The sequence below is a fragment of the Capricornis sumatraensis genome, chromosome 8 (assembly GCF_032405125.1).
Source record: "Capricornis sumatraensis isolate serow.1 chromosome 8, serow.2, whole genome shotgun sequence".
In the NCBI taxonomy this organism is placed as follows: domain Eukaryota; kingdom Metazoa; phylum Chordata; class Mammalia; order Artiodactyla; family Bovidae; genus Capricornis; species Capricornis sumatraensis.
The window spans coordinates 98241604-98500712 of NC_091076.1; the positions used below are offsets into that span (position 1 = coordinate 98241604).

At 47.0% G+C, this 259109-nt stretch overlaps 2 protein-coding genes and 3 non-coding genes across 5 annotated transcripts; 3 read left to right on the top strand and 2 right to left on the bottom strand.

The window, feature by feature from the left end:
- Positions 1-8222: 8222 nt before the first annotated feature.
- Positions 8223-87502, bottom strand: ERN1 (endoplasmic reticulum to nucleus signaling 1). The gene is given in 24 exon segments (XM_068977496.1): positions 8223-8554; positions 9041-9108; positions 9543-9666; positions 11060-11187; positions 12847-12994; positions 16419-16618; positions 16841-16940; positions 17897-18086; positions 18350-18440; positions 19227-19494; positions 21197-21388; positions 24771-24889; positions 27744-27909; positions 29140-29218; positions 30721-30982; positions 32406-32507; positions 34247-34369; positions 36816-36888; positions 38851-38923; positions 40164-40197; positions 57254-57383; positions 57385-57421; positions 61789-61844; positions 87350-87502. Coding segments are annotated over 24 exon segments (3126 nt in total). The 3' UTR covers positions 8223-8344.
- On the top strand, positions 76698-76770 carry TRNAG-UCC (transfer RNA glycine (anticodon UCC)). Its single transcript has one exon. It is a non-coding gene; the product is annotated as a tRNA-Gly (tRNA).
- Positions 87503-103401: 15899 nt separating the features above from the next.
- LOC138084885 (small nucleolar RNA SNORD104) lies at positions 103402-103471 on the top strand. The gene has a single exon (XR_011145288.1). It is a non-coding gene; the product is annotated as a small nucleolar RNA SNORD104 (small nucleolar RNA).
- A 193-nt stretch (positions 103472-103664) lies between these two features.
- On the top strand, positions 103665-103797 carry LOC138084921 (small nucleolar RNA SNORA76). The gene has a single exon (XR_011145319.1). It is a non-coding gene; the product is annotated as a small nucleolar RNA SNORA76 (small nucleolar RNA).
- Positions 103798-105465: 1668 nt separating this feature from the next.
- TEX2 (testis expressed 2) lies at positions 105466-216158 on the bottom strand. Its single transcript, XM_068976833.1, has 12 exons — positions 216053-216158; positions 171969-173625; positions 150775-150975; positions 149348-149687; positions 147854-148101; positions 135842-135988; positions 131151-131250; positions 120713-120845; positions 114878-115003; positions 112494-112703; positions 108728-108848; positions 105466-107082 (listed from the first exon to the last, which is right to left on the bottom strand). The coding sequence occupies exons 2-12, from the start codon at positions 173598-173600 to the stop codon at positions 106960-106962; spliced, it is 3381 nt and encodes a 1126-aa protein (XP_068832934.1). The 5' UTR covers positions 173601-173625; positions 216053-216158; the 3' UTR covers positions 105466-106959.
- Positions 216159-259109: the final 42951 nt, after the last annotated feature.

Sequence of the window (259109 nt, forward strand, 5' to 3'; positions counted from 1 at the left end):
AGCCGGGATCTGCTGTTGGGGACCCTGTGCCCCCGCTTCCAGCTTAGACCCTCGTTCCTCATCACGTGACAGACGTCTGTGCCCCCACCAGCTCCTCCCACGTCTCTCCAGGCCAAACTCCTGTGTATTCAAACATCAGTGAGTTTCCAGCCCCTCACGGTCCTGCCCTCCACCCCTGGCCCTGGCATTAATGTCATCATCTTTGCTGGGCTCAGCTTTCCAGTTTCTGGTAACTTCTGGAATCTTGATTGGGTCAAGAATCATCTTGGTGATTGGTCACTCTTTCCAGCTCTGCAGTGCCTGCAGATAAACATCCCTGGTGGCTCAGATGGTAAAGAATCCTCTTGCAATGTGGGAGACCTGAGTTTGACCCCTGGGTCAGGAAGATCCCCTGGAGAAGGGCATGGCAACCCACTCCAGTATTCTTGTCTGCAGAATCCCATGGACAGAGGAGTCCAGGGGGCTGTAGTCCCTGGGGTCGCAAAGAGTTGGACATGACTGGAGTGACTTAGCACGGCAGAGGCAGACAGACCCATAAGCCTGTATTTCTACAGCTTCATCCAGATCACTGAGCTGGGCTGGGGAGGGGAAGGTGGATTTGGAGGTTCAGGGAGGAGGGGGCGGGAAGGGTACTTACTGGGCTTACCTGCCAACCCGCTCAGGGGCCAAGTTTATATATTCAGTTGCTGTCTTGCCGGCCTTGCCCTTCCCATGTCTGGAAACAGCCCCCAGGAACCCCTGGCGTTTTCCAGTACGGTCTCCCAGGGGCTCTCATGTTCTCGCCAGCCCTGTTCGTCTGCTCATGGTTCACTGGCCCAGACACAGGGTCATGACGTGATTTTCTGCCTTGGCAAAGGGTCTGGTTTGTTTTTCACCAAAGAAAGGATGTTAAGTGTTCTTTCTTTTAATATTTATTTATTTGGCTGCTCCTGGTCTGAGTTGTGGCATACAGTGTCTTTGGGCTTTGTTGCAGCACGTGGGATCTAATTCCCTGACCAGGGATCAAACCTGGGTCCCCTGTGCTGGGAGCATACAGTCTTGTTTGCTGGATCACAAGGCAAATCCTGTTAAGTGCTCTTGATCTTGAGGAGATGCTGGTCTGCAGGGGGAGAGGACTGAGGCCAGCCAGCCACCAGGGCACAGACATCCCAGCTCAGTGCCTGCCTGGCCCCGGGAGACAGACAAACAGGCGGGGTTAACTGTGATTTTTTTTGTTATCATCTCCTGAAGCTATAGAACAGTGACAGACTTTATTTTCTTGGGCTCCAAAATCACTGCAGATGGTGACTGAAGCCATGAAATTAAAAGATGCTTACTCCTATGACCAACCTAGACAGCATATTAAAAAACAGAGACATTACTTTGCCGACAAAGGTCTGCCTAGTCAAAGCTATGGTTTTTCCAGTAGTCATGTATGGATGTGAGAGTTGGACTATAAAGAAAGCTGAGCACTGAAGAACTGATGCATTTGTACTGATGTTGGAGAAGACTCTTGAGAGTCCCTTGGACTGCAAGGAGATCCAACCAGTCCATCCTAAAAGAAATCAGTCCAACATATTCATTGGAAGGGCTGATGCTGAAGCGGAAACTCCAATACTCCAGCTGACTCATTGGAAAAGATCCTGATGCTGGGAAACATTGAGGGCAGGAGGAGAAGGGGATGACCGAGGATGAGATGGTTGGGTGGCATCACCGACTCAATGGACATGAGTTTGAGCAAGCTCTGGGAGTTGATGATGGGCAGGGAAGTCTGGCGTGCTGCAGTCTATGGGGTCACAGAGTCGGACACGACTGAGCGACTGAACCAAACCTGAAGCTAAGGCATGTGTCTAGCACACAGGACAGATCGGCCAAATACAACAAGATGGTGCAGACCAGTGTGTTCACTGATAGAATACAATCGGGTATATCTGCACATACAGCGAATAACTTTTGGGGGGAAAAAGTCCATGGCCCTGGCCTGACCACCTGTTGGCCTCTCCCTGTTCTCAGAGGCGGGTGAGTGTGCTACCAGCCACCTCCCTCCCTGGCCTGGACCAGTCCAAGACATGACCCCAGCCTGGGCTCAATAGCTTCATGGGGAATCTGAGAGCCACATCAAGTGACAGAAGGCAGCAAGCAGGTGCCAAGTGATGCCTTCTAAGCATCTCATCCTCTGTCACCCCCATCCCCTCCTGCCCTGCAGTGCTCCTCCTGCTCCCTTGGACTTGGCTGCATCCAAGGATCCATGCTTCAGAGAGAGGGCGTGTCCATGGCTCTCAGGGATGCCCCCTGTGTCCACTGGGTGGGGTGAGAAGTGGGAAGATGGGATGCTGGTTGGCTGAGTGGAAGGAGCCAGTCTCCAGGCAGAGCCCTTGCTAAGCTGTCCAGGGGCTGGAGGGCCCTTGGGGTCCTCTGGTGAATGACCCCTTCCCGGTGGTGCAAGAGAAAGCAGAGCATCCTCGGATGTCACCAGAGGGGATGCGGCCTGAGGGGTGAAAGCATGTTAGCAGGATCCTAAAATCCAACCAGGCTGGCCACTGAGCTCATGCCTTGGCGTGTGGGCAGACATCTTATGTGCTTCAGACACACGCAGGTCGTGTCTTTCCCACTGCTGTGTTGGCTGAGTTACCTCCCTGGCGTCTCTCCCCTGCGGATTTCCTGGACCAACAACCTGTTTACACCTGCCCCAACCCCTGCCTCACAAGGTGTGTGGGTCCTAACCTGGCCACCTTTCTGGAATTCAGCCTGAGCCAGTACTTTCGGGGAAATTTTCTGCAGTGTTTCAAGGAAGCTCTGCCCACAGAAACTAAGGAGGGGATTTCCCTGGTGGCCCAGTGGTTCAGTTCAGTTCAGTCGCTCAGTCGTGTCCGACTCTTTGTGACCCCACGAATTGCAGCACGCCAGGCCTCCCTGTCCATCACCAATTCCCGGAGTTCACTCAACCTCACGTCCATCGAGTCGGTGATGCCATCCAGCCATCTCATCCTCTGTCGTCCCCTTCTCCTCCTGCCCCCAATCCCTCCCAGCATCAGGGTCTTTTCCAATGAGTCAGCTCTTCACATGAGGTGGCCAAAGTACTGGAATCTCAGCTTTAGCATCGTTCCTTCCAAAGTACACCCAGGACCGATCCCAGTGGTTACGACTTTCCAATGCAGGGGGTGTGGGTTCGATCCCTGGATGGGGAGGTCCTAGGATTCCCACATGCCTTGCAGCCAAAAAACCAAAACATAAAACAGAAGTGATACTGTAGCAAATTCAGTACAAGATTTTCTTTAAAAATGGTCCATATTAAAAAAAAATCTTTAAAAAATATAAAGAAACTAAGGGGGACTCTCCAGCCCTGGGACCCTGCCATGAACACCATCAGGTAAACACCCCTCCTGCCTGTCTTCCCACCCACTGAGCCCACTGCTCCCTCACCATCCAGACAACTACCCAGGAAGACAGCTCAGAACGACCCCCTGGTCTGAGAGCGGTGGTCAAGTCTTGAAGAAAATGGAGCTGACTTCCAAATCTAAAACTGCCTTTATTTGTGGTTGGCTCAGCGTAAGGTGCCATCATTGATCAGCAGAGTTATAAAACTGTACAGGAGGTACAAAAATAGGCTGTTTAACGTAGATAATTACCCTCACATCATCGACCTTTAAAAATACACATAAAAATAGTACAATCTGGCAGTTTATAAAATATAAAGCTAAAAAGAGGATTTTTAGGTTCCACAAAGAGGATTGTATCACACGATTAACACATACCCATGAAACAATTAACCATCCACAGAGAAGACACAATGGCACAGAATTTTTTAAAAAAATCACTTTAAAATGAACATTTTTACCCTGACCAAATTATTCACCCTTTAATGACAAAACTACTGTAAGGCATCCATCCCATGGAAGGATACAGTATAACTTTTCCAGTTTTAAAATGGTCAGGGGTGTTTATCCAAAGCAAATCTGATGTGCTTTAAGCAAGTGCAACTGTCACTGGATACACTTCAGAGTAAAAATTAAATAAATATAAATAGGTTCAATAAATAGGTCGTTGCAAAAAGAATACTACATAAAGTTAGCATCTGAGAATGTGGCAGAATCAACTGGTAATGCTTTCTAGGTCAGTGGGGACGCCCCCGTCACAGCTTCTGGGACACTGAAAAGGAATACTGGACACTCGAGAACAGGGGGTGAGGTGAGCGGGGAGGGGACTTTGGCTGGAAGTGTTGGTTAAGGCTGCTCCAGTGGGGAGGCTCATTTTGGATGCTGTCTTTGTGGTTTTCCAAGAATACAGAGAGGATTTAAGTCCTGATACAAGAATTGGAACCAGTTACTCATGGGAAATCACTGATTCAAAGAGCAAACCAAATATACAAAAAGTAGACTCTTTGGTTTAAAATGTAATGGTCAAAAAAAAAAAAAAAAAGAAAGAAACCCAAAGAATGATGACGGTCCAACCCTGGAAGGTGGAATTCCGGCTCATCTGGACAGGACACCTGGAGACTTACTTCCAGGCAAGCTCGACGTGCACAGCGATACACAAACGAGATCAGTCCCGGGAAGCCCACGCCTGGCCCCGGGCCAACTTCGGAGAAAGAAGCGTCCAAGAGGAGAAAGCCCTGCAACCCAAAGGACCCCCCTCTCATCTTTGACGTCAGACCAGCCATCAGTTCATCTTTTTCACTGCGGTGATAAATGAATGGCATTCACACAGAACCTCACCCAAAGGATCAGTCAACTGAAGAAACTACTCCAGGATGGTGAAGGGGGGGCAAGGAAAAGAAACACTGGGAAATACGAAGAAGAGGGATTTCAGAAGCTGAACGATCGGAGAGAAAGCTCAAGAGAAGAGAGAGAGGCTCCCTCCAGGTGTGCTGTGCTCTGTCCCCCAGCCCTTCCACAGAAGGCTGTGAAAACGGAACCAGCCCACGTCCCGGATGACCTCAAGGCTGAGGATCCGATGAACAGAGATACACAATGAGAACAGTCCCGGGAAAGCCAAGCCTGGCCGTGGTTCAGCTTTGGAGAAGAGAGCGTCCAAGAGGAAAAAACTCTACGACCCAAAGGCCCCCCTCCCATCTTCGATGTCAGACCAGACTCCAGTTCTTCTCTTTCACTGTGGTGATAAATGAATGGCATTCACACAAAACCTCACTCAAAGGATCAGGGTGAGCTCTGATAAGGAACTTTCTTCTCAAGTTGGTAGGAAGGAAGCACTTAACTGGGCCTGCTAACCGCTGGACCTCCCACTGAAAGATGTGTAAGGGGTGGGAATGATGTCTCCCTGGGGAGAGCCGACAAGGACTACTGCACTGAGAAAGGGGGAGATGGGAGAGGAACTTGGTGCCAGGGTGGCATGCATGAGACATCAGGTGCTTTAGTGGCATCACCTAACACCTGTGATTGCAGACGCTCTGGAGCCCGTGACAGGTGGAGCTCTTCAAAAACTGAAGTTAAAAGGACTCAAGAAGCAGCAAGAGAATTCTGGCAGGTGTGCCAAGGACAGATTCAACACAAGGTTCAATACGAGATTTAAAGAGATGATGGTGTCCTTGGGATTCCTAACAGATGTGACTAAATTCTGTCTTAAAGATGAGACAGGACTTCCCTGGTAGTCCAGTGCATAAGAACCTGTCTGCCAATGCAGGGGACACGGGCTCGACTCCTGGTCTGGGGAAGTTTCCATATGCCTCGGGGCAACTAACTGAAGCGCTTACTGAAGCCTGTGCACCCTACAGCCTGTAATCTGCAAGAAAAGCCACCTCGATGAGAAGCTGGTGACCTCAGCGAGAGCAGCCCCTGCTTGCCACAAGTAGAGAAAGCCCGTGTGTGTGCAGCAGCGAAGACTCAGCACAGCCATAAATAAATTAAAAAAAAAAAGAAGATAAAGATGGTGTACTTGTGAAAATTCAGCCTTCCAGGAATCGTACAGAAGATCAGAGCAACGGCTCAGCTGTGACAGGACGTGGCCGACTGCAGAACCCTGCCCAAAACAACAGGAAACCAGAACTCTAGAGACCAGGACAAGATAAGCCAGATGGTGCCCGAGGTGTCATCATGATGGGCACCCACACAAGCCCTCTACAGGCCACTTGGGAAGACTTACGGGTGCCTGGGTTCCCAAGGGTGACGGAGAGAAGATGAACAGAAGGCGATCTGCTGGGTGCCCACCCCAGACGCACGCCCTTCCCCACCTCCGCGGTTTCTTCGCAGTGCTGGTATTTACTCCCTGTCCACTCTCTACCACTGGCTCGTGCGAAAGCCGAGGTTTGGCCTGTTTTGTTCACCTGGGTCTCTGGCACCCAATATCCTGTCCAGCACATATGGAAGTGCTCAAATAAAATACAGTGAATGAGCGGGTTTGAGACAGTTGGAGGGTTAAAAACCAGTACCACAAGCAGAAAAGGCAGTTTAAAAAAAAAGCTGTCCTGGAGGCAAGAGGGGCCAAAACAGAGAGACAGTCCCTTAAATCACTCGTGGTACTTTCTCCTTCTCCACCTCAACCAGTCTCATCATCTGCCCTGGCGGCAAAGCAACCTGCAGAGCCGTACGAGAGCAGCTGGGGAGGGGCTGGCCCGGGAGCATCAGAGCTGGGAGAAGAAAGACGTTGGTCTTCCGTGTTCCTGAAAAACGGACAGCATGGTACGAGGCATGATGCCGGCCGAGGATGCTGGGTTCCCAGGTCTAAGTGAGGCAATGGATGAGGTTTAAAGATGCAGGATAATTTTAAAAGAGAGAGAGAGAAGATGACTTTAGGCAGACGGAAAGGAAGGGAGTTGAATTCACTGAAGGCAGAATGAGTATGTTGGTGACTGGCTCTTGCTCAAATCCACTGCCAGAAAACATCTTGCAAGGAGAAGAAACAGTGATTTCTCTCTGTCAGTTAAAGAGAAAATTGATAGTAACATTCTTTCTCCCAAGCGGAGTCTCTGAGTTCACCAGGACCGAACTGCAGCGATCCGTCCAACTGGCTAGAGAAGGTCCTCAGAAAATGCTTCCTCACCTGTATCCTGACTGTAGTAAACCTCTAAGGGCTTTTGGCAGAGAAAAGACAGAGAAATTTTTGACTAAAACTAACATTAAACATTGTATCAATTTGGGGGGGAAAAACCCCATGGTATTGACATGATTTGGAGAGTGGGATTTTGAGGTTGTGTCACACACATACATAGTATGGCCACGCTGTTTCACTCTTCAGTGTTAGAGAACCAGAGGATGGGGCTTTCCGTGCCCCACAAAATAGAAGATGTATTATTCTGTTTCTTGCATTGCTTCTTCATGAGTAAGCTTCAAGTTCAGTTTAGCTCACACTAACATAGCATTCTACGGTATGATAAAAATAAAAAGTTATTAAAATCTGCCAGGAGAAACATAAAAGCCTGTACAAAGTGTGTGGTGACTCTGGCCTCGGCTCTCAACTCCCTGGCCCGTCCTGCTGGCCCCAGGGACAGAGTGGCCTCACTGCCTGCCCGCTGGCCAGGATGCCCTGGTGGGCCCTGAATGTCCCCTCCGGCCCCTCTGGCCTGTCCCTGCCCGGGTCTGAGCTTCTACCCCTCATGGCCAGGCGACTTGTCCCCTCTTGCCCCCAGATGCTCCTAAATAACCCCAAGTGCCCAAGGCACGGACCCACCAAGGGCCCCCGTTCAGGCCACCAGTGCCCGGGGCCACGGCATCCTCTCAGTGTCTGTGAGACCTGCAGACACAGCCTCGCCTTTCAGAGTGCCGGGCTGGCCTGTCCCCTCACCGCACCCCTATGCTCAAGGTTCTTGCTGCCCCAGAGGAAATGCTGGTCACAGTGACCTGGGAACCTGTGGGTGCACAGTGTCTCTGATCCCCAGGGATGACACCCTCTGAAGGCCCTCCCCCTCCCAGGGACCCTCTCCTCCAGGCCCTGCTCCTAGCAGGGGCCACACTTGGTACAGCTTGGCCTAGCTGGTCCAAGAGAGGGTGCTCCTGGACCCAGCACACAGGCAACACGGAGGGGTCCCTAATCTCTCTTCCTTAAAGGCCTACAGGCCAGCATCAGACAGGGAGTTTTAAAAGAAATGCAAGTCTGAAGCGAGTATATCCAGGAGAAGACGGACGGTGCTCCTCTCTGCCTCTGGGACCGGTCCTCTTTTGCAAACCTCCCCCGATGGTCCAGCTTTCATGACCAGTGTCTTCCCAGCTCCTCCGCAGGTTGGGGGGTGGGGAGGAATCACCTCTCGCCCTGCCTGGGGTTGGCATCTTCCCCTGCTGGCTGCGGAGCGGGCAGCTCAAGGCACTTGGCTTCAGGGCCCGGTCTCCCTGCTCGGCCGGGAGGCACCGGGCTGCAGCTCGTAGAGACCAGGCCCTCAGTCCCAGTGAGGCCACCAGCGTGGAGGCCGCCCGGCTCAAAGGGCGTCTGCAGTCACAGGGGGCTGGGGCTCGGGGGGCTCGTGGTAGTAGGGCTGGAAGGGCCTCTCGTGGCGGCACAGCTCCATGGCGCGGTAGGTGTGCGAGAGCAGGTGGGGGAAGCGGGAGGTGAAGTAGCGCACGAAGTCGTCGGGGAGGGCGCCCAGCGTCTCCTGCACCTCCTCGGGCAGCTCCCGGTAGTGGTGCTTCTGCAGACGGGCGGACAGAGACACATGGTCGGCGGAGAGGAGCCCGTGGGACCCGGGCCAGACCCACTCGAGGAACACAGACTGTGAGGCTGGCTAAACGGACCACCCGTCCACTCCCTGGTCTCTTCCCCTTCTTTGGGGGAGGCCTTTGAGGCTGGTGTGGGGAGAAGAGGGAGGGGCAGTCAGGTGCAGAAAGGGCCCCCATAGAGGGACTTCATCGAGTGCTGTCCAGGCAGGGAGAGGGCACCATGCAAGCATATGGCGACTGAGCCCGCTTCCCAGAGCACAGCTCCCCGCCCCAGCATCCCTGAAGAGAAGGCTCATCCAGGGGAAGGAACAGCCGCTAATGTGTCCAGGGCAGTCACGGCCGCCCAGCCTCTGCGAGCTCCTCACTCCAGGGTGGCCGGAGCACCCATGGGGAAGGGATACGAGGAGGGGGCTGTGCAGCGGCCGTGCCCGGCCCCGCCGTGCGCCCTCGGCCCTCACCTTATTCCTCATGGCTCGGAGGAGATCTCGGACCGAACTGCCTTTATAAGTTCTGAATTTCCGCAGATCTAGGAAAAAAAAAAGAAGGGAGGCAATGTAATAAACCCACTAGATTCCAAAAGAAAACAGTTTCTGGGGCTCCTGGAGATGAAGCAGTCTTAGGACAGAAACAGGACCTAACTCCACCCTCATCGCAGATCCCCCCAATCTGAACCGGTGCAGCGCAGCTGCATGAGCCTGAATCCCGCCTCCCAGTCACGCCCGCGGTCAGAGATGGCCGCTGAGAGCGCCATGCCTGGCACAAGCCTGTCACTCTGAGAGACGAAGGAGGACGCGCCCGAGAGCAGCGGGGTGACTGGCCACCCAGACCCCAGGAAGCCTCGGCCCCAGAAGCGGCATTTGGAGCCCCACGCGGCCTGGAGTTGTCGCTCCCACGCCTGCTTCTCAGAAGCGCTCAGGGGAACCGCTTCCGCCCACAGGCGCCCGGGCGCCTCGCGGTCACCTGTCTGCAGGGGGACGGTGATGTTCTCCCGCCAGTCCATCTTCACCACGGCCCGCCCGCCGCGCTCCAGCTGCTTCACTATCGGGCCGTCCAGGGCCTCCTTCTCTATCCGGTCACTCACGTCCTGGGAGGGAGACAGGGCAACGGGGGACGGTCAGTGTGGAGGCGCCGAGGGCCGAGGACGGCCCGGCCACCCCTGCCTGAGCCGGGCAGCGAGGGTCCTGCCTGCTCCCAGGGAGCGGCCCCGCCTGCCGCTCGCTGAGGAGAGACCTCCCGGCTCCACCAGATGCACACTGTCCACAGGCCTGCAGCACCTCGCCCGCCTGTCACCCACACTACGTGCCACACGGGGCCACGTGTGCAATCTGTATTCACCGATGAACCAAGAAAAAGGTTCACTTGGATTGACACGCTGTGACTTCTGTGTGCCCACACACACAAAGCCATGACTGATGGGGGGAGGTTTATCATTCTTCAACCAAACAATTAGAAAACAACAGGAAGCCAAGACTTCTTTCGGAGGAGGAAAGCCAGTGGCAAGAGTATCGGGTCCAAAGGCCCCAGCTGTGGATCCAAATCTCGCTCTGTGTTTGAGGGGGTGGACCTGACCACGGGCCTCTCGGAGTCCCCATCAGTGAGACAGATCTGCTGAGCAGCTTTGTGGGGAGCACAGCCTTCATCTTTGATGAAGACAAAATCAGACCAGCTGACTGTCTAACTTGCAAAAGGAAAGCCCTGTGGGGAACTGATGGCCGACTTGGGTACAAGGGGGGCTTTCCTGGTGGCTCAATGGAAAATAATCCACTGTAATGCAGGAGACGCAGGAAACAGGGGTTTGATCCCTGGGTTGGGAAGATCCCCTGGAGCGGGGCATGGCAACCCACTCTAGCATTCTTGCATAAAGAATCCCATGGCGAGAGGAGCGTGGTGGGCTACGGTCCATAGGGTCACAAGGAGTCAGACATGACCAAAGCAACTAAGCATGCACTTGGGTACATGGGGGGCACTTGGAGCTGAACCACAGCTTGTGATACGGACGGAAGCCTGTATGTTCACAAGACATGTGACTGGAGACACTAAGAACTTACATCTCAACCCGGGGTGCGGTGAAGTTCCCTTTGCATGAGCTCTATTCCTGCTCTACATCTTATCATCAGCCAATTGACCTGGCTAATCTGGAGGTCCCTTGAAGACGTCTGCCCTCAGACATAACGTTACTGCATTCTTAGACTACGGTGTGACGTAGACATTAACACTTATGTGCACTGGGAAACCAAAAAGTATGTGTGACTCGCTCTACTGCAATATCTGGCTTATCACCAGGGTCTGGAGCCGAGCCTGCAGTATCTCCTAGGTCGGCCTGTATGAAGAAAATACATTGAGATGCCAACTGTGGTTCTCTTTTGGTTGTGGGATTATGGGTCATTTGTTTCATTCTTTGTTCTTTCCTATAGTTTATGGAAAGAAACGGGCAAGGTTAAATGAATATCTTTGATGAAGAAAACAAACATCTCCACCTGGAAGAACTGGAGCTGCTTTTCCAGGCTCCAGAAGAAAGGGTGTTTCAGCACATGCTTCGCTGATGGGCGCTTCTGGGGGTCCATGGCGATCATCTTCTCTATTAACTCCCGGGCAATGACGTCCTCTGCAGAGGAGGAAAACAGACACACAGCTCGTTATGACCAGCCTCAAGCTGCAAGCAAATAAATACCCAAAACCTTAACAGTCTGCATCCCTGCGACTCAAGGTTCTATTGACAAGTGAAAGTCGCTCAGTCGTGTCCAACTCTTTGCAACCCCATGGACTGTACAGTCCGTGGAATTCTCCAGGCCAGAATTCTGGAGTGGGTAGCCTTTCCCTTCTCCAGCGGATCTTCCCAACCCAGGGATCGAACCCAGGTCTCCCACATTGCAGGCAGACTCTTTACAAGCTGAGCCATAAGGGAAGCCCAAGGATGCTGGAGAGGGTAGCCTGTCCCTTCTCCAGCAGATCTCCCCAACCCAGGAATCAAACCGGGGTCTCCTGCATCGCAGGCAGATTCTTTACCAACCGAGCTATCAGGGAAGCATTGATAGCTACTGACAGAAACCCATTCCAGTAACATAAGACTTCGGCTAAGGAGGAGAGACCTCATCACGCAGTTAATGAAAAGGAGTGATCGGAAATACTCGCTATCAGAGTCTTGGGTGACACTGTCCTGCCTCCACACGCTGGACTGTGGGCCACCAGGATGACGTACTGGCTGAATGTGGATGGACATGGATAGAGAATCAAGATGAAGGTTAAAAACGAGCGTGCTATCCCTGGTGGTCCAGTCGTTGAGAATCCGCCTGCCAACGCAGGGGACATGAGTTCGATCCCTGGTTTGGGAACGAAGATTCTACATGCCACAAGGTCACTAAATCTGTGTGTCACTGTGCCCTAGAGACTGTGCTCCACAACGAGAAGCCACTGTGATGAGAAGCCTGTACATCACAACTAGAGAAAGCCCGCGTGCAACAAAGACCACCCAGTGCAGCCAAAAATAAGTCAATAATACGAAAAGAGCATGCTGCAAAATACTATGTACTATTTAACTCCACTTTTTATAAAAATATGAATATGTGTCTAGAGAGATGATCAGAATAATGTGTACAAAGGTACTGACCGCAGTCATTCATCACTGTGTAACGAATCTATGAGCCTTTATGCTAATCTGTTTTGTCTCCAGGGAATAAGGAAAATTAATCCATGAGCAAAATTGTAAGATAGTTTAAATCTTTTTAAAGGGCAGGAGCAGGTGTCACAGGCCGATAACAATGTGGGAAGCCCGTCAGTCAGGCAGAAAGGCTTGTCCTCACGCCTGGAGAGTGAGTACCCAGATCATCTGTCCCTAGACCAGGGTGACCTCCTGACTGCCAGCCAACACACAAGAGCCCAGTTTATGGGGCATGGCCCTTCTGTCTCCCCAAACATTGGGACAGGAAGGTACCGCGAATTGTTTAACCCTCAGGAGTCACAAACTGGAAAACAGAGGTCCCCAAAGGGGCCTTGCCCAGGTCACAAAGGTTGTCATGTGACCTCAGGAACCTAGGAGTTACTTGGCTTCAGGACACCCCACCCAGCCCTCCACCAGCTCTGGATCGAGTCCTTGGTTCACTGAGGCCCACTGGGCGAGCAGCTGGCAGGAAGGCCCTCTGGGGCTCAGAGCCAGCACCACCCCCACCCGCAGGGGCTGCTTCCAAGCCCCCGACTCTGCCACCTACTCACTGCACTTCTTGGGGTACAGGCAGTCGAGCCCTGCCTCCCCCCAGCCCCCACTCACCATGCTTCTCAGGGTGTAGGCAGTCAAGGCTGTAGGCACCCAGGAGGATGTTGGCCTGGCGTTGCAGGGACTTGCCAAAGGGGTGGCTGCCCTCAGATATCACATAGTAGAAGACGCAGCCCGCGGAGAAGATGTCCACCGTGTAGGTCTGAAAAGAAACGAGGGGCGTCAGATGCTCTGGAGGGTGGGGGAGTTCTCATTCTCACCTAGCAGCAGAGTGCAGCTGCTCGGAGCAGAGCTGGGCGTGGAGAACTGGGCTCTGTGGAGCCAAGGTGTGGGACGCTGGCTCCACCACTGGCCCCCGGAAGCCCCCTAGCCACTCAGCACCTCCGCATTTACAACCATGAAGTGAGGATGAGCCCACGGGGCTGCTGTGAAGACTGGCTGCGTCCTCACTGCTGGTCATTCTTTACCCAACCAGCTCGTCACTCCTCGAGGGCCGGGCTGCCTTTGCATCCCCGTGGTACCCCAGGTACACGCATGCAACAGGTCTTAACCTCTGTTAATAAATGAAATACAGCGTTTGGTGGGAATTCCCTGGCAGTCCAGATTAGGACTCTGCATATCACTGCTAAAGGCATGAGTTCGATTCCTGGTCAGGGAACTAAGATCCTGTGCGCTGTGTGGTTAGGCCAAAAAAAAAGGAGTGTTTCATTCAAAAACAGCTCCAGAAAGTGATTATTTGACAAGTTTCCAGTGTGTTCACTTTGATGGTATCTATTAACATGTCTCACTTATCCCATGAAACCATTCCGTGTCTAGAGATGAAACCAGTGTGTGTGACTTCTAGTTTGGTCTACGTGGGGTGTAACGCTGGGGTGCAATCCAAGCACGGCGTGGGTCCCTCATGCCAGGCCCCATCACTTGGATTTTCCACTAGATGACGTGAGGCTCTGGTGAGAGAAAGTCAGGAGCTGGTCACCTGCCTCACCGGAGAAAACACACCCTTCGCAAGAGCCTCGTGAGGTGAGAGGAGCAAACGTCACCATTCCCAGACGAAGACACAGAGCGGTTCGATGATAAGCCCAGGGTCGCTGCTGGGGAGTGACGAGCCAGGGCAAGACGCAGGTCTTATTGCCAAGTCCCATAAATTACTCTGTTGTCAGAGTGTTCCTGAGGTGGCCGACAGATTCAGTACAGGAGGGGCAAGTCCACCAGCGCCGACGTTCCCACCTAACGGCCGCTTCCCGCCCCCACGGGGAACGGCCGACGCTCCCTGTTCTCCACAGCCTGTGATGCTGGTGTCTCCAGCATCCCCTCCCTGATGCCGCCCCACGGGCTCCTGTCCTGCATGCGGGCCCCTCTGCCTCCAAACTCCAGAGCTCACCTCTAGGCTCAGTTATGCTCTTTCCCAAACTCATTTCTGCCTCTGGTCCTTGCAGTTTAAATCCTCCATAAGCTGATAAAACACACATGCTGCCAAGTCTGAGGTAAGTTGAGTCTTTAGTAAGACTTGATATGAGAAAGTTGCTACAAAAATTGCTGTGGGATTAGATGTGGGAGACTCAACTGTGAGCTAGACAGGACATAAATAGCTTGAGGCTAGGATTCCGCTCTCAAATCACTCAGGGGGTGTTTAAAGTGTCTGAGTCTCAGTGCAGAAGTCACCGAAGGCATTGTGAGCATGCTTTATGCAAGAGAGGAAATCAGCAAGTCCACTCAGTTGGACCCAAAGTCAAAAAAACACCTTGTTTTACAGCCAAGATTTCTCTTATTTAGAGAGTGACTTAAATTTAAAATTAAATGTTTACAGTGTGTATTTTCTTATGATTCTCTATCGTAGCTGACTTTTTTGATTAACAGACCAACTGCTGGTCCCCAGTGAATTAGATAAGATGGCTCTGGTGCATCTTATCTATTTTAGGATGGCTGATCCCATCCAAGTTTGCTCAGGAAGTGTCAGATAATCCTCCAGGGTCTTGGTGAGCTAGAAAGCAAGGTGCTCAGACATGACTGGGCTCTTAGCAGAAGAATGAAGAACCCAGCTCAAAGAGGCTCCAGTTGGGCAAATCTGGAACAATTTGAGTATCAAAAGGAATGGGAGCTATTTTCACAGACGTTTAAACATCTGATGAAGCTCAACTTTCAGGAACCAAGGACTGCCAGAAAATATTGGCCTCTACATTAAGCATTTAGATGCTTATCTGAAATCTGCTTTGTATAAAGAAATAGTATGGATAAATTGAACTGCACAAATTTTAAAAACTTGATTGGTATTAAAGCAGAAATTATAAGATTGTAAAAAAAAAAGGGGGGGATAGGAACAAAAACAAATAAGACTACACCGAGTTATATTACTTTTTTTTTTTTTTTAATCCATGAGTCCATAGTGACTTAAAAAAAAAAATAGAAAGGGCATAGAAAAATGTCAGCTAATAAATGTAGAATTTCAACTGAATGGAGTGATTCAGGCAAGGGATGCCAACGAATGCTGAATCATTACCTGAGTGACTGTTGGTATCAGGACACTGACATTCTGCCAGGGTGTTGCCCCACACAGTCCTGGCAAAGCGGATATGCCACTGTTAAACACCTGTGCCAGGTGGGCCAACTCGGCATCACCAGTAGGGGTACAGTAATAGTAATGGTACAACCTGAGTGTGGCTGTTCTTGTCCAAAACACTTAATTTGAATCCAACTGAACCTTTAGACCTACTGCTAGTTCACAAGAAATATAAGGAATAGATGGGCAAATTCAACATCACCAAGAGGAAATGGGTGAGTGAATCCTGAGTGGGGCATTCTACAGAGAAGCATCTGGACTCCTCAGAGAGCCACTGTCATGGGGCAGGAAAGGTGAGAGAACCGTGTTAATTAAAGGAGAGAAAATCAGGGACTTCCCTGGTGGCCCAGTGGTTAAGACTCCACACTCCCAACGCAGGGGGCCTGGGTCTGACCCCTGGTTGAGGAACTGTTCAAATGCCAAGCAACAAACACGTGGTTGGTCCTGGTTGACAAAATCCAGCTCTACAACAGACCTCTGGGGAACAACTAGGGAAACTTGAATATGGATTGAATACTAGGCATCCCGGAAACAGTAGTAATGGTTGAGGTGTAACCATGGTGAAGTGGTTAGGAGGTAGAATGTACTTGTCTTTGGGAGACAAGTGCTAAAGCATTAAAGGGTAAAAGGCTGGGAGGCCTGCCACTTTTGTGCAAGTAGTTTCAGGGACAGAGAGGCAGTGAAAAATACTGACAGAAGCTGAACTGAGGTAGAGGTACAGGGGCACTCACTGCTCTCAACTCTCTGTATTCTCAAAACAGAAAGTTGGAACACCAAAAATTTTAAAAAGAATGAAAATTGGAAGTCCGCTCACCTTATGCTAGCCCTGACTTCCGTTTCCCGAAACAGGGGGAAAGTGACTGGAAGAGTAGGAGGGGAGAAACACAGACCACGGCCCAGGAGGCAATGTCAAAGTGGCAGCACGCGCTGCTGGGAGAGTAGCTCTTTGCTAGAGAAACATCGCTCTCCAGCAGTGAGCGCCGCAGCCCGTCGGCAACTGGAGCTTCTGACTCCCGAAGGTACAAGAGGCTGGCTCCGCACTTTTCACAGAGTCAGGCCCATTACTCACGGGGTTCTCCTTGCAGTCTTCACTCAGCATCTCCGGGGCGATCCAACCTTCGGTGCCTGGCACCCCCGAGCGGCGGCTGAAGCTGTGCCTGCCCACGGCCAGCTTCTTGCAGAGGCCGAAGTCGGAGATCATGGCCTTGATCCTGCCGTGTGCGTTGGGCATGGAGAGGAGGATGTTGTGGGGCTTCAGGTCTCTGTGAACTAACAGAACAGCCCAGGTTAGTCCACTTCTTCCACCACGGGGACGCGCCCTCCTCAGATTCCCGAGAGACCCGCGGCTGCCTCTAAAGCTTCTAGTCTTCAAACGTGAAAGTCCTCGGGTATGTAGACAACTGGGACCCCGGCCATGCAGCAAAGAGCTTCAGCAGAGGCGAGGCTACCTGGGCAAGTCATCTCCCCGCCCGGCAAGGGGGGGCTTCTCACCGATGTTGAGGGAGTGCAGGTGGGCCAGGCCCGAGGTGGTCTGCTGCAACAGAGTGATGGGCTCCAGGCCGAGGTGGGCGAAATCCTTCTGCTCCACGTACTGCAAGAGGTACAAAGGCGGGGTCACCGCACGGGGCCCCCAGGGCTCAGCTCCTCAGCACACTTCTCTCATTCTCTTTTTAAAAGTGATTCAATTTTATTTAGAAACACTCTGCCTGAAGGCTTTTGCTTTAATTAACATCTGGTATTGGGTCAGTTTGTTTACTCTTATCATATTTTAAGAAAGAAATGAGAATTTTTACTGACGTTTTCTACTTCCATCTTTTCCAGCAGACTTTCTCCTGAAGTTATAGGCTAACTTATACAAGCAAACAAGGCTCCAGTTTACTAGTTTATAATGAGATGATGAAAGGGTAAGAAACCCAAGTTCATTGCCTTCTATAGTAAACTCTACGATGAGGCCAAATGATACTCAAACAGTTTTACAGCCTTGAAACTGAGCAAAAGGGATTCGATGGATGATCTTAATGACTCCAGTCATCAACTAGCATCCTCCTAGCTCACACCAGCCCTGACCAGGGACAAGAGGAAGGACTAACCATGTTTCCTGGAAGCCAAGAGGGAGAGAGATGCCACCTGCAACCAAAGACTTTCCCAGGCAGCCGAGGGGACCACACAATTAAAGTTTGGGTGGGGACTTCCCTGGGTGTCCAGTGGCTAAGACTCCAAGCTCCTAGTGCAGGGGGCCCAGGTTGGATCCCTGGTCATGGAACTAGATCCCACATGCTGCAACTAAAGTTTTACGCGTACAGCAACTAAGAACTGGTACAGCCAAGTAACTACACTGAAAAAGCTGGGGAGATGAAAATGCACTATATTCCATTGCTTGTGGCTAAGCGCGTACATACCCTTGTCAACATGCAGCAAACGGTACATTTAAAACTAACATATGTTAATGTAACCTTAATCAAGCTGATAAAAGTAAGTGAACAACAACAAAAAAAGCAGGCAGTCCCTAAGCGCGCCGGCGCTGTGGGGGAGGCACGGGGCGCTCACCTCCTGCAGCGTGGCCGCGCACAGCTCGATGGCGATGTACTGGAACTGCCGGTCCCTCTCGGTGCAGAAGTAGCGGATCACGTTTGGGTGCTCGTCCGACTCTCTCAGCAGCTGGACCTCACGGTCCGCGAAACTGAAGCACTCGGGGAGGATCCTCTTGACGGCCACGTCGCGGTTGTCAAACATGCCCCTGCCAGCCGACGAGGGGAAGGCGGGCTAAGGAAATGCCCGGCGAGCACTGGCCCACGGGGCTCCTTCCACCGACGCAGCAGCTGCCTCTGCAGCCTCGTGGCCCACAGTGTCCCGACAAACCACCCGGAGGCCCCGTGGCCATCACTACCCTCCCGGGGGGAGCTCTTCTGTCTGGTCACCGTGATGACCCCCAGTGCCCCGGGAGCCAACAGGAGCTCCCACATGAGACCATGGGGGTCCGTGGCTCTCCAGGCCACTCACCGGTATACAATCGTGCCCTCAGCTCCGTGGCCCAGGACATCCTTTGGACAGAAGGAGATTTTCCCAACCATCACCATGCTGGTCTCCTCATCTGGGTCAAAACAGGGAAAAGAACAGATGTGACCTAAAGAACCTTGAGGCCAGAGTAGCTGTGAGCTCCCTGAGCTCAGATCGAGGGACGAAAATTTAGAGGGTTTACACCCCTGGGACCCTGGTGAGCAGGAGCCCCTGGGTCCGCTCCCCACGCTTGCCCAGGGCCGCCTCCTCCCTCGGTCTCCACCCTCTGTTCCTGCTTTACATTAATTACTGTGAGGATGGGAGCCTGAAGACAGGGCTTCTTTACAGGTCAGCCTAAAGGTCTGTACCTGAAACACTCAGGTAATGACGGGGGCGGGAGGCATGTGAAGTGGAGAGACCAGTAGCAGAGTCTCCAGCCTGAGACCCAGGACTCTGAGGTCTCCTGCCCTGGTCCTGCGTCCATCCCCCCAGAACATCAGCCCCAACAGCCAGCCTGAGCCCACCTCCCCAAGGGAAGCGGCTCCACAGCTGCACGTGTATGCGTGGTAACTGGCCAGCCTGGGGGATGCTCTCGACCCAGGCACCAGGGTAGCTCGATCAGCAGCGACTCCCAGCCCCAGCAGAGCGAGACAGAGGGAGGGGTGCTACGGTGGCCCCTGGGAAAGAAGCCCTTTGAGGGGGGAGAGGCTGAGCGATGGGGCAGAAGCCCAGCCCCCGAGTCGGGGGATGGTAGGAGGGGGTGAGACCTCAGCAGACCCTTGGGAACATCATAAACCCATGGAGACCCCCAGGAGGCGCGGGGGGCTCTGCGGTCCTCAGGCTGTGTTTCCACGAAAGAGAAGACGGCAGCTCCCTTTACCCTCGTCGTCCTGCTCCGGGAAGGGGCTGGTGACAGCCTTGGAGGTGGAGCCGGTGGAGTGGAGCGAGTGGTTGGAGGCTCGGGGGGACGTGTTGGGGCTGCTGGTGGCCGAGCTCTCCGAGTACTGGCCAGACGAGTCCTGGAGCTCGGCGTCCTGTGCTGCATCCCCGGGCGGGTGGAAGGGCAGCTGCTGCTGCTGCAGGAGCTGGATCTTCTCCAGTTCCTTCTGGAACTGCTGGTGCTGGAGCTGCCGCTGCTGGTGGATGCTCTAGGAAGAGAAGCACATGCCCGGGGCAGTGCAGCCGCTCCCCCGGCGGACTGGCGGGCGTGGGAGGGCAGGCTGCCCATGGCAGAGGGGCGGGCGACACTGGACGTGACCCTGGGGGTGGGACGCGACCGGTAAGAAGGCAGCAGAGGGCAGGATCGGTCAAGGACTGGCTGGAGGTCTTCCTGCCTGTCAGACTTCCTAGGACAGCCCATTCCCCCGACTGGAGGGGCCGGCAGCAGCAGCCGAGGAGGGATTCTGATGTAAGTGGAGGACTCGGCCAGGTGGAGGGGGTTCCGTTCAATTCTACAGTTCTGGGGCTTTTATGAAAGTCTGGGGGAATTCTCTGGCAGTCCAGAGGTTAGGACTCTGAGCTTTCACTGCCGAGGGTGCGGGTTCAATTCCTGGTTAGGGTGCGTGCTAAGTTGCTTCGGTCATGTCGGACTCTGCGACCCCATGGACTGTAGCCCGCTGTCCCTGGGACTCTCTAGGCAAGAATACTGGAGTGGGTTGCTGTGCCCTCCTCCAGGGGATCTTTCCAACCCAGGGATTGAACCTGTGTCTTGTCTCTTATGTCTCCTGCATAAGCAGGTGGGTTTTTGTTTTTTTTTTTACCATTAGTGCCACCTGGGAGTGTAGCCAAAAAAATTAAAATCATGAAAGCCTGAGGATTGTTGCAAGAGTGAAACCAAACAGGAAGAATGGGTACCAGGTGTCTGAGGGCACAGCAGGCACGGAGAAGACCTGGCCGTGCTGTCTACCACGGCCATGCACTTGGTGGAGGTTTGTGCAAAGATCGGCAGCAGTGCAGAGGTGAGGACGCTGGGTCTGAGATGTGGGCAGCCTGGCCGAGGTCGGGCTCCCAGTTCACCCCGCTGCCTTCCCCACACCCACACTCCTCTCATTTAGTCTGAACAAGGCATTCCATCCTAGTTTGAAGTGGCAGCGACTGTGATTATTAATTGTCCCCATGCGTGGGAAGGTGACTGTAAGGATGGGTGTGTAGCCAACACTCTCCTGGGAGTTTTCTGGAGAGCTCGCTCTCTCTTTTTCAACTTGGGTTGCAATTCTGGAAATTCCATCTAGTAGCTGGGTTACCTCGGGAGAGTTACTGAACTTCCCAGAGTATAGTTTCTTTCTTTGTGGTTAGGGGATAAATAGGGTTTCCCTGGTGGTGCTAATGGTAAAGAATCCACCTGCCAACACAGAAGACCGGAGAGACACATGATTGATCCCTGGGGTGGGAAGATCCCCTGGAAAAGGAAATGGCAGCCCACTCCAATATTCTTGTCTGGGAAATCCCATGGACAGACCCTGCCCCTTGGCTTGTGGGATCTTAGCTCCCCGACCAGGGATGGAACCCAGGCTCTGGGCAGTAAGAGAGCAGAGGCTTAACCACTGGACTGTCAGGGAATTCCCATGTGTAGTCTTAAAGAAGAAAACACAGTTAAGTATTTAAAATGATCGGCAAGCAAGGTTTCCAAATCAATTTTTACAGTCAAACTGTAAGTTGTAAGTACAAAACTGTACTTTCCTGAGAAGTGAGCATCTCTTTGATTACAATGTATTTGAAGGTAAGCCAATATTGACTCTTCAGTGGGAAAAGAAGCGTATTTGCTTGTTTGTTGCCTTTGTCTGGACCTCACTGACAGGCAAAGGTTCAGAAACGTGTGGGCGGGGTTGGGGGGAAGGAGCAGAGCCTTACCAGGGGGTAGGTGATGATGAAAGCCACCCAGCCGATGAGCAGGAAGGTGCTCAGGATGATGGTGGCCATGTCCTTGAGCACGGAGTCCACGGGGGCCTCGGGCTTGGCAGGGGCACGATCGAACTTCTCTTCCACGGCCGGAGAAACCGTGGTAGGTGCGTTTTCTGAAGTCTGGTCAACCAGGCCGATGACCTTATGTGGGAGAGAGTGGCGACATCACTGCTCCATTTCCAGCCAGATATAAAAGAGCCGAACAATCAGGAGAAGCCGTGACTCAGCTCAGATGGGAGTGGGGTTTAGGGGAGAATGGATACAGGTATGTGTATGGCTGAGTCCCTTTGCTGTCCACCTGAAACTATCACAACATTGTTAATCACCTATACTCCAATACAAAATAAAAAGTTAAAAAAAAAAAAAGAGAAGCCATGATTACTTATGAGGAATGACTATGCTGTGAAATATGTTGGATTGTTTTCAAGGCCCACCCAAGACCACAAAGCCAGATAACTGTTGCCCTTTTCAAAGCAACTGCCTTGAGAGGCCATGTGCTATTGCAGTGATGGAATCATTACTCAAAAAAACGGTTTTTAGAGAAATACTTTTGAAAGTGCCTTCACATGCAATATTCTTTCGAAAATCCTTATTAAAGGCAAAACCCTCCTTGGATAGTAGATTTGCTGTTTGGGGAAACTGAAATCATCGGTAACAAGTCTGGTAGAAAGCTGGTGGTCCACTTGATAACAGCATTTCACATTAAAAAGGAAAACACACAATCACACAATCTAGGAAGTAATAAAGCAGCTTTCCAACGTTGCTTGTAAACTTTCAGTGCGACTCCAAGCACAAAACCATTTATTCAAACAGTCCACTATATTTCAAAGTTTTTAAAAAGCTTTAGGGTCCTTTGTTAGGCCCCAAATTAACTCAGATAAAGTGGAGTTTTTCTCAAACTCTTCAGAAACTCTAGGACTTCTAGAAAAATGCATTGATTTGTTCTGGGACATCTACTTGTCCAGGCGTGCTTCAATTATTTGCTGGATGAGATGGACACACAGCCTCCTTGGCACCCCCATGCACTCACGCCTCCCTCCGCCTCCTTCGGGCCCACCGCTGCCTGTGGGGGTGTGTGGGTGGCCTGGCTAGTGGCAGCTGAGGAATGTTTGCTGACCATGTGACCAGAGACATACCACTCATTTGGTTATATTTGCTCAAGTGTGTTTGTTTTACAAAGTTACTCTTCAGTTCAGTTCAGTTCAGTCGCTCAGTTGTGTCCGACTCTTTGCAACCCCATGAATCGCAGCACACCAGGCCTCCCTGTCCATCACCAACTCCCAGAGTTCACTCAAACTCACATCCATCGAGTCAGTGATGCCATCCAGCCATCTCATCCTCTGTCGTCCCCTTCTCCTCCTGCCCCCAATCCCTTCCCAGCATCAGGGTCTTTTCCAGTGAGTCAACTCTTTGCATGAGGTGGCCAAAGTACTGGAGTTTCAGCTTTAGCATCATTCCTTCCAAAGAACACCCAGGGCTGATCTCCTTTAGAATGGACTGGTTGGATCTCCTTGCAGTCCAAGAGACTCTCAAGAGTCTTCTCCAACACCACAGTTCAAAAGCATCAATTCTTCGGCGCTCAGCTTTCTCTATAGTCCAACTCTCACATCCATGCATGACCACTGGAAAAACCATAGCCTTGACTAGACGGACCTTAGTCGGCAAAGTAATGTCTCTGCTTTTGAATATGCTATCTAGGTTGGTTATAACTTTTCTTCCAAGGAATAAGCGTCTTTTAATTTCATGGCTGCAGTCACCATCTGCAGTGATTTTGGAGCCCCCCAAAATAAAGTCTGACACTGTTTCCACTGTTTCCCCATCTACTTCCCATGACGTGATGGGACCGGATGCCATGATCTTCATTTTCTGAATGTTGAGCTTTAAGCTAACATTTTCACTCTCCTCTTTCACTTTCATCAAGAGACTTTTTAGTTCCTCTTCACTTTATGCCATAAGGGTGGTGTCATCTGCATATCTGAGGTTATTGATATTTCTCCTGGCAATCTTGATTCCAGCTTGTGTTTCTTCCAGTCCAGCGTTTCTCATGATGTACTCTGCATATAAGTTAAATAAGCAGGGTGACAATATACAGACTTGACATACTCCTTTTCCTATTTGGAACCAGTCTGTTGCTCCATGTCCAGTTCTAACTGTTGCTTCCTGACCTGCATACAGGTTTCTCAAGAGGCAGGTCAGGGGGTCTGGTGTTCCCGCCTCTTTCAGTCTTAATACCAGACAAATGCCCGCCAGAGTATTTTAATGGACTTTCAGAGGACTCTTTGCTCAAGATGGAACGATTGTATAGGAAAATCTCCATGACAGCCATCTCTGAGTGTTAGATTAAGGGTATTGTTTAATTTTCTTTTTAAACTTTTGTTTTCTAGGTGTTTAATAACAAATATGCTAGGCTTTACTCAGATCAAAATCAGATCCAGATTTTAGGGCCCTGATCCCCCTCCAACCTGGCTGCCTCCAGAGACGAGGGACAACTCAGCACGTCCCAGAATCTTAAACGTCCATGTGATTTTCTTTCCGTTTCCCTCTGGATAAAAATCTAAATCTCTAACGTGAATTTGATATGATCACAGCCCTCCCCCCACATCAGCCAGTTACTCCCCTCTTTCTCTGGCCCTGCCCACAGGCCCTTCTCAGTCACAGGACCCCCACCGGCAGGCTGCAGTATCCTCCAAGCCCGAATGGCCTTTGGACCCCGACCCCCAGCTCCCACCCTCCTGCAGCCTCCACACCTGCTCTGTGCCCCAGAGGCTACGCACATGGGCGAGGCGATGGTCTCCCCGCTCCCTGGCTTCCACCAGCAGATGAGACGGGGCTGGAGTTCTGTGGGGCTGCCCAGTGTCTTTGCTGGAGCTCCAGGCTCCACTCCCTCCCCACTGGCTTCAGGCTCAAGTATGCCCTGAGCACCCCAGAACTGCCCATGGAGTGAAGGAAACCCCCCTTGAGTCATCCTAGTTTGGGTGGTCGTCTGCTTCTGGCTGAGACCCTGAGAGCAGGCTTCATTTCCCCGGGCTCAGGAGGGCGACCTGGGCCGAGTCGGGCGGGCTTCCTGAGTGCCCACACCCACTCAGCAGGCGCCCTGGGTACCTGCCAGACCGAGCGGCCAGAGCAGGCCAGGCCTGGCTGGAGAGCACCTCAGCCTCCCACCTGCTCTCTCGGCCAGCTCTCCCCTCACTGCCCGGCCTAGAGCACGGCTCCTGTGCAGTCACCTGACCCTGTCTCCCACGGCTCCCTGCCGGGCATCCTACAATCCCGTCAGGCTGTCTCCTCAGCCCCAGAGACGGACGCACAGGGTTCACCCTGCTCCAGGCCTGCACCTCCACCTGCGTCCCTCCAGCGCGCCCACCGCCTCTCCCACAGGCCCCCTCCCACTGTCGGCCCTCAGCACTTTGCTGTGGATTCTCCTGTACCCCTGCCCCTCCTGAGTGGCCCTAAAGGCAGGACAAATGCCTTATTGCCCAGCCTCTGACTTGGGGCCCGGTGACCAACTGTCCATGTCCCCACTCACCTTCTCAAAGCTCTTCTTCTCCGAGTCGGCAGGAATCACGTTCTCCCGGTGTTTGGGCAGGTTGTTGGGGAAGCGCTCCAGCATTTTGGTGGATGCCGACAGTGGGGTTTCGTGGTGTCCTGCAAGAGGAAGCATGGCCTCTAATGAGAATGGTTTCCTCACGTGGTGGTCACACTTGACGCTCAACTGAGACATCAGTCGTCACCCAGAGAGGGGCCTGCAATGCAAGTGCTCACGTGACATCAGTCACCACCCAGAGAGGGGCCTGCGATGCAAGTGCTCACGTGTGTAAAGGCAGAGAAGGTGAGAGCTAGGGACTGGAGGAACTCCACCAAGACAGAGCTTTTACCTTCGAAGGCCATGAATCCAGTATTCTGAATCTCACAATAAGGAGCAAAGACGTGGCCCTGTCATGAGAAGGACTGCGATGTCCAGGACACACTCAGAGCAAGGCACAAGTGTGCGCACGCGCGCGCGTGTGTGTGCTCAGTCATGTCCAACTCTTTATAATCCCATGGACTACAGCCCGCCAGGTTCCTCTGTCCATGGGATTCTCCAGGAAAGAATACCTGGATTCTTGGATTGCCATTCCCTTCTTCAGGGGATCTTCCTGACCCAAGGATTGAACTCGGGTCTCCTGCATTGCAGGTGGATTCTTTACCGTCTGAGCCCCCAGGGAAACCCCCAAGGACTAGTCTGAGCTATATAAACTTCTCATCTGGAGAAATCCCCTTGAACTCTCCCTCTAGGTCAGTTCTCTATCTACACCGTCAACACTGCTCATTAAGGGAAGCCTAGGTTTGTTTTGAGACATCAAGTTCCCTCATCTTTCAAGGAACACCGAGATGCAGGATTTCCTGAACTGGTTGCCTGCTTCAGACCTCTGACTCACACTTGCCAGTGGGGCCCAGGGATCTGACCCGGGAGTGTCTCCAGGTACCTCTGAGGCTTGGGAACAGGAGACCCTCAAGCTAAAAGGAGTGAGGCTGCCCCTCCACGTGCCACCCTGTGCTGTGGCGCTCTGCCTGCTGCTCTCCTGGTTCTAAGCCCTGCCCCTTGGCCGGGCACCTCCCAACACACTGGTGAGCCCGAATCCCCTCTTCTGCCCACAGGCCTTATAAACAGGCCTTCCCCTAGCGGAGCCTTTAGCAGCATTACGGAGGGCACTCTGAACCCGTTGTGCTACAAACGTGACTGTGAGATCCTGAAACACTTCTGCGCAAACAAGACCTGGTCATCTGTTTTTCCAAAAGAGCCAGGAAGCCTTTTTTTCTGGATCTTTCATGGTCTCACATATGTATTTCCTCAGTTTCCAGTAGCTTTTCTTAATTTCACCTCTGGCTGGGCTGGGTCTTTGCTGCTACACTCGGGCTTTCTCTAGCTGTGGCGCCAGAGGCAGTGCGTGGGCTTTCCCGGGATGGGTTCTCCCGCTGCAGAGTACAGGCCCTAAGCGCAGGGCCCTAGCAGCTGCGGCGCGTGGGTTTAGCGGCCCCAATGTACGTGGGGTCTTTCTGGGGCAGGGGTCGAACCCGCGTCCCCTGCATTAGCAGCTGGATTCTCAACCACCGGACCCACAGGGAAGCCCAGTTTCCAATAATTTTTTCATTCTTAACCACTGGTAGACAGTCAATGCAACCCGTAATTGCTACATAAAACCAAGTGGCCCTGTGATTTTAACGGCCTCTGCCCATTAGTTCTTTTTTTCCTCTGCTTTGGGCCCATTCACAACATGCTTTCCAAACTACATCTGTTCAGAAAAAAGGGTAGAATTATTTTGTTATCTCCTATGCTCATTATTTGGTAAAAATAATAACCAGGAGAAGAATGGAACAAGAAGTCAGGATGAACAAAGAACAGCAAGGCCTGGACGATGACGGCAAAGGGACCCATGGGGGCTCCAGGGCATCTCGCTTCCTCTCTGTGATGCCCAGTTACGGCCCCCTTTGGTGTGTAAAGGGAGAGATGACACCCGAAGGCAGCGAGTGTGACCGAAGAAGGCAGAGGTGACAGGAGCTGCGTCTCTGGTGGGCGTCCCAAGTAACTAGAGTAACCCCCACCCAGATGCCACTGCCTGGCTGCCTCCCGGGTGTGCAGGCTCCTCGGCGGCTCCACCTCCCGTTCCCGGCACCCCAGGCCTGACCTCTCTCTGCTCTGGCCCCAGCCCGCACGAGCGCTGGGGGAGAACAGTGGGGAGAAAGCTCATCAGCCCCTGTACTGCACCCCCTCCGGGGCTTGGAGATGGCAGGATCGGGGAGTAGACGCCACATAGGAAGGGCAAACCCGATTAAGAAAACTCCGTGTTGCTCTAGTTACTTGGGATGCTCGCCAACAGCTCCTGTCACCTCTGCCGTCCTCGGTCACACTGACTCACGGGGGCCTCCAGCCTAGGGGCCAGCAGGGATGGCAGCAGAAATAGAAGAGAAGGGGAAAGGGGCCATCCCACACCCCCGGGACTTCTGCCTGCTGCGGCTCCTGGACCTCAGTCCAGCCTCTGACTCTCTTCCAGCCTCAGTCCCTCCTGGGTCTTCAACTCATTCCTCTCCAACCCCCCCCCCCGCCCCCGCCCCGCTCGCCCACACCAACTCCCAAGTGAATTCTTCCTCAAAGGACGCCTGCTTCCTTGACTCTTAACTGGATATAACAAGGGTGCCGACCTTGCAAAGGGGTCATTTGTGGGAAATAAGGAAATACTCGAAAGTGCCTGGCACAGACATCCAACACACGTCAGATCGCTGCACAGAGCTTGCAATATTTAGTACTGGGATTTTGGAACATTAGTCAAATGATTTCTGAGAACTGACTTGGTAATACAGCTAGCCTGTTTTGTTTTCCTTGAGGTTAAAATAGTCCACGGTCTGAAAAACCAGCGTGGACAGGCTCCGAGCACAGAGCTGAGGGCTGTGACTGGTAATGTTGTCTCTTGGCCACAAGGGGGCAGCAGGTCGTCGCCGGCGCCCCGAGGAGCTGACTTACCAATGAGCAGCCAGTAGTTCCGCAGGTAGTTGAGCTTGCTCTTTCCTTTGAGCCCGGGGTCGAACTTCAGGTCTGTGCTGGGCGTGATCACACACTCCCCTTTGTCCCCAATGGTGACACCGTCGGTCTGGGGGCCTTCCAGCAAAGGAAGGGTGCTGCCCCGGGGCTGTGAAGACAGACCAGAGTGGGGTTAGGGGTAGCCATTAGGACAGCAGTATTCCCGTGCAAGGCTGGTTGGGAAGGCAGTTCAGTTCAGCCGCTCAGTCGTATCCAACTCTTTGTGACCCCATGGACTGCAGCACGCCAGGCTTCCCTGTCCATCACCAACTCTGGGAAGGCAGAGCGGGACTCAAAGGCTCCAAGATGGGGCAGGAGCAGCCCTTCCCCCAGGGTGTGACAACACTGCCCTGATGTCTTTTAAAATTTGGCTGTCTTTCTATTTATTTATTTACTTATTTATGCCACACTGTGCGGCATGTGGGATCTTAGTTCCTGGGCCAGGGATCGAACCTGTTCCCCTGCAGGGGAAGTATGGAGTCGTAACCACTGGGACTCCAGGGAAGTTCCTTGGACGTCTTTTGAAATGTGGACATCTCTCTAAATCTGGGAACAGGGAAACAGGAAGGGTGTGTGTGGAATTCCACGAGGGTACTGTGAGAAGCAGATATAAGTGATGGAATTCACACATGGTACAAGTGACCGGGGTGCGGATGTTCCAGCTGCGAGCCCAGGGCTGGCTCGGGCACCACTGGACCCTGGCAGGCCCTGCCCTGAGCAGCTGACAGACTCACTGGGAAGACAGGAGACACCAACCAAACAGCTCAAACACCGTAAGGACCAAAACAGCAGCCCGGACGGTGATGCCTCAAACTCTCAGAGACAGGGCGCTTGAGGCGATCTGGCAAGGCTGGAGGAGGCTGGACCAGTCACCAAAGGACGCCCAGGATTTGAGGAGGAAAAGGGAAGACAGGAGTACAATCCAAGTGTGAGGCGCAGCCCGAACAAGGGCTGAGAAAGATGGACAGGAAACTCTTAGAATTCAGGGAGGAGAGGGACAGTGCAGCCCCCACCATGATACCAGCTGTGGGGCGGACGGGCACTGCGGGGCGGGCCTGCAGGGGGCCTGAACCCCAGCTGGGGAGTCTAGACTGGAATCCAAAGGCCAAGGGGAGCAACCGGGGCTTCCCAGGCCCAGGCAGCTGCCTCAGTCACAAGACTCTGCTCATGAGGCAGAGCGCGGCACATGCACAAATTATCTCTGAGGATTTAGGATGCGTGTCTTGTGTCCTTAACAGGATGTTGGTGTATCATTCAGCTGTTCTTTGCTGAAATGGAACAGGAGTGCGTTGAGGTTGCCTCCGTGAGCCCCACCCCCCAGCCCCCAGAGTGGACTTACCACAACAGCGACGCCCTCGTGTACCATCGAGGGGGAGGCATAGAGGCTGGTGGAGTATTTCCCCACATACAGGGTGGGCCTAGGAGACAAACAGACATGTGCAGGCCACTGTCATTTAATCTCTGGACCCACCAAAGGGGGCTTTCAGGAGAGAGTCACAGCCCTGACTACCACCCCAAGGAAGAGGCACACGAAGCCCCAAGCTCTGAGCATGAAGAGGGTGGGAGGCAAGGGAACTGCCCTGGGCTCGAGGAGAGCGGGACCACGAGCCCTGATGTCACTGATGCCTTTGCCGGGCCACCTGCCTGCAGCCCGGGTTTCCTCAATTGCAGGTGGCAGGTCTGCACCGGCCCATCCCCGCTTCTGCCCTCAGAAGGGACCCTGAGCAATGATCACCCGGGAGAGACTGAGGCTGGAAGGCATGCAGACACCCCACAGTCTCTAAGTCGGCCCAGCCAGCATACTTTGATGACTGACGGGCCACCAGAATCCCCACCATGATGGCTGTGGACGCCTAAAGATTATAGAGGTTCTACAGAAGCCTGGAGAAAAGTCTTATCTGAATGCTTGAAGCAAAGGGGCTGCACAGGATATTCCAACTGGGTGAGACTTCTGGTGGGTGGTCTGTCCCTGTCGGGGGCACTGAGGAGGCGAGGGGACCTGGCTTTTGTCTGTGGTCGTCATGAGTGTGAAAACACGAGGCTGCACGTCCAGACCCTGCTAACTCGGGTTACTATCAACAGCCAGTCTTGGGGGTGGGTCACCCACTAAATTCTCTAAACCTCTCTCAACAAACATCTTATCTGAACAGTGCTATGAACTCAGAGAACATTTCACGCTCACTTGATCATCTCCACGGCTCAGCAACATGGGAAACGGAGGCTCAGCAAGGCTAAGTGACAGGGTTACAGGCTGTTCACAGGTGGGGGTGGAGAAACAGGCCTGAGTCTTAGACACACACATACCCTAACACTTTTTTTCCTGATTTTTAAAGCAAATACAACTTACAAAAAAATTTTTGGAAAATACAGAAAGCTAAAAACTAAATAGCCTTCCCCGTGTTCCCACCACCAGAGAGAGGTTTGATGGCGCTGCAGCTGCACTGGCAGTCTCTTTGCTGTGTCCTTCCATAATTTTGGCTTCCCCCATGTCTCAGGGGGTAAAGAATCTGCTTGCAGTGCAGGAGATACAGGAGATGTGGGTTAGATCCCTGGGTTGGGAAGACCCCCTGGAGAAGGAAATGGCAACCCACTCCAGTATTCCTGCCCGGGAAATCCCATGGACAGAGGAAGCTGGTGGGCTGCAGGCCATGGGGTCACAAAGAGTTGGATGGGACTGAGTGACTAAGCACCCTAGCACCCATAGTTTCAATTTATTTAATGCTCAGGAATCTGAAGCATCCAGGGGTGCCCACTTCTTCTGAGGTTTCTGAACGAGCTGTTCTCGGCTGTTTATATTTCTCGTGGCTTCAGGGATGTCTGCCCCAAGCCCTGGTGCCCAGTGCCTGGTACAGCACACCGCTGCAGGCCCAGAACGCCGGGGACGCAGCCCCTGCCTTTCCTCCCCGAGTCCTGGACTCACGTCAGCTTGCTCTTGGCCTCTGTCTCCTTGGGGAAGGGGTACTTCCACTTGGTAATGCGCCCCACTTCCCCCGACATGAAGGTCAGGTAGCGCAGGGTCTCCACGGCGACGTTGATGTGCATCACCTTCCGCAGACCCTCGCGCTGCCAGATGTAAAAGGCCACCACGGGGGAAGCGTAGTTTTGGATCCACAGGACGTCCCCAGACTCGCTGTCCACCGTCACCACCAGCCCATCGCCATTGGACACAAAGTGGGACATCTCTGTACGGATCAGATAAACACGGCATGTCAAGTCTCACCTCAGCTTGCAGCCACATCCTCCGTGCTCTTGCCAAGCTGCAGTCACCTGACCAGAGGAAACAGGCCTTCTGGAGTGTTCTCAGAATGCCTCCCAACAACTCTGCTAGCTTTCAGTGAATCTGCTCAGGCTCTACTACAGCAAGAGCTGCCTGGTTTATAAACCGGAGACAGGGTCACCCTCTCACTTGGCGGTGTTCTTTTTTCACTTGGTAATTCAAGTCAATTAGTGGGTTTCGCTGGTGGCTCAGATGGTAAAGAATCTCCTGGGTCGAGAAAATCCCCTAGAGAAGGAAATGGCAACCCACTCCAGTATCCTTGCCTGGAGAATTCCACGGACAGAGGAGCCTGACAGTCCACGGGGTTGCAAGGGTCAGACACGACTGAGTGACTGACACAACACACATAATTAGTGGGAGTAAATAGTGCAGGGAAGGGAACCAGAGGAGAGCCTGTGAACCTGGCGTTTTACAGCCATCCTTTCAAAGCTACCACTCAAGCTGGAGAGTCAGGGCTGACCACTGACACTGCCCGCACGAGGCCCAGAGGACATCTGTCAGCCTTTCAGGTACCAGTGTTAAGATGGCAAAATTGGCTTTTAGTTTTCATTTGAGCTGGGGGGATGTTTTCTAGAGAAATAACTTGGGAATGAGCCACAGTTATGGAGGCAGTTGTTCATATCAAACTGACATTTAATTCTGCTTCCCATGGGCTTGTAGTCAATTCCTGCAACATAGAGGGACTCCAGGAAGTGTGTCCTACCTCCTCTCGGGGTAAACTTACCACTGTTTTACCTGGGTTCCCTCCATACTTCTCGCCCAGGCCCCTGCTTTCAACACTGGCTGTTAAAAAATAGATAAATAAAAGGGAATTCCCTGGCCATCCAGTAGCTAGAATTCCACACTTTCACTGCAGGGGGCCTGGGTTTGATCCTTGGTCAGGGAACTAGGCTGCAGTCCATGGGGTCTCGAAGAGTCTGACACGACTGAGCGACTTCACTTTCCCTTTTCACTTTCATGCATTGGAGAAGGAAATGGCAACCCACTCCAGTGTTCTTGCCTGGAGAATCCCAGGGATGGGGAGCCTGGAGGGCTGCCGTCTATGGGGTCGAATAGAGTCGGACACGACTGAAGCGACTTAGCAGCAGCAGGGAACTAAGATCCTGCAAGCCGCGTGGTACAGCCAAAAAAAAGAAAAAGAAAAAGAAAAACAAACAAAAACCCCATTGACTGTTTAAGTATCTACTACAAGTCCATGGAAAGTCCAAAATCTGGTGACCAAGAAGGTCTTAAAAGGAAATTCGGTTTTCTGGAACCCTCGTTTCCCCACAGGTCCTAAGTACCCGCCTGACCTCTCCATGCCAAGGAGGCGGGGGTGGGCTACTTACTGTAGTCCCCATCGTCCTCAGGCAGCGCAGCCGCGTAGTCGAAGTAGGTGGCGTTCCAGCGCAGCTCGCGGGTCTTGGTGTCATACATGGTAATGGTGTACTCTGAGTGGGGAGCACACAGCAGCCTGTTACCGGAGGGGCCGTCCATGTAGGGAGAGAGAGGCCACGGGGAGGAGGACTGGAGTCCCAAATGCACGAGCGAACCCGGCCCACAGCCTGTGCAGCAGAGACAGGCCGCCTATGCTGTGTCCTTGAACTCAAGGCTCCCGTATCATGAGCAATGTCCTGGTGCTGTTCTAAGCCACTTAAGTTTTTGGGTAGTTTACTATACAGCAATAGAGAACGGACACTAGAAATCGGTACCTAGGTGTGGGATGGTGCCAGAACAGAACCCTAAAATGCGTGGCACTGACTTTGGGACTGGGAGGCAGATGGAAGCTGGAAGAGCAGTAAGGGAACAGCTGACGGAAGCTGAAAACGATGACCCAGGTTAGCTGGTGGTGACATAGTTATTAATTAAGACCACTTCTTGCCATAACTTGAAAATAGAAAGATTTAAGCAAGTAATGAACTTGTGGCTCTGACTAAGGAGATTTCCAGGCAGAATGCAGAACACGCCAAATGGTTTCTCTTAACTGTGCGTGGTAGGACACAAGGCCGATAAGCTAAAGAGGAAACCACTCTGTTTTCAAGTTGAATGCAGAGGAAATATAGAAGGTCCAGGACTGATGCTCCAGCTGGAAAAGACTCTCAACATAAAAAAATGGCCTTGGGGAGGGACTTCACAGGTGGTCCAGTGGTTAAGAATCTGCCTGCTAATGCAGGGGACATGGGTTCGATCCCTGGTCTGGGAACTAATATCACACATGCTGCAGGGCAACTAAGCCTGTGCGCCACAACTACTGAAGCCGATGCACCCTAGAGCCTGTGCTCCACAACAAAAGAAACCAGCACTTCGAGAAGCCCCTCACTGTAATGAAGGGTAGCCCCCATCTGCTGCAACTAGAGAAAGCCCACACACTGCAGCAAAGATCCAGCACAGCCGAAATAAATAAAGTAACTAAAAGAAAAAGGCCTTAGGGTGAAGATCAGGTTCAGGTGCTTCCAGTAAAAAATGGCTTCAGGGTTAAGGTCAGATCAAAGATGAGGCTGTAAGACCCTCCTCTGAGGCCTCAGAAAGATTCAAGGTGATCCTCCATAGACCTGCCTCCCCTTGCCGCTCTATTTGAGCTGCCCGTTATTCTTAGGGAGCAGCGGTGGGGGTCAGGGCTGCACCTGTGACATTTGGAAGGCGGGTCCCTGGAGGAAAGGGCCGCCCGCCCACCCATTCATTCGCTGCAGCCTCTGAGCCCCGGCCACGTGTCAGCCTCACGCCAGGTGTGGAGACTCAGCAGGCAGACAAGACCAAGCCCTGCCCTCAGGAATCCAGAGGTCTAGCTGAGGGGGCAAATACGATTTAGAAACGCTTGGCAACAAGAGCTGAGGAGGAGGAGGAGGCTGAAGAGAGAGGAGGTGGGAGATGGTGTGGTAGGGAGGCTGCTGATGTCTGGAAAGGGCCAGCAATGGGCCGTGTGAACAGCTGGGTGGTGTGAACAGCTGAGGCTGAGAGCAGGCAGCCACAGAGGTGGGGGCTATATCACAGGAGCGTCATAATCCTCGGGCAATGGGGAGCTTCTAGGGGGTATCATAAAGGGGAACAACATGGAAACCTGTGTGTGGACCAGGCCACTCTGGGTGCGTTCTCGAGAATGAAGCCTGGAGGCAGAGACCCCAAGGGAAGGCTATTTCAGGTCATTGTTCGAAATCAGGCAGGCTGTACACGATCAATGGTTCCTTCTTACCTGTTCGCCCCAGATACAGAAGAGAGGTTGATGGGCAGAGGCTGTCTGCAAAGGCTGACGACAGGGTCTGCTGCTTCTCCCCAGTCAGGAGGTCAATAACGTACCAAATGTCTTGCTTTTTACCTGCAAGGTCACAAGGACACGTGGTGGTTAACACTCACCCAACATGGAAAAAAATATCCCCGCCAAACCAGCAGCCCAAGATGCTCTCTGAGCTGAGAAACAGGCCTGAGAGTCTCACAATGTTGAAGACACTTCTATGATGGTCTGTCGGTGACCAGGTTAATGGTAATGTGCAGATCATTAAGCTTCTTGGGCCACTGGGTCCTATAACAACTTAATAACCTAGTCATGGTATAAAAATTTCTCCACACCTAATAACATAACAACTCACAGATTTTATTGCTCTGATGAGTAGCCTTAAATATGAAAAATCTGGCCTGTTAAGACAAACCTTTTCCCATAGACTAGGATCTATATAAATCCAGAAGTGCACCCAGGGGCTCATCTCCCTGGTAACCATCATTCACACATCTCAACATCCCTACTCATGAGCCCTCATGTAAAGAGGACCTACAGACACTGGTTTATAATCTAATTAGTGACTGGGCACTAGAGCTGGTGGCAGCCACGTGCTAATGAGGCCAAAGTGATCTCGGCCTCGACCAGCAAGTGACTCCCCAGCCACACACTACACCCCTCCTCTCGGTCAGCTGATTAAAAGGTGGACAGTGTAGCTAAACAACACAATTAGGAAAACTCAAACCTGTGGTGACACACACCAGGGCATCCTGGTGATGGCAAGTTCCTAAGAAAGCTGTTTTATAAATACTCCGTATTGTTTTAATAATTTTATTATCTGTTTGTTTATTTTTGGTTGTGCGGGGCCTTCATTGCTGCGTGCAGGCTTTCTCTAGTTGCAGCGCACAGGCTTCTCACTGCAGGGGCTTCTCTTGGGGCAGAGCATGGGCTCTGGAGCACACGGGCTTCAGCGGTTGCAGCTCCCGGGCTCTAGAGCACAGGCTCAATAGTTGTGGTGCTCGGGATTAGTGGCTCCGAGGCAGGTGGGATCTTCCGAGATCAGGGAGGGAACCTGTGTCTCCTGCGTTAGCAGGCGGATTCTTTACCACTGAGCCACCAGGAAAGCCCGATACAGGGTATTATTTCCACTATGATTTCAAGATAAACACAGCTCCTGCCTGAAGGTCAACACCTTCACTGTGATGTGCACGCTTCAGTTTTATAAGGTCTGTCTTCCAAAGACAAGCCTTCTCTCTGCTCACTCGTCTCTTCCTGCCTCATCGGCCATGATTCCCATTTCAAGGAACTTTTGGAAGCCAAGTACCGAGATGCCAGCAAGCTCACAGGGCACGTGAAGCTGCTAAAGCTACGCCTAATTCTAACAGAGGGAGCATACGTGCCAATCTGCATGTCGGAAACTCGTCCACGATCCTTCCTGCTCCCAGCGACACATCTTAATATGAAAAAGATCTGAAGATGGAGACAAAACATCACACCCGACAGCTATGGCCAGGATCCCTTTCTGAATGGCCCGGGCGCCCTTCTGGTTACTATAAGGACCGTGACAGTCTGCGTGACCCAGCTACCACTTTAATGGATGGGTCGGGGCAACTGCCACAACTTAGATGCACCCTAAGTGACGAACTGTTGGTCAGAGCTGGAAGATCAGCCAGACAACAGTGACTACAGATGGTGAGAAGATGTTCAGAGGGGCCCGAGCACGGCTCAGAGCACAGAGAAAGCCTGTGTTGATCACTTCCCCTGAATCCCTGGCCAGGGGCTTCCTCATTCTGAAGGTGTGGAAAGAAGAGCCCCAGTTTCCTTAGACAAAGACTTAAAATCCAGCCAGGGCCTGTGCTTGAGACACAGAAACACACATAAAAAGCTCCCAAGGCATCAATAGGCCGTAAGCACTTTCAGTTCCTCAGAAAGAAAGCTTCTTTATAAATACAGGATATTATTACTACTATGCTTTCAAGATAAATACAGCTCTCCTTTGTGTCACAAATGCATTTTTATTGACATTTTGGCAGCAACCTGGTCAAAGAAAAGCAGCTGATCTGATGCTTTGAAAGACGTGACCCCTGTAGGTATGAAGGAGGCTTATCTAAGCAAGCTGTTAAGTGCTGTTTTTATCCAATATTCTGATAGTAGGAAATACTAAGAAAGCCCTATAATTAATAGGCAGAGCCTGGCTTCCCTTTCTTGGCTCAGACTATTGTAATTCACTTTAAATTTCATCCAGTTGCTTCTGGGTATGTTGCAATCTGTAAATCGCAGGGGTAGGTCAACACAGCAGCTAAAAGCTTGTTAAATGAGTAACCATATTAATGGTGTTAGGTCTGCTCCCAAGTGTGGTGGCAGGGGTAACCCTTTCTTAATTGGTCAGCTAATCCTGGCCTGAACCAGCCCAACCGAGGCAAGAAAGGCCTTCCCCAGAAGGGTGGATAGAGGAGTGACTATACACACATCTCCTCTCTCTCAGACCCGCCACCTTCCCAGATTGTGGCATTCGCTTCCAAAAGGGATCAGCAACAGGAACTCTTACCCATGTAGAGAATGCCATCTGAACTTCGGCACGGAGATGCCTGCACCAACTCAGGGATCGTAAAGGGAAGTTTCTTTAAAACAAACCAAAGGAAAAAAAAAAAAAAGGCAAAGCAAAAAAAAAGTTAACAAGGTCTTGTGCAATGATTACAATTTCACTGCAGTCTGTTTCTGTTACCCAATTCTGCTAAAAAGAGGTGGTACGTGGGGGTTTTCCTAACTGGAAACCAAGGAGAAGGAGGCACCCTAGGCTTCCTGCACACTGTGGGCAGGTGTGCAGGGAGCCCAGGCTTCCAGGTCCTCGGTGCCGGACACACTGGTTCTTTTACGTGACGTGCCCCCTGCAAGTCTCTAGTCCAGAGCCCTTCTGGGGCTCTTTGACCTTTTCTGAAAAGACACACAAATAAGGACAGAACGACACAATCTTTGAAATCCTAAGGGTTGGGGGGTGGGGGAGAGGAGGGAGAGTTGCCCTGTCTTGGAAAATTATCCCAGAGCTGCTTAGACGGGAGCAGAAAACACTCCTCAGAGTGGGAGTCAACCAGGAGACTACCCTGAAGGGCGGCCTCGAGGGAGAGGAGCAGCCGTCGCTCTGCGGGCAACACAGGAGAGTTTGGGGAAGGAAGAGAAGTTTTGGTGTTTTCTCTAGCAACGAATTCTCCTACTGAAAAAGAGAAGAAGACTGGGCTTTTTGGTGTTAAAAGGAAGTTATGGTAGGTGCTAGGAAAAGAAACTCAGAGCAGTCCGCATGTTTCAACTGCATTTCATCATAAAAACCGATCCTTCAGAGTTGACGGCTGACATCTGACAAGCTCTTTGGGTTCAAGTTTGTTTCAGAACACTTTATTTTTGGAACATTCTGTGTTCTTGAAACCATCCCGTGGATACCTGCCTCATGACAACTGTCACCTTTCTTGCCAAGAAAGCAAAATCAACAAAATTTTCAGGAACCAATAATGCAGATTTTCCTGTCATCCCAGTGTTTAACCTAAGCGTTAGCAGAAAAAACACGCCCTGGAGAGGCTGTCCTAACCGGGCTTCTTCCAGATGTTTCTCAGTATTAGGATGTTGTTGCAAGGTTTTCAGTCTGGACTGTTTGGCAGTCTGCAGGGTCAGGCTGAGTGCGGCCACCTCGGCCTTCCGATTCGAGGCCCAGGCTGGAAACCATGTTCTTGGAGCTGCTAAACCATACCAAGCGGTTTGCGGGTGGTGGCAAGAGCAGCCTCTGGAAGGTGGGGGTTCATGGAGCACCCCCTCCACCTGGTGCTTTGGCCTTGGGCACATTCTTTCACCTCTCTGGGCAGAGTTTCCACACCTCTACTGTGGAGATGACCATATGCATGGGCCCATTCCCTTTCTCGGGAGCTTTTTAAAAAAGTCCTGATGACCTAGGTCAATCAAATGGGGACTTTGGGATTGGGACCTAGACAGTATTTTTTCGAGATCACCAGGTTATTACAATGTGCAGCTAAGGTTGTGAACCTTAAGGTCTGTTCTCAAATGGAGGTAGCAATGGAATATAACCCCCCACCCCCACCAAGGGGATGTCTACTGAGGGAGTGCACAGTGTTGCAAACTACACTCCTCCCCTCAGTTAAGAATCACTCAAGTTAGGGACTTCCCTGGTGGCCCAGAGGTTGAGACTGCGCTTCCACTGCAGCGGGCATGGGTTCAGTCCCTGGTCGGAGAACTAAGATCTTGCATGCCAGGTGGCCAAAAAAAATTTTTTTAATGATAATAATAATAATCACTAGATAAAGTGAGTCCTGTTCCTGAAGGAATTTCACATCCTTCCAGTGTGCTGGCTGAGCCCTGAGAAACTGCTAGGATAGATCAGTGTTTTTGAACTCTGGGCTATACATTTAAAAGCTCATCGAGGGAGCTGTGAAAAGACACTTTTGCCCAGGCCCCAGTCTGGACCCCCTGATTCAGTATCCCAGAATCTTTTGTAAGTTCTCAGATGATCCTGATGTACAGCTGCGGTTGAAAACAGAGGTCTAGAACCTCCGGAGCACCAAGAAACTAAATACACTCACCGTCAGGCCTTCATTGTTCTTGCCCCCAAGCGTGTACAGGCTGCCGTCATTGGGATCTGGGAGGAAGGCAGGCCTGCAGATCAAGCAGTGAGTATTAGTGACAGATTACAGCCCAGGGCACAGAATAAAATACCAAAGCCAGGCAAAACCACGATTGGTAGCAAGGGGGGTGTGTGTGTGTGTATGTATAAAACAATTCCATCCACTTCTTTTTCATCTTAGCCACAGATAATAAAATATCCTTCTGGTAATCTCCAATGGTCCCCAACTTTTTTTGGTACCAGGGACCAGTTCTGCAGGTGACAATTTTTCCATGGATGGTGGGGTGGTGGGGAGGGGGGAGGGTGTGGTTCAGGATGATTCAAGTGTATTCCATTTATCGTGCACTTTATTTCTATTATTATTACATCAGCTCCACCTCAGATCATCAGGCATTAGATCTCAGAGGCTGGGGACCCCTGGTCTATACTATACTTGGCGTGGGAAAAAAAAAAAAAACCAACCTGCAGTGGAAAACTAGTCCAAAACCACAGAGGAGTAAATCATCATTTGGTCAAAGCACGCTGGCTAAAGGTACAATAGGGGAAAAGGACCCAGCAAGCCTGCTTTTCAGTTTCCAAGCCAGCTGCATACAGGACCGCAACAGTTAATGTTTAATAGCATGGCATGGCACCTAAACAGGCAGAACAAGTGTGTCTTTGGTGCTCCACAAACATTTATTTTTAGGAAGCAAGGAAAGCTTGACATGAGAAAGAAGCTGCCAAGGGGATGGGTTAGGTTCTCATCAGCTGCTTCTCAGGAAGCAGGTTCACGGTGCTCTTCTGTGACCCTAACCTGCTAACCACTGAATGATGACTAGTCACGCAGAAACCCCTGGCTGAATCTTTTCTCTCCCCAGTTTAGAGCATCATTTGAGGCTCTTAGAGATGCCATCCGAACTTTTACTCCAACACACACACTCTAATAACAAGTCATTTTCTTGTTTCCTCTGCACAGTTTTGCACAGAGAATGGGGCAGAGATCCAAAGACGCCTGGGCCCTTTTGAGAACTCTGGAAGCTTAAGCTCAAAACTCACCTTAAATTACATCTCAAAGAAGCCTTTTTAACACCCTTGCCTCTCCACCTCACCCATCAAGGAACTGACCACCCTTTTCCCAACACAGGCTTCTTTCAAAGTACCCATGAGTCATTTGTTCTCATTCTACTTAAAATTAATATCGATGTATACATGTGCTCCCAGCAACTAGCTTCATAAACAGAGTAAAACAGAAAATGAATCAAAGGGAAGTGTGCAGCAAATCAGAACACTTACTCCTCCACGTGTGTTGGAACCTGCAGGACTGGATCTGTGCAAAAGAACAACAAAGCCATTGTCAGACAGACTGTAAAATGTCAAGATTTCTAGAGTTCCTAGGACCAGCTCACAAGATGGACCAATAAATTTATCTACACGAGAAAACGTAGGTGAAGGCACTTTAGAAAACTCACACAAAAACACTAATGTAGGCTCTTGGGAGCGGGGCTGGTGGGGGCGGGGGGGGGGGGGGCTTCCCTGGTGGCTCAGCGGTAAAGAATCCACCTGCAATTCAGGAGATGCAGGCTCAACTCCTGGGTCGGGAAGACTCCCTGGAGGAGATCCCACTTGAGTATTATTGCTGGGATAATCCCATGGACAGAGGAGCCTGGTGAGCTACAGTCCTTGGGGTTACACAAGAGTTGGACACGACTTAATGACTAAGTACACACGCACGCACGCACACATGCATCACTCATGCACGCTCTTAGGTCCGTTGCTGAGATTGGAGAGGGGGCTGAGGGCAGGATGGAACTGCTCTCAGGAAACATGCCTGTGACTTGGAGGCTGGACATATAAGGAAGCACAGTGACAACCCACAGTGGACAAGGGGTCACAGTGTCACTATCTGACACATTAAAGACTTCTAAACCCAAACCATCTCTGAGTCAGATACCTGGCGTGGTGCTAGATATTTCCATTGGGAAAGCAAAACTGTGGCTTAAGAAGCAGTTTTGCTGTTGATGAGAATTTGACTGGATGGTAAATGAATACATCCCTTTGGGGCAGCAATATGATGACTTTAGAGCCTTTGAATGTTCATTCTTCTTGATCCCCTTTGATTCATTAATTCCATGTCTATAAAGTCTGGTTTAAAAACAACACAAAGTATATAAAATGCTTTCTGTACAAAGATCTTCACAGTAGCATCACAGATGACCTAACTGTTCAGGGATGTGGTCAAATTATGGAATGTCCACTTGGCAGAAAATTAAGACTTCTAAAGTCACTCAGTCAGGTCCACCTCCTTGCAATCCCATGGACTGTAGCCCGCCAGGCTCCCCTGTCCATAGAATTCTCGACAAGAACACTGGAGAGGGTAGTCATTCCCTTCTCCAGGGGATCTTCCCAATACAGCAACTGAACCCAGGTCTCCTGAATTGCAGGGAGATTCTTAAAGCTTCTAAAAGGGCTTATAAAGTTTTATAACTATATATGTTCAGGAGAAAAAAATAACATTGTACCTAGAATATTAATGCAGCTGAGAAGAAAAAAAAAAAAACACCTATGTGTGTTAAAAAAAAAAAAGACGGAAAGGTCAAAAAAAGTGCTAAATTGTAAGTTACCTTTGTTGAAAATATAAATGACTTCCCCACCTTTTCCACATTTCCCCAAATTTCTACAAAAGTAGGCATTACCTTTGAAATACGAAACAGTTTTTCCTTCAAGTCGTTTTAATATTGGGTTGGCTGAAAAGATTGTTCAGATTTGTCCACTTGATGGTTCAGAAAAACCCAAACAAACTGTCTGGCCAAGCCAATAGTTGCTGTCATCTGAGTGACAGAATTTCTCCTGGGCACAGATCACAAGGACAATCCAGAGTCCACGGGGTGGCTGGAGGCCACTGACCCAGCAGTACTGTAACAGAGCTGAAATCCCAGGCATGAGACTACACAGCAATGAGGTGTTTCCAGCCATTGGGACCCCACAGGCTATCAGCCATGCTGCCCACAAAACTTCAAAGCTAGGGTAGAGGACGGCAAATGCTGTGATGTGACTCTGGATACAGGCCCTGCTTATGGTGGCAGACAGCTGCCTAATTCCCCAGGTCAGCTGGGTTTCTCAGATGAAGGAAACCCTTTCAAGCCTTATCGTGTGTTGACTTTGCTTTGCAGGCCCAGCTCCCACATGAAGGCGGACCGGTGTTCACAACAACAGAGGCGTACACACCACATGTGGTCTGTGGGCAGCAAACAAACAATTCATTAAAACCAAGAGCATTTCAGGAAACAGGAGGAACTTTCGGTTGGTAAGCACATGGTGATCGTCCCCATTAATCACCTCTCGGTACACTCTCACAAACAGACTGATGCAAGAGACAGGAAATGAGGGTGCCTAGCCCTCACCCTCCTGAAACAGACCAGCAGCAATTATAACCCAGCGCCTCCAATGCAGCCCAGAAGCTGAGTGCGCCAGGGAGAGCGAGAAGGCACGTTTCCAAGAAAACACAGCAGGAGGAAGGCGTCCTTTCGATTCGCTCCGGCCACTTAAAGGTGCCGCAGATCAACAGAGATGAAGAGGATGCTACCAAATCCTAGCTGTTCACCAAAAACAAGACGTGGACACTGAGGGGGTTTCGATGCCTGTTCCTGAGCTGATCTTTGTTGGTCAGTGTTTGCTCACTCTCGGGGTCTCCTCTTTCACTGTGGGTTTTCCTGGTTCTCTAGAGCTTATTCAGCTGATCTGACACGGAGGCCTCAGGTCCCAAAGTGTGTCCCGCACCAGAGAGGTTCCAGTTAAGACACAGGCTGCTGGCAGGAGCCAGGGAAGGGCGGGTGGACACCTACAGCAGGGTTGAGGAGCCACGCTTTCTCCTAGGCTTAAGGGGACATGACCTCCAAGAGGGGCGCCTCCTCATTCACTCGTAGAATAGGGCCCCTGGAATACACACCTGCAGAGCTGCATGCATGTCACAGCAAGCAGATGTGGAACAATGACCCGTTCTGCGTATTTTTCTTCTTAAAGAATCATTTGAATCTAGGGTTTCCTTTCAAATACTACAGGAAACTGGAGGATAATTCCAATATTGTGGTTTTTGCCATACATCAACATGAATCAGCCATAGGTATACATGTGTCCCCTCCATCCTGAACCACTTCCCTGGTGGTCCAGTGGTTAAGACTCTGCATTCCCAATGCCAGGGGGCATGGGTTCGATCCCTGGTCAGGGAACTAAGATCACACAAGCCATGTGACGTGGCCAAAATAAATAAATTAATAATAATATAAAAACAACACAAGGGAAGGAAACATAAGACAAAAAAAATGGCAGCCTGTTGATAAATGTTTAAAGATAGAATTGATAACACTGGCCTGTCATTTACTGTTCTCTCTACCTCTGCTTGAAATTTTCCATATTAGAAAAGGTTAAAGGATAAAAATATTTGAAAAGCCAGCAAAATAAAAGGAAAAAGCATCAGCTGAAAATGTGCCATGGAAGCGCAACATGAAAAGGAATTGTTTTGGATTTAATCATGAGAACTGGACTTAGGCAAGATTCTTGCTCTCAAAAAAAAACAAAAAACAAAAAACAAAGTCACCTTCATGTGAAAGGAAACAGTGGCCTAACCCTAAGGCTATAAACAAATGCTGCTACAAAATAAGCCTCTCTATCTATATGGAAACCGATAAGGACGAAAGCCATCTCACCAAGCTGTTTTACTTTCAGAAAGGGCAGGAAAAAAAAAGTTACTTTACTAGTATAAAAATGGGTGTTATTCAACGGAAAGGTAAAGATATCAGAAGCGGCGGTGGCCGGGGGTGGGGGTGCGGAGCTGAAATCAGTGTTTGGTCTCCAAGATCAAGACAGAAACAGATCTGCCCACCTCCCCTCTGGGAGCGGCCACTGAACTCGGCTCCCCTGGCGGGTCCATTTCAGGCCTGATTTACTCCGGGAGATGTGTGGCTCCTGTTCTGTGCTGGTGGAATCCTCCTTTTCAACCCGAGGCAGAAATGACCCAAGACAGACGTAAACATGTTTATTTCCAAACGAAGTGAGTTTTCATCTTTCCAAGAATACCTTTTCACCATCCTCTCTGGAACCTCCTAACTTCTCCTCTGCACCGGGCCCTGACTGCACACTGGACTCTGCTCCCTTCTTGAGCCCCGGGCCTCGAGGTCTCTGTCCATCAGCACCCACAGCTCTACTCTTGCAGCTGCTTCACCACCCTGCGGGTGATCCCACGTGCCTGCTGCTGCCCCCGCCTCAGGTTCCACCCTCCCCTCCCCCAGCCTTTCCACTTCCTGGTCTCTGTGGCCCTGCAATACTGCCAGATTTTCACTCATCTCTCTCTCCCTCTCTCTTCCGCCTACTCCTCTCCCCTCTCCCTCCCTCTTCTTACTCCAACAGGGAAGAACTTTTCCTGGCCCTCCTCTCAGTTCTCTCTGAGAGCACATCGATCTCTGTAGCTTCAACCATAATCACAATGGGGAAATTCTAGGTCCCCATCTCTCAAACTCTTCTTTCTAGACCCACTGAACCTTTCCATCATCTCCTGCCAGCACCTCAACCACCACTTGCCCAAATCACACCCTCCATCATTCTCTCCAGACTGGCTTGGCTACCCTGTTCTCCTAGGAGATAGGGAGTCCTCAGACCACACTGCTAAGTCACTTCAGTCATGTCCGACTCTGTGCGACCCCATAGACAGCAGCCCGTCAGGCTCCCCCGTCCCTGGGATTCTCCAGGAAAGAACTCTGGAGTGGGTTGCCATTTCCTTCTCCAATGCATGAAAGTGAAAAGTGAAAGTGAAGTCACTCAGTCGTGTCCAACTCTTAGCGACCCCATGGACTGCAGCCTACCAGGCTCCTCCGTCCATGGGATTTTCCAGGCAAGAGTACTGGAGTGGGGTGCCATTGCCTTCTCCCTCAGACCACACTGCTGACGCTCATTTCCCCTGCAGAACCTGCCATCGGATGTCAGACTCTCTGGTCTATTTCATCACTCTTTTTCCTACTTTCAGCAACTTTTCAGCATCACTGGAACTTGTCTTTCAAGAGTTCCCTTTTCTCCTAGTTGTGTGCCCTTTGGGATCAGAAAAACCTAGGATTAAATCCTAGCTCTGCCACTCACCAGCTGAGTGACCTCGGCAAAGTTACTTAACCTCTCTGAGCCTCAGTTTCCTTGTCAGTAAAGACAAAAATAAAGAGATAGAGATAATAACACCAAACTCGAGGGGCAACTTTATGTTGATTAAATAAGGTTAAATATATCTTAAGATTGTAAGTCAGTGCCTTGACATAGAAGAGTGATGCTTCGAAGACATAAATCAGATAATGCCTCTCTGCCACTCACAATCCACTGACGGGTATTCTGTTGCCCCGTAGAGGCCAATGTTCACCCAGTGAACATCTGTGAATCCACGCAACCCCACACCCACGCTGGCAGTCTGCCATGATTTCTTCCTTATTCTGTTCCAGCCATGCTGGAATACAGGCTACTCCTGGACTACTGCCAAGTCTAAACCTGCCCTGGGGCCTTTGCGTATGCTGTCCCCTGTGCCAAGGTCTTTGATCAAACATCACCATCTCAGAGAGGCCTTCCATGACCACTTCCTAGCCCCGCCCCCAGGATCCCCTACTCTCTTCCCTGCTTGATTTTTCTTCATGACACTGACCGCCTCTGAAGTGCTACATATTTTACTTTTTAAATGTCTGACTCTGGTCACTATAAGATCCGTGGGGGCTGGGATTTATCTCGTGCAGTTTGCCAACAAAGGTCCATATAGTCAAAGCTATGGTTTTTCCAGTAGTCATGTACAGATGTGAGAGTCGGACCATAAGGAAGGTTGAGCACTGAAGAATTGATGCTTTCAAACTGGTGCTGGAGAGGACTCTCAAGAGCCCCTTGGACAGCAAGGAGATCTGACCAGTCAATCCTAAAGGAAATCATCCCTGAATATTCACTGGAAGGACTGATGCTGAAGCTCCAATACTTTGGCCACCTGATGCAAAGAGCCGACTCACTGGAAAAGACTCTGATGCTCGGAAAGGTTGGGGGCAAGAGGAGAAGGGGATGACAGAGGATGAGATGGTTGGATGGCATCACTGACTCAATGGACATGAGTTTGAGCAAACCCCAGGAGATGGTGAAGGACAGGGAAGCCTGGCGTACTGCAGTCCATGTGGCCGCAAAGAGTGGGACACGACTACACAACAACATACCCCCGACGTCCTGGGTACTTTCCAAGTACTTCCCTGGGTACTTCTTAACCACTGGTACAGTGGTTCGATCTTAACCACTGGTACACAGGCTTGATCCCTGCACTGGGGAACTAAGATCCCATATGCCATGGAGCAGCTAAGCCCAAGAGCCACAGTGAAGAGCCCATGAGCCGCAACAAACACCCAGCACCCAGCCACCCCCCCCCCCAAAAAAATAGTGCCTGGCACATGAGAGGTGTTCAATATATTTACGGACTGAAACAACCAACAAATACTAGTTTCCTTCCTACTTGTACTCTTGCCCTGCCTGGATATCCATCGCTAACCATTCTATAATCCAGCAGCTACGCTCCATCAACCCTCCACCCAGAATCCACTGGGCAATCCCCTCTCCTCCTCAGTCCTCTGAGCACTGCTGAAGAGAATACCATAATCACTTGTGGAGATCGCAGAATGTAACCATGGCCAGCTGGGCCCCGAGTCACCGGAGATATGTTTATCTACTTCCTGTTCTGTTCCTCACAGCTGGTGTTTCAGACTTCCACGCCTTGTCTCTAGGCCCCTTCCTCCCCGCACAGGACTCCCCTCTGTGGCACGGGGGAACTCAGAGACTTCCTACCCCTAGTCCTCCAGGTTTGCCAACCCCACGCCACCCTGCATGTTTCTATAAAAGGACACGCTTTCATCTTCACATTCACAGATACTTCACACTCACACATCTAGAACCCCCAGTATTCTGTCTCCCAGGGGTCTTCAAGTCCTTCTGGATAACTCCTTCCTCAGCCTGTAAGCATGCCAAAATCTTCTTTGCACCTTTCCTAAATGCGTCCATTTGAGTCTTTTTGGTTGTGTTATTTGGCTATACCACACAGCTTGTGGGATTTAGTTCCCAGATAGGGATTGAACCCATGCCCTTGGCAGTGAGATCTCAGAGCCCTAACATTGGACTGCCAGGGAATTCCCTCAAGTGGCAATTGAAATGCATCACAGCAAAGGCCCCCAACTCAGCTGGGCAAAGGAAAGCAGTACAGTCTAACGCTGAAGCTACTAGGGCTCAACACTTGTGGAGGGCTGCTGTGTTTCTCTTAAAAGTCTAAAACTTTAGCTACCATGCCCTGAGAGCTGACTGTGTGCCCAGGGCCCCTCAGCACATGAGGGAACCACAGGCCTTAAGCATTCAAGGCTCTGCAAAACCTGGGCCTAATTCTTCTCCATCGCAACTCTTTCCAGAACTCAGCCCTTGCTTTCCTGTCTGTCTCTGAGGTCACCATCACTTGCCCCAACTCTGTCTACCTCTGCCCGGCCTTCAAATGCCCCTTTCTCCAGGAAATCAGAAACGGAGCGCCCACTGCACTTGGCCCTTAGCACATTTCTCAGGCAACAGGTTCTTAATTGCATGTGGCCTCTCTGGTTCTCAAAGATCTAGGGGCTGGATTGAATTTTAAGCACTTTGTAGGGCAGGGACCATCTATTTTGTTTCTTGAGAAATACACATGGGAAAGTGCCTGGGGCTTATGACAGTTCAAGGAATAATCACAACGTACACTCCAGTGTAATTGCTGCCAGAGTCTTTGCTCGCCTCCTACTCAGCAGGTAAAGCTGTCTGTAGAATGTAAGGAAAAGTCGATAATTTAAGATATCCAACATTGCACATGGAATGCAGTCACTCAGATAAGTTTATCTTAATGAGAAGGGCTTTTCCACACACAAACCTATTTGATAAAAGCAAAAAAGAGCTGCCCAGGTGTAGCTGTGTTTGTTCACTCACACTTAAAAATTATTAAAATTTACGGGAAAAAAATGATATGGTGTTTGCTTCCCAATGATGGAGATGGGGAAGAAGACTGTCGTGTGTGAGTCGTCACTGAAGCTGGATATCTGAGGCTTTCATACTATTCTCTTTACTTTTGCATATGTTGAAGTTTCTCTAAAATGAAAAAAAAAAATTTAAGAAGAGAAGCTAAAAAAAGAAAAAAGAGCTATTTAAGGAATACCTTTCTGGGGGCAGGGTGGAAGGGTGAAGGGGGTGAGGTAGGATGTGGCGGGGAGGGTCTGCAAAGAAACACCTGTTCTTCCTGCCCACCCTCAGCTGTAGCGTGAATCTTGACAGCCTGATCCTATAATGTCCCAGGGCTGGAGGAGAGAAGAGAAGCCCAGGGGAGGCGCATGAAGGACCCTGTCAGCACCATTTCAGGCTTCCCTCAACACAGAAAAATCTCTCCGATGAAGCCGGTCACCATTTGAGTTAATTGCTTCAGACCAGAGTGTGGGGCAGATGGCCTCTCTCTGCAGGTGACTCTGGGCCGACTCACTCTCACGTGGGAAGAAATCAGATCGCTTTGATTACAGAGGCTGCAAGAACAGGCTGCCCATCTGACTGGAGCTCGAGGAGCCCTGTGGGATCCTTCCCCGTCCCTAGATGAGCGCCGATATTTCTGGAACACATTGCTTCTCCGGTGGAATGTAGGTGGGTGCAGGGTTTACTGCCCTGCTCCTCCTCACCTGTCTTTCCAAAGCACCACCTCCCCACTGCCCCTGACACAGCCCGCATTTAAAACCAGCCCCAGGGCTTCCCCAGTGGTCCAGTGGTTAAGAATCTGCCTTGCAATGCAGGGGACTTGGGTTTGATTCCAGGTTGGGACTAAGGTTCCCGCACACCTCAGAGCAACTACGAGCCCACACGCTCTGGAGCCCGAGAGTCACAGCTAGAGAGTCCAGGCGCCGAAAGGAAGGATCCTATGTGACCCAACTGAGATCCCGCGTGCAGCAACTAAGACCAGATGCAGCCGAATAAATACCAGAGACGAAAAACAGCCTCAGGACCTCCCTGGTGGTCCATTGGTTAAGAGTCCGCCTTGCAATGCCACGGATGTGGGCTCGATCCCTGGTCAAGGAACTAAGATCCCACATGCTGCAAGGCAACTAAGCCCTCGAGCCACAACTAGAGGGCCTGCATGCTGCAACTAGAGTCCGTGTACTACAGCAGCAGCAGCAGGTATCCCACATCTGATGCAAGAGAGATCCCCCATGCTGCAACTAAGGCCTGATGCAGCCAAATAAATAAGTGAATATTAAAAGACACAAACCAGCCTCCTCTCTGACTGGAAGACCTCTCCAGGTGCAAGTAAGACGTCTTGTTGGCTAGAAACTCTGCAAACCAGACCCTTCTCAGTACACCTCTAGCAGTGACCAGAAATGTCCTGGGTTGGCCCTCTTGAAAGGGATTTAAGGACTGAAAGACCACAGGTGAAGTCCCAGCTGCTCTATGCTCCCTGTAAGCCTCCCCGTATACCCAGTCTTTGAGAGCCTCCTTCCTTCTGGGAGCCAAACGAGAAAGGGTGGACGGTAGGTGGAGAGACTGTGGAGAAGACAGGGGTGAAAACCTTGGGATGTGGTGCGGTGGGCACCAAGGAGGAAGCAGCCGGAGGCTTTTGGGAAGAGAAACGTGGTACAAGACTCTGAAGGCAGGTGAAGACAGGCAGGCACCAGGGGACAAAAGGGGATGTGAGAGAGAACGAGGAAGCACAAAGGGAGGGTACCGAGGGGGATGTCCCTGGTGGTCCAGTAGTTAGGGCTCTGCATTTCCAGTGCAGAGGTGAGAGGCTTCGATCCCTGGTTGGGGAACTAAGGTTTCATATGTCACGTGGTGCAACAGCAAGAAGAAAACAAAGAAAAAACCAACAGGCAGTGAGGAAGGCAATGCCATAACCCCAGTAAGACAGTCTGAGACAGTTTGGGGGTGGGGTGGGGAAAGAGAGGGGTGGTCAGAACCGAACAGGACAGAAAAGAAACATCAACAGGACTTAGTCCCAATCAGAAAAATGAAGTGAAGAAATGGAATGAGTTTAAGAGGACATGGAGATTTTAATCCCAACTGACAGTGAAGCTAGCTTGGTTAGTCTGCATGCAAAAAGCTGCCATTTCCTCAAGAAAATGCTTAAGGGTCTAATACCCTTTTTTTTTGTTTAATAAAAATTATTGGTAGAAACAAGGTCATTCCCCACTCCCCCACCTTAACTCAAAACTTAAGTCTCCTCAATATGGTCCATGCACTCAAGTGAACCAATTAGGGACTCCTTCTCCCCAACGGCGGCTCATTTCCTTCCTCCAGAGGGAAGGAACTTGGGTAATCTGTGCCCTAAACTCCCATGAAAGTTGTCAGGTCCAAGTTGTAGGGCAGCAAGTCTCAAACTTTCCTCAAAGCTCAGCTTTCATGACAAGAGCGTTTTAAAATAGATCTCTGCTCAGAAACTCTTAAAATCCACAGTGAAATTCCAAATTTTATCAGAGCTAGGGGGAGGATGCCATAAGCTTTCTTCCAGGGTAATCTCTACAAGGGGCTCCCCTGGTAGTTCAGCAGTAAAGAACCCACCTGCCAGAGCAGGTTTGAACCCTGGGTCAGGAAGATCCCCTGGAGAAGGGAATGGCAGCCCTCCCCCATATTCTTGTCTGCAGAATCCCATGGACAGAGGAGCCTGGCGGGCTACAGTCCACAGGGTCACAAAAGCGTCAGATATGACTTAGCAACCAAACAACAACAATCTCTGCAAGTCACCAAATGTCAAGTTTGATGAAGAGAATCCTGTAGAAATACCAATATAATCTGAAAAACCAGCCATGGTACCAAAGGCTGTCGAATGCTAAGGTCTCACTCATCCGATTGCCTTGGCACAAGTAACTCAGGCCGAAAAACACACCCTGCATGCTACAACCAACCATGAAGGAATTCAAGCTATAATCAATTGTGAAGGAGGACAAGACAATTTAATGCTTGGGACTCTGCCCTAGTGCCTCTCAGGATGTCATTAACTTCACAGAGTTCAATTCTGGAGCAATCAGAGTGTTCACCCAAAGGTAAGTAAGAGGATGGTAACTAAGTCACAGCCAAAACTGGCCTTTTATCCTGAGCTTCAATATTCACAACTGCATTCTGAAACACACCAAGCAACGCTGCAGAGAATGCCTGCTGGAGCTGAAATCTATGCTACTGTGTGTGATGATCGCTTTTTTTTTTGGGCTATGCTGCATAGCATGTGGGATCTTAGTTTCTCAACCAAGGATTGAATCTGAGTCCCCTGCAATGGAAACACTGAGTCTTAACCACTGGACCACCAGGGACATCCCATGACCACTATTTCCAAGAGCCCTTCCATGACATGAGACATATTGCTCTGAGGCAAACCCGAGGCATGTGGGAGGGACGTGAATGCAGGCACAGATACACGAGGCTGTGTACCAGCTGGTGCTCACTGAAGCTGAGTGATGGGTACAAGAGTGTTCATTAGATCATCATCTCTTTGTCTGTGTATGTTTAGACTCTCTTGATAAAAAGCAAAACACTCAAAAAAAGAAAATACTTTTTCAAGAGACTCAAAAGCAGAAACTCAAATGCAGAAAGGCCTCTCTCACAGCCCCTCTCAGAAACTTAGTTTTTAGTCCTCCAAAACAATGGAGAACAAATAAACACTTTTCTGTGCTTCGGCAATTAGGGAAAGACAGTGATGGCGTATCTTAAGCCTAGAAAATTCCTTAAGAGAAAATAGATTAGAACTACTAACGAAACGTCGCCCCCTTTCCCGACCTCCCTTCTCTTGAGTGTCACACAGAGTTTTCTCTCAAGCCTCTGAGGGTGGCTCGCTGACACTCCAGGGGAACACGAACCCTGTCTGAAGAACAGGAGAGAAAACCAACTGCAGAAAGTCATGAAAAGCCACGTGCAGCTCAAGATCAGAAACTGGAACTGGAAACTTCCATGATGACGGATCCTGGGGAGGCAAAGCCCGCCTCGCCCGCTTCTCCCTGGGGCTCGAGCTGGCACTGGGTGTCTTAGAAGTTTACTGAGACCCCTTCTTTCAAGGAGTTAGAAATTCATTAGAAGGACAAACATAGCCAAAAGTCCCCAGGAAGCAGGAGGTGCCAGTACAGAGGCTCCAGCGAGCTGCCTCTGGAGCCTGATGAGGGAGGGGCTCACCCTGCAGCAGAAGCCCAGGAGGTGAGCTCTGAAGGGGTCTTAATGGATGGAAGGGGGCTTGGGCAACACTGCAGGCTACTGGTGGGGAGAGGCCGTAAGCAAAGGCCCCGTGTCTCCGAGAGCTGACGGCAACGAGAAGCTGAGGCTGGAGAGGTGGGTGACAGGTGTGATCAGGGGCTAGACCTCACCCTGGGGCCCAGTGCTTCTCCAGCTGACTGTGGGGAAGGGCCAACTGTTGCAAAGTCCAACCCCCCAGGAATGAGGCTTCCGCTCCCTTTTGTACTTCTCTCCTCATGGGCGAGGAACATGGGTGGGCAGACCACGCTCGAGTAGCACCGTGATGGAGAACGCCTCTCAGTAGGGGTGCAATGTGGTCTGTGCAGTCGTTTCAGAGGCCGGCCGTGTGCTGGGTGATGGGGAGGGTGAGGCGAGCAGCGGGGATGGTGGTCAGCAAGCTGCTGCATGGATCCAGGAAGTGCATGTTGAGAGCTGGGCTAAGACACTGGCAAGGGAGACCAGGAGGAGGGCTCAGGTTTGGGAGACCCTCCGTGAGTCCACGTGGCGGGACTGGGTGACCAAGAGGCAGAGCACCGCTCTTTTCTAGCCTGGGTGGCCCATAACTGTCAGCACTGGTAGGAACTATGAACAGAGGCACAGGGCTGGAAATTCACAGGAGATGTTCTTCAGGCCTCAAATAACTAATTTTGTTTTTAATCCTTCCCTCATAAGAAATCTCCAATATTAACCATTTAGGGAGCATCTCAGGAGTTTGGACCTCTCTGGCTACAAGGGTAGCATATTTCTATAGTTAGTAAAGAATTGTTCTAAGGACTTCCCTGGTGGTCCCGTGGCTAAGACTCCACACTCCCAGTGTAGGGGGCCTGGGTTCGATCCCTGGTCAGGGGACCAGATCCCACACGCCGGAACTAAGAGTTCTAATGCTGAAACTAAAAGATGCTGTGTGCCACAACTAAGACCCTGAGCAGCCAAATAAATAATTTTTTTTTTAAGAGATGGTTCTAAATTAGACCTGGTCCTCTGGACCTATTATTACAGGAAAGGAGATGGAAGGGAATGGGAGTGGGGGTTGCTACAGAACCTTCTGCAGTTTGATGAAGATCTGAGTATCAGACTCACCAGTCATGGCGATAACAAAGAGAGTCTTTTAATCCCACCAGGCCAAGGCAAGCTTTGTGAAACAAATCTAACCCAGAACATGACAGCGACGTTCTCAGTTTATGTCTGGGATGGGAGCACAGAAATGAAACACACTCAGTCATGATCAGCGGTGAAATTTCAGAGACAGACAGCAGTGCTGCTGCAGTTACAAAATCACAGCTTACTGGGATCACACCTATGGGAAAACGCCAGGATTCAAGTCTGTTTCCGAAAACAAACAGAACTTGTTTTCTGTACTAAGTGGAGTTTGCTGCTGTGATGTGAGAAATCTCCATTTCTGGGAACAGCAACACATGTTTGGTTGAAGAACAAAAGCACCTGCCAAAACCATTCTGTGGATAGAAATTAAAAAAAAAAAAACCACTCCCAGTTTCTCAGTCCCTGAAAAAAGTAAACAGTTAGGAAACCACAAAATGGAATCATAGGTCAGTGCTCTGCAGAACCCCAGCTTGATGACTTGGAGGTGTCTGTCTGCATCAGCAAGTTTTTCCATTTCAATCTGACTCGCCACGGCCACTCAGGCCCACGCCCGCACCCTCCCCTGCCTGGACTGGTGCAGTAGCCTGCACAGCGCTTATCGCCACTATGTACCTTATCTCCTTATCTGATTGCCCCACAGAATGAAACCTCCATGCAGGCAAGGATTCTGCTGTATTTTCAGGGTCTAGAAGAGCAGCTGGATACATTTATACATCTACTTATGTATCGTTGCTGTTGTTTTCCACTGTCTCCCAGAGCTTGCTCAAGGTCACATCCATTGAGTCAGTAAAGCTATCTAACCATCTCATCCTCTGCTGCTCCCTTCTCCTTTTGCCTTCCATCTTTCGCAGCATCAGGGTTGGAAAACCAAAGCGTTGGCTCTTAGCATCAGGTGGCCAATGTATTGGAGCTTCAGCTTCAGTCCTTTCAATGAATATTTAGGGCTGATTTCCTTTAGAAGTGACTGGCTTGATCTCCTTGCCGTCCAAGGGACTCTCAAGCGTCTTCTCCAACACCACAATTCGAAAGCATCAATTCTTCGGTGCTCAGCCTTCTTTATGGTCCACCTCTCACATCCATACATGACTACTGGAAAAACCATAGCTTTGACCACATGGAATTTTGTCAGCAAAGTGATGTCACTTGCTTTTTAATACTCTGTCTAGGTTTGTCATAGCTTTCCTTCCAAGGAGCAAGCACCTTTTAATTTCATGGCTGCAGTCACCATCCGCAGTGATTTTAGAGCCCAAGAAAAGAAAATCTGTCAGCTTCCATGTTTTCCCCTTCTATTTGCCATGAAGAGGTGGGACCAGATGTCATGATCTTAAGGTTTCTTTTTAATTTTTCCATTCTCCTTTCACTTACATATTACTGGTTTTGAAATCTTTAGTTATAATTGCAAGATTAAAATTAAATTAAAAGTTCAGGGTCTCTATATGTTACCATCTTTAATCTTTGTATAAAAATATACAGAGAGAGAAGGAATTCCCTGGTGGTCCAGTGGTTAAGACTCCATGCTTCCTCTGCAGAGGGAATGGGTTCACTCCTTGATTGGGGACCTAAGACCCCACAAGCTATACAGCCAAAAACAAGGCGGCGGAGGTGGGGGGAGGAGGCTACCAATACTAGCCAGGGTTGAATTTAGCTAAAATGAGCCAATTTATTCTCAGAAAAACGATGAGACTTAGAACATACTGAAATTTCACTGAATTAAATTGAACCAAATTTCATTACTTGAAATTCCTAAGTCTTAATCAACTTTCTCTAATTCTGCCCACAAGTGTCTTTTAACTCTGCCTGCTCTGCCTACCTAACCAGTTGCTGGGCTCTCTCATCCTTCCCACCTCTTCCCTTTTCCCTGCCCCCCTTCCTCAGGTCAGCCTCCCGTCTCTAGTCGCACACACTGCTGCTGGATTAATTTGGAAGCAGTAGCACCTGTTGAGTCACTCACCTGCTCAGGCGTGTGAATGGCTCCCAACTTCCTGTTCCCTCAAGTACAAATGCCTCAGAGCTGCCACAGGCCTCAACATCCCCTCTGTCTGCCTCCCTCCACCTCCATCGCTAAGCCCCTCCCAAACCAGACCTGTCCCCACACCCCAGACTGATGCCTTTGTTCCCCGCCAGGCTTCCACCCGACTGCAGCACAGCGCGATGCATCCACCAAGTCTCAGCTCCGCACACGGAGCCTTTCCTGGCCCAGCTGGAACAGTTTCCTAGCACCTCTCTGCAGTGGTTACAAGGCTGCTTCCCTGTTGAACTTCTGTGTGCTTGTCATGTCTCCCTCCCGACTGTGGGCTCCTTGAGGGTAGGGGCTGTCTTTTTCCTCTTTGTGCCCCATACAGTATCATTCACAGATAGAGTTTAGAGTTCTCTAAACTTGAGTTAAACTTAAAAGGAGACAAGGGACTTCCCTGGTGGTCCAGTGGTTGAGAATCCGCCTGCCAACGCAGGGGACACAGGTTCCATCCCTGGAAACCTAGCTCGCACGTGCCACGGGGCAACTAAGCCCGTGCACCATCGTAAAAGATCCCACGGGCCACAGCTAAGAGCCGATGCAGCTAAACAATTATTTTTAAAGTATCTTTAAAAAATAAACAAACAAATAAAAGGAGGCAGTTTCTTTCAGCTCTAAATTACAGGAGAGAACAGATTGTTTCTTATGTTTGGCTAAGTAACAAACAAAGCAGGACACAGTTTTGCTGGCTATAGGCAAGGTTACTTGCAGAAATTAAGACTTGGAGATTGTTCTAAAACAATACACGCAGGGGAAAAGCAAAGCAGAAAAATGAAGTGGCTTGGGGGCAAAAATGTTGTGCCTGGGAATACTGGAACTGAGGAAACAGCCCTCATATTTAAAGCAAAAATGTTTATCTCAATCCTTTTGTGACTTGTTGATTTTCATCTCTGGACAAAGTCAGACATTCTGAAATATAAAGAACTCTGCTTACACATGAGAGCACAGATAATATTCGGAGAGCCTGTAAGGTACTGCCAAAACTGGGCTCTCCCATCTTGCTGTGGGCTCTCGCTCCTGAGGGACCTGGTCCTTTCCATCACTTAAAGTCCTTGCTGATCCAAGCTGGCCCGGACAGGTGAGGCAGGGCAGTCTGTGGTTACCTAGCTGCCAGCATCTGTGGATGGCAACCAGGTTTGCTGCTGAATGGACCAGATGATGTATGACCTTCTGATATATGCTAATATTTTTCCAACTAAAAACACTGTTTTGGAACATTTTATTAATGAAGGGAAAACATTTGCTGTGTTCAAGAGAATAATGAGTCATGGATTAGGGATGAAAGAGAACATACCAGCCAGACCTGAATCTACGGCCAAAGGAGAATTACGATAGGATGGAATAAAAGATGACTCTGAAAGCCCCCAATCCTGGGATTTGCCTGGCTTTTATCCAGGAAGATTACTTTGGGAACTGAATACAATTTCCCAGCTGTAGGGAGTCCATGCTGCCCACCATCACCAGGAACACAAGATCGTAAAATGGAAGCTTGGTAGAGAAAATGAGAAACAGCCTCTGCCTTCCACGTCCCTCAATGTACAGAGCTAATAAAGTGACTGACTTGGATGAATGTCGAATCTTACAGCCCTCAGTTATTCCAGCCTCTATAAAAACAAAATGAGTAATTTGAGGTTAGAGAAGATAGCTTCTTGTAATTATGATTACAAGATTCTAATCATTAGAACTTAAAAAAAAAATTTATGTAGCATGACTTCGTAAAGACCAACCAGCCAGAACTATTCATAGAAAAGCCTAGAGCCATTTATACATGAAATCTAGATAACTGTAAAAAAATAATAATAATAAAAAAGATAAAGCATGTCTCAACTGATGCCCTGAGTGGATAATCACAATTTGAGTTGTAAACATACCCTTTGTGTACACTTCATCTCTTCTCTTTGACTGTGTTAGCTTTTTTTAGTTTATTAAAATCATGTATAACTGTTTCTCTCTTTTTCTGGAATGTTTCCTCAGAAGCAGATGAACAAACGTCCATGTCACCCCAGGACCAAATCCCAATTACCTTCTTTTAAAGTCCATTTGATGGAGCCTGTCCTCTTGCTGACGGCATGCAGACTTCCATCCAATGTTGACACAAACAGCAAGGTTTCAGGAAGTGTCACAGTGCTGGGACTCCCAAAAACCTGCAGTGAGAGGTAGAAGAATCGATGTGGTCAATATGATTCTTCTTCTTGGGTGTGCACAACCACAGACCAGCTCCTCCCTTACCTGAAAAGTTATCCTTCTAAGATCCACCACGTCACAGATAAAGAAACCGAGGTTGACGAGATGAAGTTCCCATCAAGGGCATGTGTCTGGACAGCAGCTGGTTTAGGACTAGAACCAGATTGCCTTGTTCCATCTGAGTAACAGTGCTTCCCACACAAGGGCTGATGACCTAACATGTCAGGGACGGGGGACTCTGAATAGTCCAAGGCCAGCCTCCACTGAAACAGACGGGGAGAGTATGTATGCTCAGCTTTGAGTTCCTTCTCTTGGTTATATTTTGCCTTCTGAAACCTGGTTATCTTGCAAGACTCCATGCTAAAGTAGAATGCCAACACACCGACACGCACTTACGAAACTTTAAAAGGCAAGCAATCTGGCTCAGTGGTAAAGAATCCGCCTACAACACGGGAGACTTGGGTTCGATCCCTGGGTCGGGAAGATCCCCTGGAGAAGGGAATGGCAACCTACTCCAGTATTCTTGCCTGGGAAATCCCATGGACAGAGAAGCCTGGTGGGCTACCGTTCATGGGGTTGCAAAAGAGTCAGACATAACTTAGCGACTCAACAACAAACAATAACAAGGAATTTGGGGGAAATATTTAAAGCAAAATAGGAAAAACAGCTCTCATTATAGAAAGAGTTTATATAAGAGTAAACACCAAGATTTTGAGAGAGACATATCATAAAAGAAAATGTATGACTCAGGGAGTTCAACTTGGTGCTCTGTGACAACCTAGAGGAATGAGGTGGGGTGGGAGGTGGGAGGGAGGTTCAAGAGGGAGGGGACGCATGTATACTTATGATTGACTCATGCTGATGTATGGCAAAAAGCAACACAATATTGTAAAGCAATTATCCTCCAATTAAAAATAAAGTCTTAAAAAATTCGCCATCATAACCCAAATTATTCTTCACATAATAAAATACAATTTAAATTAAAACGTGCCTTTTATCTTTAATGAATTTTTAAAAGATTCTACAGAAAATAACCAAAGGTAGTGAAATTCACTTTCTCATCCACTACTGATTGGCAATGAAAGTTATGTTAGTGCAGTCTTTCTGGCAAGCATAAAAGTATTCATGCTTTTGAGTCTATCCTAAAGAAGTTAAGTCCAGCTATGGGAAAAGCTCGTTGCACAATGATACTCATCAAAACCCATTTATAAAAAAAACAGGAAAGACCTGAACACTTCTACATGGCTGAAACAAATTAGGACACAAACAAGTCAATGGAATATCATGTAATCATTAAAATGGCCCTTGGAAGAATCTACAATATAGAGAAAAACTTGTATGTGTTGTCACATGAAAACTATAGAATCCAAAATTTAATGTACGCTGTGGTTATAATTAGCTGACAGGTTTTTTTTGCTTGCCTGTCCTCTGGGTTTGCTAGGAACTGTACATTCATCCACATGGTTTCCATGGGAGCGAATGTGTGCGTGTGTGTGTGTGCGCGCACGCAGGCACATGCGCAAGCAGGCAATAGCTGGTACGGTTTCCTAGGATAACTCCCTAGGAAGTCTGGGTCCACTCAGCAATGCCACCTGTAATGAGATTTTCTCTTCTTTGTCACCGTACTGTCACACCAATCAGCTGGTTCCTGCAAGTCTTGAATTAAAAACAGGCCAATGCAACTTGCTTACACTGCGACAGTTTAAGTTTTGGCACAAATGCTTTTTTTAAAATACAGCAGTATGGCTGGCTTTTAGCATGAAACATAAAGACTGCATGGGAGCCTGACCCCCAAAATACCTGGTCACTCTTGGTAAAAGCCAGGATGACACTAATTAATCTCCTAAAACAGATGGGTCTCTCCAGGGCAGCCTGAGCTGGTGGGATAAACACTCCAGTGCCTGCATGCCTTTTCCAGTGTGAAGACCCCCAGGCAAAGGGGCCAAGCAGCTGCCAGAACCTCCTCTACCTCTTGCCTGTGTGTGGCCTGCAGGGGAGAAGCCCTGCCCTCCACTTTGCCCAGGGTGAGGGCCCCTTACCTGGGATGAGTGAAATAACTGCAAGCCTTACAGTTCCTGCTGAATCTACTCTCCAGGTTAAGCCTTAAGGCTGAGAAGAAGAACCTGTTTTTAACTTCACTTCTGCAAGTAGGAGATCCGTCTCAGTACAACCTGGCTAGGAAAACAGAAGCCCCAACGTGGTGGCTGCCCTGGGCGGAATCCAAAGTCTTGTACACCAATTGTCTAAAATTATTTTGGACCATGGGGTATGGATGGTGACTAGCCTCTTCTAGACCTGCTCACACCTGAACACATATCACCTGGAGCACCTGGCCTGGAGAACAGAGCCCTGTGGTGACCACTGAGGCTGGAGCTACTCGGGACCCTGGGGGAGGGGCTACCTCCATTAACAAAGGGGAATGAATGGGTCCTCGACTGGATGTGGGGTGGTGGGATTAAGTTAGGTGAGGGTAGTGTGAAGGTCGACCAAATGAAATGGGAACATGTATGCATATCTGTGGGCCAACAGGTGGAAACCCCCTCCCTCTGTCACACAGTTACCCTGGGAATAACCATTCTTAGGTCTTGGGAATCACGTCAGAAGCAGGTTGAACAATCTGGGTGGCTGAAGTACTAAGAAATTAAACTCAGAAAAAATAAAAGGGAATTAAACTTGGGACGTTTCCGTGGATATGTTTTTCTCCATGTGGAAAAAGCTGGATGAGAGCGAGAAAGATAAAGACAGAAAGAAGGTTGAGAAGAAACAGGGCAGGAAAGCTAGGAGAAAGACCCTGGCCTCCAACACTTCTCAGGCCTGGCCAAGCCCTGTCCTTGGGCCCAGGGACACCCAGCCCGTGCAATCAACTCCCCTGTTTGCTTAAGCTTGTTAGAGCTAAGTTTCTGTCCCTCGAAACTGAAACAGTCCTAAATACACACACACACACACACACACACACACACACACACACACACAAGTATTTTCCATATATCTATAGGAAAAAAAATGTAAAATTATAGCCCTAGTTTTTTCTCCTTTATTTTCTATATTTTCTACGATATGACCATAAAAAAAGAGATGGATAAGTTAGCAGGTAGAAGAGAAGCTGGGATTTAAAGGACCTTCAGCAAGCCCCTAAATTCCAGAAGCCCTTTCCACCTCAGGGTTATTAGGTAACCCAATCACCTTTGATCATTGAAATCCACCAAATAAGGGACAGAAGTTTAGAAACACAAAGGTCTCCCGGTCAGAGAGTGTACATCCAGAGAACAGAAGAGTTTCACTGTAATTAAAGCCTACAGTACAACTATAATTAACTAAATGCCCCCAAATACATCTCATCACAGTCTTAATACTTAGAGGGGCCAATATTTACTAAAACATATCAGTGCTGCTCCACTATTGGCATGGAAACGAAAATTAGCTGCTTTGCCTGAGCATCTTGGAAACCACAGGAAGAGCAATTGTCCATGGTTGGTTGGTGTCTCGAAATAAAACACTCATCACATAACTAACATGGTTTTCTAAAAAATCTCAGAAAGACCAGGTTTGGCCGGAAGTCGAATTTAGCAACTGAGAATACTGAATTAATCACAATGTCCACAGTGATGTCACAAACCCCATCTCACCAGACAGATTTTTCTCTTCTCTGAAGCTCTTGACAGTCTCAAATTAGAGAGAGACACTCTGAGCAGCATTAGTCTCTCATGAGGCAACTTAATATCACAAAATCTCTGCCTTTTTCTTCCGGCATTTTTTAAAGCATTAAAATGCTTGCCCTCAGCTACAGCTGCTATTTGTTGTTGCTGTAGTTCAGTCACTAAGTCGTGTCGACTCTGCGACCCCATGGACTGCGACACACCAGGCACCTCTGCCCTTCACTATCTCTCAGAGTTTCTGCAAATTCGTGTCCATTGAGTCAGTGATGCCATCCAACCATCTCCTCTTCTGTCCCTACCTTCTCTTCCTGCCCTCAATCTTTCCCAGCATCCAGGTCTTTTCCAGTGAGTCGGCTCTTCGCATTGGGTGGCCAAAGTACTGGAGCTTCAACTTCAGCATCAGTCCTTCCAATGAATATTCAGGGTTGATTTTCTTTAGGATTGACTGGTTTGATTTCCTCGCTGTCCAAGGGGCTCTCAAGAGTCTTCTCCAGCACCACAGTTCGAATGCATCAATTCTTCGGTGCTCAGCTTTCTTTATGGTCCAACTCTCACATCCATACATGCCTACTGGAAAAACTATAGCTTTGACCACATGGACTTTTGTTGGCAAAGTGATAAGTTGCTATAACTCACGTGAATGCCATAAGCAACTAAATTCTGTGTGCGATACTGAGCACAGCTCAGAATGATGTGTATGTGAAACATTTAAAAACACGGCTTCATGATGACGATCTTGCACATCACCTTCACCCTGTTGGTGTTCCATTTTCCCTGCAATGGATAAAAGGGCTTCAGGCCCCAAAGCTGCACACACTAGTTTCCAGATAGCCTAAGAGCAGAAAGAAAAGGTCTGATCCTGCCAATCAGCCTGGAATCTGCCTTGTTTTTCAAACTAGTGGGTTATATACTCCTGGCTTCATTGGTGACTTCTAAAAAAGTAATTGCAGTGACATGGCAGAGGCCGTGGCGGGTAATCTAGTCTAGTCTAAAATGAGACATCCATTAGCTAATTGGTCCTCCTGGAAGTCTGGCCCTCACACATGAGGTGACCCTGACATAGCAACTCGGGAAATGCCCCATCTGAGGACCGGAGAGCTGGGCAATTTGGGCCAGATGATGCTGGGGAAACGTGTGCCTGTAAAAACAGCTTATTTCACTCAGGTTGATTCCGTCGTTAAAAGCCAGCCCTCACTGCTGCTCGGCTCAGCCAGGGCTGCCTCCTGTGAAAACATAATTCCCGGGCTGGATCCTCATGTTCAATTTTCTTATTATAAAGCAAGATTAAAATGCACCACTTGCTTTGCATTTCCCACAAAAGACATGAACGCAGCTACCAACTGCTCATACAGAGATGATTAAAAGGTAGTTAAGTCTCCAACAATCTCATTTTCTAATATTCTAAACTCAGCTAATTGTCAGTTGCTCCTGCATTAATGAACTCAAATGATTATATTTCAGGCAAGAAAAAAAAGTCTTTCCTAAAACAAGCTCTGGAATAACTTTGTTTAGTACAGACAAAAGGGACTGTCTGTACAAACACTCACAAATCAAGTGTTTAGGTAGCACAAAAACAAATGAAACGGCCTCTAACACATCTTTTTTTTTAAGATTAAAAAAATAGGTATATATATTTATTTATTTGGCTGCATCGGGTCTGGTTGCAGTCGAGACATGTGGGATCTAGCTGAGGAGGGTTCGAACCATGGCCTCCTGCATTGGATATGTGGATTCTTAGCCACTGGACCACCAGGCAAGTCCCTTTAAGATTTTTTTGATGCGCACCATTTCTAACTTCTTTACTGAACTTGTTACAATATTGCTTCTGTTTCATGTTTTGGTTTTTTGATCACTAGGCTTGTGGGGGGGTCTTAGCTTCCCAAACAAGGATCATACCCTCATCCCCCAGCACTGGCAGGCAAAGTGTGGAACACCAGGGAAGTCCCAAACCTACCAGTTTCTAAACTAGAACTTGGGACGGGTCAGGCCAGAGGCAGCTCCCCGGTGGCTGGAGAGGAGCCCACAAAGCTGGGGTCTGGTTGCAGTTGCTCGGCTACCACTGACAAGGCTGCTCCCCTGCACCCACCCTCTGGCCCCTGAGGATGAAGCAGGAAGCACACCGCATGCTGCTCTAAGATTCAGAACAGAGGGCAGCCCCATGCTTCCCCATTAGGGATTTCCAAGAGGCTGCATTTTCCAAAGAAACACAATTCTTAAATTTTAGACACATATTTCAAGCACCAGCTCACGGTTTAACAGACTACCTAATAACAATGGTCAGAAACAAGATCAATGAAGTTGGCACAGACCTTTCATCTCGAAGTCAGAGGGAAGAAGTGGGGCCATGCACACACGTGTCTGACACCCGATTTCCAAAGTGATCTACACATGATACTGTAGTATTGGTCCTTTCCCCAAACTAGTGTGTCCTTGTTGTTTAGTTGTTAAGTCGTGTCAGACTCCTTTCTGAACCCATGGGTTGTCCATGGGATTTTCCAGGCAAGAATACTCGAATGGGTTGCCATTTCCTTCTCCAAGGGATTCTCAGGAACCCAGGAATCAAGCCCACGGCTCCTGCTGTGTCTCCTGTAATGCAGGCAGGTTCTCTACAGTTGAGCCACCAGGGGAGACCACAAAAAAAAAAAAAAAAAAAAAAGAGGATGCACACACTGTGAACAAGAGAGCCACACACTTCTCAGGTGGTGTGCAAACTGATCAGGTCCAACCCAAACGCCCATCTCCAAAAGCTCAATTTACAGGCCCTTTCCTGTGAAACTTTCCCCATTCTTACCTCCACCCCAGCGGACCAAACCATTTATAATAATTAGAATACAATAATCTAGCTAATTACAAAATGGTATTATTTTTCTTTCAGGAGTAGCACATTGATTTCCAGGATTTGCTGAGAGGTGGGGTTTTGTGCTTGTTGGTGTTTTTTGTTTTAACTAATTTTTTCCTGCATGGTTATTGGATTACTGTTACATTACATAATCCTCACTTTTAGTTTTACTTACTTAATTTCTATCTGAAAGACACAAAGGCCAAGTCCATAAAAAGCAGAATTTTAATTTGGAAAATAGTTTAAAATGTGACAGTTCACTACCTTGGTAGTGTATATTTTAAGGCACAATAAATCCATAAAACTTTTAAATAAAGACATGGAAATATCGCTCAAGTATGCTTGAAGTATAAGCAGAGGTTAAAGGGTGATTCCAAACGTTCTAAGTTATTCTTACGGAATAATTTTACTAGTTTTCAAGCCCAAGCCCGATATAGAAAGAGTCTAATGATTGTGTCTTTAAACATACATACTCTCCCTGGCATAAAGAATCTGCCTGCAATGCACTAGACACAGGTTTGATCCCTGCTTGGGGAAGATTCTCCTGGAGAAGGAAATGGCTACCCACTCCAGTGTTCTTGCCTGGGAAACCCCCTGGACAAAGGAGCCTGGTGGGCTCTAGTACATAGGATCGCAGAGTTGAACACAACTGAGTGACTAAACCACCACCACCAAGGTTAAAACCCTTCCACCAAACTGAAAATACAACACTTGTATTAGTCTAGCAAAGATATTGGCATGTGTCCAACAGAAAATCCTTATACAACATCAGTTCAGTTCAGTCGCTCAGTCGTGTCTGACTCTTTGTGACCCCATGAATCGCAGCACGCCAGGCCTCCCTGTCCATCACCAACTCCCGGAGTTTACTCAAACTCATGTCCATCGAGTCGGTGATGCCATCCAGCCATCTCATCCTCTGTCGTCCCATTCTCCTCCTGCCCTCAATCCCTCCCAGCATCAGAGTCTTTTCCAAAGAGTCAGCTCTTCGCATGAGGTGGCCAAAGTATTAGAGTTTCAGCTTTAGCATCAGTCCTTCCAATGAGCACCCAGGACTGATCTCCTTTAGGATGGACTGGTTGGATCTCCTTGCAGTCCAAGGGACTCTCAAGAGTCTTCTCCAACACCACAGTTCAAAAGCGTCAATTCTTCGGTGCTCAGCTTTCTCTATAGCCCAACTCTCACATCCATACTTGACCACTGGAAAAACCATAGCCTTGACTAGACGAACATTTGTTGGCAAAGTAATGTCTCTGCTTTTGAATATGCTATCTAGGTTGGTCATAACTTTCCTTCCAAGAAATAAGCATCTCTTAATTTCATGGCTGCAATCACCATCTGCAGTGATTCTGGAGCCCCCAAAAATAAAGTCTGACATTGCTTCCACTGTTTCCCCATCTACTTTCCATGAAGTGATGGGACCAGATGCCATGATCTTAGTTTTCTGAATGTTGAGCTTTAAGCCAACCTTTTCACTCTCCTCTTTCACTTTCATCAAGAGGCTCTTTAGCTCCTCTTCACTTTCTGCCATAGGGTGGTGTCATCTGCATATCTGAGGTTATTGACATTTCTCCCGGCAATCCTGATTCCAGCTTGTGCTTTTGCACCTACAACCTGCCACCTGGAACCTATAACTGGCCACCAACAACCGTTCTGCCTTGTGCAGTGCAAGGCTCCCTGCCTGGGCTCCAACCCACTGCACAGCAGGCCATAACGGTAAAAGGAAGGTAAAGTGACTTTTGGTTGGTTGATGAAGATCCATTACAGTATTATTAAGACTTAAGACAGGCATGCAAGTGAAGGAAGGATTCCACAGGAAAGATTTCCAAGCTATTTTGCTTTTACTACTTAGGACGGGGGAATCTTGAGAACAATTAAGATTGCATGTCACCAAATGTAGAATAATAAATTGCAAATGGACTTAGAATGTGCTAGGGAATCAGAGCTTCTAATTATTAACCTTAGCAATAATGCTTGGAGGTGAGAAGGGCCTTGGGTGCTGGGGGAAGTGCCAGTGCCAAGGCACCATAAAGAGGAGAGAAAATAAGACTTGCACATCTGCGTGTGTGGGTGTGATGGGGGAGATGGTTCCTATGGATAAGAAAGCAGAGGCATGGAAAAATCACAAGTAGACTGTATCCTCCTGTGGGCTATACCCAGCTGAAAGCCACAGGATGGGTGAGCTTATTTTGAGAGCTATGGGTAAGACATTTTCTGGCTCGTCATACCAGATCCCAGTCCTATAGGGCTTCCCACAAAGGGGAAACCTGTGCAATTAAGCAGGAAGTTCCTCAAAACAGTATTATGTAACATAGTCCCTTGGCAGGCCCTAAACGATTGAAAACAAAACAAAAAAAGACATCTTTGTCTACAATTCTATTTGCAGCCATATTATATACTTCTGGCTACAGACTCCAGCAGAGTCTGGCTCTTTGCAATTCTGGTGGCTTCACAAAACTACTAAGTGGGGTACTGTCATATTTGGCCACATGGTAGAAGACTGTGCCCAGAGATGGCCAAAAAACCACCAAGAATTCTCCAAAGCAGCATGCAACTGAAATCAGTGCCCAGTAAATGCCGGCACACACCCATTACGTAACAGTCTCCTGTTGAAAAATGAAGCCCCCATCATGATCAGTGGAGCAGGGAACAGCAGCTCACAAAGCCCTTCCTTTGAGGGTATCTTAGGTAAAGGTCTGATGAGACAGATCCAACAAAGTGTAACAGAGTCTGGCATCTTCTGTTATCCTCTGCTTTCTTATCCATAGGAACCATTTCCACCATCACACCCACACACGCACACATGCAAGTCTTATTTTCTCTCCTCTTTACGGCGCCTTGGCACATCCCCTGGCACCCAATGCCCTTCTCAACTCCAAACGTTATTGCTAAGGTTAACAATTAGAAGCTCTGATTCCCTATTCTAATCAAACTCTGCTCCCCATCCCCTGTCTCACTGACATACCTGAATTAAGAGTCAAGTACTCAGTATGGGTTTCCCTTGCAGCTCAGCTGGTAAAGAATCTGCCCATAATGCGGGAGACCTGGGTTTGATCCCTGGGTTTGGAAGATCTGCTGGAGAAGGGAAAGGCTACCCACTCCAGTATTCTGGCCTGGAGAATCCCATGGACTGTATAGTCCGTGGGGTCGCAAAGAGTCGGACACATCTGGGCGACTTTCACTCACTCAGCTCAAATGTGGAGACTTTTATACAGTCATCTGTACACAGTGACACAGAAACCTCATTGGGTTTATCCCAATCCAGTAGACTAAGGATGAAGAACGGAATTAAAACACTGGTGATATTAAAGAGACTTTTAATTGTGTCTACGTTTTAATGGTTTCAGTCTAGGATAAAAACCATGCCAAACTCTGACACATTTTGTTTACCCGTGCTTAGATCAGCACTAATCCGTCAACTGTATATATTTCCTGCTAATCAGCCCATCGGCTGCTGTTTCTTGACATCGGGTCAATAAAGGTAACCGTGACATTTGCTTTGGATGGGAGTCAGGTGTCTAACTGGGATGCAGAAAAAGGGCAAGGTTTAGCTGAGCAGTGCTGTGAAGTTTCCAAACTCAGCCACTGAGACAGTTAAACTAGCATTTGCAGCAATTCTTGCATGTGGTGTAATTAACCACCACCCAATTCTTTGGTGGTCTAAGCTGCTCCCTTAATGGATCTGATAAAAGGTTCCTTGTAAGGCCACATGATTTCTGACAGTAAAGGTGTGCTCATTTCACAACAGGTGAAGACACTTTCCCCAACTGGTTCTGGGGCCCCAGGCTAAGTGTCTAAGTTCAAGCAGCTGGCCGTTCCATTTGTCTTCACGGTCCCTCTGTCATCAACTTATATTGACCCCAGGGGAGGAGCAAATATCTTTGGGCGTGAAAGGTGCTACAGGAAACCCTTTACCATACTGTGGTCAAGGTACCAAGCCCTGTTCTTAGGGTGATATCGAATCTCTAAAGTTGTTAAGCGTTTTATTAATATTAAAACTAAAACCCAAGGTTTCACCATCATTTAGTGGTTGAGATTTAGAATGCACGTATCACCACCATTATTATTCAGTCTTCTTCACTGAAGGGAAACAGCAGCAATGCAGGCCTTGTAAAAAACTAAGAATCCTATTAGGCTCACTTACCTTCATGAAGCAGCATCGTAAACAAACAAAACCAATAAAAGTCTGGTTAGACCATAAATTCATAAGGGGACTACCAGCTTTACAAAAAAACCAGATTTTATCTATCTGAGTAGCACGTTCATCTGCAGTTAAACCTATTATTAGGAAGCCTTCCTATGAAAACCCCAAGGGGAAAAAACTCAATTAGATACCAAATTTTTCAGTCTTAATAACAGCAGTTAATCTGAAACTGTCAATTTTGCTCTTTAAACTTGGTAAGAGATTCCTTTCTGCCAGAGACGGACGGAAGGGGTCGAGTAGAAACTGGATAAATGCTCTAGTTGAATAAACATCCATAAACAACTGTATTTATGTATTTATGACATAATTGCCACCTAGGCCTGCCAGATGTTGCCAAGCTTTATAATGGAAGTCAAACACTATGAAATCTGCCTGAAGTTGAGCTCCTTGGCCAGATCGACTTTCCCCTAGACAAGAGTCCCCATTGTCTGAAGTACGTCTGAGGATTACCCACTGCCTGGCTGGCCCCATCCACCATGCCACCTTCCCCTCTCCAGTTAGCTGATGGTCCCGGAAATCCACATGGTTCCAGACAATACAGATCAAACAAGCAGGGGCTGTTTACGGCTTCTGGGATATGTAACTCCAGCAACGAAAAGAACTGGAGAAGGTCACCTTATCGCAGCCTCTCAGTTCACAGGAGAGGAGTCAAGGCTCAGAGGGTGAAGTGACTAGCTCAAGGCACCACAGACTGCTAACCGGACTGGAACCAACGTCTCTCTGCCTCGCCTCCCGGTCCTCTGCACACTGTACACACACTATAATTTCCCTGCTTTAAATCACGGTTTTCTGAGAAACACAGGCTTTAATTACTTGAGGCCCGGAGTCCTTTGAGTCTTGCTGGAGATCAACACTGTTCTGATGGGGAAGGGGTTGGGACCTTTCGGATGAGACACCAAATTTGTAATACATAGGTACATAGCCACCCAATAGACCAAAAGGCACTGAAAATTATACAGGGTGGGGCGTTAAAAATAAATGTTCTGGATAAAAATTCCTGAGATCCCACTGTAGAGCTAAGTGGGCGCGGACAACATCACAGGAAGTCAGAGATCATGGCCTTAGCCACTATAAAAAATATTCCTGGAATCCATCTATCCAGCCCTGTTCTGATGGGTCTTTAAACAAGTGCTCTTTGATGATGGTGGTGATGATACAGGGGCCACTGCCCTTTCCTTTGATGAAGTGAGTCATTCTTTTAATGCCAGCGCCAAGGAAACGCACATTACTGATTAGCACTGGACGACTCCTTTTGCACATGGAGGACCACTTTAATAACATACGTACACCCATGAGCCTCACGTAGCAAGCCGTGACAGCTTCACTTTGCAGGAATAAGATGCGTCCAAAAATATTGACTTTTTCACAGCAAAGAAAATCGTATAAACAATAAGATCCTACTGCATAGCACAGGGAACTATATTCAATATCCTGTGATAAACCATATTGGAAAAGAGTATGACAAAGAATGTGTGTGTATGTATGAATATATGTATAACCAAATCACTCTGCTGGCTTGATTAGAAACTAACACAACACTGTAAATCAACTATCCTTCAACAAAAAAAAATTTTTAATAAAAAATAAAATCGTATGTCACAGGATTTCCATACTCTCAGCATAGGTTTCTATTTTCTAGGCTCTTCTGAGAGGCAAATATAAACATCCCAGTGCAATTCCCACACATTTGGAAAGAGATAGGAAAGTGAAGAAACCGCTTGGAAGACTGTTGCCACAGGCAGACCTACGGAGTCGTGGTGTGAAAACTGCAGCCCGAGAAACTGGCCGAGATGGAAGGACCGCTGCCTCCCCCGGCGTATCTAGGGTGGGCAGGAAACGGGAGCAGGAAAGAATCACCCCAAGAGGACACCACGCCTTCGGGTTCGAGGAAGAAGCCCTTCCACACACAAAGGAGGACTGAACGCCCTCCGGAGAAAGGAAAAATGCCGTCCAGGGCCGGGAGGGGAGAGGGCACAGGTTTCTAATAGGACATGCTCTGCCGCCAACAGGCTGCATCCCAGTCAGCCTTCTGCTTTCTCTGGAGGTCATCCAACCTCACTGCCAACTTCTCGGGGCCAGAAGAAAGGCTTCCATGGGCAAGTGACCTGTGGGGCAAGGTGGCTAAGCTTCCTACTCTGTTTTTCCTTTTGAAAACTGAGCAATAGCAGTATCCCATTGAATGCTCAGCAAAATAAATATGAAGGATGTCAAAGACAAGAGCTGTGTAAATATTAGGGAAGACCATCTTATTAAAGAAAACTGGTGCTGGCCAAAGATACCGACAGAGAGTAAACAAAACTCAAAACCTGATTATCCACTCTGTCCCAAACCTCAGGTGCTCCCCACCTTTTGCTCTTGTGGGCAGACAATACAGTGTAAGAGCTGGTGGTGACAAGGCAGCAATAATGTAAGAGCTGGTACTGACAATCTAGAATAATCAAGAAACGCTTGAAATGCTTGGTTTGTGGTGTTTAAGAGGGAAGAATAATATAACTGCTGAAAAGGTGTCCACCCCACAGTTCTAGGGCTGTATTTGGATTACCTGGAAACTCATTTATGCAATAACCCCCATTTTCTGACGACGCTGAACAGTTCAGCGTATGTTTGCTATGTTTCATGTTTTGTGCCCGAACAGTATAATGTGTCTGCAAGAAGAGCAGTCACTGACTTATCTGTGCCTTGGTTTTCTCACCTGCAAAATAGGGCACAACAATAACGCTGATTTCAAAGCATTGGTGAGTTAATATATAATGGGTTAAAATATGTAAAACTCTTAGTGTACAGTCAGCATCACCTAAGTGTCAGCTCTTATGACGATGATTAATTCAGGCTGTGTAAGACGCAAGGAATTTTTTGGGATGACAGAGGATGAGATGGCTGGATGGCATCACCGACTTGATGGACATGAGTTTGAGCACGCTCTGGGAATTGGTGATAGACAAGGAAGCCTGGCGTGCTGCAGTCCATGGGGTTGACTGAGCGACTGAACTGAACTGAAGACCCTAGGATCTAATCACAACAATGATCTGATCCCTGCCCTCGTGGAGCTTACAGTCTAATAAGGGACCACAGGAGTAAAAAAAAGATACTGCACAAACAGAATGGCAAATTGCAGTGAGTGCTATAAAAGGGGCATCCCAGGAGCCACGAGAGTGTATCAGAAGCCAATCTGGTCTGGTGTTGCAAGGGGCATGGATCACAGTGTCAAATGTTTTTCACAAGGCCTAACAACGGAATGAAGATCTGCAGGAACTGGGAGGTGGGAGGAAAGAAGAGAAAAATCTCCTGGGCAGAGGAAACAGCCTGTGCAAAGGCCTGGAGACTAAAAATAATTTGCTGGATTTGAGGACCTATCAGGCAAGTGCTGCTGGAGAGAGAAAGCAGAGGGGTTTCTGGGACAAGGAGGGGCTGGGGAAGCAGACAGAAGGCCAAGGGTGTGGGGACTTCCCTGGCAGTCCAGTGGTTAGGACTCCAAGCTTCCACTGCAGGGAACATGGGTTTGATCCCTGGGCAGGGAATTAAGAACCCACAGGCCTCACGATGTGGAAAAAAAAAAACACAAAACAGGCTGAGTGTGGAGTGGGTCACAAAATCCACGTTTTCTTGGTTTCCTGCGTAGCTCACAGAATAAGCAGGAGGGCATGCTGTTCCTACGGATGCAAAGCAGACCTGCGGGAGAAAAACACTCCTCAAAGGGGAAGCGTTAGATACGCCTAACAGTCTGTTCACAGCCCAGGTGAGGCTTCCTGGTGTTGTCATTTAGACTAACGTCGGACTGGTGTTGCTTAGTTGGTTTACAGCTGAATAGGAGCGTCACACACCAAAACCTCACGGGAGAGTTTCATAAATGAGGCAGTTTTTGTGGTGAAATATGGCCCACAGAGCAACCTCACGGCAAGTTCTCCTGCTTTTGAGACCCGTCATCTGAGGCACTTCTCCAGCCAGACCCCAGGCACTGGATCACAAGGCTCCCCTCAGGAGGCCAAGGAGTGACAGGCACCCTCTCCGGTGGGGGGGGTGGGGAGCGGCTCCCTCTGCAATAACTGCAGTCACTTCCAGGGCTATTTTCTCTGCAAGAGGCAGAAATCCAGGGCAGGGAGGTGGGGGAGGTGGCGGCACTAACCTTCCAGGTCGTGGCTGAGTCCTGGATCACAGGCTCACGTTACTCAGGAGGGTTGGCAAGGACAGGCAGTATTTATCAATCTCTTCCAGGCACTCCCTGGTTTACGCTTCTTCCTGTTGGCTGACTCCTCTATGTCCAACTTACTTACTGGTTCGCTTATTTCAACCCCCACCCCCACGCTGGACTCCTCTCTTCTACAGGTAACACAGAAAGAAGGGTCCTGTTTTCCATGAGGCGCTGGAGCCTCGAGGTCTGTAGGACTCCTGCCTTCAAGGGTTTTACCATCTTGCAGAGAAACAGTGCCGTACAGGGGAAAAGGCAGGTCCCACGACTGTGTCCCCTGGAAGCTGAGCTGGCAGCATGCCCAGGCCCTGCCCAGGGCAGCTCCCTAAGATTCTGAGCCCACATGTCCCTGCTCAGGCCTGCTGCTCACTCTTTGGCCCATCCTGGGTTCGTGCAACTCCAAAGCCAGTTAATCCTTAAAACTCCAAGTGAAGGGACTTCCCTGGAGGTCTGGTGGTTAGGACTCTGTGCTTACACTGCAGGGGGAATGGGTTTGATTCCTGGTTAGGGAACTAAGATCCCACATGTCGTGCAGTGCAGTCAAAAATAAAAAATACATGGAACTCTAAGTTAAAAACCCCCAAGGTGTCTCCATGAGCCTGTCACACGCTCAACAGATGTTATTTGGAGAAAGGAAGCTGAAAGATGAGCCGGGGCACAGGGATGTATGTTCTGGTTCGTGCTCTGAACAAATCATTCAGTTTCTCTGTGCGTCAGCTTCCGATTCTCTAAAGAAGACTGGGTTGGGTGTGCCCTTCAGCTCAGAAGTAGGACAATCCAGGGTTTAGCAGGCTCTCGCCTCTCCTCATGGTTTACTGGGGATCCTTTCAGTCCCCAGTCAATCAAAACATGACCCAAACCCAAGTAAGAATGAGAGTGTTCAGAAGTCTTGATACCTTTGAACACAGTGCTGGTCTTTCAACACCCCAGTCTCTCCACTTATCTTGAACTATTGCAACATTGAAAATTATAATAGTAATAATCTGATTCACTTTAAGCTTCAGGGTGGGGAAAAGAAACACCACATAAATGGACTCATATTATGTGGGAGGAGATAGGTGACTCTCAAGTACACGTCCTTGCCATAGACTCTTGAACCAACCATCTCCTAATCTGAAAGGGAGATCTCTGTTCTTCTCCAAACCACAAATCCGATAAGTGACTGAACTTCACCCCAGTGCCAAAAGCCCCAGAGACTTCCAAGTACTGAACCGTCAGATAAAGATGATGCAGGATTGGTGTCAGAAGCAACTGTGGTTTGGTTTCCCAGTTCCAGTACCCAAACTACAGATAAGCATGTTCTTAATCTCTCTGTGTAAAGAAAACCATTTTCTTCTTTGCAAAACCAGACCCTGGCAAGTGGAAAATGAACCCGAACAGAAGAACTGGGTGAGGTCACTGGATTGTTTAGAGGAGGTGGTGACTTTGACATCAGATTCCCTAAACTTGGCTTTATACTGTTCTTGTGGTATTTGAGTTTATCTGGAGATTTTATAAATACACACTCACACATATATATATTCACACCACATGTGTATTTGAGAACAGAAACATCACAAAAATCAAAGAACCACTGCCTCTGTCCCCTGAGTCACAGAGGCGTCTGAGGTTTCCTTGACAGATTTTTAAACCTCTTATGTTACTGTTAAAAATTGACAACAGTTATACTCAATACCTCATTTTTTCTCAGGATTTGCAAACATACGTGAGTGGTCAATACCAGTCCTCCTGGGGACTTCCCTGGTGGTCAAGCGGTTAAGAATCCGTGCTGCCAAAGGAGGCCATATGCCAAGGGGCATGGCCAAAAGCTACACGAAACAAAACAAGACAATGGGAAACACACCAGCACTCCTGAAGATGAGACGAGAAATCAACTGGAAGATGACCTGGCATAGGGACTCCAACCCTAAGAGATGTGATGCTACTTAGAGTGCGGGGAGGGCACAGTGGTCAGGAAGGCGCCAGGCTTCCGCGGGACCCTACAGGACCGCCGAGCCATGGCTGGCGAAAGCACAGCCCCGTGGCGACTCCAGGCCCCCGTCTCCCTTGCTCTGCTCTTTCTTTCCTTCCTTTCCACAGGAGTCCATCACCTCCGCGCAGCCTGTGTATCCTGTATTGATCGTCACAGGATCCCATCACCTCCGCGCAGCCTGTGTACTCTGTACTGATCGTCACAGGAGTCCATCACCTCCGCGCAGCCTGTGTATCCTGTATTGACCGTCACAGGATTCCATCACCTCCGCGCAGCCTGTGTACTCTGTATTGACTATCACAGGATTCCATCACCTGCGCACAGCCTGTGTACTCTGTACTGATCGTCACAGGAGTCCATCACCTCCGCGCAGCCTGTGTACTCTGTATTGATCGTCACAGGATTCCATCACCTTCGCACAGCCTGTGTATCCTGTATTGGTCGTCACAGGAGTCCATCACCTCCGCGCAGCCTGTGTACTCTATTGATCGTCAAAGGATTCCATCACCTCCGCGCAGCCTGTGTACTCTGTATTGACCGTCACAGGATTCCATCACCTCCGCGCAGCCTGTGTACTCTGTATTGACCGTCACAGGATTCCATCACCTCCGCGCAGCCTGTGTACTCTGTATTGACCGTCACAGGATTCCATCACCTCCGCGCAGCCTGTGTACTCTGTATTGACCGTCACAGGATTCCATCACCTCCGCGCAGCCTGTGTACTCTGTATTGATCGTCACAGGATTCCATCACCTCCACGGCAGCCTGTGTATCCTGTATTGACCGTCACAGGATTCCATCACCTCCGCGGCAGCCTGTGTACTCTGTACTGATCGTCACAGGAGTCCATCACCTCCACGCAGCCTGTGTACTCTGTACTGATCGTCAAAGGATTCCATCACCTCCGCGCAGCCTGTGTACTCTGTATTGATCGTCACAGGATTCCATCACCTCCGTGCAGCCTGTGTACTCTGTATTGACCGTCACAGGATTCCATCACCTCCGCGCAGCCTGTGTATCCTGTATTGACCGTCACAGGATTCCATCACCTCCGCGCAGCCTGTGTACTCTGTATTGACCGTCACAGGATTCCATCACCTCCGCGCAGCCTGTGTACTCTGTATTGATCGTCACAGGATTCCATCACCTCCACACAGCCTGTGTTTCCTGTATTGACCGTCACAGGATTCCATCACCTCCGCGCAGCCTGTGTACTCTGTATTGATCGTCACAGGAGTCCATCACCTCCGCGCAGCCTGTGTATCCTGTATTGATCGTCACAGGAGTCCATCACCTCAGCACAGCCTGTGTATCCTGTATTGATCGTCACAGGATTCCCTCACCTCTGTGAAGCCTGTGTACTCTGTATTGACCGTCACAGGAGTCTATCATCTCCGCACAGCCTGTGTACTCTGTATTGACCGTCACAGGAGTCCATCACCTTCGCACAGCCTGTGTACTCTGTATTGACCGTCACAGGATTCCATCACCTTCGCACAGCCTGTGTATCCTGTATTGATCGTCACAGGAGTCCATCACCTCCGCGCAGCCAGTGTACTCTATATTGACCATCACAGGATTCCATCACCTCCGTGCAGCCTGTGTACTCTGTATTGACCATCACAGGATTCCATCACCTCCGCACAGCCTGTGTATCCTGTATTGACCGTGCTGCTTGCTGTGTCTTGTCTGTCTTCACCAAGTAGGTGGAAGCTTCTCGAGGGCAGGAGACTTTGGATTGTTCATTAACGTGTCCCAAGCCCCTCAGACAGCACTGGCATATACAATAAAGCTGGCAGATGAACCGGTGGGATCCACTACGTTCAGGAGCTGGAGGGCTTGGAGGCTCGAGGCAGAGGAGCCCCCACCCTCCCCCAGCCAGCTAAGAGCGGAGGTGAAACAGTGGAGCTGGGGGACTCGTCCCTTTAACCTAAACGGTGCCTAATCGGAAGACGTTTAGAAAGAGGCCCACGAAGACGTTTCTAGTTCCATGGCCCTGTTTTACAGATAAGGAAATACAGGGGAAGTGACTCATTTGCTGGAGTCTCCCAGCACCAGCCCCTCATCTCCCAAGTCCCTCTCACAGAAAGAAGCCATTTTTATCACGTAGGTCAAAGGTGTGTACGAAGGAATTTCCCTGGCGGCTCCAGTTGAGTTAGGACTCTGCACTTCCACTACAGGAACTAGGATCCCAAGGCCAAAAACAAACCAAAAACACCTGATGCATGAAAACAGAAGACTGTGCCTATAAACGACATGTCAAAACAGCTAAAACGACCAACTACACTAGTCTACCTGCTTAATGAACACAGACTCACTTGGGACTTCCCTAGGATTAAGTTCGGTCGGGAAACCCAGCTCTCAGCCTGGAGCTCACCCAAGCGCTAGGTTAGATGCCGAGCCCCATTCAGAGGCTGTCTTCAGGGACTTCCCTGGTAGTCCAGTGGTTAGGACTCTGTGCTTCCACTGAAGGGGACCCAGGTTCAAACCCTGGTCAGGGAACTAAGATCCCTCAAGCCACACAGGGCAGCCAAAAATAAGAGGCCAACTTTACAGAGTAACCTCCCACTTCTACTGACTTCTGTCAGCATGACTCCGGCAGAGTTTAGATGTGGTCTGGACCAGTCCATGTGAGTTTCAGAAGTCAGTTTCCTCTTGTTTCTAAATCAGCTCTTAGGATTCTCTGGGTAACAACTGAGGGGCAGTGGCTAAGACAGGGACTGGCCATCTCCTGCGGGGCCTTCTGCGGTGTGGCCTTTCAAAGGTGCACCTGCTGCAGAAAAAAACCTTCAGGCTATGATAATCACCCAGATGCTCACAACACTCCAGATCACAGAAAGGGGAAGGAGAACATCACAAACTGGGTCCTCTGGCAACTCATTTCCAACGTGCACATTCTCACCCTGCTAAGAAAGTCCCTTTTGGCTTTGTATGCTTCATTCTTATACTTTAACAGTTCAACTCACTCCTTCCACAAATTTCTCCCATACCCACTTGCCTTGGCTACTTCACTCTGGCTACAAACTTGAAGAAAGATTTTATTACCCACCAGGGGATGTGAAGGAACCTGGAAAACGGTGTTGTTTGGATTCCTTCAGGCCTCTTAATGTATGAAGAAGGCAAAAATAATACATCAGCTTAAGTGGAACTGCAATTCTAAACATCTTATAATTCAATAATGAGATGTATTTGAATGTAAGGCCAGTTATCGGTTAAAGCTGATTTTTTAAAAAGCAAATTCAGTAGTTAGTATTCAAATAACAACAACAACAAATATCCATCTGTCTGGAATTACTTGTGCTTTAAAAGGTGGATAGTTTCACTTTCATGCATTGGAGAAGGAAATGGCAACCCACTCCAGTATTCTTGCCTGGAGAATCCCAGGGACGGGGGAGCCTGGTAGGCTGCCATCTATGGGGTCGCACAGAGTTGGACATGACTGAAGCGACTTAGCAGCAGCAAAAGGTGGATATAGTGTACTAGAAAACCCATAATATGTTTCCCAGGTGGCTTAGTGGTAAAGAATTCGCCTGCCAGTGCAGGAGACAAGGGTTCAATCCCTGGTTCAGGAAGATTCCACATGTCAAGGAGCAACTAAACCTGTGTGTCACAGCTACTGAGCCTGTGCCCTAGAGCCTGCACTCTGCAACAAGAGAAAGCATCACAGTGAAAAGCCCACGCACCACGACAAGAGAGCAGCCCCACCAGCCACGAGCAGAGAAACGCCTGCACAGCAACAGGAGCCAGCCTGGCCAAAAACAAATAAGTACATAGATTTTATTTATATATATATAAAGAAAACAGATAATGCTAGGTTCTGTATTTCTACCTTTTTTTTTTTTTTTGGCTGCACTGCATGTGGGATCTTAAGTCACGAAACCAGGGGTCGAACCCGCATTCCCTGAATTGGAAGTGCAGAGTCTTAACCACTGGATGGCCAGGTAAGTCCATCTATTTCTAGTTCTGCCACTAACTAGCAGGATGTATCAATCCTAACTTCCATATAACACACGCTGAAAGCCAGTGGCTCTGGCCTGGTCCAGGGTTCTGTGACATCACAGGGCACAGATGGATACTCTGGCTGAGTCCAGGATTAAGGAGCAGGGCTTCCCTGATGGCCTCAACCTGGCTGCACATTACAGTCACCTGGAGTTTATTTTTTAAAAAAAAAATTTTTTTTTAAAGAAAGCATGCCAACCTCCTCTCTTAGAAATTCCGATTTCATTCATCTTAAGTGGGGCCTTGGCATAAGGTTATTTTAAAAGGTCCCAGGTGACTCAGTCAGCAGGGAGGGGAAGCACTGACTCAAGTTAACACCTTCCCATTGCAGCTGAAACAGGTGTTTCTCTCACTCCTAGAGGCTCCTCAGGAATCACGGGTCATTTGCTTCAAGAGGAGGGAGATCCGAGTTAGTTTTGGTCAACAAACTCCCCTGACCCAACTGGAGATCGATGACAATGTCAGGGTCTAGGTTTCTGATGGCACTGTTTGTTCAGAAAATGTATGAAAAAAGAAAAAAAATCCGGTTTCCATGACAAACTCTCCTGTAGCCAGGACAATGATTCCCCCCACTCTGAAATACAGAGGGGAAGATAATCTCTTCAAGGAAGGGGTGGTTTTGAATTATAATTATAAATTAGTCTATTAACTAGGGAAATCATGTTTCATACATAAGAGGACTACTCTGGATCAAGGTTCATTTTTTTAATAGTGAAACATCATGCTGAGTGAAAAATGAAACTGACTTGGAATAATCACAAGCCATTTATCTCCTGGGGTTTGGCAGTGGGAAAATTAATCTCATGACTGATATGAGGGGCCGATCAAGAGAGCACCACACACTGGGGGTCATGTCCACCCAAGCAAGTATCTTGGAACCCCTCTCATTGTGTGGAAGGAAACACAGTTGATAAGATCCCATTAAAGAATGCAAATTACAGCTAGAGCAACATTTTCCTTATTCCCTGCCCCAAATCCATAGCCCATTTACCCAATGATAAAAGAGCTCCTTGTCTTATTGGTCTTCAAGAGCCTCCAAGAAAAATCTAATCAATATTCGCTGAGTGCCTGCTACAGAGGGTATGGCTGACTCACCATGCTAAACACCATAGAGGGTGCAAAGATGGGCAAGACAGTTCCTGGCCTCAAGGATAAACCAGCAGGAGAAGTGGGCCACCCCACGCAGAGGGACCTTCCTGCCCCCTCCTCTCTCTGTCACCACCCTCTCCTGAGACCCATCCTCCACGGTGGCCCAAGGGCCAAGCCTACTCCCTCTCATGTCATCAAACACCCACATCCTGGTGCCAGAACCTGGTGGGAGGTGGGGCCCTCTGCAAAGTCAACCTGCACCCCAGACCCAGCCTGACCATTAGAGAGTTCTGTCTTTTCGGGACCCCTTGCCCAAAGCTCTGACTACAGTAGGGAGGAGCAACTCTGGTTAAAGGCTTCTAAGACGTGAACTTTCGGTTTTGCTATTTCAGAAACATTTTGGGGCAAGACCTTAGAGAAAAACATGCACCTGCTTGGATATTATTAGACCTCAAGCAAAGAATCGAGCTTGAATGGCAGGTTTGGCATAAGAGCCTCTTCACCTGCACTGTCCCCATGAGCGATGGATGCAGTCAACGTTCCTGATGGAGATGCTTAGAAGGCAGCGTTTCCACCCCAAAGCTGCATCTTTCCCAGGTTGAAACGAAGGGTGAGAGGCTGCGACTGTCCTGGGAGGATGGAGACCATTGGAGCATCTCCCCAAGCCTACAGCAAAGCCTCTTTCCGCTCCTTCTCTGGATCCCATCTCTCACTGCAACACGGCTTGGTCGGTCCTCAGGTTTGTTCTAACAAACGTACCACAACGTAAGCACTGCAGGGGCTGCTCTTCAAAGGGAAGCAGGAGGATCAGATTCAAGGTTCGGTTCCCTCCCTGGCCCATGACCACAGACAGGTCACCGGCTCTGTCTGGCCTCAGCTTCCTCGTCTATCTGCCATGGGAACACAGCAAAGCAGTGACTGTTCACCTTGGGAGGGCAGTGGTGATGCCTGGGTGAGGGTAGTACCTGTCCCAAAATACCACCCTCGAAGGTTCTAACCTGCTCCCACCACTGTCACTGATGGCCATGCATCCCATTCCTCAGGTGGGGGCAGGGTGGGGAAACTATTAAGACTTGGTGGGACTTCCCTGGTGGTCCACACTCCCAGTGTAGGGTGCACAGGTTCAATCCCTGGTCAGGAAACTAGATCCTACATGCTACAACTAAGACATGGCATAGCCAAATAACTAACTAAATAAACAAATATTTTTTAAAAAGATTTATTGGTCTAAACCAGCAAGATCTTTTCTAGGAGTCTCACATACTCTTTTTGTTGTTGCTGTTTAGTGACTAAGTGGTGTCTAACTTTTTGGGAACCCATGGACTGTAGCCCACCAGGTTCCTCTGTCCATAGGATTCTCCAGGCAAGAATACTGGAGCGGCTTGCCAGTTCCTTCTCCAGGAATCTTCCCAACCCAGGGATCGAACCCACGTCTTCTGCATTGCAGGTGGATTATTTCACCACTGAGCCACTTGGGAAGCCAAACATACTCTGATGGGAAGTTATGCATTTATCCATACATGCTCTCACTGCTCACAATACATCTGGAACTTTTTGGAAATTTTCTTCAAAGAATATACTTTTGAATCCTCTAAGAGGTAGAAAGTCTCTCATTAGTTTTTAGAAACAACCAAAAATCCAAGTGCCCTTTATAAATCATGCAATCAAGCTAAGTAATAACAGTTTTGATCAAAACCTCAGCGTGGGCCATGTCAAAGCTATATTCAAGCAGAGACTGGAAAAAATTGGGAAATGTTTTAAGTTGTGTAAGGATAAACAGCTTAAGAATTAAAAAAATAAATACTTGCTTTTTCAGGGCTCCTTTTTTCATTTTAAAGTTGAATTATTAAATGACACTAAAAAAAAAAAGTTTAAAAAAAGACTGATTTGACACGAACATTGACCCTGAAGGGGTGATGATTTTGAAAGACACGACATTCTCTTGGATGAAAAAGTTCAGGTACGTTTGTGGAAAAAACAAAACAAATATTTCACTCTATTGTCAAGCGGTACATTAATTTTCCTAGGAAAAACAGCTGTATGGACAAGCTAATGTTTTAAGAACTGTGACCTCCAAAAGAGACAAACAATGCATCAATTTTTGATTTATAAACCGTTTTGAGTCGAAATTTTAAATGGCCTCATAATCAACTATCAAAAGAATAGTGGGAATTCCCTGGCAGTCTAGTGAAGGACTCCGTGCCTCCACTGCCGTGGCCAGGGTTTAATCCCTGGTCAGGGAACTAAGATCCTCAAGCCTGTGGCACAGCCAAGGAAAAAACAAACAAACAAACAATCTTTTCTCTAGAGAGTGGGCTACCCATAAAATCAAACTCAAAGAATAATGCCGAGGTATTTCTGAAGCCACATCTGCTAGAAAGCTGATCTGAAACCACGGCAGACCAAAGGACCTATATTAATTAACATTTTTCGATAGGTTTGTAGGTACACAGGGCATCATGAAGGAACTGCTGTGATTATTCAGGTCTTCGAAATATAAGCAAAATAAAACCTACACATTCCATTTTCAGACTTTAAATCCACCCTGCTAAAAGGAAACACTTTAAAGCTTATTCTAAAATGGCTATCATGAAACCAATTTAAGGTTGGTTTGTGCTTTTTAAAACATCTACTATTGCTTGAGGGCTGGAGGAGGGAGCTCTTAAAGAATACATATGACCAGCAAATTCCAGCCCTAGGAATTTATCCCAAGGTAATAATTAAGCAGTTAAGATGGGCTCTGGCGTTTAGCAGTAAGGTTCGTCACAACTGTTCATAGTAATGAAAATTAAAAGCAGTCTGAATATCTAAATGGTTGAGTGGTCAAATTACGGTATACCCATTCAGAGAAGTATTACAGTGAGCTGTATACAGGGAAGCAGCCAGTGAGAATAATGTTGTAGAATTAAATTTACTGACCCAGTAAGATCTATGATATATTTCAGTTTGGGGAAAAAAAGCATAACTTATGCAAAGTGAGCACATAAAAATGTCCAGAAGGACATATATCAAGATATTAATAGACTAGTCATCAGAGAAATGCAAACCAAAACCATACGGAGTTATGACTTCACACCCACTAGAACAACTATAATTAAAAAAAAAAAAGACAGATATTAAGCGTTGGTGAGAAACTGAAGCCCTCCTAAACTGCAGGTGGGAATGTAAAATAGTGCAGTTGCTTTGGCAAATGGTTTGCCAGTTCCTCAAAAGGTTAGACAGAAAGTTACAACATGACCTAGAAATCCCACTCTTTAGTATATACCCAAGAAAAATAAAAAATACACGGCCATTCAAAAATTTGTACCTAAACATTCACAGCAGCATTATTCATAATAGCCAAAAAGGGGAAACAACCCGTGTCCATCAAATGAAGAATGGATGTACAAAATGGGGGATATCCACATAATGAAATATTGTTGTTTAGTCACCAAGTCCTGTCTGACTCTTTTCTACCCCGTGGACTGTAGCCCGGCTGGAGTGAGCTGCCATTTCCTTCTCCAGGGGATCTTCCCCACCAAGGGATCAAACACATCTGGGCATTGCAGGTGGATTCCTTACCACTGAGCCACTAGGCAAGTCCTCACGGAATATCATTCATCAATAAAATGGGGAAAAACACTGATACAGGCCAGAAGATGGATGAACCCTGAAAATGTTACGCAAAGTGAAAGAAGCCAGACGTGAAAGACCACATGTGGAATGATTCTATTAATATGGAATGTCCAGAATAGGCAAATCTATAGAGACAAATGGAGATCAGTGGTTACTGGGGGCTGGGAGGTTTGGGGGATATGGGGTTAACAGGTATGGAGTTTCTTTCGGGAATGACGAAAATAACATAAAACTGGGGTGATGGCTGCACATTTCTGTGAATACACTAAAAATCTGAACTGTATATTTTAAACGAGTGAATTTTGTGACATGTGAATTACAGCTCAAAGGAATGACAGAGGTGGCTGGATGGCATCACTGACTCGATGGACCTGAGTTTGAGCAAGCTCCAGGAGTTGGTGATGGATAGGGAAGCCTGGAGTGCTGCAGTCCATGGGGTCACAAAGAGTCAGACACTGCTGAGCTGAACTGAAAGCTGTTAAAATGTTAACAGAAATAATGTTTGCATAATATAATTACAGGTTTATTGTGTTTATTTTTTAAATTTAGACTATCTATATTTCTAACTCTTCTTTTTACCATAAATATGATTACTTGAGAGGTTTTCCCAAATCTTCCCATGTTATTATACAGAAAGCACCAAACACAAAAGATTTGAAGAAAAGGAAATATACCTTTCTTACAATAGTGGAATAACTGGAAAACAACCCATATGACCCTAGTAGGGTGATCACTAAGCAAAGCATGGCTTGTTACCACATTAGCCCTGGTCAGTTTTGACCCCCGTCCCTATCCTGAGGCTGACACAAAAGGCTCAAATGCTTTTTGCGTGGATGATAGTTTACTAAGGTGCTACTGAAAGTCACAGACACAGTAGTGCACTCAGCATACTTCCTAACAGGTCACAGGAGACGTCTGGTGGGAAAAAAAATACTGAACAAAAATACCGAACCCTCTTATACTGTTCGATTTGCTGTGTGTTTGTACGTGAACAGAGATCATAAGATAATCAGAAGTGATGCAGAGCCTGTGTAAAAGTGAAAAATTGTTAAAGTCATGTATGCAAGGACCTTGGGACTTTGGTGTTTGAGGGGAGGGTGGGTCTCAAGCTCTACTTTTCCCAGTCCACGTGTGTTCTGGTGCACTCACTCATTTAAATATCTCTAAGCACTTGTTGCTCTGGGGCAGCAAACTCTGAAACCAAACATGGAATATAGGTAAAGATAAAATAAGGGGGGGGAAAAAATCCCCAGCCCCTGAGAAATACAGCCAACCAGCATGTTTATTATTCACAGACTATGATTCACTGTCCCTGTTTTTTAAGCCAGCATCACATTCTAATCATATTGCTAGGTTACGGGCCCTGAGTTATGCGTGCATAATAAAAACGGAATCCATCAAAATGATACATTAGGCTTTTCTCCCCATATCATCTCTTTAGGGAAAACATTTGATCATGATAAAACACATACAGTATTAAACCTAAATATTACTGTGGATTCCCCAAAACCAAGAGGTTTCCAATGCAAATGAAATAGTTATCCTATGAGTATTCAACCTGGAAAACAGAGTTGCCATCAAAGGTAGGCAAAAAACTATATTCCCAAGAGGCCCATGCAGGTGCTACTATTCGGCTCAGACAGGAGGAAACCTTTATGTGGCTCACTGGCTTTTATATTCAGGAATATGGTTTACCATCAAACTTTCTCAAGGATCACTCTCATACACATTTTCTCCTGTGATTTTAGAAGTTGTATCGCTGTGGAGAGCCACGTGGGCATGCAAGTTACAGAAACAAAACAGACAAATGCGCATTACAGTCTAATTTCACGATCAGCAGTCTTGAACGTGAGCTTCAGGAAACACTCTCCTCCACTGTATAAATACTTGAGACCTCCTATGAGGATAATTCATGCAGGTAATAAGTATCAGAATAATTAAGAAGCAAGGCCATTTCTAGTAAGACTTAATGTCTCAGTGTGTTTTTGTGGACACTTCTCTGGGACCTTGTTTAGTCCCCTCTAAAACCCAAACATCAGCTCAATAAAAGAGATCGCATATCCTAAAGTACCCTGAAGAAGGTGCCCTGCCTTGCATTCCACAGATCTCTTTGGTACTTGAGAGAAGTGACACCCAGACGTGGCACAATGAGGACCACAGGGCAGCAGTGATGTGATAGCAACGATGCACCACAAACCAACATTAGGCACAAGATCCAGGTCCAGGAAGGAGGAGGAAACTCACTGAATAAAGCACCTTCTGGATTAACAAGACAGGCTCGGGTGCTTAGAAACACCGATGTAGCTGCATTTTAGGTCCAATAGCCTAGAGTCTCGGCTTGTGGACGTCTGGCTAAGACACACAGTGAAGGGGAACCACAATATTGCCTCCACTGCACTAGTTACTTCATCAGTCAAAAAGAAACAGCATCAAAAAAATATCCCCTGCCCAGGCACTGTATAATATTTAGAAATGATGACTTACGAGTGAAAAACACCTTCTGGGGGATGGGATGGCAAGGAGAATTTACATTATTATCTAATGTGATCTGCCAGGTCTCGTCACACATGTGAGTGTGTCAGCTGTCCCCATTTCACAGATCAGGAAACGGAGTCTCAAAGACTCTGAGGACACAGCTACCAAGGGACCGGAAAGCACTCAGGTTTGTCTGATTTTACAGCTCTACATTCTGCACGGAACATCACTGCAGCCTAGTTTAACTGTAAACTCTGCGTTTAGAACTTCAAAATAATAATTCCTGGATTCTCTGCTGGTGCAGTGGATAAGAGTCCACCTGCCGATGCAGGGAACACGGGTTCGATCCTGGTCTGAGAAGATCCCACGTGCCACAGAGCAGCTAAGCCCGTGTACCACCACTACTGAGCCAGTGCTCCGCAACAAGAGAAGCCACTGCAACGAGACGCTCGAGCACAGCAACGAAGACCGAGCACAGCCAAAAGTTAACTAAAGGAAAAAAAAGATTAAAAAAAAATAACAATTCCCACTATGTTTGGGGATCGAAATTTTTATGGGTAGGCGGTGATTCTGGGCGTGAAATTCTGACCTTTTCTCTAAAGAGCTGTTACACTCTAGCATAACCTTTTGATAAAGGGTCTGAACTCTTTTACCAAGAACTCTGGGAATTTTGGATTCTCAATACAAGTTGGAAATATTTACATGAACTGAAACTATAGTCCCAGTTAAAGGCTACAGTTATTTTTGGTTCTTTAGCCAAAGTTTTTCAATAACTGAAACACTAGAATCCAGTGACAGAACAGTAAACGAAAAGAGGTGGCAAAGAAAACCAGATACACAGTGATGATATGGAATGATTGGTTTCCATGTCATACACTTTGGTCATTCTCTTCACACTCTTTTTTGTGAACGGATGCCAGGCACCAATTAACCAATCCAAGATGAAATGTTCAAGTTCAAAACCTGACTCCTGTTGAGAAAGTGGATTTTTTTCCTCAACCAGAAGGAAAACTTAACTTCCATGACTTTTGTGGAGTGTGTACAAAAAAAAAAAAAAGAACTTGAATTTGAAAACAAATGGCCTCCTACTTCTTCAGCTATTTCCAAATTCTTGTTACTTACCCCAAGAGCACAGACTAGTATTTACCTAAAATGCATAACCTCCAAAGAGTTCACGCTATGGCACTCAGGGACACACACGTCCATTCTTCACCTGAACACCTAGTACCTGATACACCATATTAAAGAGTACAAAGTGGAGGTCATTAAATAGAACCTGCTCCAGTGTGCCATGCCCACATCCTGAACAATACATTAAAAAAAAAAAAAAAAAAAAAACACCTAAATTAGGTTCTTCCAACCAGAAGGGGGAAAAAAAAAAAAGCCGAGTTTGTCCACAAAATGTCCTCCCAGCCAAGGTGTCCGAGTCCACAGCCTGAGAGAAGGCCTGAAATCGTTAAATAAATGTAAACCAGGCTCTTCTCTACAGAGAAAAAAGAAAAAAAAAAAAAAAAGATGGAAAGACGTTTCAGACAGCCCCGCGGTGTTCTCCCACGAGGAGACAGTCTGTCGTTTAAAGTTTAGGAGCAGCCTCACCGCTGTCCCATATGGGGTTTTTAAAAACGAGTCCCATTCCCACCGCTTAACCTGCTTTAAGGAAGTCTTGCTGCCCCCAAAGGAAGCCCGCTGCCTCCAATATCAAGAAACCTGCAAGGCAGGTAAGCAGAATCAAACTCTTGGGGAAAGAATGCTTAGCCACTTTCAGTGGCATTTGTTTTCCAAAGTTTTCGCATTTTGGAAAGTTCAAGCGAGGATTATAAACGCAAGACATTCCCTTCCCCTCGGCCACAGGGCCCTTCCTGCCCTCCCTCCGCGGCCACCGCCAGGCCAAGCCGGCTCCCACCTGTGGAAAGGGTCCGACAGGTGGGACGGCCTCCCAAGGGCCCCGGGCCTTCTGGACACCCTGAGGTGCTGCCAGGGCGACACAAAGTTGCGGCGGAGAGCACGCGGCCCGGGAGGCGCTGCTCGTGACAGCGCGCCGGCCAGCGAGGCCCATGGGTGGCGGACGCCTTGGCGGGGCCGGCCGTGGCCGCCACTCGGGCCGGTCAGGAGGCCGCCTCTCCACGCCCAGCGTCGCCTCCGCCCCGGCGGGCGCACGGAGCCTGGGGCCGCCGCCGCCGCAAGCCGCCGCGTTCCCGGCTCGGACCCCAGCCCGTGCCGCGCTGTCCCCCACCCCAAGCTTCCCGGTCACTCACCCCGGGGCCGGGTAACAGCAATGCCAGCAGCAGCAATCGAACAAGCATGGCGAGGACTCGGCCTGGCTCCTGGCCGGCCGGCCGGCTCCAGGGGGGCGGTGCGGGCAGGCGGGCAGAGGACGGGGCGGGGGGGTCGCGACGACAGAGAGGCGGCGGCCGGGACTCAGGGGACGCAGCGCTGACTAGGCGGTGGCGGCACCCCCATTCCCGGCCCTATAAGTGCCGGGCGCCGGCGCTTCTTCCGGTCGGGGCGGGGCCGGAGGCGGGGCCTACCTAGAGGCGGGCCTGGGATTGGGCGGGGCCCTGGTTCGGGGCGGGGATCGGGCTGGTCTGGGCGGGGTTGTCGCGGGGGGCGGGGTTATAGGCGGTGCCAAAGGCCTCCAGCTGGCCTTGGGTCCCTTGGCCGCGGCGGCGGGAGAAGAGGACCAGGCCTCTGTGTTGGGCATCTAGGGGAGCTGAGTGAACGAGGCAAAGAACTTGTCTGAGGCAAGTGGAGGCCGGTAACCCGGCCAAGTGGGGGCATTCCCTGCCCCAGGCGGTCCCACTGACCTCCGTCTAGGGACCCTCTGCGTCAGGCTGGATCAGGAAAGGCCAGGAGACAGGCGGTGCCTTGAGTCTAGAGCCCCGCCGTAGTGGGATCGTCGGTGGTCTCCTGAGCGAAGGCAGGCAGCTGGCAGGGGATTCCTGCAAACCCGGCGTTTCTGCTCTGCGCGTGGCTATCGCTGAGTTCGCATCCCTGGTTCGCATCGCCCTCCAGTTGCGCCTCAGTTAACCCAGAGGTCCTTTTCTTCCTTTTCTTTGCCCTCAGGAATTCCCCTTCAAATCATATCCAACAGCCACCAATTCCCTTTGGTATAACCATGGCCAAGTCATTGGCCAAAAATTACAAACAAAGAAACCATTTCTGGCTGCTGGTGTCATGTGTGTTTATGTGGCATTTGTAGATGTGACCTTGTGAAGCTTGACATGTGTCAAGCTTGGAGAAAGTGGGTTTGTTGAGGACTAGTACAAGGTCCATTTGAAGGCTATGGGCTCTTAGCCTCATTTAAAGAGCCTGGAAGCTGTTTGGTCACTGGGTCCCATGCTGCCCTCCACTTATATAGGTGAAAACTGGGAGAGAGGACATTGTAACAAGAGAGAAGTTGGAAGCACATTTCTATATTCTAGGAGAAGAAGAAAACAAGGATAGTGACTTCTCTAATTTTTCTTGACTTGTTCATATGACAGTCCAAGATTTTTCAGGGTTTAGGGGAAACAAGTAAGCAATGCTAGGGAAAATAAAGTAGTTGGGATTGTGTTCAATATCTTGTAATAACTTATAATGGAAAAGAATCTGAAGTACACACGTACACACATATGAATCACTTTGCTGTATACCTAAAACTAACACAACACTGTAAATCAACTGTACTTAAATTATTGTTGTTTAGTCACCCAGTCATGTCCAGCTCTTTGTGACCCATGGACTGCAGCACACCAGGCTTCCCTGTCCTTCACTATCTCCCAGAGTGTACTTCAGTTTTAAAAAAAAAGTAGTGGAGGACTGACCAGATGTCTGGTCTGGATATATGTGAGCCAATCTTATCTCATTTCAGCAGACAGAAATGCTCATAGTGGGACTTCCTTGGTGGTCCAGTGCAGGGGCTTGGGTTCGATCCTTGGTCAGGGAACCAGATCCCACGTTCTGCAACTAAGAATTTGCATGTAGCAACTAAAGATACCGCATGCTACAACAAAGATCGAAGATCAAAGATCTGCAACCAAGACCTGGCGCAGCCAAATAAATAAATATTGGGGGAAAAAAAAAAAAGGAAATGCTCTCAGTAAACTAAAATCCCATCAACAAAATTCCCCAACAGTATTCCCCATTCCTCTTCACTTTCTGCCATAAGGGCGTGCTGTGATTCATGGGGTCACAAAGAATCAGAAACAACTGAGCTGCTGAACTGAACTGATTCCCCATCCCCAACCTGATATGCCTGTCACAGTCGAGGGACTAAACTCTACTCATGCTGGAGAATCCAACACATCAGTTTAAGGGGAGGACCAATCTTGGTAACTAGACACATTTTAGTGTGTCTGTTACTAGACACACTAGAACACAGAGTAGACACATTTTTGAAAAGTGTTATCTGCATGTCAAAATGCAGATGAGGAGGTTTGGGATTGGGAAGAGATGTGCAGTAACAGAAGCTCCATCATTCCTGGAGCCAGGGTGTCCAAGTGGCCAGGGAGGAGCCCACAGGAAGTGGGAGGAGCCCATGGAAAGTGGGAGGAGCTCTAATGATTATCTGTCCAGCTTGCAAGAGGACCACAGGATGTGTAAGACCACACCTGGCTTCCCACCCTGGGCTTCCCGATGTAAGACCACAGGGTTGAGTTAAAAGAGAAGCTTGACTGGATAATGCTGCTTTCACATCCCTTCTCTGGTGCTTTTTTCCTCTAATAGAGTAAATCCAGGAGGGGAACTTTCTGTGCTGGAACTCTGGAAGCCCTTTGACAATTGAAAATGTCACTGTGACCCTGTAAGCACAGCAGATAAAACACAAAGGGGAATGCTTACCTCAATCTGACTCATAAATCAATTTTAAAGATTTAATAAAGAAAAAAATCCATTCCAAGGAGACGGGTCCAGGTAGGTATATTTATCTTGTACTTGTGTGAACCAAATCTCCAGGCCATAATTGCAGTTTTAGCTAATCCGAATTTCTTATGCACCAGTTTGATTTTTCTTATGCTTAATCAGTCCATCTGTCTAGTGCATGTCTCCACTTGATTGGCAACTCATACTGATAAGTTCTGGTTTTATTTATGGCAGCATTGCCCACAGTCTTGTTCAACAGTCAAGTATTGTTTCAGAGAGTTTTTTGCTTGTGATAAAGCAAAAGCTGGCATCGCTGATAAATAGACAGAAATGGAAATACTTCTATAGGGTGCCTTTGAAGTGGACCTGACCATAGAAAAGACCAGAAAATGGTCAGTAAATGACCTTTCTGGAAGTTGTATTAAATAGCATCCTCTACCCAAAGCAAAGGTCATGTTTTTAGGGTAAAGATAAGCCCTCTTTTTCCACCAAGGTTAAAATGTATGTTCAACATGTGACTTCCCTGGTGGTCCAGTGGTTAAAGAAGCTGCCTTACAGTACAGGGAACATGGGTTCAATCCCTGATCTGGGAACTAAGATCCCACATGTTGCAGAGCAACTAAGCCGGTGTGCCACAACTAGTCAGTCCACATGCCACAAGGCTCATGATGCACTGAAGATCCTACATGCCACAGTGAAGGCCTTTTTCATTCAAATAAATTAATAAATATATTTTCAACAAAAATTGGAGCAAGCAGGACCTGAATTTATCAGCAGGGGAGAGCTAGTGGTGGGAGAAACTGAGTTGAAATCTTCACTTCTCTCTAAATCAGTGGTTCCCAAACTTGGCGAGGTTTTCAAAAATAGATTTCCAACACCTTTTTATGCCTTCTTCCCCCCACTGATTCAGAATCTTCTGGGGTGGAGCCCTGTGGGGTGGAGAGTGTGTGTTTTCCAGTTTCTGCAGTTGAGAAGGGCAGCCAAGATCCTGGAATCCAGCTCACTCCTAATGTCCGGTGTTAATCCCTCCGGCCAGTAATTCCTTTTATTTATTTTAGCAAATTTCGCCCTCTAGTGGAAGAAATTACGACCCAGCCTGTAAAAGTTTGTGCTGAAACAAAGTTTCGATTCTATTTGAAACCCTCCAAAATTTCATTTAAACATGATTGTGAGGTTAATTTGCAGACAGCTGTTTAGTGAGAGATTAGTTCCTTTTGAAGAAGACTTGAAAGGAAAATCTGGTAAAACCAGAAATGGAGGTCATGGTTGAAAGCTCCAGTTCCATATCAAAGGAACAATGTCTTTATCAGAATAAACCCACTTTTTTTAAAAAATGATTTTCATGCATGCTGCTACTGCTCCCAAACATACTTGCACTTAGAGCAGATGTTGGTAGGGGGGTAGTTAAGAGATAAATAAAATGATGAAGCAAGACTCTCTGGTAGCAAGCTAAATGGGAAATTTTTTCAAAGCTGCTGTCACTGAGCAGTTTGGTAGTAAGGTAAATAGAAGTTTGGTTCTTCCTGTTCTGGGATTTGAAATGACTGTGACGCTCACTCTAAAAGAACCTCTTTTTACCACAGAGTCCAATCTACCATGCACTTTTCTTGTACCACAAAAATAATTCTTTCTTATTCACAGTCATTATTTGTTGGCTATTGGCTATTATTTTAAAATGTGCAAAAAACGCATGCATTATAGGACCAGCTCATGTTATCGGCAGTTCTACGAGGTAGTGTTTTTGGCCCCATTTTACAGATGATGCATTGGAATTTTAAAAGATTAACAGCCAGGTGGGTAACACACAGCTAGTAAGAGGCACAACTCAGATTTTTTTTTTTTTCTTGGCTGCACTGTAAAGTATGTGAGATCTTAGTTTCAAACCAAGGATCAATCCCAAGTTTCCTATATTGGAAGACAGATTCTTAGCCACTGGACCCCCAGGTAAGTCCCAGCACAACAACAACAAAAAAGAATATTTTTTAAAAAGGAAGAAAGAAAAGAACTCAGCTATCAACATAACTTCGAAGAAGCCATAGCTGCTGCAGTGTTCCCCCTTCACCGGAGTTATTCTTGCCCGTCCCCCAGTGTTGTGACAAAGTCCCCATTGTGTGGCCCGTAAAGGTGGTTAAGCAGCAGCCCAAGCTGCTGGAATACTATTAACAACCAGAAGTTTGTACAAATATGGGATGATAAAGGGCATTGCCTCCAATAACATGTGAGTCTCTCAACTGGGGGTTGGTTGTGCAAAAAGCACGACCCACAAAAGTCACCGAGCAGCCACGTGGGAGAGAAGAGTGGACTTTCCCATGGGGTTTCTGCCCCAGGAGGGAGCTCAGCCCAGTCCTGTCTGATTATTTGTTCACTTGCCTCTGAGAGGTTGCATTATATGAACCACCCATTTGTGCTGAGTCTATATGCCACGATGGTGAAGCATCCATAGCGGTACCAGTGTGGGAGTTCAGTCACTCAGCCGTCTCCAACTCTTTGAGAGCACACTGGCTGCAGCAAGCCAGGCCTCCCTGTCCTTCACCATCTCCTGGAGCTTGCACAAACTCATGTCCACTGAGTCGGGGATGCCGTCCAACCGTCTCACCCTCTGTCATCCCCTTCTCCTTCTGCCTTTAATCTTTCCCAGCATCAGGGTCTTTCCCAATGAGTTGGCTCTTCGCATCAGATGGTCAAAGAGTATATTAATATTCTCAAAGGGCTGCTTCAGTGCCAACGTGGAAACGGCCATCCTCTCATAGTGCCTCCAATACTTCCTAATCCCCTGGAGTCTGGCTGATTTTCACAGAACTCTCTGGAAAGTACTCTCAAGCAGCTCATAAACATTCTTCCTCCGGTATAATCCTAGCAGGCTTGCTTCATCTTTTTCACTCTGGCCCTCTCTTGTTTTTTGTTTGTTTTTGGCCGGGCCATGAGGCTTGTAGAATCTTAGTTCCCCCACCAGGGATTGAACCAGGGGCCCTCAGCAGTAAGACTAACCACTAGGCCGCTACGGAATTCGCCCAGGTATGTTAACAGTCCTTTTTTCTTAGGCTTTTCCTCCTTGGAGAGTACTATTTTCTAGTTTTCCTGTTGTCTATCTACTCTTTTTCCTCCTTCCAGACTGTTTCTTAAGGCTCAAGATATAAACCTTACCTATTCTCTCTCTCTCTCCTTTCTTTGTAAGAGAGCTCATTCATAGATAGAACCAAATTTTAGAGCAGAAAAACTTCAGCTATAATTTCATCCTCTTCATTTTGCAGGTGACGTCATCTTTGACCTTGCATGGTTACCACTCATTAGTCATGCATTCTTTTAACACATATCATCGAGGGCATCCCCTGGTGGCTCAGATAGTAAAGAATCTGCCTGCTATGCAGGAGACCACGGTTCAGTTTCTGGATTGGAAAGATCCCCTGGGGAGGGAAATGGCAACTCACTCCAGTATTTGCCTGGGAAATTCCATGGACAGAGGAGCTTGGTGGGCTACAGTCCATGGTGTCGCAAAAGAGTCGGGCACAACTTACTGACTATACAACACCAAAGGTGATAGGATGTGCACAGAGAGCATCAAAGTATAAGGCCAACTGTGAAAACCGCAAGAAGGCAGGAATAAACTTTCAAAGAGAACTATGGTACTCATGGGAAATAGATGGGGAAACAGTGGAAACAGTGTCAGACTATTTTGGGGGGGCTCCAAAATCACTGCAGATGGTGATTGCAGCCATGAAATTAAAAGACGCTTACTCCTTAGAAGGAAAGTTATGACCAACCTAGATAGCATATTGAAAAGCAGAGATGTTACTTTGCCAACAAATGTCCGTCTAGTCAAGGCTATGGTTTTTCCAGTGGTCATGTATGAATGTGAGAGCTGGACTGTGAAGAAAGCTGAGCGTCAAAGAATTGATGCTTTTGAACTGCGGTGTTAGAGAAGACTCTTGGGAGTCCCTTGGACAGCAAGGAGATCCAACCAGTCCATTCTAAAGGAGATCAGTCCTGGGTGTTTTTTGGAAGGAGTGATGCTAAAGCTAAAAGTCCAGTACTTTGGCCACCTCATACGGTTGACTCATTGGAAAAGACTCTGATGCTGGGAGGGATTGGGGGCAGGAGGAGAAGGGGACGACAGAGGATGAGATGGCTGGATGGCATCACCGACTCGATGGACGTGAGTCTGAGTGAACTCTGGGAGTTGGTGATGGACAGGGAGGCCTGACATGCTGCAATTCATGGGGTCACAAAGAGTCGGACACGACTGAGTGACTGAACTGAACTGAACTGATGGTGTTCATGAGAAAGATGGGTCTGGTGGAAGGAAAGGAATGGGATAGATAGAACAAAGAGGGTTTCATGGAAGAAGGGGTATCTGGGCTGGACCATTTGTCAAATTTGACAAGGGGAAGGATAGTCTGGGGGTAAAGAAGGATCTGAACAAAAGCCTGGAGAAAGAAAAAGCATGTGTGGCTTCCCGGAAGCCCTAGCTGACTTATCAGTGAGCTCGTGCTGACTTCTACCTGGAGGAACTGGGGGAGGTAAGCAGGGCAGGCAGGATGGGCATTAGAGTCAGGCTGGGTTTTCTTACCAGGCAGCAGAGTGAGATGCTTCAGGAAGAGAGTTAAAGCAAAAGACAGGCATTTGAGAGACATTAGAAGACAGTGAACAAGGGTTGTGTGTGTGTGTGTGTGTGTGAGTGTGTTAATCGCTCAGTTGTGTCCGACTCTGCAACCCCATGGACTATAGCCCACCAGGCTTCTCTGTCCCTGGAATTCTCCAGGCAAGAAAACTGGAGCGGGTTGCTATTCCCTTCTCCCGGGGATCCTCCCAAATCAGGGATCGAACCCGAGTCTCCTGCATTGCAGGCAGATTCTTTACCATCTGACCCATCAAGTCCATAGCAAGGGTTATTTAGGTCTTTACTAGAACAAGAAAAGGGGAGACCAGGGCTCACACAAGAGACCTCGCCAAAGCAGGATGGAAAGTGTCTTACTGATGCAGTTACACAAACAAGAAGATTCAGAACAAGGAATTCAATAGCAATTATCAAACGTTTACCACGTTCAAGGGACTGTATTATCGAACTGAACTCAGGTCCGCTCGCCCACCTCGAAGCAGAGCCAATTTACTGACACTAGGTTGTGAGGCAGGCAAAGTACAACACTTATTTACAGCATGTCAAATAAGGCACTTCCCTGGTGACTCAGATGGTAAAGCATCTGCCTGCACTGCAAGAGGCCTGGGTTCGATCCTTGGGTTGGAAAGATCCCCTGGAGGAGGAAATGGCAACTCACTCCAGTATTCTTGCCTGGGGAATCCCATGGACCCTGGTGGGCTACAGTCCACAGGGTTGTGAAGACTTGGACACGACTGAGCATCTAAGCACACACACAAGGAAAGTGAGGGAACGCAGGAACAAAGGACAACATCAAGAAAAAACAGTTCAGTGAGTAAAAACCTAAAATGGAAAATAATTTCAAAAATAATATATGTGTGTTTGTACAACTGAATCATCTTGCTCTGCACCTGAAACATTGTAAGTTAACTATACTTATATATATATCCGGGAGCCAGCACGGGATATATATATATATATTTAATAGTTCAGCAGTAAAAGAGTCCAAGTTCCTCCTTAAGGGATATACATAATAAACTGGTATGGTCTTGGATTTGTTCTACAGGAACTAAGCCCCCTCCTAGGTGGAGGATGGCGAAGACCCCAGACTTGTCTGAACCTAAAGAATGATGTTGATATTTTTCTGACCTCTGTGACTTCAAGCAACTGAAGTTTGGACCCTGTCAAACACTGCCCCAATTCTGTGCTGAATTCTCCTTTACTCAGATCCCTTCATGAATACACACAGCCCCAGCCCATTCGTGAATATGAATATTCCTTTAGCTTAAAACTTCCCTAATTTTGCTGTTTGGGGAGACACTGCTTTGTGAAATATCCCTGGCATTCTCCTTCAGTTCAGATCAGTTCAGTTGCTCACTTGTGTCCGACTCTTTGAGACCCCATGGACTGCAGCATGCCAGGTTTTCCCGTCCATCACCAATTCCCAGAGCTTGCTCAAACTCATGTCCATCAGAGTCGGTGATGTCATACAACCATCTCATCCTCTGTCATCCCCTTCTCCTGCCTTCAATCTTTCCCAGCATGAGGGTCTTTTCCAATGAGTCAGTTCTTCGAATCAGGTGGCCAAAGTATCGGAATCTCAGCTTCAGCATCAGTCCTTCCAATGAATATTCTGGACTGATTTCCTTTAGGATTGACTGCTTTGATCTCCTTGCAGTCCAAGGGACTCTCAAGAGTCTTCTCCAACACCACAGTTCAAAAGCATCAATTCTTCGGTGCTCAGCTTTCTTTATAGTCCAACTCTCACATCTCACTGGAGAAGGGAATGGCAAACCACTTCAGTATTCTTGCCTTGAGAACCCCATGAACAGTATGAAAAGGCATTCTTCTTACTTCCTGCAAGTAATAAATCCTTCCTTCTCCCAATCTTTAGCTTGGCTATGTCTTTGGGCTTGAGGCAAAAGATAAAAGAGGCAAACTGTTTTCAGTTAACAAGGCTAGTTAACCCACAGAATTGCGAGAGATAATAAAAGGACTGTTGTGTAATACCACTAAATTTTGGAGTTATTTGTAATGCAGTAATAGTTGACCAAAATAGCTACCCATCTGACACCTTTATTTGACCCATGGGTATGCTTGTATCCGATCTGTCCCCAACTAGAGCCACAAAAAGGACTCATTTCCTTTCTACTGGCAAAGCCAGGAGTGTGAGGCCCAGGAGCTGCCTCCCTCTGTAATGAAAGCCATTTCAAAAGAAAAAAAAAAAACCTGACAAAGAGAAGCACAGATGTGGTAAAGGAGTCCTGGACAAACTTAAGTTCTGCCTCTAGTTGCCTTGAGATCAGCCTGCACAGCTTGTCTTCCCCTGTTTAACTAAACTTTCCCCTATTTATGGGCTTTCCCAGGTGGCACCAGTGGTAAAGAATCCATCTGCCAATGCAGGAGATGTGAGATGCAGTTTCAATCCCTCGGCTGGGAAGATCCCTCGGAGTAGGAAATGGCAACCCACTCGAGTATTCTTGCCTGGGAAGCCTCATGGATACAGGAGCCTGGTAGGCTACAGTCCATGGGGTTACAAAGAGTCAGACATGCTAGCCTATTTAGACCAGCTAGTTTGAGTTGGGTTGCCATCACTTACAACCACTAAACCCTGATTAAAATGCAAGCTCAGCATTTCTAAGAGGACTAAATCAACAATATACATGACACCATACCTGGCCCATCAGTTCAGTTCAGTCACTCAGTCGTGGTCAACCCTTTGTGACCCCATGGAAAGCAGCATGCCAGGCTTCCCTGTCCATCACCAATTCCCAGAGCTTACTCAAGCTCAATTCCATCGAGTTGGTGATGCCATCCAACCATCTCATCTTCTGTCATCCCTTTCTCCTTCCGTCTTCAATCTTTCCCAGCATCTGGGCCTTTTCAAATGAGTCAGTTCTTTGCATCAGGTGGCCAAAGGATTGGAGTTTCAGCTTCATCAGTCCTTCCAATGAATATTCAGGACTGATTTCCTTTAGGGTGGCCTGGTTGGATCTCCTTGCAGTCCAAGGGACTCTCAAGAGTCTTCTCCAACATCACACTTCAAAAGCATCAATTCTTTGGTGCTCAGCTTTCTTTATAGTTTAACTCTCACATCCATACATGACTACTGGAAAAACCATAGCTTTGACTAGACAGACCTTTGTTGGCAAAGTAACGTCTCTGCTTTTTAAATGCTGTCTAGGTTGGTCATAGCTTTTCTTCCAAGAAGTAAGCATCTTTTAATTTCATGGCTGCAGTCACTATGTGCAGTGATTTTGGAGCCCCAAAATATAAAGTCTGACACTGTTTCCACTCTTTCTCCATCTATTTGCCATGAAGTGATGGGACTGGATCTTAGTTTTCTGCATGTTGAGTTGTAAGCCAACTTTTTCACTCTGTTCTTTCACTTTCATCAAGAAGCTCTTTAGTTCTTTGCTTTCTGCCATAAGGGTGGTGTCATCTGCATATCTGAGGTTATTGATATTTCTCTCAGCAATCTTGATTCCAGTTTGTGCTTAATCCAGCCCAGCATTTCTCATGATGTACACTGCATATAAGTTAAATAAGCAGGGTGACAATATACAGCCTTGATGTACTCCTTTTCCGATTTGGAACCAGTCTGTTGTTCCATGTCCAGTTCTAACTGTTGCTTCTTGACCTGCATACAGATTTCTCAGGAGGCAGGTCAGGTGGTCTGGTATTCCCATCTCTTGAAAAATTTTCCTGAGTTTATTGTGATCCACATGGTCAAAGGCTTTAGCATAGTCAATAAAGCAGATGTTTTTCTGGAACTCTCTTGCTTTTTTGATGATCCAGCAAATGTTGGCAATTTGATCTCTGATTCCTCTGCCTTTTCTAAATCCAGCTTGAACATCTGGATGTTCACTGTTAACTTACTGTTGAAGCCTGACTTGGAGAATTTTGAGCATTACTTTGCTAGCGTGTGAGATAAGTGCAATTGTGCAGTAGTTTGAACATTCTTTGGCATTGCCTTTCTTTGGGATTGGAATGAAAACTGCCCTTTTCCAGTCCTGTGGCCACTGCTGAGTTTTCCAAATTTGCTGGCATATTGAGTGTAGCACTTTAAAGCATCATCTCTTAGGATTTGAAACAGCTCAGCTGGAATTCCATCACCTCTACTAGCTTTGTTTGTAGTGATGCTTCCTAAGGCCCACTTGACTTCGCATTCCAGGATGTCTGGCTCTAGGTGAGTGGTCACACCATCGTAGTTATCTGGGTCATGAAGATCTTTTCTGTATAGTTCTTCTGTGTATTCTTGCCACCTCTTCTTAATATCTTCTGCTTCTGTTAGGTCCATACCATCTCTGTCCTTTATTGAGCCCATCTTTGCATGATATGTTTCCTTGTTGAGATCTGTAGATTGTATTGTTTTCCTCTATTTCTTTGCCTGATCACTGAGGAAGGCTATCTTATCTCTCCTTGCTGCTCTTTGGAAATCTGCATTCAAATGGGTATATCTTTCCTTTTCTTCTCTGCCTTTAGCTTCTCTTCTTTTTTCAGCTATTTGCAAGGCCTCCTCAGACAACCATTTTGCCTTTTTACATTTCTCTTTCTTGTGGATGATGGTCTTGATCCCTGCCTCCTGCACAATGTCATGAACCTCCGTCCATAGTTCTTCAGGCACTCTGTCTATCAGATCTAATCCCTTGAATCTATTTGTCAGTTTCACTGTGTAATCATAAGGGATTTGATTTAGGTCATATCTGCATGGTCTAGAAACACCTATTTCTGCTTTATTGACTATGCCAAAGCCTTTGACTGTGTAGATCACAATAAACTGTGGAAAATTCTGAAAGAGATGGGAATACCAGACCACCCGACCTGCCTCTTGAGAAATCTGTATGCAGGTCAGGAAGCAACAGTTAGAACTGGAAATGGAACAACAGACTGGTTCCAAATAGGAAAAGGAGTATGTCAAGGCTGTATATTGTCATCCTGCTTATTTAACTTATATGCAGAGTACATCATGAGAAATGCTGGGCTGGATGAAGCACAAACTGGAATCAAGACTGCTGAGAGAAATATCAATAACCTCAGATATGCAGATGACACCACCCTTATGGCAGAAAGTGAAGAAGAACTAAAGAGCTTCTTGATGAAAGTGAAAGAGGAGAGTGAAAAAATTGGCTTAAAGCTCAACATTCAGAAAACAAAGATCATGGCATCCAGTCCCATCACTTCATGGCAAATAGATGGAGAAAGAGTGGAAACAGTGTCAGACTTTATATTTTGGGGCTCCAAAATCACTGCACATAGTGACTGCAGCCATGAAATTAAAAGACGCTTACTCCTTGGAAGAAAAGTTATGACCAACCTAGATAGCATACTAAAAAGCAGAGACATTACTTTGCCAACAAGTCTATCTAGTTAAGACTATGGTTTTTCCAGTAGTCATGTATGGATGAAGAATTGGACTATAAAGAAAGCTGATGCTTTTGAACTGTGGTGTTGGAGAAGACTCTTGAGAGCCCCTTGGACTGCAAGGAGATCCAACCAGTCCATTCTAAAGGAAATAAGTCCTGAATATTCATTGGAAGGACTGATGTTGAAGTTGAAACTCCAATCCTTTGGCCACCTGATGCAAAGAACTGACTCATTTGAAAAGACTCTGATGCTGCAAAAGATTGAAGGCCTGAGGAGAAGGGGACGACAGAGGATAAGATAGTTGAATGGCATCACTGACTCAATGGACATGAGTTTGAGTAAATTCCGAGAGTTGGTGATGGACAGGGAGGCCTGGCATGCTGCAGTCCATGGGGTTGCAAAGAGTTGGAGATGACTGAGCAATTGAACTGAACTGAACTGTATGGTATAGTGATTTTCGCTACTTTCTTCAACTTAAGTCTGAATTTGGCAGTAAGGAGTTTATGATCTGAGCCACAGTCAGCTCCCAGTCTTGTTTTCTCTGACTCTATAGAGCTTCTCCATCTTTTGCTGCAAAGAATATAATCAATCTGATTTCAGTATTGACCATCTGGTGATGTCCATGTGTAGAGTCTTCTCTTGTGTTGTTGGAAGAGGGTGTTTGCTATGACCAGTGTGTTCTCTTGGCAAAACTCTGTTAGCCTTTGCCCTGCTTCATTCTGTACTCCAAGGCCAAATTTGCCTGTTACTCCAGGTATCTCTTGACTTCCTACTTTTGCATTCCAGTTCCCTATAACGAAAAGGACCTCGTTTTCGGGTATTAGTTCTAGCAGGTCTTACAGGTCTTCATAGAACCATTTAACTTCATGGGCCTTTATCTGGCCCATGACTGACATTAAAGATATCATTTTTACATTTACCATATTGGAAAACATATTAGAGCTTCCCTGGTGACTCAAACGGTAAAAAATTTGCCTGTAATGCAGGAGACCCAGGTTCTATCCCTAGGTCAGGAAGATCCCCTGGAGAAGAGAATGGCAATCCAGTCCAGTATTCTTGCCTGGGAAATCCCATGGTCAGAGGAGCCTGGCAGGCTGCATGTCAGTATCCATACATGATAGTGAAAATATCTCCATTTCAAGAATCCGTGGAATATTTATAAAAATAGATCATGTTTTAGGTCACAAAGAAAACTAATTTCCCAACGTAGAAACTGTACTACAGAGTAATAAATGTTGAAATTAAAAACAAAAGTTTATTAAACAGCAATGAAAATAATCATTGTAAAGAAAAAAAATGTTGCCTGCCATTCCAGTTCTACAAGGATCAAGCCATTAGCTGCTGCAGTTGCCCACCACTGACAGGGGACCTGAGGGGAATCAGGAGTGAGAAAAACAGGAAGCATTCTTAGCTTTGGATACTGGCCCCTAGATAGTTGAGATACACATCTAAGGAAAAATGTCTACAGCCCCCAGATTCTTTCCTTTTCCCATATATAGAAAAGCAGTAAAATCATTAACTTGAGATGGCTGTTCTTTGTGAAAGGCAGTAATCTTTGATGTTCAACTATATTTGTTTTCTTTCTTTTTTTTTTTTTTTCAGCAAAAAATTCATGTATTTCTTGGCTCCTCCCTTGTTTCTTGGGAACAGTTTCTCATAGCTCTCTGTCTCCTGGCCTAAAATCCCCAGTAAGACACTGAATAAACTCAGCTCACACGTCTTACACTGTGGGTTTTTCTTAAAGCCCACATCATCAAAGGTTACAATACACTTGCCAAAACAATGATTGTTTTGGACCAAAGAAGAATTTAGAAATTTAACTAAAGAGTATGTAGAAAATAAGGAAAGTAAGAGTCCTATTAAACTACAAACACAGGCTGAAATGCTTTCATTATTACAGAAAACAATAAACTTTCCTTATTAAGTTGGGAGAAAAAAGGAAATTAATTCCCAAGGAAAACATATAAAGGAAGCAGTGATAAACAGATTATTGTGCCTGTGTGTTTTCTGTTCCCTTCCCGGTATATCAAACCCAGAGTGTGTGAGTGCTCTGTGTGTCCAACTCTTTGTAACCCCATGGACTGTAGCCTGCCAGGCTCCTGTCCATTGAATTCTCCAGGCAGGAATATTGGAGTGGGTTGCTATTTCCTCCTCCAGGGCATCTTCCCCATCCAGAGATCTAACCAGCATTCTTATTCTTTACCTGGTGAGCTACCTTGGAAGCCCAAATCAAACCCAGATAGCAAGGACATATTCTTATTGTCCACTTGTGAATAATGTGCCTGCCTCACAGTTTGATCTCGGTACTTAGAAGTACTTTCAGCTTTCCCAAAGTTAGACCGTCTCTCCTTTCGGCCTCCGAAGTAAGCTACTTCTATTTTACCATTTATTAAAGTAATATAATCACATAAGCCTTCCGCATCACACCAGTGCTTCAAACACACGTATTTGTTTACCACTTAGAATGTGTCAGTTGATTGACCTTAATGTAATCCTTGTACACCACTGTTCTTTTGGATTTCTCTGTTTTTCAGAAATCGAGGTTCAGAAAGGCTGAGTGATCAAGGTCAAGAAGCGAATTCATCACAAAGTCAGGATTTGGTAGCACATCGACCTGCTTTCAAATGCAAGCTTTTTCTGCCAGAACAGGTTACTTTAAATTCAGGGGCAAGACTATTGTCACCTCAGCTCCTAGCTTAGCTCGTGGAACTGAATACCTAACAGGTTAGGCATTTCTTGCGCCCTACTGTCTGTTCGGTTCCGTTTTGTGTACTATAGAGAGATACATCACTCACAAGCCGGTGACCTAGGTGAGAAAGAAATCAGAACTTAGGACACTGCATGACATAGCCTTTGCTTAACACCCATCTCTATGGTTGGCATGTAACCACTCTATGCTCTGGAGGATTCAGCGAGTCCAGCCAATCAGTGAGTTACTTTAAGGTCACGTGCAGGAAGTTTTAACTTGCAATTGGTCAATGGCGGTAAGGCCCGCCCAACTACATCCGATCTGCTTCTTTAAGTAGAAACCAGGCCAGTTTTCTTTCCTTTCAGCAGCTGAGGAGCTGGGCAGGTGAGGTGGTGTTTGCTTTGTCCCGGGGCAGGTCTGTGCCAGGTCTCGAGGGCCTGGGAGTCGGGCGGAGGGCGGGCGGCCTGCGGTGATGACATCCCAAATAAAGCACGTGTTAGACTGCTGACGCGGGTGATGCGAACTGGAGTCTGAGTCGGGCTGCCTCGGCGGCTGGGAAGAGACGGGCTTGCGGGCACATCGCACTCCTCACCCATAGCTCTTGTTCTTGCAGATGGCTCGAGAAGGACGTCGGATGTCATTGTCCTCCCAGCTTTAAGATCTTCCCCCGAAGCCCCTCAATAAAATGGTTTGATCCCAGTGGTGGTGTCCGATGTTGTTTGTCGGGACGCGCTGCCTTTGAGCCCCCGCCGCGCCTGCGCGTGGCGCCGGGGGTCAGGCTGCAGCGCCAGAGCACATGCTCGCGCATAACTGGGGTCGTCTGCCTCCGCGGCTGCGGCCCTTTTAACCGCGAGCGACACGGTCGCCCTGGGCTGCCCGGGCGGGGTATGCAGGGGTCTGGGGAAGACGTCGGGGGTCCTGTAGTCTATTTATTTCTTGTGACTTCACTGAGTCCGAGTGTCACTTTCATGGGGACCTGTGAGATGCGCAGCTTCATTTAACCGCCGTGTGGATGGCCATCTGCAGGGAGAGGAGATATTAACAGTTCAAGGGCCGTGGTGTACTCCACTGGAATTGCCTCCAGGTCTTGGGCTTCATGAGCTTATTAACTTTATAAGGGGTATTCGCGTACTACTTCAAAATAGGCTTCCCTGGTGGCTCAGACGGTAAAGCGTCTGTCTGCAATACAGGGAATCCAGGTTTGATCCCTGGGTTGGGAAGATTCCCCTGGAGAAGGAAATGGCAGCCTACTCCAGTACTCTTGCCTGGAAAATCCCATAGAGGAAGGAGCCTGGTAGCTACGGTTCATGGGGTTGCAGAGTTGAACTCGTCTGAGCGACTTCACTTTCTTTGACTTATAGGGTATGCCCCAGACGGTGTGAACAGCTCACAGTGCCAAGGTATTTTGCCACAGGGTACAACATAGGCCCCTACTTGCGGGTGTAATCCACATTCTGGGTGTTTTAAAAACGTGCACAAAGGGAGAGTTGAGTTTTATCATCCACTGGATGGACATGAGTTTGAGCAAGCTTGGAGTTGGTGATGGACAGGAAAGCCTGGCGTGCTGCAGTCCACGGGTGGCAAAGAGACGACTGAGCGACTGAAGTTGTATTAGAGGCAAAATGAGGGGCAGCCCAGGAAACAGCTCTGAGCACTGCTCCAAAGAAGCAAGTCAGTACAAAAGAGATTTTGGTGAGGGAATGCGTGCAATTGAGCACTAGTTTCTCTAGTTTTCTGCTTTTGCTAGTCACAGGGGCAGCTGTCAGGAGTTTTTCAGTGTTTTTGTAGATAACGAAGGGAGAAAGTTGAACTCAGCTCCTGAAAATGTATCTGAAAATCTCTGCCAGTCCCTGCCTGGAGCACAGAGTGCTTTATTACTGCTCTCCACTTGTAGGGGGTGGGTGTTGTAGGTCACCAGCTGCAGCAACACAGGATTTAATCCTTGGAGGGGTACATGGCAAGTGCCAATTTGTAGTTAAAACATGACAACAGGCTCTGAAGCTTAGCTGAAATGTGCATCAGTTCCGAGGATAAGGCGGCAGGTGTTGAAAGGCGAGAACGCATAAGTGCCATATCAACGGCTTTGTTGCTTAATAATGGAGGTGGCTCCAAGTTAGCAGGCAGTTGGTGAGAACTCAGTCTAGGAGGGCTTTGCAGGTAGTGCTAGTGAAGAGTCCACCTGGCACTGAAGGAGATCTCAGATGCAGGTTCAATCCCTGCATCAGCAAGATCCCCTGGAGGAAGGCATGGCAACCCACTCCAGTATTCTACCCTGGAGAATTACATGGACAGAGGAGCCTGGCAGGCTGCAGTCCATAGGGTTGCAGAGTTGGACACGACCGAAGGACATAGCCCATACATACCAAGGTGTGGTCTATGTTGGATCCTCAACAGAATAAGTCCAGTGATCACTCAAGAAACAAGCTGCCATTGGCAGCTGACTGCTCAGATTCTGTGCCACAGTTTATTCTAAACAGGATTAAGTAGAAATAACTTGGATGCTTATCTAGTATTTGACATGAGATATTTATTTGTGAAACAATGCAAGCGATTGTAAATCCCCCACATACTATTTGATTAAGTGCAATAAGGTACAGTCATGTGTAATCTCTTTACACAATAGTGCATCTAGTCCTTTGCCTTAAATTATTGCACAAAAATTATAAGACCAGTGAAGAAGACATGCGGACTGACAGGCAAATTGGCCTACACAATGAGAACAGTACACCAACTGGAATGGTCCAATAATTTAAGTCAAATGTTTTAATGGTGCAGTTAAAGTAATCAAATAAGGGTTCAAATATATTTTTTCAATATATTAATTTCTTTAAAGTCATGTTCAGGCAAGGTGCTGCTGCTGTTTAAAAAAACACTATTAGCTTTGTCCACAGATGTAGTTGTCAAAAGTCACCCAAGGTAAGTCTGATGTTGAATGCAGCTTTAAACCATTAAAAATTTGTATTTTGAGTGTACTTCTCAAAGCAAATTATACAGTTGAGAGCCCTGAAACTTGTAAACTAAACATTCTGACGCAAGTGCACAAAATAAAATTGGCAATGTTAAATGTCACGTTAGTTTTGAGATCTGTAGTGTGTGATGTTGAGCGAACTTTTGGTCTTGACTCAAGATGATAAGAGAGCAGTCCTGTTTTGGCCATCAGAAAAGGAAACTGCCCACAAAACATTCCTAGCCAATTAGGTTAACAAGGCATTTAAGACGCCTATTTAAAGCTTCCCAGAGCACAAAGGAAGTGCCAGGTGGCTGGACGGTGGCTGGGCTTCCAGGCCGCACTCCAGTCCAGTCTTGTGCAGTGTTTGACATTTTCACATATGCTCAGGTCTTAGGAAAATGGGATCAGTTAGAAACCAGGTGATTGTACCTTGTTGGTAGAAGGCATGGGATGGTTTGATCTCATGGCTTTGCCTAAAGTACACATAAATCCCACCATTCTCGCCCCAGCTGGTAGTGTGTTAAGAGTTGTATGTTCTATGGCTAGTTGCTTCCAAAACACAATAAGAGTAAGTTGCTATGCATATCTCTTTATCACCAAAGACACAGTTCACAAAATTCCACTCCCCACCCTCCACACATGGAACTACACTGATGTTCTCTGGGGCTGCCTCACAAACTGGAGAAGAGAGAAAATGTTCCGCTGCGCTGGCTGACTGAGCAAAAACCTTGGAGGCATCGAGGAGGCAAAGGGAAGCCTTCCAGCTGTGCAGCTTTGCTCTTAATGTGCTCTTTTGCGACAACAAAACCTGGTAGACTTAGAAAAGCCAGGGTGGGAGTCACCAGTAATCTCTGGACCCACCAGGATGATCCTTTCAGTTTTCCTTTGCTGAGGCAAAGCTTTGCAGCAGGCAATCTGGACCCCAGTCTCGGGACACCTCAGGGTGGGACCGGCACCGGCAGGCAGAGGGCAGAGCGGTGGCACAAGGAAAGGCCAGCGCTGCAGCCCAGATGGCAGCCGAGAACCCCACACTGAGCTTATCTCCTACTACTGGGAACACCAGGACTGCACCCATCACAGCTGATCAGCAGCCTCCACAGGTGGGTCTTTCAGGAGGCTGGAAGTGGAGCGAGGATCCATGGCCGAGTGCATGATGGGGATATAAACATCATCCATGTTTGGCATGACAAAAACTTTCTGCAGAAAGAAGAAACAGACATGGAACAAGGCTCTGTTCTCTGGGAGTTGCCCTATTGTGTTCTGATAAGAATTTTAGGCTTTAGACAAGTATTTAAAATACATATGAAACAACTTTTCTTACACATTCCAAACTAACTCCTCTATAATATTCAGAAGGCCTTGAGGGATCAACACCAGTGCGTGAACATGAGAACCCAATAGGCTGTGAGGCAGAAGCAGCCTTTGAGTTCACTTACATATAATAAAATTACTCATGAGCTGATAAATAACATTAAGAGAATGGGCATAAGCTGCTCACAGGATTCCAAATTACTATATCCAGAACACATGTTCTAAGTAAATTTTATCCTAGCACTTAAAATCCTAGCAACAAAAAAGTAAGCTATTTTTTTCCCCCAAACCAGAACCAGTTAAAGCTGCATAGAAAAGAAATCCTACTATCATGAACACCCAAAGGATAATCAGTGATTGACAGTAATGGTGCTTTGCCTATTTATAAACTAATTTTATGTAAGTGAATTCTGGCAATGTATTCAACTTCAGCAATGCTTCCAAAAGCAAAAACAAAAACATGTGGCCTTGGGAGAATGCAAACAGTTACCCTTTGACTTTCCAACTTGCCTCGAGAATACCATGCACCAAAGTCTGCCCCCTAGAAGGGGTGACCATTCTACCCCAACACTCTTAAAAGAGATGACCCACCCAAATTCCTCATGTAGGAAAGAGGAAAAGAACTAAAGGCATGAGGTTGTTTTTCCCCTAACTAGGTTCAAAGTGCTTTTTCTTTTGGAGATAAAATAAAGCTTTCCATAAATTGGTTGTTATATTTACAGCTACAGCTTTTAAATAATATAGCTTTTAGATAATAAAAAGTATAATTTTAAAGGCAATGACTCAGAAGGTACTACTGCAAACATAATATGGGTCTTCTTCAGAAAGTGAAATTCATTATAAAATAGTCTGTTAATCCATAAAACCTTAAAAGTCAACTATGCCTCAAAAACCTGATAAAAATTTAATAGAAATAGCTCATTGCAAGGCCTTGGCTACACTGCTATTTCCTGTGGTGGAAGAATGCAGAGACAGGCTTGGAGAATGAGCTCTGGTTGAGTCAACTCCAGGACTACCCTCGAAGGTTCACAGGGCAGGGACAGGCCTGATTCATCTTTCAACTCCCAAGGCAGGTGGAAACTGCACATAGAATGTTTGCAGAAACACACAAACTGAGCGAGGTGGGCACCGTCCAAGGGCAGGAATGACTTCCCTGACCACGGCCCAGGTGCTACTCACTGGCCAATTCCAGGCCCCACCTAGAGAAAAAGTCCAAAGATGGTCACAGCAGATGGACAACTTGACCCTCGCCAGGCCTACTGGGACATGACAGTCATTTTGCTCTTTGACCCCCACATTTTGAGTTTCCTCTGAAGACTATGTAACAGGGTGTGGATGAGTTTCAGGGTTTCCAAAACTAAACCTGAAATTTTATGCCTCTTTGATCATATGTGTACTTTCCCCAGATGAGGGTCCATAGCTTTCATCAGATTTTCCAAGGAGGATCCTGAACCCCGTCCAGTTCAGAACCTCTGTTCTGCCCGGAGCTTTCAGACGCAGCGTGAAATGCTAGAAGACACAGCAGGTGTACCTGAAACTCTTGTTCCAGTTTCTTCTCTATCCAGTCTGTCACGTGAACTAAAGTCACTTCTCTCTCTCCAAGTTTTGGCCGAGCTTTCAGCTCAATATATGGTGGCTTCCGGAAACCATACCTTTTAAAAGAAGACAAATAACCACATTTAGAAGCAAAGAAAAGAAGCGGATGGTACCCAGAGTAAACATTCCTCCTTTACACAAGGCTTTATCAGTACTTGAAAATGTTTTCTTCTTCTGAAAATTCCTTCTAAAAAAAAAATACTTCACTGCAGCAGGTATGAATTGTGAATTCCCTGTGTCCCGGGACCCAGGGCTGTGATGACTGGGGAACCGTTCTGACAAACCAAGACAGCCAGGAAACACCACTGGAGAAGTCCATGACCTGGGCATTGCTTCTCCTAAAATGGCGAGGATATTTTTTGTTTCTATTTTTATGAGAGTACGATATGTCTGTTACAAAACCCCAAATATAAATGTGTATAAAGCAGGAAACGACACTGTCTCTCTCTGGATCTCATAACCAAGATAGGGCCACTCAGAGAAACAGGGTCAACTTCCCCCACACCCCTAACATGCATACGGAAACAGAGAACCTTCTGTAACCTGCCTTTTCACTCCGTACTCCACACTATGATTATTACAGCTTCTCAGAGGAGCCAACTGGCACTCAGGACTGTTGGTAAGGTATCCAGTCAAGAGACTGTGTACTCTCAAACTGAAAACTTTGATCCATTATAGACCAACGTTTTAAAACATCCAGGTACACCTCGGAGATATGTGGGCTCAGTTCCAGATTGCCGCACCAAAGCTAACATTGCAATAGAGAGTCATGTGAATTTTTGGTTTCCCAGTGCACATAAACATTATATTTACATTATGTTGTAGTCTAGGTGTAGACTAGGTGTGCAAAACAAGGTATATACCTCAATCAAAAAATACTTCATGGCTTAAAAAAAATGATAACTATCATCTGACAACACGGGGTTGCCACCAACTTTTATAAAAAGTGCAGTATGGGCAAGTACAAGAAAGCAAAGCATAGTTAGACAAGGTCTGCCCATACGATAAGAACGGCAAGTTGCTATAAACTAAACACTCTGAATACATATAGTTATCTTTGTGGATTAGTAACAAATAGTCCGGCACTCACGCATGCACTGAGTAGCACTAGGCTGTGTGTGCTAAGCCGCTTCGGTCATGTCCAGGTCTTTGTGACCCCATGGACTATCGCCCGCCAGGCTCCTGTGTCCATGGGATTTTCCAGGCAAGAATACTGGGGTGGGTTGCCATTTCCTCCTCCAGGGAATCTTCATGACCCAGGGCTCGAACTGGCATCTTGTACATCTCCTGCACTACAGGCAGATTCTTTACCGCTGAGTTACTAGGCTGCTGCTGCTAAGTCGCTTCAGTCGTGTCCAACTCTGTGCGACCCCACAGATGGCAGCCCACCAGGCTCCCCTGTCCCTGGGATTCTCCAGGCAAGAATACTGGAGTGGGTTGCCATTTCCTTCTCCAATGCATGAAAGTGAAAAGTGAAAGTGAAGTCGCTCAGTCGTGTCCGACCCTCAGCGACCCCATGGACTGCAGCCCATCAGGCTCCTCTGTCCATGGGATTTTCCAGGCAAGAGTACTGGAGTAGGGTGCCATTGCCGTCTCCGGAGTTACTAGGCTAGAGGCTTCTAATTTTAATTACCATTGAGCAGTGGTGTTTGTAGCTCCTAAGTCAACTCTGACTTAAAAAAATTTTTTTTCAATTAAGCTGCACAGTAAAGTATAATCTGGTTATTTTTGGATGATAAAGTTATAGGTTCTTAGTTTTTGTTGTTGTTTTCATGTTCTTCCAGCGAAAATGCTACTTTTTAAAAATAAAATCCTAAATAGTATTTTAAAGTTTTTAATAGGAAAACACCAATATCATCATTAGATGATCAGCCAATTAAACAACCCTTTTGTAATCATTTTTATGAGTCCTTCTGAACACCGAGGATGTGCAGCAGCATTCTGGTTTCATGTGATGAGAGAACAGATGTGTCTTTTTCATAGGGGCTGCCCTGGTAGCTCAGTGTTAAACAATCTGCCTGCCAATGCAGGAGACTCAGGTTCAGTCCCTGGGCTGGGAAGATGCCCTGGAGAAGGAAACGGCAATCCACTCCAGTACTTTTGTCTGGGAAATCCCATGGACAGAGGAGCCTGGTGGGCTCAAAAGAGTCAGACATGACTTAACAACTAAACAACAACAACAAGCTTTTTCATAGGAGTGCAGCTTATGGTACAATGCGGTCTTTTATGTAATCACGATATACCCTTATGCACATTTATAGGTCTTACTTGCCAACTTAAAATTGAGATTTAGAAATAGTGATTTTCTTTTGCTGGGATCATGAATAATTTTTTTTCAGTGATACTCAGTCCTACCTTAGTCTCCCAACCCCAGAATCATGGGGGCTGGGCTCGGCACAGCTTTAACAAGTCCCCAGGTGACTGCAGCATGCAGGCAGGGTTAAAACCCACTGGTTCATTCAAATGACAACTCTTTGGGTCACCCTTCTCAGTAGCTCAGCTGGCAGAGAATCTACCTACAATGCAGGAGACCATGGTTCGATTTCTGGGTCTGGAAGATCTGCTGGAGAAGGGATGGGCTACCCACTCCAGTATTCTTGGGCTTCCCTGGTGGCTCAGCTGGTAAAGAATCCACCCGCAACGCAGGAGACCTGGGTTTGATCCCTGGGTTGGGAAGATCCCCAGGAGAAAGGAAAGGCCACCCACTCCACTATTCTGGCCTGGAGAATTCCAGGGTCGCAAAGAGTCAGACACGACTGAGGGACTTTCACACTCTACCAGAGTTACCAAGCACACATCCTGCCTCCTCAATGTGCAGGTCTGACCAGGGGAAGTCTTCCCTCACTGCCAAGGACTCTGCTGGCTGTGTGATCCCCATCTGCAAAGTGGGGCATAATGGTAGCCCTGTCTCCACAGGACGCTGGGAGGACTGGCCCGGCAGAGAATAAGGGTTCTACAAATCGCAGCTCTTCTTCCTGGTGGAAACGGTTGACTTGAGAGAGGAGAAAGACCTAGAAACAGCTCATCCCACAAACTTCACCGGTTGACGTTAACTTTTCCTAAGTGTGAAGATGAGTATTTTTTTGTTTAATTTTTGGTTGCAACTCACAGCCTATGGGATCTCAGTTCTCTAACCAGGGACTGAATCCATGCCCCCAGTAGTGGGAGCCCCGAGTCTTACCTACTGGACCACAAGGGACATTTCAAAGATGAGTATTTCTCACCATTTAAAAAACATCTGAATTATCATTTCATGGCATAATACCACACGCGCGTGCTTCAGTTGCTCAGTCGTGTCTGACTCTTTGTGACTCCATGGGTGTAGCCCTCCAGGCTCCTCTGTCCATGGAATTCTCCAGGCAAGAATACTGGAGTGGGTTGCCTTTCCTCCTCCAGGGGACGTTCCCGACCCAGGGACGGAACACCCGTCTCCTGTGTCTCCTACAGTGGCAGGCAGATCCTTTACACTGTACCCTCTGTGAAGCCCTGAGGTGTATCTTTATATCTGAATTAACCACTCACAGAAGAAAAGTGGAATCAGATTTACAACTAACTTTAAGGTCCCAAGAAAAACATTTGAAAGTACTTCTTCCCAGGAAGAAGGTACTTTCCATAATGTCAAGGGTCAGCAGACTATGACTATTATGATCATGCTCAAAGGGAATGACTGGCTGACCCCGAGGGGCCTTCTACATACGCACCATATTCGATCAGTCGCAGGAGGTGGAATGTTGACTGCCAAGGTTCCTCTACATTCTTGTACTTCTACAGTTAGCAGTAGGGGTGTATTGGAGACTTCTTCAATCTTCTTTTTAATGAATTCTGTCTCTGTTGCTTTTTGGAAATATTTTGACTTGGTAATTTTATCAACAAACCTCATGATCTTGCTTGTTCGATGACCTCCAACATACCTTTAAATGAGAGAGACAGGCAAGTGTTAGTGTCGACTTTGTTCCTTCATAAACAGAAACTTGGCTCTCTGTTCACCTGATTTTAGACCAGAGTTTCTCAACAGCAGAACCACTGACACTGTGGACTGGGCAATTCTTTGCTGTGGACGCGCCTCTGGACGAAATGTTTAGCGGCATCCTTGACCTTGGCCGCCTTGATGTCAACAGCACATCATCTCCCAGCAGTTAAGACAATAAAGTGTCTCTGGATATTGATAAATGTCCCCTCAGTTCTCAGTCACTCAGTCATGTCCAACTCTTTGTGACCCCATGAATTGCAGCATGCCAGGCCTCCCTGTCCATCACCAACTCCCGGAGTTCACTCCGATTCATGTTCATCAAGTTGGTGATGCCATCCAGCCATCTCATCCTCTGTCGTCCCCTTCTCCTCCTGCCCCCAATCCCTCCCAGCATCACGGTCTTTTCCAATGAGTCAACTCTTCGCATGAGGTGGCCAAAGTACTGGACTTTCAGCTTCAGCATCAGTCCTTCCAAAGAACACCCAGGACTGATCTCCTTTAGAATGGACTGGTTGGATCTCCTTGCTGTCCAAGGGACTCTCAAGAGTCTTCTCCAACACCACAGTTCAAAAGCATCAATTCTTTGGCGCTCAGCTTTATTCACAGTCCAACTCTCACATCCATACATGACCACTGGAAAACCATAGCCTTGACTAGACGGACCTTTGTTAGCAAACTAATGTCTCTGCTTTTCAATATGCTATCTAGGTTGGTCATAATTTTTCTTCCAAGGAGTAAGTGTCTTTTAATTTCATGGCTGCAATCACCATCTGCAGTGATTTTGGAGCCCCTCAAAATAAAGTCTGACACTGTTTCCACTGTTTCCCCATCTACGTCCCATGAAGTGATGGGACCAGATGCCATGATCTTCGTTTTCTGAATGTTCCCTAGAGGGAACAAAATAACCCCTAGGTGAGAACTACTAGTTCAGATAAGGTGTAGACATCAGATGGAGCCTAGTCTTGATGGTGGAGAGTCAGGCCAAGCTCCCACAGTGCAGGCAGGGAATGCATCTCACCTGCTCTCCTTAATAACCTTCAAATACTGAATACAAATCTCGTGCCCTCTTAGAAAAAAATCTCATCGTCTCTATACAGCAAGTAAGACATCAGGCTGAATTAACAGGGCAGTAGAACACAGTAGAACATCTGCCTTTCAAGACAGTGTCACACTGACTCTGAGCAGCAATTACTTGTCAGAGAGTTTTAGGAGCATCTAAAGAGAATAGCTACATCAAGATGATGGGCTGGCTGGCCAGGAAAGTAAGCTCCTCTATCAGGCCACATGGACCTACGACTGCCCTAAGAAGAGAGGATATTTGTTTCTTAAAATCCTCCGCAGATCTGGAGTTCAGCAGTAGTATATGTACGTGTGTAGGAAAAAGCCATCACTCTGAAGAAGGTCAGGTGGGGAGTTCAATAGTGCACACAAACTCTACTGCCAACTCCTCAGACATCTAGATTCTTTTTATCTTCTGTAGAATTTCAAAAGTGAACAGGTTGATGTTTTTTTAAAAAGGCTTCTGAATCCCTTGGTTTCTTTGTCATTTCAGTTTCTTTGCTCACTGTAAATAATTAAAAGATCCTTACAGAGAGGCAGCCTAAGCACTTGGATCATTCCACAGTCCAAGTAACAGGCAAAAGGAACCCTCCAAACGAAGTTCATGATCCAAAAGGTCATCTAAGTGATCCACGTTTCCAAAATTCACCAAGGAAATCATTAAAATGTCTCAACTTTACAGGAACTATTAACAGATCACTGGAGGCACGTGACCCATAAGAAGGGACGTAATGCTCCCCACCGACACCAGGGGGAGGTGCTGCGCAATTTATGGTCCTTGTGTTAAACATCCATTCTGGTAGTCTTTACTCCAATGGCCTGAGAAAACCATTTTGGTCTGGACTCTTAAAAAGGGGAAACTATTTGGGTGTTTTTGACTTGGGGTCTCGAATTTTAAGCCACTGGCTTTGAATTATTAATGCAAAACCCATTCACTCAAAGTAAAGGAGGAAGGAAGATTAGAGAAGGAAAAGGCGATGCAAAGCTCACGCCCAACTTGCGGCCCTGACCACCGCCCCCCCACCCCGGGAGACCCCGGAAGCTGGGTCCACTCACCCCTCAGCCCCTGGCAGGAGCGGTTTGTCTCCGGCGCTGGGCTCTGGTGCATCGTCTTCGTCGGAGGAGCCAGCACTGGAGGACTCCTCGTCGCTGTCGGCCAGACAGAAGGCCCTGGGCCTGCAACTGATCAGGGCAGAGTCACCAGGCTGCCCGCCCAGCGCAGGCTCTGCTTAGGAAGAGCACGCGCTCCACCGCCACCATGGTGGCAACACTCCCCGCTCCCCCTCACCCAGACAGAGGAGGCCTAAACCCGGAATCCTCGGGTGGGCCTGGTCCCCTGGGAGACCCTTCAGCGCCCAGTCCCGGGCAAAGCCGCCGAGGACTTGCGCCGGGAGGGTTGGATTCTGCGCATGCGTCAGAGAGACAGGCGGTCAGAGTGTGACGCGGTCCACACAAAATGCAGTGATCTCATCCACACAAAATGCAGTGATCTTGTCAACAGTGCAGAGCAGCCAGTGGGAGGTGAGTGGAACGAATGAAGATTGCATGGGTGACGGGACAGCTCATGTTAGTGACATGACCACCTCATGGATGACGGGGATGTTTAGGCAAGTCCTCTGACACTGGCTGAGTTCAAAAGAATTGTGCTTTCTGGCTTAGTCATCTCCAAGTGAGTTTTGGCTGGAGACTGCTTCCTTGTGAAATTACATACCCCCTCTCCTGCCCCAGCTCCTGAAGGTCACAGAAAAGCCAACAACCAGAGGTACAAATCTCAAGGGATTCCAGGAGGCAACTGACATGGGAAGCCAGGAACCTTTCAGGAAAAGTACTAGTTTAAAACTTTTTAAAAATAAAGTAATAAAAAGCTTCACCAGAGAGCAATGTTCCTCATGAATCTTTCCAGGGTAGGTTCTCAGTTTTCAGAGGCCTGGAGGGTCTGGATCACCAGAGTGGCAAGTGATCAAGGCTCCCCACTGAGGGCACTGGAGGGCTCCCAGCTGAGCTCTGACCCTACAAAAGGCAGCTTCCTCCCTGAAGGGAGGCTTTACTTCCGAGAGGCAGAGAGACAGAAGGCAGGGCCCATCTCAGGATCAGAGACTTGATGGGGACAAAATGAACAAGGGACAGAACTATCTCTGAACACTGTTACGCTATCAAAGGTCACTAACCAGAGGGTCGGTCTTGTGATTTTGAGGACAAAATCACCAGGACAGGGGAAGGTATCCCAGCTTAGGTCCCATCGCCTGCATTCGAAACCCTCTGGGGTTTTCCTCAGATGCTGTCCTTGGCCACCAGAAGCCCATACGGGTGCTCATCTTTTGGCCAACAAGGGCCAAGGACACCCAAGGGCAGAGCACACCTGCCAGTGTGGCCTTGAAGGCCCAGCTGAGGTCCCAGCATGGGGGAGGAGGGCTCTGAAATCTCCGCCCTGAAACAGGAGCCTGGCTGTAAGAGGACCTCCCTGGCAGGACACCCGGATCCTCCTCAACCCTGTTCTGAAACATTAGAGCCCGCGCTCTAGCCAACAGGCTTGAGTGTGGCGTTGAGAAGAAACTCCCTCTGCAGACACAAAGGCCTCTTGTCCCCAGCCTTGGGGACAGCACCTGACTCTTCCTCCTTCCATCAGAGGCCTGGCCAGTCCAGGAAATGTCCCTGCTGGTCACAAAACCATCTCAGCCCTTTCAAGGGTTGGGCGGCCCTCACAGAGCTCTTCTTTTATATAAAAGGCAATGTAGGATTCCTAAGAAAGCTTACACGGGGACTTGGGATGAAGAAAGTCAGGGAAGTAAATCCCCAAAGATAATATGACCTTTCTCAGAAACCTAGTTTACTTCTTAGGAACATGATGGTGCCCCCCTGGTTCAGACCGCATGCTGCCAGGTAAGGAATCTACACAGCACCAAAGGCTGCCTCGGTATCTTGAAACGCAGTGAAACCTGCAAGGCCACTGGCCCCTCCTGTCCCCACTGGTATTTGTCATCTGGCAGCCTCCTGACCTGAGGCAGAAGATGCCAAAGGCTGAGCACTGCAGTGAGCTCTCGGGTTCCTAAATTAACCCTCCGCAGGACAGAGAACAGGACAAATTTTGTGGCTTGAACTTAATAATTTAGACAATGCCTTATCAGTTAAAATAGATCAGATGACATGAAATTCTGATTGTGGCTACATGGTACCTCTCCTCTCTGCCCGGGGAGCTGTATTATGCAGCACCAACACTAATTAAAAGTGGGGCTAAATGTCTGGCTGATTCAAGTTTATAACTGAATATGCATTTTGTGATCTCAGACTTATGAGGAATTTAAGAGAAAGACACCCTGCACATTCTTATATATAAGGTGTGCTAGTACATGATAAGCCTATTTTTTAAAACACACCTTGGGATTCCAGAGGAGAGTCATATCCTTTCTAAGAGTCACCTTAAAGGGCTGATTCCAGTTTCACTGCCTCTGCTAAAAATCTTTTTGGAAATGTGCTTGAAGTCGGACACATAGCAAAAGCGAATTATTTTATCACTGATAGTCTGTCTTGAGCCAAACATTTCTTAGCCCCATAATCACTGGCACCTCTGAGTGATGCCTGGCAATTACTCAAATATCTGATTCATCTAGAAAAAGTAGGATGATTTGCTGTCAGAGTACTTAAAAGAAGGTCACAGACGCTAGAGGCAGCTCTACAAAGGAGCTCCAAAGAATGCTTCAAGTGAAGGGTGCACAATTAAACAGCCCAGTGAGGTGACTGCTTGGAGGGAACCACACTCTTGAGAGTGTTCGTTTTCTTTAACAGAAATCAGGCCCATACTGCTACAGATACACGTGCATGTACACCCACAGTTAGACTGAGTCACAGCGTGGATGACAAGGACACGGTTCCCAGGACATCAGGGCCTCGGGGCAGGGCAGTGGACTCAGGTATACTGAGCAGCCTAATATGGAGGTCGGGGGGCCCCCCTATGGGACTCGCACACCAGCCCAGGCTGCCGTGGTAGAGCAGGGACAGGCCCTGTGCCTTACAGGAAACGCCGGCCCCGATGTGCATTTAAAGAACAGCCAGCGTACAGAACATTCCCCCTTCCTGACTCACTTAGGTACCCTTCAGGCAATTCCTAAAGTTCCAACCGCCCAGCTCACCACCTGAATTCCATTTTGAGCGTCTTACGGCCCAAAGTTACCATAACTACCGTACACAGCCAGAAGACTATTGGGGAAATGAAAAGACTAAAGGAAAAAGTCTGCAAGTACAAAGTGAACCCACATTTCAAAGGGACAGGCCTTCACTAGAGTGAAGAAACACAGACTTCTCACCACCAGCCTTGGGGTGATGACGTGAGGATGGAAACAGACTTTGTACGATAAGTAGGACTTCCAGAGGGCCGAGCAGCATCTCCTTGCGGACTTCCCAGGGCACAGTCATTTGCGTGCTTCAAGGGGGTCCGACAAGAGCAGTGAGACCAAGCAGAGGCCCTGCCAGAGCAGGACGACAGGGGACAAGCCCCCAGCCGGAAGTGAGCCTTGGACTGGCGGCCACGAGATAAAGGGCGGAGAGGGCTGCTGCTGGCCCCACTCTTCACACTCGTGGCTCTAGGAGGGGCTTCCTGAAGGAAACCAAGGATCATGTGCCAGCCACAGGTGCAGGGACTCCGCCTCTCCTCTGGTACTCAGCCTCAGATTCCTCAGCTCATGTGACTGAGGAGAAGTGACGGGAGAATCACTTCTGGGATTAGGCTCTTAGGTACGGGTGAGCTTTCCAGAGGCTCTCGAAGCTCCCAGATATTGTGAGCCAAGTGGTGTGTGTGTAGGCATCTTTCTGGGGCAAGGATCCAGAACTCTCAGATTCCCAATTGGGTCCTTTTTGCCAAAAAAAAAAAAAAAAGCAAAACAGAAGGGTTAAGGGTTCATTTTTCCAGGCCTTTTTCTCCCAAGATCAAGTGCTTTGGAATTATATTTGTCTTTGCTTTTAAAATTAAATGTCAGCCAATTACACATCAATATAAAAGTTAATACCCTCACAGGAAGGCAAAACATACCAGACTCTACTGGGAAAAAAAATGGTACTTTAGATATATATTAAACATTAAATATAATATCATTATATTCTTAAAGCAGAGCATATTTTTCATGCAGTCTAGAGAAGCACTGCTTGCTCAGAAACATGTCCATCCTCTGATCAGCTGAGTTTTATGAACTTGAAATTGCTCCAGGAGAGCTGCATGAATAACAGTGAATGTGGGACGCCTCACGGCAGGGATCTCAGGGACCCGGCCATGATGGGACCGCACCTGCCCACAAGACCCCCTTCCTTCTAGTGGAGCCCCAGCAGCTTTGGGCAGCACGGGGCTGTTTCCCAAAAGGGCTCCCTGCACAAATGCTCCTGACTTGTCTGCTCTGTCTTGCCCCTGGTTAGTTAGAGCTCACTTTCAAGACCGCTTCTGCCTGTGGTGCTTGGTTTTATTGCCAGCTGTCTTTGCAGTTCCGCTATGCTGAGGCTGGCCTGATGGCGCTCAGCGGGGCATGGCGCTGGGGAGGGGTAGCCAGGGACAGAAGCTGGGTTTGACTCGAGGGCTGGATCAGAACCCCGGCGATCCCAATCAAGGAAAGCCTCTTAAGTGCTCCTGATCTCAATCCTCTCAGGTCTACAAACGGGGCCTTTATGTCAGGGGACGTGATGAAAGGACAAGCTTCCTTGTGGTGTCACATGGGTCCACACGAGACTCAGCACTGATGGAGGGATGAAATGCTACACGGAGGGCCGATCAATAGCACTCACCGGAAAACACAATCCACAGATTGCCGAATCCAAACACATTTTAACAAACAGTAGAAAGGTGAAAGGAAAACAGCACAGATACAGGTTAGATTGCATACAGCAGGTGAGATTCTCCAGTAATTAAAATATAAACATTTTCATTAAATCTCTTGGACACATCAGAATCATCTCAGTGAAAGAATGTTCTGCAATGTGTGATCCAACTCCCCCCATCTATTGTGTGTCTACCACAAGTGTGAATTACAAGCATTAGGGCAGCATCATAACAAAGCAAACACCTGAGAGGAGCCTGTGTCTTATGTCTATATTGAGGTGCTGGGAGGGTGGCTCCTGGTGGCATTTCTTATCATTTTACTACTCATTCCATGCAAACAGGTTAAAGACGTGAGATGCAGACTCTAATCAGCAATTTTCAGTCTGATAACAATAATATAATTTAAATTTGTCATCTGAAGCAGTCATTTTTAAGGTGTGTGGGAATGTAAAAGGTCCCAACTTATTAAGTCTAGGCATCTAAGGGAAAAAAAAATCAACTTCATCAATTGGCTCAAAAATTAGGAATATTTACAAAATCAGACAACCCCGCGGCAGATGCAGTATCTTCTACAAAGAGAGGCATTTACTAAGAAAATCAATGGTGTATTATTTAGGGAAAATACATTTCAAAACACTTTAGAAGCACCCTCTTGGCTGCAAAATCAATCATCTAATTATAAATAATTCTGACACTGTGCTTAAAGCAGACAGACCCCCGAAGGACCTCAGCCTGGCCCATATATTGCTATTTGTGGCTGTAAGTTGGAGAAAGATCTTTCTGGATGGTGATTCTTATCACAGAGCATTTTATTGTGCAGCCTGCCCTGCTGATCCGAATCAGGGATGCTTCCTGGGTAATCAATACTGTGCAGCCCCGAGGCTGGTGGCCAACGGCACTGAGCAGAAGTGGAGATTTATGGTCTGCAGGGGATGAAACCAGGAAACATTCCCTGAAATCCTCTGTGGCCAGGAAACTCGTTCATGGACACTCACTCAACCTTGGGTCTACTACACAACAAAGGTGCTTCTCAAGGGCTGGAGGGAGAAGGAGGTTCCCCGGGGTTGGGTTAGTAAATTCATATAGCCCCTTACCCTTCTTTGCCAATTTCTCCAACCTTCAGGGCTTCAACAAGAGGCTCTTTACCTAGTTTGGTCAAATTCATTTTGGTCTCAAGAGTCATCAGAAAGGACCCATTGTAGGACATTTCCAAATCGATCCAGAGTCCTGGAGAAAGGGTTTAAAAAAAAAAAAAAAAGGTTTCTTTCCCCTAGAAAAACATAACTATGAATACAGTATTAAAAGCTATATTTTAAAGTATCTCAGTAGGTATCATACTGGAAGCCTATATATACTGCCTGTACTACCAAGGCATGTGAGAGGAGACTGTGAAATGAGAAGCTTCTAGAAATAGTTCAAGCATCTGGAAAATTGCCGGCATTTCAACACCCATTACAATGATCACAGTGACCTCAGCACACATTGTTAGAGATGGAAGAGTCCAGTCCTCTGAGTTCTTCTTACACTTAGTAAGAAACACAACCCCCAGGAGGAGACGGCTTGTCTCAGGACAAAGGCGGATTCTCAGTGGGTTAGAGGCAGAGGAGAGGTGCAGAGACTTCACAGCAGGTTGTGCTCTTTAAAGACACAAGTGAGAACCACTGTCTTTCTTAAAATTCTCCCCTCTTGGGGAGTGGGGGTGGGGAGGGGCACAGAAAATGGTTCAGGTTTAGGTTGGTATGATAAGGATGATGACAAGACCTTTTACAGCCCTTTTTTTTCTGGAAATTGTGTAGTAATGGGAGCAAAAGTATTTATGTTCCAGCCCCAGGATTATCCAGATAAAGCTGGGTAACCACTTTGTACACCTTTGCTTTAAAACCTGTTCCTTAGAAATCACTCATGTTGATGACAACATATCTTAGAGGCTTTTGGCTTTGTGGAATTTCACTGGGAAGGCCCATCAGAAGTGGCCACTGACCAGATGTCTAAAATGCAAACAGAGGTCATCTCATGACCTTCTACCCAAGGTCCTAGAATTCAGCAGGCAGGATAGACCACACTGTGATTTTGACACTCCAAGCGCCACAGCACCTCATGGACTTCCCATCAAAATGTGGTCCTTCAAGTGGGTGTTTAGATGTTAATAAACTTATTAAGATAAATATCTGAAAGGAAGCAGGAAATTAATTGAAAATCATGTTCACACACAGCTGCATTTTCAAGTAATTACAGTAAATAACCTATTCCCTGTTTGGCCACCAAGCATTAATGGTACAACTCCTCACTAAAGGCAGAATAATTTCCATTTTGCTTTCACCAAACTCCTTTTTATCATAATTGAAGGTAATTATTTTCCATGAATGACCTGGTCTAATTGATATGCAGATCAGCTGTGAATGTCTTTGCAGCAACTCACAAAACTGCTCTATTTCTTGCTTATGTTAAACACTTAAAAATCATTAATTAGCTTGGTTTCCAAAGGCACTATTACTGGAAATAAGGGCACATCTGCTCTAATAAAGATATTTAGTCATTAAATCACTTCCAAAAGAAAAGGGATTAGGGTAAAAGGCTTGATATTAATAGATTTTTAAGCTCAATATAAACAGAAAATCAATAAAGAAGATATTTCTTTAAAAAAAAAAAGTTATTTGTTTTTGTGTATCTCCAGCTTTATTTAACTTGAGAATCAATAGACTCAAACTACCTGCTTGCTGTCTGTATTCATATACGATCATGTCCTTTGAAAACCCTACTCAGGTTTCCAATAAATATTACTAGTTCAGATTCCTTTTGAAGGTTGTCATATTTATATACATATACACACACACACACATTCTTTTTTTTAGTGCTAACAAGTTTTAAAATTCCAGAGTCATACATAACTTTCCATTTGTACTTATCCCTAGCTTCCCTCTTTATTTTTTAAAATCAATTTATTTAACTGGAATACAATTGCTTAACAATGGTGTGTTAGTTTCTGCTGTACAACATGAGTCAGCTAAGGCTTCATATTAAAAAGAACCAGAATTTTATTTGTTATAAAGTGGAAGCGTTCGTCTGTTTTTCAAATAAGGGGATATGGATAAAGGTTTGGTAAACAGCTGGTGCACACCCCAGTCTCCAGTCACCTGTGATCTGGCCCCTCTGAGCTGAGGCTGGAAAGAAGAATACGTGGAGCCCAGTCACATGGACCAGGGCTTGGGTTCCCCTGGAAACTTCTCGACCTCTGGGCACCAGCCTCCTCCTCTGTACCAGGGAGATGATGCTGCTTACACAGCCAGCGCCTGGTGCATCCTGGCAGGGCTCTTCCCTTTCTGTGCCACCGCCAGCCCACTTCCTTCCACAGCTCTGGGCTGCAGCCTAGCTTGCTGTTGTTGCCGTGGCTCTTGGGAACCAGACCAGAGGAGGCCAAGGGGCCAGAGGGAAGAGGCTATACCGGGCAGCCAGACAGCCCTGTCTGGCTGGGAAGTGGAGGGTGGTACATGGACATCTGACCAAGCTTCTGCATAGGTGATAGAGCCTGTTTTTGTATCACTATATATGTCCCATGATGGTTGGATGGCATCACCAATTCAACAATGGACACGAACTTGGGCAAACTCTGGGAAACAGTGAGGGATAGGGAGGCGTGGTGTGCTGTAGTCCACGGCTCAAAAGAGCTGGACATGACTGAGTGACTGAACAAAGTATGTCCCATGAGACCCACCCATGGGGCCCTGCTCAGTCCTCGTTCTCAGTGAAGATGTAGAGTCAAGAATGGTTTGAGAATCTTTAAACACAGATATAAAGTACACACACTCAAAGTTATCCTAATATGGCGTGCTTGCATTCAGATGAGGATGAGATGACTATCTGAACATTAGATGCAAAGAAAAAACATGTTTCTGTGACAATCATTCAGCAGCAAAAATCGCCCTGAAAACCTTGGAGCACACACACCTGGAGCCAAGACCACCTGGTTACATAAAGAGTGAGTCGGGAGCTCCCACCCTGCAGAACTGATGAAATCGACAGTTACCAGAAAGGGACAAATGTAGCAACACTGTGAAGTGGGGACACACGCTGTCCTGAGTGGCACCCTGACCCTAACGGGCTGCACACTCCTCACCTGGGTGAGCGCGGGAAAGGTTTCTTCTGGGCTCTTGACAAAGATTAAGACTTCCTTGTGAGGCATTTTGTTTAAAATGTGGCTTCCAGACTCCCTTGGTGGATCTGTGGATAAGAATCCCTCTGCCAATGCAGGGGACACAGGTTTGATCCCTGATCTGGGAGATTACCATATGCCGCAGAGCAATCAGCCTGTGCCTCAGAGCCGGGGAACTGCAAGTACTGAGCCCACACTCCCCAGAGCCTGTGCTCCCCAACAAGAGAAGCCTGCACACCGAGACTCGAGTAGCTCCCGTTTGCCACAACTAGAGAGAAAACCCATGTGCAGCAATGAAGACCCAGCGCAGCCAAAAAAAGCAAATAAAATAACAACAATAAATAAATAATTTTTAAAATTCTGCTTCCTATAACCACCTGGTCTTGGTAGCACTCAAGGACAAAAACCAGAAGTTAAGGAGCAGGACCATTTTTTAAGTCTTTAAACAGGAGTAAGGTGGGCTTCCCCTTGGCTCAGCAGTAAAGAATCTGCTGCAGTGCAGGAGACACAGGAGAGGTGGGTTCGATCCCTGGGTGGGGAAGATCCCCTGGAGGAGGGGCATGGCAACCAACTCCAGTATTCTTGCCTGGAGAATCCCATGGACAGAGGAGCCTGGCGGGCTGCAGTCTGTGAGGTGGCACAGGACCAGACACGACTGAGCACAGCACAGGACAGTCACCCCGAGAGGCTCCCTGGAAAGGGCTCGAATGCAAAGGGTCTTGTCTTAGTCTCTCAGGCTGTGCAAAAAAATACCACAAACAGCGTGGCTGAAAAAACGGATACTTATTTGGCACCATTTTGGAGGCTGGAAGACCAAGATCAAGGTGCCGGCCGATCCAGTCCTCATGAGGGCTCTCTTCCTGGCTTGCAGACAGCCACCTTCACCCGTGTCCTCCTGTGGCCGACAGCGAGTTAGCTCTCTGGTCTCTTCTCAGGGGGGCACTAATCCCACCATGATGTCGTCTAAGCCCAATCTCCCCAAAGGCCCTGTCTCTACCATCTCATTGCAGGCAGGGCCTCGACAGCTGGATCTGGGAGGGACCCAAACACTCAGTCCATGAGGTCTCCACCACATGAGGGGTCTTCATGCTGCGAGGCTGTCCCGTGGTGAAGGGGGGCACCTGGTTGCCAACAAGTCCCTATCGGCCTTTCACTGGCAACAGGGGAAACACAAATGACAATGAACGTGACAAGCTTCAGTCAGGCTTCACACAAGGGCCTGAGGAGCTCAGAAGGCTGTTTTTCTGTTTCTCTTCAACTTCGTAAGGAAGGATCAGCTTCCACCACCACTGCTATCCAGAGGGAGACTGCGGCAAAAGCAACTCCTCACTTTTACTGCGGCAAAAGTGAGCAGTAGTGTAACTTCACCCCAAAATGTCTGTTGAGTTCTGTTTTTTCTTTTAACATAGCTTCTGTCTTTTTTTTCCCTCCTAGCCGCACTGGGTCTTAGCTGCGGCACTTGGGATCTTTATCACGTCAGGCGGGATCTTTCTTGTTGCGGTGCATGGGCTCTCTAGTTGTGACCCTAGGGCTCAGCAGTTGCGGGGCGCAGGCTTAGCTGTTCCATAGCATGTAGGATCTTAGTTCCCCGATCAGGGATCAAACCCACGTCCCCTGCACTGCAAGGTGGATTCTTAATCACTGGACCACCAGGAAAGTCCTGTTTATTGAGTTCTTGACACAAGCTATCAGACCTTAAGACTTTGAGCTAAACCTTTATCCTCAGGAAGTTGATGCCTGAAGAATAACAACACCCTGGGCCGTGGGTAGCAGAGCAGACTGAGATGCCACCACAGGTAAAACATGTACCCTGGTGCATGTCACCCGAGACAAGTAGAACAGAGCTTCTTCCGCCTTCTCCCTGGTAGTTGATTTAATGGGGTCGCAAAGAGTCGGACACGACTGAGCGACTGAACTGAACTGAACTGAACTAAGGCTTCCCTGGTGGCTCAGTGGTAAACAATCTGTCTGTTAGGCAGGAGATAGGCCCAATCCCTGGGTCAGAAGATCCCCTGGAGGACCGCATGACAACCCACTGCAATATTCTTGCCTGGAGAATCCCATGGACAGAGGAACCTGGCAGGCTACAGTCCACGGAGTTGCAAACAGTGGGACACACTAAAGTGACTGAGCACAAAAGCATTAGGACTAAGAAGCAGTCTTACCATGCTGGTAAAGATCTAGTACTTTCACTCAGCAATTCACTGCTGTGTTTACTATTAAAATAACTAAGTGGCCTCAGTCTCACTGGAACAGGTTAAGGGGCAGGGGCCGCTCAGGAGGTAAGAGGTTCTACAAGCCTTGCTCACTGAGCCCAGCTCGTGTTACCTGCTCCCCCATTTCCCTCTACCTGCAACTGATGGCTGATTTTCTCTCTGAAAGCCAACACCTGGCATCCGAAGAACAAAAGCTCTCAAAATGGAAGATGTAGTCATTTGTTATCAAGAACGGATGTTTGAGTTATTCAGCTCTTAGACAAGCACAACGGTGACTGTTCTGTTCCTGGCAAACAGACCGGTGCCATGTTGCTCCCTGGGATACCGCAGGAAACTAGTATTATTCATCGTACTTGGGTGTGTCCTTTAGGACAGATGTCATCTTTGGTTCTTTCGACCTGTAACTGTTCTCAGAATGGCTCCACCTTTCAAGGTCGACACAGTCCCAAATCAGAGTCTCTCCTCCCCATCTCACCCAAGACCTGCAAATGGGTACATTTTTCTCCTTTCCACAGAAAGTATGTTTTTTCTTTCTGCAACACCAGCTGGCCAGACAGTGTGTGTGCCATTCTTGTACTGAGCCCCACAGTCTGGCCTCGTCACTGTGGTCAGCCCTGGGCAGCTGCTCTCTTGATGAGGGTGTAGCCGACGGAACGGGAAGCTCACAGACTGACTGTGGTTGCACTCAGCTCACAGCACTGAATAAAGGCACCAGGCACCATAAATCAAGGTCAAGAAGACAGTGTAGATGGTGGACCTGCCAGTCACGACTATGGGCATCTCTGGAGACAGACCAGCTTCCCATTCCTGTGGGACACAGTCATCTTTCCAGAGAATCCGAGCTCTTTAGTGGAAACCTGGGTTGCTGGTTGGGTTATCTTGAAATAGGGAAAACCGGTATCCCACGGCTCTTTTTATCCACTCAGTGACCATCTGCCGACTTAACTCCACGTCGCAAACATCCTGAAGACTAAATGAATTAATCTGAACCTGAGGGGGTCATGGTCCACGTCCCTGGTTCATCCTGACACTGCTGATGCCCCCACAGGCACTGCTCTGAGACCTCTGGTTCCAGGTGTGGAAGATAAAAGCCTGGCCGACAGCCGAGGGTCCCCACTGCACCCCTTCGGGAAGATGTTACTGATCAGGCTTTGCAGCAGCAAACACCAGCAGCTTCCTGTGTGTTACCTGTGCTCTCTGAGGGTAACGCAAAGCGCTTCAGCTCCACCATGACCAACAAAGGAGACGCTCCTGCCCTCAGCACTCTGTGGATGGGGAAACCGAGGTGCTGGGTGCTCAGTAACCTCCTGAGGCCCCGCTGTGGGATCACAAAGGAGCAGGGCCTGAAGGCAGGTGGCCTGGCCCAGAGATGGCGCGCACACGAACCTCTGGCCTGGAAGCTGTGGAGCAGGATGAAGGCGAGGCTGCTGAGTGGCCTCTGGCATGTCACCCCCTCTCTGCGCTTTGGCTTGTTCATCTAAACAGCGCAGGGTCCTGCTAGGGAACCTCCGATTGCATTCTCAAGTCTGAACAGTCAATCTAACCAATTCTTTAAGGGTTGGAAAAAGGAGCTATACCTTTTCTACAAATTTTTTTAAACTTTTTACTTTCTTTCGGGGTACAGCCAATTAACAATGTTGTGATAGTTTCAGGTGAACAGCTGCAAACGGACTCAGTCATACATAAACAGGTACCCATTCTGCTCCAAACGCCCCTCCCAACCAGGCTGCCACATAACATCGAGCAAAGTTCCCTGTGCTATACAGTAGGTCCTTGTTGGTTATCCATCATTTTAAATTAATTTTTATCCATAAGAAAAAAAGCTCAGGAGAGAATGGACCGAGAACGTACCAAATGTAGCAGAAACAGTCACCCAGTTATCTCTGAGTGGTGGGATAAAGGGTTATATTTTCCTTTTTACTTTTCTAAATATTCAAGCTTTCCCCATTTTGGGTATTCGTTGGATGAATGAAGGTGTAAACATTACCCTAACAGAGTTAATAAAACAACCAGAAAGAGCTTGGCCTGGTGGCCCTCCAAGGTCAGGCCCAGGGGAGAGCAGCCGGTGGGGACGAGGGGTGGGAGGAGGAGGCTGTGTGGCCTGCGGGGAAGGAAGGAGACCAGTCCCTGTCCCATACGAGGTGTGTGGGGGGCAGGCAGGGATCAGAGAAAGGCCCACAGCCAATTTCTAAGGGATGGCCTCTCTCCACCTTCTGGCCACCCGCTACTGGTGGGAAGTGAAAGTGCCCCAGGAAGTAAGGGTCCTTTTCTCTTATTTGCTGCACGAGAACCCGGCTGTGTGTTCTGGAGCCAGGATAGGTCAGTGGTGGCAGATGACTCTAGGGAAGTCCCTAGAGACAGTTTTAACAAGTCACTCCTGATTTTAATTTCCCCCAAAGCAAAGGTTTCTCTTAGAGCAATGGAACCCAAGCCACACCGTCCCTTCATGTTCATTTCTGTTTTACCATCACATGCATCCTTTGCAGAATTAGAAAAACCTAATTTGATCAAACTTTTAAAACCTACAGGCTTTATGTCTTTATCATTCCTTTCTTTAGTAACATTTCCTCCCTTGTTATGTAAGCAGGGAGATCTCTACAATTTGCCCCGAAAGGAGTTAAGTAAGCCTCAGATGGATTAAAAACTGGCAAAGCTTTGATCTGTATAATAAAATGTCTGGCTGCAGCTCTGGCTCCGGAGGAACAGGAAAGAGACTTTAGTGTATTTCACTCAAAGCCTTACAAAGCTGCCCTGAGAGGCTGCAGAGTTCACAGCCACCAGGACGCTTCTTAAATGCTTCAAAGCCTCGCTCTGGCCCTGCCCCCCCCCTTTGGAAATTTCTACTAATTCAACAAAGGACAGTCCTGAGATAAGAGACTGCAAATGCATTAGAAAACAGAGCATGCACACGTATTATTATATTTACTTTCTTTAAGCCCAACTCTCAGGAGGTTTATGTTAGCTGATCATTTACCAGCTCGTTACCAGCCAATTCCTAATGAGGCAAAGGGCAACCCAGAGCCTGCTAGAGCCAGAGGAAGGCAGGCCGCCCTGGAATGCCGACGGGGCCGAGATCCGGGCTCCGCACCTGACATGTAGATAATGCAGCTTTTAAAACTTCACTTGCGGTCGACAGAACTCCAGTAAGGCCATTTGTAAAGAAACAATCCTTTCTAGCTTTACTCTTGGTGAACCAGAAATTAACGAAACCTGGGAAAAGTCAGTACTCTTGCCTGGAAAATCCCATGGATGGAGGAGCTTGGTGGGCTGCAGTCCATGGGGTCGCTGAGAGTCGGACAGGACTCAGTGACTTCACCTTCACTTTTCACTTTCATGCATTAGAGAAGGAAATGGCAACCCACTCCACTGTTCTTGCCTGGAGAATCCCAGGGACGGGGGAGCCTGGTGGGCTGCCATCTATGGGGTCACACAGAGTCAGACACGACTAAAGCGACTTAGCAGCAGCAGCAGCAGCAGCAGGAACACTCAGCTTCATCAAAGTGTAGACATGATTAAATGGTCACAGGTGATCTCAACATGCTATTATATGGACCTCTGGATTTGCAAATATTACTCTGCTCTTTCTCTGAAATCGATGAGATGCTGCTGCTGCTGCTGCTGCTAAGTCACTTCAGTTGTGTCTGACTCTGTGTGACCCCATAGACTGCAGCCCACCAGGCTCCCCCGTCCCTGGGATTCTCCAGGCAAGAACACTGGAGTGGGTTGCCATTTTTTTCTCCAATGCATGAAAGTGAAAAGTGAAAGTGAAGTCACTCAGTCGTGTCTGACCCTTAGCGACCCCATGGACAGCAGCCTACCAGGCTCCTCTGTCCATGGGATTTTCCAGGCAAGAGTATTGGAGTGGGGTGCCATTGTCTTCTCCAGATGAGATGCCAAGAACTGGAAAATCCCATGGACGGAGGAGCCTGGTAGGCTGCAGTCCATGGGATCGCTAAGAGTTGGACACGACTGAGCGACTTAACTTTCACTTTTCACTTTCATGCATTGGAGAAGAAAATGGCAACCCACTCCAGTGTTCTTGCCTGGAGAATCCCAGGGACAGGGGAGCCTGGTGGGCTGCCGTCTGTGGGGTTGCACAGAGTCGGACATGACTGAAGCGACTTAGCAGGAGCAGGAAATATTAGCTTCACTGTCAGATGAAATATTTGTTAGAGCTGCTAAGTGTAGAGCTGGAAAAAAAAAAAACAACTCTTTGTATTTACATCAAATGTATACAACACAGAACTTGATTTCACTAAATATGTTCAGGAGCCATCTGATGGAGCCTTACAGAGATAAAAGTAGATGCTAGAGTTTATAAATTTTACAAAACATTTACTTCAAAACAAACATTCTCCTGAGAAGTTGTAGTTATTTCCTCTCTTACTTTGTTCCCGAGCGTTTTGAGGAGCACTGTAAATCTAGTTTAAGTGCAAAGAGGCTCTGGGTTCCCTGGTGGTCTAGTGGTTAAGAGGCCACCTGCCAATACAGGGGACACAGGTTCCGCCCCTGGTCCAGGAAGATCCCATGTGCTTCGGGGCAACTCAGCTGGCGTGCCACAACTACTGAGGCCTGCGCGCCTTAGGGCCTGCACTCCGCAATAAGAGACGCCACAACAGTGTGCGAGAGGAGCGGGCCTGAAGCGCAGCCAGCGCCTCGCACCCTGCCAAGGGCAATGGCCATGCAGAGCCTGTCCACACGAAAGCTCAGCTCCCAGGAACTGGCACGTGGGCATCTCTGGGCTGGAGGAGGATCTTTGAGGAGGGGAAGTCCAGATATACTCCCCATCATTTTAAGGCTGTGACCATTAAGAACAGAAGACACACAGCATGAAATACGGTTAAAAACGCCTCCGCTAAAGTGAAAGTTGCTCAGTTGTGTCTGACTCTTTGAGACTCCACGGACTATACCCACCAGGTTCCTCTGTCCATGGAACTCTCCAGACAAGAATACTGGAGTTGGCTGCCATTTCCTTCAAGGGATCTTCTTGACCCAGGGATCAAACCCATTGCAGGCAGATTCTGCACCAGGGAAGTCCAAACACAAAAACAGGGAAGCCTCCAACTCTCACCAAACACAAAGCCTTGGTTTTCAATCTGCAGTGGTGGCTGTATTTTAACATTCATATAATCGCTCGGTTCCTCTCTAGAGCCAGTTAAGAGTTACCTTGGTGGTCAACGTAAGGCTTGAAGGCCTGAAGGATTTTTGGCACAGCTACCCCCATGTCAAGTTCCGTCAGAGTTAGCTCATTCATGAAGTACGGGAGCTGGAGGAGAGAAGGGAAGACGAAGGAGACACGTCAGTAGCCTGTTTAATGTTAGAAATCAACAGTCTCTCAGAGGGAATGATGGGGTGGGGAGAACACATTTATTTAGCCAAAATTTATTAAGCACACACCACATACGAGGCATCCTGTTACAGACAGAGCCGTGGACGAGTCAGGCAAGGTCCTTGCTCTCATGGGGTTTAGGCTGAAGGGGGAGAGACAGAAAAGTATCCAGCCTGACTCAGAGGCTGACTGGGCTACAGAGAAAGCAAGGTGGGAGATGGGGAGAAGGGAGGCGCGGAGTTCTGGATACGGTCAGCGAAGGCTTCTCTGAGGGTGCTGAGTGGCGAGAGGCCAGACTGTGGAGAAGGAATCAGTCTTGCTGGTCAGGTTAATAATGTCCAGCATTGGCTGAAGGCTGGGAAAATGGACCTCTGAGAGGACTAGCGGGGAAGACAGCAAGTCACTAGAACATTTCCTGTAGGCCAATTCACAACATATATTAAAATCCTTCAAAAAAAAAAAAATCACATCCTTTGACCCCTGTGCTAGACCTTTTCCCTTTGCCCCCAGGGATCTGAGTTCCTCTCTACAGCCCAGGAGGCTGGTCTGCAGGAACCGCACAGGTGACCTCTCTTGCCCTCTGACTTCTGGTTGAGCTTGGCCAGTGGGACACAGAGTGGGCAGGGGGCTGGGAGGTACCAGGAGAGAAGTCCTGTTGGGCACTTGTCCCCTCCCTTTGCTCGAGGCCACAGCTCCTGCCAGACAGGCAGCACCTTCGCACAGCCACCCTGCCTGAGTCTGGGTAACCGCTCCCTGCCAGCTCTGGAGTACGCACTAGGACTTTTGGTTTCTCTGCATCAGTCTACACCTTCCTAAATCCTCCCTTTATTAAACTCTCCCCCGCGGCTTGTTCCATCTGAAGGTGTCATGTGTTTCCCAGTGGGACCCTGACTGACACAGCTGTCATTAAGAATTTACTCTAAATGAACTAACATAAGGGTGCTGGTATCATGCTTAGAAATTCCTACTTCACCTCAGGAGCACAAAATTTAATTCTATGCTTCCTCCACCTGGATTTATATATGTGTATGTATATTTTAAACAATAGAGTTTAGGTAGTCCATTCCTAATTTTAGTGTAAGACATAAATTAGGAATCTACCTTAATTTTTTTCCCCAATGGCTACTCAGGCGTCTTAACCTACTTCTAAATCTTTCCCTACTGACCTGCAAAGCCACCTTTCAATATGAGATTCCCACCTCACTGGAGTCTGTACTGAGCAGTTTCCTACCAGTACCAAAGTGCTTTTATTACTGTAGCTTTAAAATACATATTTAAATCTGGCAAGTCCCTTTCTTTTCTTTTCCCCAGAATTTTCTTAGTCTTATAAGTACTGCTCCAGTTAAACATTAGAATAATTTTGTAAAATTTAGAATATAATTAAGAGTTAAAAAAAATATTGAACATATGCTGAACATTTCCCATAAAATGAGAAGCACTGAGCCAAGCATGAATTTCGTGCCTATTTGGGCTGGACCTCTTTAGCTGTCTCTCTGCAGAGAAACTCAAGACATTTTCAGGATTCGCCAGTCAGAGAATGTCATCTCTGATTTTTTGTGGGGATGGAGGTGTTAAATAGGTTATGATGTCTGAGATGGACAAAACGTGACTAGAGACAGTATTCAAATGTGTGTTCTGATTTGGTGGTTGCTTTATTTGGAAAACCCTTTTTCCAAAGCATCAATGTTATATGGTTCTTGGCCTCCCAATCAGCCTACAGAAATGCTACTTAGCCAAGAATGTAGCCAAAATCTGGCACCCCTGCCCCAGTCCTTTGTGTCTATTATTGTCATCCTCACACCCAGTGTTTCTGGAGCAGGTCAGGTTTCTATGGGAACAGGAGTCGACACTGAGACAGGGAGTGAATTGCAGATAGAGAACACGGTGTCCCTCCCTGTGCCCCGTCCAGCCTCCCACCCACCCCCATCCTGGTTCCCTGGAGTCCCCAGAGGGCAGAGGAAGGGCCTGAGATGAAAGCGGGAACTGAAGGAGACTGAGGAAGGCTTGGTGCGGTGGTGGGTGCCAATTACCAGTAAGCAGGAGGAGGGTGGAGATCAGCCGGGCGTCTCTCCTACCTACTCACCTGAGTGCCCAACTCCAAGATTCTACAACATTTCTAACCAACGCCCCACCCCTGCCTTGCTCAGATCTATGCTCCGAATCCAAACTCTCAGGACCAGGCCCAAGAGCAGCTTCCTTCCTGTGTTGCAGGGGGGTTGGGGGCAAGGAAAGGTCACTCCCCCAACAGAGACTCTCCTCTTCCCACCCAAGGGAACCCACTGTGTGCTCTCTGCGTAAACCCAGCTGGGGACTGGGCACTCTCCAGGTTTCTGGGGGGCGAGCCGGAAACCACTGCAATATCTGAGCAGCATCTGCGGACCTGGGCACAGAGGCCACTACTACCGAGGGCTCGAAGGTGGTGCCGGAGCAGCTGGCCAAGCCCAGGGTGTACCTGCTGTCGGGACAGAAACTCAGCTTGTTTTAAATCCATCAATGGGCACCGGCTACACACACGGGCTGCTCTTTCATGACGTGAGTCATAATCACGGGTAAAGGTGACAAGCTGAGACGGCAGCCAGCCAAGCGCTGTCCATGTGTCAGGCCCTCAAGGAGACCAGGAGACAGGGGAGATCTCTGTCCCAGGGGCAGCTGAGGACCCTCCAGCCATTCTGGCTCCTGACTGGTCATTCACCAACACTCACCACTGGATTTACGGAACTGCCCTGCCTAGGGAGGCTTGGCTATTTGCTGATAGTAGGAGTTCTCTTGGCAGGGGTGGTGGCAGGTTCAGAAGTGGGGTGACACCCTGCTGCCTTCAGGTGGGGGTGGAGGGGGGGAGGAGCTGCTGAGGCTGGCAGTATGGGGAGGACAGCCCCTGCCTCTGAACTTCTGGCGCTGCTGGACTGGGGCCACTTTCTCCTCCCTAACCCCCCAGCACTCTGGCCTCAAAAAACAGGAGGAGGTTTAAGTTCGTGTCCTGCAAAATAGGCCACATGGCCAGCCAGCAAAGGGGGAAGATGAAAATGAGAGACTTCTCTCAACCTCTTCTGGGTTAGGGGACCCCACAGTTCTCTACTGTGGATTTCTAGCACACAGCGCTCTGATACCCTGCGCCAGTCTGTTCTGGAACGTCTGTAAGGGGAGGGCGGTGTCCCTCATCAACATGACCTGTGGCCCTCCTGCTCAGGGAAGCACCCACGACAGTCTCTGGGAGAAGAGAGGTACCAGCCCCATCCTGCACCTCCACCCAGAACTCAGGCCCTCCATGGTTTCCCAGAAAGTGGAGGAGGCTGAGTGAGCTCCAGGGTGGCTGGTGGCCTGTCCACTCCAAACTGCTTCCCCGGGGACCTGGCCAGCGGAGCAGGCAACCCTCAACTCGCCCGGAGAACACAAACAGGCTGACCTTGTCCACAGGGCCCTCCCACACCCCTGCCCTGAGCCCTGCCTCGAGACCCACTCCTCGGGCTGAGGTGGCGCCTCTTCCTTCTCCTCAGGGCCTGGGGAAGGGACGACAGTGGCCAGCGTGGCAGGGAGAGCCTGCCTGGGTCAGGAAGGGCTCTGTTCATGATCTAAAGGAACCAAACCGAAGCTCCTCCAAGCCCACAGTTTCTTCTAATGCCATCTTACCTTCACTCACTGTCTCCTAACATGGAGTCCCTGAACTCTCTGAGATCATGGGCAGGATTCTGTCACGGTGCATTTTTCTAGGGAAAAGATCCATATGTTTCTGCTTCTCCAAGGTGGCTATGACCCAAAAGACCCACTGACCTCAGCTCCTGACTGGGCAAGCTCTCTGTGAGGATCTGGTGACCTAAGCAACTCTTCCTTGCGGGGTGGTCACTGGATCAAAACTTTAAGTCTCGGTCACCTAACTCAGGTCTCTTGGTCGGCAATGGTGGTACTGAATGAGTCACTAAGTGGCAACCATGAGGATCACTTATGCAAGTTTAGACTCACTTCCAAGCGGGCCTACACCAGCAGCAGGGCTGTTTCTTCAGCAGAGAGCCCAAAATAAAAACACCATCTGGCCAGAAGTAAAGGTCAAATGCAGACACACTGAGAGTGCAACGGAGGCTTTCCCAGCTTTGAGAGGAGCTGGGAAAGAGGCCTTATGTAGTCTGGCATTTTCCTCATAGCACTTGCTGTGTGGCCAAGACTGTGTGACTGGGTGAGCTCTCCCGCCATACAATTCAAGTTCATTACTAACTTAAAGATAACAGAATTCTACACAGAGAAACAGCTACAAAAGCTCACGTGGTCCCAAATCGAATCCTGGATGTGATAGTCCTAACATGGATAACAATGAGGGCCATGGAAGGAAAAAAGTAAACAGGAACAGTCGGTAAATCCCCAATGCAGTTAGTCAGATGTCAAGGTCACAGCCCAGATGTGTTATTTGGTAAGAACTCACTGCTGTCCATTTGTTCTGTGTTTTCAACTCCATTATTTTTCACTTAGGACGTAACGTATACAATTTCCAGAAATTAAGATGTGATGAACTGGAAGGTTCTTGTGTGGAAAACCATACCTTTATTTTGCTGAGTTTCATTTGGATTTTCTTAGACACCAGATCAGACCAGTACTTCTCTCCTAAGAAGTCCCAAAACATTCTTCCAAGCAAGGCATTCACCCAGGCTTCCCGTTCCTCCTCCTCGGAGGGTGGCACCTCTGGCAACTGGCAAAAGGAAAGGGTCCCAAATTAGCTAGAAAGCAACTGGAGAACAAGACAGGTGCTTATTTCTATAGTCACTGAAAGTTCCTCCCTCTTGAAATGGGGGAACCACATGAGTCGTATTTCTTCCCGATAAATTACAAGTCCCACATTATGTCAGTGAACAAGAAAAAGAGAAACGAAAGCCACCATCACCGATGAAAACTCCTCTTTGTCTATTTTCTTTGGCTACCAGTCTTCCTGTGAACCAGCTAGTATTTCATACAATTAGCTCAGCCATATTACCCTACTGCACTCCCCTCTCCTGCCCCCAAATCAGCTCGGTACCAACGTTCTGACTCAGTGATACATCTGATCAAACGCTGGCCTATCCTTCTTCCAGTTAAGATTCCCAGGACGTCTAATTGTCAAGCTGGTCTCCCCAGGCAGCCGCAGGACTCTCACATTTAGCCTGACTCCTGTGAGGTCACGATTCTCTTGGGTGAAGGGCAAGGGTTGCTTAGAAATACTGGTGTCTCGGTGCTATATCTGGAGATGCTAATGTAAGTGGGTAAGAGGATTTTCTAGAAGCTCTCTCATGGATGCAATGAGCAGGTGAGGTTGAGACCCACAGCACTGGATTAGAGAGAGGAATTCTGTGAAACTCCTACAGCTGTCCTCTTCCATCTCAGCCCAGGCCTAGCCTCTACTGGATACAATCCATCCGAAACGCCTGTCAGGCCAACGTGCGAGGTGGTGGTGGTGGTTTAGTTGCTAAGTTGTGTCCGACTCTTGCGGCCCCATGGGCTGTAACCCTCCAGGCTCCTCTGTCCATGGAATTTTTCAGGTAAGAATAACTGGAGTGCGTTGCCATTCCCTTCTCCAGGCATCTTCCCAACCCAGGGATTGAACCCAGGTCTCCTGCATTGCAGGTGGATTCTTTACTGATTGAACCACCAGGGAAGCCCAATGTGGGAGGTGGGAAAAGAGCAAACCCTGTCAGCCTCTAATTTCCAAGGCAGAGTATTGAGCTCTAGACTCTTGGTGGGAGAGGGCCAGGGTGGGGGACCAGAGGAGGGAGAAGTGGCCAGGACACCCACGGCCCCTGTCATGGTGCAAGTGACGCTTGGGGGCATCCACTGACCCTGCACCCGGCCCTGGGGTAAGACTCCTTCTCAGGCTCCCTCACTGGCATCTCACAATACCCCAGAAAGACAGAACTGTCACTTCTATTTTAGGAGGAAAAAACAGACTCAGCACCGATCAGTGCCCTGCCTGAGGCCCCTAATTCATCAGCGCAGCCTGACTCACAGCCCCACCCAGCCATCCTCCAGTGCTCTATCCTGTGGGAGTCAGAGGGACTGACTGGCCCCTCGTGTGACAGTTGTGTCCTGTGCCGAGGGCTCTAATGAGATGACAGCTTCACAGAATCAATTAGCCTTGGAAAGCAAAGGCCAAAAGGACTAGAAATGCAGCATCTGCGGGCTGTTCACCCTTCCTCTTTCCTCTACGGCTGATACAAATGCATTTGGATTCCTCACGGCTGCCTGCAGCCATTACACACAGAGACGCCTCTGTGCGCCACGCGTGCTGGCTCACGCCAGTCACGTCTGTCCTGGGCAGCCCCACACAGCTGTGTCCTAGGCTGGTGGCAGAGTACACGCGTGCGTGGCCTGGTGCTCATGGATTTGACACTTCAGAGATCTGGAGACGTGCGAGTGTCCTAAAGGTCTATGGCAGGTATCTATGTGTGACTCTTTTGAAGTCCAGAGCCCTTAAGAGTCTGGCCCAGTAGAACTGGCCACTGAGCGTGTGTGGAGCTTGGCAGACCGCCCAGCGCCTACCTCTCCTCCCATCAGAGCGTGTGCCGTCTCTCGCTTTGGGGACTTGGTGTTCACTTGCATTTCCCAATGTAATCGCTCAGTCGTGTCCGACTCTTTGCGACCCCATAGACTGTAGCCTACCAGGCTCCTCTGTCCATGGGATTTTCCAGGCAATAGAACTGGGGTGGATTGCCATTTCCTTCTCCAGCGGATCTTCCCGACCCAGGGATCGAACCTGGGTCTCCCACATTGTAGACAGACGCTTTTACCGTCTGAGCCACCAGGGAAGTCCCGTTACTGCATATAAGCAGGGATATTCTATGTTCGAGGAGTCCTTCAAATTGGGATGTTTTCAAAGTTCTCCCTTATGAATGTTGGTGAGTTTCATGAAAAAAAAAATTAAACTCTGGTTTAAAAAATAAACCCATGTTGGTCCCTGCATTTCAGAAGACACAGCTCCAGCTGCCTCGTGTGAGCAGCTGTGGGGCACCCTCTCTGTGCCCTTCTCGTGCTGCACAGGCTTCCGAGAGCAACCAGGGCACCTCGGCCACCAGGTCCTGGATGGATGAGCAGGAGTCTGTGCCCAGCAAGCACTGTCATGCCTCAAGTTGTATGTGGGTTTTGGAATCGCTTTTTTTCTCTGCCCGAACGTCTGCACCCCACCCGAGAGGGATCCGGTCTAGCTTTTCCGAGGTTACTCACTGTCTCTGAGTCACATTAGATTATCCACGCAGACTTCTGAGTGAGCGCTCACCCAAGGACAATGCCCTCCTCCCCCCGGGGAGCCAGGTAGAGCCAAGATGCTGCCCACGCAGGACAGCACATGTCACGCTCAGATCTGTAGGCTGTACAGAGAAGAGGTCACTCTTTCTCCTCTCCTGTGGGAGGGCTGGCCCTTTACTAACCTCTCCTTACACCCGAGTTATTCACAGGAAACGGGGTTTAACACAAAATAGCAAGAAACAAAGCCTATTTCACAACTTTTGTCCAAGCCAAAGGCATATGATGTGGAAACAAATTTCCGAAATTACTGACAAGCAGGCTGTGTTTTTCTTTTCAACTGTTCCTTTTTCTAATGCAGGGTTTCGCCTCAGACTTGAGAGGAACAAAGAAAAATCCAGGAGCAGCAGAATACTGACAATGCATCAGAGCAGCTTTATGAACAAAATCTGGGTTCAACAGGCTGCTAGAAAGAATGCATTTTCAATGGAAGTCATAAACATGTAACACCGTAAACAATAAATGTACTTATACTTCCTCAGGCTGCTATTTGGCTGCAGAGAGGAATGTGAGAAGTATATTCATGCCACCATTTCAACTAAAGATGTATATTTAGAAAGGGTACATTTCTAAACATGGCTCCCAAAATAAAGTTTGGAGAGCTCAATGGCCGGGAGCTGAAGCAAGGCCTTTGGAACGGTCTGATTAGCTCTCGGGAGGTATTTTATTAAAAACTAACCCACAGAAAGAAAACAGTACAGATTTACTTTGTGTGGTTTACTTGTCTCCTATTATAAATAGTCAGATGAGCCCAGCTTTTTATTTTTATTTATTTATTTATTTTTTATTTTTACTTTATTTTACTTTACAATACTGTATTGGTTTTGCCATACATTGACATGAATCCACCACGGGTGTATACAAGCTCCCAATCCTGAATCCCCCTCCCACCTCCCACCCCATATCATCTCTCTGGATCATCCCTATGCACCAGCCCCAAGCATCCTGTATCCTGTATCGAACATAGACTGGCACTTCATTTCTTACATGATAGTATACATGTTTCAATGCCATTCTCCCAAATTATCCCACCCTCTCCCTCTCCCTCAGAGTCCAAAAGTCCGTTCTATACATCTGTGTCTCTTTCTCTGTCTCGCATACAGGGTCATCATTACCATCTTTCTAAATTCCGTATATATGTGTCAGTATACTGTATTGGTGTTTTTCTTTCTGGCTTACTTCACTCTGTATAATCGGCTCGAGTTTCATCCATCTCATTAGAACTGATTCAAATGTATTCTTTTTAATGTGAGCCCAGCTTTTTAGGGACAAAAAGAGCTTAGTGGCTTTGCTGCTAAGGTTTGGTCACACACAATCTGGTGTCATGAGGGTTTCACAAAGGGCTGCATGGTCCAGGAGAAGGAACAGTGGAAGACCCTCCCACAGGGGCTGTTTCCCCAATTACAAAACCAAACGTAAGTACCATAGAAAACACCCATAATCCCACTATCCAGATTTAATTATTTAAAACATTTCAATTATATCTTCTTTTGGTCTGTTTTCAATGTACATATACTTTTAAGAATACGTTGCTTAAAACAAAAACAGATGTAACTAACGTGGTTTTGTATCCTTTTATAAAAACAGATATATGGAGATATAATCCAGGAGGCACTACTGGTAAAGAACTCACCTGCCAATGCAGGAGACTCAAGAGACTCAGGTTCAGTCCCTGGGTTGGGAAGATCCCATGGAGAAGGGTATGACAACCCCCTCCAGTATTTTTGCCTGGAGAATCCCATGGACAGAGGAGCCTGGCAGGCTACAGTCCATGGGACTGCAAAGAGTCAGAAACAACTGAATTGACTAAGGACACAGCACAATCCACATACCATACAGTTCACCCATTTAAAGAACATAATCAGCAGTATTTGATATAGTCAAGGTCGTGAAGCCATGAGCACAGTCAATTTTAGGATATCTTCATTACCTCCAAAGAAACCCTATATCCACTAGCAGTCACTCCCCATTCCCCCCAACTCCATCCCCACCAGCCTGGGGCAACCAATCACTCATCCATGGCAGTGAATTTGCCTATTCTGGACATTTCATAAAAATGGAATCATACAATGTGTGTTCTTTTGTGACTACTTCTTGCACTAAGCATAATGTTTTCAAGATCATCCATGATGTAGCACGTATCAGTACATCCATCATTTCTTCATATTGTGGAATAATATTCTATTATGTGCATACATCACACTCATTCATTCTTCAATTGATAGCTACTTCAGTTGTGTTCCACTTCTTGCTACTGTGAAAAACACTGCTGTGAACAGTTGTTCACAAGTTTTTGTGTGGACACAGTTTCATTTCTCTTAGATATATACACAGGAGTGGAACTGGACCCCGTAACTTTTAAGTTTATTTAACATTCTGTTGTTGTTCAGTTGCTCTGTCTTTGCAACCCCGGGGACTGTGGCATGTCAGACTTCCCTGTCCTTCAACCATCTCCCAGAGCTTGCTCAAACTCATATCCATTGAGTTGGTGATGTCATCCAACCATCTCGTCCTCTGTTGTCCCTTCTCTTGCCTTCAGCCTTGCCCAGTATCAGGGTCCCTTCGAATGAGTCAGCTCTTCGCATCAGGTGGCCGAAGTGTTGGAGCTTCAGCTTCAGCATCAGTCCTTCCAATGAATAGTCAAGACTGATTTCCTTTAGGATTGACTGGTTTGATCTCCTTGCAGTCCAAGGGACTCTCAGGAGTCTTCTCTAACACCATAGTTCAAAAGCATCAATTCTTTGCCACTCAGCCTTCTTTACAGTCAAACTCTCACATACATACATGACTACTGGAAAAATCATAGCTTTGACTATACGGACCTTTATGTAATGTCAGCAATGTAATGTCTCTGCTTTTAAAAATGCTGTCTAGGTTTGTCATCGCTTTTCTTCCAAGGAGCAAGTGTCTTAATTCTGTGGCTGCAGTCACCATCTGCAGTGATTTTGGAGCCCAAGAAAATAAAGTCTGTCACTGTTTCCATTGTTTCTCCATCTATTTGCCATGAAATGATGGGACCATATGCCATGATCTTCGTTTTTTGAATGTTGAATTTTACGCCAACTTTTTCACTCTCCTCTTTCACCTTCATCAAGAGGCTCTTTAACCTCCTCTTCGCTTTCTGCCATAAGGGTGGTGTCATCTGCATATCTGAGGTTATGGATATTTCTGCCGGCAGTCTTGATTCCAGCTTGTGCTTCATCCAACCCGGCATGTCACATGATGTACTCTCTACAGGAGACATTCTGAGGAACCATTAGTCTGCTTTCTGCAGCAGCTGTGTCACTGCACGTTCCCACCGTACAAGGGTTCCCGTTTCTCCACATCCTCACTAACTGCGACTGTCTTTTTCATTCTAGTGGTTGAGAAGTAGCACTGCATTAGGTTTCGATTGGCATTTCTCTGATGACTAATGACTTTGAATATCTTTTGTATGCTTACTGGTCATTTGCATATCTTCTTTGGAGAAATATCTGTCCAGATCCTCTGCCGATTTCTTAATTAGGTTTTTGTTATTGAGTTGTAAGAGTCCTTTGTACCAGTGATCCCCAATCTTTTTGGCACCAGGGACTGGTTTCATAGAAGACAATTTTTCCACGGACCAGGTTCGTGGCGGGGGATGGTTTCAGAATGGTTCAAGCGCTACTGCCCACTGTATTTCTATTATTATTACATCAACTCCACCTCGGATCATCAGGCATTAGATCCTGGAGGCTGCAGACCCCTGCGTTATATATTCTAGGTACAAGGCTCTTAGACATATGATTTGCAAACTCTGGGTTGTTTTTTCCCTTGCTTGATGGTATGTTTGCAGCATAAATGTTTTAATGTTGATGAAGTCCAATGTATCTTTTTTTTCCTCTTGTTGTGCATACTTTTGGTATCTTATCTAAGAAGTTTTTAATCTACCTCCAAATCACAGAGATTTATTCCTATATTTTCTTCTAAGAGTTTCATAGTTTCTGTTCTTCTAGGATCCATTCTGAGTTAACCTTTGTATACAGTGTGAGGGAGGAGTCTGACCTCATTCTTTGGCATGTGGATGTCCAGTTGCTGTAGCACTATTTGCTGAAAAAACTATACTTTCCCCCACTGAGTTGTCATGACACTCTTATCTGGAGGCTTTCTAAAATTTATTTTTAAATTGGATATATGGCTTTATATTTTTTACTTACTGTATGATAAGCACTTCACAATTCCACTTTTAAAAATTTAAAAAGCAGACTCTGAGGAGGCAAAGAGGAAGCCTTGGGAAGCCACTCTGCTTGTTAAGACTTCCTGGTTTCTGTTTGATTCCTGTTTGCTCTGTAGAGTTCTTATCTCCTGATAACACCAAACAGGAGGTAGTCCGTTAGGATCCAGTTTTTAGGTAACAAGATAGTGGAACCAGTAATAATGAAGACAGGACTCTCCAGACCTGGGGCAGACTTTAACACCTTCCAGCAAAAAGCAGTGTGGCAGTGCGTGATGCGATCTGAACACCAGAGCCACATGCTTGGAGGACTCACAGAGCATGGCCTCACCGATGTCCCCCCTCCCCAGGCAGGCTGCTCTGGGGCCCACAGAACTAGCGGCCTCCCTGGCCTTGCACCCCTCAGCAAATCCACAGGCTGCCAGTGGGTCTCCCCTCCTGAGGTCCCCACTCCAGGTAATACTATCGCACCTTTAGACATTTCTTAAGAGCTTCCTCATTTTCTTAATTTAGATCTCCTCAAACCAAGGAGACCACCTCAACAAGATGGTCAAGCTCTGGGTCTCCTCAGCCAGCCTCGTGGTCTCACTGTTCTAGAGGGTAAGCTGCCTGAGAAAAGAGAAAAGCACCAAGATCACAGGGCTTTGGAGACTTCAGAGGCTGGCACAGCCTGTGCTTGTGAGATAACACAGAATCACGAGGGCAAGTCAGGGTTCAGCAACTGACAGCTAACTGCTAACCATGTGGAGAACCAGGCCCTTCCTCCAAAAACAGTGGTATTTTATAATTCAGGTTTTGAGCTCCAAAGTGCCTTCAGAAACCCCCAAAGTTGCTTTTAATTATTGAGTGAGAATAACGAACAAAAGTGCTTAGTACTGTTTAATCCAAGTCTACGGGGAGCCTGGTGGGCTGCCATCTATGGGGTCGCACAGAGTCGGACACAACTGAAGCGACTTAGCAGCAGCAGTCTATATTTACTAATTATCACTGGCTGTTGTTAACATGGGTTTGGCTCCTGAGCACCTGCGGCCTCACTCACCTCCTGACCCAGCTCAGCACTGGGCAACATGTGAAAAAGGAGGCCAAGTGTGTGGACATTGCCATTAGACCTGGAGCCCTCTGGGTGAGGAAGTCTTTGAACATGGCCTGTCAGAGGAAGCGGCAGAGTGGGGCACAGGTTGGAGCATTGTCCCAAGCTCCCTGAACAGAAGGGGAAGGACATGTGACCTGAGGCAAGCATGCAGATGGTGGCCCACACTGACAGAGGGACAGTGTGACCTGAAGAGATGTCCAAGGTCCCCTTGAGTCTCAGAGGCCCTTCAATCCCTCCTGGACTCGACAGCAGAGGCAACATGAACCAAAGAAATACCCTGGCCATCTCGGGCAGGAAGGATGTGCACAAATGACCACATCCGAAAGGTCCACACTTGATGAAACTGTGAGGAAACAGGCATTCTTGTGGCCAGTGGGAATGAACATTGGTGCAACCCTTATGGGGGAGAATTTGGCAATATGTAACAAAACCACATGTGAGTTTACATTTTGACATTCTGCTACGATTTTACCATGAAGCTATATCCCCAATAAGACAAAAATACACATCCACAAGGTTGTTCACTGAAGTGTTATTTGTAACTGCAAAATATCATAAACCATCTACATGCCTATAAGAGACTGAATATACTATAGAACATTAACACAATGAAGTCAGTCTTCACGGCTGTGTTAAGGAAAAAACAAGAGGAAGGGAAGATACCTAAGAACTGACGTGGAGTGATTTCCAGAGTGTACCGGTAAGTGAAAAGAGCATGCGGGAGAGTGTCCTTAGCATGGATACCCTCTGAGTAAGAAAGGAGGGGAAATGAACCCAGAGAGGATGAGCCAGAGACTAAGGACACTGGTTCACTACTGGGGTGAGGGTGGGGGTGGGGAGGATGGCATGGATGCATAGGGTTGGGGAGACGGCACTTTTCTGAGTATGGGATTCTACAGCTTTGGTTTGGGGAACCATGTTAATGCCTCAAAGGCAAAGAATAGAAAGGAAAATCAAAGACGGGGTTGGGTCCTCATTTGCTCAAACGGCAAAATTAAAGAGAAATAAAACTAGTAAAGAACTATCTCCACTGAACAGAAAAGCCTGAAAAGTAACGAAAGGTGGACAGGAATAAATACTGTAGCAGATCTTATGTCCCCAGAATGGTGCAACGCTCTTCTAAGAATTTGCTGCTCCCTCAGCAAAAGGTAGCATCTATGCCCCTCTGGCCTCTTTGACCACTTTGACTAATAGCGCAGGAAGGATGTGAGATTATTTTACTTCCGAGATGAGCCATACTTTTACTGTCATAACAGGCAGTACAGCGTCTACCTGTCTTTTTCTCTAGGGACGCTTGTGCTTAGAACCCAGCCACCACAATGAAGGAAGCCCAGGCCACAAGGAGAAGAACCAAGGCCCTCAGCCTGAACTCCCAGCCAGCACTCAGTGTCTACACGCAAGCCGTGTGAGCACCATCTTGGAAGCAGGTCCTCCAGCCCTGGGTCCAGCCTCCCCATCTGACACTATGTGGAGCAGGAAGAAAGCTTTACTGCTAGGCCTGGTGAAATTATAAATTTGTGAGCAAAATAAATCATTGCTATTGTTTTAAGCTACCCCATTTGGGGCTGTTTGTTACATGGCAATAGATAACCAACACACACGCCTATACCTTATTCACAACCATCTCTACTCCCAGACCACCCGAGAGCCAGGATATAGCCAACATGTGCTTCAGGCCGGCCAAGCAGATGTGGAAACCCAGCACCAATGCTCCTGCACTTTCTTCAAAAGCCCCTCTTCCAAAGACAGCTGTCTGTTCACACAGTTCTGGTTCTCTGTGGTTTCCTAGCTTGGGCAGATTAGAATCAGTAAATTAAGGAGAAGGGTGGGAGATGAGGATAAGCACTCAAGGAAGGGCAATTAGAAGGACACACAGCAACACCAGCCAACGGACAACTGACAGAAAATGCTGCAGAGTCTGTGGTCTGGGATGGCTCAGACCGGATGAAAGGCCCGAACTCGGTGGCCTCGCCAGACCACAGGCCTGAATTTCCATGTGTTGTACTGAGTCTCTAATTCAGTAAGGCAAGATGAAATCATCCCTGCCTGCTCTGCCTAAGGGGGCCAGGAAGTGCCATGTGGTTTTTAGAGATTTTTATCAGGCGCAGAAGATGAAAAGAGATTCTGGTGCCTAAAGGGGTAGCGCTAAAGTGCCTGGAAGAAAGGTCGGCGACAGCAGCGCTAGGCCGGGGGCTGGGCCGCGTGCCAGCAGGGCCTCCCACAAACCCGAGACGAGGCGAGACACGCACATGTAGACACATACGGAGGGAACGATGCTGCAAAGCTGTTAATTTTCAGAACTCTTTTTTAAAAAGCAAGCATTTACTCAGATCATTTTCTCACATCACACAGTTCTCCTCCAGATCCTCCTGAGTCTGATGAGGGTCAAGACAGCTGACTGCCCAGGGAGAAAGGGAACCGGGGTGGGGGAGTGGGAGTCAGTGGTAAACAGGACATTTCTAGAACAGTTGTGTATGATCCCACCCTAGCTTAGCAGGAAGCCTACTTCCCACTCTAGCTGGTAAATTAAGTCAGAGGTCCAGGCAGTGGGTCAGAGGCCAGCAAAGGCATATGGTCTTTTTTGGCCCTGACAGAGTAGGCTGGGGGTAGGTTCTGGGGCCTCTTCCATAGTGAAATAAAGGCTGAGGGCACAAAGAGGAAGGCCCCAGGTGCTTCCGGTCAACAGAAACACGGTCATCTGGTCAGGTGTCAAACACTTTAGCAACTGAACATGGCTTCGTCCTACTCCACGGGCGGATGCTGGGCTTCAGAACCTGAGTGGCTGGAGGCCTGCGGTAAAGCACAGTCTGAGAGGACCCACCAAGATGGCAGTCCTGGCAGCCAAAGGACCCTGGAATCTCAGATCAGGTTTTGAGTGCTCCATCACTTAGCAACTGTAAAATTAACCTAATTAACTTCTGTGAGGTTGGGTCTCTCCACCTACAAAATGGAGACAGTACTAGCTGGTTTGCAACACTGTTCAAGGGATCAGAGTAATTCTATTAAAGGATCTAGCAGAATCTGGCAGATGGCAGCTTATATTAATCACAAATGCTCTCAAGTCAATGTCCAGCTTGTTATACTAATACTGTGCAAATAATGCTGATGGTAAACCTTCAAAAGCCCTGGACACAGCTGAGGAGTCTCAGAAGTTGAGAATACAATGGTTATTGAAGAATTAGACTTCTGTTGCTAATGATTTTGTGAATTTCCCTACTGGTCACCCAGCTGCTCAGATCAAATGCTAGGGGTAACCTCTGACTGCTCTGGTTCTCGCCATCATGCGTGGAATTCACCCGCAAACCCAGCCAGCTCCCTCCAAGAGTCTCCCAAAGGCAGCTGCGTCTCAGCCCCACTCTCGGCTGCCACCATCACCTCCCATCCACCCTCCTCCTCCTCCACCTCTTCTCCATGAGAGTCACGTATCTTTTTCAAACTCAAATCAGATCAACATTTTGTCCTGCTCAAAACCCTCCCAGGGCCTCGATCTGACTGACAAGGAGCTGACCTGAGGGGGCCGTGCCTCTGTCCCTCGCTCACTGTCACCCACGCCAACCTCATGGTGGTTCCCTGAACACTGCAGCCACATCCCTGCTTTGGGGCCTCTGAACCTTCTGGTTCCCACACCTGGAAGCTCCCCCGACACAGACCACAGGGCTCGCTTCCTCACTCTGGCCAAGGCTCTGCCCAAGTGTCACATCCTCAAAGAGGCCCTCCCCTTGAGAGCACTGAGACGATCAATCTAAAGCAGCCATTCTGGCTACTTTCCATTCTCCCTTGTTTGGCTTTATTGTAATCCTTATCAGCACCTGATGTTCATTGCTCACTGTCTCCCAGACTAGAGTTCAAGTTCCCTAAGAGCATGGCCCTCATCTGTCTGGTTCACCACTGTGTCCCCAGTGCCTGGAACAGGGCCTGGTACAGAAGAGCTGCTCGGAGGGCTGAAGCACGAAGACCTGAGTTTACACGTAGATCAGCCAGGCCAGGGCAGCCAGCTTTACCTTTTTCCCCGCGGTGGGGCTGCTCTCCGCGCTCTGCACAGGGCTCCTCTGGGGGCTCCGGTTTTCCTGGGGGACACACCTAGCCATGTACACACTGTAGTCCAGAAGCATCTTTTGCCGCACGCCGCCCACCAGCTCCTTCTGCTTCGGCTGGGCCACGAGCTCGTCCACGCTGCCTTTGCTGCTGCTGCGGCTGTGGGTCAGGTGCCCCGAGGGGCTGCTGTGTCTGCTATGTGAGGGCAAAACCCCTGGGACAAAGAAGAGATGGCTGTTAACACAGACGAAGAGCGTAACAGCAAGGGAAACGGAACACAAAGCGTACTGCACTGGGTTCAATTGAAAAGTGGCTAAAATGCTATCAATCACTGTTCAAAAAACATAAGACTATTTCCCACCCTGAAAGACACCTTCCACTGTAATGATAGATCACTTTTTTAGAAGAGTTTTCATTTTTCTTCAAGATGATTCAGAGTAATGGGAGCCATGATACATATCTGGTAGGTACCTTTCTTTCTTCCTGGTAACCTCTTAGGGTCAAATGCAGGACTGATATACCTCCCAGGGGCACATGGAAAGGGGGCAGAAAGCTAACTGGAACTGCCTTAAGCCTGTGGATGGACAAATACACCATCTTTCATTCATTCATTCAACACATTTTTTAAATCAAGCACTTTCTCTGGGCCAGTTTCACATTAAGAAAAAGACTAAGACATACACAATAACTGCCCTTTCACTCAGGCACCCAGGCAAATAAACCACAGTTTTCTGTAATAAGCACTGTGACTGAAGCACGACTGGGAAGCAGAGGGAGAGTGCCTCTGCCCGAGAGAGCTGAGAGGCGCTTCCTGCAGCACTGACCTCCACAGGCAGTGACCTCTGGACTGCCCCTTGAAGAAACAGTAGGCAATTTTCCTGGCCCAGGTGGGGAAGAGCATGCCAGGTAGAGGGAACTGCATATGCAGAAAGCAAAGACAGTGTCCTCCAGGCCCTGTCTGGAGGACAGGGAGAGTCAGTGATGTTCCAAGCAAAGTACATGGGACAGAGGGACAGGAAATGAGCACAGGGGCCTGATGCAAACGCAGCGAGTCAGGAGCCCAAGGATTCTGGCACTTGGATGGTGGTCTTGGGCATGGAGGCCATGCTGAAGGCCGGGAGCTTGGGAGCATGAGCCACCTTCTCATCAGCCTTCTTATTATAACTAGGGTTCTCCTGCTGCTGCTGCTCTCAGAGGAGCCTCAATACGTAAAAATAAATATAGTCCTTAAGGAACCAGCAAAGAGAATAAAAAACAAAACTATGAATGTTTCCATCACTGGTTAAATGATTCAGTTCAGAGTACTGCAGTGAGCAGCCTAGAAGGGAAAGGACCCCTGAACACACCTTCGGTGGCACAGTCACCAGTTCAGGGTGGGCTTCCTTCCTACCTGGGACTCTCTCTCAGTCTGCTCACAGGCCCTTTAAAAATACATAAGCACTCAGCACACATGTCATTACCTGCTCTACTTCCAGAGACACCAGGTGGCTTCTTGGTTTCTGACTTCAGCTTAGATGCCAGAATAAATCTCCTAAACCACTCCTCTTTTTCTCGGCCAGTTCTCCCAAAGAGATAGAGTATCTGATCTCGATGGCCAGATCGCGTTCCCTCCTGAGGGTGGGGTGGCTTCTTAGGGTCCTCGCCTCCCAGCTCCCGCTCAGCTGGTGGCTTCTCTTCACAAGTTTCTTTGTCAGTCTGGGCCTTAGACATAAAGTCATCTTGTTGACCAAGCTCAATACAAATGGGGTACTTTTTATTCCAGATTCTTTTTCGAGCCAGACTTTTAGGCACAAGATAAACCTACAGAGAAAGGGAAATGATTTACATGCTAAATTAAGAATTGGCTATGATGAACACTACTACTGTGCAGGGCACAGATGCAGACGTCACCGTCACTTTTGACTGCAATGATGAACGTAAAAGAGCTACCATCTGTCCATAACACGACTAGAGAAACTATAACTTTTCAGAATATTTATTTATTATTTATTTGACTGCCAGGTCTTAGTTACAGCACACGGGATCTTTAGTTGTAGCATGTGAACCTTTGAAACTAGAATTTATAGAAATGACTTTTTCTTCAAAATAAGTCCAGAAAGGAGATGTTCAAGAATGTTTGCCAGTTACAAATATCTATGATTTCCAGGTAACAGTAGCACAATAACTATTTAGAGGATTATCATCAATTAAGTCTGGATATGAACTGAATTTAATGACCCTAGGCCAAACTTAAGCTGAGGAGGGGATAAAAAAGAATTTATCAAACTAGATCTCGACAAGAAGCTCAAGTTAATCAACCTCAAGTTAAGAATGAATTTATAAACAAAAAAAATTTTTTTAACTTGTGCAATTTTGGGGAAACTCAAAGATCATGCACGAGAGTTTTAAGAACAGAGAACCTACAGCTTTTTGGAATAACAAATAATTTACATTTCTCAAGAACAGAAGTATGTGATACTTTTAACAAAATGTGGCTATTTTGCATATATATCCATAATTTCCAATTTATAGGGCCTCCATTAGTTATTAGCCAGCACTGTAATGTGTGACTTTTTGTTTGACCAAAAAAATTAACTCTCGAAGTCAGAAGGGTGTATGATGCCTTTGCTTCTCAAACTGTGGTCCATGGACTAGCAGCATAGATATGACCTGGGAGTCACAAAAATGCAGACTCTCAGGGCCCCCTCATAATTGCTGAATTGGATTCTGCAATTTAAAAGACACTCGGGTAATTTATATGCATATTAACGTCTGACAGGTACTGCTCTAAATTAGACTAATCCTTTAAAAACACACACAACCTTTTTAAGGGAGAAAAATACAGTACAGCATCCAAGATTCCAAATGCTTTTCATTCATCTAAGCTTCCAAAATTAGACAGGCTCACCTTGCTGTCTGAGAGGTCGTAGATTTTCTGGCTGATGTAGGTGACCTCTGGTTTTGTTTCATTGTAGCTTGCCCTTCTGGATATATTTTTATTGGGCTTTGAAAGTCTCAAGGTCCCACCCTCAAGTCGAACAAAGACTGAATGTGTCAAAGTCGCATGGTAAGTTTCTGGATCATAGTTGTAAATCTCATTCATCCATCCCTGATGGAGAAAATTTTCCATTAATAAAATGAGAATAAACAGACATCTGACTCAGTATGAAAACGATGGCCACTTTGGTATTCAGGACACTGAAGCCAAGCTTGACAATGATGCAAGTACTAACTTATTTAACAAGAGACTGTTGAGACAAGTTGCTTAGCTTGAAGGATGATCAGTGCTGAGGAGTAATTTGATATGTTTTTGATAACTAAAAACCTGGATTCAGGCGGGGAGAAGATAATGTCCATTTTCCTAAATTAAAGGTTTCTTTCTTTTTTTGAAGCTGATAAGCAAATCAGGAAACTTAAAAGTTGTTTTGATGTAAATATAACTGTCTCACCCTGACCTCCTCTGGGGACCAGTGATCCCACACAATCTGTTCTTCTTAATTAACCCAACACATCCATTTCTCAGCCCGCCTGAAAACAATCTTTGAGATTTCACAGACCATATTAACTCATGTTACAGTACCATTCTCCATTTATATCTCAGTGAAATCACATAGTAAAGCAGATGATCAAGAGTTAGGTATTAAATAGAACTTTCCTGGTGGCGCAGTGGATAAGAATCTGCCTGCCAAGGTAGGGGACGCAGGTTCGATTCCTGGTCTGGGAAGATACCACATGCCTAGCAGAACTAAGCCTGTGCACCACAACGACTGAAGCTCTCACTCTAGAGCCTGTGCTCCGCAACAAGAGATGCCCCTACTCGCCCCAGTCAGAGAAAGCCCGCATGCAGCAACGAAGACACGGCGCAACCAAAAACAAATAGACAGAGTGTACAAATAAATAAACTGCACTTATACATATGCTATTTCAAAAAAAGAGGCATTAAATAAATCACAGATACGATCAACAATACACCAAAATTTAAAGATATATAATAACTTTTAAAGTTGTGTTCCAGGTTCCCCTACCCATTAATATAAGTTTAAAAATCCACATATGAATACAAACAGCAAACATATGTATACACACGTGTGTGTGTGTGTGTGTGTGTGTGTACAGGCTGTGCTGGGTCTTCACGGTGGTGGTTGGGCTTCTCGTGTTGCGCAGCATATATGTGTGTGTGTGTGTGTGTGTGTGTAGGCTGTGTTGGGTCTTTACGGTGTTGCTTGGGCTTCTTGTGTTGCTCAGCGTGTGTGTGTGTGTGTGTGTGTGTGTGTGTGTGTGTAGGCTGTGCTGGGTCTTCACGGTGGTGCTTGGGCTTCTTGTGTTGCGCAGTGTGTGTGTGTGTGTGCATGTGTAGGCTGTGCTGGGTCTTCACTGTGGTGCTTGGGTTTCTCGTGTTGCGCAGCATGTGTGTGTGTGCGTGTGTGTGTGTGGCTTCTCGTGTTGCGCAGCATGGGCTCTAGAGTAAGGGCTCAGTAGTTGCAGTGCAAGGGTTTAGCTGCCCCAGGGCAGGTGGGATCTTAGTTCCCTGACCAGGGATCAAACCCACATCCCCTGCAATGGAGGGCAGATTCTTAACCACTGGACGACCAAAGGAGCAAACATATTGAACAGTACAGGCAATACACAACACCGTTACACCGTTATAAAATTCTGCTAAAGCTGGTTTTAGCTGTAGTCAGTATTCATCACTTAACACTGCCAGACCCACAGTACTTTTTCAGATGATATGGGTGCCCCAGATCTCTTTAAATGAAGTTCTTAAGGGAATTTTAATTACTATGTTCCCACTCTCATTTCATAAATGTCTTTGAAATAAACAGAAAAATGCTGAAGATCACTATACTGGAGTTGGGGTTGTCATTCAAGAAATAGCCATTTCCATGGTGAATATTTGAGTCTCACACTAAAATCTTGAATTGAGATCCTTGGCAAGTGAGGGATTCTCAAAATTCTGTTTCATTCTTTCATCCATTCATCAAAATATTCACTGAATCTACATGCCAAGTAGTGTGTCAGGAGTTGATACACAGATTTTTAAAAGAACAAGATTCTTGACACAAAGGTACTCCCAAAACAGGAGAGAACAATCAGTCATTTCACCATTCCACGACCCCACTAGAGTAACCATTTAAAAAAGTCCTCACAAAGAGTATCCTGAGCACATGATTGGAAATAAAAACAGACAGATATACTTCTTTGTCATTGGGTGTGTGTGTATGAAATTTAAGAGCCAATTATATAGATTTATACACTTCAGATCTTTTGCATGAGCTAGGAGTATTTCTCCATCCTCCCAATGAGTCATTGCATCTATTTAAAAAATGCTGGATGAGCAAGCAAGCAGTGGCCATGGGAAGAGGGTATAATCTAGGTGTTTGAAAAGAAAGGGCAATGATCCAAGCAATGATGCAAAAATAAAGGGGACAGGCGAAACAGCAGCACTGGAAGGTCTGAAGTGCAGTGGACTCTCAGAGCATCAGCTTGGGTGGGCTTATTTCGCTTAGGACAGAACTTAATGCAATTTTTGGTTCACAGTTTGTCTTTTTCTTCAGTCTATTATTATGGTGAAGTCCATTCACTGATTTTTGAATGTTGAACAGCTTGCATTCTTGGGAAAATTATGTATGGATCATGATGTGCTTTAGTTGGATTATACCAGCTCACGAGAGCTGATTCCACACATCTTTTCCCAACTCCACGTTCAGGGACCTTATGCTGGTAACTTGCCAATTGGTCATGGTGGGAGATTTACACCATGGAAATCCATACAAAGAGGGTTTCCCCCACCAACTGGGGAGCCAGTTTACCAGCACAACACAACTCCTATGCTATTTAAACATTGTTGAATTCGGTTTGCTGGTCCATTTGTCCCAGTGCATGAGGGAAGGGTTTTTTTTTGTCCATTTGTCCCAGTGCATGAGGGAAGGGTTTTTTTTTGCAATATCTTTTGGTGTTATCTAGCAATGGCACCCCACTCCAGTACTCTTGCCTGGAAAACCCTATGGACGGAGGAGCCTGGTGGGCTGCAGTCCATGGGGTCGCTAAGAGTCGGACACGACTGAGCGACTTCACTTTCACTTTTCACTTTCATGCATTGGAGGAGGAAATGGTAACCCACTCCAGTGTCCTTGCCTGGAGAATCCCGGGGATGGGGGAGCCTGGTGGGCTGCCGTCTATGGGGTCGCACAGAGTTGGGCACGACTGAAGCGACTTAGCAACAGCAGCAGCAGCCTCATAAAATGAGTTGAGAAGTGTTCCTTCTATTTTCTGGAAGAGTTTGTATAGAAATAACATTTCTTCCTTAAAGGTTTGGTAAACTTGCTATGGAAGCCATGTAGGTCTCGTTTTCTTTATAGAAAGGTTTTAAATATGAATTCAATTTCTTTAGTTACTATTGGACTATGCAGGTTATCTATTTCTTCTTGAGTGAGCTTTGATACTTTATAAGGAAATTTGTCTATTTCATTAAGTTATCCAGCTTCTGGGCATAACGTTATTTGTAGTATTTCTCTGTTATTCTTTTAATTACTATAGAGTCTGAAGTGATGCTCTCTCCTTCAGTCCTGATACAGATAATTCCTTTCTAATATAATCATTTAATACTATTAATTTCTCTCTAAGCACTGTCAGCTCTAATTCTGGATTTGCTATATTTTCAATTTCATTCAATTAAAAATATTTTCTACTTTCCCTTGTGACTATCTTTGGACACATGGCTAATCAGAAGTATGTTGTTAATTTCCAAATATCTGGGAATTTCTCAGAAATTTTTCTATTATTGATTTCTAGTTTTTTTCCATTAGAATCAGAGAATGTGCTTTGTGTAATTTCAGTTCTTTTAAACTTGTTAAGGTTTGTTTTATGATAGAATATTTTCTATCTGGGGACTGGTTCATGGACACTATAAAAAATATGCTTTCTGCTATTGTTGGGTAGAGTTTTCTATAAGTGTATTGATTTGTCTTTTCAAACACAAACCTTCTTCACTAAAGATATCTTAACATATGATCCATACTTTTCTTTTTTATCCAATTTGGTTGCAGAAAATACTTTCTTACACATAAGAAATACTTTCTTACATATAATACTTTCTTACGCTTAAATTCCTAAAGGCAACTAGATTAATAGAAAAGTTGAAGCAGATCTGATTTTTCTGGGCTGCTTCAGAGCCATGCTCAAGGCCAGGTTATGTTTATTTGTTATGTTACTAAAACCAAGAAGAATCCACGGGAGGAGGGAAGGATGGGCTGGTGCTTAAGGTCTAATGGTCAAGGAAGGACTAGGAAACTAAAATGGCGACTTGCTATCAGTGTCATTTATGAGCCGTTTGGCCACATGGTCCTCACCTGGGATTGCTTTTTCTTAAGTACTGAATTCATTACAATATTGCTTCTGTTTTAAGTTTTGGTTTTTTTGGCCATGAGGCATGAGGAACTAAGCTCCCGGACCAGGGATCAAGCCCGCACCCCCCTGCACTAGAAGGCGAGTCTTAAGCACTGGACTGCCAGGGAAGTCCCTGATCATCGTAATTTGATATACAAACATTTTTGCAATAATATCTCCATATAAACAGAGAAGGAAAAGGCAACCCACCCCAGTATTCTTGCCTTGAGAATCCTATGGACAGAACAGTCCATAGGGTCACAGAGACTCAGACACAACTGAGTGACTAACACACCTATCTCCATATAAAAGACTTTTTATTAGTTTCTGGTTATGTAAGATTATACTAGACATATAAAAGGCCAACAGCATGAACATGGTTCTGAAATTTTTAATAAAAGCCCCAGCCTTATAGTTACCATCCAGTTAGTTACCAGACCAAAAGTATGAAAGGAAAAAAGACAAGCATTATACTGTGAAGTTATCTCAAATATAGGACAGTCTCTGAGAAAGAGTGTAAAGAATTTTCCCTTTTTGAAACTCCTAAGTCTAAACAGGCTATTTATGAATAAGAGAAATTTAAGAATAAAAGATTTGATTGTTTTTCTCCAATTGGGCTTACCTGGTGGCTCAGCTGATAAAGAATCTGCCTGCAATGCAAGAGACCTGGGTTCGACCCCTGGGTTGGGAAGATCCCCTAGAGAAGGGAAAGGCTACCCATTCCAGTATTCTGGCCTGGAGAATTTCATGGACTATATAGTCCATGGTGTTGTAAAGGGTCAGACACAACTGAGCGACTTTCACTTTCTCTCCAATTGCTTTCATTTCTTCTTTCCTAAGTCAGAAAATTATCCAGGGAAGCACTCACTATCTAATGGAAATACAACGTGAGCCATAAACGCGCATCATGGAAACATGTAATTTTAAACTGGCTAGTAGGCACACCAAAAGAGAAAAAAGCAGGCGAAATTAATTTTAACAATCTATTTTACTAACCCAACATAACCAATTATCATTTCTTTTTAAAATATTTATTTATTTGGTCTCAGTTTCGTCACATGGTATCTTCCTTGCATCACGTGAGATCCGTGATCAGGGATTGAACTGGGGCTCCTAGCATTGGGAGTGTGGAGTCTTAGCCACTGGACCATCAGGGAAGCCCCCAAATGATCATTTCAACATGTAATAAATATTAAAAATTATTTTAAAAGGCTTTTGTTTGTACTAAGAGAACTCTAGTAAATACTGTACTAAACATTCTTTGTTTTGTATTAAGTCTTCAAAATCCAGTGTGTATTTTACACTTCGAGAACATCTCAGTTCAGAATAGCTACAGTTCAGTGCTCAGTGGCCACACATGGCGGGTGGCTACTCTATTAGACAGCCCAGGCCCAGTTCTGGGGTTCCAGCTTTTTAAACCTAGGCGCTGGGCTCAACCAGAATGGTCAAAACCCTCCTCTTTCCGCTTACGGATACTTCCATACATGCAGGTTTATGCTGTATGTTAGTAGGTGCTTTACATTATTAAATGAGAAGATACTCTTAAGTCATCTCCAGATGAACCATGCTATTTTAGAAATTCAAAACCCCTTTAAAAAGCTAACATCAAATACTAAAAACTCAGGAATAAAAACAAAAGTAATCTAGCTAACAGGCTAAAGTGTTTAAAAGCTCATGAAGTTCTATAAGACCATTAAAAGATACTCAACTTGTGAACAAACTTACGTAACATTTTTAACTTATTCCTTTGACTTTTAGTAGGAAAGATAAGACACAGGCATGCTCACAGGCTTGCTCAGGCGAAGAGCCACCACTCTGCACTACCCTAACAAACAGCTGCTCAGTCTCTGCTCCTTCTTCTTCTATTTGGTTAATGAGAGCAACCGTGTTTCCAGGTGCTTCGGGGACTGGTTTTGGCCACAAAGCCAGGCTTCTGATGCAGCCGCTTGAGCCTCCACTTGAGGCTCTACAGAGTTCCCCTGGGCCACGGCCTGTGTCGCCCATGTGGCCACAGCTCTCAGGGGAGACGTGGTTGTCCTTCGCTGATGGCTCTGACAGGGACAGACCACCCTCCGCCACCCGCCAAGCTGCAGGAACACTGGAACAGCCTGATTCTGAGGAATGTGGGGCAGTTTCAAGTCCCCAAAGCCACAGGACTCTGTCCACCCCACTAGAAGGGATGTCAGGGAGAGGCAGGGGGAGGCCCAGGGAGAGAGTCCAGGAGACGCTTACCCAAAGCGGAGGGGCTGCCAACTCCCTCTTCCAGTTAGGACTGGGGCGGGCCTGACCCTCCTTCTCCCAACCCCCATCCTTTCACAATCACCCGAGGCTGTGCTCCAAGTACAAAGGCACCTGTGGTTTCTCCTTCTCTTTTATCTTCATATTTCCTCCTTCCGGCACTACCATTCTCTTCGTGTTAAAAATATATCGGAGGTTAAGGTCCACAGCTGCCAAAACCGAATAAATACAACCCACAAATCAGGATTTGAACTGCATGTCTGCTGTGAATGATCGTTTGTTAGCTTCAGTGAGTCTGGGTCCTTGATTTTACTTGATGTTATGAAAGCTGCTGGTCCAAACACAGGCATGGAAACCAACTCACATCCATCAGCAGAACCACTAAGTGTGACACAGTTAGGTTCTGATCCTGGATTGATCACTGACTGCCTGGCTAGAGGATGCTTAGCCTCAGACCCTCAGCTTCTCACCTGTAAAAGGGTCTGGCATATCTTCCTGGCTTCATGCCTCCCTTGTCCCCACCTCCCACTAGGCTCATGCCAGAATGACTTTCTCCACACTAACAGTACTTAATTTTTTAAAAAATATATATTCAAAAATATATATATATATATATATATTCATTTTTAAAATATTTATTTATTTAGCTGTGCCAGGTCTTAGTCGTGGCATTTGAGATCTACAGCTGGGGCATGTGGGATCTAGTTCCCCGACCAGGAATTGAACTCAGGCCCCCTGCACTAGGAGCTTGGAGTCTGAGCCAATGGATCACCAGCCAAGTCCCAACAGTACTTTACTGAGGTACAGTCCGCATGTAGAAAAGGAACAAATCATACACATATGATGTTTAAAAGGCTAATATTAGTATTCATTATAAAAGCTGGCATTTCAGTTCACATTATGATCCTGGCCTTCCCATGAATTATCTCCTTCTGCCAATTCCCTAAGAATTTGCAGGTAAGGAAAGGGTGAGGCAGGTTAAGTGAGTTGCTTAGACAGTGGGTTTTTCTTTTTTTTAAAGCGGTCTGTGGAGTGGCAAATCTGGGACTTAAACCAAGTCTGTCTGCCTTTGAGGTCTGGGCTCCTAACCCATCTCCACGGCACAACCCCACCTTCAGCCTGGCTAACATCTGCCCGACCCCTGGATCATGGAAAAAATATCACTTTTCCCAGAGAGCTTCCCAGATTCCCTAAACTCTGTTCTTTGTTACCTTTATCCTTCATTCACTACTGCCTGGTTTACTTAACTAAAGTCTCCACAAGACAATCACAGTTAACAAACGTTTGTCGACTGACTGCATAAATGCAGCCTAATTCAGAGGGTGGCTATGAGCACTGAATAAAATCTGTAAAGCACAAGTAAGCAGGACAGGTTGGTGTGCCCGTCATAGCCTGTAGGCACAGTTGTGGCTGCTCAGGTGGAGAGAAGCAAAGGAATGAGCTGAGATCCTACTAAGCGCAGGGGCTGCAGGGTCTACTTTGAAGTAGAAGACTTGGTCACTGTTAGCCACTTCCCTGGTGGCTCAGATGGTAAAGATTCTGCCTGCAACGCAGGAGACCCGGGTTTGATCCCTGGGTCAGGAAGATCCCCTGGAGAAGGGAATGGCAACCCACTGCAGTATTCTTGTGTGGAGAATTCCACAGACAGAGGAGCCTGGAGGGCTACAGTCCATGGGGTTGCGAAGAGTCGGACACGACTGAGCACCTAACACTTTCTAATACTTATTAGAGAAAGCAGTGCTGTGACTGGAGCCCAGATGTCCCCACTCCCATGGAGGGCTCTCTGGAACACCACAAGCTTTGATAGGAAACCCCAAGAGAATCACATGAGCTGCTACTTGATCCACACTGTCAGGCATCCAGGATGCAGACTGGCCGTTGGGAGGCCCGGGTCAACAGGTGGCCGGGCACTATCACTCTCCTCTTCCCTGTTCTGCCCCTGAACGCACTCCTACTAACCTGAATCCAGGCTGCCCATGCAGAAAGCAGTTACCCAGTACAAACTCCGACTGCTGCTTTCGTGTGTGTGGCATATAGGATCTTAGTTCCCTGACCAGGGATTAAACCTACACCCACTTATAGTGGAAGCTCAGAGTCTTAACCATTGGACCACCAGAAAAGTCCCAAAATATGATATTTTTTTCTTTTTTTAATTTTTACTTTTTTTGGCCTCACCGTGTGGCATGTGGGATCTTAGTTCCCTGACCAAAGATTGAAACTGCATCCCCTGTAATGGACATATGGAGTCTTAACCACTGCACCACCAGAAGTCCCAAGACTGCCTTCTGATACCAGCAATCAGCTAACTTTTTCCTGGGGCCTGACCTACTCCCTGGATGAAGCTATATACATAGACTTTCCAGACCAAAGCTGCCAAATATCCAATCTCATGAGCAGCACAGCAATTCCAGGGCCTTCATCATGTTCCCCATATAGTGACCAACTGTCTGCTGCTCAGCTCTTCTAAAGTTCTGAACCCTGAACTGCTTACCAAGTAAGATCTTTCTCCAACTTTGTTTTGTTATGGGACACGGGGGTGGGAATAAAGGGAAACAGATACAGTTAGTAACTCATTCCATTTCAACAGCTCAACTAAAGAACTTCTCAGTGGAGAAGGAAATGGCAACCCACTCCAGTATGCTTGCCTAGAGAATCCTGTGGACAGCGGAGCCTGCTGGGCTGCTGTCTGTGGGGCCACAAGGAGTCGGACATGACTGAAGCGACTTACCATGCATGCATGCAAAGAACTCAGAGACACTCCCAACCCACACTAGAGAGTCTTAGACAAGCCTTGTTTTTTTCTGACGCTGGCAGTGTCAGCATGGAGACACAGGGCTGGCCGCTGGGGGGGACAATGACTACAGTCAGCTGGTCTGCAGCTGTATGGCCCACAGACTAGTCCTGTGATCCCAGTTGTAAAAGGTCAGGGGTTTCTCTTCAACTCTCTGCTGGATTCATAAGCTGTGACTGGCTGCAAGTACAAACCACAATCTATAAAGGGGCTCATTTAATACTTGAGAAGATTAAAAGCTACAATTAACCTTTTGCAAAATAATAAACTCTGGAAGAACTACTACTGTGCTCACTTTCAGTTACAGCGCCAATCAGGAGGTCAAGGCCAGTGCTCTCTTCGTCAGCTTGATGTTGAGCTGACCAGAGAAATGCACCAGAGCTTTGGCCTGAAGAAGCAATGGGGATTTCTGTCTTCAGTGTGTGGAGTGCCTGGGCCAACATCCCGCTGTCACACAGCTGTGCTGGCCGCAAGGCTGCCTGCCCCTGAGTCATTCCTTCATCTTGCCTTTCAGAGAAGGAGCAAACCCTAAACATAAGAACAGAGCCAGGACCGGAGGTCCCTGCCGCTGAAATCATCTCTGAAGCACACAAAAATGTGGCTATTTTTCTTTAGTCCCCCAGACTAAAACATAAGCAGGATTTTCACTTTGCCAGGCTCCAACCCTTTTCGATGTATTAATGGTTTACAACCAGAGTCATCAGTTAAAACGGAATATCATAGATCATGGACTTAGAGAATATGGCAGGAACAGTCTGCTAAACTTTAGATGCTAATCTGATTTTACCCACAAAAGACGGATAGACCTACTATGGACACAGAACTCACACTATGAATGACAGGCTCAAGCAAAAAAACATTCAAAATAAATGCTGCTTGAAGACACTAACTTAAAAAAAATTAAAAGTCCATTAAGGGAGGAAAGCACCAGCATCAATACTGTCCGCATCCTCTGATTGCTGGCTTCAAGGTCACTTTCAAGGCAGTGTCACCAGACGCACTGGAGTCAGGGTTAAAGCCACAGTCTCAGCCTGGGAGAATGGCTGTCACCCTAGTTTTTCCTATCTTTTGGGGCAGCTTGCAAATTCAGGTATCTGCACTGGCAGACAGGGCTACAGGTAGGAGATAACAACCATGTACATTAGAAAAATAACACTGAATATCAGATGAACCAATGAAATAATCAAGGTCTGATTTATGTCAATACACAATAAACATTAAGTCATATTAACAAGTGTTGAAATTATAAAACAGATTAGCAAGCAAATAAATTAGTAAATCAGCTTTAGCTCACACATCCTATCAGTTAAATTTTTTTGAGAATACTCACAGTATATACATTTACTTGTAAACTATCAATACATACATGTTCTAATACAACTTTTATAAAATACAGCTTTTATAAAAATTAAAATCAGCAATAAAGAGCAAAAAATGAAATATTTAATAATTAGCCTTTTTACTAACTTAGTTATTGCTTTCTAACAGCTTTGTACTATCTTCAGGTGACACATCAAGGCTCAATATATACACTTTAGGGTGAGGCTCACTGTTAATGATAATGGATGTAAATCCATATTTCAAACAGTCTTCTTGGTAATTTCCAAGGATATTGACCAAAGGTCAACAAGTGGCCATTTGCACGTTAAATATTAGGAAAGCTTATTTACTTTATTACAGATAAAGAATAAAAATACATATGCAAATAGAAACTGTAATATTTTCTTCTTGGACTGTGTCTTCAGCAACATATTTTGGAGAATACTGAATGCAGAGACAGAATGAAACAGAGTTCACAGGGGCCACTGGGGCACCAAGAGGCCAGCATGCTCATATGCTGGGGCTAGCCTGCCTATAATCTCTTGCTTTTGGGGGGAATGGCAAAAAGCTAGCTCTTAAAGGCTAATTATTGCACAGTAAGAGCAATCTTCGATGGGTTTTGTATCTTCCTTTACGTGACACATAAAATTTGGACAGGAAAATATGTCTAGCATTGATATTTTTTCATGGTTAACATCTTTGCTGTTGCTAAGTTGCGTCAGTCACCTCTTAGCGACCCCATGGACTGTAGCCCACCAGGCTCCTCCGTCCCTGGGATTCTCCAGGCAAGAACACTGGAGTGGGGTGCCATTTCCTTCTCCAATGCATGAAAGTGAAAAGTGAGAGTGAAGTCGCTCAGTCGCGTCCGACTCTCAGCGACCCCATGGACTGTAGCCCACCAGGCTCCTCCATCCGTGGGATTCTCCAGGCAAGAGTACTGGAGTGGGGTACCATTGCAACCTTACTCTTCTAAAAAATAAAAAAAGGCATGATTTGAGAAACCTCAGACTCATAATGCCCATGCCTCTCTGCTCATTCCTAGATGACACCTGGAACAAAACCATAAAGGATGGTCCGCCAGTACCGAGCAGGAATTCAGGATGCATTTTCCCAAGTAAGTAATGCTACAAACTGTAGTTACATGTAGGTGGACCAGAATTATGGTTTAGCCATGCCATAAGTTAATAGGTGAAAAGGAAAACTGGCAGAATGTTGATAATTATTGACGCTGAGTGTTGGATTCAGGGGGATCCATTATACTTTTCCCTCTACTTTTGAGTATACTTGAAATTTCCTACAATAAGACATTAAGAAGATGAAAAAAAAATCATTCCAGGGTAGCCTGACATCCTTGCCACTGTTCCTATGCAATCAAGAGGCATTTTCCACACAGCTTCTCCAACCAACTCAAAACACGGGGTAAGTGAGACAGTCTGCACTGAGACACCTCACCTGACCAACTCTCCTAGCAACAAGGGCACTGGGAAATAGCCGTGATTATAAAAGCCAGACAGAAAAATGTAAGTGACATATTTCAGGGGCAGGGTATTTTCAGTTAGGTACAATGTGGAAAAAATAATTTTTTTTTTTTAATTTCTTGTACTCATTGTACTGAGAATTCCAAGAGACCAACCAAGAGCAACCTTTTCTGGCTGTATGCAACGAGTGAGTCTCTTTCGGCTGAATGTAATGACGTTGTTTTTGCCGTAAGGTTTGCTCACTCTAATTTCTTAAAAGAAAGAATTGCATGAAATTGAGATTAAAGTTACAAGTTAGAATTTCTTCCCAAAATTGATAATGTTCTCCCTACAAAAGTATTCTTTTTTATGTCAAAATCACAGCCTGTATTTAGGGAACACAATTATAAAAACCTATCCCTCTTAATAGAATTGATGCTTTTGAACTCTGGTATTGGAGAAGACTGCAGAGTCCCCTGGACTGCAAGGAGATCAAACCAGTCAATCCTAAAAGAAATCAATCCTAAATATTCACTGGAAGGACTGATGCTGAAGCTCCAACACTTCGGCCACCTGATGAGAAGCAGCAGCTCATTGGAAAAGACCCTGATGCTGGGAAAGATCGAAGGCAAAAGGAGAAGGGGACAACAGAGGATGAGATGGTTGGATGGCATCACTGACTCAACGGACATGTGTTTGAGCAGACTCTGGGAGACAGTGAAAGACAGGGATGCCTGGTGTGTGCAATCCATAGAGTTGCAAAGAGTCAGACACAACTTAGCGACTGAACAGCAACATACCTCTTATTAAATATCTAAATGTGACAATATCTAAATGTGACATGACCCAAGGAAAAAAGGTTCTCCAAAATTAATGTGTGAATTTGGCAATGGTGTAAATGTAGTATTAGTCAACCTATAGGCCATATCTTTCTAAAACAGGTCATCACTATGGAAACCAACACCCTACTGCTGGGTTCTGCAGGTGGTTTATAAGTCTGAGGTAAAGACTTTACTCATGAATATAATTTACAATTACATGAGTCATACACTCAGACATAAACCCAGAGCCTTTCAAAATCTTTAGGAAGCATCTCATCGTGGACATGTGGAAACTCTGTGTGCAAGAATGTCACTGAATATAATCGTGCCTAAGCAACCGAGGGTTCTAAGACCCCCGCAGACAACAAAATCCATAGATGCTCAAGTCCCCTGATATAAATGGTGTGGTATTTGCATGTAACCTATGCACATCCTCCTCAGAAACTTTTTAAAAACTTAATCAATTAATTGAGCTGAACTGGGTCTTAGTTGCAGCATGCAGGATTTTTTTTTTTTAGTTGCAGTATGTGGGCTTTAGATCCCTGATCGGGGATCAAACCCAGGCCCCCTGCCTTGGCAGCATGGAGTCTTAGCCACTGGATCATCTTACCTAAAATAGTGCTAACGATACGTCAATAGTTGGAAATACAATGTAAATAGTTGCTGGCATGTGGGTTGCCCGCATGCAGCAAATTCAAGCTTTGCTTTTTGAAACTTTCTGGAATTGTATTCAGATAGTTTTGATCCACAGTTGGTAGAGTATGCAGGTGGGGAACCTGAGGCTATGGAGTCTGACTCTACACTCTTGGTCATGAGACAAATACAATCTTGGAGAAGAAAGAGCATCCAACGTGCTTAAGAACACTCAGCGAGGCAAACATCCCAAGTGCGAATATGAGATGCCTCATTCTCTCGTTCTTTCCCAGGGCCCCTGGTTCAGGGTATCTAGCTAGTCACACAAAGTAAAACTCCTGGAGGGTTACTGCCTAGGGGTGTCGCCCACAATGATGCCCTTGGACTCAGTGGCACGCACAAGGCCCCACCTGGAGCTAACTTACCCAGCCCTCCATGCTTGTAAGTCCCATTAGCTTCTCCTAACATTTGGGTCTTCCTCGGCTTTCATGTGCTCACATGTCACTTTGTTTTATTTTATTCGGCTGTGCTGGCTCTTAGCTGCAGGTGGCATCTTTAGCTGCGGCATGCAAGATCTTTTAGCTGCAGCATGCGAACTCTTAGTTGCGGTATGTGGGACCTAGTTACCTGACCAGGAATCGAACCCAAGCCCCCTGCATTGGGAGCGTGGACTCCTAGCCACTGGACCAACAGGGAGGTCCCCCACATGTCACTTTATTATGAATGCAGGTAGCAACTTTTTCCTCCTATTCTCTGCTCCATATCAGCTGTGAATTCCCATCATTAAGAACAAGCAGGCCTTGGAGAAGGTTCTGAGAATTATCCTGTGTACATTGTGACAGTTCTGTCGCCACTGCTTCTGGTCTAGACAGCAAAGCTGCTGACTGGCGGGGCTTGGGGTGGGTGGTGGCAGAGTATCATGAGGTCTAACCCCACAACAGTCTCTGAGAACAGCTACAGCTTGGTTGTAAAGTAGTCTTTTTGGCTCGCCATCCCACATACTCATCACTGCTGCAGTGTCGTTTTTAAATACAAATGCCTGCAGTGTGGCTGGAATAATAAAACCACCTGGATAAAGTACAGAAAAGCTTTACTTTTCTCCTCCCTTTCCTTGTCATGTGATGGCACATCAAAGAAAAACTGCAGTGTTCCTTGAATTGTTTATGAAGCCAATAAAGAAACCAGGCTCTCAGTCCAGGCTGCAAGGACTTCCTGGGCCCATCGATGAGAACTTCTGTGGGTCAGAGGTTTAAAACCACACTGGCTCCTCAAACAGTCCCGAGCACCAAGCTTCCTGCCTGACGGGTTTGGGGGCTTCCAGATGAAGAGCAGGCAGTCTGCAGATCAAGGGGCTGGGCCTCTGTACTAGCACATTGTATCACAGAATGATGTTTTATAGTCTCCTGTCTTACCGAATGCTTAAAAAATGTTCCATACCTGCCCTCAAGAACTGCATCATGTCCTTTATAAAAACTAACTAAATAGCATCAGATGCACAGGAAACAAACCCGCTGATGAATCCCCTACACAAGCCATTTTTCAAAAAGTGACTCTTTCAACTCCCACTAGAAACAGGTTCACAGAACTGCTTTATAAAGAAACCAAGGCCCGTCTTCTGCACCACTTTAAAAGCCACACATCTGGAGGCGGAGTGGAAACCGAGAGCACGCCACCATCCCCATCTCCCCAACGCTCGACTTGGCATGCATTCCTCATTCCTTACTCCCCTTGCACTCGCCGTATGAGCACTGGTAAGAGGAGAGCAGGCTTGCCGCCAGGCGATTTCTAAGCAGCAAACACCAAGTTTCAAGCCCTGTCAAAGATGGACCATCCTGGCTTTTCCAACGCTGAGGAAAAAGAAAAAAACTCTCTGTAAGCTGTACTTTTTATTGTAATTATTTTTTATCTTCTTGAAAGATCACTCTTATCAAATCTCTTTTAAAAAATACGTATTTGGCTGTGCCAGGTCTTAGTTGCCACATGTGGGAATGTAGGATCTAGCTCCCTGACCAGGGATCAAACCTGGGTCCCCTGCACTGGAAGCATGGAGTCTTAGCCACTGGACCATCAGGTAAGTCCCTCAAATCTTTTAAATTTATTTTTAATTGGAGGATAATTGCTTTACAATATTGTGCTGGTTTCTGCCATATATCAACATGAATCAGCCCCCGCAAAGCTTGACTAAACATTTTTCCCAAAAAATGCAAGTGTCAGGGATTTTTTAAAAAAGCAACTTCCTAGGGAGATGACAGGGTCAATATTAACTTACTGCCCACATTTTCAGATTAAAACCTCATTCATTCATCCATGCATCCTTCCATCCATCCATCCACCCAACAATTACTTAACATGTGTCTAGTACATGTCAGGGGCTGAGGACACAGTGATGAACAAGATGGCCACGGCCTGTGCGTTCATGAAGATTATGGTGTCCTGGGGAAGACAGACAGTAAACAGACAACTATAGCTCTGGTAAGTTCTATGAAAGTGAGGTAGAGAAGGCTAGCTGTGACTTCAAAATTTAGGTATCTCTTTCCATAGTGGGAAGGGGCTTCCCTGGTGGCTCAGAATGTAAAGAATCTGTACTACAAGAGACCCAGGTTCCATTTCTGGGTTGAGAAGATCCCCTGAAGAAAGAAATGGCAACCAACTCCAGTATTCTTGCCTGGAGAATTCCATGAACAGAGAAGCCTGGTGCGCTACAGTCCATATAGTCCACAGGGTCACAATGAGCTGGACACGACTCAGCGACTAACACTTTCACCCTTTCCGTAGAACCACTGCAGAGAAGAAGCTGCCCCATGGAGTCCTAGATTTCCCAGGGCCTCTGGCATTGTGGAGGGCCTGTGGGACTAGCTCACCCCAGTGGAACTAGCTCACCCCAGCGGAACGTGAATGGAAGTGATGTGTGTCGCGTCTGGGTCCAGGCATTTAAGGAGGTATACCTTCTCTTTGCTTTCTCTTTCCCCTTCTGCCAGCTGGATGCAAGGAACTCTAATAACTTAGGGCGGGGGTCAGCAACCTGGGCCCAAGGCCTGTTTCTAAGAAGTTTTCTTGGAACACAGCCACACTCATTCATTTACATATGGCCTACAGCTCCTTTTCTGCTACAATGAGGAGCTAAGTGGGTTGCAACAGGAACAGAGCCAAAAGTCTAAAATATTTACTCTGTGTGTGTGTGTGCTCAGGCATGTCCAACTCTTTGCAACCCCATGGACTGTGGCCTCCCAGGCTCCTCTGTCAGTGGGATTTTCCAGGCAAGAATACTGGAGTGGGTTGCCATTTCCTCCTCCGGGGGATCTTCCCAACCCAAGGATCTCTTACGTCTACTTGATTGGCAGGTGGATTCTTAACCACTGCGCCACCTGGCGTTGGGGTAAATATCTACTATTTAGCTCTTTAAGAAGTTTGCCGAGCCACAGGATGGAAGGAACTTGGGCTCCTAACCAACATGGGCCCCCATCCACCGCCAGGAACACCCACACTGGACTGTTAAGAAGGCAAGGAGCAGACTTCTAATTTGTTACAACAGCAAATGTTATCCTACCTCATTCAGAAAGCACAATGTCCAATGAGAAAATGGAACAGAGGATAGATGCTCAAAGTTAGGCTCTATTATACTATCCTTTTCTTATCACGACATTGTGCCCTAAATTTAATGTCAACACGGCTGAATGTTTTAAAGTGTCTCTTTTGTTCCTATTTGGCTGCGTCAGGTCTTAGTTGTGACACACAGGAAATTCCTTCCTGCAGGATCTTTCATTATGGCATGCAGGTTTAGTTCCTCCTTGGCATGTGGGACCTTAGTTCTCAGACCAGGGATTGAACCCTTGTCCTCTGCCTTGCAAGGTGGATTCTTAACCACTGGACCACCAGGGATGTCCCTAAAGCGTCATCTTTTTAAAATGCTTCCCCAGATTGTGATTTCCTACTCAGTAAAACTAATCAAGCCCAAAGCGCAGTTGCATTTGAAATCTTCCAACTTGCAACACACATCCTACCCTTCCAATTCTTGGTAGCGGCCCCTTTAAAAATAGAGAACGTATTTAGCCAGATGTCTAAAAACAGCCCTGTGCACCAAACAAAAGACCTCAAGCTACAACGTACAATTTTCTTGAATTACAGGTGTCAATCCATGATAGCACTGAAGTATTTGTTCTCTGCAAGGAAAATCCAAATATATTTATCACAGGGACCAAGGGTAAAACACCTTCCTTAAAAAAAAAAAAAAATTCAGTCCTGCCTGGGCCCCCTGTGTGACTTTGGTGAGTAACTTACCCTCTCTGTGCATCCACATCCTCATGAGCACGTTACCTAACTGAAGAGGGCTGTGGTGAGGATTAAATGAGATGCTATACCCAACATTCAGCCAGGCCCCCTGTCGGTGCTCAGCTTCATAGTGCTGCCTTCACTGTTCCATTATCAGATCAAAGCAACCACACTGTGCCATAACTTTGGCATTTTCTGTGTAGTTAGTAAAGTCTTGACTAATTAGTAGAAAACTTAGTAAATTGCAGCCTCAGCACTAAAGATCGACGGATTAAAATTAAAATCTTCCCAAGACAATTAAGAGCTCAAATCAGTTTAAACGGAATACTGCAGTCGGTCATTAGGCACTGGAAGCAACGTAAGCAGCATTTTTCTTTGCTAAAGTTAGCACTAACTTACTTACAGGGCATGTAATTCAGGTAGACGCGGCACCACCCTTATGGAAAAAGCTTAGCCACCAAGCATAATGATCACTTTTGCTCCACTTCTTACATGAATGCTACACTTCAGTGTGTCACAGCCTCAAGACTGAGCACCAGCTTCTCTTAAAAAAGAAACACTCTCATAACATATTGCCATGTGAAAGGGGGAAAAAAAAGGTTGAACTGCAGAACACAGGCATACCTCATTTTACCGTGCTTTGCTTTAACTGAGCTTCACGGATGTTGTGTGTTTTACAAACTGATGGTTTGTGGCAGCCATGCGCTGTCAGCTGATGGCTGACATTTTTTCAGTAATAACTTTTTAAAAAATATATATTTTATGGAAGTACAGTAGGTTTACAAAGGTGGGGAGCAATGAAGTATTTTTATTTATTTGGCTGCGCAGGGTCTTAGTCACATGGGATCTTCAATCTTTGTGGCACCATGCGGCATCTTTAGTTCCGGCACTGCATATCTTTTTTGTTGTTGTGCCAACTCTTAGTTGCAGCATGAAGGATCTAGTTCCCTGACCAGGGATCAAACCTGGGCCTCCTGCTCTGGGAACATGGGAGTCTTTGCCACTGGACCACCAGGGAAGCCTCCTGAAGTATTTTTAAATTAAGGTGCATACACTGTTTCTTTAGACAGAATGCTATTGCACACTTTACAGACGACAGTATAGTGTAAATGGAACTTTTACATGCACTGGGAAACTGAAAATTCATCTGACTCCTTTATTGCAATATTTTGTTTTATTGTGGTGGCCTAGAACTGAACCCATAATATCTATGAGATGTCTGTATATGACCCCATTGAAACAAAAGAGTTCGTGTGTGATATATGTACTCATATTTGCAGAAATGTAGGAAAAAACAAGGATATATACCAAATATATATATATGTATATATTATATATTGTATTAACTATAATTCCCTCCCACTACTGTGATAAAGAATAATTTTTTCCTTAGGGTTTTCTTTGTATCTTTAAACATTGATCATGCATTTTTTTAAATAAGGGGAAAAGGTTATTAAATTAAAAAATAAAGCAGAACAAACAGTATTTTGCGCTCTGAGAGTTCTTCCCCTTGTTTTGCGGGGTTTTTGTTTTGCAGTAAATAGAGACCATGGTGCTCTTTTTTGGTGCACCCATTTAAACAGAGAGAAGGAAAAACCTGTTAAGAAAGAAACCAAACAAGTTTTGAATCATCAAAAAATCAGAAAATAACAAGTGTCAGCAAGGATGTGGAAAAACTGGAACCCTTGTGCACTACTGGTGAGAATGTAAAATGGTACAGCCACTGTAGAAAATAGTACGGCAGTTCCTCAAAAGATTAAAACTAGAATTACCATACAATCCAGCGATTTCACTTTTGGGTACATAAACCAAGGAATCAAAAGTAGGGTCTCAAACATCTCTTTGTACACCTACGATCATAGCAGCATTGCTCACAAGAGCAAAAATGTAGAAACAACCCAAGTGTCCATCAACAGATGAAGAAATAAGCAAAATGTGGTTAGCATATACATACAATAGCAGCCTTAAAAAAGAATAAAATTTTTCAATATGCTACAACATGGAAGAACCTTGTGGACGTTATTCTAAGTGAAACAAGCCAGTCGCAAAAAGACAAATACTGTGTGATTCCACTAATATGACATATTTAGAATATTAAAAAAAACAACCACCACCAAGGAAGTAGAATGGTGGTTACCAGGAGCTAGGCAATAGCCAGGAAAATAGGAGGTTACTGTTTAATGGGTTTAGAGTTTCCGTTTTAAAAGGTGAAAAGGATATGGAGGTACATGGTGATGATGGCTGTACACAATGTGAATGAATATTAAACATAATACTGCTGACCTGTACACTTAGAAATGGTTAAGATGGTAGATTTTGTTAGGTGTATTTTACTGAAATTAAAAAATATATATACAAAAAAAATGTATATGTGCTTAACTTATGACCTATATAAGCTACAGCTATGGTTTCAGTTGTGTATATTATGAAACATATAGAAGCACCAGAAACTTTTAAAATACGTGGAAATAAATACAAATGGAAGTTCTAATATTTTCTTTCCAACGAATTGCCTCAGGCACCCCTCGGGAGGTCCAAATCCTAAAATCCGACAGGCACAGAAAGGTAATGCCTCCTTCTCAAGCCCAGGCCCCACTGTGCACAGAGCAGCGTGCCGCAGCCCAATCCTGACATTAAAATCTGTCTTCTCTTCCTCCTTCCCTTCTCTTGCATTTCAGGAGTCTTTAACCCTGCTCCAGGTTCTCAAAAAATTTTTTTAATTATTTATTTATTTATCTGGCTGTGCCAAGTCTTCACTGTAATATACAGGATGTAATTCCCCAACCAGGAATCGAACCCAAGCACCCTGCATTGGGAGCACAGTCTTAACCGCTGGACCACCAGGGAAGCGCTACCCTCAAGAATATTTAATCCTAACAGACTCAGCTACCATGAATCCTCAGTAGGCAGCAAATGCCTGGCAAATTCAGAGAGAGATCGAAATGGAAACGAATGGAAATGCTACTGGAAAAGCTCCAGAGCCATGGAGATCCTTGAGAAGCTACCTGGTGAACTGGCAAAGCGGGAGCTAGAATGAGGTTTACCAAACAAGTCTTTTGGGTGCCTGGAGATTCCAAAGTTTTAGAAACACTGCTTGAGCAAACACTTGTGGAGACAGTGAACTGAAAGGATACAGTCAGATCTACAATGAGGCTGGCTGCCAGCCAGCAGCTGCAGAGAGGCTTACCTTCAGGATCTCAGGTTCTTTGATATCCAGAGACCTTGGGTTCCAGTGTTGTAGATGTTTATGTAATCTGTGATGTTTATGAGCACTTGGTGGTGTAAAAAACCAAATCAGGCAGACTGCAGTCATGAATCCAAGGCCAATGCCCAGAAAGAGTCCGCTCACGTAATGCGGGAGAGGGAGGATGAGGTACGCATAGACGCACAGGACAAAGCAGCCCAGCGTCTTGACGGGTAATTCCAGCTGCTGCGCGGCCGAGTCCACTTCGTGGTCACTCTCCAGAGCTGGGCCATTGTCTGCCAGCCCCTCTGGCTTGAGAGGACCTTCTGGGAGCTTCTCAGCTTTACTCTCCCCCTCCGGTTCCAGGTCAAAATCCTCAGTGTACAGTTCGCAAAACTCTTCGTCTTCTTTGCTCGCTAAGGCAGACAGAGAGCATTTCTCAAGAACCAGGGAGCCGGTCTTCGGGCCTCCCTCCTTCAGCCCGCTCCCCTGGGAGCTCCTCTGTTCCGCCTCTCTGGCAGGCTCCTCGGAGGACTGTGGGTGGTCGCTGCTGGGGACGCCGGGGTCGCTCCCCACGCCCTCCCCCTCGGAGTCACACTCCTCCTCTTTGATGCTGTAGTTGTTATTACTTTCCAAGTGACCGTTCAGGCTGGACAGATTGGAGAGCTCGGAAGCACTTGAAGATAAGGCTTTGGGCCTGTGGCTGCCACTTTCTTCCCCTATAATTTTACTGAAAAGCTGAAAAGGGTCATAGATGACTTCCGAGAGGCGTCGCTTAGTGTCTTCGATCTTGGCCTCCATTTCGGGCACTTTAAAAAAGGAGCGCGTGTCGGAAGGCGACGTCAGAGGGGAAGAGGGTGCAGTTTTGGAATCCCCACCTGTGTTCCGCGGCTGCGTGAACTGCTTGAACAGGTGTAAATTCAGCTTGGAGTCGGGGGGCCTGTAGGACACGGCGTCGGACTCCTGCCGGGACGTGTCGGTGGACAGAGACTTGACTAACGTCTTCATCAAGTGCCTGTGCCGGGGCGGGTGGGGGGACTCTTTTGGCTCCACCTCGGTCGACAGGGACTTCACGAGGCTCAGGAAGGGTTTGGCGCTGGAAAGCGTGGAGGACGAGGCGCTGGATGAGAGGATGGGCGACCGGGAAGGCGAGGACAGCGGGGAGGAAGAACTGGTTTTCTGCTCAGACAGGGAGGACACGCTGGGAGAGCTAGCTAAGGGCCCCGACGAGGACGAGCCCGGGGACAGAGCCGGTGGCACTGTACCGAATACTTGTGCGGCCGGAGCAGGGGGCTCCAGCAGCTTTACGGTGTTCTCGGAGACGGGCACCACGGCGGGGGACACGGACAGGCCATCCGCCAGGATGAGCTGGGCGCCGGCGGGGTCATGGCCACCCTCGGGTTCCAGGTAGAGGTCCTCCTTGGCTTCGAGCCCCGTTACAACGCTCTGGTCGTCCAGCCCCTCCTCCAGGAGCTCCCGGAACTCCTCCTCCTCTTCCTCCTCCTCCTCCCCAGACACCGAGAAGTGGATGGCGATAGTGTCTCGGGACACGGACCTCTGCACGTGCACTCTGGGGGCTGATGGTTTTGGCATCTCAAGGGTTTTCTCGGCATGGCGACCATTCAGACTTGTCATTGCCGGCTTCACAAGGGCTCAGGCTCTGTGAAAACAGCGAGAAAAACCAGAAGTCAGAAAGTGTTTTCTCCACGGGAGACGCTGTCCTGTGTGGACCAGAGTGCAGCTACGGCTCACTTCTAAATGGTGATTATGCTTTTACCTGGCAGATGGCCACCCTTTCTCACTTGAGCAGGTTTAATGGTTTAATTTTCATCAGATAAATTCCAGCGAGGCATTCTCTTTTATAAGCAAACTACCCACCCGTGTTATAAATGCCATACAACCTGTCTTCCTTCACAACATCTAAGTAATTGTTTCCTCCCTGTTAACTGGCCCATTTCTATCAGTAATTCTATACTGCAAGGCTTGAAACACCTGCACGACAGTTGTTACCAGCATTAGTTCAGAACTCCCACAGGATAAAATGCAGCATCCTGGCGATTTTGAGGATCTCGGAACAAAAACTTCACCAGTGGCTTTCCGGCTATAAAAAGCGAATCCTGGAGGGTTATGGCTTTCACTGCAATTTTCACAGCAATCCTAACAATTATTTGGCTTGCGTCTCCCACCAATGCTCATATAGCCTGCCACTGCAAATAAGTAGCAGAGTAACCAAGGGTGGCAAGGGACATCTGAAAACTCACTGCTGGGACCGGCTGGCTTATTTCCCAAGTGGTAGGTATCCTAAGGCCAGAGTATTTAGGCAGCCATGAAGACATGGCCATTTCTAAGACTTCAAGATAAAGCAAAGTTATATTTTCAGCTGAATCCAAGGGCAGGAAAATGAAGTCTCAATGCTGAAACCTACCACCAACTGAGAACTCTGCTAAGAGCTGGGGTGAGAGACACAGAGGCGACGTTGCTTAGTCGCTGTAGAGATAAGAGACACCCAAAAAGCTGGGCAGCAAAGCAAAAGAAGCCAAGCCTACCTGTGACACCCAGTGCATGGCACCGCCCCCCACTCCCCATTCACTTGAGGCCCACTTATAGAAAACCAGGCATCAAGACAGGTCCTACCAGAAGGAAATGAACGCCACCATCTGGAAAGCATGACTATCAGAGTAGCTGCGATGCACTTGAGGAGTGACCTCAGGCCTTCTGAGGAGGGTGAGCAGCATGGGAGGCAGGACACCTGCCTGCTCCTTTAAACTGGCGGCAGGCCATGGCAGGACAGGCCTGATTAGAAAGAAGGGACGAAGGCATGAAGATGAGCGTGGGCATGGTGTGTCCTCACACAGGGGTCTATTCTCCACGTCCAGGGCGGAGGGTGGGTGTTGGGGGTGAGGGCCGGCATGAGCGTGGCATCACGGAAGAGAGGAAAGGGCAGCCTTGGGGCCAGGAAACAAGGCTTCTGACACTTGATCCTTCTCCAGCTGACTTGGTGGGACCTTGAACGAGCCAGGACCTCTCTGGGTCTCAGAATCTTCATCTGTCAAATGAGGGACCAATGACTTTGAGACTTTCCAAATCTCAAACTCTTATGTTTATGTTTACAGGTGATTGTACACAACCCAATCTGATACTTACCCTGATATTCTGCCAGAGAGTCAACATTATGCTGCCTGCTCCTTTAATTTGAAGCACTCCTATATTTAAGTCTTCTACCAAACTTTCAGGTTCAAAATGCTAGTAGCTAAGACTATAAAACAAGAGAAAAAGTAAACCTGTGTTTGTTTGGAGGTGATGAGGGAGAAAAATCAGGCTGGGGAGGAAAGGGAGGGCAGGAAAAACTATTTCCTAGAAACAGGAAATAATCCAGTGATGGCAAGAACTACAGTTCAAGAGCCCGGTCACAACAAAGATACATGTCAAACTACCGATTGAGAAATTACTTTCATAAAACCTTTTTCAACAGAGTTTTGTCCAAGCTCCTTCATGATCCTCAGGCTCTCCTGTCTCCATTGGAGCCAAGAGAAAAGAATGATTTCTATTGATCAGACAAAACAGTCAAATCCAGGAGCTGGCAGTAAGCTAGAAAGACACAGCCGCGGGTCCAGGACAATCCTTCCCTGTTACCTTCCCTTAGGAAGAAGAAAAATACCAAGTACAAAACACATTTTTCATTTTAACGGTCACCTACTTTTATAGGGGCTTCCCTGATAGCTCAGTTGGTAAAGAATCCGCCAGCAGTGCAGGAGACCTCAGTCTGATTCCTAGGTTGGGAAGATCCGCTGGAGAAGGGATAGGCTACCCACTCCAGTATCCTTGGGCTTCCTTTGTGGCTCAGCTGGTAAAGAATCCGCCCACAATGCGGGAGACCTGGGTTTGACCCCTGGGTTGGGAAGATCCCCTGGAGAAGGGAAAGGCTACCCACTCCAGTATTCTGGCCTGGAGAACTCCATGGACTTGCAGTCCATGGGGTGGCAAAGACATGACTGAGCCACTTTCACTTTTACAAGGGTAATTTTAAAATAAGATTATAGAGGTAACTTAAAAAGAAAGTTTGGTTTTTGATAATTCTCAGTAGGCTGAAAAATAAGCTATTTCAATAGCTTTAATAACATAAAGAATGATCTGAAAGGCTCTGCTACTCTAAGGCTGAAGTGAAAGTGACAGTGGGCACAGGTGCAAATACAGAGAGCATGACCAGGGGCTGAACAGGGTAAGGGACTCATCTGGGGAGCAAGAGTGGAGAGGCTCTTCTGGAGCTGAGGTAGGATGGTTTGGGCCACCCTACAGGCCCAGTGAGGCCCAGTCCAGAAGGGCCAACAATAGTGCTTCCAGAAGCTTGTAGTCTCAGCAACCAGACAGGGCCATTAGGGGCCCATCTGCCCAACCCTCCAACACACAGTCGGGCCTCCTGACTTGACAGGAACCTCAGCTGATCTCTGACTAGACTGTCTTAAAAACTTGTTGGGCTGCACCCTGCAGGCCTACAATGCTGTACTCGCTCAGCTTCAAGACCGAAGAAGAAACAGCCCAGACTCAGTGACGGAGACATCAATGGTTTACTGGATGGGGGAGTTTACATGTCTGAAGCAAGGTTCTGGAGCAATATCCACCATGTGCAGTGTGGTGAGCAAGACATGGCAGCAGTCTTTGCTGCCAAAGGGAAGGGGAGATTGCTAGTTATAGGCGGAAGTGACATCAGGTTTGCTCATTGGTAACCAGGGGATCTAGCAGCGGGGCATGCCCCTTACGGCCCATTTTGATAAGAACAGTCACTAGCTGGGGCCTGGGGCAAATATGCAGGTGGGTCAGTCCTGAGAGTAGGTGTATGTGAAGCAGGCACTGGTAGAGCAGGGGATGTACAGAGAGCAAGAGAACAGCCATCTTGAGTGGCCTGTGTCAGCCAAATGGGCCTGAGCACCCCCTCAAGAGCTAGGTGCTAGTGTGGCTCACCACTGCTAACGTCTTTCTCTAAGGCTCAAGCAGTGGCTTCAGAGGGTTGGAATAAACTCTCCCAAATTAGGTTTTACTAAAGCAAGCCACATGAGGCTAAAGCAGCACTACAACTTTTTAAAAATAAGAAAATCTTACAGCCCTTTTTGCTCATCTGCAAATGAGGGGGCTAGGTCAGATAAACAAAGATTGCTTCAAGGACCCAAACTGCTGGATAACTCTGTGTCCTGGAACCAGAGGCCCTGGATTGGGTTCTAGACAAACCTGATCACCACGTGGCTGCTCCCTCTTCCTCCTAGGGAGTCCTCCAAGCCCCGCCCCCACCCCCTCCATCCTTCATCAGTGGGCAGCTGGAACCAGTAAAACTGACCTTCCTACAGCCAAGGTCAAGGGGAAAACCACCTGACTGCTGTCCGGAACTTGACGTGACTGCGCCAAGGACACAGCACTGAACGAGGAGTGGGTGGGGAGCCGGTCAGACTTGGGCTTTTGACATTCATGTCCTGATTCGCCACCATAGCGATCTGCCTCCTCAAGCATGTCATGCACGCTTGTTATTCCTGCTTGTCCTGGCCTTGGTATGGCCCTCCATGCACCAGCATGAACTGCTCTCTCAGGAGCTGAGAGCATGGTTCTCAACAGCTAGCATGTGACCAGCAGGATTGGGAAATAAGAATTCGTTATCCATCTGATAATCTAGCATCGTAAAAAAGTAGCCTCCTGCCCTCTACTATCTCAACTCAATTATAACCGGACTCAAAATAAATAAACGAGGACAACCTTTTCTCAAGCTCTCAGGAACTGAAATGTCAATAAAGGTCATTTCTCTCTCACCAGGTCTCCTTTTTCCAAAGCCACCAGCACAAGACCTTGGGTTTTAACACTGATTTTGAGTCTTGTGAGGGGAGGGCCTAAAGCTTCCACTGTCAGTTAGGATGATTTCTTGCCAGAGGTATGTTTAAACAAAAGTCTGATCTGGTCATGAGCAAAGTATGCTAAATATGAACCCCATCCAGCCCCAGAATGGATGGGGGTGCAAGAGCGAGGCGATGTTGATCAACACCAGAGGCCAGAGGTCTGGTGTCTGGGAAAACAGGTTCTATTTTTCAGGTCCACCATTCTGCTGAAAACAACTAACAGTGAAATCAATATATTTTTTTAAAAAACTGAAAAGCACTGAAGCTTCAACAACTGAGTAGAGGAATCACAAGGCCAGAAGGAAGAAAGAACCTCAGAGAGATGAGCCCTACAGAAGCTGCTCTTGCCCTCAAAACAATGGATGATTCTGCCAAATTGGAACCTTCATTTTATTCATCTTCTGAGCAGAAATCGTAGTTCGGGGCTAGCTGAGGTGGAGCCCTAACTGGAGAGCGTTCCCCAATGAGCTGGGATGTCAAAGGGCTACATCTCCCTGGGAGTAGGTGAACCAGAGGCAAATGGCCCTCACCTAGATCTGAAAGCTCCGAGGCCATTAAGCTAAGTGAAGGAAACCAATCACAGAAAGATGAATACTGTGTGATTCCATTTTGTGAGCTATCTAAAGTACTCAAATTCAAATAAACAGAAAGTAGGATGGCAGTTACCCGGGGTGGGGGAGCAGGAAGCAGGGAGTTGTTTTGTAATGGATATAGAGCTTTGTATGATGAAAGAAGTCTATAGATCGGCTGCATAACAATGTGAATGTACTTTCCCTACTGAGTTGGGAAAAGAGGATGGTAAATTTTAAGTTATTCCTATTTTACCGTAAGACTCTTGAGTTCCTCGGACTACAAGGAGATCAAACCAGTCAATCCTAAAGGAAATCAACCCTGAATATTTGTTGGAAGGACTGACGCTCAAGTTGAAGCTCCAATATTTTGGCCACCTAATGCAAAGAGCTGACTAATCAGAAAAGACCCTGATGCTGGGAAAGGTTGAAGGCAGGAAGAGAAGGGGACGACAGAGGATGAGATGGTTGGATGGCATCACTGACTCAATGGACATGAGTTTGAGCCAGCTCCAGGAGATGGTGAAGAACAGGGAAGCCTGGCATGCTGCAGTCCATGGGGTCACAGAGTCAGACTCGACTGAGCAACTGAACAACAATAATTTAAAAATAACTTTAATTTCACCAGTCGTAACTTTAGAGTGAAATAATATAATACTCTGAACCACTTATGCTGGCTAAAAAAATTCAAAAAGCTCACATTGTTCTATAGTGTTTATACCGCCATGTGGTTATCTTCTAAGATAATAAATGCAGACGCATTCATTTACACTCTCATACTTTCAGCGGGTAGGGAAGTTATTTAGAGCCAAACGCTCTCTGAACCTTAGTCAGGCCTGTTTCAAGGAAGCAGAGTATCTTGAACCATTCTGGGGATGGGTCTTGATTAAAGTCTTCACTGTAAGTCTCCAGTAAAGTTATTACGCCTTGTAAAGATGTTCATAGCTCTAAGACTGAGAAAGCCTCTAATGAGGGTTTCTCGCCCCAGCACTGATGCAGGATCATAGTGTATTCAGTCTAAAAATAAGGAACAAATCAGTGGCTCCCATCTAACCTGAATTCCGAAAAAACAAAGGCCTCTACAAGCTGGTAGCCAACTGCCCTCCAAACATGCCCTCCCATGGATTTCACGAGCTCCATGATATCAACCTCAGTGAAGTCAGTTAGAATAGCAAACATCCATGAAATTTGTATTATTTCTAGTCACTCAAAAAGTTTATCATCATTAATTAGTCCACGAAAAGCCAATCAACAATAAATCAGATTGTACAATGAAAAATGAAGAACTCTTTCAAGGCTCACTGTTGGCATTTATTAACTTGGATATAACAACCTCTCTGAATCTGATAGGTTTGTTTTCTGTGAGTTTTCTGGACTAGTTTGCTATTAATAACTGCCCTTCCTGCCTCTAGCTGTATTTGAAACAATTCAATCTCAGGATCTTACAGAGCCATGAAAAGAGAAGAGTTCCTTCCAGGCCACCCACTCATCAGCAACTCATCTCCTCGGTCCTCTCACATTATAACAGCCAAACAGTAATGTAGCCATTATTATTATCCACATCATTATTATTAATTTCTCAGTCATATGCTAGGTTAGAGGAAGTGCTGGAGGAAGGAAAAGGAGGAGGGAAATGAGCAACTGTGACTGAAAATTAAACGTGTCTCCAGATGTCGAGAGCACAGTTACACAGCATCTTGAGAGGCAAGCCTGGTTTGGCACATGCCTCGTTTCTCAGGAGCATCCCTAATCCTTCAAGATCATTGTGAAAATTTTGTAAAATTTGGCCCATTAAGACATTTGCTGTCTCTGGACGAGCTTGCACTTGGACATATGATGTATGGGCACCATCTGCTAGCATGGGTTGTGTCAGTCCACAGTCTTAATTCCAAAGCATCTCTTGGCAGAGGAAGAGAGTCAAGCTGCATTGTACTGCAGAGGCTGTCGTAACATCTCTTATCTGTGCAAGCTTTTAATAGGATTTGGTTTTATGAAAAGTAGAGAAGGGCCTCTGGACTCATTTTTTCCCACCTTGATGCTGCAGAGGAAGTGGTGAATCTGGTCAAGAACAACAAGTATAGGCAGGTCTGATTTAGCCTAAAAATCTCAAGTACATCTTAACAGTCATCCCTTGATTCATTTAAATTCAATGAAGCAGCTGAGAACTGCCAGCAGCCAGCAGATTCTAATCTGTTAATACTCCACCTTACAAACAAAAATCAATATTGACATTGTAGATAATGAACTAGTGCTAGCCTCAGCTTCATTTAAAGAGAGAGAAGAAAGAGAAAAGATGGTACTCTACTACCAGCACAGGCATTCTCACAAGGCACTTAGACCTTGACTGTGAGAAACCTAGAACTCCTATGCCATCAGTTATTAAGGTTCCCAGACTGACTCAAAGTCTCTTCCAACCTAGTAGAACAAGACAACCCAAAGGTTGATACGATTAACACAGGACAGCTTCACCCTCTGCACCCACTGCACAGACTTTTACACCTACTATGAGGAAGGCCCACCTGGGAAGAGGGCCACATCCCTGAAGGAAAAAGGGGTTCAGAAGCATCAATGTGATGAGAATTTTGCTTTATAGATTGCTGGATGGTTCTGGTAATGAAATCCAAATGCAGCAACTCTTTCAAAACCAGGTCACACCTTTGGCACAACTACATGAGGCCTACGGAGGTTTATAAAAGATAATCCCGATGCCATCCATGGGGGGGCGGGGGTGGGGAGATCTCAAGGAGACAAGAGATGTCACATGATGACATCTATATGAAAGTTCAAAACAAAACCACCCTGAAGTAATGAAAACTCAGGATAGATATGCCCAGATCAGATGGTGTTAAATAGAATAAAGAAGGAATTTTTTTTTCAGCAGAAAAACCATGTTATGTGACTTAGGAGGAAGTGATGTGAACAAAATAATCTGCCAGATGTGGAACAGCAGCATACGGAAAGGCACTGGGATGAAAACAAGTCAATCAAGATAGAACGAGACAGTTGCTAAACGACTGGGTCGGCTGCAGCTGAAGGGCTGTTCTAGAGGCACGGCAGGAAGATTAATATTTGATTTCAGAGGCAGGGAATCAATTGCTCAACGCCTCTGAAGCCTAAGTGCTTGGATTTATATTTAAATCTTAGGAAACAGAACCACTGTAGGTTCTTGGGAAGTCTGCAACCTGGATGTAAAATAGTTTTGTTCAGGTGAGTGCCTGGAACCTGGAAGACTGTGGTGCTGAAAATCCAGGAGGATGAACAGAGGGTAGTGACTGTGGTCACAAAAGAGCACATTTTTCAAGGGGTCATCAGGTCAAAGGTTATTAAGGGGGTGAATCTGACAAAGAGTAAATGGAGTTCCTTATTCTGTTTTCATCTGTGCAACCAGGAGATCCAACCAGTCCATCCTAAAGGAGATCAGTCCCGGGTGTTCACTGGAAGGACTGACGTTGAAGCTGAAATTCCAATACTTTTGCCACCTGATGCGAAGAGCTAACTGATCTGAAAAGACCCTGATGCTGGGAGGGATTGGGGGCAGGAGGAGAAGGGGACGACAGAGGATGAGATGGCTGGATGGCATCACCGACTCAATGGACATGGGTTTGGGTGGACTCCGGGAGTTGGTGATGGACAGGGAGGCCTGGCGTGCTGTGATTCATGGGGTTGCAAAGAGTCGGACACGACTGAGCGACTGAACTGAACTGAACTGATTTATTTATGGCCACACTGTATGGCTTGTGGGATCTTAGTTCCCTGACCAGGGACTGAACTCAGGCCCTCGGCAGTGAAAGTTCAAGAGTTCTAACCCCTGGACTGCCAGGGAACTCTCACAACCATTTAAAGTCTGAGATTATTTCCAAATGAAAAACAACAACAAAAGCAGTTTCCTAACTAATGTTTGGCTTTCGGTCTGTTGTCATATATTGCTCCTTCCCTCTGTCCATGGGCCCTTCCTATAAGAGTTATCAAGCTCAGTTACAGGAGGGAGCCCAAGTTTTAATACTCTTTGAATTTTTAAAACTTTATTTTGAAATAATTATAGACTCTCAGGAAGTTGCATAAGAGAAGTCCTGTATACATTTCACCAATCATTCCTTATATTTTAAAATCAAACTTTTTTTTAAGTGATTTTTTTATCATGCCGTGAGGCATGCAGGATCTTGGGTTCCTCACTAGGGACCAAACCTCCACCCCCTGCAGTGGAAGCACAGAGTCTTAACCACTGGACCACCAGGTCAAACCTTAAAGGCAATTTCAAATGGTCAGGAAGTCAAGTTTTAACCACAGACCACGAGTTCATCCCTGTAAGAAAAACGTACTCCAATGGGCAGAGTGAAACTTCTGCTTTTAAGGACTTTCAAATAGTCTTGCTTAAGGTCTTCAATGGTCAACTTTAGGAAGACATCATCAGTAGATACTTCCCAAGTACAGGAACAGCCAATTCACCCGAAAGTTCAAAAGGCCAACAAAGAATCAAGAAACAAATCAATGAAACAATTTTGGTCACAAATTTCATCATTAAAATATAACATGGGATGATGTCAAGGGTATGTTGAGACAAACCCTCTATTATATTGGCACATAATCAGCAAAAAGTTCTCTGAAACCAATTCTGCAGTAACTATTAAGTACCTCAATAATGTTCACACCTACACACACCAGGCAAAAAAAGGACTGGAGGGGGATTAATGCTAGTTTTCTCCATGTAACAGGCTTACCAGTAATTTTTATTTTCTACTTTTTAGGTATTTCCAAATCCTATTAATTAGGTAATTCCAAATACTTTCATCATCTCGGGGTGGGGGGGATTACATGTATTAAGTGTATGTAAATTTTTATAATAAAACATTAATTTCAGAATATCTAATTGTATTAATATTAGCCACTCATGCCCTACACCTTACCCATGAGAAAACTAAGACACAGAAAGATTCATTTTTATAAAATGAGTCACATCGTACGTATGTATGTAATCTGTTTTTATACTTAAGAAGTAACCTAGCATCTGGAAAGTAATCTAGAATCTAGGAATCTGCAAGACCTTTGTGTTCAGTTCTACTAACTTGGTAGGAATCTGACCCTCAAGCAAATTTATTTACTCTAACCAAGCCTCCATTTCTCCATTTGCAAAATGGGAATGACAAAAGACAATTCAGAAGATTAAACAGAACAAGTTATAAAAAGTACTGAACATGGTTCCTGGTACAGAGCAAGCATTTCTAAAAAATGTTAACTGTTTGTATGTAAGTATTTCCTCAAGGCAACAGATTCTTTCACACACGACTGAAGTTTTATGAAATGAATATAACGGAACCATTTCAACACGGGCTACAATTTTTTTTGCTGTTACACACATGCTGTAATACATTATGATGCTATCCTTACCTCTGACAGCTTCTCCAATTATTTCCTTGTGCGTGTGTTTGCTCAGACATGCCCAACTCTTTGTTACACTATGGACTGTAGCCTGCCAGGCTTCTCTGCTCATGGAATTTTCCAGGCAAAAATACTGCAGCAGGTTGCCATTTCCTTCTCCAGGGGATCTTCCTTACCCAGGGATCAAACCTTCATCTCCTGTGTTGGCAGATGGGTTCTTTACCTGGGGAATCCCAGGGACGGGGGAGCCTGGTAGGCTGCCGTCTATGGGGTCACACAGAATCGTACACGACTGAAGCAACTTAGCAGCAGCCCTGTGATACAAGCCGGCCCTGAAGTCCACCCTGCAGTGTGAGATTTTGACAACTGCTCAGTTGGTAGTGGAATCAGTCACTGAAAACGCAGACCAAGGGAAGCCATGAGGCAGCAAGGCTAGGAGCCCTGAGGAGGACCAAAACCTTCAAATGACAGTGACGGGGCTCACGCCCTTCACCTCCTAGGACCTTGGGTTCTTTCACTGTGAACCAGGGGCAAGGGGAGAGAGTGTCTTCCATTGTGTTTAGGGAATTTTCCAGAAAGCTCTAAATTTTATCAGTCTATGAGTCTATAATTCAATTTCCATGGAAAAGAACCTCCTTAGAGTCCTACTTTTTCATTTTGCACCAGAGAAATTCTTGGCCAGTGCTCAAGCTAAGTACACTTGGACTAATGTGCCTAAGGCAATTAAGTCCAAATACTTTTCTAATAATATTGCCACAGTTCATCTCACATTAACAAACACTTCTAGACCTTCCGGACTTGTCTTGCTTAGCGCAGCTGTAGAAACATCCCTTATCTCTGGTTACAGGTGGAGAGCGGGCTGAGTCCGCTAAGAACGTGATGCAGATTAGCAGCACCTGGGTGTGCTGTGGCAACAGAGGCCATGTGTCAGCCTGGCTTCCTCAGGCATCCCTTATCCGTCCCGCCCTCCACCCCCGCATCCCCAATGCCACACTGCACAAAAGGGCTGCCTCTGCGCCAGCTGTGCTAAGGACAACTCCCGTCAGGCTCTCTACCCCACCACTTCCTGTTCTTACTTGGCACAGACGTCCCTTCCAGCGCAACCTCTTGGCTCCTCCCTCCTGTGGATTCATCCCACACCAGCTCCACGTTCCCACTGTCCTCACTTCTACAGTGCCCTGCAGAGACCCCCAGGGACACAACTCCCTGCCTCTCTCACAAAACACCATCCGCCTTCTATTCTGCCTGGCTTTTTTCCTCAATGAAGAGGAGACCAAAGTAAGAGAAGGGCTGGCCTCGTTTTCAAGGCCAAACTACCATCTGTACTTTCAGAACAAACCACCATCTGCACCACCCTCTTTAAATCATCAGCACTGCTCTCTCTGCCTGTGAGACATCCACACCAGGGCCAGAGGTGCTCCTGCTGCCAGGGATCTCGACCCCAGCCAGGGAGGGTATGGAGCTGGGAGGGTTGGGGGCAGTGCAGACATGGCTGCTGCAGACCCCAGCCAGGAGGCGGCTGTGGCATGCAGACCTGCCCTATGTCCTTGCTGTTTCCAGGAAATTCCTGAATGAGCGCACTGGTTTCCTAGTCAGAGCCCCCCCACTGCTGTGGTTCCAGGCCTTGTCTCCCATCCAGCCCTCCAATTTTGTCTCCCTCCTTTCTCTGTCTGGGCACATGGCCTTGCCCACAACTCACCAGGAAGGCAGTATGAGTTGCTATCTTGTCTCCCATATCCATCTATCCACACCAATCACTATTCCCATTCCCTGGAGAGAGATTCTTCTTCTACCCATTCTTATCTCTTCTCCACCCACACAGAGACTCTATCTGGGACCAAAGAAGTCTAATTCTAAACCCAAGGGACCCATCTCATTCCTGCCTACCCCACCCTCGCCCACTAAGTCCCTCCCATCCATCAAGGAACCACTGCTCTTCCAACCGAGGCCCCAGTCAAGAGTCTTCTCTTCTTTACCCTCCAAATCTCTTCTCTTCAGTTCTCCAAGTCCTGAAGAGTCCCACCTCACACCTCAGCATTTCTTTCTGACTTCACCCCCTGCCCCAGTCTCCAGCCTACATGGCATTCAGCTACCAGACTAGTCTTCTTTAAAATACCTCTCTCATCATGTCACCATTTTGCTCAAAATCCTATCACATTTCTGTGTCTCATCTAATCTCCTTGGCCTTCAGGACCCAATATGCCCCAGCCCCTCTGTCTGCTGCTGCTACTGCTGCTAAGTCACTTCAGTTGTGTCCGACTCTGTGTGACCCCATAGACGGCAGCCTACCAGGCTCCACCGTCCCTGGGATTCTCCAGGCAAGAACACTGGAGTGGGTTGCCATTTCCTTCTCCAGTGCATGAAAGTGAAAAGTGAAAGTGAAGTCGCTCAGTTGTGTCCGACCCTCAGTGACCCCATGGACTGCAGCCTACCAGGCTTCTCCATCCATGGGATTTTCCAGGCAGTACTGGAGTGGGGTGCCATTGCCTTCTCCACCCCTCTGTCTACTCAACCTTATTTCCAGTTACTATAAAGTGTTCCCAGTACTCTGGTTGGGTGTAGGAGGCACTGGCTCACATGCAAACCATCCTCCTTCCACCTCCACTTCTGAAGCACCTCTTACTGGACACGCCTTCCCCTCTCTCCTCTGACTTGTCAAATCCTAGCATAGTCCATGAAAGCAGTGACGCCCGAAATGAACCCCTACTTCCTTCTGGACAGCTCTAGTCCCTCAGGTGACCTCCTACAACATTTACACCACCAAAATAACCAAAGAAAGTGAATCCTCAACCAAAAGGAAACCGAGTTCCAAAAGTTCATCAGTAAATCAAATGTCTAAAGTTCCAAATCCACTTATCCTGAAGGAAAAAAAATGGGAAATAGGTTCATAGGCCCACAAAACTTACGCAGTCCACAATATAACCTCTATGGTACAAGTTTTCCAAACTGTGCAGAACCACTATTTATAATTCACTCAAAAGACTGAAGGCAAAAGGAGAAGGGGAGTGGCAGAGAATGAGATGTTAGATAGCATCACCGACTCAATGGACATGAGTTTGAGCAAACTCTGGGAGGTGGTGGAGGACAGAGGAGCCTGGCGTGCTGCAGTTCACGAGGTCACCAAGAGTCAGATATGACTTAGCAACTGAACAAAAGAAAAACACATTCTGAGCTCAGATAATGTCAGGACCCTAGAATGAGGGCCACGCTCCAGAAAAAGGCAATTTTAGAGACTAGGAAGCCAAAGGCCCAGGGGGTAAATCCAGACACTTTTCACCCCTCTGCCCCAAGAAGTCTTCTAGAGTCTGAACTCCAGTTTCCAATCCCGCCCAAGGACATGAGTGCTTTAATTCATGTGTGAAGTTTTCTCATTCAACAGAAGCAAGCTCCTGGGAAAGTACAGAGGAACTGGGTCTGCGGGCCCCAGACACACAGGAGTCCAGGTGACAGAGGAACGCCTCCTCCCGGGACCGCTGCGGGCAGGAGGGACCGCTGCAAGGACTCCCAAGCACTGCCACAGGAAACGGCAGCAGGGAGAAGGTGGGAAACTTGTTATCGTGTCTACAGACTGGAGCAGGGCACACAGATAATGTCTAATTTTAGCATGTGTAGGAATCTGGTGGCCGCTCTCTGGGGGACTAGGTTTTAAGGTCAGGGGGAAAAAAGCTATTTATAGCCAAAATCACCCCAAAAGCAAATGCCTAACATGGATGGGAGCATCTCCGGGGCTCCTGCTTGCCGGCAGCATTCACTTCGTATTGTTTTAATATTAAGCCTCTGTGACTCGAGTACACATTAACAGAAGTATTTGTTGTGAGGATTAAGGTGGAAGGTGGTTAGTTTGCTGAAGTGAGCTGAGAACTGAATGAGCCCCGTGGAGCACAGAAAAACCTGGTAGAGAGCTCTGGCACTGAAGAGACCCAGCTTCGGATCTCTGGCCCACTGCTTCCTGCCGGCATGTGACTGCGGACAAGTCACTGCAAAAAGCCTCTTTTTTCTCATATGTAAATAAAATGGTGATAATAGTGCCTGCCTCACAGGAGCTGCTGGGAAAATTAAGAAATAACATTCAAGGGACTTCCCTGGTGATTCAGTGGTTAGGACTCTGTGCTTCCAATGCACAGAGTAGGTTCGATTTCAGGTCAGGGAACTAAGATCCCTTATGAGGTGCCACTAAAAAATTAAAAAAACAAACATACACAAAAAGAAAAGAACATTCAGCATATGTAAGTTATTATCCTCAGCATCCCAGCAAGCATGAGCACATCTTTTTCACCCACACAGACTTGGGCAGAGTTGACCCCACCAGCCATGGTACCAAAGATCAAACAGACAGACTTCTCAATCACTTGAGCTAGACTGTCTGGTCTGACCTCAGGTTTATTTCAGGCAGCTGTGACCATTAAGAATGACAAACACAGGAGCAAAGCAGAAAACTGGGAAGGTCTATACATCATAATACAAAGTGAAAAAGCAGAATTTGGTATGATGTGTATACATCAAACATATCTACGCAAAAAGTACATACAACCAACAGGATCCCAGGAGGCTATGGAGACTAAGTATTAATAGTCAGTGCTTCACTGTAAATTATCTTCGCTTTTAGTGCAAAGCTGGTTAAAAGGATCATTTTTAAAATGAGGGCACTAAATGAGAAACTGCTGTTTTACTAACCTTTTTTTCTGTCTCTTCCCCAGGCTGGCCACAAGATTCTAACAGATGATGTTTAACAGTAATTGATCGATTCCATGTACTATTGTTCCATTTCAACACGGATCCAAATTTTACCCAACAATCCACATTTACAAAGGGTTCATAATAATATTATGAAATCAAATCATTGCTACAGGTGAGATAATGATAAGCACAGCTAAGTAAACAAGAAACAATCAGTTGCTTAATTTAGATAGTAAGGGCACTCGTATTCAAGGTCAATCTCATTCTAAAGGTATTGAGCATGTTCAGTTTGGGGAATGATGTCTGATGCCAGCTCTAGTAACAATGTCTAAAGTCAGACCAATCCTGTCTCAGAAATTCCTATTATGTCATTCATAGCCAATGAGAACTTGGCACTGGCATGAAACCATACAGACTTGCAATTCCCAACAAAAGCAAGGAAACTTGATGTTCTGGGTAGTTTGTGTGCCCTTTTCCTGGGTAAAGGTGTAGATTCTGTGAAGCCTTTTGAAATGCTGAACATGGTGCCCTGGCTCCTGGGGTTCCTTTGCAGATCCAGGTTGGAATCATCAGCCTCAGTCAGTCCAGCTCCGAGCAGCAGCCTGTGGTGGGACAACCGACCAGCCAGCCCTAAGCACCTTCTTAATCCCAGCTCTCAAAGGGCAGATGCACCTTGGGGTGGGGCAGAGGGGAGCTGTGCCAGAGAATCCTAGGCAACATGAGCACGCAGATGACTCAGCCATTCCTCCCCATCTTGGGGTCTAGCGCAATGGAGGAGGGAATGGAAGACATTTAATTTGAAAAAATCCCCCTAAGTATGCATGTGCCCCCGCCCCAACCCCAGTGTCTACCATGGAATTGAGACTCACTGGTCTAAATCAACTCAGAATATCAGGAATGCATTACATATACTTAAATACACACACACGTACATACATTCACCAGAAACTGAGTTGGAGAGAGACACAGTATCAGCTATTCCTGGGCACCAGGAACTTGTTAACCCAGTCTACACAGAACGCGTCACCCTAGGGGCAGGTTGCTTTGTAAGAGATTACTGCTGTGTATCAACATGAAAGAAAAAAAAGGCCAAGCTCCACCAAGATTACTTCAGATATTTTCAATGAGGACTCACAGGTGGGCCCACTGCTTCCGCAGGCACGGGACACGATCAGACTGAGTTCTGCTCCTGATCTTTAACTCACCTGCCTTCACTGCTTGCCCCGTGAGTTGTGGCCACATCTCCTGGGGCCGGTCCCACCCTCCCCAACCCCCATCCCCACCCCTACCCCGGACCCCACAGTCGGGGCCTCCAGAGCTGCGCATCCCTGAATATCTGTTTCGTTGCTGTCTAAAGGCCTGAAACAGGACAGAAAACAAAAGACAACCAGGATGAAAAAGAAACTTGGATGCATCAAGTAACAGCAGAAACAAGGCTGTTTCTCAGCCAATCAAGGAAAATAAGCGCAAGAAGCATTTCATAACCAGAAACATGAGTACACACCATGGAATCACAGTCTAATCTAATTCTGGAGCACTTTAAACCTGACGGCCGTCCTGGGGCTCCATCTGACGTTTCAAAGAACTGAACGCTGTGAAGTTGTGATCTTGATATTTTCCTCTTCACAGGTCCAATAACTGCCTAACAGCAGTGTCCAGCCCTTTCCCAGATGATGAGTGCCGAGTTCGTTGTTGGGTTTTTCCTTCTAGCTTATGTGGGTCCTCAGATAGTCCTCTCGGCCAAAGCGAAATGCCATCCTCGAGCGACTAGGATCCCATCAAATCCCACTCAGATAACCCAACACCTAAAAGTGCGCTGCCTGGGCCAGCTGAGGCTCCCTGGAAAGACCCCTCCACTCAGGAGAAGCCTCACTGGGTCGGGGTTTTCTGATCCATTAAATGAGGGTCATGATGGAGAAACCCTCCCCCTCAGATTGTTGGGAGAAAGAATAAATAGGCTAGCCCTTCATAAACTGCAAACTTTGGGCACATTAATTAATTAACCACACTGCACTCTCCCCCTGGATACAACCAAGGTAATATCACCACTTGTTCTCAAAATAAGCTGTTTGGCTGATATTCTACTTAAAGATGTATCATGGTTATTCTTCTCTCGAGAAAATTCAGGGTTTTTTCCCCTCCAAAAGCTTTGTGACAGTCATTTACATTTCCATAATGAAGAGCATCATTTATGCATAGAACAGTATTTGCCCCAGGCATCTAAAAAGCAGGAGAGTTATTTCTGGGAGGAAAGGAGGGCCATGAGCTACAGAGATCCAAGAGAGACACGAACCTGAGTCAATACCAACAGCTCCCTTTAACATGGCTCTAAATACCATACCAACAATACCTCATTTACGTCTGATGACCCACTGAGGTAGGTACTGATACTATTTCCACGATTTACAGGTGAAGGAAAAGACCAGAAGTGGTTTCCAAGATAACAAAGCTACTTATTAGCAGAGCTAGGACTCCAAGGCCATGTTCTTCACCACTGTACCATACTGCCTCCCTCAGCTTTTTGCAGAGACCGGTTGATCCCGGGTCAACAGCAGCTTTCCACAGGTGCTCCGAGCTTCAAGAAAGAGTTCCATCTGGTCCATGTTCACTGAGCGCTGGCTCTAGACCAAGCTCAAGAGCGTCACCCTATCTGCCCAGGGAGTATCCACCCCAGGCTGTGTCTAAAGACAACTCAGGAAAGCGCTGAAAAGTGCTTAAAAACAAAACACTGCAATAATGCACAGAATGGGCTATAAAATATTCTACTGTTCTAGGTTCCGCAAAGCCTGTCTGGGATGACAATTAACTCATTAAGGACATATGCTCCAGGGTGGACAGATTTTCCTATGGCATAACAAACCTCTTTATAGCAGAAAACCACCAAGCAGGCCACAAGAGCTTATCGCACATGGGCAACCAAGGATTCTATGCGTGCTAACAGGAACACAGTCCTTACAAATGGCAAGCATGTAAGGACTACAGAGAAATGCGGCGATATGCAAATAGAATCCTGATAAATGAGGGGGACGATGCAAACTAGTAATGACACTGCGTGTGTGTCAGTCGCCTCAGTCATGTCTGACTCTTTGTAACCCCAGGGACTGTAGCCTGCCAGCCTCCTCTGTCCATGGGGTTTCTCAGGCAAGAATACTGGAGTGGGTTGCCATTCCCTTCTCCAAGGGATCTTCCCTACCCAGGGATCAAACTCAGATCTCCTGCATTGTAGGCAGACTCTTTACTGCTGGAGCCACTAGGGAAGCCCCACACTGAAAAAGCAATGCTTAAAAAATGTATATTTGAAATGCTAGAGTGATAGAGTTTAACTCTCTTCTATGGAGATAAAATACAGATACACACACACACACATATACATATACACACACATTACATATGTACATAGATGTGGGTGTGTAACTGTGTGTTTAAAGTTTGTCACAAATATTTTAAAGTCTATTAACCCTCCAGGTACCTGAAACAGCAGTTCTTCTCAATGCGGCACTCCCGAGCCAGCTCACAACACCCAGCCCAGCATAGACTCAGCTGGGCCACTGGCTCAGATGCTGGGCAAAGTGACGGAGGCGATACTGAAGAAGAGGACGGCGGTGCGGAGTTACAAAGGGAAGAAGGGAGCAAGGGGCAGGTGGCCTCTGGCAGGGGAGGCAGGCACCGGGTAGGGTGGGAAGAACCTGAGTTTCCAATTCAGACTGTGTGCAAACCCTAGCTCGGCCCCTCACCAGCTACATGACCTCAGCCAGGTTACACGATCGTTCTGAGCTTCAGTTTTTCATCTATGAAGTGGGAAAAATAAAGTCGACCTCAGAGCATCTGTGTGGGGAAGAAAAGCGTTCTACACTAGCTCCTGTACAGGCTTCTCTTCACATGGCCAGACCCCTTCCTTCCCGACCAAAGTCAGTTTCCTTGTCTGCCAAGGGACGACAGAAACAACAGGATGTCTCAGGACTAGTGGAAAGCTTTTGGCAACAGATCTGTCCATGGTGGCCCTAAACAAACACTGGTTGTCAGTGTACCCTGGGCATGTGGGGTAACAGGAACAACTGCGGGCTTCATTAACCTGTCACATAAGACAAAATGTATCAAATGGTGGCAGCATCACTGGGGGGGCTTCCCAGATGGTGCTAGTGGTAAAGAACCCCCCTGTCAATACCGGAGACAGGGGAATTCCCTGGTGGTCCAGTGGCTAAGACTCTGAGCTCCCAGTGCAGGGGGCCCAGGTTCGATCCCTGGTCAGGGAGCTAGATCCCACATGCTACAACTAAGACCCAGAGCAGCCAAAAAAAAAAATACCGGAGACATAAGAGACACAGGTTCAATCTCTGGGTCGGGAAGGTCCCCTGGAGTAGGAAATGGCAACCCTCTCCACTATTCTTCCCTGGAAAACCTCACAGACAGATGATCCTGGCGGGCTACAGTCCATGCAGTCACAAAGAGTCGGAAACTGACGCATCTTAGCACAGCATCACTGGCAGAAGCGTTGTTGCTGTTTACCTGCTAAGTCACGATCGACTCTTTCTCGACCCCATGGACTGTATGTAGCCTGCCAGGCTCCTCTGTCCACGGGATTTTCCAGGCAAGAACACTGGAGGGGGTTGTCATTTCCTCCTCCAGGTGATCCTCCCGACCCAGGGACTGAACCCATGTCTCTTGCATTGGCAGGCAGATTCTTTTCCACTGGGCCACCTGGGAAGCCCTGGTGGAAGTATCAGTTCAGTTGCTCAGTCGTGTCCGACTCCGTGCAACTCCATGAATCACAGCATGCCAGGCCTCCCTGTCCATCACCAACTCCCAGAGTTCACTCAAACTCATGTCCATCAAGTCAGTGATGCCATCCAGCCATCTCATCCTCTGTCGTCCCCTTCTCCTCCTGCCCCCAATTCCTCCCAAAGTCTTTTCCAATGAGTCAACTCTTCGCATGAGGTGGCCAAAGTATTAGTTTCAGCTTTAGCGTCATTCCTTCCAAAGAAATCCCAGGACTGATCTCCTTCAGAATGGACTGGTTGGATCTCCTTGCAGTCCAAGGGACTCTCAAGAGTCTTCTCCAACACCACAGTTCAAAAGCATCAATTCTTCGGCGCTCAGCTTGCTTCACAGTCCAACTCTCACATCCATACATGACCACTGGAAAAACCATAGCCTTGACTAGACGGATCTTTGTTGGCAAAGTAATATCTGTTTTTAACTATGCTATCTAGGTGGGTCATAACTTTCCTTCCAAGGAGTAAGCGTCTTTTAATTTCATGGTTGCAATCACCATGTGCAGTGATTTTGGAGCCCCAAAAAATTCAGTCTGACACTGTTTCCACTATTTCTGCATCTATTTCCCGTGGAGTGATGGGACCGGATGCCATGATCTTCATTTTCTGAATGTTGAGCTTTAAGCCAACTTTTTCACTCTCCTCTTTCACTTTCATCAAGAGGCTTTTTAGTTCCTCTTCACTTTCTGCCATCAGGGTGGTGTTATCTGCATATCTGAGGTTATTGATATTTCTCCCAGCGATCTTAATTCCAGCTTGTGCTTCTTCCAGCCCAGCGTTTCTCATGATGTACTCTGCATAGAAGTTAAATAAGCAGGGTGGCAATATACAGCCTTGACGTACTCCTTTTCCGATTTGGAACCAGTCTGTTGTTCCGTGTCCAGTTCTACCTGTTGCTTCCTGACCTGCATATAGGTTTCTCAAGAGGCAGGTCAGGTGGTCTGGTATTCCCATCTCTCTCAGAATTTTCCACAGTTTTTTGTGATCCACACAGTCAAAGGCTTTGGCATAGTCAATAAAGCAGAAATAGATGTTTTTCTGGAACTCTCTTGCTTTTTCCATGATCCAGCGGATGTTGGCAATTTGATCTCTGGTTCCTCTGCCTTTTCTAAAACCAGCTTGAACATCTGGAAGTTCATGGTTCACGTATTGCTAAAGCCTGGCTTGGAGAATTTTGAGCATTACTTTACTAGCGCGTGAGATGAGTGCAATTACGCGGTAGTTTGAGCATTCTTTGGCATTGCCTTTCTTTGGGATTGGAATGAAAACTGCCATTTCCCAGTCCTGTGGCCACTGCTGAGTTTTCCAAATTTGCTGGCATATTGAGTGCAGCACTTTAATAGCATCATCTTTCAGGATTTGAAATAGCTCAACTGGAATTCCATCACCTCCACTAGCTTTGTTTGTAGTGATGCTTTCTAAGGCCCACTTGACTTCACATTCCAGGATGTCTGGCTCTAGGTGAGTGATTACACCATTGTGATTATCTTGGTCATGAAGATCTTTTTTTGTACAGTTCTTCTGTGTATTCTTGCCACCTCTTCTTAATATCTTCTGCTTCTGTTAGGTTCATACCATTTCTCTCCTTTATCGAGCCCATCTTTGCGTGAAATATTCCCTTGGTAGCTCTAATTTTCTTGAAGAGATCTCTAGTCTTTCCTATTCTGTTGTTTTCCTCTATTTCTTTGCATTGATTGCTGAGGAAGGCTTTCTTATCTCTTCTTGCTATTCTTTGGAACTCTGCATTCAGATGCTTATATCTTTCCTTTTCTCCTTTGCTTTTCACTTCTCTTCTTTTCCCAGCTATTTGTAAGGCCTTCCCAGACAGCCATTTTGCTTTTTTGCATTTCTTTTCCATGGGGATGGTCTTGATCCCTGTCTCCTGTACAATGTCATGAACCTCCGTCCATAGTTCACTGCTTCCTAAAAAATTGTTTCATAATTTTGTGATTCAATGCTTAAAAATGATACCACGAAAAAACAGCCTTAGGCCAACAGCTGCCATATTTCACCCTATAACCAGGCCCCCTGTGTCTGGGACTAAGGGCCAGCTCAGGTCATATGGTGTGGTGAACATCCTAAAGAAAGCAATCAGGTGGTTAGACCTCCTGAAGTGACAGGTGAAGAAGTCAGTTCATACATTTTATTTTTACTTTTTATTTATTTTTAAAATTTCCTAATTTTTCTTTTTTTTAGTATAGTTGACACAATACTATGTTAGTTTCAGGTATATGGCAATGATTAGACATTTAAGCACTTTATGAGATGACAGCCATGATAAGTCTAGTAACCTTTTATCACCATAAGAAATAATTACGATATTATTGACTATATTCCTTATGTTGTGTATTACATCCCCATGACTTAATTTATTTTTTAACTGAAAGTCTGTACCACTTAATCCTTGTCTCCTGTTTTGCCCATCACATACTCCTTTCTCCTCTGGGAACCACCAGTTAGTTTATTCTCTGTATCTGTTTCTGTTTTGTTTTGTTTGACTTCTTAGATTCCACGTAAAGGTGAGATCATATGGTATTCGTCTTTCTCTGACTCATCTCACTCAGCATAGAACACTCTAGATCCATTTATGCTGTTGCAAATGTCAAGGTTTCACTCTTTTTTATGGTTGAGTAGTATTCCTGTGTGTGTGTGTGTGTATCGATTACAAATATGTCCTCCCATTCAGTAGGCTGCCTTTTCATTTTGTTGATGGCTTCCTTTACTGTGCAAAATCTGTAGATTTCATGCAATCCCTATCAAAATACCAATGACATTTTTTCACAGAACTAGAACAAATAATCCTAAAATTCATATGGAAACACAAAAGATCCCAAATACCCGAAGCAATCTTGAGAAAGCAGAACAAAGCTGGATGTGCGGCATCCCCTGATTTCAAACTGTGCTACAAAACTGTGACAGTCAAAATGGTAGGGCACCGACACAAACACACACACACGAATCAACGGAACCGAACAAAGAGCTCAGCAAGAAACTAACACTTATATGGTCAATTAATGAACAACAAAGGAGGCAAGAATATACAATGGGGAAAACAGACAGCCTCTTCAACAAATGATGTTAGGAAATCTGGCCAGCTACATGCAGAAGAATGAAACTGGACCATTTTCTTATACCAAATATAAAAATAAGCTTCAAATGGATTAAAGACTAATGTAAGACCTAAAATCATAAAACTTCTAGAAGAAAAAAAGGCAACACACTCTTTGATATTATTCTTTTAGATACATCTCCTTAGACAAAAGGCAACAAAAGCAAAAATTAACAAACGGGTTCACACATTTTAAAGACTGCTGGGCACAGATAACATCAGAAAGCCAGGTACAGGGGCAGAGCTCCAAGCCAACTGGACAGCAAGCAGGGAGACGCTCAGTCTGCTTTGAACCTCGGCCAAGACGTCAGCAGCAACTTCATCTCTCCTGTTCCTGCCGCAAGAAAACTGACAGTAAGGAAAAGAGGGCACCAAACCAGATAAGCCAGATCACTCCCTCAAAAGGCCACTGACGCCAAAGTCCCGACTCTTCAAAAGGTCCTTCAAAGTAATCACAGTCTCTACAGAAAAGCCTCAGTGAATTCCACGGCCTCAAAGACAACTGTTACTCCCCCAAATTCGTGGCAGTAAAAATAATGGCAGGACTCATCTCAAATGCTTCCTCCTCAGAAAGACCTTCTTGACTACCCTCTCCAAGAACGTCTCCCCATCCCTTTATCCTCTTTATTTTTCAGAGCACTATGCTATGTGGCTACTTACTTCTTCCCCTCACAGAATACGTCTCTATGTAGGCAGAAACGTAGTTTGTTTGCTGCTGTGACCCCAGTTTTGTACAGAGCAGACACTTAAAATATTTACTGGTTGAATGAACGCATGAACACTATATATAATACCTAAGTAACTTGTTTCTGTCCTTTTCAGAAAATTCCATACCATAGAGAAGATAAACCTGTCATTTACAGTTGAGTATATTTTTAGAAACTGGGCATCAGGTTTTAGCTCCTGAATATAACATAACTGTTGTTATGAACAAGTGAGATCTAATTTAAAACCCAGATCCTCTTTACTCAGTAATACCCTTCCCAGGAACACAAGCCTTCCTGACTAAGGACTGGGGGCATGGTCCCTCTCACAGGACCACTCTGCACATTGTTTCTGCTCAGAAAATGCATTTCTTTTAGGAAACCTGGTTGTTGTTCAGCCACTAAGTTGGATCCAACTCTTTACGACCCCATGAACTGCAGCACGCCAAGCTCCTCTGTCCCTCTCTACCTCTTGGAGTTTGCTCAAATTCATGTCCATTGAGTTGATGATACTATCTAACCACCTCATCCTCTGCTGCCCCCTTCTCCTTGCCCTCAGTCTTTCCCAGTGTCAGGGTCTTTTCCAATGACTCAGCTCTTCGCATTAGGTAGCCAAAGTATTGGAGCTTCAGCATCAGTCCTTCCAATGTATATTCAAGGCTGATTTCCTTTGGGATTGACTGATTTGATCTCCTTGCCATCCAAGGGACTCTCAAGAGTCTTCTCTAGCACCACAGTTTGAAAGCATCAATTCTTTGGCACTCAGCCTTCTTTGTGATCCAACTCTCACATCTGTACATAACTACTGGAAAAACCATACTGTTGACTATACAGGCCTGGATGCTGTGTCAAAGTTGAGGATCCTTCAGGACAAGGGGGAATATTCTTGAGTGGTGCTGAGTTCTTAGACCTCAATGGCATAAATAAAGGCTCCTCTGCAAGTCACCATCCACTGAGGTGGCAGGAAGGGTCAGAAGTGGAAATTAAAGAAGTACTGCTAACAACAGGACTCCAGACCTGAGGCTCCAGGGTCTGCCCTTGGGTCAGAAGCACCTGACCCCCAGCTTGCCTCATACAGGAAGGCTGGTGGAATGCGCAACAGATGATCTAAAGCCAGGACACAAATGCAACAAATGCAGTTTTCTCAAGGCACTTTCTTAAACACATATATTCTCAAATGGGAGAACTCTGAAGTCATGTTGTGCCATAATAAAACAGGCAATGCCTCCTTTAAAACTAATATAACAAGCGATTTACCTAGCAAATTAAAAACCCACTGGGTCAAAGGCTGTATCTGTCTTTCCACTCTAAGGGAAAACACACATAGATAACTAGGGAAATAAATGCAGAGTCGGTACTGCTTTTCTACATAATTTGCCCTTAGACAAAAAGAACCTTCTCCCCAAAGTCCCTAATGGGGAACTGGGCCCAGCTCTGCAGGGGAGGGGAGCTGCACTTTCCAGAAGCACTACTCTTGGGTCACATGGCTTTCTCAGAATGAGGCCTGGCTGCAGCTTCCAGCCCTGCTCAAACGTACTGTCCAACAACCCACAAGGTACATTTTCAAGCCACAGCCTGAACTCTCCAATGAAAAACGGTGTAACAGCAGCAAACTCCCTTCTAAAATTCTCTCCAAAAACTTGCCTCTTGTTGTAAATCAAGGGTTTTTTTTGTCTACTTGCAAAATTGATCTGTGTGTACATGTGTGGTTTTCTAGAGAGATCTCATGGGGTTCAGAGACTCAAAAGTGCATGGCCTAAAAACAGTTAAAGTACCACTTAAAGGGCAGCAGAACTTTTTCCTTTGGGTTACTTTGGGAAACGAGTTTTCCTGATGGCTCAGCTGTATAGAATCTACCTGCAGTGCAGGAGACTCAAGAGATGTAGGTTCAATCCCTGGGTTGGGAAGATCCCCTGGAGAAGGAAATGGCAACCCACTCCAGTATTCTTGCCTGGGAAATCCCATGGACAGAGGAGCCTGTTGGGTTACAGTCCATGAGGTTGCAAGGAGTCAGACACAATTAAGTAAGCATGCAAAGCTTCTCAGAGCCGCTGCCGGTTTCTAACAAGTTAGGACCTGCCTGGAGTCAAACACTTTTTCCCAGGAAGTATACTAGGAATGGCAGTACTAGCTACCATACTTTTGTGGTGCAGATTCCCCCACATTCCTGGGGATCCCAATGACAGGGTGCTGGACCTCACAGCTATGACAGCCCCTGAAATCAAGATGGTGAGTCAGTGAGGTCTGCACTTAGGATGCTGATTCCTGAGTTTGCTTTAGACTCCTCGATGTTGACATTTTCCATTGCAAGCTGGTAACACGTCATAATAACTTACTGGGGTTTCTTTTTTTCTTTTTTTTTTTTTTAACTCAGAAACACATTATTTTATCCACCTTCCTAAGCAATATCAAAATTAATGTTGAGTCTTCAATGCTTCAGTACATCACTCAAGATACAGGACACATCTCCATAGAAACTTTCCTCCCAGGCAAGTTTTATCTTCGACTGAGCATTTCTACATCAAAATGTAACCCTAAAGTCATCGTTTCCACTGGTCTCTGACCCTCTCAACATACTGTGTCCTAGATATTAAAGAATTTTCAACATTCTGTAAGAATTAAGAATTAATACTTGTACATTTGCCCTCCCATTAAAAAAAAATTTTTTTTTAATTTTTGTTTTAATAAACTTGCTCTCTCTGAGGTTTTTCTAACATGGAAATTTAAATACACTACAGATTACATAAACTCTCCACTTCCGTCAATCCCAGATGCTGGACCTGCTGATCACACACCCTTTGTTTCTACAAGCCATGGAACAAAGTGACTTTGTTACTCTAAAATCTCATCGTAATTTCACGTGTACCCAGTTACCAATGTTCTTTCACACAAATGGCAATTTTTGGTCTTTATTCCAAAAAATGTGACCAAAGGTACAATGAAAGGCTGAAAATTACTGTTTTCTGCTTGTTCTCCTGGACTACCATCTCCCTCTAGCATTTCTTCTAAACCAAAAGGTACCACTGTATTTGGAAAATAATCAAGTTTTTAGAAAAAGGTACCTTTATGCTATTATTTCCAGAATGACTTAGATACACCAAAGGGGAAATTACAATCTGCTGAGAAAATTGTAAAATAATTTCTAATTCTATTTGCTATAATTTGACAATTCTATCTTAAATAGTCTAGAAAATGTACCATTGTGAGATGTCTCAAAGCCATTATCCTAACTGAAATCTATTTAAATGGACTAGTCAGTTTCTTTTCAAGTCACATAGACCAGAGATCCTGCCTATTAAATCAAGGGGGGGGGGGGTGGTATGCCTGTAAAGTACATGTTGCCAAAGGAGTAGAGATTTTAACCTCAAAATGCCTCAGCCATCTATCATGGCATATGTAAGTGGCAGTCTAGAGAGCTTCACATGCTGACATACACACAAAATGAAGTATTGAACAATCCTCCTTTTTAAAAAATCGAAGTCAGGAAAAGCAGCCACGTTCTGTTCATCAGGCTGGTTTTCGCTCCCAAGTTTTTGTTTCCCACGTGTTTGACTGTTTTCTTTAAACAGTAAACAGACTTTTCACTTCTCTGCATTCATAGAAAGGTGGAATGGAGAATCCCAAACAGCTGACTTGGGAATGCACTCCATTTTCTGGATAGCTTTCCATTAAAATGGGGCAGAGGCGGAGGGAGGTAAACTGACCCGGGTCCCAGGTGCAATGGGGAGAAGGAAAACTTAGGGGCTGGCGAGCAATAATTCACCTTCGAGAAACAGAGCCAGGGCCATAACTTCCTCTGTATTTACAATCCACAGTGCTGACTCTTCGTTAATTTTAGATGAGTTTCACGGTAGGTTTTTTGTAATTACCAACAGCTTGCATTACTAGCACAGGAGCTGGCTCTATCAATTAAGAGATCCGGTTTCCCAAGCAGAGCCTCCTGGATCACATGCCCACCTTCACACGAAGGTGTGTACTGCCGGGGAGCTACCGAATCCTCAGAAGTAGCAAGAGAAGAAGACCTTCCTCCAAGACCCCTTTCAGCGCCAGATCCCTGACCCCGCAGAACTCTGGGAGAGAAATTCAGAGAGGGAAAGAAACTCAGACTACCAGAGGTAGCTGACGATCACCTTTGACTGTGAATGTAACAGGGTTCTGCTATAACAACGCTCATGTCACCAGTGCTGTCATCTACTGGTCCGCCCCTGCAAGAACGGTCTTTTTTTTTTTTTTAATTTTTTGGCTGCACTGCATGACATGGGGGAAATCTTAGTTCCCCAACCAGGATCGAACACAAGCCAAACCCCTGGCAGTGGAAGCACAGAGTCTCAACTGCTAGACCACCAAGCAAGTCCCAAGAACGGTCCTTCTGAGAGCAACTTCTTCTGTCTTTTCTGCCTCTAGCAAAACTAGAATAAGGAATATAAAACAGAATCATACTTTCATAAGCAGAGCTCACATCCTAGGACACACATGAGGTCTACAAGGAAAGAAGGGAGCCGGTGACAGGGAGGGCAGGTGGGGGTTCCTGACCAGTTAGAGGCTGCAAGAGGAGATTGCTGGACTTCAGGCTAGGAATGGTAAGCTGAGACCCAAGGGGCAGGGTCAAACAAAGATGCAAGGCTCAGAGTCTCAGTTCTCTTTCTACTTCAGGGCCCCCTTTCTGGCTGCAGACCAAGAATCACCAGACCCAACAGAAAACCCCGTGAGAGGGAAAAGATTAACTTAGAAGGCATTAGGATAAAAACAGAAGGAAGAAAAGGTGGTATAAAAGAGGTGAACCCAAGAAAAGAGAAGCCCCGTGAGAATTTAGGGGGTTGAGGGGAGAGACTGGGGCACTGATTAAAAGACACTGACTAAGGAAAACCAAGGAGAAGATATCTTGGTATAAGACACCTGGTTCAGAGAACAAATTTATCCAGTGCTCTCCCACAAAGGACATCTTAAGGATTTGAGGAGGGCAAAGAGGCCAGCAGTAAGGAAAGAGAATCTCAGGGGTCCAGGCTAGCCTGGCATGACTGGTGAGAAGAAGCCAGCAGGCTTGCACGCACAGACTCCCACCCGCTGGGACCCTGGAGCCTTTGTTCCAGGTTCTCCCTCTACTCTGAATTGGTCCCTCCTTTCTAAAAACCTGGCTTCAGAGCTTTTTAGACAAAACATAAAGAAACTTTAGAGCTGGAGTTCTTCCTTAACCTGCTAAACAACAACACCCAGGCCTACCACCACCATCACTGCCACTGCAGCCAAACGCACAGGCACAAATGCCCACAAGATTTCACATTCAACTTTTGAGAAGACAAAGACTTCTCCCTTCCCCAGCCCAAAGTTAAAAACCCTGGCTGAAAGAACTCAGTGCACTGTTTTTAGTGGGGGGTGGTAGTGTCTTGATCCACACCCCTCTGGTTGGTGGGTGCATGCTCTGTAGGCCGTCCGAGAAGGCTGAGGTTCTGCTCTAGGAAGACAACACTGGTCTAGCACCTCCCAAAGCGTCACCAGGACTTTTTACTCCTGGAACCAAGACCTTACTGGGAAAACAGCTGGTTACTTTCTAGACACTCCACAAATAGGCCCAAATAGAAAAACAAATGAAAATTCCAAAACATACTTTAGTTAAAAAAGAAAAATAGAAAAACTGGCACGTTGGCTTATAAACTACTAACCTGGGAAAAAAGAATGTAACTAACCAGTGGCTCAGCTGGTAAAGAATCCACCTGCAATGCGGGAGACCTGGGTTCAATCCCTGGGTTGGGAGGATCCTCTGGAGAATGGAAAGGCTATCCACTCCAGTATTCTGGCCTGGAGAATTCCATGGACTGTATAGTCCATGGGGTCACAAAGAGTCAGGCAGGACTGAGTGACTGTCACTTTCAACCACTTTATAATTAAGAATTTATCAGGTTTAATTGCTATTCAAATACCGGCTTTAAGAGTTTTGAAATGCCATCTTTAAACAAAGAATGGCAAAGTGGGTAAGGACTTCCTTTAGGAGATACACAGCAGACTGACACTCACTGAGAGAGTCCAGGCCTCCCAGTGACAGTCCCCAAGCACAGCCTCTGTCTTCTGAGCGGCGTCATCTGCTGAATGCTCAAGGGATCCTTGGAGTTAGCCCACACTAACTCAATATGGGGATAACCTATTTGACAAGCCCTTTCTCAAGCCTCAGAGAATCTGGCCTGAAATTATCACGGTGATTGGAGGGGTTCTAAAGCCAGTCTCCAGGCTTCCCACTTGTCTGGCCGGCCCACTCCCTTAGCAACAGCATCACACCACTGAGAGACCCTGATGTGACGCCCACAACCACAGGCAGGAAGAGGGGCCGGCAGGGCTGAACCACATACCTGCCCCTGTCGCACTATTATCAAAACAAGAAACCAAAAACCTCTCATTCATGCCTGAAGTACCAATTTGCTCACCTGTAGAAAAGAACTCCTAAAACAGAAAAATGTGGCCAAAAAAAATACTCCTTTCTTCCTGAGCCTGAGCACCCCTCTCACTCAACACTAACCAATTACCAGAGCTCACCTGCTCTGTGCTCACTCAGCGCAGCGGTGAGGGAGAGGCCAGGAGACCCCACTGCAACACTTGGGAGGAGCCCAGGGGAGGCAGGACAGCGTTTTTGGGAAGGGAAACTGAAGATAACAGGTCAACAACTCTGACAGATAACACAGAAAGATTAAAATTCTCATCAAGCCCCAGTAGAGGGAGGTTTCAGAAAACAGTTAAGTTGGCAGTTTCTGGAAGATTTCTTCTTAGCTGTGGGTCAAAAATGTATATACTTTAAACATGTCTTACATTTTAATCTGTGAGATTAACACTCTGGCATCATAAATTTACATAGTTGGAAGAACCTCTTGACCATCTGCCTCAGAAAACCCTGGGCCCTGTACTTGTTCCCTGTGCTGCCAAAAGTGACTCTTCTCACCTAATTCAGAAACTCAAATTGTGCTTCTTTCCTTCTATGAGATTTTCGTACCACAAATCAGACCTCATGAAACAAAATTTCACTGCAGGCTATTAAGCCTCTGCCAACACCCCTCTCGATCACAGTCAAGCCTGAAGACAAAAGCTCAAATGACCAAATGAGTTTGGTTTCAGGCTCAGAGCATGATCAATAGTCATTTCTGTTGGGAGTTTTAGCCTTAAAAAAAAAAAAAAAATTAATGTCCCTGCTTTACTATAACCTACCCCATCAGGATCGAATAGCACTCATCACCTCCCCACAGACATTAGCCTACCCTGGGAAATTAAAACAAAAGCAACTCCTCTCCCCCGGGCTTTCCACTACTCTTGACTTATTTTCCACTTCGGTCTTGCCTGTGAACTTAGCCAAAGCCCGCAGCTCCACCTTCCCTGAGGACGGCTCCCTTCAGACTTCCTAGCACAGGTACTAGGAGACCCCACTATTTCTGTCCTGAACCTGGGTGCGGGAACGGGAAACCGACCAGAGGCCACACAGACTAGTCACTGCCCTGGGCTAACGTTCCAGAGGTCACTTCTAACGGACATCTGGACGCTGAGGACACACGGATGGCCTCCCTTCCAGCTCAGGTGAGGAGCAGGTCCCTCAATTTGACCAAAGGAAGCAACAAAATGAGGTAGGAGATGCTCAGCCCAGTGACTGCAGGGTGGAGGGCAGGCGCCGTGGAGCCGGCCTCCCCTACCCCGAGCTCTCTGCCTACTGCCGGCCGCAGCCACAGGCCCCCTTGCTGTCTGCAGGCTTCCCCCTGTCCTCGCTGTCAACCGGCTTTTCCGCATTTGTCACCGTTAGGCCCCAGCAGGACTACACACACCCACACACACACACACTTCCCTTTACCTGCTCTCAGAGGTAAAATGATCAGCAAGGTAGGGTTAGAATCTACCACACGGCCCACTCTGAACGGAATTCACCTTATACAAACATCTGCTTGGTCCACTACACCTGCCAGGAGGCATGTTTTAAAATCTGTCTATGAAAAAAAAAAAAAAAAAATCATTGCCTCCTCAGTCTGGCAGGCAGAGTCCCACAGTGACATAACCTGGCCTCTGCTCTATCATCATTCAAACGCTCCCCGCCAGCCTTCCATGATCAGGGCACACAGTGAAGCTCGCAGAGGGTTTCCTTTCAGAGCCAGGTGTACCCACACTACCTGGCTCTATTCTAATCCTCCCTCCCACCAGATCATAGTTACCCAGCTGAGCTATTCAGGCTTCCAGGGCATGGAGGTATCACCTGTTCACCCTCCACCAGTGGCGTTCTCAACCAGCTGATGCCAGTTCCCACTTGGGAGTTCCTGGGCACCACTTCTGGACCCACACTGCTACCCAGTCACACAGGTCTCTATAGTCTCTGGTTCTGCCATTTTCCTGGACACTTTTCTGTCCCCTTAATATTCAGCTTAAAGCCTTCTTAACCAGACTTGCAAGACTCCCGGACGACATATCACTCTGGTCTTCATGAAATACCTCCTCTCTGGTTATTGGAGGCTCTGGTTCAGGGAACCAGTCCCTTCCTTCCAAAAATAAAAACAAAAACACACATTACCTAGGAAACCAGCTAGTGACATCCCATCAAACTGAGAAAACATCCCAGTTCTCTTTCACAAAAGTCATAGAAGAAATATAACCACCATCTCTGCCAAGTCCTTCCATTTCCCAGCTAGAAATTCATAGTTTCTGGTGAAGATCCAGGTTTCCCCTATGAGTCTCTCCCACACGACAAGAGCGTCTGATGAGCACCCGCAGGCTCCTCCCCTCAGCTAGAAGTGGCCCAGGAAGGGGGAGTCTCCTCACCGGCAGGGGCAGGACTGAACGCAGCTGCCTCTGTTCTTCCCAGCGGCTGCGAGTCTTCCGGACCAGGCACAACTAGAATCCCCTCCCACTCCTGCTGAGAGTGCTTCCCAGGTGGCTCAGCGATAAAGAATCTGTCTGCCAATGCAGGAGACGAGGGTTCGATCCCCAGGTCGGGAAGACCCCCTGGAAGAGGAAATGGCAACCCATCCAACCGACTCCAGTATCCTTGCCTGGGAAATCTCACAGAGGAGCCCGGCGGGCTACATACAGTCCATGGGGTCGCAGAGTCAGAGGTGACTGAGGACCACACTGCCAAGAACTCTTTTTAGGACCCACCTGGCATGACTTTGGAGTAGCACCACCACCTGTGGGGCACAGCCCAGGGGTGCCGATGGGAGTAAGAGCCATGGTGGAAAGCGAGGAAAGAGAGACAAACATAACAGGGCAGAATCCCGACTCTAAAAGACAGGGGGATTACCACATCCCCGTCTGTGGGTTGTGTACGGAAGACTCCAACCAGTTCTTAAATCGGAGCCCAGTGCAACTAAGCATATACTCAGTGAGAGTGATGCCTCCCGAGGGCAGGGATAGGAAGTCAGACAGGGGGGCCACCCCTAACTTGGCAGGCAAATGCTTTTCAAGTACGGGTCAAGACATGTTTCTCCTGTAAGGCAACGCTAAACCCACCAGACAGCTCCAACCACAGATTCCCATGGACTATCCCTCCAACCTCAGCCCCCAGCCTGGCCATTTCCCTTCTCAGGTTATCCTGCTCTAAAAACTATTCAATCCTTCCAATAAATCCAAGTGTTAGAGAGCGTTCTCGCATGTTCCTAATGTGCTTACATTCATTCACTCATTCATTCACTCACCCAGCAAACATTTAAGAAGCTCATGCAGTGGGTCAAATGCTGAGTGAGGCACTGGTATATAATCGCGAGCACGATGGATGAGGTCCCCGCCCTCCCAGAAGAAGTGGGAAAGCAGATGTCTCCTAAAGAATACGTCACAACAACAGCGAGAAGTGGTGTAAAGAACAAGAGAGAAAAAGGGACCGAGGTGAGGAGGCGGAGCTGCTTCCTGAAGAGGCAGATGCCCGGTGGTTCAGTTCCTGAAAGGCTGAGCTCCCTTCCAGCTGGGAACAGAAGCGTCACGGACTGTAATTAACTGAGACGGGAGGCCTGGCCCCAGCAGAGGCGGGCAGGGGGCGCTGAATCACACAGGACTTTCAGACCAGGTTCAGAATGTGGCTCTTATCCTGGGAGCAACAAGAAGCCTTCCTAGGATTGAGAACGAGGATGTGGTGTGATCACATTAGGAATTTTTAAGAGAAAGAGACCACTCCGGCTGCCAAGGGGTGAAGAGATCAGAGCGGAGGGAAAGTGGCTGTGGGAAGAACAGGGGGATGGCCGCTGCCGCCTTCAAAACCAAGAGAGTTGCTTGGACTAGAGTGGTGGCAGTGAAGCTGAAGAGAGATATCTAAGAGATGAAAATAACAGCACCTGGTAACGGACGAGATAAGAGCCAGCTTGCATTTGCAGTGAAGAGAAATGTCAATTACCTCCGGCAGCAAATATTGGCTGTATACACTCTGCAGCTCACTGGTATTACACTTACTTCCTTTGGCACCTAGTTTTCAGAATTTCTAGACAAATTTAAAGCTCTTCTCCTTACTTGCTCTTAAATCCATTCTTAAAAGCTGTCATCCGTTTTTGAAACATATTTATTGAGCATGTACTATGTGCTGGGGAGGAAAAAGGTGACTAAGAGAGCCCAGGCCCTTGGCATGTCTCCTCTGAACCTCTAAACCCCCCTGCAGTGAATGCAGCTACCAAGAGTTAGGTCACTCGACCACCTGAAACCTTCACATGAGCTACTCAACAGATTCCCGTCTACCTCTTAGAAAGCTTCTGTGATGTAAGAGCAGCACAAGCGCTTTGCACTGGAGGGAGTCACTCCTTCTTCCCTAAGATCTGAGCCCTGGAAGACATCCCGCATCAAATCTAACCTCTCAGGTTACTGAGCTGCCAAAACCGTGCTCTCAGAGGAAGACCATGAACCCCAAGAGGCAATTCTTCCTTCTACGTAATCAAACTCCTTTTCTCTAAAATATACTGAGTTCGGGACCTACACAAGTATTGTGCTCTCTCATTTGTTGTCCAAATTAGTTTCTGCAGGATTTTTCCTATCGCACAGATTGAACAGTGTAGCTCCAGGGTTTCCGACACCATCAATGTGGCCACATGGAGCTATTTAACTGAAAATTAAGATTAAAACATCGGTTTCTCAGTTGCACTAGCGACCTTACAAGTGTTTGATAATCAAGGCAGCTAGAGGCCACCATATCAGATGGAGCACATTCTCAACACTGCAGAAGGGTCTGTCGGAAAGAGTTCCACAGAGGTGCTGCTACGAGGTTCTCTGCAGGCTTGAACTCTCCTTAAAACATACACAAAAGTTTAATGGACAGAGACTTTCAATATATAGCTGTGTCCTCCTTGATTTTATAAGTGAATGCCACAATCTGGAGAAGGCGATGGCACCCCACTCCAGTACTCTTGCCTGGAAAATCCCATGGATGGAGCAGCCTGGTAGGCTGCAGTCCACGGGGTCACTAAGAGTCGGACACAACTGAGTGACTTCACTTTCACTTTTCACTTTCATGCATTGGAGAAGGAAATGGCAATCCACTCCAGTGTTCTTGCCTGCAGAATGCCAGGGACGGGGGAGCCTGGTGGGCTGCTGTCTATGGGGTCGCACAGAGTCGGACACGACTGAATCAACTTAGCACCAGCAGCTATAATCTGGACTTAATATACACCAAAAAATAGTGCTTTTTAGTTAGTCTCATAGTTTGGGGTTGGTGTATATTTTATTTGCCAGGGATGTTGAAAATAACCATGTGATTCCTTGTGAGGAAGAAAGGGACCAAGATTTCACAAGCCACTGTGAAGACTGTCTTATTCTTTCCATGTGTGCATGTGTGTATGTGACTGTGTGTGTATGTGTGTGTGCACGTGTGCGCACGCTCAGTTGTGTCCAACTCTTTGTTACCCCCGTGGGCTGTAACCTGCCCAGGCTCCTTTGTCCATGGAATTTTCCAGACAAGAATACTGGAATGGGTTGCCAATTCCTTCTTCAGGGGATCTTCCTGACCCAGGGATTGAACCCGTGTCTCTTGTGTCTCCTGCACTGGCAGGCAGATTCTTTACCACTGCACCACCTGGGAAGCTTCTTTCATATATATCTTATATATTGCTCAATGCAGTTGATATTCTCAGTAAATCCACAGATTCTTTGGCCATCTAATTTTGTGCCTACTTTTCATAAGCAAGTCTATAAGGGGCTTGCAAGAAATGTTCCCGGCCCCTCCTCACTGCAGCCACACCGGCCACAAGCCACTCCCTCCCTTGAGGCGCCTTCCTAACACTGGCTCCCTCCCTTTATTCTTTCTCAGGGCCTGTTTTTTTCCCCCCTCAGAGGAAGGAGACTTCCAGCTTCTCACAATTTAATGTATATGACACACACGTCAGTTGACTTGTTTACTGTCTAGACTACATAATGTGCTGTGTGCCAGCAGGGAACACATCTGTTTCGCTCCCCGTTGGATTTCTTTCCAATGCTAAGCACAATGCTTGGCTCCAGCAGACACTCAGAGAGATACTTGTTTAATGAATGATGATCGCTGTTCAGTCAGTCCTTTCAGTGGTAAGATTTTTTAATTTTGTATTTCCAGCCCCAAATGATACATACATCTTGAGGAACACTGCTTAAAAGACAACCTTAAGTGTAAGAAAGGACTTAAAACTGAGAAAGAGAACAGCCGGGCTTATGTCAGCTTTAAGTAACAAACGTGAAATGAAACTTATGAAATGCATATTGGGATTCTCAAAGGTTATTTGCAGGAATAATCCTGCAAGGACTGGGGTGGGGGTGGGGGGGTTTAAATCTCAAAACCTAAACAAGTTGAAGAGGGCTCCTCTTGCCCTGTCCTGGTCTCAACTGTTAGGATAAGCCCGGGAGAGGCTCAGTGTGTCCAATCATCTCTTTAGGGGAAGCCGTTAGAACCAATCTTCTGGGCAAACCCAACAAAGGTCCCTAGGTTGTTTCAAAGCCCACCCGTCAGCCACTCCAGCAGCTTCTTCACAGAAAGGCCAGATTCTTCTCTCAACAGTCCTATCTATGCTCACAGGGCCTGGCCTGTGGCTTTTGTTTACCAAAGAAAAACCAAAGAGGACTTAAGTCTTCTGCAGCTCCCATAGGGTTCGTCTTCAAATTTAACAAAGTTCTCCCAACACACAGCAGATGTTCTAAAGGAGAACTCAGAATTTAAACTGGGGTCAGTACATAGTAAGAGGCTGGGAATGTATGACCCCAAAGCAAATGGAAATCTCACTTTTTGAACTGAGAAAACTTCCAGGGCACGTGGCTTAGAAGATTTCAAAATGAGGCAGGGTCCACCCGATACAACCACAGAACTCACGATGGGGAGCAACATAAGCCTGAGTTCTAGTCCCAGCCATAAGCCCTTGTCCTCGCTGCATGATCTTGAACACGCTACTTAACTCTGAACTTCAGCTTTCTCATCTTAGAAAGAGATTGATACTAGGGTCTACTATTCGTAAGGGCCTCCCAGATGGCGCAGGGGTAAAGAATCTGCCTGCCAGTGGAGACGAATGAGACTGGGGTTTGATCCCTGGGTCAGGAAGACCCCCTGGAGTAGGGAAATGGCAACTCATTCCAGTATTCTTGCCTAGGAAATTCCATGGACAGAGAAGCCTGGGGGGCCACAGTCCATAGGGTCACAAAGAGTCGGTCACAAAGAGTCAGACACGACTGTGCATAAGCATTCACAGGGTGATGTGAGGCTGAGGAGTGGGGACTGTGCCTGGCACACAGCAGGTCTCCATGAATGACAGTTACTCTTACTGTTTCATCACCTGCCTGTGTTTCTCATTACAAAAGCACTAGCACAAACAGCCACCTGAGACTTCAGGCGTCCTTTCCCTTCAAACAAATCCTGAAATTCATAAACTCACATAATCGATGACACTGTATTGGAGGGAGCGGGAGGAGGAGACTAAGAAATCAAGTCCTCACTTTGAAGAGAACTTCAAGGTCCAGAGTAGGGGAATGAAGTGCCCAAGACACACATAATAGCTGGAGAACCCCCAGGACGGCCAGCGGGCCTCTTAATACCAACTGCAGTGCTCTATGCACCTCACTCAGAAATTCAGGGTTTCCGTACTTGCCTCCGAGCACCCCTCTGATGAATGGGGCTGCACAGACACGTCACACGATGCAATTAAGCATCACAAGGAGCCTGGCCAGAGGCAACATGGAATCTTGCACAAAACCCTGAGGTGCTTTCAAATTCACACATAAGAGTATTCACATCAGCCCAGGTTTCCAAACTTCTCATAAGGCTAGTTATTTTTAACTTGGGATTTGAAGTTGACAAAGAACTTAATGAATAGGCAGGGAGCTGTCTGTCCATGGCTGGTTAGCTCCTGAAGTGAATGCTTCTCACGGGGACAAGAGTCAGCCAAAGGACAGAGCTCCACACACACTGGAAAATGTTCCTGCAGCCCACAGATTGTGAATTACTGCCTGGGCTCTGAGTGGCAAATCTTACAAGACGCTCCCTAGCTTTCCTCCAGAGCCACCTACCAGTTAACCTTACGTTCTGTCATTCGACAGCATCACGTGTACATGTTCCTGGCTCACGTTGTAATCCTCACAACTACCGACAGAGAATGTACTAGCGTGGTTCATCTGGCCTAGGACCCCACTAGGACACCGTTATTTTATGTACGAAAAAAGGAAGTCCTGCCAACTGCAACTGTCACACCTCATAGATTTAAAAGATACTTTGGCTTCCCTGGTGACTCAGACTGTGAAAGCATCTGCCTACAATGCAGGAGACCCAGGTTCGATCCCTGGGTCGGGAAGATCCCCTGGAGAAAGAAATAGCACCCCACTCCAGTACTCTTGCCTGGAAAATCCCATGGACGGAGGAGCCTGGTAGGCTACAGTCCATGGGGTCACAAAGAGTCAGACACAACTGAGCAACTTCACTTTCACTCTCTTTTCTTTTCAGAAATGTTAAGATGAGACAAAGTGTATTGTCTTACGTTTGTGGAAATGTAAATACTGTTCCATTTTACAGATAAAGAAACTGAGGTATACAGAGAAAACAGTTTGCCCAAGGTCACAGAGCTAGTAAATAGAAGTACTGGGATATGGACCTGGTAAGTCTGGTCACCTTTTCATGGCAGTAAACTCAAATTTCCCAAGAGTCATGTGAATCACCCAAAAACATACCTGACAAAGAGGCAGGGCACAGGGCTCTCAGACCTGCCCCGCCATGAGCACATCAACTGTGGCAATTCTCTGAACCTGACCTTTCACGTCCAAGAAGGCACTGTGCTAGACTAGGATAACCTGCCTGTCTTCTTCTGCGAAAGCAACTGGTATACTACGGAAAACATCCATCTGGAATCACAAAGTCCTAGACTGAAGTTCTTGTTTCAGGGAATTCCCTGGTAGCCCAGTGGTTAGGACTCTGCTTTCACTGCCGAGGGCCTAGGTTCAATCCTTGGTCAGAGAACTAAGATCTTGTTCCACCAACTAAGCAGCTTATGCCCTGGGCAAGCTACTGAACTGCTCTCACTTTCCTCTCCTGTAAATTGAGACTCTGTGTGTGTGTGTGCCTGCACACGCCTGCCCACTCAGTCACTCAGTCGTATCTCTTTGCGACCCCATGTACTGTCCTGCCACGCTCCTCTGTCCATGGAATTTTCTAGGTAATACCAGAGCAGGTTACCATGTTCTACTTCAGGGGATCTTCCCAACTCAGGGGTCAAACCTGCATCTCTCATCTCTCTGGCATTGGCAGGTGGATTCTTTACCACTGCACCACCTGGGAAGTCCAACATTGAGGCTACCAGCATCTGTCTCCCTTAGAGGGCTGCTCAAGGACAAAAGACGATATATTGGGTTGGCCAAAACGTGCGTTCAAGTTTTTCGGGTTTATGGGAAAACTCGAATGAACTTTATGGCCAACCCAATATACACAGAGAAAGCAGCAATGGCAGAGCTGGAATTCAGCAAATGTTCTTTCTATACCAACCAGCTTTCGCTTTGGGACAGAATTAAAGAACAAACAATTTCTGGTGACCTCAGCAATTCCCCAGGGGGACACTCTGGTGAGAATCAGGATCAGATAGAAGAAAGCTGACCCTGAGGGCCACTCAGGCAAAGAAAATGAACTGGAAGCACCTGGAGGGCAGGGACAGCTGCCTGACTTCCAAACTTCTGAGTAAACTCACTGACAGAGGGAAAGGTTAAAAAGAACTTAACACCATCAAACAGAGAAGGCAATGGCAACCCACTCCAGTACTCTTGCCTGGAAAATCCCATGGACGGAGAAGCCTGGTAGGCTGCAGTCCATGGGGTCACTAAGGGTCAGACACGACTGAGCAACTTCACTTTCACTTTTCACTTTCATGCATTGGAGAAGGAAATGGCAACCCACTCCAGTGTTCTTGCCTGGAGATTGCCAGGGACGGGGGAGCCTGGTGGGCTACCGTCTGTGGGGTCGCACAGAGTCGGACACGACTGAATCAACTTAGCAGCAGCAGCAGCAACACCATCAAAAGACACTGATCAACAGATATGAGGATGAAGAGATACCAAATCTGACACAGAAAAGCAGTCTTGGAAGATCCAGTTTGATACCAAAAGTGACCTACAGGAGGATTTCCCCACTGTCCTGACTCATTCTTACGATAAGTAATATTCTGTGCATTTCACCTCTTTCTTTCTTCATGAGCTTCAGAAAATCCTCATAAGTTATGAGCTTTGGGAGGGAAGGTGAGTCATATGGATGCAGAAACAAACTCCTGACCCGCCTTTTTTCTCCATCGTACCCAGAATGCCTCAAAGTTTCTGGCACATGGCCAAATCTCAACAAGAATTAGTTGAGTGAATATTTTTTGACTACATGTCATTTCACTGGGACCAGAACTCCCAAACATCCTATACATTTATCTGACCTAAAAGACTAACAAGTCTTTCCCGCTTCTTTTCCAGACTCATCCCCAAACCATAATCTCTCATATGCAAACGATACACTCGGCAATGCTGTTTCTCCAATCCTCTCACGTGATGACTTTCTACTTGCTCTTCAAACCTCCAACAAGGCCTGGTCCCCTTAGTCCCACCAAAACCCCTGCACTCTCTCTTCCCCTTCCTCCGTCCAGCCCTTGGGCCACTAGGCAGTTGCCTCAATTACCACCATTATCTGAATCGGTTTGTTAATCTCCTTCCTCTCAGGCATAGCACCTTTCCTGGGGATAAAAGCAGGCAAGTCTAGTTCACCCACAGCTCTCCACCACCCGCAACCCTGAGGCCCATGTGAAAAAAAGAAACCATATGGCAAAAATCCCACTCTACCCTCATCATCTCAGGAGGCTGTTTGTTTTACATAAAGTTTAGCTCAATCACCAACTTTTAGAAGAATCTGAAAGAATGCTGTGATGATTTAAGGGTTGGGTAAGAGCTAATAGGGCTTTCCTAGGGGCTCAATGGTAAAGCATCTGCCTGCCAATTCAGGAGACTCAGGCAGTTTGATCCCTGAGTCAGGAAGATCACCTGGAGAAGGAAATAGCAACCCACCCCAGTATTCTTGCCTGGGAAACCCCATGGACAGAGAAGCCTGGCAGGCTACAGTCCACGGGGCCGCAAAGAGTAGAACCCGACTTAGTGACTAAACAACAACCAGAGCTGACAAAAATGGCACTTTTGCTCTTTCAATACCTCCCTGGAGACCAGCTGCACTGTGTCACCCAGCTCTAAATCCACAAACCCAGACTTTCAGGAATTCCCTTGCAGTCCAGTGGTAAAGACTTTGTGTGCTCACTGCCTAGGGCCCTGGTTTGATCCCTGGTCCCAGAACTAAGATCTCATTAGCTGGGTGGTCAAAAAAAAAAAAAATCTAAACTCTGCAAACACTCCCCATTCCAGAGCTCAAGGACCATTTGGGTCTCCGTTTTTCCTTATTGGCTTCCATATAAAAGTTACTCATTGTTTTTCTCCCAGCTTACATCAGGCTCCTGAAAGGACTCCTTTAAAGCCTTTGATGAAAACCATCAAAATGCGAAAGGCTGGTTCTTTTCAACGTCTGCGCAGAGCAGTCGAGGTGTCACAACCTAGAACTTCAAACATGAATATGGCAGCACTCTTGCCTTCATGGAGCTCACGCTTTTCCTCCAAATAAAAAAGGATTCCCTCCATGGGCAGCGTCTCTTAAAGACGGTAGTGACAAAGTACTTCACGGCTTTGGAGGAAGAGCGAGGGTGGAGACAGGCTTTGCCCTTACATTAGATGCCCTGCAACCATAACAACCGATGGTTTCAGTAACCATCAACCCACCGAGGGGCTAAGTTTTCCAAAAGGCATTTTCAAGAGGGCAAAACTCCCCTGCACCGACTCCCGCGTCAGCCGAGCGTTCTGGGGAGCTGTTCAGCCCATCTCTGATCCCACCGATTCGTTCCTGCGCTCACCAGCAGCACAGCCTCCGCCGTCACACCCCGCGCTCCGGGCAGGGCACCTGGCGTTAGGCCTCAGCCCAATGTCACTTGTTAACCTTCCAAAACCCCCGGCGTTCGGAACGCCGTCGTCTCAAGTCTAAGGCACGCGAACCACCCACTGCCACCCGCGATTTCCAAGAGCTGGCGAAAAACAACCCGAGGAGCTGAGAGCCTCTGAAAGATCCGCTTAAAAGTAACTGCGGTTCTCGACTTCCAGGCGTTTCGCGACGTGTGCGCCGGGGGAGACCAGAACCCGGGGCCCCATTCATAAAATCACAAGCTGTTTTCCCTTAGTTTGAGTGTGGACGGTGCTCCCCAACCGGGGCCGAGCCCGGAGACCGTGGACGGCAGGCTGGGGGGCTGGCCGGCGGGCACCTCTGGCGGGGTCAAGCCCAGACCGCCCCACACCGCCCCCAGAGGAAAGAAGGGTGCGCCCGGGGGCCTCGCTGGTAGGCGTCCATGTCAACTTAACCGGGAGCGTGACAGCGGGGCGGGGCCCTGGGGGACCGGACCCCCGCGCCCAGCCGCGCCAACGGCCGCCGGCCCCCGGACCCTGAGGAGCCGGAGCAGCCCCCAGCCCCGGCCTTCTCGGTGGGCGCTCCCTCCACCGCTCCGCCCGGCCCCGGGAGCGCTCACCCCGGATCCACTGGCTGCCTCATTGTACTGCGCCGGCGCCCGTGCTTCACGGCCGCCGCAGACCCCGCTCCGTTTCGGGCTCGGGCCGCCGTCCTGCCGCCCGCCCGCCCCCGGGGCACCGGCCACCCCGCCCCGCCGGCGGACCCGCCCCGCGCCCGCGGCCGCCGCCGCCAACCAGAGGGCGGCGGGGGCGGAGCCGGCCTCGCGCCAGGCCCGGCCAATCCAGCCCCTACCAGCGCGCCGAGAGCGGCCGCGGAAATGGGTGTGCGATTGGTCGGGTCTGTTAAAGAAGCCGCCGCCCACGGGGCTGGGGAGAGGGGCGGCAGCCGGGTTACCTAGGAGAGCCTGGGTTGGAAGGGATGAGACCTTCTGTTCTCTCCCTAGTCCGGCAGCTTCGCTCTTCCCAGCACTTTGCATTTGTTAATTTCCGCTTCCTGAAGTCTAGCAACAAGTGGGGGACAAAACCTGCCTCTGTCAGAAAGAGAAACTGAGGTCCCGAGGGTCGCCTCGCTTGGCACAATGACTGGAATTTGAGTTTCATAGGGCCGTCCGACACAAGTGTTCCCGTCCAGTCCCAGAAATTGGCGTAAAAATTATCCAGCTTCACCCTGGAGAATTTTGTAAAACATTTAACACATTCCGTGTGTCTGAAATGCGACTGGGGAAAATATGTATTTTTCAGCGCCCGTCCCCCGAGGTGATTCTGATGTGGGTAGTGTTGGTACAAGAGCCACATACAGGCAGTCACGTATTATTTCAAGTCCCTCGTGGCAATGAAGTTCAAGTGCAACTGCCATAAATAAAGATAAGCTATTCTTTATCCCCAAAAACAGTAATATGGTTGGGAGATTTGCTAGTTTGGGTGGAGGTCGCCTACTGAGAAACTCAGGACAGTTCCCTGAGTGGGTCATGCCAAGAACTGAGTCTGAAGGGCACCAGGCTGGGCTGAAGCAACAAGGCAGTCTTGTTCTCTAACTCTCTAGACAATGCTTAAATACTTAAATGGCAAAACACACCCTTCCTTGTTGCCATTACCAGGCCCAGTCATAACCCCAGGAAGGTGCCTGGGTTCCAACGCAATCCAGCCCTGCCCATTCTCCGAAACACATGCCTCTCCTCCTCCCGGGGTCCCGGACATCCATCTGACCCAGAAGCCCCTGCCTGAAAGTGAGCCTCTTCTGCCTAGACCCCTTCTAAGAGAAGCAAACTGCCTCCAAAGAACAATCGTATAGTTGGTGGTGGTGGTCATGGTGTTTTGGCTAGTTGTTTGTTTTGGTTTTTGCTGTGATTTCTGTGGGTGTTGTGTTTGCCAGGAACAGCTCGACACACACATTCATCAGCATCATCGAGATTAAGTCTCTGGGTTGCAGACATCACTGCCTGGGAACACTGTTTGCTTCCCTTGGCCCTTGCAAAGGAAAAGGAATTCTTGTTTTAAATACAGAGGGTTCCAGCCTTGGGTATCTGGAAATGTGCAACAAAGGCAGTTAGCACTAGAGAAACAGCCCAAAGTTCACCTTGGCCACACCTTAAGACCTCCACCATTTGGTGAGGGTGGAGTGGGCAGTGAAGGTGAGGGGGCCTGGAGCTGTACCACTGCAAGGGTCCTGGGGAAGCTGGCATGGTGTATCTCAGAGTGCCTGCCTCCACCTTCCTTGCCCAGGCAAAACCCTACATAAATATTAGGTTAATTTATATAGTGTCAACCTGACCTCAAGCTGGAGGCCCATAAGATCCAGCATGAACACTAAGAAGGAGCCCTTCCTTTTAAAAAGTGAGGAATTCGGATGCTTTGAAAAATAAACAAATGTATAATAATGTAATAATATTAACACTTTCTCCTACCTTTAAAAGATTACTCTGGGCCAACACTATGTCAAGATCTTTGTACCCATTAATTCATTTGAAACCTTATAAGAACCCTGTGTGGTAGGTGTGGTTGTTATTTTCTCCATTTTACAGATGCAGAAACAGAAGCTCACAGAAGATTGGGATTGTGTCCAAGGTCACAAGACTAGCTTAAGAAAGAGCCAGCCTTCATGGCCTCCTAACTGCCTGCTCCAGTGCCTGCCAAAGTGCCCTTCCTTCTTGCCAGAAACAGGACAGCTAACTTCAAAAGGCAAAAGAAGCAAACATCACTGCACTTCTCCAAAAGACAGTGTATTGAATATAGCAGCACTGCCTTGGAGTTTCAGTTCCATTGCTCTAATGTACCATCTGTTTGACCTTGAACAAGACATACCATTAAATCCCTGTGAGCCTCTGACTGCTCGTCTATAAAAGGGGATGATGATAACACATTCTGCCTGCTTGGACTGGCAAGAAAACCAAATCAGTAAATAATATATATGAATATACTTGTATTTGAGCTTACAAATGAAAAGAGTGATGTTAGACCTTGGTATCTGTGACTCAGTAAAGTGACCAATGACAAAGGCCAGGGATTGTGATGCTAAATTCAAATATCAAACAAGATTCCTTACTTTGTCCCCCAAGTATCTATAGGAACAGTTTACTACAAAGTGAACTAAATTTTTTCTACCTACAGAAGAGATAGAAGTCACAGAAATTCAAATCTAAGTTATCCCTCTGGCATCTGGCTCCCTTCACCCCTGCCCCCAACCATCACCCAAGTCTTTCTTACAACCCAGGCTTCAGTTTAAGCCTACAGATTCCAGTATACTTGAATCATTCCCAATTGTGACATTTCAAGACAATCCTGATTTTCTTATGAAACTTAAAAAAAAATGCTCTAAGATTTTTGCTGCAATTTTTTGACAGTGCACTTCTGTCTTGGCAGGAGAAACGGTTATGAAGTACACAAAAACAAAAAAGTTGATACACTTATACATGGAAAAAAATGGTTAGGGACCCATTGTGCCACAAGCTGCACCATTAATGAACAATTACTGAGAGCTCCGTAAGTACCAACTGGTGTGCTCAGCACTGCGGATGAAGACAGTACTTTTTGTTTTAAGTGCAAAAATGGTGGGCTTTTGGCACTAGCTCTAGCGGAGAAAGACTGATATATTGATAGACCATTACTGGCCTCCACAGAGTTAAGCCCAAGAGCTATGGGAGGGACATTTATAACCCCTGGGGAACCCCAATAATGTTTCATTTTTTTAAAAAAACTCTTATTGTTGCTAGCTTATATATTTATTTTTGTGGCCATGCTGCAGGACACGTGGAATCTGTTTCCCGACCAGATATTGAACCGGCACCCTCTTCATTCAGAGTGCGGAGTCTTGACCAGTGGACCACCAGGGAAGTCCTTGATAATGTTTTAAGTTTGACCAGATGAAGGCTATTGAGAAACCAGAAAGGTAATGAAAACCTAAGGAAGAGTGTTGTCTGCAGGGGTCAAGTGGGGAGAGATCTGAACGTATACCTTGGGATCTGGAAATTAGAAGGTTACTGACCGTGCTCAGATGCTCAGTCACATCTGTTTGTGACCCCATGGACTGTAACCCTCCAGGCTCCTCTGTCCATGGGATTCTCCAGGCAAGAATACTGGAGTGGGTTCCCATTTCCTCCTCTAGGGGATCTTCCCGACCCAGGGATCGAAACTGCTTCTCCTGCATTGGCAGGTGGGTTCTTTACCACAAGTGCCACCATCCCAAGCCCAGGAACTACGGCTTCAGAAGGTTACTGAGGCCACTGACAAAAGCCGTGTGGGTGGGGCTAGAGATGCAGACTCTCGCTAGAGCTAGACTGAGAAGAAGAGCCAAGAAGAGAGAATGAAGAGGCCAGGCAGGACAGGACCGATGGGACAGGGTCCCAGGAAGCCCACAGGGACAGAGAAGAAGCCCTTGGGGAGGAAGAGGGTCTGTTCTTCCACTTAAGCTGGATGTAGATAAGAATGGGTGTGGGTGCAGATTCATTCATAGATGGAGGGCAGGAAGTTGAGGAAATTCCTGCCTGCTGGTTTCTATTATTTTCACTCTAAAGTGAGAAACGAAGTCTTCTCTTGAGCGTGGGTGGGAGGTGGTAACCGGGCCTTGAGGAAAACAGTGAAAAACTGGAAAAGCCACCGAGAGGAATGAAAGAGGGAGCTGCCAGATTGAGAGGGGAAATTCCTGACAGCCCAGGGCCCATGCATGTGAGGCATTCCCCTTGTGGCTCAGCGGGTAAAGAATCCGCCTGCAATGCGGGAGACTTAGGTTGGATCCCTGGGTTGGGAAGATCCCCTGCAGAAGGGAAAGGCTACCCACTCCAGTGTTCTGGCCTGGAGAATTCCATGGACTGTAGAGTTCATGGGGTCGCAAAAAGTCAGACACAACTGAGTGACTTTCACCATGACAGGGGTTAGATGTCAGGGATGGTTACGTGGGGCTCGGCAGCTGGGTCCCGTGTGGAGAATCCAGAGTGAAGAATTTACAGGGTCAGGAGCAGGAGAAACTCCAAACAGTGCAAGGTATAGACAACAGATGGTCACAGTGATGGATCGTGGGTTCTAAGTTGGATGGAGATAGAAGGAAATCTGTGGCGGTGGAAGTAGGGGGGCTGCTGCTGGACTGGAAGAAACACGTGGGGCGAGAGAGATGGGAAGAACCAGACATGGTGTCAGTTTGGAGTGGGATGGATTAGGTGAGATGTTCAGAGAAGAGCAATTCTGAGTGATGACAAGGTCAGGTCTGGCCACGGAGTTGGAGTTTCTAAACACACTCGACTCCTGGATTGTCCCTGGTTCCTTTTAGAGAATGATCTGTGGCTGTGTGGCCTCCAGTGCTTTCTGTTCACTCTGCACCACTCTCTGAGATGATGGAGGTGGGAGAGCATCCTTCTCTCTCATCTGGTTTTCCTTCTAAAATAAAAACCTGTTAATGAACAGAAGGACTCCCACCATCGTCATGGAGACAAGAGCATTTGCAGGAAGGGATGCCGGTGGGAAGTCTTCCGGGGCTTTAGAGGTGCCTCACCTGGTGGGTTGATGTACTTGTGAATAATTCCCAGTCATCAGGGAGTGGCAAACAGCCAGCTGATGTCGATTATATATTTGCTAATTAGCATGTGAGACACGAGGTTATTAAATATAAATGTCTCAAAGCTCTGTCATTCTAAGAGGAGGACCAGTAGGGGAAGGGTGGCTTCTAATTGCTGTGGAACGGAGCTAGAGTGGACTTCTGGGGAGAAATCCTGACCCCTCCCTCCATTTCCCTGCTGACTCTCTGCCCACCCTCTGCTCCACGCAGAGAACAAATCCATCACACAGCATTTACTCCCTCCCTTTCCCTCTAACCCGCCATCCTCGAAGACTTCCAACGACTGGATCTTCTGCTCCCCTCCAGCACAGGAAATTCAATCTCTAGCTTGCACAGAAGTGCCCTGGTGCACAGTTTTAACTCCCAGAACGAAGGGTCAGCCCTGCAGCCAACAGGTGCTGGCCTCCACTTCTGTATCTCTTTTCCCCTTAAGTAGCAGAAGTGGGAGGACTCAGCTGGCTTTTGTGGGGTGGGGGATGCTCAGCTTGTAGTTTGTGGGATCTCGGTTCCCTGACCCAGGCCATGGCAGTGAAAGCCAAGAATCCAACCACTAGACCCCCAGTGAACTTCCCCGGCTGGCCTTTTAACGACACATGTGCGTGTGTGTTAAGTCGCTTCCGTCGTGTCCAACTCTTTGCGACCCTGTGGACTGTGGCCCACCAGGCTCCTCTATCCAGATTCTCCAGGCAAGAATACTGGAGTGGGTTGCCATGCCCTCCTCCAGGGGACTTTCCCGATGCAGGGATCGAACTGGTGTCTCTTATGTTTCCTGCATGGAAGGTGGGTTCCTCCCCTAGCGCCCCCTGGGAACCCCTTAATGACGTACACATCCACCCACACATAGGGGAAGGTTGTTTTCATTTTGAAAACGTGATTTACATACCCTGATATAGAGTAGCTAGAAGTCAGTCAGAAATATCCACTCCCAATCAGGTTAAACAAAATGAGAAGCGGTAGAACTGCTAGCCTCTGCCATGTCCATGTGGCTGCTCTGCTCAGCATCTGTGTGATTCAGAAGACAAGAATGGTCTATATTTGGGTAAGAGCTTAGGCAAAGAAAGTGTTTCAGTCTGTTTTGGACAAGGTTCCCCTAAAAGCAGAACTTGAGACAAAGCTCACATTGCTCAGGAGCACGAACCCAGGGAAGATACCCAGGCCTCAGGAACCAAAGAAAGGATGGGGGCAGAGGCATTTGATCATGCATTACTGGGGTGGCCACTGTCTGGGCTGCTTGATTAGGATATACTAAGAAGCCCTGAGAGAAACATGTTAGGATGCACCTTCTAGGATAGGGGAGACGGGGGAGGCATTTATCCAGTGGTTTCTGTCCCCATTGGCAAAGACCTATGCACAGGGATCTGAGCCCTGCTTCCAGGGAGTGCTGGCCTGGCATCGAGTGGGTGGGCATCAACAGAGATGCTCTGGGTGTGATCCAGAGACAAAACACTTTCAGATTGTACCTGCTGGAATCTGGTAGGAGAAGACACAGAACTGGCCACTAGAGTGGTGGCAGAAGATCTCCAGTGGTACATAAGAGGTTTCCAATCCAAAGCCCAGTTTTTAAACAAGGTTTCCCTTGTGGCTCAGTGATAAAGAATCCACTTTCCAGTGGAGGAAACACAGGTTCCATTCCTGGTCCAGGAAGATCCCAGATGCCATGGGACAAGTGTTGCCCCTGTGTGATCTAGAGTCTGCAACCAGACAAACTGCCTCAGTGAGAAGCCTGCATACTGAAGCTAGAGAGTAGCCCCTGAGCGCCAAAACTAGAGAAAAAAGCCTGCATAGCCGTGAAGACCCAGCACAGCCAAAACCAATTTTTTTTTTTAAAAAAGAGAAGAACATCCCACTGTTCCAAAAAAACTTGTCATCTGAAGTTAGGCTGGAGGGACACAAGATTTCAAATGTCTTTTAATGTCATGATAATGTTCTCTTTAGGGAAGCAGCGTTAGGCTGGTGGCTTTGGGGTCATTTGGACTGGTTTCAGGGTTTGCATCTGTCATTTCTGAGCCATGTGACTTTGGAAAAGATATTGAACTTCCTTGAACTTCCTTGAATTGTTTCCTCATATATAAGTTGGAGATATCCATACCATATGTTGTTTTAAAGATTAAGAGTATGCATAAATCCTTAGTGTAGCATCTTTTCATAATAAGTGCCCCATTAATGGAAGCTGTTGCTTTTTACTCTAGGGCAAATTCCCAGCCATGGAATTTATCATGTACAGGAAAACAATGGGATGATATGCCTAAGCCTCAAAAATAGAAGTGAAAGAAGATATCACATGGTTGCAGGCAATGAAAAAACATCTAATACTATGAAATAACCAAACAGCTTTTATCTACAGTGGCTAAATATCTTGGAGCTTCCAAGAAAGCTCAATTTCAAATGTTCTCTTGTGTTGATGTTCAGTTGTGTCCAACTCTGTGCGACCCCATGGACTGCAACATGCCCGGTTTCCCTGTCCTTCACCATCTCCCGGAGTTTGGGCAAACTCATGTCTGTTGAATTGGTGATGCTATCCAACCATGCTATCTCTCCTCCTGCCCTCAATCTTTCCCAGCATCAGGGTCTTTTCCAATAAGTCAGCTCTTCACATCAGATAGCCAAAGTATTGGAGCTTCAGCATCAGTCCTTCCAGTGAATATTCCGGGTTGATTTCCTTTAGGACTGATTGGTTTGATCTCCTTGCTGTCCAAGGGATTCTCAAGTCTTCTCCAACACCACAGTTTGAAAGCATCAATTATTCTCTTGTGTTGCCCCAGTACAAAAACACCTGTTTGAGGGGCGGTCACCTTGACCTTGGATCAGAAAATAGCATTATGTGTACATCCCACTAGGAAGGGGATCATCAGTCCTCCAGTTTCTTTTGCTCTACCAATCATTTATCTATTTCTTTGGGGGATCTGCTCATATCAGGGATTGAACCCATTCTCTTGCATTGGCAGGTGAATTCTTTACCACTGAGCCACCTGAGTTTCCCTGGTGGCTCAGACGGTAAAGAATCTGCCTGCAATTTGGGACACCTGGGCTCAATCCCTAGGTTGGGAAGATCCCCTGGAGGAGGGCATGTCAACCCCCTCCAGTATTCTTGCCTGGAGAATCCGCAAGGACAGAGAAGCCTGGAGGGCTACAGTCCATGGGGTCGCAAAGAGTTGGACACAACTGAACAACTAAGCACAGCACAGAGCCGCCTGGAAGCCCTCCCTTTACTCCTGTAGGAAGACTCCAGTGTCCTCAGTCTCTCTTTCGCTCATCACACCAGCTCCTTCTTCTTTCTGTGGTGCACACACACGCCCCAGGCCCTTACGATGCTCTCCTGGTGATCTCAGTCATGAGGATGTGTAAGCTGCCAAGAAGAGATTAGCGAAGGCCCTTCACCCTTACAGAGTGCCTGCTCAGTTTAGCCAGAGGAAACTGGAAACACTCTCATCAGGTCCCTGGGGCGCACAGGAAAGAACGGAGCAAATGCAGACAGAACTGCCTACCCACTCATCCTCAAAGCCAAGTCCTAGCGTTATCTTTGGGCTAGAAAATGATTGGCCTCTTTCACAGTATCCAGGGCCCCGCTAAGTCTCCTGGAGAGGACACCAAGTCTCTGCTTCTGAGAACTAGTGCTCAACTTCTGGTTTACTAGGTGCCTTTGATAGCCATCAGTTCAGTTCAGTTCAGTCACTCAGTCGTGTCTCTTTGCGACCCCATGAATCGCAGCACGCCAGGCCTCCCTGTCCATCACCAACTCCCGCAGTTCACTCAGATGTCCATCGAGTCAGTGATGCCATCCAGCCATCTCATCCTCGGTCATCCCCTTCTCCTCCTGCCCCCAATCCCTTCCCAGCATCAGAGTCTTTTCCAATGAATCAACTCTTCGCATGAGGTGGCCAAAGTACTGGAGTTTCAGCCTTAGCATCATTCCTTCCAAAGAAATCCCAGGGCTGATCTCCTTCAGAATGGACTGGTTGGATCTCCTTGCAGTCCAAGGGACTCTCAAGAGTCTTCTCCAACACCACAGTTCGAAAGCATCAATTCTTCAGCGCTCAGCTTTCTTCACAGTCAAACTCTCACATCCATACATGACCACAGGAAAAACCATAGCCTTGACTAGATGGACATTTGTTGGCAAAGTAATGTCTCTGCTTTTCAATATGCTATCTAGGTTGGCCATAACTTTTCTTCCAAGGAGTAAGCATCTTTTAATTTCATGGCTGCAATCACCATGTGCAGTGATTTTGGAGCCCCAAAAAATAAAGTCTGACACTGTTTCCACTGTTTCCCCATCTATGTCCCATGAAATGCTGGGATCAGATGCCATGATCTTCGTTTTCTGAATGTTGAGCTTGAAGCCAACTTTTTCACTCTCCACTTTCACTTTCATCAAGAGGCTTTTCAGTTCCTCTTCACTTTCTGCCATAAGGGTGTTGTCATCTGCATACCTGAGGTTATTGATATTTCTCCCGGCAATCTTGATTCCAGCTTGTGTTTCTTCCAGTCCAGCGTTTCTCATGATGTACTCTGCATAGAAGTTAAATAAGCAGGGTGACAATATACAGCCTTGATGTACTCCTTTTCCGATTATAGAACCAGTCTGTTGTTCCATGTCCAGTTCTAACTGTTGCTTCCTGACCTGCATACAGATTTCTCAAGAGGCAAGTCAGGTGGTCTGGTATTCCCATCTCTCTCAGAATTTTCCACAGTTTCTTGTGATTCACACAGTCAAAGGCTTTGGCATAGTCAATAAAGCAGAAATAGATGTTTTTCTGGAACTCTCTTGCTTTTTCTAGACGCTCTATAATTTTATTAGTGGTGCGTACAACCATTTGGGGTGATAGATCTGTATCACAGCCATAAAAAACCCAAAGACAAATTAAAAGGAAGGAAAAATCGAGTAGTTAGCCTGAGGCTCAAAGCAAACCCCGCTTACTGGTGGAATCGGAATTGGCTCCCTGCCATTTCCCCATCAGGCTTCCCAGGTGGCGCAGTGGTAAAGAACCTGCCTGCCAACGCAAGAGACGCAGGAAATGCAGATTCGAATCCTGGCTCAGGAAGATCCTCTGGGAGGAGGAAATGGCAACCCACCCCAGTACTCTTGCCTGGAAAATTCCGTGGACAAATGAGCCTGGCAGGCTACAGTCCAAAGGGTCACAAAGAGTCAGACACGACTGAGCAACTGAGGACACATGCATGGGTTTGCTAATCACCCTTCCTACCCGCCTACACCTACCTTGGTCTCTCGTGGCCCTCTGAGCAATCACGGTGTGACCCACTTAAATGATCATTCAGAAGAGCAATTGGTCTCTCCTGGCTATAAGTCATCCCCTAGTCATCGTCATCATTGTTATAATTAGTAAGACATCTCTCATTAAGTTGTGAAGGCGTCTGTCCCAAGCCTTAGAAGGTCACCCAGTTTCCAGAGGCTGGGAGAAACCATGATGCTATTCATCCATCCCAGGCCCAGCTCATGCTATAGTTTTCATGCTTTTCAGAGCAGAGGAGAAAACACTCTCTATGCTGCATCCTTACCTCACTGCCTGCTAGGTCACTCCTGGATGTCTGATAATCATCTCATGTTAAAAGTCCTCAAAAGGAATCCTTGGTCCCTGCCCACCCGCATCGTAGTCAATAGCGCCACTGCCCACCCACTAACTTGCTGGAGTCAAGAACATCAAGAATAGTGAGTTGGCAGAGGGGAGGGATAAACTGGGAGATTGGGATTGACATCTACACACTGCTATACGTGATAGTACTGTTTATGGTTCAGGGAACTCGACTCAATACTCTGTCCTGACCTATAGGGGAAAGGAATCTAAAAAAGAGTGGATGTATATAGCTGATTCACTTTGCTGCACGGCCGATGCTAATCGGTTAGCATCTGTTAATCAGCGATGTTGTTTGCTAAGCCATGCCGGACTCTTTTGCGACCCCATGGACTGTAGTCTGCTAGCCTCCTCTGTCCATGGGATTTCCCAGGCCAGAATACTGGAGTGGGTTGCCATTTTCCTCTCCAGGGGATCTTCCCGACTCCGGGATCAAACCCAAGTCTCTTGCATTGGCACGCAGATTCTTTACCACCAAGCTACCAGGGAAGCCTGCTTTGAAAAAAAAAAAAAAAACAACAAACAATGAGTTATCTGAGATTCCATCCTTTTCTGCTCACATCCAATCCATCAATATACAAACTTGCTCTAGCATCTCTCTTCTGAAAAATCTCCTTTTTGTCCAGGACTCCCTCCTGCTGTCCTTTATAGCACAAGTTCTCAAAAGAATTCCCCTCTTCCTCTCCCATCATCCTCTTTAAGCTGCTCCTCCAGCGGCTTCCATCTCCGCTGCTCCCCAGAAACTGTTCTTGTCACATCATTGATGCCCTGCACTCTGCCAAGCCAGGAGTCACTCCTCTGACCCATCTGACCCTTAATCCTTTCACAGCATCTACTGGCCACCTCCCTACGCATCCAGTCCTCATTCCCTTAGTCCATCTCTCATACTCCCTGCATGCCATTTCCAGGGGCCTGTTGCTGGTCCAACAGATCAGACTTCAGGCAGGACCTCAAACGGTCCCTGGGGGCCAGGCTGGTCAGGGCAGGCCCTGGGATGTCCTCAAACAACATCCCCCACGAGCCTGTTCTCTTTGTCTCTTACACAGAGCTGGAAATGGAAAACTTAACATGTTGGCAGAGGAAAGTGACAGCCTTGCTGTGTGTTTTTTTTCCGCTATCTCACTTTCCATTACTGCTGTTACAATGGTGTTTGCGCAATAGAGGAAAGTTGGGTGCCCAAAAATAAAAAGCCTGATAAGAAGATTTGGCTCTCATACGTGGATGGAGTTCTGGGGGGAGGTGCCAACGGTGGGCAGCAATCCATGTAGTGACAGCCGGGGGTCTGGCTGGCACTGCTCAAACCTCCCTTTGCAGCTGTGATGGTATCTCAGTGACCTTTCAAGAGCTTGGCTGCAGCCTTCATAGGTCTGCTGTAATTCTGGTTCATGTTCATGCTGACAGAGCACCCAGGGAACAACCTGGAAAATTCCTTGCCTTTTTTTCCCTTCCTGGAGATTAATCCATATCAAATTGCAACTTTTTTCATCAACATTACTACCTTCTTTTCAAACCTCTTCAATCAGACTCTTGCTTTTCTTTTTCTTTCTTTGTTTTTTTTTTGACCACACTGCCCAGCTTGCAGGATCTTAGTTCCCTGACCAGGGATTAACCAGCGTCCTTGACAGTGAAAGCGTGGAACCCTAACCACTGGACTGCCAGGGAATTCCTCAGACTCTTCCTTCTCTAACGATTAAATTGGGCCGTGTCACCCTGGCAACCCATTTCCTTTGGCCTTGGGTTGTAAATCGGCTTGGCCTAGATCTTTCTAGTCCTGACTGTTTCCTTTGTGACATTTATCCAAAGAGTGATTCAAGAATTATTAGCATCTTTGCCCCTGGATGGTGAGTTCCAGGAGGGCTGGGATGAGATCTGTCTCTCCCTCCTTCTGCAAGACCAGGCCCATCACAGGCCCTCAGTAACACTCGTTGCTGAAGGAGTGATGTTCAGTAAGAGCCAGTGAAGGGCCCTCCCTGGGCTGGGGAAGCACGTCTCAGCTCTCCTCTCCACTTGGCTCTTACAGACAAACGCTTCCAGCTAGAGTTCGGACAGATCTCAACTGCCTCCAGCCTGGTCTGCCAGAAGGGAAGAAGAAAGAAAATTCCTGCCTTGGGATAGTTTTATTTTTTTTAATACTTTATTTATTTGGTGTGCTGGGTCTCAGTTGTGGCATACAAGTTCAATCCCCGGTCTGGGAACGTGACCCTGAATGTCATAATTAACAGCCCACGTGCCACAACTATACCTGGCGCAGCCAAATAAATTTTAAAACGGGGGTGGGGAGAGAGCAGGGACTTCCTGGTGGTCCAGCGGTTAAGACTCTGTGCTTCCATTGCAGGGAGTGCAGATTCAATTCTTGGTTGGGGAACTAAGATCCCCTCGCCAGTAGTAAAAAAAAAAAGAGAGAGAGAGAGAGAGTTAGAGGAGAAGAAGAAGAAATAATAGCACAGCACCAGGATTAAAAAGAGAGAGTTAGAAACCCTCTAAGTCTGATCCTTAGGATGGAGTTTCCAAAGCCTGGGGGAAAGTACAAAAATCCTTCCTATACATGGTGGGGCAGGGTGGTGGCTCCAATGCCTACATCTAACATCCACTGAACTTAATAAAACTCTGCAGTTGTGGTATTTAAGGGAGTGGACTCTCTCTGCCTTAAAATACTTTATTTCCTAAATCACATGCAATATATAAGAATAGCTAGAAATTCCCATTTCTATGGTTAAGTTGGAGGGACAGAGCAGGAAAGGGCATGCTAAATGTTGCTAAGTTGCTTTTTCTTAAAGGCTTAAAGAAAGAATATCCAGGGTTTATAATAAAATTTACATTTCTAATTACTCCTATATTAAAAGCTGAAGACACCTGAAATTTACTAAGCACCTATTTCATTCTTTGTTGCCTAATTTAAAGTTGAGATATAATTAACATATAGCATGATATTAGTTTTAGGTATACAACATAATGATTCTATAGTCTATATTTCTGTTTTGCATATATTGCAAAATAGTCCCACAAGTCTAGTTAACATCCATCACCACACATCACTACAAAATTTTTTCTTCTTGTGATGAGAACTTTTAAGATCCATTCTCTTAGTAACTTTCAAATGTACGTTACAGGATTATGAACTCCAGCACAGTATAGTACCATAATGCTGTACATTATATCCTAAGGACTTATGTATTTTATAACTGAACGTTTGTACCTTTTGACCCCTTTCACCCACCCTCAATTTTGCCTTTGGCAACCACCAGTCTGTTCAAACTGTGGTGCTGGAGAAGTCTCTTGAGAGTCCCTTGGACTGCCAGGAGCTCAAACCAGTCAATCCTAAAGAAAATCGACTCTGAATATTCATTGGAAGGACAGATGCCGAAGCTGAATACTTTGGCCACCTGATGCAAAGAGCTAATTCATTGGAAAAGACCCTGATGCTGGGAAAGATTGAAGACAGAAGCAGAAGAGGGCGGCAGGGGATGAGACGGTTAGATAGCATCACCAACACAATGGACATGAATTTGAGCAAACTCAGGGAGATAGTGGAAAACAGAGGAGCCTGGTGTGCTACATGGGGTCGCAAAGAGTCGGAGATGACTTAACAACAAATGTGTTCTCTGTATCTCTTATTTATTTTGCCTGTGCTGAGTCTTCACTGAGACACATATGAAGATGTGTTTTCACACACACATGGGCTTAGTTGCCTCTCTGCATGTGGGATCTTAGTTCTCCAACCAGGGATTGAACCCATGTCCCCAGCATTGGAAGGTGGATTCTTAGCCACTAGACCACCAGGGAAGTCCCCAGTTTCTCTGTATCCTCTTGAGTTTGTTTTTTGTTTGTTTGTTTTTGATTCCATATATTAAGGACTCTTGAAGACTGAAAAAAAAACAAGACCTCTGGTCTTGACACCATGCTGTTCCCAGGCTTTCATCAACATCCTCTTCCGAGTTTACCTCCCTGGGAACCAGCTGCCCAGAGTAAGTGCTGTGTTGACAAGCCCAGACCTGACTGCTGGCAGAATTGTCTGGGTGAGGCCTGTGTGTCTTGTGGAAAGAACACAGGAGGGTGGATAGAAGGTGCCAACCTACAGGAGGAAGAGCAGGGAGGATGGAAGGGTGGAGGGGATTTGCATAAAACCACAGTGGGGTGTGAATGCCAAGTGCCAAGCAGTATAACTGTTTCCTTTTGATGCCATGAACTCCCCCAGAAAACAGTCTCCAAACACACCTGTGTCCATAAAACAAAACATACGGCATTTTAGACTTAAAATGATGGGTGAGGGACTTCCCTGGTGGTCCACTGGTTAAGACTCTGTACTTCCACTGCAGGGGGGCATAGGTTCTACCCATGATTGGGGAACTGAGATCCGTCATGCCACACAGTGTGGCCAAAAATAATAAAATAATGAGTGAATTTCCCCCCATGAAAGGGAATGTTGGCCAATTCCAGAAACTTAACAAAGGCTGCACCAAATGATGGCTAAGAAGTGTGTGCGTGAAATTGTCATAAGAGGATTGATTATAATTCAGAAGACGATTCTCAGAAGTTTAAAAAAAAAATGAAGCCCAGATCTCTAAGACTCTTTCCAGCTCTATAATCCTGTTAAAAATAAACTCTTAGCAAAACAAAATCAGTTGATATGTTTTGGTTTTAGGGAGAACTTAACTTCTGTTTGATGGAGAGAGGGATATGAGCAAAATTGTTCTGTTGGTAGAAAGCCACTTTTTTCTGCCTTTCTCACTAATTGGGTACAACAGGAGATAAAAGGCTGTCTTCTCTTGTCGATTCCAAGATATTTTTACTGCTATGTTTTAAACTCTTTGTCATAGGAATTTTCAAACACATACAAAGTAGAGAGAAGAGCATCATTGACACCTGCGTACTTATAACCCAGCTTTATCAACCATCAACACACACCTCATCTTTTTTTTTAATCAATCCCCACTCCTCCCTTACTTATTTTAAACTACATTCTATACAATATTGTTTCATTTGTAAATGCTTTACTGCGTATCACCAGGAAAGGCTCTTTAAAAGTACATAACCACAGTACCATCAGCACATCTAGAAATAGCAACAACAGTTCCTTAGTGCCATGAAATATCCAGCCAGCAGCCTACTGGGGAGGGGAGTTTGGGAGAGGATGAATACATGCGGATACACAGCTAAGCCCCTTTGCTGGCCACCTGAAACTGTTACATCGGTAACCGGCTACAGGCCAATATAAAATTTAAAGTTAAAAAAATAAAACATCTGGTCAGAGCTCAAGTTTCCCTGAAATTAAAAAATTTATATCTGGGGCCTTCCTCATGGTCCAGTGGTTAAGGATCTGCCTTGTAATGCAGGGGGCATGGGTTTGACCCCTAATCTGGGAGGACCCCTCATGCCTTGGGGCAGCTGAGCTCGTGCACCACAGCTACTGAAGCCAGGGCTCAGGGGCCCACAGGCCGCAACTACTGAGCCCACGCACCGCAAGGACTGAAGCCCGAGTGCTCTCGGACCCGTGCTCTGCAGCGAGAAGCCACTGCGATGAGAAGCCCTCACTCCACGACTAGAGAAAACCCACGTGTGGCAACGAAGACCAGCACAGCCAAAAAGAAACAAACGAAATTTAAAAACAAACACAAAAATATTTGGTGCCGTGTATTTGTCAAGAGCCTTAAAATGTTTAGACTTGGCACCTTCACTTCTAGAAAATTTCCTAAATCCAGAAAAAGCTTTATACATAAAAGATGTTTTCTGCAGCTTTATTTATAATAATGAAAGTTGGAATAAGTGAAATGGACACCCTAGGTGAATGATTAAGTGAGTGTGTGGGTAATACCCAATGAACAAGCATTGTGATTAGAGAAAGACAGTGATGTTAGACATAATACATTTCACACCACCATTTATTATCAAGTTTTCTTAAAGCATCCTCTTTGCTCAAAGATAAAATATGGGTAATAACAGTATCTACCTCATGGAATGAGGACTAAGTAAAAATACACATAAAACACTCAGTAAAGTGTTTTCCTGGTACCAAGTGAGCCCTCAATACATGATCACTGTATAATATGCAGCAGTAAACGTGTTTTTGAAGAACTTGTAGTAACAGAAAATTATTACAGTATCAAATTTAAAAGCCGGTAAGCAATTTTCCCACCATATAACCACAACCATGTTAAGGAAGTATATGAAGGTAGTAACCAAAATAACAAGTTTATCAGAGTGGTGATTCTCATCTCCCATCATTCTTATTTTGTAGAGGCAAAGTAAGTTCATTGCAGAAAAATTGTTAAGTGCAGAATAGAAAAAAAATTTAAGTTTTGATGGATTAAGGAGGGAGCAATCTTGAGATTTCCTTTTTAAAGCCCTCAATGTTTTCCACGCCGCAACCCGTGGCCGCCAAGGCCATTAGCACCCCCTTGTGGTCAAACAAAGCAACTACTCTTAGACAAAAATCCGATGAAGCATTAAATAGATGATTGTATCGCCCCACAGCGAGCGGAAATGTCACGCTGGGTCCTGTGCCATGGGACTTCCAACCCAAGCTCTATCTGAATCATGGGGCCAGGGGCAGCTTGGGGACATCGTGTGATTGTCCTCAGGTGAGAAACCTGGCTCAAGGATTTCATATGACTCACAAACTCATCATACTCGCCCCGTGAATCTAGCTCACCCATCTCAGAACTATTGTATGAGCCATCCTGAAAACTCGTCTCCACTGTGTCCAGCCTTCAGAGAGGAGACCCCCTGCCCTAGGGCTTCCTGCCTGTGCAGAAGAAACCTAGCCAGCATCTGCCCACCAGAAGATCAGCAGAGAGAGAGAACCCAAGAGCCGCACCTGAGTTTGTTATAGCTCCACCCACTTCAGATCCTCCCTGGGTCAACCCTGTTTTGTAAGGGGCGAAACCAGCTGCAGGACCTCGTTAAAGTCACCCAGCTCCACCAAACCCGTTTCCCTTCCTGTAAAGTGGGAGGAGCAGACCCGAGCTTCTGGGTTCCCGGCACCTGGATCAACAGCATCAGAACCACTTCGGGGGGAGGTGTTGACTAAATGAATTTTCATGCTTCCACCCAGAAATTCTGATGCAGGCAGTCTGTGGGGGATGAAGGGCTGGGAATCTGTAACTGACGAAAGCTCAGCAGGTGTGGGGACCTGGGACTCTTCAGATGCTCTTCCTTTCGGAATTGCCGGTCTCTGTCTTCTTCCTGAGGAGTCTGGAAAACTTCCTCCTGACTGTGGCATTGCTTCAAGAACATCCAAAAGGGACACATATGTCCTCATGGATAAGAGCAGGACTCTGGAGGTGGACTTCCTCCTGCATCTGCCCTTTCACCTTGCTAAGCTTCAGTTTCTTCCCCTGTGAGATGAAGATAATGTTAGTATGTACTTTACAGGATTGTTGTACAGGGAAGATTAAATCATTTATTACAATGATTTAATTATATTTCCCTTTCATTATAATTATTTTAGCTACCAGTAAGCGGCTTAGATGGTAAAGAATCTGCCCACAGTGTGGGAAACCTGGGTTCATTTCCTCGGTTAGGAAGATCCCCTGGAGAAGGGAATGGCTACACATTCCAGTATTCTTGCCTGGAGAATTCCATGGACCAGAGGAGCCTGACGGGCTACAGTCCGTCCTGAGTAACCAGTACACATACACACACATAATTATTTTATATATGCAAAGCCCAAAGCTCTTAAAACAGTGTGTAACACACAAAGGCTATTATTAGCTGTGATTATTTTAACTATTATTATTGTTACTGTTCCATACAGATGAGTACCTTTTTTTCAGAATTTTTAAAGTTTGTACTCCATTAATAGTTATTGTAAAGTATTGGCTGTATTCCCTGTGTTGTACGATATATCTTTGTGGTTTATTTTACACCTGCTAGTTTATATGTCTTAGTCCCCTATTCTATCTTGCCCTTGCTTCTTCCCTCCCCTCACTGATAATCACTACTTCATCCTCTGTGTCTGTGAGCCTGTTTCTTTTGTTGTTGTTGTTGCAGATGGGCATCTTTAAATAATAATACTTTTTAAAAGGTACAACCCCGGGGGGAGTATGGGATGAATTGGGAGACTGGGATTGATGTATATACATTGTTGAGACTATGTAGAAAATAGACTGGAGAAGGCAATGGCACCCCACTCCAGTACTCTTGCCTGGAGAATCCCATGGACAGAGGAGCCTAGTAGGCTGCAGTCCATGGGGTCGCTACGAGTTGGACACGGCTGAGCGACTTCACTTTCACTTTTCACTTTCATGCATTGGAGAAGGAAATGGCAACCCACTCCAGTATTCTTGCCTGGAGAATCCCAGGGACAGGGGAGCCTGGTGGGCTGCCATCTATGGGGTCGCACAGAGTCAGACACGACTGAAGCGACTTAGCAGCAGCAGCAGCAGAAAATAGATAAGTAATGAGAACTTACTGTATAGCTCAGGGATCTCTACTCAGTGCTCTGTGGTAACCTAAATGGGAAGGAAATCCAAAAAAGAGGGGGCACATGTATGTGCGTGTGTGTTAGGCAGTCGTGTCCGACCGACTCTTTGCAACCCCATGGACAATGGCTGCCAGGCTCCTCTGTACATGGAACTCTCCAGGCAAGAATACTGGAGCACGTTGTCATGCCCTTCTTCAGATATATGTATATGTATAGCTGGTTCTGGAGAAGGCAATGGCACCCCACTCCAGTACTCTTGCCTGGGAAAATCCCATGGACGGGGGAGCCTGGTGGGCTGCAGTCCATGGGGTCGCTAAGAGTCGGACACGACTGAGCAACTTCACTTTCACTTTTTCACTTTCATGCATTGGAGAAGGAAATGGCAACCCACTCCAGTGCTCTTGCCTGGAGAATCCCAGGGACGGGGGAGCCTGGTGGGCTGCCGTCTATGGGGTCGCACAGAGTCGGACCCGACTGAAGAGTCGGACATGACTTAGCAGCAATAGCAGCTGGTTCACTTTTTTGAAGCAACTCTTCTCCAATAAAAATTAATTTAAAATATAAAAGATACAACCCTTAAACTGTGGAAAAGAACATATGAGGTGTAGTTAAAACTCTGGGTTCAAACCAGTCCTCTATCCCCTCCCAGAGTGAATGCAGGTGAACACCCAGGACAAAGATAAGCTGCACCATCTACAAAAGTGATGCTCCCTGAAAAAGATGTACAGAGGGGGTTGAGGGGTTTTAGGAAAAGGCCAAGCCAATTGTGGTGACAGGGGTCATGTCTTAAAGACTGTGGCCAGTATGTGATGATACAGAATAGGGTTTCCAAAGTGGGCCCCGCTACAGATACTCAAGAAGTTTCCAGTGGTCCAGGGACCTAAATTGGTCATTAAGATCCATGGACCACACCATTATTTTGACTCTATCCATGATGGGTCAGCTGACATGGGTGCTCAATGCTTTGCTGACCCCTCCCCAAGGGCATCCAGTGAGTGTCCTGACTGCTCATTCGTCACCCCTAAAACTCAGAGGGGCTGCCTGAGCCTACTCAAGACCTCAACCCCATCCTCCTCTTTCTTCACCTTTTTCTTTCTCTGCCAGGACACTCCCCTCACAACTCTCAGTCCCCAGATCTTTGGAGGATAGTTAACAGATACATGAATTTATTCAGCCACTGGGGTATGCTCAGAAATGATGCCCCAGAATACATACACATTTGAATCCCTGGACCTGTGGATGCTCCTTCTATGCAAAAAAATATCCTTGCAGATGTGAAGAAGTTAAGGTTCTTGAGATGGAGAGGCTATCCTCATTTATCTGAGTGGACTCTCAATGTGTCAAAAGTGTCTTTACATGATAGAAGCAGAGGGGGATTTGACCTGCAGAGAAGAAGGTGTCAGGAAGACAGAATAGAGAGAGACTTGAAGACACCATCCCTGGAGTGAATGCTCTACAAGTGAGGGAGGGCTTGGGAGTCAGGAGATCCGAGTTCGAGTCTCACTCTCCTTACTGGGGGATTCAAGGCAATCCTAATCTTTCGTTCCTTTGCCTGTAAAACTCCAGCAGTGACACAGAAGAGAAAGGTTCCCTCCTGCTGCAAATGCTATTAGGTTTAAGGGAAATGCTGGTGAGAACACCGTGTATAAACACATGCTACTGTTACCTCTGGGGCTGCGGGCGGGGTGGCCTCACGGTAGCCCTCAGATTCGGCCACCAGTAGCCACCCTGCTTTGAATTTTAGGAATAACAATTATAATAGGAGCATCTTGACTGCATGCCTACTATGTGTCAGGTGCTGTGCCAAGCATCTTATTTGCATCCTCCAGAGACACGTAGAAATGGGATAGTGGAGTTTGCACTGCGGTGTTTTTATTATTATTGTTTTTGCACTTTGGAAGCAGAAAGACCTAAACTGAAATCTCAGCTGTGCCCTATTTAGTTATGTGACCTCAGGCAGGCAACTGCACCTCCTAAGCCTCAGTATCCTCACAGACAAATAGTGCTTGCTTTTTTTTTTTTTTTTTAAATAATTTGACCATGCCTTATGGCATGTGGGATCTTAGTTCCCTGACCAGGGGTTGAACCCGTGCCCCCTCCATGGGAAGCGCAGCGTCTTAACCGCTGGACCACCAGGGAAGTTCTCAAAATGGTGGTGTTTTGACCTGTCTTCCTGGGAGGTCACAAGGATCAGCTCTACCCTAAGCAAACTGTCTGGCGTGGTCCTCTTATTACCATTTGTCCCCTATAATCAGTGGCAGCTTCGTGGTGAGCACACAGGTTCATAGGGGGTACACTGCTGTCTCCCAGTGTGGAAACGTCTGTGTGCCACTGGCATCCATTCAAAAGGCAGCATTTCCACTCCCGCCCCACGCCTGTGGAACCACAGAATCTTTCTCCCATGACAGCACCTAGACACACTCATACGTGGTAATTTTCAGGCCAGAGCTGAGCAACTAATTTTCCCACCTAAAATTCATTCTTTCTTCTTTTGTTATTACAGGCTGGGGAAAAGACATAATAAAAACCCTCTGAGTCTGGCAAAGAAAAACAACGGTGAAATGCAATTTGAAACCAGGAGTAATCATTGTGTCTACAATTCTAAAAAATAAATAAATCAAGGAGTAGCTTTTAGAGACAGTTTTAAATCATGCAGAAGAGTCAGAGTTAGAAAAAAAATTCATTATTTTCCTCTCTAAAATGCTGCTCCTCCTGGACTTTCCATCCCCGCTCAAAGCCCCACGAACCCTCAGACCCACTGTTCCCAAACCCCAGGATGCTGTCAATATTCCCCTTTTAACTCCATCTAGCCACCCAGTCCCTTGATTTTCTGCCTCTTGCAGCCACAGGGCATTTTCATTAGTCCCCTGCCTTTAGGCTTGAACTTGGCTGGCAACCCTCCAAGCCAGCCGCCAAGGGATCTTCCTGAACACAGATGAGAAGATTATCAGGATGACTGTCAATTACTGAGAACATATGCGGCATCTACCACGTAGCTGGTATTCTTTCACTAACCTCCCAAAGCCTCTCTTTCTCTCTCTTTAGTCGCTAAGTCGTGTCTGACTCTTTCAGCCTCATGGGCTGTAGCCTGTCAGGCTCCTCTGTCTGTGGAATTCTCCAGGCTAGCACACTGGAGTGGTTTGCCATTTCCTACTCCAGGGGATCTTCCTGACCCAGGGATCGAACCTGGGTCACCTGCACTGCAGGCAGATTCTTTACCGACTGAGCTATGAGGGGAGCCTCATTATTAGTCCTATTTCACTAATGAAGCAGTTTGCTTCTGTAACTTGCCCAAGATCACTGACCTGGTAAACAGTAAAACTGGGACTTGAGCCCAGGTCTGGTGACTCCTGAGTCTGTCACTGAGCTCTTCCCATGTCACTGCTTTCTCTCCTGGGCTTCCTACTGACCGCAGCCAAGTTTCCCAAACCACGCCCTGGGGACATCACTGTATAAGATAGAATAAATTTTCTTTAAAGCAACAATACCAGTAAAATGTACGTGGAGGGGAGAAGTGACCAGTCTGCCTTAAATAAACTTAAGGCACGCTCCCTAGGCTGCCCAGTCTCAGAGAATCCCTGGCATATATTAAAGGCTTTTGTGTGTCCTACAATTATTTTAAAAAGAAAAAAAAAAAAACCCACTTTAACCTAGAGTTTTCCAAAGTTATTTTGCCATGGAACCCCTTTGCTCTGAGCATCCATCACAGCCTGAAGGAGGACAGGTGTTCCTCGGCACACAGTCTGGGAATCACCTGCCTTCCAGCTCAGGCCCCACAAGCCCTGGGGCTGGGCTCAGCTGCCTCTCCAGTTTCACCTCCTCTTACTTTTGCTCCAGCCCCTCCTCAATGCTCAGGTTTCCTCTAACATGCCAGGGCGTTCCTGCCTGTGTGCCTTTACATGAGCTGTTCCCACCCTGAGTCTGCAATGCCCTTTCCTCCTTCCCTCCTCGAGGCGGTCTGGCTGAAATGTCTCCTATTCCGGAAGTGATTTCCTGGTCTTCTAACCAGAGCTAATCACGCCTTGTACCTCAAACTTACCTCTAGTAAAACACATTTCTCCAAAAAACATTTGTCTCCCCAAAGCTGTTTCCTGTGGTGGCCTGTGAGCTTCTAGCAGGGCAGACCGTGCTTGCTTTATTTCAGAATCAACACCGCACACAAGGCCTGGTACACATCAGTTGTTTGCCAGGCGAACCTCCTTAGCTGCCCTCTAGTCTATTTTCTTAATACAGCTTTCTGATTATACATGTCACTCAAGCCCACTGTGAGATCTGAAAAAACACACATATATATGATGATATATATTTAAAGAAGAAATACCCATAATCCTGATGGGAGAGACTGACTGAGGGGGAAATTGGGTCTTGTTCTGATGGGCGGGGTCATGCTCAGTAAATCTTTAATCCAATTTTCTGTTGATGGGTGGGAATCAAATCCCTTATGATTATACAGTGAGAGTGAGAAATAGATTCAAGGAATTAGATCTGATAGAGTGCCTGAAGAACTATGGATGGAGGTTCATGACATGGTACAGGAGGCAGGGATCAAGACCATCTCCAAGAAAAAGAAATGCAAAAAGGCAAAATGGTTGTCTGAGGAGGCCTTACAAATAGCTGTGAATAGAAGAGAAGCGAAAGGCAAAGGAGAAAAGGAAAGATATACCCATTTGAATGCAGAGTTCCAAAGAATAGCAAGGAGAGATAAGAAAGCCTTCCTCAGCGATCAATGCAAAGAAATAGAGGAAAACAATAGAATAGGAAAGACTAGAGATCTCTTCAAGAAAATTAGAGCTGCCAAGGGAACATTTCATGCAAAGATGGGCTTGATAAAGGACAGAAATCGTATGGACCTAAAAAAGCAGAAGATATTAAGAAAAGGTGGCAAGAATACACAGAGGAACTGTACCAAAAAAGATCTTCACAACCCAGATAATCATGATGATGTGATTACTCACCTAGAGCCAGACATCCTGGAATACAAAGTGAAGTCAAGTGGGCCTTAGGAAGCACCACTACGAACAAAGCTAGTGGAGGTGATGGAATTTCAGTTGAGCTCTTTCAAATCCTAAAAGATGATGCTATTAAAGTGCTGTACTCAATATGCCAGCAAATTTGGAAAACTCAGCAGTGGCCACAGGACTGGGAAATGGCAGTTTTCATTCCAATCCCAAAGAAAGGCAATGCCAAAGAATGCTCAAACTACCGCACAATTGCACTCATCTCACATGCTTGCAAAGTAATGCTCAAAATTCTCCAAGCCAGGCTTCAACATTACATGAACCATGAAATTCCAGATGTTCAAGCTGGTTTTAGAAAAGGCAGAGGAACCAGAGACCAAATTGCCAACATCTGTTGGATCATTGAAAAAGCAAGAGAGTTCCAGAAAAACATCTACTTCTGCTTTATTGACTATGCCAAAGCCTTTGGATGTGTGGATCACAAAAAACTGTGGAAAATTCTTAAAGAGATGGGAATACTAGACCACCTGACCTGCCTCCTGAGACATCTGTATGCAGGTCTGAAAGCAACAGTTAGAACTGGACATGGAACAACAGACTGGTTCCAAATCGGAAAAGGAGTACATCAAGGCTGTATATTGTTACCCTGCTTATTTAACATATATGCAGAATACATTATGAGAAATGCTGGGCTGGATGAAGCACAAGCTGGAATCAAGATTGCCGGGAGAAATATCAATAACCTCAGGTATGCAGATGACACCACCCTTATGGCAGAAAGCAAAGAAGAACTAAAGAGCCTCTTGATGAAAGTGAAAGAGGAGAGTGAAAAAGTTGGCTTACAACTCAACATTCAGAAAACTAAGATCATGCATCTGATCCCATCACTTCATGGCAAATCGATGGAGAAACAGTGGAAACAGTGGCAGACTTTATTTTGGGGGGCTCCAAAATCACTGCAGATGGTGATTGCAGCCATGAAATTAAGACGCTTGCTACTTGGAGGAAAAGTTATGACCAACCTAGACAGCATATTAAAAAGCAGAGACATTACTTTGCCAACAAAGGTCTGTCTAGTCAAAGCTATGGTTTTTCCAGTAGTCATGTATGGATGTAAGAGTTGGACTATAAGGAAAGCTAAGCAGCAAAGAATTGATGCTTTTGAACTGTGGTGCTGGAGAAGACTCTTGAGAGTCCCTTGGACTGCAAGAAGATCCAACCAGTCCATCCTAAAGGAAATCAGTCCTGAATGTTCATTGGAAGGACCAATGTTGAAGCTGAAACTACAATACTTTGGCCACCTGATGTGAAAAACTGACTTATTGGAAAACCCCGATGCTGGGAAAGAATGAGGGCGGGAGGAGAAGGGGATGACAGAATGAGATGGTTGAAAAAAAAAAAAGAATGAGATGGTTGGATGGCATCACCAACTCAATGGACGTGAGTTTGAGTAAACTCCGGGAGTTGGTGATGGACAGGGAAGCCTGGCGTGCTGCAGTCCATGGGATTGCAAAGAGTCAGACACAATTGAATGACTGAACTGATTGAACTAACCCATAATCCTAGAGGGTTCAGGGTGAATGATTCTCAAACTTACATCAAAACATAAGAAGGACCTGTATGAGCTTATTAAAAACAGAAATGCTTAAACTGCAGCTGGACCATCCAGCTTCTGTCCCAGTGTGTGTTTGTGTGCACACACATGTATTTAAGAAACTTCCAGTTGATTCTAAAAGACATCCCTTGGGAATTCCCTGGCGATCCAGCGGTTAAGATGTCACACTTCCAGTGGAGGGGCTGAGAGTTCTATCCTTTGTCGGGGAACTAAGATCCCACATGGCATGTGCATGGGTGTCCGACTCTTTACGACCCTGTGGACTGCTCTTCTGTTGATGGGATTTTCCAGGCAAGAATACTGGAATGGGTTGCCAGTCCCTTCTCCAGGGGATCTTCCTGACTCAAGGGATTGAACCAGGGTCTCCTGCATTGCAGGCAGATTCTTTACTGTCTGAGCCACCGGGGAAGCTCCCACCATGTGGTGAAGCCAAATTAAAAAATAAAGAAAATAAAATGCACTGGGAATTCCCTGGCAAATCCACTGATTAGGATTCTGCACTTTTCATGGCCAGGGCCAGGGTTCAATCCCTGGTGGGTCTCAAAAGCCACCTGGTGCAGTCATAAAAAGAAAAAAATGAATCCCTCATCAAGCTTCACTGCTTAGGTGATTTCCCATGTTTTTGAACTATGAACAAAACAGTGATGAACAATTTTGTATGTAAATCTTCGTCTGTGGGTCTACTGATTGCCTTAGGAAAGATTCCTGGAAATGGAATGGTGGCGCCAAAGCGGGAAGGCTTCTCAGGCTCTCGGAGGAGTTATTCTCTGGGAAGATGGTGCTGCTCCCCTCTCCCGCCGGCAGCTTGTGAAGATGCTTGTCCCACCACGCCCCCATTATTATGGCCATTTTGGACAAGAAAGAATACAGGAATAGTTGCTATTAAATGTGAAAGAAAAATTGCCTAGCTGGGTGGTTTTTTAAAGAGGGACATTTAGAAAGCTTTTGAAGTATAATTACTGTTTAATCAAGCCTGGGAAAGCACAGTCATTAGTCTCTTTTTGTGCACGCTTAGTAATTTTGCCAACGAACGCTGTGAGCACCCATCACTTCATCTGCTTTCCAGGGCTTATGCCGCTTGTCTGTTTTCCTAGAAGAGCTTCAATCTCTCGCGCACTCTCTCTCTCTGTGTCTTTGTGTCTCTGTCTGTCTTTCTTTTGCTGAGGTATGTAGACATTCGGTTTAGATTCTTCTTTTCCGCAGTCTCAGGTAACGAGCAGGTTCCCTTACCCTAGATGCTCGTACCCACCTGGTAGGCAGGGGGCTGCTGACTGCCCACCACCTAGAATGGTGGCGTTAAGCACCATCCCCTGGTGGTGCAGTGTATAAGAATCTGCCTGACAATGCAGGGGACATGAGTTCGATCCCAGGTCCAGGAAGATCTCACATGCCCCAAAGCAACTAAGCCCGTGGGCCACAACTACTGAGCCAGCTCTCTAGAGCCCTCAATCCACAACTTCTGAGGTCTGTGTGCCCTAGAACCCATGCTCTGCAACCAGAGAAACCATTGGAATGAGAAGCCTGAACACCGCAATGAAGAGTAGCCCCCGCTCGCTGTGACTAGAGAAAGCCCAAACGCAGCAATTAAGACACATCACAGTCAAAAAATAAAATAAATAAAGAGATCTTGAAAAAAAAATGAAGCAAAAAAGACTAAACCTATATAGACAGTGGGAGGATATCGACTGTTAAATGAAAACAGCAGGAGGAAAAAACATGTTCGGAATGATCTCATTTCTGTGAAAGGAAATAATTTATTCAAACAGCATTTAATAAGGACCTATTGTGGCTCAGAGGGTAAAGAATCTGCCTGCAATGCAGGAGACCAGGGTTCAATCCCTGGGTTGGGAAGATTCCCCCAGAGAAGGGAATGGCAACTCACTCCAGTGTTCTTGCCTGGAAAATCCTATGGACAGAGGAGCCTGGCAGGCTACAGTCAGTCCATGGGGTCGCAAAGGCTCAGACATGACTGAGCAATTAACACTCACTCACTCATATGCCAGACACTGTGAATAAATAGGTAACTCCACACAAAACTTGCCTACATGGATGTGCATAACCAGGGTTTATCACTAAACAGGAAGGACCCTGGAAGGACCTGTTCACCCTGGTTATTTCAAGGCAGAGTGCGCAGGAGCAGGGAAACAGTTTTAAGAAGAGTTTTCATATTTTACTCTCTATCCTTCTATATTGTTGGATTTTTTCCACAATAAATATGCACCATGTTTGCAATTTAAAATAATAGAGAACGAATACATGAAATAGCAGGGAAACAGAGCCCATGATACAGCCAGGCTGGGGGACCCAGGCCTGAGCTAATTTCTCACCTCTGCTTCTTGGGACTCCATCACTTTGCTCTCCATCCACCCAAAGGTTTGGTCTTCAATCTCTCCAGAGAAATCAGCCAGAGAAACAGAGATAAACGTTGTAGGGTAGGGTTCAAGTTTACCCCAGCTGTTACCACTTGGTCCACTGGTCCCAGGTCTCCTGGAGGAGTTCCTTGTGACTTAAATGTGTCCATGTATGATAGTGATTCCTTTTATTTTTAATTTCGGAAACTTTCCAGCCTTCAGAAAAGTCACAAGAAGTAATACAATGAACACTTGTATATTCTTCACCTGGATTCACTAGTTGTTAACATTTTGCACGTTTGCTTTATTTCATTCTCCTTTTATGTATTAATTGTAATCTTTGCTGAATTGTTTGAAATTTAGGTATAGACTTCATGACTTTTTATTCCTAATACTAAGAAAATATCTTGCATAACCATGGTGTATTATCACACATGGGAAACTGAACATTAACACTTTGCTATTATCTTGCATACCTTTTATATTCAAATATTCCCAATTGGCCCTATACTGTCCTTGAGTAACTCCTTAAAAAAAAAAAAAGATTTGAGATCCAATCCAAGATCACGGGTTGCATTTAGTTGTCCAGTCTTTTTTAAGTACCCTTTAATCTCGAGAAGTTCCTCAGCCCATTTTGGTCTTTTCTGATGTGGAGGTACTTAGAAGTCCAAGCCAATTGTGTTAAAACTACCGCCACTTTAAATGCAATACTGAATTCTACAAGAGATGTGAATTTTCGTATGCTACCACTAGGTGACGCTCTCAGCAGCTCTTGCCCTTCAACAGCCCTTATGAAAGGATCCTTATTTTAAGGATTGTCTCAACCAAATAAGGCGCTTACTAGGTAAAGCATGTTTATGATGCCTGTATATTGGGAGGAGGGATAATTTAGGAGTTTGGAGTTAAAAGATACACACTACTGTATATGTAATAGATAATCAACAAAGACCTACTGTATAGCACAGGGAAGTATACTCAATATCTTGCAATAACCTATAGTGGAAAAGAATCTGAAAACAAAACAAAAAGCACACATATAAAACTGAATCATTTTGCCATATACCTGAAGCACACATTGTACCTCAACTGTATTTCTTTTTTTTTTAAAGATTTTTTTAAAAATGTGGACTATTTTTTAAAGTCTTTATTGAACTTTTTACAATATTGCTTCTGTTTAATGTTTTTGTTTTTGGGCCACAAGGCATGTGGGATCTTAGGTGCCCAACCAGGGATCAAACCCACACCCTCTGCACTGGAAGGCGAAGTCTTAATCACTTGACTACCAGGGAAGTCCCAATCAACTGTATTTTAATAAAAATTAAAAGAAAATAAAATGCCTGTATATTTATAAATGTGGTATCTTTTCAAGATACCTTGATGCTTTTGGATTGTGGTGCTGCAGAAGATTCTTGTCCTTTGGACTGCAAGGAGATCAAACCAGTCAGTCCTAAAGGAATTCACCCCTGACTATTCACTGGAAGGACTGATGCTGAAGCTGAAGCTCCCATGTTTTGGCCACAAGATTCAAAGAGCCAACTCATTGGAAAAGATTGAAGGCAGGAGAAGGGAGCGACAGAGGATGAGATGGTTGGTGGCATCACCGACTCAATGGACATGAACCTGAGCAAACTCCAGGAGATAGCGGAGGACAGGGAAGCCTGCCATGCTACAGTCCATGGGGTTGCAAAGAGTTGGACGTGATTTAGCGACCGAACAATAGAAACATCCTTTCAAGAATGTCCTCCCAGCAACACCCAGATATTGTTTATCAGGATGCTGATTCAGTGGGGCTGGTGTAGGTCCTAAGATTATGCCTTTCTAACAAATTTCAGGGTGACTGTGATTGGGGAACATACCTGGAGGAGCAGGGTTAGGACAAGCACATGAAGAATCATATCTATTTACACTTGAAATGTGAAAGTGTTAGTCACTCAGTCGTGTCCATGACTCTTTGTGACCCCATGGACTGGGGCCCCCCAGGCTCCTCTGTCCACGGGATTCTCCAGACAAGAATACTGGAGTGGGTAGCCGTGCCCTCCTCCAGGGGATCTTCCCAACCACAGGGGATTAAACCTGTGTCTCTTGCATCTCCTGCGTTACAGGCGGATTCTTTACCATCTGAGCCATCAGTGAGGCAACTTTTATTTTTCTGTCAGAGCCAGCAATGGAGCTGATCTGGTCTCCTGCCTTTTCCCTCCTTCCCTCCCTCCCTCCCCCCAGCACCCCCCTGCCCTTTGACCTTGGTGCTTCTCGGCCACAGCGCCTCTGTTCTAGCTGTCCTCTCTGCCTGCACACTCTTCCCCCAAGTATGCTTCTGTCTGGCCAACTCCATCAGCTTCCTCAAGTCGTTCCCTAAATCTCACTTCTTCTTCTTCTTTGTTTAATATATATATATATATATATATATATATATATATTTTACTGAAGTCTTCCCTGGTGGCTCAGATGGTAAAAAAAAAAAAAATCTGTCTGCAATTCAAGAGACCTGGGTTTTATCCCTGGGTCAGGAAGATCCCTTGGAGAAGGGAATGGCAACCCACTCTGCAATCTTGCCTTGAGAATTCCATGGACAGAGGAGCCTTTCGGGCTATAGTCTACGGGGTCACAAGGAGTCAGACACGACTGAGTGACTAACACACACACATAGCTGATTTACAATGTTGTAGCAATCTCTGCTGTACAGCAAAGTGATTCAGTTATACACACACAGACATTCTTTTTTTCATGTTATTTTCCATTATGGTTTATCACAGGGTATTGAATATAGTTCTCTGAGCTATACAGTAGGACCCTGTCGTCCTTTCATTCTATGTATAATAGTTGACATCTGCTAATCTCACACTGCCAGTCCTTCCCTTCCCCTCCCCTCTCCCCCTTGGCAACCACAAGTCTATTTTCTATGTCTCTGAGTCTGTTTCTCTTTCATAAGTAGGTCTAGTTGTGCCATATTTTAGCCAAATCTCACTTCTTATCAAGGTTTGCCCAGACTACCCTATTGAACGCTGCCCCCTGCCCCCAGGGATTCCCTCTCTCCTTCAATCCGCTCAGTTATTTTCCTATAACCCTTACCATCTTTTCATGTATCATGTAATATGCTTATTATATTAATTGCTTATTTCTCTCTCTGTAGTAAGTTCCATGAGGGCAGATCTCTCTATTTTCTTCACTGATATATCCCTGGTACCTAGAACAGTGTCTGGCACATCGTAGGTTCAAAACAAAATATTTGTGGTCCTTAATGAGAGGTTCAGGGTGGCAGCTCCCAATCCCCTCATTCAGTGGATGAAGAAATGAGCTCCAGATCTTTGAGCATGATAAAGACGTGCGCAAGGGTCACAGGGACTGTAGGGAGATTGTCCAGTTTGTCTAAATGAATATAATTTAAAAACAGGACTTGTTTGTATCAGTCAATTTTTCCTTTTTTCTTTTTCCGTTTGTTGTTGGTTTTTTTCCTATCAGTTAAATTTTAAGCTGCCATCTTAATTGTTATTATCTGTGTTCGGCCTTTTCCCAAAAGGATCTGAAGCTGCCGAAGAGATGAAATGTCATATAAAACAGAACAGTTAGGAATCAAGTTGGAAGCGATAGCATCTAGAGGAAGAGGGAGTTGACTTTAACAAGCCCTTGATGGTAGTTAATTGCCCTAATGGGGTACAGAATTTGGCTCTGAATTCTTTGGCAGCCGAGTCAAACGGGAAGCACGTGGGGCTGCAGAGTATTCCTTGTCTGTGCTAAGAATGTCTGAACACTCAGCAGGGACGCACTTCCAGGAGGAATTCAGTACAAGACCAGAGAACTCTGTGTGACATCCAGTGGCCCCAAGTGGGCTCCTGTTTACGAAAACCCCCAAAATCCTCAGTGATGAATGTGATCCTTTTATCCGGGAATACTAAGAGCGTGACGTTAAACCACATAATGATAACGTTTATGGTTCCTGTGAGTTCTTTTCTGATGCTCTACCTGAAAATAAAGATGAAAACCAAAGAATCTAGAAGAAAACACAGATAAACATGTCTGTGTGCTTAGTCTCTTCAGTCGTGTCTGACACTTTTCGGCTCTATGAACTGGAGGCCCCAGGTTCCTCTGTCCATGGGATTCTCCAGGCAAGGATACTGGAGTGGGTTTCCATGTTCTCCTCCAGGGGATCTTCCTCACCCAGGGATCAAACTCATTCCTCCTGTGGCTCCTGCATTGCTGGCAGATTCTTCACTGCTGAGCCACCTGAGGAAGCCCCAGGAAACATGTATGTCTAGGAATACCTTTTACAAATATTTGCTGTCTCAGATCTTTGACAAACATTGAACCAGAGGCAATTCATGGACTGAATTTTCACATGTTCAGTGGCAGGGAGATATTTATTTTTTACTGGATGGCACAGTGTTAAAGAATCAATGCAGGAGACGAGGGTTTGATCCCTGGGTTGGGAAGATGCCCTGGAGTGGGAAATGGCAACCCACTCCAGTATTTTTGCCTGGAAAATTCCACGGACAGAGGAGTCTGGCAGGCCACAGCCCATGGGGTCACAAAGTCTCAGACACAACTGAGCAAATGAGACAGAAGCATGAGAATACACCAAGCACTATAAATAGAATCCTCTTTCTTATTTTCTCAGAGGGTACCCCCTCCCTCAGACCCAGCTAGCTCAAGGACAGAAAGGACAAGAGGGAAAGTCACTTCTGTTTATTTAAGTTGCAGAAAGTATTTGCTAGGGTGTATTTTGTATCCAAAAGAAGTATCCAGCAAATTCACCTCTTGGGCCACCAGGAAGCTGTCCTCCACCATCAAGTAAGGACAGTCGCTCTCTGTGTTGTTGATGCTTTTTCAAAACCCAGTTCTTTTACACAGCTGCTGAATATCCTGTATTTTAATAAATGATAATACGTTTTTTCTTATAGATTCCTTGTCCCAAAAATTATTTAAAGATTTACCCTTTAAGATAATTCACAGCCTAATGGCAGGAATAAGCACACCTTAACAAATAACTATAAGAAATGTGATGGGTGCACATGGGTAAGAGCGGCTGGACCATTTCCTTTAACAACAACGTACTTCCTCTTTTTACATTTGTACATCATTATATCATGGATTGTTCCACTGGGATCAGTCTTTTTATTTTTTTTAAAAAATATTTGTCTAGTTATCAAATAAAGAGCTGTGCTAGGTCTTAGTTGCAGCACGTGGGAACTTTAGCTGCAGCATGCAAACTCTCAGTTGCGGCATGTGGGATCAAGTTCCTTGATCAGGGATCAAACCCAGGCCCCCTGCATTGGGCGTGCAGAGTCTTAGCCACTGGATTACCAGGGGAGCATCTGGTAAACTTTTAAATAGAAATCACGGGACTTCCCATGGCCCAGTGGTTAAGAATCCGCCTGCCAACGCAGAGGAAACAGGTTTGATTCCTGGTCCAGGAAGCTTCCATATGCCACGGGGCGACAGAGCTGGTGCCCCACAACCCTTAGAGTCCACGCTCTGCAACAAGAGAGTAGCCCCCCACTCTCTGCAATTAGAGAAAGTCTGAGCAACAACAAAGACTCAGTGCAGCCAAAAATAAAACAATTAATTCAATCAAAAAAGAGAAAAAGAAACCATCTCCAACTGAGCCCTACCATCTCTGCTTCTGCCCATCACAGCTGTGTCACACACACATGGAATTCTTTCCCCTCCTGGCACTGGTTCTGCCACACCACCCTGGGCTGTGATATATCAAGTGGTGGGCCCACCTGGGGCTGGATTCTACTCCAAACCAACTCTGGGCTTTTGCCTGAATGGCCTGGAATCCTCTGCTTCCACTACACGGATTAGCTGCATCCATCTTGAAAGAAGAGACCAGCTTGGGTTTGGCAAACAGCCAGCTGTGTGCAAACAGCAGGAGGGCAGGGGTGGTAGAGGTGGGGGTGAGGGGTGGAGGGGAAGGTGCCAACTTTGAGGGCTGGGTCAGCTTGTAACTGGCTTGTAGTCTGTGTTGGTTATTTGTGGGCTCCTGCTTCTTCAAGGCCAGAGAAGGCAATGGCACCCCACTCCAGCACTCTTGCCTGGAAAATCTCATGGACGGAGGAGCCTGGTGGGCCACAGTCCATGGGGTCGCTAAGAGTTGGACACGACAGAGCGGCTTCACTTTCACTTTTCACTTTCATGCATTGGAGAAGGAAATGGTAACCCACTCCAGTGTTCTTGCCTAGAGAATCCCAGGGACGGGGGAGCCTCATGAGCTGCCGTCTATGGGGTTGCACAGAGTCGGACATGACTGAAGAAACTTAGCAGCAGCAGCTTCTTCAAGGTGTCTTCTTATCTTGACATCTTCTGCACAGCTGTGGAATGTGCAAAGCCTTGCACAAACCAGGCGCTCATAGCTTGTTGAATAAGCCCTGATGAGCAAAGGTGATATATTGGACTGTTTGGAGTCACATTGCCTAGATTTTCACTTTTTGCTTTCAATATCACATCCCCATATGCCGACACCTCCCACAAAACAGAGAGAAGCACCTGTGTTGGTCTTGGCACGCAATCTGTTCAAGGGCAGGGAGGGGCCATCTGTGTTCTCTATTGCTCTGTGCATGTGTACGTGTGCACATGCGTGGCCCCAGGCTCCTGTGGGTGTTCACACATGTCGACTTATGTAGGTTTTATTTAATCTGCACTGAGTCTTAGTTGCAGCGTGTGGGATCTTTCAGTTGTGGGATGTGGGATCTAGTTACCTGACCAGGTATCAAACCCGGGCCCCCTGCACTGGGAGCGTGGAGTCTTAGCCACTGGACCACCAGGCATGTCCCTGTCTACTTATGTTTGCTCATGGACCAAGGGTTGGACAGCTGTGTCCCTGAAAAGCAGCAAGTGGAACTCGGACAAATTCAGAGTTGAATACAGTTAGATCAACAGGTCTCAACCTGTTCAAGTTTAAGGATCCTTCTTTAACTGACATAAAAAGACTGCAGACTCTCATATGAACTTGTCTTTTCTGCATTTGCAAATTGATTTTAAAAAAATGTCCCTATGCATTTGAAAACCTTTTGCAATGGTTCCCAGTCTCTCCAGATCTGGGGGTTCACTTCCCATATTAACACCAGAAAGGAGTACCTCCTGTGAACCCCTAACATTCTAGCAACTTTCCCCCTAAACAAACATGACCAAAAGCGTGAGCAAAGTACCACAAGCCCCAGAGGCCACATATATCAGTTCTCTGATGCATCCTCTAACCTCACACAGGATCTGCACCTTAACAGATACTGAGAAAATACTTCTTGCTAAAACATCCAGAAAGGTGAGGATGGAATGGCTGGTTAGGCTCACTCACCAGCTATGCTCTATGGTCCTGCACACCAACCTCAAAGAGCATGATTCCAAGTTCTACATAAGGGACTTCCCTGGTGCTCCAGTGGCTAACAGTCCATGCTCCCAATGCAGGGGGCCTGGGTTCAATCCCTAGTCAGGGAACTAGAGCCCACAAGCCATGATAAAAATCGAAGATCCAGAGTGCCAAAACTGAGACCTAGTTAGCCAAATATAAAAATAAATATGTTTTTTAAAAGTTCTGTGTAGAAGGCCTGACTTATCATCCTCAAACTTGGCTCTGCAACAAACATCACATTACTTTATTATCATGAAATGAAATAAAGTCTGTTCCTGGGCCTCCATTCTGCCAGCCTATTGGGAAATTTAACATTGGCCTCAATCGGCAAATCCCTTCTCTGTCTGGATTGACACAAGAATATGGAAGGATCGTGTGGTTCCCGGAAAATGGGAAGGGAAGGGATTCTGGCTGTGGTCCCTGCTCAAGCTCCTTGTGATTTGGGCTCCCAGGGTCCTGAGAAGACTGGTGACTCCCCAGGCTCCCTGTTACACGAGGTGTAAGGGGATTTTGGCCGAGGCTGCAAGCCCCAGGCCTAGCGTCCGGCCTCCCTGGACACCCTGTGCCATCAGACACTTCCCTGAGGGACCAGACTCCTTCACAGGGATAGAGCACCCTCCCCAGTTTGGGGGACTCTCCTTTGCCTGCTGCCCCCGCTCTGTTCTTCCCAACTACCACCTTCCTTGAAGTGAGGGGCACACACAGGGACTCAGCTGGACCTCCTAGAGCTGTGCCTGGTGGCAGGGGCCGAAGGATCCCAGAGGGAACTAAGGACAAATTGCGCCTCGGTGACTGGCCCTGCCACAGGGGCCCATCAGAAGGACCACATGCCTGCCTCGTGTCTAACCCTTCTGGGCCATTTCTTTCTTTCTTTCTTAATTAATTAATTTTTGGCTGTGCCGGGTCTTCTTTGCTACATGAGGGCTCTCTAGCTGCAGCGAGCAGGAGCTACTCTTGGTTGCGGTGTGCGGGTTTCTCACTGCAGTGAGTTCTCTGGTTGCAGAGTACAGGCTCCAGGGCACTCGGGCCTCAGTGGCTGAAGCACGTGGGCTCAGAAGTTGTGGCTCCTGGGCTCCGTGGTTGCGGCACAAGAGTTTAGATGCTCCTCAGTATGTGGGATCTTCCCGGATCAGGGATCAAACCCATGTCCCCCACACTGGCAGGCAGATTCTCAACCACTGGGCCACCAGGGAAGCCCCAGTTTGTTTCTAAATAAGTCAAACCCCAAAGAGCTTCTTCTGCCTTCTTGTTTTTCTGAAACTGACTTGCCAGAGAAGTAACCTGGGAATCTGAACCCGTCCTCAGGGACACATCTTTCACTGAGTGGCTGGTGGTGTGACAGAGCTTCTCCAGACGGTGTCAGATCCTGACTTGGGGTTCGCCTTCACTTTGGAGGCACAAAAATCCATTTTTTTTCCTTTTCCTAGGACCCTGTCCCGGGCTCCTTCAAAGTCCCAACAGCGGGAGGTTTCCTCGCAACAGCGGGAGGTTTCCTCGCTTGAGGAGGGGAGTGTTGGTTGTACCAGAAAACTAGTGGAATAGTTTCTGGCATGAAACCAGACCCTCTTGTGCCAAGAGGTTCCAGGAAAACCAGCACATCCCAGGACTGGGAGGAAGCAAGGCAGTGACTGGGGAGTTTTTCCTAATGAATCCAATAAATCCCTTGGAAAAATAATCCACCAAAGGTCAGATATAGATAGAAAACAACTTGCAGGCTTTAGGAGGCATTTTTTTTTTTTTACCTCTAAAGAGAGAGAAAAAATCCCATGCATTGGCTCAAAATAAATAACTAGGAATACGAAACTCATCTATTTATGTAAGAAATATATAAACTTTGGTTCTGGAATCAGAGAAAGGATAAGAGGTGAGAGGGAGAACTTGGAGGAAGATTAGAGAAAGAAACTAAGTAATATTTTCAGAGGCAGAGGCATGAAGCGCAAGAGAACGGGGCATGGTGAAAGAACATCAGATGGAGAAATCGCAGAAGATTATAAGTTACAAAGAACAGAGTAGAGCTACCAGAGGGGAAGGGGTGTGGGGCAGGGTGAAACGGGTAAAGGCAGTCAGCTGCGTGGTGACGGATGGAAACTGAATTTTTGGTGGTTGAGCACACTGTAATGTATGCCGAAGTCAAAATATAATGTTTGTACACATGAAACATGTTATACACCGTTTACCTTAATTTAAAACAATCTTATTTGGGGGACTATTCTGGTGGTCCAGGGGTTAAGACTTCAACCTCCCAATGTAGAGAGTGTGGGCTCCATCCCTGGTCAGGGAGCCAAGATCCCACGTGCCTAGTGGCCAGGAAAAAAAAAAAAAGTCCCCCTCACCCCCGCAAATCACAAAAAAAAACAGAAGTATTGTAGCAAATTCAATAAAAATGGTCCCATCAAGCGGCTGTATACCACAGGGAGCTCAGCTCGGGGCTCTGTGATGACCTAGAGGGATGGGATGTGCGGGAGAGGGAGGCTCGGAGGGATGAGGTGTGTGTACACTCAGAGCTGAGTCAGGTTGTTGTTTAGCAGAAATTAGCACAACGCTGTAAAGCAACCGTACTCCAATTAAAAAAAAATTGCCCACATCAAAAAAATATTTAGGAAAAAAAGTCATCTGAAGGTAAATCCTTGTGGTCATGCTTTTCTTTTTACGTGAGCATTTGAAACACACGGAAAGTCAGAGCTACAAGGACACGAGGTCATCTTGTCCAATTCCTTCTGGGTTGCGGTGGTGTCCCCCTCTTCCACCAAAATTCGTGTCTACCTGGACCCTCAGATTGTGAGCTCCTTTAGAAACAGGATCTGTGCAGATGTCATTAGTTAAGATGAGGTTACAGTGGGCTAGTGTGGGGCCTAAACCCAAAGACTGGTGTGTTCAGGAGACGGTCACATGAAGACACAGACGCTCAGGCATATGGAAGGAGGCCACGAGATAACAGAGGAGGGGTTAGGGTGGAACAGCAGCCACGGGGCCTCATGGATCTCCAGCGACCACCAGAAGCTAGAGGAAGCCAGGAAGCAGGCTTCCCTGGAGACTCTGGGGGGCTCCTGGAACGGCTGACACTTTGATTTTGGACTTCTCACCTCCAGAATCTTGGGAGGGCAAATCTCTGTTGTTTTGAGTTGCAGTTTGTGGGGATCTGCTATGACAGTCCTAAGAAACTAATACACCATTTTCTTCTTCAAAAAAACTTTTTAAAATTTGTTTATTCATTTATTTATTTTTGACTGCCCTGGGTCTTTGCCGCTGCACGAAGGCCTTCTCCAGTTGTGGTGACTCGGGGTTACTCTCTAGCTGCAGCAAGGAGGCTCCTCATTGCAGGGACTTCTCCTGGCGCAGAGCACAGGTTCCAGGGCACAGGGGCTCAGCAGCTGTAGTGCATGGGCTTAGTCGCTCAGAGGCATTTGGGATCTTCCTGGACCAGGGACTGAACTCACGTTTCCTGCACTGGCAGGCGGATTCTTTACCACTGAGCCACCGGGAAAGTCCAATACACCGTATTCTTTCTTTCTTCTCCTTTTGGCTGCACTGGGTCTTAGTGGCGCTCCCACCCAGAAGGTAGAGCTGCTGGACAGGGAGGGGCAGAGACTCAGATATGGCAGGAAATGGGACCAGGTTCCGAGGGCTAGATGGGCATGCCCTCTTCTCTTTTCTCTTCTCCCGCCCTTTCTTCTCCTCTCTTCTTTCCGCTTAGGTCTTAGCGGCGTGGGATCTCTGATCTTGGTTGCAGGATGCAGGATATTTAATTGGAGCATGTGAACGCTCAGGTGCAGCATGTGAGATCTAGTTCCCTGATCAGGGATCAAACCTGGGCCCCTGGCCTTAGGAGCATGCAGTCTTAGCTGCTGGACCACTAGGGAAGTCCCTAATACGCCTTCTTTTGCAGGAGAAGAATTGTAGGATGTGTGACATCGCCAAGGCTGTGGAGTCAACTGGTAGCCAATCGCCCACTCCAACCTGCCTTTTACTTTTCTTGAAGAATTTTATTTATTTCCAGCATCTTTCAGCCTCTCTGAACGTGGGAAGAATTTCTCTCTTCATTGTTAAAGTTCACATTGAAATATTCTTTGCCCGTTGAATTAGGACATGTATGAAGGGATAATTCAGGCTTTAGAAACACCTTGGACTCAGAAGCTTTTCAGATTATTTGCTGCCTATTCCTTTGGTATTCCAGTGCAGTCTAATAGGTCATTACTTTTGAGAGATGAGGCGGTCTCTTTTGAACATTGAAATCACTATTTATTTATTTATTCTGAGCTGTGTTTTCAAGGCAAGCCAAGACCCTCTTAAGACATTGGACTTAAAACTGTCCATGAAGCAGACCCTTTGATAAGAAATGGATTGCCCGCTTTCTGGGTTTTCTTTTCAAAATATTTTTTGATGTGAAGTGTAAGTCACTCAGTCGTGTCTGACTCTTTGAAAACCCATGGACTATACAGTCCGTGGAATTCTCCAGGCCAGAATACTGGAGTGGGTAGCCTTTTCATTCTCCAGGGGATCTTCCCAACCCAGGAATCGAACTGAGGTCTCCTGCACGGCAGGCAGATTCTTAACCAACTGAGCTATGGGGGAAGCCCTGATTTTTGATGTGAACCATTTTTAAATATTCTTCATTGAATTTGTTAAACATTGCCTCTGTTTCATGTTTTGGTTTTTTGGCCCTGAAGCACATGGGATCTTAACTCCCAGAACAGGGAAGGAACCTGGACCCCCTGCGTTGGATGTCAAAGCCTTAACCACTGGACAGCCAGAGAAGTCCCACTTTCTGGGTTTTCAACTGAGATTAAATCATATGGAGAATGCACGAGTTTTTAAATTGTTTCATAGTTGGCCCTTTTTTGGTTTATGTCTCTGAGAAACTGATAAAAGCTGTGCACTCTCTGTGCCAGAGTACTATATACTCTTACAACTCTTTTCACCCACTCCTGGGGGCTCACAGACAACATGCCCTACCCTCATTGCCCTGTGGACACCAGCTATGGAAACTGTCCTGTTGGGCAGCCACCTCCCTCCAGTTCACCTTCTCAACTTGAGGCTCATGGTGGTAAGTGAGCAAGGGTCAAATCTGACCTATGGCAGAGGTTTTCTCTCCAACGTGCTAACAACACTGGTGTGTGTGTGTGTGTGTGTGCGCACACTACTTGCTCAGTTGTGTCTGACTCTATGCAACCCCATGGACTGTAGCCCACCAGGCTCCTCTGTCCATGGAATTCACCAGGCAAGAATACTGGAGTGAGTTGTCATTCCCTTCTCCGGGGGATCTTCCCGACCCAGGGATCAAACCGACGTCTTCTGCGTTGCAGGCAGGTTCTTTACCGTCTGAGCCCCTGATGACAACTCTGAAAAACAACTGTGCTCAGAAACTGAGTTCTAGCTGAGCAACTTTTGGGGACCTTCTCGTTAAGACTCTCAAAGACTGGGTCAGGCCGATGGGATGCCTGGCAGAAATTCTCGGGGGACATGGTGTGTTTTTGAAGAGGACTGATTGGGTCACAGGGCTGACAGGCTGTTTCCCTGGTATTCCTTGGGAACACCATCCTCCCCCTTGTCTTGAGGCCTCAGCACGTGTCCCCCGGTTTCTGGTCCTGCTCCTTGCTCTTCACTCCACCTTTTCCACCTGCTACCCTCTGCCTACCCTCAGTTAGACACTTCATCTTGGACACTTTCTCTGATTCCCCCAAAATCTTTGTTAGGAGCTCCCCGCCCCGTGTCCCCGTTTTCTTTGAATTTCTCCATCATCACCTTTGTCTCACTGTTGTGACTGGGTCTCTGTTCACCTCTCTCTCTACTAGATTGTACAAAAGATCAGGTGCCATGTGATTCTTATAATCTTCCTATTCCCATCAGCGTCAGGAAAATCGATGGATGGATACAAGCTTGCTGAGTGAATGCACGACTAACTGCAGGGCCGCTCAACCCTGGCACTTTTGGCATCTGGACTTGACCTTCCCCTATCAGTGGGGTTGTCCTGCGCATTTCGTCCCGTGCATTCCAGGATATTTAATGGCATCCTGGGCTCCCACCCGCCAACATGCCAGTCGCACCCCCACCCAACTGTGACAACTAAAAATGTGTCCAGAGACTGCCCAGTGACCCCGGGAGATAAAATCACCCTCGTAGAAAACCACTGCGTGCATGAATGAATGTATGCTGACCTTGGGGTCACTTCGCCCATCTTGGGTCTACGTTGGGGTGCGAGAGTTTGGTCAGTTCCTGCTGGTGGAGTGCTCAGTATGTGCTTATGAATTGGGTTTATCTGACCTCCTGTGGGTTATCAGAAGAGGGAAAAAATTCTCCTGTCTTTTCTAAGTGGTTTCTTCTCTAATGATCTATGACAACATGAGGACACAAGAGGGAGCTCTAATTAATGACTTCGCGAGCCGAGAAAAATGTCTTTTCTTTCCTGGAAATGGTGACTGGACCCTCCCTTTAAGTGATGAGCTCAGGCTTAGATGCTTGGTATCAGGTTAGGACAGTGGAACCAGGAAGCTGGGTTTAGAGAGATTCTAGCCATTAAATATCCTGAAAGATCCCTGAGTGTGTGTGTGTTCTCCTCCTCAGACACGTAGACTGAGGGGAAAAATAAAGACCCAATTATGCTCCATAAATAAATCATAGGCAGTATGAACAGGGTTTCCCCAGTTTCCATAGCAATGGCCGTGCTCTGGTGGTAACAAGGGATCGAGGGGTTGACAAGGGGGCTTGGAGCGCTTCCCAAATCACCGACACATTGACTATCAGGCTTGAAGGCTGTTAGAGACCATCTAATCCAGTGGTCCCCAATCTGCTTGGCACCAGGGACCAATTTCATGGAAGACAATTCTTCCACAGACCGGGGGTGGGGGTTGGTTTCCGGATGATCCAAACGCATTACAGTCATTGTGCACTTTCTTTCTGATCCAACGCCACCGCTGATCGGACAGGAGGTAACGGTCCACGGCCCAGAGGTTGGGGACCCCTGGCCTAATCCTCAGTCCGTGGCCCTGAACACTGGGAAACTGCACTGCATCTTTGTGATACAACATTGTGTGTGTATGTGTGTGTCCATAGCTTCCATCATATTTTGCAAAGAACCTAAACCCTCCAAATGTTAGTCTAACCATCTTATCTTAGAGATGAAGAATCTAAGAGGCTCCTTCAAGTTTCTGCAGCTGCAGGCTGACAGAGTCAGGACAAGTTCTCAGACCTCCTCCACCTTCAGGCCCAGAGGAGGGGGTGTGGGGTGTGGTAGGGAAGTGGGGGTGGGCGCGGTGGTGGTGCAGCTGTGAAGGGGCCCTGGCCTGTGGGTGGGGAGGTCTGGTCTGAGGCCACAGGGGAGAGTGGGTCTGGAGGTTTTGAGGGGTGGGAGGGCGCTTTGCCAGTAGGGTTACCAGATAATATGTCAGATGCCTAGTTAAATTTGAATTTCAGATAAATGAATATTTTTATAGTGTCAGTATGTTCCAAACGTTACATGGGACATGTAGCGGTTAGTGGTTTAGTCGCTAAGTCGTGTCCAACTCTTGCAACCCCATGGACTGTAGCCTTCCAGATTCCTCTGTCTATGGGATTCTGTAGGCAAGAATACTGGAGTGAGTTGCCATTTCCTTCTCCAGGGGATCTTCCCGACCCTGGAATCGAACGCTGGTCTCCTGCATTGCAGGCATATTCTTTACCAACTGAGCTACAAGGGAAGGCCTTCATGGGACATACTTATACTCAAAAATTATCTGTTGTTTATCTGGAATTCAAATGCAACCGGGCATCATGGTTTTGGATGGCGGCGGGGTGTGGGGGTAGGGGTGGGGGTG

Bases quoted from the DNA above. Each gene is read 5' to 3' on its own strand.
- TEX2 (XM_068976833.1), bottom strand. From the start codon at position 173,600: ATGACAAGTCTGAATGGTCGCCATGCCGAGAAAACCCTTGAGATGCCA. The intron at 120,846-131,150 runs GTAACTCTTAAC...CCCTTTCTCCAG, and splicing joins GCCTTACGTTGACCACCAAG to GACTCTGGATCGATTTGGAA. The intron at 112,704-114,877 runs GTGAGTGGACCC...TCTCATTTAAAG, and splicing joins CTCCTGCCAGGGGCTGAGGG to GTATGTTGGAGGTCATCGAA.